Source organism: Oncorhynchus kisutch, linkage group LG25, assembly GCF_002021735.2.
Source record: "Oncorhynchus kisutch isolate 150728-3 linkage group LG25, Okis_V2, whole genome shotgun sequence".
NCBI lineage: Eukaryota > Metazoa > Chordata > Actinopteri > Salmoniformes > Salmonidae > Oncorhynchus > Oncorhynchus kisutch.
The window spans coordinates 1,226,978-1,515,335 of record NC_034198.2 but is presented as its reverse complement, the minus strand read 5'-3'; the positions used below and the strand labels follow the sequence as shown (position 1 = coordinate 1,515,335).

General features: G+C 41.9%; 3 protein-coding genes across 9 annotated transcripts in view; 1 reads left to right on the top strand and 2 right to left on the bottom strand.

The window, feature by feature from the left end:
* The window catches only part of nrap (nebulin-related anchoring protein), a 120,228-nt gene extending 23,074 nt beyond the window's left edge, over positions 1-97,154 (bottom strand). For 2 of the 3 annotated variants that reach the window (XM_031805003.1, XM_031805004.1), the window contains exons 1-24: positions 96,971-97,154; positions 96,396-96,490; positions 95,331-95,412; positions 84,276-84,383; positions 83,546-83,653; positions 83,083-83,190; positions 82,817-82,924; positions 79,919-80,026; positions 75,886-76,002; positions 69,943-70,047; positions 65,490-65,597; positions 54,939-55,052; positions 53,994-54,092; positions 51,778-51,876; positions 27,987-28,094; positions 27,731-27,832; positions 13,217-13,414; positions 12,721-12,825; positions 12,527-12,625; positions 12,326-12,430; positions 8,844-8,951; positions 8,254-8,565; positions 7,476-7,580; positions 3,798-3,896 (exon numbers count right to left, since the gene is read on the bottom strand). In XM_031805003.1, the coding sequence (XP_031660863.1) occupies positions 3,798-3,896; positions 7,476-7,580; positions 8,254-8,565; positions 8,844-8,951; positions 12,326-12,430; positions 12,527-12,625; positions 12,721-12,825; positions 13,217-13,414; positions 27,731-27,832; positions 27,987-28,094; positions 51,778-51,876; positions 53,994-54,092; positions 54,939-55,052; positions 65,490-65,597; positions 69,943-70,047; positions 75,886-76,002; positions 79,919-80,026; positions 82,817-82,924; positions 83,083-83,190; positions 83,546-83,653; positions 84,276-84,383; positions 95,331-95,412; positions 96,396-96,490; positions 96,971-97,036 (2,766 nt within the window). In that variant the 5' untranslated portion in view covers positions 97,037-97,154. The remainder of the gene's footprint in view (positions 1-3,797; positions 3,897-7,475; positions 7,581-8,253; positions 8,566-8,843; positions 8,952-12,325; positions 12,431-12,526; positions 12,626-12,720; positions 12,826-13,216; positions 13,415-27,730; positions 27,833-27,986; positions 28,095-51,777; positions 51,877-53,993; positions 54,093-54,938; positions 55,053-65,489; positions 65,598-69,942; positions 70,048-75,885; positions 76,003-79,918; positions 80,027-82,816; positions 82,925-83,082; positions 83,191-83,545; positions 83,654-84,275; positions 84,384-95,330; positions 95,413-96,395; positions 96,491-96,970) is intronic. The other variant, XM_031805005.1, reaches the window with a different exon arrangement.
* Positions 97,155-118,729: 21,575 nt separating this feature from the next.
* On the top strand, positions 118,730-154,777 carry casp7 (caspase 7, apoptosis-related cysteine peptidase). 3 transcript variants are annotated; one of them, XM_020474086.2, is made up of 7 exons: positions 118,730-118,998; positions 125,924-126,033; positions 144,959-145,110; positions 146,076-146,204; positions 149,970-150,145; positions 150,778-150,916; positions 151,191-154,777. In XM_020474086.2, the coding sequence occupies exons 2-7, from the start codon at positions 125,924-125,926 to the stop codon at positions 151,415-151,417; spliced, it is 933 nt and encodes a 310-aa protein (XP_020329675.1). In that variant the 5' UTR covers positions 118,730-118,998; the 3' UTR covers positions 151,418-154,777. The 3 variants fall into 3 exon arrangements, with proteins under 3 accessions (XP_020329675.1, XP_020329673.1, XP_020329672.1); XM_020474084.2 differs by lacking the exon at positions 118,730-118,998 and adding an exon at positions 119,218-119,368; XM_020474083.2 differs by lacking the exon at positions 118,730-118,998 and adding an exon at positions 120,828-120,984.
* Positions 154,778-160,858: 6,081 nt separating this feature from the next.
* tdrd1 (tudor domain containing 1) lies at positions 160,859-237,345 on the bottom strand. Of its 3 annotated transcripts, none has more exons than XM_031805193.1 (26): positions 237,150-237,345; positions 236,447-236,604; positions 231,940-231,986; positions 231,775-231,832; positions 231,342-231,459; positions 230,812-230,875; positions 222,887-222,973; positions 222,368-222,547; positions 222,114-222,257; positions 219,918-220,110; positions 219,463-219,546; positions 217,882-218,058; positions 195,186-195,293; positions 193,598-193,768; positions 193,026-193,289; positions 183,127-183,261; positions 179,194-179,301; positions 178,836-179,006; positions 177,047-177,451; positions 173,367-173,480; positions 173,112-173,228; positions 166,879-167,046; positions 166,170-166,541; positions 165,726-165,794; positions 165,576-165,616; positions 160,859-161,714 (listed from the first exon to the last, which is right to left on the bottom strand). In XM_031805193.1, the coding sequence occupies exons 2-26, from the start codon at positions 236,592-236,594 to the stop codon at positions 161,652-161,654; spliced, it is 3,606 nt and encodes a 1,201-aa protein (XP_031661053.1). In that variant the 5' UTR covers positions 236,595-236,604; positions 237,150-237,345; the 3' UTR covers positions 160,859-161,651. The 3 variants fall into 3 exon arrangements, with proteins under 3 accessions (XP_031661053.1, XP_031661052.1, XP_031661054.1); XM_031805192.1 differs by having other exon boundaries at positions 173,367-173,483; positions 237,150-237,343; XM_031805194.1 differs by having other exon boundaries at positions 161,142-161,714; positions 173,367-173,483; positions 219,942-220,110; positions 237,150-237,342.
* Positions 237,346-288,358: the final 51,013 nt, after the last annotated feature.

Sequence of the window (288,358 nt, the reverse complement as noted above, 5' to 3'; positions counted from 1 at the left end):
CTTCCGCTCTCAAAACCAATGCCATTACTAACCGTGTTATTGCTAAGACCTGCTATTGGTTAGTGTTAAATGTCCCCACTTGCGCTGCTTTAAATTGGCACTTTGGCGCACATTTTTGAGGACCGCTCACATATTGCCACCCCTCCCCCTCAGTGCAAGTGAGCTGATTTTAGACAGGTAAATTGCGGAACCTGGCGCAAGGGGTCGAACATGTCAGAGCGCCGGTATTTATATTGATTTGTACAACGGTGGGTCTAATCCTGAATGCTGATTGTTTATTCCACACGTTATCACCGGTTAAAGCTTTGACCGGCTAAATGTATGATGTTAAAATGCCTATTTGCTCTGTTTCATCTGACTGCGCAATCCACTGTCATCAGCCCAGCCAGGGAAGTTATAAACTTGATCTTCACTATAAAAATCATGCCGACATTATCTCACTTTTTTTGGACAAACATTACGTTTTCAACAGCGGAGATTTGTATAACCCTTTCTGTCGGTCTCTCCGACATTTGCAACATTGTTTGTATATTCAGTCTCAAATTGTCCCATAGTAGTGAACGTGTAGGGGGTCGGGACGAGAGAGACGCAGGCAACGTTTCATAAGGCAGTCGAAATCAGGAATCAGCTGGTATCCTTTTTATGCATATATACAAAGAAATGTCAATTGAAAAAAAATATTAAACGAAATTAAGTGTATCTAGTTTGCATGTCTTCCCAACTTCAGTTTGAAGTTTGTGTTCGCTGTGTTGTTGGCTAACTCCTCTGAACAACAGTGTCTTTATTTAGCAAGGAGAAATGGGCAGGGCTCAATATCTTCCTTGATAAATGAAAAACACGGATGAACGGCCCCTTCTGCCTCTGGTAGTCGTTTCTTCTTACCCCGTCGGGTGCGGCATCTCGTCGGTGCGCGTGCCCACGACCACCCCCGCTCTTCCGTCGGCCCAGTCTCTCGTTGGATGAAAAGCTGGCACTGGAAGCAGATGAGGCGCTGGTTGTAGAGCGTTGATCAGACCGGGGTGGATCGAAGTAAGCGGCATCCCTCCTGCGTCTGTCATGGAGAGGAGGAGCAGGACCTCTTTTGTCAGGGTTTCTCCAGAAGTAGACTTTGTCCTCGGCCTTGTCTTTTTGTCTTGGTTGAATTGCCTGATTTTTAAGTTCCGTTATTTCTGTAGACAACTTGTCCTGGAGCGCTTGGTTAGTTTATCAGTTCATTGAATAGGCCATCATTAACAGCTCCTTGCAGAGCTGTGCGTTTCTCTTCAATCGTGTTATCCATTTCAAAATCCTAAATAAAAGCGTGAATTAAAAGTTTGTCTCGGAGCATCGTAGCACCATTAGGTGCAAAAACTCGACTTACCCAGTTGCGGCCCACTTTTTGGAAGCAACCCATCGATTTTGTCTCTACGTTATATTGGCATCGAATATGTCACCCTCCCTAGGAGAGGGGGTGACCTCAAATGTATTGTTAAAACGAGAGGCTGCCTGGATATTTAATTTAAAGACCCTTGCTACCTTCGGTCTCAACGTAGACTTTGATCTCTAGCCATTATTGTGATTTTGCTACTGTAAATGTTTCTAGGCTTATGTAGCCAAATTGTATCTATGATCGTACGCTATCCATTTATGTTCTTTGTATGCTATTTCAATATAATATAATATAATTAACCAATGATATCAGGCCACACCTGGCCATGATTAGACACCTGTGTGTCCTTTGACACTATATAAATGAGTCACCCCGCAGTGTTTGTCATTATACCTTGATGAAGACAGCTTGTCTGTCGATACGTTGGACATATACATTTTTTTGCATCTGAGCTCCTCGAGCTCTCCTTTATTTTTTAAAACCTTTACAATAAACACCTGCTGCGCCCTGCGCTTGAAACCAGCTCTCTGTCTTCCCTTGTGTTCATTACATTAGGTTTATGTGTATGAATTTGGATGTGAAAGTGTGTATGTCTGAATAAGAGTAAGGCAATAACGTGTGATGTCCAAATAAATAATAACCCAGACAATTTGCATTGTTGAGTGTATGTGTTTAACATGAAATGAGCATAGCCTTAATATTCCGGATGATAATTGTAATCCATATCGTATCATCATCAGATGCATCATATTGAAATGTAACAACATTTTCAGAGAAAAACACATCCCAGCATTTCCACAGCAATTGACATTTCACATGATCATGAAAGAGACCTTGCATTACTCTAGAGACGGCTTCACTACAGTACACATGTATCCCGTACAATATGTTATTATTCCATAACGTCCCTGTTCTGATATCTCCCCATTGCTTGTTAAACATATATCAACATGTAGACAGACATACAAAGGATAGACAAACAAAAACATTACATTTGAAAAGTTTCACAATAAAGAGTGTTCGATCGAGTGTTCGTATGTTTAAGCGTGTATGTAATTGAGTGGGTGTGCTGATAAGTTCATAGTGTTCAAATATTTGTTCAGCTCCAATTTTTTTCCGTAACCTGACGTCCCGGTAGAATTTAGTACAGGTGTTATGGAGCAGTCTCGGAAGAGCAGTCCATAATGAGAAAGGCACGCTTACCTCTCTCCCTCTGTTGCCTCTGTGCAGGATACAGCCTCTTGCGACGTTCGTTTATCTCCCGGGGAAATTGGTAATGGATTTGGTCCCTTTAAGCTCGCTTCCCCTGCTTTAGATTAGCACCTTTTGTTGGTTGTGTTCAACTTTTGCGTTGGTCTTGTCGCACTGAGCCACCTTGTTTACAGTCTCTATAGGAAGTTTCAAGGTGGATTGCACGAACTATCTGATCGCCCCCTCTGGACTATTTGATGCGTCCTCAGGAATCCCCCCAAAATATTAGATTTTCACGCATGCTACGGGTTTGTATGTCAAGTAGCGTCTCCTTCGTCACCCTGTTTTCCCTGAGTAGACAATCCATGTTGGAATCGTGTATTTTTTTACCTTGGCTGTGAGTGTCTTGTTTTCTCTTTGGAGCTTGAGAATTTCACTCTGGCTGAACTCCGAACTCCCCCCTCAGCCCTGCTACCTCCTCACCCAACTGTTCCATTGCTGCATGTATTCCAGCAAGAACACTCGCCTCTACTTCAAAAGGTAAGTAAGTCATCAGTGTCTTTAGATTAATCTGCCTTTCTATTTTTGTAGGGTTAGAGTTATTTTGTGAGGTAGCCGGATCTTTCTACAAAGGAGTATGTTGTTCCTCCATAGCATAAAGCTGTTGATACTCGTCGATTTCCCTCAGGATCTCCTTAGTATCACATTTGGCTCAGAACTGCAAGAAGTTGTTAGCAAATCTTTTAACGACGTGTCTTTGCCAGGACGACCGAAGATGTTATTGAGTTTGTTTAAAAATAAATAACAGACAGGCGAGAAATTCCAACCGTTTTCCCCATTCACTTTTCCCATTGTAAAATAATGAAATTAAGCAACCGCATCTAAGCAGAATGAGTACAATGTAAGTGATGTCATTTCAATGGATAAACAAATGCATTGCCTTAAGATGACCACTATTGTTTTTTGCTGAGCTTGACCTCGTTGATTATATTCATAATGCATGATAAATAGCTTGTGGGAAGAAGGGGATGCATGCTTATGGCATTGCCAGCAGTAAGATTTGAGTTCGATTCCAACAAGGAAATCGCTGTAGGTTATGAATGGTGTGTCATTTATTAATATGTTTTACCTTATTAGACGGAGTTAGTGCACATGTGTTATCGGATCCAAAGCAACCGCCCAGAGTTTAAGTAGTGTCCCTTGTTAGCCGCTATGTATAGATGACTGGTGGGCTTACGTCTAGGGCCAGTTTGTTGCTTAGTTTGGCCTGGACCATCTCGGGAGTGTCCTCCACGCTGGTGAACTTCAGATCGCTGACATGTTGACGGTACTTTTTCTGGAAAACACCACAGATAAAGCACAGTATGTGAAATGAAATGCATTTAAAAATGCATTTAAAATGTAAAACACACTTTACGGTAAAACAAATAAGACGTTAAAGCAAATAAGAGGTAGGCTGGGTCCAAAATAACTCGACCCCCAGTTAATGTCAATCTATTTTAGACTGTTCTGGAGCTGAAATTATAATAAAGCTCATTACTTTCCATATTTAAAATCACCCATGCAGAGATTCACAGAAGTGAAGGATTAAGGCTCACTGCTAGCTAAAATAATGAGATGGGTCAATCATATTGCTTTCACATATCATGTCACTGTTGGATTGAGGTCAAGAAGGAAACGGTGCAGAGCAAAACAAAGACGTTATGATACGTAGACAGCTATACTGTAGCTGTTTTTCAATAAAACTTCACAATTGGCTCGATTTGGCTGCTGGTGGGCAAGGAGACCCCCAGCTCCCCAAAACCATTAACAACTATGTGCCGTTTTTAAGGGATAGTTAAATGTTTACTATTTGGTTTTAATACTGTATAATCACCTATTTAGCATAGTCAGAACTACACATTTCCGATTATTCAATATAAAACAATTGCACACCTAGCTCCATGAGAGTTATACAGTAAGTAACTTTTCATGATCAGTAAACATCAATGATAATGTAATTTCAGATACGTGCAGGTACCTATGCATTTGGCATGTACTAAACAAACAACATCCTTTAGCTTTGCTTCATCAGAGATTAGTATTTTGGAACGAGGTTGACATCGGCAAGTTGGACTACTGTTTTCACCGCTATAGATGGCAAGGAAATCAAATAATATTTGGATATAGTCAATTAGTTTATCCCCTGAAAGTTAGCTTTTTTACTAGCCATATTGACATGATCTGTTATTAGCTAGCTAGCCAATTTCACCTGGTTCATCAATCAATGTAGCCTATATCATGTGTCAGCAGCAATCGTAATTAAAAACTCTTAAAAACAATGTTGAAAAGGGGATCATGTTAGCTAGCTTCCCAAGGTAGGCCTACATTGGTTGGCGAAAAAGTACATTAGGTCAACAGTACTTACCATTATGGACAAGGTTTCTGCTGGTAGCTTGCGAAGTAAACAGGCAAATGCTCGCTTCTGCTACTTGACAGGCAGAGCCCACAATAGATGCAAAAATAAACCACTCATACTTGTCAGATAGAATTCACTTATTTTATATCACTCAAATATCCAATTAATGGTGGCCAATATTGAGCGACATTGTGAGGCTACCCTACATACCTGAAATTACATGATGAATTGATGTTTACTGATCATGAAAAGCATGCAGTTAGTTAATTGCTGTATAACTCTGATCATAGAGCTAAATGTGCACAATTGTTTTACATAGAATAATCAGAAATGTGGTCTGACCATGCTCTTCAAGAGGTGATTACAACCAAATAGTTTTTATTACTTAAAAAAAAAACATTCAATCTATCTGCAGTGAAGCCACTCAACATTTACATAACATTCCATCATCTAGCAGACACTCCCATCCAGAGCATCCGACAGGAGCAACCAGGGTCAAGTGCCCCACCCAAGGGCACAAGGACAGATCCCTCACCCAGTTGAATCGGGGAACCGAACTAGCAAACTCTCGGCCACTGGACCAAGCTCCCAGCCATCCAAGATCCCCCAACAGTTCCCCTCGAGCGCTGCCCCTCAACCATCCAAGACCCTCCTGAAAAACCTCCCCCTCAACTCCCCTCATCTCCCCAAGCCACCGTCCCCTTCCAACCAACCAACCCACCCAACCAAAACCACCACCCACCCAATGCACCAAACAAACAGAACAAAAGACAAAAACAAACAAACGTGTGTGCGTTTTGAATGTGAGTGTGTGTATGCATGTGTCCACATGTACAAGCGCTTGCGTGGCATCAGCCTGAGGCAAACTGGCATTGGATCTAACAAAGTTCCTTTTTAGTATCAGTTATACATATTTTTCCTTTTTTTTAAACTCTTTGACTGTCCATTCCACCCTCCGCCCAGCAACTTCACTCCCACTTTTCTCCAGTTCCACATCGCAACCCTCAGATTCCCTCAACCCACCCCACCTACCTTTTCTGGCCAGCCTCTTTGGATTTCTACGAGCCATATATCTTTCAACTATGCTGTGATGTTTAACATACAATTTTAATCTTATCAAATAGAATCTACAGATTGCGAGTTGAAGATAAACATTTTTACCTCAGAGTATTAGTATATTAGCAATTGACTGACCCGGTCTCTCCAGAACTCCCAACAATACTATTTCTAGGGTACATTTTTGATTAATGTTATGCCTTTTCAGCCATTCCTGAACACGAGACCAGAAACAGGCTACCTGAGGGCAATACCAGAAGAAATGGTCTTTAGATTCTGTATCCTCTCAACAAAATCTGCAGAGCCGCGATGGTTGTATGCCCCAAATATTCAAAATGTTGTTGGTGGCAAGAATTCTGTACAATGATTTTAGCTGAAAAGCATGAAGTCTTGAATCTTGCGCTGTTTTATATATTAACTCATACACCCTGTGATATGAAATCAGAACATCAAAAATCTCTTCCCAGCTATTTTGCAATCTGTATGGCACAGCCGTCAACATCCTGGTCCTCAAATTAAACTGGTATATTTTCATATTTTTGTTCCTCCGCCAGTTTTGCTCCATTATATTGGGCAAACAGACCAGTTCCCTACCTCCTCCTCCTCAAAAGAAATCATCAAAGACCAAACAGTTCTATTTTTGTTTCATCAGACCAGGGGACATTTCTCCAAAAAGTATGATTTTTGTCCCCAAGTGCAGTTGCAAATCGTAGTCTGGGTTTTGTATGGCGGTTATGGAGCAGTGGCTTCTTCCTTGCTGAGTGGCCTTTCAGGTTATGTTGATATAGGACTCGTTTTACTGTGGATTTAGATACTTTTGTACCTGTTTCCTCCAGCATCTTCACAAGGTCCTTTGCTGTTGTTCTGGATTGATTTGCACTTTTCACACCAAAGTACGTTCATCTCTAGGAGACAGAACGCATTCCTTCCTGAGCGGTATGACGGCTGCGTGGTTCCATGGTGTTTATACTTGCGTACTATTGTTTGTACAGATGAACATGGTACCTTCAGGTGTTTGGAAATTGCTCCCAAGGAAGATCCAGACTTGTGGAGGTCTACAATTTTTGGCTGATTTCTTTGGATTTTCACATGATGTGAAGCTAAGAGGCACTGAGTTTGAAGGTAGGCCTTGAAATACATCCACAGGTACACCTCCAATTGACTCAAACAATGTCAATTAGCCTATCAGAAGCTTCTAAAGCCATGACATAATTTTCTGGAATTATCCAAGCTGTTTAAAGGCACTGTCAACTTAGTGTATGTAAACTTCTGACCCACTGGAATTGTGATACAGTGAATTATAAGTTAAATAATCTGTCTGTAAACAATTGTTGGAATATATTTATTTATATTTCTATCAAGTGTTTATGTTTGGTGCAACTTTGTATTTCCAGCTGTGAACAAAGACCTCATTGACCTAAGATTGAGCATTCTTTTCTAGGTTAAGGATTTAAATGTTACCTCGCTAACGAGCTCGCCAGCCTTCTTTGCTTGTTTCACATCCAGGAAATCTGCTGCCACCCAGCCCACGCCCTTCATCCAGTTCCGATCCGACCTGTACTGTTTCTGAATACACAAACCAGGAACAGCTCTCATGCCAGTTCGTCATTTTAAATACTCATTTGTTCTTAACTGACGTGCCTGGTTAAACACATGTTAAGTTAATTCATACATTAAATACAAAACTTTTAAAGGTGCATTCATTCTGTAAAATGTCCATATGCAAATAACCTTCAACATCTATGATATAATTATATCTGTAATTTAGGCTAAAATAGAAAAATGGTGCTTTAGTTGTTCTGATGCTGCATTCATGCCCTATCGGAGTAATCAGTGGAACGATTGTCAACTTGGAGCCACAACTTTGGAGCTTTCACTTGCTTCGAACTCGTTTAGAACGCTAACAACTAACTAGCTACAGCAACCATAATCTAAAAGTACAGCTATCACGCGGCCCGCAATCAAATTATGGTGTTAAAAAAACAATAATATTGTCAAAAATAAAATAATAATAATTATATTTAACTGCCAAAAAATGCTGTCATCAAAGTCATTCAGCATATAGGGAAAGTTAGGGACCAGAGAGTTTTCAACTTGTATGTACAGCTTGGAAGCTGGCGTGAACATTTTTTCCAAGTCGGGATTTATATTTACTATTACTCCGATTTGCTATGAATGCAGCCTTAGACTTACGTGACTGAGAATGCTGGGAAATGTAGTTCCGGCAGGTAAAACTTACATCACTCAGTAGTCCGTAGGCCTTCTTGGCCCAGGCCACCTTCATGTCGCCGGGCAGGGTTGTGTACTTGTGCAGGAAGGTCCTGTAGTTGGTCTCAGTTGCCAGATCCTGGGCCTTCTTGGCGTGGGTCATGGTCAACATGTCCAAAGAGGCACTATGCTTGGTTTTAGTGTCCTCGTACTTCTTTCTGTAGTGGCGATCACTCTGCAACCGGGTGGCCAGAGCCGAGTGCGCCATCTGAGAGTCGTCAGTGACCATCTTCACCCCAATCATCTTCCCCTTAGTCTGCTCGTACTTCTCCTTGTATTTCACCTGGCCAGTCAGAGATTTCTCATTAGTGGCCGTTAGAAGAGATCCTTGAAAAGGACATTTAGCCCCAACACTAACTTCTGGGACTAACCCCTGCCTACCATACCCTTTCTGATTGGTATTTTGACCAACCACATCCTACTTAAAATTAGCATTTGTGATTATGTTGTTGCTGTTCTTGTATCAATGCATTTTTGTGAGTGACAGAGCTACTTAGCATAGTGCTATGCCTGGTACCTGGTGAAATAAAGGTTAACAAATACATTAAGGGGGTAACTTACGTTACTGGCCAGGTCTCTCTTAGCCTTAGCTGTGAGGATGGACAAGGAGTCCATGCGCAACTCAAAGCCCTTCTCTCGCTGTTGCTCCCAGCTACTCTTATACACTTTCTGAAATGAGAACAAGATCGAATTATGGAACATGTTAAAAGACAGACATGAATTGTAAATTGCCCAGAGCTGTGTTTGAATACTCATACTAACCGCACTGTGTGACGTAAATTGCCCAGAGCTGTGTTTGAATACTCATACTAACCGCACTGTGTGATGTAAATTGCCCAGAGCTGTGTTTGAATACTCATACTAACCGCACTGTGTGATGTAAATTGCCCAGAGCTGTGTTTGAATACTCATACTAACCGCACTGTGTGATGTAAATTGCCCAGAGCTGTGTTTGAATACTCATACTAACCGCACTGTGTGACGTAAATTGCCCAGAGCTGTGTTTGAATACTCATACTAACCGCACTGTGTGACGTAAATTGCCCAGAGCTGTGTTTGAATACTCATACTAACCGCACTGTGTGATGTAAATTGCCCAGAGCTGTGTTTGAATACTCATACTAACCGCACTGTGTGATGTAAATTGCCCAGAGCTGTGTTTGAATACTCATACTAACCGCACTGTGTGATGTAAATTGCCCAGAGCTGTGTTTGAATACTCATACTAACCGCACTGTGTGATGTAAATTGCCCAGAGCTGTGTTTGAATACTCATACTAACCGCACTGTGTGATGTAAATTGCCCAGAGCTGTGTTTGAATACTCATACTAACCGCACTGTGTGATGTAAATTGCCCAGAGCTGTGTTTGAATACTCATACTAACCGCACTGTGTGACGTAAATTGCCCAGAGCTGTGTTTGAATACTCATACTAACCGCACTGTGTGATGTAAATTGCCCAGAGCTGTGTTTGAATACTCATACTAACCGCACTGTGTGACGTAAATTGCCCAGAGCTGTGTTTGAATACTCATACTAACCGCACTGTGTGATGTAAATTGCCCAGAGCTGTGTTTGAATACTCATACTAACCGCACTGTGTGATGTAAATTGCCCAGAGCTGTGTTTGAATACTCATACTAACCGCACTGTGTGATGTAAATTGCCCAGAGCTGTGTTTGAATACTCATACTAACCGCACTGTGTGATGTAAATTGCCCAGAGCTGTGTTTGAATACTCATACTAACCGCACTGTGTGACGTAAATTGCCCAGAGCTGTGTTTGAATACTCATACTAACCGCACTGTGTGATGTAAATTGCCCAGAGCTGTGTTTGAATACTCATACTAACCGCACTGTGTGATGTAAATTGCCCAGAGCTGTGTTTGAATACTCATACTAACCGCACTGTGTGATGTAAATTGCCCAGAGCTGTGTTTGAATACTCATACTAACCGCACTGTGTGATGTAAATTGCCCAGAGCTGTGTTTGAATACTCATACTAACCGCACTGTGTGATGTAAATTGCCCAGAGCTGTGTTTGAATACTCATACTAACCGCACTGTGTGACGTAAATTGCCCAGAGCTGTGTTTGAATACTCATACTAACCGCACTGTGTGATGTAAATTGCCCAGAGCTGTGTTTGAATACTCATACTAACCGCACTGTGTGATGTAAATTGCCCAGAGCTGTGTTTGAATACTCATACTAACCGCACTGTGTGATGTAAATTGCCCAGAGCTGTGTTTGAATACTCATACTAACCGCACTGTGTGATGTAAATTGCCCAGAGCTGTGTTTGAATACTCATACTAACCGCACTGTGTGATGTAAATTGCCCAGAGCTGTGTTTGAATACTCATACTAACCGCACTGTGTGACGTAAATTGCCCAGAGCTGTGTTTGAATACTCATACTAACCGCACTGTGTGATGTAAATTGCCCAGAGCTGTGTTTGAATACTCATACTAACCGCACTGTGTGATGTAAATTGCCCAGAGCTGTGTTTGAATACTCATACTAACCGCACTGTGTGACGTAAATTGCCCAGAGCTGTGTTTGAATACTCATACTAACCACACTGTGTGATGTAAATTGCCCAGAGCTGTGTTTGAATACTCATACTAACCGCACTGTGTGATGTAAATTGCCCAGAGCTGTGTTTGAATACTCATACTAACCGCACTGTGTGACGTAAATTGCCCAGAGCTGTGTTTGAATACTCATACTAACCTCACTGTGTGACGTAAATTGCCCAGAGCTGTGTTTGAATACTCATACTAACCACACTGTGTGATGTAAATTGAGTATATTATATGCTTATTGGTCATAGTATGGATATAGTTAGAATGCCAAATGTTCCCGGATGTCGTACTAAATCCGCCAAGATACGAAGAATACAAGCAGTGGACACTTTCTGTGCTTTTAGGGCCCATAATGCAATTCTTCTGAAAATGGGCGGGGCTTCACAACGTTTTCAGATTTGAAGAAAATGGCAGAAATGATGCGGCCAAAGTCCGACGAGAGTGGATACAAATTCATTGCTTTAACTAATTATGACAAATGTTAACATTTTGAGCAATGTAATAAAGTAATGACTTTCCAAATAAGTTACGTTATATGTTGGCTGAAGATTTGTTAGCTACGCCATCCTTACGAACTGCATAGCGTTACAGCAGTATGTTCATTTTTATCAGGATCCCCATTAGCTAACGCCGTAATGTAAGCTGATCTTCCTAGCATCCAAAAACAGCAGTATGTACCGGTATGTTAGCTAGTTATCTAACGTTAGTTTGATACTAATACAGTTAACTTGCCAGGCAGTATATTAACTATAATCTAACTAACTACCCAATGTTTATTGACTTGATTATTCATGTCATTCTTAGCTAAGTGGTATAGTTGTTCTCAATGGACATTGTTAATTCTGTCTATCTACTCCGATTTCAGAGTACTCTCGTCTGAGTGAGCCAGAGTGCAGAATAACTGATGAATTTACGAACGCTCAACACCCTTTGAATATATGGCCGGTGTCAGTAAATGTCAGCAAAAAAGAGAATAATTAAATTGTTGTCAGCAGCACAGTTAGTCACCAACGCTCTGGATAACATTAAAACAGCTCTGCTAGGGTGAGTAAAATGGTCAGAGTGAGGTGTTCTCTCATTTGTGTCTGGAAATAGCTAGCAAGCTATCCAACGTTAGCTTGGGTGCTCGGCTGCCGTACTCCTTAGCCAGAGCGTCCAGTGATGTGCACTGAGAGCAAAATGTTCAGAATTTACGATGGACAATCTGACAACGCTTTGGATTTACAAACGCCCATAGCGCACTCTGAACGCACTCTGGCACTCCAGATTGAATTTACAAACACACCTGAAATTGTAAAATGTCTAGCTAGTAACAAGCTAGCAAGAAGTTGCATAGCAACAGCATCAACTTCCGGTAGACAGAAAAAGCGCTAGTGCGCTCAACTGAAAGGATACCGTTTGTTCACAGTATACTAAAATGAACTAATAGTATGTAGTCTGCCAGAGTCCTTACCCCACTGAGGAGGTCTGCATTGGCTTTGGCCTGCCTGAAGAGTGGCTCATCTTTATCCATGGTGTACTGGTGCATCATCTGCTCGTTGCCCGCCTTATACGTTAGCTGACGGGAGAAATAGCCAATCAAACACAAGCCGACTGAATACAGCCAGAAGAAAAGAGCAGGACAGGGTTATAGCAAATTATCAGCCAACCTCACCTTGCTCTGCAGTTCCTGGCTCTTCTTGGCGTGTTTGATAGAGGGAGTATCGGCCACCTGGGTGAACTTGACGTTGTCCACTTTCTGACGGTACTTTTGCTGTGAGAGGAAACAAAGTGAGGAGTCAACACTAAAGAAACAAATCAAAAATACAATACTACACACACATACACGCTCTACCCTATTATACTGACGTCACTGAGAAGCTCTCCAGCCTTCTTGGCTTGGGTCACATTCAGAGATCCATCAGCCTCCCAGCCAACTCCCTTCATCCAGGTCAGATCTGAACGGTATTGATTCTGAGGGGGAGAGTGAAAGAGAGAGAGAGAGGGGGTGGGGGGGGGGGACAGGCAAAGAGTGTGAGACCGAAAAAGAGAGAGTTCACAATTCGTATTTGATAGTAAACACTAACTTGAATAACACCCATGTAGATATTTTCCTAAATCCCTATTCACTGTCCCTTTGCTGTCCCGACCCTCTCACCAAACCTCAACCCTGAAGATCTCAAGTCAATTCAAACATACCTTATGACTGTTCAACTATAAGACCAAAGCTTTCTGATTTTTAGCCCTTTAAACATTGGCACTCAAATTCTATTATCTGCATGAGAGGATAAGCTGTTCATTTTAGTCTATCAAACACACATAGAACCCTCCACCAGTGCCCATGGCCCACCCCTCTCTGCCTCACCTCGCTCTGCAGGTTATAGGCCTTTTTGGCCTGCTGCACTTGGATGTCGTCGGATAGGATGGTGTAGTGGTGGAGCTTCGTCCTGTAGTCCAGGTCGCTGGCAAGGGCCTGGGCTTTTTTAGCATGGCTCAGGTTGACCATGTCCATGGACAAGCTGAACTGGGACTGGTTCTCCTTGGAGTTCTTCTTGTACTCAATCTGTTGGGATTGTTGTGGATAACAGAGAGACAGACAGATAAGGGAGGAGATTGAGAATCAGGAGGTTGAGTGTGTGTGTGTTTTGTACACTGTATCATTTAGAGGGTTTTGTGAACTGTGTGCTGTGACTCACAATAGTATTGTTTAAAAAACTAATTTAGAGTGCCTTCAGAAAGTATTATACCCCTTGACTTATTCCACATTCTGTTGTGTTACAGCCTGATTTCTAAATGGATTAAACACATGTTTTCTATCACCCATCTACACACAATACCCCATAATGACAAAGTGAAACCAGTTTTTAGAAATGTTTGCAAAGGTATTGAAAATGAAATACAGAAATATATCACAACCCTGAGTGAAATCTGTGTAGAAGCACCTTTAGCAGCGATTACAGCTCTAAGTTTTTCTGTGGGAATCTTTAAGAGATTATTCTAGCTCTGTCAATTTGGTTGTTGATCATTGCTTGACAACCATTTTCAGGTCTTTCCATAGATTTTCATGTACTTTTAAGACAAAGCTGTAACTCAGGAACATTCACTGTCTTCTAGGGAAGCAACTGCAGTATAGGTTTGGCCTTGTGTTTTAGGTTATTGTCCTGCTGAAAGGTGAATTCATCTCCCAGTGTTCAGTGGAAAGCAGACTGAACCAGGTTTTCCTCTAGAATTTTGCTTAGCTCCAATCTGTTTATTTTTTTATACTGAAAAACTCCCCAGTCCTTAATTATCACAGGCATACCCATAACATGATGCAGCTACCACTATGCTTGAAAATATGGAGTGTGGTTTTCAGTAATGTATTGGATTTGCCCCAAACATAACACTTTGTATTTAGGACAAAACGTGTATTGCTTTGCCACATTTTTTGCAGTATTGCCTTGCTGCAAACAGGATACATGTTTTGGAATAATTATATTCTGTACAGGCTTCCTTCTTTTCACTCTGTCATTTAGGTTAGTGTTGTGAACTAACTACAATGTTGATGATCCATCCTCAGTTTTCTCCTATCACAGGCATTAAACTCTGTAACTGTTTTAAAGTCACCATTGACCTCATAGAGAAATCCCTGAGTGGTTTCCTTCCTTTCCGGAAACTGAGTTAGGAAGGACACCTGTATCTTTGTAGTGACTGGATGTATTGATACACCATCCAAAGTGTAATTACTAACTTACTAAATTACTAACCATATTCAAAGGGATATTCAATGTCTGCTTTTTTTACCAATAGGTGCCCTTTGCAAGGAACTGAAAAACCTCCCTGGTCTTTGTGATTGAAACTGTGTTTGAAATTCACTGCTTGACTGAGGGACCTTCCAAATAATTGTATGTGTGGGGTACAGAGATGAGGTAATCATTCAGAAATCATATTAAAAACTATTATTGCACACAGAGTCCATGCAACTTAATGTGTGACTTGTGAAGCACGTTTTTACTCCTGAACGTATTTAGGCTTGCCATAACAAAATGGGTTGAATACGAATTGACATTTTAGCTTTACATTTTTTATTAAACTGTACACAAGTATCGTTGTAACGGCTGTTGGTGGAAGAAGGTGAGGACCAAAGCGCATCATGGTACGTGTTCGTCATTTTAATGGTAAAGCTGAACACTATACAACAAGCAACAAAAGAACAACCGAAACATCTCCGTCAGGTGCAAAACACACTGAACAGAAATGAACTACCCACAACAACCCAGTGGGAAAACGCTACCTAAGTATGGTTCTCAGAGACAACAATAGACAGCTGCCTCTGATTGAGAACCACACCCGGCCAAACAACAAAGAAATACAAAACAGAGAAAATGAACATAGAATGCCCACCCTAGTCACACTCTGGCCTATCCAAAATAGAGAATAAAAGCCTCTCTATGGCCAGGGCGTGACAATCGTGGACAAAGATCCGGGTGCCTTGTTAGGATCCGTCGCCGAGAGGGTAATCTACCTATACCATCGGTCCTATTAGCCAACGTACAATTTTTATTTTATCTTACCTTTATTTAACTATGCAAGTCAGTTAAGAACAATCAATCAGTAATAAAATATCCTACCAACGGGACATTAAAAACTGTAATATCTTATGTTTCACCGAGTCGTGGCTGAACGACGACATGAATAACATACAGCTGGTGGGTTTTAAGCTCTTTCGGCAGGATAGAACAGCGGCCTCTGGTAAGACAATATTTGAATCAATATGTGAATATTTGTAAACAACAGCTGGTGCTGAAATATATTAATTAAATATTAAGGAAGTCTCAAGGTTTTGCCTGAGGTAGAGTAACTCATTATAAGCTGTAGACCACACTATTTACCAAGAAAGTTTCTGTATTTTTAGAGAACTTTAATGCCGGAAAACTGATCCGTTTACCAAATTGCACATTTCACATGCTGGTAGAAATTTGGTAAACGGATCAGTTTTCCGGCATTAAAGTCGGCCACTAGGAGCGCCGCCTCTGGGTGAGCGTTTCGGTTTACTTATGGCCGTACACAGCTCAATGACTGCGGTGTTAGTGCCAACATCGGTTTGTGGTGGCAAGTAGACAGCTACGAAAAATACAGAAACTTTCTTGGTAAATAGTGTGGTCTACAGCTTATAATGAGTGGACGAGCTGAATTACTTCTATGCTCGCTTCAAGGCAAATAACATTGAAGCATGCATGAGAGCATCAGCTGTTCCAGACAGCTGTGATCATGCTCTCCATAGCTGATGTGAGTAAGACCTTTAAACAGGTCAACATTTACAAGTCCGCAGGGCCAGATAGATTACCAATATGTGTACTCCGAGCATGCGCTGACAAACAGGCAAGTGTCTTCAATGACATTTTCAACCTCTCCCTGTCTGAGTCTACACTGCACATTGTCTTTGTACCGGTACCCCCTGTATACAGCCTCCACATTGTCTCTGTACCGGTACCCCCTGTATATAGCCTCCACATTGTCTCTGTACCGGTACACCCTGTATATAGCCTCCACATTGTCTCTGTACCGGTACCCCCTGTATATAGCCTCCACATTGTCTCTGTACCGGTACACCCTGAATATAGCCTCCACATTGACTCTGTACCGTAACACCCTGTAAATAGCCTCCACATTGACTCTGTACCGTAACACCCTGTATATAGCCTCCACATTGACTCTGTACCGTAACACCCTGTATATAGCCTCCACATTGACTCTGTACCGTAACACCCTGTATATAGCCTCCACATTGACTCTGTACCGTAACACCCTGTATATAGCCTCCACATTGACTCTGTACCGTAACACCCTGTATATAGCCTCCACATTGTCTCTGTACCGGTACACCCTGTATATAGCCTCCACATTGTCTCTGTACCAGTACCCCCTGTATATAGCCTCCACATTGTCTCTGTACCAGTACCCCCTGTACATAGCCTCCACATTGTCTCTGTACCGGTACCCCCTGTATATAGCCTCCACATTGTCTCTGTACCAGTACCCCCTGTATATAGCCTCCACATTGTCTCTGTACTGTAACACCCTGTATATAGCCTCCACATTGTCTCTGTACCAGTACCCCCTGTATATAGCCTCCACATTGTCTCTGTACCAGTACCCCCTGTACATAGCCTCCACATTGTCTCTGTACCAGTACCCCCTGTATATAGCCTCCACATTGTCTCTGTACCGGTACCCTCTGTATATAGCCTCCACATTGTCTCTGTACCGGTACCCCCTGTACATAGCCTCCACATTGTCTCTGTACCAGTACCCCCTGTATATAGCCTCCACATTGACTCTGTACCGTAACACCCTGTATATAGCCTCCACATTGTCTCTGTACCGGTACCCCCTGTACATAGCCTCTACATTGACTCTGTACCGTAACACCCTGTATATAGCCTCCACATTGACTCTGTACCGTAACACCCTGTATATAGCCTCCACATTGTCTCTGTACCGGTACCCCCTGTATATAGCCTCCACATTGTCTCTGTACTGGTACCCCCTGTATATAGCCTCCACATTGTCTCTGTACCGTAACACCCTGTATATAGCCTCCACATTGTCTCTGTACTGGTACCCCCTGTATATAGCCTCCACATTGTCTCTGTACCGGTACCCCCTGTATATAGCCTCCACATTGTCTCTGTACCAGTACCCCCTGTATATAGCCTCCACATTGACTCTGTACCGTAACACCCTGTATATAGCCTCCACATTGTCTCTGTACCGGTACCCCCTGTATATAGCCTCCACATTGTCTCTGTACTGGTACCCCCTGTATATAGCCTCCACATTGTCTCTGTACCGTAACACCCTGTATATAGCCTCCACATTGTCTCTGTACTGGTACCCCCTGTATATAGCCTCCACATTGTCTCTGTACCGGTACCCCCTGTATATAGCCTCCACATTGTCTCTGTACCGGTACACCCTGTATATAGCCTCCACATTGACTCTGTACCGTAACACCCTGTAAATAGCCTCCACATTGACTCTGTACCGTAACACCCTGTATATAGCCTCCACATTGACTCTGTACCGTAACACCCTGTATATAGCCTCCACATTGACTCTGTACCGTAACACCCTGTATATAGCCTCCACATTGACTCTGTACCGTAACACCCTGTATATAGCCTCCACATTGACTCTGTACCGTAACACCCTGTATATAGCCTCCACATTGACTCTGTACCGGTACCCCCTGTATATAGCCTCCACATTGACTCTGTACCATAACACCCTGTATATAGCCTCCACATTGTCTCTGTACCGTAACACCCTGTATATAGCCTCCACATTGTCTCTGTACTGGTACCCCCTGTATATAGCCTCCACATTGTCTCTGTACCGTAACACCCTGTATATAGCCTCCACATTGTCTCTGTACTGGTACCCCCTGTATATAGCCTCCACATTGTCTCTGTACCGGTACCCCCTGTATATAGCCTCCACATTGTCTCTGTACCAGTACCCCCTGTATATAGCCTCCACATTGACTCTGTACCGTAACACCCTGTATATAGCCTCCACATTGTCTCTGTACTGGTACCCCCTGTATATAGCCTCCACATTGTCTCTGTACCGGTACCCCCTGTATATAGCCTCCACATTGTCTCTGTACCGGTACACCCTGTATATAGCCTCCACATTGACTCTGTACCGTAACACCCTGTAAATAGCCTCCACATTGACTCTGTACCGTAACACCCTGTATATAGCCTCCACATTGACTCTGTACCGTAACACCCTGTATATAGCCTCCACATTGACTCTGTACCGTAACACCCTGTATATAGCCTCCACATTGACTCTGTACCGGTACCCCCTGTATATAGCCTCCACATTGACTCTGTACCATAACACCCTGTATATAGCCTCCACATTGTCTCTGTACCGTAACACCCTGTATATAGCCTCCACATTGACTCTGTACCGGTACCCCCTGTATATAGCCTCCACATTGACTCTGTACCAGTACCCCCTGTATATAGCCTCCACATTGTCTCTGTACCGTAACACCCTGTATATAGCCTCCACATTGTCTCTGTACCAGTACCCCCTGTATATAGCCTCCACATTGTCTCTGTACCAGTACCCCCTGTATATAGCCTCCACATTGACTCTGTACAGGTACCCCCTGTATATAGCCTCCACATTGACTCTGTACCGGTACCCCCTGTATATAGCCTCCACATTGTCTCTGTACCGTAACACCCTGTATATAGCCTCCACATTGTCTCTGTACCAGTATCCCCTGTATATAGCCTCCACATTGTCTCTGTACCGTAACACCCTGTATATAGCCTCCACATTGTCTCTGTACCAGTACCCCCTGTATATAGCCTCCACATTGACTCTGTACCGTAACACCCTGTATATAGCCTCCACATTGTCTCTGTACCAGTACCCCCTGTATATAGCCTCCACATTGTCTCTGTACCAGTACCCCCTGTATATAGCCTCCACATTGACTCTGTACCGGTACCCCCTGTATATAGCCTCCACATTGTCTCTGTACCGGTACCCCCTGTATATAGCCTCCACATTGACTCTGTACCGGTACCCCCTGTATATAGCCTCCACATTAACTCTGTACCAGTACCCCCTGTATATAGCCTCCACATTGACTCTGTACCGGTACCCCCTGTATATAGCCTCCACATTGTCTCTGTACCAGTACCCCCTGTATATAGCCTCCACATTGACTCTGTACCGGTACCCCCTGTATATAGCCTCCACATTGACTCTGTACCGTAACACCCTGTATATAGCCTCCACATTGTCTCTGTACCAGTACCCCCTGTATATAGCCTCCACATTGTCTCTGTACCAGTACCCCCTGTATATAGCCTCCACATTGACTCTGTACCGGTACCCCCTGTATATAGCCTCCACATTGACTCTGTACCGTAACACCCTGTATATAGCCTCCACATTGACTCTGTACCGGTACCCCCTGTATATAGCCTCCACATTGACTCTGTACCGGTACCCCCTGTACATAGCCTCCACATTGACTCTGTACCGGTACCCCCTGTACATAGCCTCCACATTGACTCTGTACCGTAACACCCTGTATATAACCTCCACATTGACTCTGTACCGGTACCCCCTGTATATAGCCTCCACATTGACTCTGTACTGGTACCCCCTGTATATAGCCTCCACATTGACTCTGTACCGTAACACCCTGTATATAGTCTCCACATTGACTCTGTACCGTAACACCCTGTATATAACCTCCACATTGACTCTGTACCGTAATACCCTGTATATAGCCTCCACATTGACTCTGTACCATAACACCCTGTATATAGCCTCCACATTGACTCTGTACCGTAACACCCTGTACATAGTCTCCACATTGACTCTGTACCGTAACACCCTGTATATAGTCTCCACATTGACTCTGTACCGTAACACCCTGTATATAGCCTCCACATTGACTCTGTACCGTAACACCCTGTATATAGTCTCCACATTGACTCTGTACCGTAATACCCTGTATATAGTCTCCACATTGACTCTGTACCGGTACACCCTGTATATAGCCTCCACATTGACTCTGTACCGTAACACCCTGTATATAGCCTCCACATTGACTCTGTACCGGTACCCCCTGTACATAGCCTCCACATTGACTCTGTACCGGTACCCCCTGTATATAGCCTCCACATTGACTCTGTACCGGTACCCCCTGTATATAGCCTCCACATTGACTCTGTACCGGTACCCCCTGTACATAGCCTCCACATTGACTCTGTACCGGTACCCCCTGTACATAGCCTCCACATTGACTCTGTACCGGTACCCCCTGTATATAGCCTCCACATTGACTCTGTACCGGTACCCCCTGTATATAGCCTCCACATTGACTCTGTACCGGTACCCCCTGTATATAGCCTCCACATTGACTCTGTACCGGTACCCCCTGTATATAGCCTCCACATTGACTCTGTACCGGTACCCCCTGTATATAGCCTCCACATTGACTCTGTACCGGTACCCCCTGTATATAGCCTCCACATTGACTCTGTACCGGTACCCCCTGTATATAGCCTCCACATTGACTCTGTACCGGTACCCCCTGTATATAGCCTCCACATTGACTCTGTACCGGTACCCCCTGTATATAGCCTCCACATTGACTCTGTACCGGTACCCCCTGTATATAGCCTCCACATTGACTCTGTACCGGTACCCCCTGTACATAGCCTTGTTATTGTTATTATACTGCCGCTATTTAATTATTTGTTTTAATAACTGCATTGTAAGATGTTGGGCATGTAAGCATTTCACGGTGTTGTATTAGGCGCATGTGATGAATACAATTTTATTTGATTTAAAGAGCTGGAGCTGGAAGCGCGACAAAGGGAGATAGATCTGGAAGCATTCCGAATCCAGTCAGGCCACCCTCAACAGAGTTTGATTTTGGTTGGAACAGCCGACTTGTACTGCCTTTCAACCAAAAGCAGGTTGATGTATATTTTACTCTGTTTGAGCAGATTGCCTCATCCCTAAAATGGCATATTTGGTCACTGCTCCTCCAAAGAGTTCTTGTGGGAAAGGCTTAGAAAGTGTATGCTGCTTTCTCTTATCCAGAGTTCAGATCATGGCACTGTTAAAGCTGCTATTCTTCGTGCTTACGAGTTGTTCCCAGAGGCATACAAACAACAGCTTGTCCAGAACAGACTATGGGAGGCGCACAGTACTACATAGAGCCATGACTACATGGAACTCTATTCCACATCAAGTAACTGATGCAAGCAGTAAAATGTTGATTTAAAAAAATGAAAACAACTGGCCGTGATTGGGAGTCCCATAGGGTGGTGCACAATTAGCCCAGTGTCATCCAGGGTTGGCTGGTGTAGGCCATCATTGTAAATAAGAATTTGTTCATAACTGATTTGTGTATTTAAATAAAGGTTAAATACATGTTTTTATAACAATTACCAACAATGACGAGACAGCCTACAGGGAGAAGGTGAGGGCACTGGGAGTGTGGTGCCCATAAAATAACCTGTCACCAAACATCAACAAAACAAAGGAAGGGCCTCCCGGGTGGCGCAGTGTTTAAGGGTGCTGTACTGCAGCGCCAGCTGTGCCACCAGAGACTCTGGGTTCGCGCCCAGGCTCGGCCGCAACCGGGAGGTCCGTGGGGCGACGCACAATTGGCCTAGCGTCGTCTGGGTTAGGGAGGGCTTGGCCGGTACTGTCATCGCGCACCAGTGACTCCTGTGGCGGGCTGGGCGCAGTGCGCGCTAACCAAGGTTGCCAGGTGCATGGTGTTTCCTCCGACACATTGGTGCAGCTGGCTTCCGGGTTGGATGCGCGCTGTGTTAAGAAGCAGTACGGCTTGGTTGGGTATCAGAGGACGCATGACTTTCAACCTTTGTCTCTCCCGAGCCCGTACGGGAGGTGTAGCGATGAGACAAGATCGTAGCTACTAAAACAATTGGATACCACGAAATTGGGGAGAAAAAGGGGTAAAAATGTAAAAAAATTCATTAAAAAAACAAAGTAGCTGATCATGGACTTCAGGAAACAGCAGAGGGAGCAGCCCCTTATTCACATCGACGGGACCGCAGTGGGTGGTGAAGAAGGCGCAACAGCCATTGTGATTGGCTCAGTGCTCTTTCATTCATGGGGACACTACGCCACCAAAGAATCTACAGGGAGACCTAGGCAGTTCAAGCCCCCTTTGGTGCTGCCGTAGATTTACATTAGATGTTAACATCATACTTTCAGAATCTTAGCTAGCAAAGTAGACAAGTATTCATCACCATGAATCACGTTGACAATCGACTGGCAAATCCTTTTCAATCATTGTCACATGAAGAGAAATTATAGATAAAACGTATCGGTGCTCATCTGCCATTGGACATAAACATTACATAACAAGTCGGAAATCGCATATTCAGCAATGTGTGGTTTGGAAGGAATCAGTTGCAAGAGTTGCAAAGCAATCCCGATTTTGCTTCCCCTGCCTGCTACTCGGCGGAGAGGGTGTGTGGTCCAAGTCTGGGTTTAAGGATTTAAAACATCTGTCTTGAAAGGGTCTCTTTTCCAAGTTTAAAAGGATAAACATTCACGCGCAACACAATGGGCCAGAAAAGGCAGAGTGCATTGGCCACGCTGTCAATCCAGCATGACTTCTACTGTGTTCAAAACAATTGGAAACTCGGAACTGGGACATCTCAGACTTCAGTGCGTTCAAGACAACTGGGAACTCGAAAAACAAACAAGCTCCAACTGGGAATTCCAAGTCGGGAACTCTGGCCTCTTTCTAGAGCTCCGACCTGAAGATCACTGACGTCATGATTCAACCTTGTTTTTTTCTGAGTTCCCAGTTGTCTTTAAGGCACCATAAATCCAGAGAATGTCAGACTTTGATGATAAAGTTTGATGTGAGCACAGCACAACAACGATCAGTCCAAAAATGCATTTTATGCTACTGCATACAGATCATTCGTAAATTATTCAGACACATATTTTGTTATGTTACAGCCTTATTCTAAAATGGATCAAATTCAATATTTTTTCTAATCAATCTACACAGAATAACCCATAATGACAAAGCGAAAACAGGGTTTTAGACATTTTTGCAAATGAAATAAAAAAGATACCTTATTTACATAAGTGTTCAGACCCTTTGCTATGAGACTAAGATTTGAGCTCAGGTGCATTCTGTTTCCATTGATCCTCCTTGAGATGTTTCTACAACTTGATTGGAGTCCACCTGTGGTAAATTAAATTGATTGTACATGATCTTGAAAGGCACACACCTGTCTATATAGGGCATGTCAGAGCAAAAACCAAGCCATGAGGTCAAAGGGATTGTCCGTAGAGCTCTGAGACAGGACTGTATCAAGGCACATATCTGGGGAAGGGTACCCATAAATATATGCTGCATTCAAGATCCCCAAGAACACAGTGGCCTCCATCATTCTTAAATTAAGTTAGAGCTGGCCACCCGGCCAAACTGAGCAATCGGGGGAGAAGGGCCTTGGTCAGGGAGGTGACCAAGAACCCCATGGTCACTCTGACAGCGCTCCAAAGTTCCTCCATTGAGATGGGAGAACGTTCCAGAAGGACAAGCATCTCTGCAGCACTCCACCAATCAGGCCTTTATGGTAGAGTGGCCAGACAGAAGCCAATCCTCAGTAAAAGGCACAAGACAGCCCGCTTGGAGTTTGCCAAAAGGCACCTAAAGGAGTCTCAGACCATGAGAAACAAGATTCTCTGGTCTGATTAAACCAAGATTGAACTCTTTGGCCTGAATGCCAAGCGTCACGTCTGGAGGAAACCAGGAACTGCTCATCATCTGGCCAATACCATCCCTACGGTGAAGCATGGTGGTGGCAGCATCATGCTGTGGGGATGTTTTTCAGGGGCAGGGACTGGGAAACTAGTCAGGATCGAGGGAAGGATGAACAGAGCAAAGAGATCCTTGATGACAACCTGACAACCTCCAGAGAGATTAGGACCTCAGACTTGGGCCGAAGGTTCACCTTCCAACAGGACAACGACCCTAAGCACACAGCCAAGACAATGCAGGAGTGGCTTTGGGACAAGTCTCTGAATGTCCTTGAGTGGCCCAGCCAGAGCCCGGACTTTAACCAGATCAAACATCTCTGGAGAGACCTGGAAATAACTGTGCAGCAACCGTTTGCGGGCTCCTAACCAATTGTGCTATTTGCTCGTTTTTCTTCAATTGTTTGTAGTATTTTGTACGTAATGTTGCTGCTACCGTTTCTTTTGACCGAAAATAACTCCTGGACATCAATTACTCACCTCGACTGACAAATATTGTTTTATTTAACTCGACGGAAATACTGCTTTCTCGAGAGACGGGAGTGAAGAAAAGACAGCGGAGGTCGAGCTGAGAATTAGTAGGCAAGTGAGAACCTCCATTACCATCCGTTCTATTGGCCAATGTGCATTCATTGGAAAAACAAATGAATGATATACCAGCAAGACTATCCTACCAACGTGTCACTAAAAACAGTAATATCTTATGTTTCACCTAGTTGTGGCTGAACGATGACACGGATAATATCAAATCAAATCAAATTTGTCACATACACATGGTTAGCAGATGTTAATGCGAGTGTAGCGAAATGCGTGTGCTTCTAGTTCCGACAATGCAGTAGTAACCAACAAGTAATTTAAACTAACAATTCGACAACTGCTACCTTATACACACAAGTGTAAAGGGATAAAGAATATGTACATAAAGATATATGAATGAGTGATGGTACAGAGCGGCATAGGCAAGATACAGTAGATGGTATCGAGTACAGTATATACATATGAGATGAGTAATGTAGGGTATATAAACATAAAAGTGGCATAGTTTAAAGTGTCTAGTGGTACATGTATTACATAAAGATGGCAAGATGCAGTAGATGGTATAGAGTACAGTATATACATATGAGATGAGTAATGTAGGGTATGTAAACATTATATAAAGTGGCTAGCGATAAATGTTTTACATCAATTTCCATTATTTAAGTGGCTGGAGTTGTGTCAGTATATTGGCAGCAGCCACTCAGTGTTAGTGGCGGCTGTTTAACAGTCTGATGGCCTTGAGGTAGAAGCTGTTTTTCAGTCTCTTGGTCCCTGCTTTGATGCACCTGTACTGACCTCGCCTTCTGGATGATAGCGGGGTGAACAGGCAGTGGCTCAGGTGGTTGTTGTCCTTGATGATCTTTATGGCCATCCTGTGACATCGGGTGGTGTAGGTGTCCTGGAGGGCAGGTAGTTTGCCCCCGGTGATGCATTGTGCAGACCTCACTACCCTCTGGAGAGCCTTACGGTTGTGGGTGGAGCAGTTGCTGTACCAGGCGGTGATACAGCCCGACAGGATGCTCTCGATTGTGCATCTGTAAAAGTTTGAGTGCTTTTGGTGACAAGCCGAATTTCTTCAGCCTCCTGAAGTTGAAGAGGCACTGCTGCACCTTCTTCACAACGCTGTCTGTGTGGGTGGACCAATTCAGCTTGTCCGTGATGTGTACGCCGAGGAACTTAAAACTTACTACCCTCTCCACTACTGTCCCGTCGATGGGACAGGGGGGTGCTCCCTCTATTGTTTCCTGAAGTCCACAATCATCTCCTTTGTTTTGTTGACGTTGAGTGTGAGGTCATTTTTCTGACACCACACTCCGAGGACCCTCACCTCCTCCCTGTAGGCCGTCTCGTCGTTGTTGGTAATCAACCTACTACTGTAGTGTCGTCCGCAAACTTGATGATTGAGTTTGAGGCGTGCATGGCCACGCAGTCGTGGGTGAACAGGGAGTACAGGAGAGGGCTCAGAACGCACCCTTGTGGAGCCCCAGTGTTGAGGATCAGCGGGGTGTAGATGTTGTTACTACTCTCACCACCTGGGGGCGGCCCGTCAGGAAGTCCAGTACCCAGTTGCACAGGGCCGGGTCGAGACCCAGAATCTCGAGCTTGATGACGAATTTGGAGGGTACTATGGTGTTAAATGCTGAGCTGTAGTCGATGAACAGCATTCTCACGTAGGTATTCCTCTTGTCCAGATAGTTAGGGCAGTGTGCAGTGTGGTTGCGATTGTGTCGTCTGTGGACCTATTGGGGCAAATTGGAGTGGGTCTTGGGTGTCAGGTAGGGTGGAGGTGATATGGTCCTTGACTAGTCTCTCAAAGCACTTCATGTTGACGGAAGTGAGTGCTCAGTTACCTTAGCTTTCTTGGGAACAGGAACAATGGTGGCCCTCTTGAAGCATGAGGGGACAGCAGACTGGGATAAGGATTGATTGAATATGTCCGTAAACACACCAGCCAGCTGGTCTGCGCATGCTCTGAGGACGCGGCTGGGGATGCCGTCTGGGCCTGCAGCCTTGCGAGGTTTAACACGTTTAAAGGTTTTACTCACGTCGGCTGCAGTGAAGGAGAGTCCGCAGGTTTTGGTAGCGGGCCATGTCAGTGGCACTGTATTGTCCTCAAAGCGAGCAAAGAAGTTATTTAGTCTGTCTGGGAGCAAGACATCCTGGTCCTCAACGGGGCTGATTTTCTTTTTGTAATCCATGATTGACTGTAGACCCTGCCACATACCTATTGTGTCTGAGCTGTTGAATTGCGACTATACGTTGTCTCTATACTGACGCTTAGCTTGTTTGATTGCCTTGCGGAGGGAATAGCTGCACTCTTTGTCATGTTTACGGTCACCTTGCCCTGGTTAAAAGCAGTGGTTTGCGCTTTCAGTTTCGCGCGAACGCTGCCATCAATCCACGGTTTCTGGTTTGGGAATGTTTTAATAGTTGCTATGGGTACGACATCGCCAATGCACTTTCTAATGAACTCGCTCACCGAATCAGCGTATTCGTCAATGTTGTTGTTGGACGCAATGCGAAACATATCCCAATCCATGTGATCGAAGCAGTCTTGAAGCGTGGAATCAGATTGGTCGGACCAGCGTTGAACAGACCTGAGCACGGGAGCTTCCTGTTTTTAGTTTCTGTCTGTAGGCTGGAAGCAACAACATGGAGTCGTGGTCAGCTTTTCCGAAAGGAGGGCGGGGGAGGGCCTTATATGCATCGCGGAAGTTAGAATACCAATGATTCAGGGTTTTACCAGCCCTGGTTGCACAATCGATATGCTGATAGAATTTAGGGAGTCTTGTTTTCAGATTAGCCTTGTTAAAATCCCCAGCTAATAATGAACAAGCCAGTATCCCTTTCATTGCTGCTTGCAGCTTTAATCATTATCATATGAAACATTTAATCTCAAATCCAAACTGCTGGAGTATAGGTTCAAATTAAAAATGTTAGCTTCACTGTCCAAATACATATGGTGCAACAGCATGTTTATTGTGTTTCATATTCTTACCTCACTGGTCATCTTGGACGCCTGAAGAGAGTGCAGGGTCTTGGAGTCGCTGACATTGCTTGTCTTATCTTTATTTTTCATGAAGGACTCTTTGTACTTAATCTGTAACACACGGCCACCACCCAAATCACATCAGCCAGTCACGTATAATCAGATGACCAATCCCTCCATCATTCTTATCCACTAAAATCTCATTCTCATTACATAAGAAAGGATTGTTCTGTGTGAGGACCAGCTACAGGAAGGGAATGCTTACATCACTGGCCAGGTCCCGAGATGCTTTGGCAGCCTTGACGGTCAGCGTGTCCAGGCCGATGTCACATGTTTTAGACTTGGTCTTCTCCCAGTCCTCCTTGTATTTGATCTGGAATCGTATATATAAATAAAAACTACAGCAACCCTTATTCATATGGTATGTGTATAACCCTTATTCATATGGTATGTGGATAACCCTTATTCATATGGTATGTGTATAACCCTTATTCATATGGTATGTGTATAACCCCTTATTCATATGGTATGTGTATAACCCTTATTCATATGGTATGTGGATAACCCTTATTCATATGGTATGTGTATAACCCTTATTCATATGGTATGTGTATAACCCTTATTCATATGGTATGTGTATAACCTTATTCATATGGTATGTGTATAACCCTTATTCATATGGTATGTGTATAACCCTTATTCATATGGTATGTGTATAACCCTTATTCATATGGTATGTGTATAACCCTTATTCATATGGTATGTGTATAACCCTTATTCATATGGTATGTGTATAACCCTTATTCATATGGTATGTGTATAACCCTTATTCATATGGTATGTGTATAACCCTTATTCATATGGTATGTGTATAACCCTTATTCATATGGTATGTGTATAACCCTTATTCATATGGTATGTGTATAACCCTTATTCATATGTGATATAACCCTTATTCATATGGTATGTGTATAACCCTTATTCATATGGTATGTGTATAACCCTTATTCATATGGTATGTGTATACCCTTATTCATATGGTATGTGTATAACCCTTATTCATATGGTATGTGTATAAACCCTTATTCATATGGTATGTGTAAACCCTTATTCATATGGTATGTGTATAACCCTTATTCATATGGTATGTGTATAACCCTATTCATATGGTATGTGGATAACCCTTATTCATATGGTATGTGTATAACCCTTATTCATCTGGTATGTGTATAAACCCTTATCATATGGTATGTGATAACCCTTATTCATATGGTATGTGTATAACCCTTAGTCATATGGTATGTGTATAACCCTTATTCATATGGTATGTGTATAACCCTTATTCATATGGTATGTGTATAACCCTTATTCATATGGTATGTGTATAACCCTTATTCATATGGTATGTGTATAACCCTTATTCATATGGTATGTGTATAACCCTTATTCATATGGTATGTGTTATAACCCTTATGCATGGTATGTGTATAACCCTTATTCATATGGTATGTGGATAACCCTTATTCATATGGTATGTGTATAACCTTATTCATATGGTATGTGTATAACCCTTATTCATATGGTATGTGTATAACCCTTATTCATATGGTATGTGTATAACCCTTATTCATTATGGTATGTGTATTACCCTTATTCATATGGTATGTGTATAACCCTTATTCATATGGTATGTGTATAACCCTTATTCATATGGTATGTGTATAACCCTTATTCATATGGTATGTGTATAACCCTTATTCATATGGTATGTGTATAACCCTTATTCATATGGTATGTGTATAACCCTTATTCATATGGTATGTGTATAACCCTTATTCATATGGTATGTGTATAACCCTTATTCATATGGTATGTGTATAACCCTTATTCATATGGTATGTGTATAACCCTTATTCATATGGTATGTGTATAACCCTTATTCATATGGTATGTGTATAACCCTTATTCATATGGTATGTGTATAACCCTTATTCATATGGTATGTGTATAACCCCTTATTCATATGGTATGTGTATAACCCTTATTCATATGGTATGTGTATAACCCTTATTCATATGGTATGTGTATACCCTTATTCATATGGTATGTGTATAACCCTTATTCATATGGTATGTGTATAACCCTTATTCATATGGTATGTGTATAACCCTTATTCATATGGTATGTGTATAACCCTTATTCATATGGTATGTGTATAACCCTTATTCATATGGTATGTGTATAACCCTTATTCATATGGTATGTGTATAACCCTTATTCATATGGTATGTGTATAAACCCTATTCAATGGTATGTGTATAACCCTTATTCATATGGGTATTGGTATAAACCCTTATTCATATGGTATGGTATAACCCTGTATTGCATATGTATGTGTATAACCCTTATTCATGGTATGTGTATAACCCCTTATTCATAGGGTAATGTGTATAACCCCTTATTCATATGGTATGTGTATAACCCTTATTCATATGGTATGTGTATAACCCCTTATTCATATGGTATGTGTATAACCCTTATTCATATGGTATGTGTATAACCCTTATTCATATGGTATGTGTAATAACCCCTATTCATATGGTATGGGTAATAAACCTTATTGCATTGTATTTGTTAACCCTTAGTCATATGGTATGTGTATAACCCCTATTCATACGGTATGTGTATAACCCTTATTCATATGGTAGTGTAGAACCCTTATTCAATATGGTATGTGTATAACCCCTATTCATATGGTATGTGTATAACCCTTATTCATATGGTATGTGTATAACCCTTATTCATATGGTATGTGTATAACCCCTATTCATATGGTATGTGTATAACCCTTATTCATATGGTATGTGTAATAACCCTTATTCATATGGTATGTGTATAACCCCTTATTCATATGGTATGTGTATAACCCTTATTCATATGGTATGTGTATAACCCTTATTCATATGGTATGTGTATAACCCTTATTCATATGGTATGTGTATACCTTATCATATGGTAGGTGTATAACCCTTATTCATATGGTATGTGTATAACCCTATTCATATGGTATGTGTATAAACCCTATTCATATGGTTATGTGTATAACCCTTATTCATATGGTATGTGTATAACCCTTATTCATATGGTATGTGTATAACCCTTATTCATATGGTATGTGTATAACCCCTGTCTCTTATTCATATGGTATGTGGTATAACCCTTATTCATATGGTATGTGTATAACCCTTATTCATATGGTATGTGTATAACCCTTATTCATATGGTATGTTATAACCCTGTATTCAGATGGTATGTGTAAACCCTTATTCATGGTATGTGTATAACCCCTTATTCATATGTATGTGATAACCCCTTATTCATATGGGTATGTGTATAACCCTTATTCATATGGTATGGGTATACCCTTATGCATATGGTATGTGTATAACCCTTATCATATGTATGTGTATAACCCTTATTCATATGGTATGTGGTATAACCCTTATTCATATGGTATGTGTATAACCCTTATTCATATGTATGTGTATAACCCTTATTCATATGGTATGTGTATAACCCTTATTCATATGGTATGTGTATAACCCTTATTCATATGGTATGTGTATACCCTTATTCAGATGGGTATGTGTATAACCCTTATTCATATGTGTGTATAACCCTTATTTCATATGGTGTATAACCCTTATTCATATGGTATGTGTATAAACCCCTTATTCATGGTATGTGTATAACCCTTATTCATATGGTGTATAACCCTTATTCATATGGTAGTGTATAACCCTTATTCATATGGTGATGTGTATAACCCTTATTCATATGGTATGTGTATAACCCTTATTCATATGGTATGTGTATAACCCTTATTCATATGGTGTATAACCCTTATTCATATGGGTGTATAACCCTTATTCATATGGTATGTGTATAACCCTTATTCATATGGTATGTGTATAACCCTTATTCATATGGTATGTGGATAACCTTATTCATATGGTATGTGGATAACCCTTATTCATATGGTATGTGTATAACCCTTATTCATATGGTATGTGGATAACCCTTATTCATATGGTATGTGTATAACCCTTATTCATATGGTATGTGGATAACCCTTATTCATATGGTATGTGTATAACCCTTATTCATATGGTATGTGTATAACCCTTATTCATATGGTATGTGTATAACCCCTTATTCATATGGTATGTGTATAACCCTTATTCATATGGTATGTGTATAACCCTTATTCATATGGTATGTGTATAACCCTTATTCATATGGTGTATAACCCTTATTCATATGGTGGTATAACCCTTATTCATATGGTATGTGTATAACCCTTATTCATATGGTATGTGTATAACCCTTATTCATATGGTATGTTGGATAACCCTAATTCATATGGTATGTGGATAACCCTTATTCATATGGTATGTGGATAACCCTTAATTCATATGGTATGTGTATAACCCCTTATTCATATGGTATGTGTATAACCCTTATTCATATGGTATGTGTATAACCCTTATTCATATGGTATGTGTATAACCCTTATTCATATGGTATGTGTATAACCCTTATTCATATGGTATGTGTATAACCCTTATTCCATATGGTAGGTGTATAACCCTTATTCATATGGTATGTGGTATAACCCTTATTCATATGGTAATGTGTATAACCCTTATTCATATGGTATGTGTATAACCCTTATTCATATGGTATGTGTTATAACCCTTATTCATATGGTATGTGTATAACCCTTATTCATATGGTATGTGTATAACCCTTATTCATATGGTGTATAACCCTTATTCATATGGTGTATAACCCTTATTCATATGGTATGTGTATAACCCTTATTCATATGGTATGTGTATAACCCTTATTCATATGGTATGTGTATAACCCTTATTCATATGGTATGTGTATAACCCTTATTCATATGGTATGTGTATAACCCCTTATTCATATGGTATGTGTATAACCCTTATTCATATGGTATGTGTATAACCCTTATTCATATGGTATGTGTATAACCCTTATTCATATGGTATGTGTATAACCCTTATTCATATGGTATGTGGATAACCCTTATTCATATGGTATGTGTATAACCCTTATTCATATGGTATGTGTATAACCCTTATTCATATGGTATGTGTATAACCCCTTATTCATATGGTATGTGTATAACCCTTATTCATATGGTATGTGGATAACCCTTATTCATATGGTATGTGGATAACCCTTATTCATATGGTATGTGTATAACCCTTATTCATATGGTATGTGTATAACCCTTATTCATATGGTATGTGTATAACCCTTATTCATATGGTATGTGTATAACCCTTATTCATATGGTATGTGTATAACCCTTATTCATATGGTATGTGTATAACCCTTATTCATATGGTATGTGTATAACCCTTATTCATATGGTATGTGTATAACCCTTATTCATATGGTATGTGTATAACCCCTTATTCATATGGTATGTGTATAACCCTTATTCATATGGTATGTGTATAACCCTTATTCATATGGTATGTGTATAACCCTTATTCATATGGTATGTGTATAACCCTTATTCATATGGTATGTGTATAACCCTTATTCATATGGTATGTGTATAACCCTTATTCATATGGTATGTGTATAACCCTTATTCATATGGTATGTGTATAACCCTTATTCATATGGTATGTGTATAACCCTTATTCATATGGTATGTGTATAACCCTTATTCATATGGTATGTGTATAACCCTTATTCATATGGTATGTGTATAACCCTTATTCATATGGTATGTGGATAACCCCTTATTCATATGGTATGTGGATACCCTTTTCATATGGTATGTGTATAACCCTTATTCATATGGTATGTGGATAACCTTTATAGTGCATTCTGAACTACAGCAACCCTTATTCATATGGTATGGTGATAACCCTTATTCATATGGTATGTGTATAACCCTTATTCATATGGTATGTGTATAACCCTTATTCATATGGTATGGTATAACCCTTCATTCATCATGGTATGTGGATAACCCCCTTATTCATATGGTATGTGGATAACCCTTATTCATATGGTATGTGTATAACCCTTATTCATATGGTATGTGTATAACCCCTTATTCATATGGTATGTGGTATAACCCTTATTCATATGGTATGTGTATAACCCTTATTCATATGGTATGTGTATAACCCTTATTCATATGGTATGTGGATAACCCCTTATTCATATGGTATGTGGATAACCCTTATTCATATGGTATGTGTATAACCCTTATTCATATGGTATGTGTATAACCCTTATTCATATGGTATGTGTATAACCCTTATTCATATGGTATGTGTATAACCCTTATCATATGGTATGTGATAACCCTTATTCATATGGTATGTGGATAACCCCTTATTCATATGGTATGTGTATAACCCCTTATTCATATGGTATGTGTATAACCCTTATTCATATGGTATGTGTATAACCTTATTCATATGGTATGTGTATAACCCTTATTCATATGGTATGTGTATAACCTGTCTCTTATACACATCTAGGTATGTGTATAACCCTTATTCATATGGTATGTGTATAACCCTTATTCATATGGTATGTGTATAACCCTTATTCATATGGTATGTGTATAACCCTTATTCATATGGTATGTGTATAACCCTTATTCATATGGTATGTGTATAACCCTTATTCATATGGTATGTGTATAACCCCTTATTCATATGGTATGTGTATAACCCTTATTCATATGGTATGTGTATAACCCTTATTCATATGGTATGTGGATAACCCTTATTCATATGGTATGTGGTATGTGGATAACCCTTATTCATATGGTATGTGGATAACCCTTATTCATATGGTATGTGTATAACCCTTATTCATATGGTATGTGATAACCCTTATTCATTATGGTATGTGTTATAACCCTGTATTCATATGGTATGTGTATAACCCTTATTCATATGGTATGTGTATAACCCTTATTCATATGGTATGTGTATAACCCTTATTCATATGGTATGTGTATAACCCTTATTCATATGGTATGTGTATAACCCTTATTCATATGGTAATGTGTATAACCCTTATTCATATGGTATGTGTATAACCCTTATTCATATGGTATGTGTATAACCCTTATTCATATGGTATGTGTATAACCCTTATTCATATGGTATGTGTATAACCCTTATTCATATGGTAGTGTATAACCCTTATTCATATGGTATGTGTATAACCCTTATTCATATGGTATGTGTATAACCTTTATTCATATGGTATGTGTATAACCCTTATTCATATGGTATGTGTATAACCCTTATTCATATGGTATGTGTATAACCTTTTCATATGGTATGTGTATAACCCTTATTCATATGGTATGTGTATAACCCTTATTCATATGGTATGTGTATAAACCTTATTCATATGGTATGTGTATAACCCTTATTCATATGGTATGTGTATAACCCTTATTCATATGGTATGTGTATAACCCTTATTCCATATGGGTATGGTGATAAACCCTTATTTCATATGTGTATAACCCTTATTCATATGGTATGTGTATAACCCTTATTCATATGGTATGTGGATAACCCTTATTCATATGGTATGTGTATAACCCTTATTCATATGGTATGTGTATAACCCTTATTCATATGGTATGTGTATAACCCTTATTCATATGGTATGTGTATAACCCCTTATTCATATGGTATGTGTATAACCCTTATTCATATGGTATGTGGATAACCCTTATTCATATGGTATGTGTATAACCCTTATTCATATGGTATGTGTATAACCCTTATTCATATGGTATGTGTATAACCCTTATTCATATGGTATGTGTATAACCCTTATTCATATGGTATGTGTATAACCCTTATTCATATGGTATGTGTATAACCCTTATTCATATGGTATGTGTATAACCCTTATTCATATGGTATGTGTATAACCCTTATTCATATGGTATGTGTATAACCCTTATTCATATGGTGTATAACCCTTATTCATATGGTATGTGTATAACCCTTATTCATATGGTATGTGGATAACCCCTTATTCATATGGTATGTGTATAACCCCTTATTCATATGGTATGTGGATAACCCCTTATTCATATGGTATGTGTATAACCCTTATTCATATGGGTTGTGTATAACCCTTATTCATATGGTATGTGTATAACCCTTATTCATATGGGTTGTGTATAACCCTTATTCATATGGTATGTGTATAACCCTTATTCATATGGTATGTGTATAACCCTTATTCATATGGTATGTGTATAACCCTTATTCATATGGTATGTGTATAACCCTTATTCATATGGTATGTGTATAACCCTTATTCATATGGTATGTGTATAACCCTTATTCATATGGTGTATAACCCCTTATTCATATGGTATGTGTATAACCCTTATTCATATGGTATGTGTATAACCCTTATTCATATGGTATGTGGATAACCCTTATTCATATGGTATGTGTATAACCCTTATTCATATGGTATGTGTATAACCCTTATTCATATGGTATGTGTATAACCCTTTATAGTGCATTCTGAACTACAGCAACCCTTATTCATTATGGTATGTGTATAACCCTTTATAGTGCATTCTGAACTACAGCAACCCTTATTCATATGGTATGTGGATAACCCTTATTCATATGGTATGTGGATAACCCTTATTCATATGTATGTGTATAACCCTTTATAGTGCATTCTGAACTACAGCAACCCTTATTCATATGGTATGTGTATAACCTTTATAGTGCATTCTGAAACTAAGCAACCCTTATTCATATGGTATGTGTGATAACCCTTATTCATATGGTATGTGTATAACCCTTATTCATATGGTATGTGTATAACCCTTATTCATATGGTATGTGTATAACCCTTTTGGAATATAGTGCATTCTGAACTACAGCAACCCTTATTCATATGGTATGTGTATAACCCTTATTCATATGGTATTGTAACCCTTATTCATATGGTATGTGTATAACCCTTATTCATATGGTATGTGGATAACCCTTATTCATATGGTATGTGTATAACCCTTATTCATATGGTATGTGGATAACCCTTATTCATATGGTGTAACCCTTTCGGAATATAGTGCATTCTGAACATATTCACACCCCTTATTCATATGGTATGTGTATAACCCCTTATTCATATGGTATGTGTATAACCCCTTATTCATATGGTATGTGTATAACCCTTATTCATATGGTATGTGTATAACCCTTATTCATATGGTATGTGTATAACCCTTATTCATATGGTATGTGTATAACCCTTATTCATATGGTATGTGTATAACCCTTATTCATATGGTATGTGTATAACCCCTTATTCATATGGTATGTGTATAACCCTTATTCATATGGTATGTGGATAACCCTTATTCATATGGTATGTGGATAACCCTTATTCATATGGTATGTGTATAACCCTTATTCATATGGTATGTGTATAACCCTTATTCATATGGTATGTGTATAACCCTTATTCATATGGTATGTGTATAACCCTTATTCATATGGTATGTGTATAACCCTTATTCATATGGTATGTGTATAACCCTTATTCATATGGTATGTGTATAACCCTTATTCATATGGTATGTGTATAACCCTTATTCATATGGTATGTGTATAACCCTTATTCATATGGTATGTGTATAACCCTTATTCATATGGTATGTGTATAACCCTTATTCATATGGTATGTGTATAACCCTTATTCATATGGTATGTGTATAACCCTTATTCATATGGTATGTGTATAACCCTTATTCATATGGTATGTGTATAACCCTTATTCATATGGTATGTGTATAACCCTTATTCATATGGTATGTGTATAACCCTTATTCATATGGTATGTGTATAACCCTTATTCATATGGTATGTGTATAACCCTTATTCATATGGTATGTGTATAACCCTTATTCATATGGTATGTGTATAACCCTTATTCATATGGTATGTGTATAACCCTTATTCATATGGTATGTGGATAACCCCTTATTCATATGGTATGTGGATAACCCTTATTCATATGGTATGTGTATAACCCTTATTCATATGGTATGTGGATAACCCTTTATAGTGCATTCTGAACTACAGCAACCCTTATTCATATGGTATGTGTATAACCCTTATTCATATGGTATGTGTATAACCCTTATTCATATGGTATGTGTATAACCCTTATTCATATGGTATGTGTATAACCCTTATTCATATGGTATGTGGATAACCCCTTATTCATATGGTATGTGGATAACCCTTATTCATATGGTATGTGTATAACCCTTATTCATATGGTATGTGTATAACCCCTTATTCATATGGTATGTGTATAACCCTTATTCATATGGTATGTGTATAACCCTTATTCATATGGTATGTGTATAACCCTTATTCATATGGTATGTGGATAACCCTTATTCATATGGTATGTGTATAACCCTTATTCATATGGTATGTGTATAACCCTTATTCATATGGTATGTGTATAACCCTTATTCATATGGTATGTGTATAACCCTTATTCATATGGTATGTGTATAACCCTTATTCATATGGTATGTGTATAACCCTTATTCATATGGTATGTGGATAACCCTTATTCATATGGTATGTGTATAACCCTTATTCATATGGTATGTGTATAACCCTTATTCATATGGTATGTGTATAACCCTTATTCATATGGTATGTGTATAACCCTTATTCATATGGTATGTGTATAACCCTTATTCATATGGTATGTGTATAACCCTTATTCATATGGTATGTGTATAACCCTTATTCATATGGTATGTGTATAACCCTTATTCATATGGTATGTGTATAACCCTTATTCATATGGTATGTGTATAACCCTTATTCATATGGTATGTGTATAACCCTTATTCATATGGTATGTGTATAACCCTTATTCATATGGTATGTGTATAACCCTTATTCATATGGTATGTGTATAACCCTTATTCATATGGTATGTGGATAACCCTTATTCATATGGTATGTGGATAACCCTTATTCATATGGTATGTGTATAACCCTTATTCATATGGTATGTGGATAACCCTTATTCATATGGTATGTGTATAACCCTTATTCATATGGTATGTGTATAACCCTTATTCATATGGTATGTGTATAACCCTTATTCATATGGTATGTGTATAACCCTTATTCATATGGTATGTGTATAACCCTTATTCATATGGTATGTGTATAACCCTTATTCATATGGTATGTGTATAACCCTTATTCATATGGTATGTGTATAACCCTTATTCATATGGTATGTGTATAACCCTTATTCATATGGTATGTGTATAACCCTTATTCATATGGTATGTGTATAACCCTTATTCATATGGTATGTGTATAACCCTTATTCATATGGTATGTGTATAACCCTTATTCATATGGTATGTGTATAACCCTTATTCATATGGTATGTGTATAACCCTTATTCATATGGTATGTGTATAACCCTTATTCATATGGTATGTGTATAACCCTTATTCATATGGTATGTGTATAACCCTTATTCATATGGTATGTGTATAACCCTTATTCATATGGTATGTGTATAACCCTTATTCATATGGTATGTGTATAACCCTTATTCATATGGTATGTGTATAACCCTTATTCATATGGTATGTGTATAACCCTTATTCATATGGTATGTGTATAACCCTTATTCATATGGTATGTGTATAACCCTTTATTCATATGGTATGTGGATAACCCTTATTCATATGGTATGTGTATAACCCTTATTCATATGGTATGTGTATAACCCTTATTCATATGGTATGTGTATAACCCTTATTCATATGGTATGTGTATAACCCTTATTCATATGGTATGTGTATAACCCTTATTCATATGGTATGTGGATAACCCTTATTCATATGGTATGTGTATAACCCTTATTCATATGGTATGTGTATAACCCTTATTCATATGGTATGTGTATAACCCTTATTCATATGGTATGTGTATAACCCTTATTCATATGGTATGTGTATAACCCTTATTCATATGGTATGTGTATAACCCTTATTCATATGGTATGTGTATAACCCTTATTCATATGGTATGTGTATAACCCTTATTCATATGGTATGTGTATAACCCTTATTCATATGGTGTATAACCCTTATTCATATGGTATGTGTATAACCCTTATTCATATGGTATGTGGATAACCCTTATTCATATGGTATGTGTATAACCCTTATTCATATGGTATGTGGATAACCCTTATTCATATGGTATGTGTATAACCCTTATTCATATGGTTGTGTATAACCCTTATTCATATGGTATGTGTATAACCCTTATTCATATGGGTTGTGTATAACCCTTATTCATATGGTATGTGTATAACCCTTATTCATATGGTATGTGTATAACCCTTATTCATATGGTATGTGTATAACCCTTATTCATATGGTATGTGTATAACCCTTATTCATATGGTATGTGTATAACCCTTATTCATATGGTATGTGTATAACCCTTATTCATATGGTGTATAACCCCTTATTCATATGGTATGTGTATAACCCTTATTCATATGGTATGTGTATAACCCTTATTCATATGGTATGTGGATAACCCTTATTCATATGGTATGTGTATAACCCTTATTCATATGGTATGTGTATAACCCTTATTCATATGGTATGTGTATAACCCTTTATAGTGCATTCTGAACTACAGCAACCCTTATTCATATGGTATGTGTATAACCCTTTATAGTGCATTCTGAACTACAGCAACCCTTATTCATATGGTATGTGTATAACCCTTATTCATATGGTATGTGTATAACCCTTATTCATATGGTATGTGTATAACCCTTATTCATATGGTATGTGTATAACCCTTATTCATATGGTATGTGTATAACCCTTATTCATATGGTATGTGTATAACCCTTATTCATATGGTATGTGTATAACCCTTATTCATATGGTATGTGTATAACCCTTATTCATATGGTATGTGTATAACCCTTATTCATATGGTATGTGTATAACCCTTATTCATATGGTATGTGTATAACCCTTATTCATATGGTATGTGTATAACCCTTATTCATATGGTATGTGTATAACCCCTTATTCATATGGTATGTGTATAACCCTTATTCATATGGTATGTGTATAACCCTTATTCATATGGTATGTGGATAACCCTTATTCATATGGTATGTGGATAACCCTTATTCATATGGTATGTGTATAACCCTTATTCATATGGTATGTGGATAACCCTTATTCATATGGTATGTGTATAACCCTTATTCATATGGTATGTGTATAACCCTTATTCATATGGTATGTGTATAACCCTTATTCATATGGTATGTGTATAACCCTTATTCATATGGTATGTGTATAACCCTTATTCATATGGTATGTGTATAACCCTTATTCATATGGTATGTGTATAACCCTTATTCATATGGTATGTGTATAACCCTTATTCATATGGTATGTGTATAACCCTTATTCATATGGTATGTGTATAACCCTTATTCATATGGTATGTGTATAACCCTTATTCATATGGTATGTGTATAACCCTTATTCATATGGTATGTGTATAACCCTTATTCATATGGTATGTGTATAACCCTTATTCATATGGTATGTGTATAACCCTTATTCATATGGTATGTGTATAACCCTTATTCATATGGTATGTGTATAACCCTTATTCATATGGTATGTGTATAACCCTTATTCATATGGTATGTGTATAACCCTTATTCATATGGTATGTGTATAACCCTTATTCATATGGTATGTGTATAACCCTTATTCATATGGTATGTGTATAACCCTTATTCATATGGTATGTGTATAACCCTTATTCATATGGTATGTGTATAACCCTTATTCATATGGTATGTGTATAACCCTTATTCATATGGTATGTGGATAACCCTTATTCATATGGTATGTGTATAACCCTTATTCATATGGTATGTGTATAACCCTTATTCATATGGTATGTGTATAACCCTTATTCATATGGTATGTGTATAACCCCTTATTCATATGGTATGTGTATAACCCTTATTCATATGGTATGTGTATAACCCTTATTCATATGGTATGTGTATAACCCTTATTCATATGGTATGTGTATAACCCTTATTCATATGGTATGTGTATAACCCTTATTCATATGGTATGTGTATAACCCTTATTCATATGGTGTATAACCCTTATTCATATGGTATGTGTATAACCCTTATTCATATGGTATGTGGATAACCCCTTATTCATATGGTATGTGTATAACCCCTTATTCATATGGTATGTGGATAACCCCTTATTCATATGGTATGTGTATAACCCTTATTCATATGGGTTGTGTATAACCCTTATTCATATGGTATGTGTATAACCCTTATTCATATGGGTTGTGTATAACCCTTATTCATATGGTATGTGTATAACCCTTATTCATATGGTATGTGTATAACCCTTATTCATATGGTATGTGTATAACCCTTATTCATATGGTATGTGTATAACCCTTATTCATATGGTATGTGTATAACCCTTATTCATATGGTGTATAACCCCTTATTCATATGGTATGTGTATAACCCTTATTCATATGGTATGTGTATAACCCTTATTCATATGGTATGTGGATAACCCTTATTCATATGGTATGTGTATAACCCTTATTCATATGGTATGTGTATAACCCTTATTCATATGGTATGTGTATAACCCTTTATAGTGCATTCTGAACTACAGCAACCCTTATTCATATGGTATGTGTATAACCCTTTATAGTGCATTCTGAACTACAGCAACCCTTATTCATATGGTATGTGGATAACCCTTATTCATATGGTATGTGGATAACCCTTATTCATATGGTATGTGTATAACCCTTTATAGTGCATTCTGAACTACAGCAACCCTTATTCATATGGTATGTGTATAACCCTTTATAGTGCATTCTGAACTACAGCAACCCTTATTCATATGGTATGTGGATAACCCTTATTCATATGGTATGTGTATAACCCTTATTCATATGGTATGTGTATAACCCTTATTCATATGGTAGTGTATAACCCTTTTGGAATATAGTGCATTCTGAACTACAAGCAACCCTTATTCATATGGTATGTGTATAACCCGTATTCATATGGTATGTGTATAACCCTTATTTCATATGGTATGTGGATAACCCTTATTCATATGGTATGTGATAACCCTTATTCATATGTTCATGGTGTATTAACCCTGCTATCTCAATGGGATGTGGATAACCCTTATTCATATGGTGTAACCCTTTCGGAATATAGTGCATTCTGAACATATTCACACCCCTTATTCATATGGTATGTGTATAACCCCTTATTCATATGGTATGTGTATAACCCCTTATTCATATGGTATGTGTATAACCCTTATTCATATGGTATGTGTATAACCCCCTTATTCATATGGTATGTGTATAACCCCTTATTCATATGGGTATGTGTATAACCCCTTATTCATATGGTATGTGTATAACCCCTTATTCATATGGTATGTGTATAACCCTTATTCATATGGTATGGGATAACCCCTTATTCATATGGTATGTGTATAACCCCTTATTCATATGGTATGTGTATATAACCCTTATTCATATGGTATGTGGATAACCCTTATTCATATGGTATGTTGTTATAACCCCTTATTCATATGGTATGTGTATAACCCTTATTCATATGGTATGTGGATAACCCTTATTCATATGGTATGTGTATAACCCCTTATTCATATGGTATGTGTATAACCCTTATTCATATGGTATGTGGATAACCCTTATTCATATGGTATGTGTATAACCCCTTATTCATATGGTATGTGTATAACCCTTATTCATATGGTATGTGTATAACCCTTATTCATATGGTATGTGTATAACCCTTATTCATATGGTATGTGTATAACCCTTATTCATATGGTATGTGTATAACCCTTTATAGTGCATTCTGAACTACAGCAACCCTTATTCATATGGTATGTGTATAACCTTATTCATATGGTATGTGTATAACCCTTATTCATATGGTATGTGTATAACCCTTATTCATATGGTATGTGTATAACCCTTATTCATATGGTATGTGTATAACCCTTATTCATATGGTATGTGTATAACCCTTATTCATATGGTATGTGTATAACCCTTATTCATATGGTATGTGTATAACCCTTATTCATATGGTATGTGTATAACCCTTATTCATATGGTATGTGTATAACCCTTATTCATATGGTATGTGTATAACCCTTATTCATATGGTATGTGTATAACCCTTATTCATATGGTATGTGTATAACCCTTATTCATATGGTATGTGTATAACCCTTATTCATATGGTATGTGTAACCCTTATTCATATGGTATGTGTATAACCTTATTCATATGGTATGTGTATAACCCTTATTTCATATGGTATGTGTATAACCCTTATTCATATGGTAATGTGTATAACCCTTATTCATATGGTATGTGTATAACCCTTATTCATATGGTATGTGTATAACCCTTATTCATATGGTATGTGTATAACCCTTATTCATATGGTATGTGTATAACCCCTTATTCATATGGTATGTGTATAACCCTTATTCATATGGTATGTGTATAACCCTTATTCATATGGTATGTGTATAACCCTTTATAGTGCATTCTGAACTACAGCAACCCTTATTCATATGGTATGTGTATAACCCTTTATAGTGCATTCTGAACTACAGCAACCCTTATTCATATGGTATGTGTATAACCCCTTATTCATATGGTATGTGGATAACCCTTATTCATATGGTATGTGTATAACCCTTATTCATATGGTATGTGTATAACCCTTATTCATATGGTATGTGTATAACCCTTATTCATATGGTATGTGTATAACCCTTATTCATATGGTATGTGTATAACCCTATTCATATGGTATGTGTATAACCCTTATTCATATGGTTATGTGTATAACCCTTATTTCATATGGTATGTTATAACCCTTATTCATATGGTATGTGTATAACCCTTATTCATATGGTATGTGTATAACCTTATTCATATGGTATGTGTATAACCCTTATTCATATGGTATGTGTATAACCCTTATTCATATGGTATGTGGTATAACCCTTATTCATATGGTATGTGTATAACCCTTATTCATATGGTATGTGTATAACCCTTATTCATATGGTATGTGTATAACCCTTATTCATATGGTATGTGTATAACCCTTATTCATATGGTATGTGTATAAACCCTTATTCATATGGTATGTGTATAACCCTTATTCATATGGTATGTGTATAACCCTTATTCATATGGTATGTGTATAACCCTTATTCATATGGATGTGTATAACCCTTATTCATATGGTATTGTATAACCCTTATTCATATGGTATGTGTATAACCCTTATTCATATGGTATGTGTATAACCCTATTCATATGGTATGTGTATAACCCTTATTCATATGGTATGTGTATAACCTTATTCATATGGTATGTGTATAAACCCTTAATTCATTATGGTATGTGTATAACCCTATTCATATGGGTATGTGTATAACCCTTATTCATATGGTATGTGTATAACCCCTATTCATATGGTATGTGTATAACCCTTATTCATATGGTATGTGTATAACCCTTATTCATATGGTATGTGTATAACCCTTTATTCCATATGGTATGTGTATACCCTTATTCATATGGTAATGTGTATAACCCTTATTCATATGGTATGTGTATAACCCCTTATCCATATGATGTGGTAACCCCTTATCATATGGTATGTGTATAACCCTTATTCATATGGTATGTGTATAACCCTTATTCATATGGTATGTGTATAACCCTTATTCATATGGTATGTGTGTAACCCTTATTCATATGGTATGTGCTGATAACCCTTATTCATATGTATGTGTATAACCCTTATTCATATGGTATGTGGTATAACCCCTTATTCATATGGTATGTGTATAACCCTTATTCATATGGTATGTGTATATAACCCTTATTCAATATGGTATGTGTATAAACCCTTATTATGGTATGGTATAACCCTTACCTCATATGGTAGGTATAACCCTATTTCATATGGTATGTGTAACCCTATCATATGGTCTGTGTAACCCTATCATATGGTATGTGTATAACCCTTATCATATGGTATGTGTATAACCTATTCATATGGTATGTGTATAAACCCTATAATGGTATGTGTATAACCCTTATTTCATATGGTGTATAACCCTTATTCATACTGGTATGTGTATAACCCTTATTCATATGGTATGTGATAACCCCTTATTCATTATGGTATGTGTATTAACCCCTTATCATATGGTATGTGGATAATCCCCTTATTCATATGGTATGTGTATAACCCTATTCATATGGGTTGTGTATAACCCTTATTCATATGGTATGTGTATAACCCTTATTCATATGGGTTGTGTATAACCCTTATTCATATGGTATGTGTATAACCCTTATTCATATGGTATGTGTATAACCCTTATTCATATGGTATGTGTATAACCCTTATTCATATGGTATGTGTATAACCCTTATTCATATGGTATGTGTATAACCCTTATTCATATGGTATGTGTATAACCCTTATTCATATGGTGTATAACCCTTATTCATATGGTATGTGTATAACCCTTATTCATATGGTATGTGTATAACCCTTATTCATATGGTATGTGGATAACCCTTATTCATATGGTATGTGTATAACCCTTATTCATATGGTATGTGTATAACCCTTATTCATATGGTATGTGTATAACCCTTTATAGTGCATTCTGAACTACAGCAACCCTTATTCATATGGTATGTGTATAACCCTTTATAGTGCATTCTGAACTACAGCAACCCTTTTCATTGGTATGTGGTACCCCTTATTCATATGGTATGTGGATAACCCTTATTCATATGGTATGTGGATAACCCTTATTCATATGGTATGTGTATAACCCTTTATAGTGCATTCTGAACTACAGCAACCCTTATTCATATGGTATGTGTATAACCCTTTATAGTGCATTCTGAACTACAGCAACCCTTATTCATATGGTATGTGGATAACCCTTATTCATATGGTATGTGTATAACCCTTATTCATATGGTATGTGTATAACCCTTATTCATATGGTATGTGTATAACCCTTTTGGAATATAGTGCATTCTGAACTACAGCAACCCTTATTCATATGGTATGTGTATAACCCTTATTCATATGGTATGTGTATAACCCTTATTCATATGGTATGTGTATAACCCTTATTCATATGGTATGTGGATAACCCTTATTCATATGGTATGTGTATAACCCTTATTCATATGGTATGTGGATAACCCTTATTCATATGGTGTAACCCTTTCGGAATATAGTGCATTCTGAACATATTCACACCCCTTATTCATATGGTATGTGTATAACCCCTTATTCATATGGTATGTGTATAACCCCTTATTCATATGGTATGTGTATAACCCTTATTCATATGGTATGTGTATAACCCCTTATTCATATGGTATGTGTATAACCCCTTATTCATATGGTATGTGTATAACCCCTTATTCATATGGTATGTGTATAACCCCTTATTCATATGGTATGTGTATAACCCTTATTCATATGGTATGTGGATAACCCCTTATTCATATGGTATGTGTATAACCCCTTATTCATATGGTATGTGTATAACCCTTATTCATATGGTATGTGGATAACCCTTATTCATATGGTATGTGTATAACCCCTTATTCATATGGTATGTGTATAACCCTTATTCATATGGTATGTGGATAACCCTTATTCATATGGTATGTGTATAACCCCTTATTCATATGGTATGTGTATAACCCTTATTCATATGGTATGTGTATAACCCTTATTCATATGGTATGTGTATACCCTTATTCATATGGTATGTGTATAACCCTTTATAGTGCATTCTGAACTACAGCAACCCTTATTCATATGGTATGTGTATAACCCTTATTCATATGGTATGTGTATAACCCTTATTCATATGGTATGTGTATAACCCTTATTCATATGGTATGTGTATAACCCTTATTCATATGGTATGTGTATAACCCTTATTCATATGGTATGTGTATAACCCTTATTCATATGGTATGTGTATAACCCTTATTCATATGGTATGTGTATAACCCTTATTCATATGGTATGTGTATAACCCTTATTCATATGGTATGTGTATAACCCTTATTCATATGGTATGTGTATAACCTTATTCATATGGTATGTGTATAACCCTTATTCATATGGTATGTGTATAACCCTTATTCATATGGTATGTGTATAACCCTTATTCATATGGTATGTGTATAACCCTATTCATATGGTATGTGTATAACCCTTATTCATATGGTATGTGTATAACCCTTATTCATATGGTATGTGTATAACCCTTATTCATATGGTATGTGTATAACCCTTATTCATATGGTATGTGTATAACCCTTATTCATATGGTATGTGTATAACCCTTATTCATATGGTATGTGTATAACCCTTATTCATATGGTATGTGTATAACCCCTTATTTCATATGGTATGTGTATAACCCTTATTCATATGGTATGTGTATACCCTTATTCATATGGTATGTGTATAACCCCTTTATAGTGCATTCTGAACTACAGCAACCCTTATTCATATGGTATGTGTATAACCCTTTATAGTGCATTCTGAACTACAGCAACCCTTATTCATATGGTATGTGTATAACCCCTTATTCATATGGTATGTGGATAACCCTTATTCATATGGTATGTGTATACCCTTATTCATATGGTATGTGTATAACCCTTATTCATATGGTATGTGTATAACCCTTATTCATATGGTATTTACCTTCATATGGTATGTGTATAACCCTTATTCATATGGTATGTGTATAACCCTTATTCATATGGTATGTGTATAACCCTTATTCATATGGTATGTGTATAACCCCTTATTCATATGGTATGTGTATAACCCTTATTCATATGGTATGTGTATAACCCTTATTCATATGGTATGTGTATAACCCTTATTCATATGGTATGTGTATAACCCTTATTCATATGGTATGTGTATAACCCTTATTCATATGGTATGTGTATAACCCTTATTCATATGGTATGTGTATAACCCTTATTCATATGGTATGTGTATAACCCTTATTCATATGGTATGTGTATAACCCTTATTCATATGGTATGTGTATAACCCTTATTCATATGGTATGTGTATAACCCTTATCATATGGTATGTGTATAACCCTTATTCATATGGTATGTGTATAACCCTTATTCATATGGTATGTGTATAACCCCTTATTCATATGGTATGTGTATAACCCCTTATTCATATGGTATGTGGATAACCCCTTATTCATATGGTATGTGTATAACCCCTTATTCATATGGTATGTGGATAACCCTTATTCATATGGTATGTGTATAACCCTTATTCATATGGTGTATAACCCTTATTCATATGGTATGTGTATAACCCTTATTCATATGGTATGTGGATAACCCTTATTCATATGGTATGTGTATAACCCTTATTCATATGGTATGTGGATAACCCTTTTGGAATATAGTGCATTCTGAACATATTCACAACCCTTATTCATATGGTATGTGTATAACCCTTATTCATATGGTATGTGTATAACCCTTATTCATATGGTATGTGTATAACCCTTATTCATATGGTATGTGTATAACCCTTATTCATATGGTATGTGTATAACCCTTATTCATATGGTATGTGGATAACCCTTTTGGAATATAGTGCATTCTGAACATATTCACAACCCTTATTCATATGGTATGTGGATAACCCTTTCGGAATATAGTGCATTCTGAACATATTCACAACCCTTATTCATATGGTATGTGGATAACCCTTATTCATATGGTATGTGTATAACCCTTTTGGAATATAGTGCATTCTGAACATATTCACAACCCTTATTCATATGGTATGTGTATAACCCTTTCGGAATATAGTGCATTCTGAACATATTCACAACCCTTATTCATATGGTATGTGTATAACCCTTTCGGAATATAGTGCATTCTGAACATATTCACAACCCTTATTCATATGGTATGTGTATAACCCTTTCGGAATATAGTGCATTCTGAACATATTCACAACCCTTATTCATATGGTATGTGTATAACCCTTTCGGAATATAGTGCATTCTGAACATATTCACAACCCTTATTCATATGGTATGTGTATAACCCTTTCGGAATATAGTGCATTCTGAACATATTCACAACCCTTATTCATATGGTATGTGTATAACCCTTTCGGAATATAGTGCATTCTGAACATATTCACACCCCTTGACCTTTTCCACATGTTATTACATTATAGCCTTATTCTAAAATTGTTTTTTTCCCTCATCAATCTACACACAGTAACCCTATAATGACAAAAGAATTTATTTTAAAATATGAAAAAATGTGCAAATAGCACAATTGGTTAGGAGCCCGCAAAACGGTCGCTGCACAGCAATTTTCAGGTCCCTCCAGAGATGTTTAATCGGGTTCAAGTCCGGGCTCTGGCTGAGCCACTCAAGGACATTCAGAGACTTGTCCCGAAGCCACTCCTGCATTGTCTTGGCTGTGTGCTTAGGGTCGTTGTCCTGTTGGAAGGTGAACCATTGCCCCGGTCTGAGGTCCTGAGCGCTCTAAAGCAGGTTTTCATCAAGGTTCTCTTAGTACTTTGCACCGTTCATCTTTCACTTGATCCTGACTAGTATCCTAGTCCCTGCCGCTGAAAAACATCCCCACAGCATGATGGTGTCAGGTTTCCTCCAGACGTGACGCCTTCGAATCAGGTCAAAGAGTTCAATCTTGGATTCATCAGACCAGAGAATCTTGTTTCTCATGGTCCTCATCCTTTAGATGCCTTTTGGCAAACTCGGGATATCATGTTCCTTTTACTGAGGAGTGGCTTCCGCCTGGCTACTCTACCATAAAGGCCTGATTGGTGATGGGCTGCATAGATAGTTGTCCTTCTGGAAGGTTCTCCCATCTCCACAGAGGAACTCTAGAGCTCTGTCAGAGTGACCATCGGGTTCATGGTCACCTGCCTGACCAAGGCCTTTCTCCCCTGATTGCTAAGTTTGACCGGGCGGCCAGCTCTAGGAAGAGTCTTGGTGGTTCCAAACTTCTTCCATTTATGAATGATGGAGGCCACTGTGTTTTTGAAGACCTTCAATGCTGCATAAATGTTTTGGTACCTTTCCCCATATCTGTTCCTTGATACAATCCTGTCTCTGCGCTCGACGGACAATTCCTTCAACCTCATGGCTTGGTTTTTGCTCTAACATGCACTGTCAACTGTGGGACCTTACATAGACAGGTGTGTCCCTTTCCAAATCATGTCCAATCAATTGAATTCACCACAGGTGGACTCCAATCAAGTTGAGAAACATCTCAAGGATGATCAATGGAAACAGGATGCACCGGAGCTCAATTTCGAGTCTCATAGCAAAGGGTCTGAATACTTACGCAAATAAGGTATTTATGTTTTTATTCTGAATAACTTTGCAAAAATGTCAACCTGTTTTTGCTTTGTCATTATGGGCAATTGTGTGTAGTTTAATGAGAATCAAAAAATGTTTAATTAATTTTGGAATAAGGCTGTAAACGTAACAAAATGTGGAAAAAGTCAAGGGGTCTGAATACTTTCCAAATGCACTGTATATGCAAATGCGGAGCGAAAGCTATGTTGTTTGTATGTACTGTATAGAGTGTAATGTTTGGTATAGACCGTGGCGTGATAGAAAGATAGTGTACATGTGTATCTTTGGCTCTACTTGCATTGCTGAGTTGTTGAGCGTTGATCCTGGCCTGGACGATTTGAGGGGTATCTGTCACCGAGCTGTACTTGACTTGGTCAATGTGTTGTCTGTAGTTAACCTACATGGGGGAATCAGAGATGTCAAGTTAGGTTTCCTTGATATTCTGAAAGGGGTTCCGCATAGGTTGGTTTTGTTTCCAGTACTTTTTACTATATACAATATTGGTTTGTCTGTAAAAAATTGTAACCTACAAGTAGGGCTGTTATGGTGCCCATATTACCGCCACATCTGTGGCCTCTATTAAAAAGAGGAGGATCCCATCAGTTTGTATAGGCTAGGACTACTATATTTATTTCTCAACTTTCCTAATATTAAGCACATTGCTTATCTTTACAACAGGAGCATAGCCTACCTGGCTGGCATGAAAATGAACCACGGTGAAAGCGTTCCTCCATTCACTATTTAAGTGCATAGATGACACGTATTTTCCCCCTGACCCTGTTTCGAGATAGGTGCATGACAATGGTCCATTCTAAATCTAAACAAATTTCACACATATATTATTTAGTATTTGTCAAGACCCGACCAAAACAATTATAGTCTGGTGGGTGACAATATTAGCTTTGCCTTAAAGCTTGTGTGCATCTTTTTCAAAGAGTCGCACACCTCATGTAGCCTAGCCAACAGATATAAAGTGGCAAAGTAACTTCTTGAAATTAAGCACATGAATCCGCTTTACAAAGGGTGTAGAGCCTAACTGGCATACATACGCAGCACGTGAGTTTCAAGTTCGGGGAATTTTCACTTTCACCATACAAATTCACCTTTATAATAAAAGCATTACCTGCATAATCACATTTGCCGCCACTTTTGAGAATGGTGTTTTCCCGCTAATGGAACACTTGATTTAAACATATGTAGATGGACACTTCATTTTATTACGGCCACAGCTTCAGTGCACCTCAATGCATTATTCACCAGAAAGTAGGCAGGCCCTCTTTAAAGTCAAGTAGGTTGATTCATTTCTCTTTTTTATAAAAACTCCCACCGTACCTAACATCATTAATAACCTTCAGACGTATGGTACCATACCTAGTCTCAGGGATGGCTAACTCTGGAAATCCCACCGTACCTAACATCATTAATAACCTTCAGATGTATGGTACCATACCTAGTCTCAGGGATGGCTAACTCTGGAAATCCCACCGTACCTAACATCATTAATAACCTTCAGATGTATGGTACCATACCTAGTCTCAGGGATGGCTAACTCTGGAAATCCCACCGTACCTAACATCATTAATAACCTTCAGATGTATGGTACCATACCTAGTCTCAGGGATGGCTAACTCTGGAAATCCCACCGTACCTAACATCATTAATAACCTTCAGACGTATGGTACCATACCTAGTCTCAGGGATGGCTAACTCTGGAAATCCCACCGTACCTAACATCATTAATAACCTTCAGATGTATGGTACCATACCTAGTCTCAGGGATGGCTAACTCTGGAAATCCCTTCGGTCTCACCAAAGTAAGGTAAATCAGCTTTTAGTTTCTTAGCATCCCATGTTCCCAAAGTTCCCAACAACTGGATGTACTGGTCCCACTCAGGTAGTTCAAAATATTGATTGGGGACCTCTTTGCTGAGGAATGTGATTGTTTTTCTTGAGTGTGTTTGTAATGTTGTATATTTGTATTCTGTAGTAATTTGTAAATTGTGTGTATGCAGAGCTCCCTTATGAAAGAGACCTTGTTCTCAATGGGACTCCCTGTTAAAATAAAGATGAAATAAAGTGGTATATTGTAGTATTACTTATTTTTGTGTGTGTGTGTGTGTGTGTGTGTGTGTGTGGTGTGTGTGTATTCCGGCACAGCCAGAAGAGGACTGGCCACCCCACATAGCCTGGTTCCTCTAGTTTTTCCTAGCCATTGTGCTTCTACACCTGCATTGCTTGCTGTTTGGGGTTTTAGGCTGGGTTTCTGTACAGCACTTTGAGATATCAGCTGATGTACGAAGGGCTATATAAATACATTTGATTTGATTTATTAGCTTGTGGTGTGTATACACTCACATCACTGCACAGTTCAGCATTGGGTCAGGTAAGGTTAGACAAATAGCTGAATGATTTAACGGTGAAATGTGTCAGAAGGACATTTTATTAATCAATGTCGAACATGCAATAGTGTCTCACCCCCCTCCCCCACATCAAAAAGCATCAAGAAGCACTTACATTGCTGAGTTGTTGAGCGTTGATCCTGGCTTGGACGATGTCAGGGGTATCTGTCACCGAGCTGTACTTGACTTGGTCAATGTGCTGTCTGTAGTTCTTCTACATGGGAAGATGAGAGATGCAATAAATGATTAATGTATCAGGGTAGAAAGATACAGTATGTAAAGACATCTGTAGTGCTGCCTCTGAACATATTTTTTTCTACCCCTGAGTTATTTGAATCCTGTGGTAAAGATAATGGCCCCCAAAACCATAGAATGTGGGCTGTGTTAGGTGTGACTTACGCACACAGTTGACAAACAAGTTCAGGGCAGGGGTAGCACTTTATGAAAGTTAGCAATTGTGCCTGATAAAATGCTAAGGGGTCCTTAATATTTCAAAACTAAACGCATTGTATGAGGGACAAATGATTCACTAATCCCTAAACCTCAACTAAATCTTGTAATAAATAATGTGGAAATTGAGAAAGGTGAGGTGACTAAATTGTCATGGTAAAAACATATTGATACAACAGTAGCTGATGATGGGGAGAAGTCTGTCCATAATTACAGTACTAGATAGAGCCATGAGTACAAGGAACTCTATTCCACATCAAGTAACTCATGCAAGTAGTAATATTAGATTTTTTTTTTATTATAAAAATACACCTTATGGAACAGCGGGACTGTGAAGCAACACAAACATAGGCACTGAGACATGCACACACGCACACAAGATAACATATGCACTATACACACACGTACACATGGATTTGTGTATTAGATATGGGGTAGTAGAGTAGGGGCCTGAGGGAACACACTTAATGTGTTGTGAAATCTGTTGTGAAGTATTGTAATGTTTTGAAAATTGTATAGATGCCTTAATTTTGCACCCTGTTTACTGGTTTTGGTTACTATGTCCAGTATGAGAGCCATGTTAAACTTATGAGGCGAAGGGGAAACTCACGTCCTTGAGTGGATCCAGTTTCCTCTGACTCTGGTAGCCTGGTGTGATGGTGGCTGGGTAGTTGTATTCCACATGGTCAGTTTTCTCCTGCTCATACTCCTGCTTGTAGGCAATCTGCAGGTCACAGAAACATTTGAATTAACGTTATTGATCCCCAGCAGTACCAATACAGACACACAGGCATGCATGAGACAGAACACATAGATGTGAGTACTGATGGCTGATAGGCATTATATGTGCCACATTTACCAATAAAATAAACAACAACATGAAAAAGATTCATAAAGAAAGAACCTGTGTGGCTCAGTCCTGTAAGGCTTAGTTGGAAGAGTATGGCACTTGCAACTTCAGGATCATGGGTTCTATTCGCACTGGGGCCACCCACATGAGTACTGATGGCTGATAGGCATTATATGTGCCACATTTACCAATAAAATAAACAACAACATGAAAAAGATTCATAAAGAAAGAACCTGTGTGGCTCAGTCCTGTAAGGCTTAGTTGGAAGAGTATGGCACTTGCAACTTCAGGATCATGGGTTCTATTCGCACTGGGGCCACCCACATGAGTACTGATGGCTGATAGGCATTATATGTGCCACATTTACCAATAAAATAAACAACAACATGAAAAAGATTCATAAAGAAAGAACCTGTGTGGCTCAGTCCTGTAAGGCTTAGTTGGAAGAGTATGGCACTTGCAACTTCAGGATCATGGGTTCTATTCGCACTGGGGCCACCCACATGAAAATGTGTACATGTGTAACAGGTAGGGCCTCAGATGGTCAACCTTAAAAGGTTCTGATTAAGTTCCTGACTTCCCTATATAAAGTGAATTCTAATCAGGCACTTGGTGAGACTCCTTTACCTTGGGTCATATTAATGTGCTTGCTTTGTTTGAATAAGGTTGAACATCATGGTGAAGCTGAAGCAGACCGCTCTAGGTGGTTCTTGGTGAAACTGATGTGACTCTAAGGATGCACTAATTGTAATTGCTTATCCAACCTCTGTGTTTTCTTTGTTAATGTGTCATTCCACGATTAGAGTGCCTTTTGAATAGTGTAATTTTGTAAAAATAACTATATTTCACGCAATTTTAACATTCTGTTAAAAAGATCACATATTCAACTTCATAACAAACATGCTTTTCTAGCTCAAATTTAGAAAACATTTTATAAATGAGGGACATTCCAAAAGGGGGATTTTCAGAGAAAACAAATAACTTCATTTAATAAATAAAAAACTGCTATTGGAATGTTATATGTTATGTTTAGTAAGGGGAACATATGTATGTGATCCAACTGTTAGATTAAGTGTTTCATCAAAATGTATACACATAATTCCTGAGAGACATAGAAGGCACTCTATTTGTGGAACGATGATCCTAAACTAAGAATTAGAGCCACTTCCCACGGTGTTGCATTGCAGTGCCAGGATAATTGTAGAACTTATTGAGTGAACCTGCTTTTTGATATCCTAAAAGTGAGACTTATTGCGTAAACACACATGTGTAATTGGTGACAGTTTCAAATGACTATTGAGTACATCCTAACAATTTCTATTCTCACTTAATCAATGACTTATCCTTGTAATACAGTTGCAATTGTGGTAGAATTGGTCTTAAAGAAGAAGTGTATATTTTTACAAGAAACCTTAGTATTGCTCAACAACAGAATCCTATTTTTCTAAATAAAAGCTTTTTTTCTATTCTGGTGTAATTCTATCATTTATTTGATAGGCCTGTGTTTAGGAGCCTTAGTTTGGAGCTACCCTTTGCTCCTGTCTAAACTAATGGGTGGCAAAGTGTAGCTAATGTCTATCTGGTCACACAGGGGGCGGCAGGGTAGCCTAGTGGTACGAGCGTTGGACTAGTAACCGAAAGGTTGCAAGTTCAAAAGCCCCGAGCTGACAAGGTACAAATCTGTCGTTCTGCCCCTGAACAGGCAGTTAACCCACTGTTCCTAGGCCGTCATTGAAAATAAGAATTTGTTCTTAACTGATCTTGCCTCGTTAAATAAAGGTAAAATAAAAAAAAATAAAAAAATAAAAACATACACTACTGTAAGTCACTTTGGATAAAGGCGTCTGCTAAATGGAGTATATAGTGCCTTCAGAAAATATTCACACCCCTTTACATTTTTTCACATTTTGTTATGTTACAGCCTGCATTTAAAATGGATTGATTGAATTGAGATTTTGTGTCACTGATCTACACACAATACCCCATAACATTGAAGGAGTACAAATGTGTTTGACAAATCACATACAGTAGAAGTCGGAAGTGTACATACACCTTAGCCAAATACATTTAAACTCAGTTTTTCACAATTCCTGACATTTAATCCTAGTAAAGGATTTTTTACAAAAAACACAAGCAAGGGGTAACATTAAAGTATTAGAACATGAAGGACAAACAATACAGCATCAAGACACTATCAAACATGTATCAGTCTTTCCACAGCAGAGCCATCCTTATGTGTGAGGGTGCGTGTGCATGATAGTGATATAAAATACACTGCTCAAAAAAATAAAGGGAACACTTAAACACAATGTAACTCCAAGTCAATCACACTTCTGTGAAATCAAACTGTCCACTTAGGAAGCAACACTGATTGACAATACATTTCACATGCTGTTGTGCAAATGGAATAGACAACAGGTGGAAATTATAGGCAATTAGCAAGACACCCCCAATAAAGGAGTGGTTCTGCAGGTGGTGACCACAGACCACTTCTCAGTTCCTATGCTTCCTGGCTGATGTTTTGGTCACTTTTGAATGCTGGCGGTGCTTTCACTCTAGTGGTAGCATGAGATGGAGTCTACAACCCACACAAGTGGCTCAGGTAGTGCAGCTCATCCAGGATGGTACATCAATGCGAGCTGTGGCAAGAAGGTTTGCTGTGTCTGTCAGCGTAGTGTCCAGAGCATGGAGGTGCTACCAGGAGACAGGCCAGTACATCAGGAGACGTGGAGGAGGCCGTAGGAGGGCAACAACCCAGCAGCAGGTCCGCTACCTCCGCCTTTGTGCAAGGACGAGCAGGAGGAGCACTGCCAGAGCCCTGCAAAATGACCTCCAGCAGGCCACCAATGTGCATGTGTCGGCTCAAACGGTCAGAAACAGACTCCATGAGGGTGGTATGAGGGCCCGACGTCGACAGGTGGGGGTTGTGCTTACAGCCCAACACCGTGCAGGACGTTTGGCATTTGCCAGAGAACACCAAGATTACCAAATTCGCCACTGTCGCCCTGTGCTCTTCACAGATGAAAGCAGGTTCACACTGAGCACATGTGACAGACGTGACAGAGTCTGGAGAACGTTCTGCTGCCTGCACCATCCTCCAGCATGACCGGTTTGGCGGTGGGTCAGTCATGGTGTGGGGTGGCATTTCTTTGGGGGGCCGCACAGCCCTCCATGTGCTCGCCAGAGGTAGCCTGACTGCCATTAGGTACCGAGATGAGATCCTCAGACCCCTTGTGAGACCATATACTGGTACGGTTGGCCCTGGGTTCCTCCTAATGCAAGACAATGCTAGACCTCATGTGGCTGGAGTGTGTCAGCAGTTCCTGCAAGAGGAAGGCATTGATGCTATGGACTGGGCCGCCCGTTCCCCAGACCTGAATCCAATTGAGCACATCTGGGACATCATGTCTCGCTCCATCCACCAACGCCACGTTGCACCACAAACTGTCCAGGAGTTGGAGGATGCTTTAGTCCAGGTCTGGGAGGAGATCCCTCAGGACACCATCCGCCACCTCATCAGGAGCATGCCCAGGCGTTGTAGGGAGGTCATACAGGCACGTGGAGGCCACACACGCTACTAAGCCTCATTTTGACTTGTTTTAAGGACATTACATCAAAGTTGGATCAGCCTGTAGTGTGGTTTTCCACTTTAATTTTGAGTGTGACTCCAAATCCAGACCTCCATGGGTTGATAAATTTGATTTCCATTGATAATTTTTGTGTGATTTTGTTGTCAGCACATTCAACTATGTAAAGAAAAAAGTATTTAATAAGAATATTTCATTCATTCAGATCTAGGATGTGTTATTTTAGTGTTCCCTTTATTTTTTTGAGCAGTGTATATGTCATAGTTTCCTTTTTCATGATCACAATCTTGTGAAACCCGAACCCTCCAAGATCCCCTCACAGTTCCCCAATAGCTGTCCCTCAACCATTAATTCCATTCCCCACCATCAAGAACCCCCCAATGCACCAACAACCAAGATAATTAACTAAAGAGAAAAAAGGAAAAGACAGAAGAAAACAGCAAACAACAAAACAATATATACAAAATAATCCATTTAAAACAAAGACATCAAAGACATCTGAAATCATAACAGCAATAACTACTTTATATGTTTGTGCGCATGTCTGGCACTATTACATGGATGTGTGTGTTCTTGTATGTGTTTGTTTGAATGAGAGTGTGTGTGTATATGCATGTGTACAAACACCTGCACGGCATCAGGCTCAGGCAAACCGGCATTAGTTGTAAAAACACTGCCACTTCGTGTCATTCAAATCTACTTTTTATTATTTTGACTTTTTTTCCTTTATCTTTTGACCATCATTCTCTCTCTCACACAGCTTCCCTCAGCCCATCCCATCTATCTCTGTTGGCCACCAACTTCGTGTTTCTACGCAACACATATCTTTCAACTATGCTATAATGTTTAACGTACAATTTCAATCTATCTAATCGAATAGAATCTACAGATTGCGTGTTGAAGATAAATACTTTTACTAAGAGTATGAGTATATTAGTCATTGACTGACCCAGTCTCTCCAGATCTCCTAACAGTACTATTTCTTAGATCAATGCTATGCATTTTCAGCCATTCCTGAACCTGAGACCAGAAACAGGCTACCTGAGGGCAATACCAGAAGAAATGGTCTTTTGATTCTGTATCCTCTCAACAAAATCTGCAGAGCCGCGATGGTTGTATGCCCCAAATATTCAACATTTTGTTGGTGGCAAGAATTCTATATAATAATTTTAGCTGAAAAGCACAAAGTCTTGAATCTTGCATTGTTTTATATATCAACTCATACACCCTGTACCATGGAATCGGTACATCAAAAATCTCTTCCCAACTATTTTGCAATCTGTTTGGCACAGTTGTCAACATCCTGGTCCTCAAATGGAACTGGTATACTTTCCTATTTATGCTATTTTTATTCCTCAGAAAGTTTTGATCATTTATATTGGGCAGACAGACCAGTTCACTACCACCTCCCGCTGCCACCCGCCTCCCCCATTTTTTGGGGCAATGCTGTAATCAATTGGTTGTACTCTTGGATTGAGCATACCTTCCCTTACAATTCTGATAACTCCATGAAGAACATAACTCTACTATTACAATATCATTCAAGAACAAAATACCCTTTTCAAACATCTTTCCCATAAATACAGGTATTTTATCAACCAGCACATTTGAGTTCAGCCATAATATTTGTTGTAATATTTGTTCTATCTTTTCAGGGGGGTGAAATTGAAATTGTAGCCAAAATAGAAATCCAATCCACCTTGAAATCCATTAGTTTCAAGGCGGATTGCATGAATTCTCTGATCGCGCCCTCTGGATTATTGGATGTGTCCTCAGGAATAACAGAAAAAAAATATTTTCACGCATGCTACGACTTTGTATGTCTAGTAACGACTCCTTCATCACCCTGTTTTCCTTGAGTAGACAATCCATGTTGGAATCGTGTATTTTTTTTACCTTGGCTGTGAGTGTCTTGTTTTCTCTTTGGAGCTTGAGAATTTCACTCTGGCTGAACTCCAAACTCCCCCTCAGCCCTGCTACCTCCTCACCCAACTGTTCCATTGCTGCATGTATTCCAGCAAGAACACTCGCCTCTACTTCAAAAGGTAAGTAAGTCATCAGTGTCTTTAGATTAATCTGCCTTTCTATTTTTGTAGGGTTAGAGTTATTTTGTGAGGTAGCCGGATCTTTCTACAAAGGAGTATGTTGTTTTTCCATAGCGTAAAGCAGTTGGTACTCGTTGATTCCCTCAGGATCTGCTTGGTATCCAGATTGTCTCTTTACTGCAACTAGTTGTTTTTACGAAAAGATAACAATGAGTCTTTCCCACGACAATGACAGGTGTCTGTAGTACAGCCAGCTAGCACTCGCGGAATCCACGCAAAAAAAAGGAACACAAACTTGCAGTCCCAGCCGTAAAGGCTAACCGCGTTGTGGAATCCTTTGTAACAAAACTTTAGTTCGGATTAAAATCGACTTAATGAAAATGTTTTAATGTAAACAACAAACCGAGTGTAGACAGTACAGTGTCCTGTTGTGCTCTTTGATGACGTCTGACCGCTCTGATGAGGTCTGCCGGTAACAAAGAAAATTCCCTGTCTTAGGTCAGTTAGGATCACCACTTTTATTTTAAGAATGTGAAATGTCAGAATAATAGTAGAGATTTATTTGAGCTTTTATTTCTTTCATCACATTCCCAGTGGGTCAGATGTTTACATACACTCAGGTAGTATTTGGTAGCATTACCTTTAAATTGTTTATCTTGGGTCAAATGTTCCGGGTAGCCTTTCACAAGCTTCTCACAATAAGTTGGGTGAATTCTCCTGAGAGAGCTGGTGTAACTGAGTCAGGTCTGTAGGCCTCCTTGCTCGCACACACTTTTTCAGTTCTTCCCACAAATGTTAAAATACGATTGAGGTCAGGGCTTTGTGATGGCCACTCCAATACCTTGACTTTGTTGGCCTTAAGCCATATTTAAACTACTTTGGAAGTATGCTTGGGGTCATTGTCCATTTGGAAGACACATGTGCGACCAAGCTTTAACTTCCTGACGGATGTCTTGAGCTGTTGCTTCAATATATCCACATAATTTACCTCATGATGCCATCTATTTTGTGAAGTGCACCAGTCCCTCCTGCAGCAAAGCACCCCCACAACATGATACTGCCACCCCTGTTCTTCACGGTTGGGATGGTGTTCTTCGGCTTGCAAGCATCCCCCTTTTTCCTCCAAACATAACAATGGTCATTATGGCCAAAAAGTTATGTTTTTGTTTCATCAGACCAGAGGACATTTCTCCAAAAAGTACGATCTTTGTCCCCATGTGCAGTTACAAACCGTAGTCTGTTTTTTATGGCGGTTTTGGAGCAGTGGCTTCTTCCTTGCTGAGTGGCCTTTCAGGTTATGTCGATATAGGACTCGTTTTACTGTGGATAGAGATACTGTTGTACCTGTTTCCTTCAGCATCTTCACAAGGTCCTTTGCTGTTGTTCTGGATTGATTTGCACTTTTCGCACCAAAGTACGTTCATCTCTAGGAGACAGAACGCATTCCTTCCTGAGCGGTATGACGGCTGTGTGGTCCCATGGTGTTTATACTTGCGTACTATTGTTTGTACAGATGAATGTCGTACCTTCAGGCGTTTGGAAATTGCTCCCAAGGATGAACCAGACTTGTGGAGTTCTACAAAAAGAAATCTGAGGTCTTGGCTGATTTCTTTTGATTTTCCCATGATGTCAAGCAAAGAGGCACTGAGTTTGAAGGTAGGCCTTGAAATACATCCACAGGTACATCTCCAATTGACTCAAATTATGTCAATAAGCCTATCAGCCTATCAGAAGCTTCTAAAGTCATGACATCATTTAATGGAATTTTCCAAGCTGTTTCAAGGCACATTCAACTTAGTGTATGTAAACTTTTGACCCACTGGAATTGTGATACAGTGAATTATAGGTGAAATAATCTGTCTGTAAACAATTGCCAAACTATAGTTTGAACAAGTGAAGAAATGTGTGGAGTGGTTGAAAAATGAGTTTTAATGGCTCCAACCTAAGTGTATGAAAACTTCCAACTTCAATTGTACTTCCATCATTCCAATTGTGATACAATGAATTATAAGTTAAATAATCTATCTGTAAACAATTGTTGGAAAAATTACTTGTTTCATGCACAAAGTAGATGTCCTAACCGACTTGTCAAAAATATAGTTTGTAAACAAGACATTTGTGGAGTGGTTGAAAAACGAGTTTTAATGACTCCAACCTAAGTGTATGTAAACTTCTGACGTCCATGCAACTGTAAGTTGCATGGAATCATTCAAAGGTTGTTAACATTATTTTTTTATGACTTCCCCATCTCTGTACCCCACATATACAATCATCTGTAAGGTCCCTCAATCGAACAGTGAATTTCAAGCACAGATTCAAGCACAAATACCAGGATGGTTATTCAATGCTTCGCAAAGAAGGGCACCGATTGATAGATATGTGAGATAAAAATACACTGAATATGCCTTTGAGCGATGAGTGGGTGAAGTTATTAATTAGGCTTGTATTGTGTATCAATCACTACAAAAATACAGGCTTTCCTTCCTAACTCAGATCCCAGAGAGGAAGCAAACTGCTCAGGCATTTCACCATGATGCCAGTACTGATTTTAAAACAGCAATAGAGTTTAATTGCTGTGATTGGAGAAAACTGAGGAGGGATAAACATCATTGTAGTTACTCCACAATACTAACCTAAATGACAGAGTGAAAAGAAGGAAGACTGTACAGAATAAAAAATATCCCAAAACATTCATTTTGTTTGCAACAAGGCACTTAAGTATTACTGCAAAAAATCTGTCAAAGAAATTGACTTTTTTGTCCTGAATACAAAGCGTTATGTGCAGGGCAAATCCAACACAACACATCACTGAGTACCACTCTTAATATTTTCAAGCATGGTGCCTGGCTGCATCAAGTGTGCTTCGACAAAGGATTTACTCAGGGGTGGGAATTGTTATGTAAATTAGATATTTCTGTATTACATTTGCAATACATTTGGAAGAATGTTTTCACTTTGTCAATATGTGGTATTGTGTGTAGATGGGTGAGATTTTTTTTTGATTTAATCCATTTTGAATTTAGGCTGTAACACAACAATGTGGAATAAGTCAAGGGGTAAGAATACTTTCTGAAGGCACTGGATAAAAATATTTTAAAAAGACTGTTTTAATACATGGTAGACTGTTTAAATAGATACCACATGCTACAGTTATTGATACAAAGAATATATTATTAAGTAACTTAATTACTAAGGTAAACGTGTTTTCTAGAGTGATGAATCATGCTTCACCATCTGACAGTCTGACGGACAAATCTGGGTTTGGCGGATGCCAGGAGAACGCTACCTGCCAAAATGCATAGTACCAACTGTAAAGTTTGGTGGAGGATGAATACATGTCTGGGGCTAATTTTCATGGTTCGGGCTAGGCCCCTTAGTTCAAGTGAAGGGAAATCTTAACGCTACAGCATACAATGACATTCTAGACGATTCTGTGCTTCCAACTTTGGGGGAGGCCCTTTCCTTTTTCAGCATGACAATTCCCCCAACAACAAGGTGAGGTCCGTACAGAAATGGTTTGTTGAGATTGGTGTGGAAGAACTTGACCGGCATACACAGAGCCCGGACCTTTACTGGCCAACACAGAGCCCTGACCTTTACAGCTGGCATCATTCCCTCAAGCCTAAACATCAACTAAATATTCTAATAAGTAATGTGGAAATTGAGCAAGTTGAGGTGACTAAACTGCTTGGAGTAACCCTGGATTGTAAACTCTCATGGTCAAAACCCAGTAGCTAAGATGGGGAGAAGTCTGTCCATAATAAAGCACTGCTCTGCATTCTTAACAGCACTATCAACAAGGCAGGTCCTACAGGCTCTAGTTTTGTCACACCTGGACTACTGTTCAGTCGTGTGGTCAGGTGCCACAAAGATTGCAATAGGCTCAGAACAGGGCAGCACGGCTGTCCCTTGGATGTACACAGAGATCAAACATTAATAATTTACATGTCAATCTCTCCTGGCTCAAAGTAGAGGAGAGATTAACTTAATCACTACTTGTATTTATGAGAGGTATTGACATGTTGAAAGAACCAAGCTCTGTTTAAAATACTAGCACACAGCTCAGACACCCATGCATACCCCACAAGACATGCCACCAGAGGTCTCTTCACAGTCCCCAAGTCCAGAACAGACTATGGGAGGCACACAGTACTACATAGAGCTATGAGTACATGGAACTCTATTCCACATCAGGTAACTGATGCAGGCAGTCGAATCAGATTCTAAAACCAGATCAAAATACACCTTATGGAACAGTGGGGACTGTAAAGCAACACAAACATGCATACACACACGATAACATACATATAAGTACACAAGTACAGATGGATTTTGTGTTGTAGATATGTGCTTGTGGAGTATGGGCCTGAGGGCACACACTTAGTGAATTCTGAAATGAATGTATTGTAATGTTTTTAAAATTGTACATCTACCTTAACTTTTCCAGTGCCCGAGCTCACTAATGCTCTTGTGGCTAAATGGAAGTAAGTCTCTGCAGTAATGTTCCAACATCCAGTGGAAAGCCTTCCCAGAAGCGTGTAGGCTGTTATAGTAGGAAAGGGGGGACCAACTTCATATTAATGCCCATGATTTTAGAATGAGATGTTCGACGAGCAGGTGTCCACATACTTTTGGTCATGTAGTGTATTAGTTCAGAGTAAAAACAAAGAAAGTCTTACATTGCTTGCCAGCTTTCTGACGTTCATAGCGTGTACAGCATTCTTGTCCATCTCAGAGCCTTCATAGTGCCCTTTCATGTGGTTGGTATACTTCTCCTTGTACTTGTTCTGTAGGAAAATATAAAATGTCACTCTTTGACCCCACTGAGAATAGGGCGACATCCATAAACGTCTTTTTTTTCTGTCCGGACCAGTGTTTTTTAAATTTATTTTTTATTTTTGGTCTGGACCAGCATTGATTTCAACGTCCACAGAAGTCCATACCGGACCGGCCTATATTTGGCCCAAACAAATCAAATCAAATCTAATTTTGTTAGTCACATGCGCTGAATACAACAGGTGTAGACCTTGCAGTTAAATGCTGAATACAACAGGTGTAGTAGACCTTACAGTTAAATGCTGAATACAACAGGTGTAGACCTTACAGTGAAATGCTGACTTACAGTCACCTAACCAACAATGCAGTTAATATATACAGTATATTAAATATATATATATATATGGAAAAGAATAAGAAATAAAAGTAAAAAATAATTAATGAGCAGCAATAAAATACAGAAAAGTACAGTCAATGTGCGGGGACACCAGTTGGTTGAGGAAATATGTACATGTGGGCACAGTTATTGAAGTAACTATGCATAGATGATAACAACATAGAGTAGCAGTGATGTAAAAGAGGGGGGGATGCAAATAGTCTGGATAGCCATTTGATTAGGTGTTGAGGAGTCTTATGGCTTGGAGGTAAAAGCTGTTTAGAAGCCTCTTAGAACTAGACTTGGCGCTATGGTATCACTTGCCATGTGGTAGCAGAGAGAACGATCTATGACTAGGATGGCTGGAGTATTTGACCATTTTTAGGACCTTCCTCTGACACTGTCTGGTGTAGATGTCCTGGATGGCACTGAGCTTGGCCCCAGTGATGTACTTGGCCCCATTCGCTCTACCCTCTGTAGTGCCTTGCGGTCGGAGGCCGAGCAGTTGCCATACCAGGCAGTGATGCCCTCGATGTTGCAGCTGTAGAATCTTTTGAGGATCTGAGGACCCATGCCAAATCATTTTACTTTCCTGAGGGGGAATAGGCCTTGTCGTGCCCTCTTCACGACTATCTTGGTGTGCTTGGACCATGTTAGTTTGTTGGTGATGTGGACACCAAGGAACTTGAAGCTCTCAACCTGCTCCACTGCAGCCCCGTCGATGAGAATGGGGGCGTGCTCGGTCCTCTTTTTCCCGTAGTCCACAATCATCTCCTTTGTCTTGATCACGTTGAGGGAGAGGTTGTTTTCCTGGCACCACACGGCCAGGTCTCTGGCTGTCTCGTCGTTGTCGGTGATCAGGCCTACTACTGTTGTGTCATCGGCAAAATAAGTGATGGTGTGGGAGTCGTGCCTGGCCATGCAGTCATGAGTGAACAGGGAGTACAGGAGGGGGCTGAGCACGCACCCCTGAGGGGCCTCTGTGTTGAGGATCAGTGTGGCGGATGTGTTGTTACCTTCCAGAGAGAGCTTATTGATGAGCTTTGAGGGCACTATGGTGTTGAACGCTGAGCTGTAGTCAATGAATAGCATTCTCACATAGGTGTTCCTTTTGTCCAGGTGGGAAAGGGAAGTGTGGAGTGCAATAGAGATTGCATCATCTGTGGATCTGTTGGGGCGGTATGCAAATTGGAGTGGGTCTACGGTTTCTGGGATAATGGTGTTGATGTGAGCCATGACCAGCCTTTCAAAGCACTTCATGGCTACAGACATGAGTGCTATGGGTCAGTAGTCATTTAGGCAGGTTACCTTAGTGTTCTTGGGCACAGGGACTATGGTGGTCTGCTTGAAACATATTGGTATTAAAGACTCAGTCGGGGATGGTTCGTCAGAGGGCAAACTATAGTTTTGGCAAGTCGGTTAGGACATCTACATCTTAAGTGTATATTTTTTCCCCCTGCCACTGTTTTGAGACAGGTGCAAAACAAATTTCACACATATATTATTTACTACAGTACATGAAAAAACAAGATTGAATCAAGAATAGTTTGATGGTTGACAATATTAGCCTATCACTTATTAATGATATATTATCACTTGTGAATGATGCCCAGTTTAAGGCAAGAAACAGGCATGATTTTTTTCCTAGTTTTTCAAATCATAGTCACACACCTTATGTAGCCTAGCCCATAGTATCAAAACACTAAAGTGGACAAACAACTTCTTAAAATTATGCACAATAATCCGCTTTACATGTGAAGAAATAGCCTAATAGTTCATCAGCATTTTAAGCTAAATGTTCTGATCTATTGCGTCAGGCTCATTGCTTAAAACAGTTTTTTTTTGCTGCTAGTGGTTGTATTGATTTGGGATCTATCGCATCCCACAACTGTCCCAGACTACGTTTGGAATATTCAGTGCCTTTGGAAAATATTCAGACACCTTGATTAAATTAAAAACTTCCTCATCAATCTACACACAATACCCATAATGACAAAGCGAAAACCTTTCTGCAAATGTATAAACATTTAAAAACTAAAATAATTTACATAAGTTTTCAGACTCTAGGCCATGAGACTCTAAATTGAGCTCAGATGCATCCTGTTTCCATGGATCATCCTTGAGAGTCCACCTGTGGTAAATTCAATTGATTGGACATGATTGGGAAAGGCACACACCTGTCTATAAAAAGGTCCCACGGTTGACAGTGCATGTTAGAGCAAAAACCAAGCCATAAGGTCGAAGGAATTGTCCGTTGAGCTCCGAGATATGATTGTGTCGAGGCACAGATCTGGGGAAGGGTACCAAAACATTTCTGGAGCAGGGAATGTCCCCAAGAACACAGTGGAATCCATCATTCTTAAATGGAAGAGGTTTGGAACCACCAAGACTCTTCTTAGAGCTGGCTGCCAGGCCAAACTGAGCAATCAGGGGAGAAGGGCCTTGGTCAGGGAGGTGACTGTCACTCTGTCACTCTGACAGAGCTCCTGGGGTAAAGGCTCACCTTCCAACAGGACAACGACCCTAACCACACAGCCAAGACAATGCAGGAGTGGCTTCAAGACAAGTCTCTGAATATGCTTGAGTGACCCAGCCAGAGCCCGGACTTGAACCCGATCGAACATCTCTGGAGAGACCTGAAAGTAGCTGTTCAGCGACGCTCCCCGTCCAACCTGACAGAACTTGAGAGGATCTGCAGAGAAGAATGGGAGAACCTTCCCAAGTACAGGTGTGCCAAGCTTGTAGCGTCATACCCAAGAAGACTCGAGGCTGTAATCACTGCCAAAGTTGCTTCAGCAAAGTACTGAGTAAAGGGTCTGAATACTAAAATGTGATATTTCAGTTTTTAATTTTTCATACATTTGCAAAAATGTCTAAACCTTTTTCCTTTGTCATTATGGGGTATTGTAGCCTTAGAATGTATTAAAAATCAAAACATATAGCCCAACTAAAGTTACATAACTCTAAAATAAGCATATAGGAGTGCCTGTTTCTTTGTTAACCGCTCAACACAGAATAGCCACATGTGCGCACACTCAAATTGTTTGGAGAAAATATCCTTTCTATTTTATTCAGCTATGTTAAATTGTATTCCATTTGGCACAGCCAGTTCAGGGCCTAACATAAGGACAACTCAGTGTATGCTATTCTGTTCTTCTGAAATAGACTATATTTTCTTCATATCATGTTTCTTTAGACCTGTCTAAAATATATCATGGATTTATTGTGATGGTGTAGGCTATATTAGATGCATTTATTATACTTTTTAAAATGTAGAAGTTCCAAAGGTCTGCATCAGTGGCTTTTAGGCTGTGCGTGGAACTAGGAGATGCTAAATGTGTTTATGTTAATAACCTGTCAATTACTGTGAGACCGGCAGTTATTTGCTTGACAATCACCAGCTGACAAATTGTTGTGACCTCCACAGCCCTACCCTCATACCATCATGGCCACCTAATCATTCCCAGCTTCCAAAAGGCTCATTCATCCCCCCTTCTCTCCCCTGTTCCCCAGGTCGTTGCTGTAAATGATAATGTGTTCTCAGTCAACTTACCTTGGAAAATAAGGATAAAATAAAAATATTTGTGATGTATGAGTTCCGTGCCTTTCCGGCAGAACCACCATCCACAATGACACGTTGTGCTCCCAAAGCTAGCGTGCCTACCACTATCAAAACCATGGTCTAGGTTTGTGCAAGGACGACACAACTTCAGGTCTCATCACCCACGATGGTTACTAGTGCTAACTAGCTCACATCTGCTATTTAGAGGATTTGGTTATATGTTTCCATTTACGAACCATTCTAGCATCTATTACATACTCATTCCCCATACTCCATACTCGCCAATCTATTTTTGCGTTTAAATCTTAAACTATGACACTTTGGCAATGCTTAGCTAGTGCTTAAACTAATGTAGTAGCAACACCATATGAAAGCATCTTTGCAAATGCATCTGCCGTGTTGTTCATGCATTCCTCACATCACTGCTGAACTTGGCAGCCTTAGATGCATTCTTGTACTGGGGCGTCTCACAGTAGTTGATGCTGTGGCCTTTAGTGTTCTCAAGGTCCTTCTTGTACTCAACCTGCCAGGGAGAAAACAGAGCACACATTACAATAGGTGTTCCATCACAGTCAAACAGACAATTAGGCAAACTTGAAACCCAAATGTGTCTCTGAGCTCGATCCTGACGCCCTAAGCTTAACCTCTAAGGAATGTGCATGGATGATGTCACTGTATAAATCTGCCCCCTGCAGAGACTTTCCTGACCATTGACCTCCACAGAAGAATTTGTTGAGATGATTTAAAGAGGAGAAATGGTTCAGAATAGATGCTCCAACTAACGTGTTGCATTTATCAACGTGCTCAAAGACATTGAATGACCTTTCCCTGCCCGTGGAGCTAAGTTAAGTCCATAGGGCCGAGCGGACATCACACTATGTAAATGATTGTGGAACATGGCAATGCAAATAAGTGGACTTTTGTTATTATTTTGTCCTCTTCTGTTTCTTTTTTATCTTCATTGTTCGTGGTGTGGACTACATTTATATACCCACAACCAGAGGTGTGGACTACATTTATATACCCATAACCAGAGGTGTGGACAACATTTATATACCCATAACCAGAGGTGTGCACTACATTTATATACCCATAACCAGAGGTGTGGACTACATTTATATACCCACAACCAGAGGTGTGGACTACATTTATATACCCACAACCAGAGGTGTGCACTACATTTATATACCCACAACCAGAGGTGTGCACTACATTTATATACCCACAACCAGAGGTGTGGACTACATTTATATACCCACAACCAGAGGTGTGCACTACATTTATATACCCATAACCAGAGGTGTGCACTACATTTATATACCCATAACCAGAGGTGTGGACTACATTTATATACCCACAACCAGAGGTGTGGACTACATTTATATACCCACAACCAGAGGTGTGGACTACATTTATATACCCATAACCAGAGGTGTGGACAACATTTATATACCCATAACCAGAGGTGTGCACTACATTTATATACCCATAACCAGAGGTGTGGACTACATTTATATACCCACAACCAGAGGTGTGGACTACATTTATATACCCACAACCAGAGGTGTGCACTACATTTATATACCCACAACCAGAGGTGTGCACTACATTTATATACCCACAACCAGAGGTGTGGACTACATTTATATACCCATAACCAGAGGTGTGGACTACATTTATATACCCATAACCAGAGGTGTGCACTACATTTATATACCCATAACCAGAGGTGTGGACTACATTTATATACCCACAACCAGAGGTGTGCACTACATTTATATACCCACAACCAGAGGTGTGCACTACATTTATATACCCACAACCAGAGGTGTGGACTACATTTATATGCCCACAACCAGAGGTGTGGACTACATTTATATACCCATAACCAGAGGTGTGCACTACATTTATATACCCATAACCAGAGGTGTGGACTACATTTATATACCCATAACCAGAGGTGTGGACTACATTTATATACCCATAACCAGAGGTGTGGACTACATTTATATACCCATAACCAGAGGTGTGGACTACATTTATATACCCACAACCAGAGGTGTGCACTACATTTATATACCCACAACCAGAGGTGTGCACTACATTTATATACCCACAACCAGAGGTGTGCACTACATTTATATGCCCACAACCAGGTGTGCACTACATTTATATACCCACAACCAGAGGTGTGCCCTACATTTATATACCCACAACCAGAGGTGTGGACTACATTTATATACCCACAACCAGAGGTGTGGACTACATTTATATACCCACAACCAGAGGTGTGGACTACATTTATATACACACAACCAGAGGTGTGGACTACATTTATATACCCACAACCAGAGGTGTGGACTACATTTATATACCCACAACCAGAGGTGTGGACTACATTTATATACCCATAACCAGAGGTGTGGACTACATTTATATACCCACAACCAGAGGTGTGCACTACATTTATATACCCACAACCAGAGGTGTGGACTACATTTATATACCCACAACCAGAGGTGTGGACTACATTTATATACCCATAACCAGAGGTGTGCACTACATTTATATACCCATAACCAGAGGTGTGGACTACATTTATATACCCATAACCAGAGGTGTGGACTACATTTATATACCCATAACCAGAGGTGTGGACTACATTTATATACCCATAACCAGAGGTGTGCACTACATTTATATACCCATAACCAGAGGTGTGGACTACATTTATATACCCATAACCAGAGGTGTGCACTACATTTATATACCCACAACCAGAGGTGTGGACTACATTTATATGCCCACAACCAGAGGTGTGGACTACATTTATATACCCATAACCAGAGGTGTGCACTACATTTATATACCCATAACCAGAGGTGTGGACTACATTTATATACCCATAACCAGAGGTGTGGACTACATTTATATACCCATAACCAGAGGTGTGGACTACATTTATATACCCATAACCAGAGGTGTGCACTACATTTATATACCCATAACCAGAGGTGTGCACTACATTTATATACCCACAACCAGAGGTGTGGACTACATTTATATGCCCACAACCAGAGGTGTGCACTACATTTATATACCCATAACCAGAGGTGTGCACTACATTTATATACCCACAACCAGAGGTGTGGACTACATTTATATACCCATAACCAGAGGTGTGCACTACATTTATATACCCACAACCAGAGGTGTGGACTACATTTATATACCCACAACCAGAGGTGTGGACTACATTTATATACCCACAACCAGAGGTGTGCACTACATTTATATACCCATAACCAGAGGTGTGCACTACATTTATATACCCACAACCAGAGGTGTGCACTACATTTATATACCCATAACCAGAGGTGTGCACTACATTTATATACCCACAACCAGAGGTGTGCACTACATTTATATACCCATAACCAGAGGTGTGCACTACATTTATATACCCACAACCAGAGGTGTGCACTACATTTATATACCCATAACCAGAGGTGTGCACTACATTTATATACCCATAACCAGAGGTGTGCACTACATTTATATACCCATAACCAGAGGTGTGCACTACATTTATATACCCACAACCAGAGGTGTGCACTACATTTATATACCCATAACCAGAGGTGTGCACTACATTTATATACCCATAACCAGAGGTGTGCACTACATTTATATACCCATAACCAGAGGTGTGCACTACATTTATATACCCACAACCAGAGGTGTGCACTACATTTATATACCCACAACCAGAGGTGTGGACTACATTTATATACCCACAACCAGAGGTGTGCACTACATTTATATACCCACAACCAGAGGTGTGCACTACATTTATATACCCACAACCAGAGGTGTGCACTACATTTATATACCCACAACCAGAGGTGTGGACTACATTTATATACCCACAACCAGAGGTGTGGACTACATTTATATACCCACAACCAGAGGTGTGCACTACATTTATATACCCACAACCAGAGGTGTGCACTACATTTATATACCCACAACCAGAGGTGTGCACTACATTTATATACCCACAACCAGAGGTGTGCACTACATTTATATACCCACAACCAGAGGTGTGGACTACATTTATATACCCACAACCAGAGGTGTGCACTACATTTATATACCCACAACCAGAGGTGTGCACTATATTTATATACCCACAACCAGAGGTGTGCACTACATTTATATACCCATAACCAGAGGTGTGCACTACATTTATATACCCACAACCAGAGGTGTGCACTACATTTATATGCCCACAACCAGAGGTGTGCACTACATTTATATACCCACAACCAGAGGTGTGGACTACATTTATATACCCACAACCAGAGGTGTGCACTACATTTATATACCCACAACCAGAGGTGTGCACTACATTTATATACCCACAACCAGAGGTGTGCACTACATTTATATACCCACAACCAGAGGTGTGCACTACATTTATATACCCACAACCAGAGGTGTGCACTACATTTATATACCCACAACCAGAGGTGTGCACTACATTTATATACCCACAACCAGAGGTGTGCACTACATTTATATACCCACAACCAGAGGTGTGCACTACATTTATATACCCACAACCAGAGGTGTGCACTACATTTATATACCCACAACCAGAGGTGTGCACTACATTTATATGCCCACAACCAGAGGTGTGCACTACATTTATATACCCACAACCAGAGGTGTGCACTACATTTATATACCCACAACCAGAGGTGTGGACTACATTTATATACCCACAACCAGAGGTGTGGACTACATTTATATGCCCACAACCAGAGGTGTGCACTACATTTATATGCCCACAACCAGAGGTGTGGACTACATTTATATACCCACAACCAGAGGTGTGCACTACATTTATATACCCACAACCAGAGGTGTGCACTACATTTATATACCCACAACCAGAGGTGTGGACTACATTTATATACCCATAACCAGAGGTGTGCACTACATTTATATGCCCACAACCAGAGGTGTGCACTACATTTATATGCCCACAACCAGAGGTGTGCACTACATTTATATACCCACAACCAGAGGTGTGCACTACATTTATATACCCACAACCAGAGGTGTGCACTACATTTATATACCCACAACCAGAGGTGTGCACTACATTTATATACCCACAACCAGAGGTGTGCACTACATTTATATACCCACAACCAGAGGTGTGCACTACATTTATATACCCACAACCAGAGGTGTGCACTACATTTATATACCCACAACCAGAGGTGTGCACTACATTTATATACCCACAACCAGAGGTGTGCACTACATTTATATACCCACAACCAGAGGTGTGCACTACATTTATATACCCACAACCAGAGGTGTGGACTAGAGTCACATGACTTGGACTCGAGTCACAAATATGATGACTTGCAACTCGACTTTGACTTTAACACCAATGACTCTTGACTTAACTTGGACTTGAGCCTTTTGACTCGACCTGACTTGATACCCTCCCCAAGCCCAAATATTAAAATGATGCTATTAAAAAAAGTGTGCAGCTCATCAGCTCTTCATTTAACGGATTACAGTTTGAATCGGACAGCAGCCAATCAAATTGTGCCAGCTGAGAAAAAGTTGAGAGTGGCAGTGCACCGGAACGTCGGTGGGTGAATTCAGTCGGAGCCCTTGGAAAGATGATACCCAAAATGATTATTTTCAGATATAAAGACTACGCTGTACTCAACAAAAAACGATTGCAACTTGCAAAAGATGCGGGAAGAAAATGACAGACGGAGGCGCAACAACTTCCAACTTTGTTGACATTTGAAGCTGCACAAAGAACGGTAAGTCGTGGCCAATATAGCCGACAGCTATATATAAGTTTGCTTGTGTAGCGTGTAGGCTAACGTAATATTAAGTCAACGAGCCTCCACACAGTCAGTCAGTGCGGGAGCGTGATCATTGCACCCAAGATTGAGCTATAACTGGCTGATGTTACTGCTGTGTGTGAGAGAGAAGGTTGGGCGATTGTGTACAAGCCTACATCGCCCGATTGTGCCCCATAGCGGGGGTCTTTCTCATGGAAATATAATGTTTATTTGGAAAGTAATAAATATATATATTTTAAAGCATTCATGATTTGCGTAAATGTAATACACTAATTATTACGCTTGTTAAAATATGAAATGGTATTACATTTGGTGAAGAGCACATTATGACTTGTTTAGGACTCGAAACTCAAAGTTTGGGACTTGAAACTTGAAAAAAAATGACTTGGTCCCTCCTCTGCCCACAACCTTTCCATCTTTTTGCCCCCATTTTTTGCTCTCATTTCTCAGGTCTATCTCACCTCACTGACGATCTTGTTGATTTTGCGGGCGCTCTTCAGGGCCAGGTTGTCCTCACTTGTCAGGTTGTGGAAGTGGGATGAGCCCTTCATCTTATTCAGGTCCTTCTTGTATTTCAGCTGGGGGGTTAAAAATGGAAAGAGAAGCAGAGAAAGACTAAAAAAGAGCGGAAGAATCCTTGGTCACACATTCCCATCTGTTAGATTGCATAACTTGTCTATGAGCGCAACTTCATACATGCTGTACACAATCGGCAGCAAACACACAGGCACACACAACTGCGAATCACACACATGCGCGCATGCTCTCTCACTCACACACACACACAGTCTAATTTGGTCTGTGGAGAGTTTGGAACATGACAGCACAGGATTCTTGGTGAGAGTCACGGGGAACGCTACTTATCCCTGTGACCATGACCTGAAATTCCACCCGGCAACACCAGACAAGGTGACGGATGAATTTGATCAAATCAAATTGTATTTGTCACATGCGCCGAATACAACAGGTGTAGACCCTGCAGTGAAATGCTGAATACAACAGGTGTAGACCCTGCAGTGAAATGCTGAATACAACAGGTGTAGACCCTGCAGTGAAATGCCTAGTGAGTTTTGAGAATTCCTGGACCTATTCGGAAAATGTGTTTGAAATGCATCTTTCCTTTCTCCCTTCATTGAAGTAATCACAGAACCACTGAATTACATAGTTTTCACAAATATAGTCATGGCATATCAGTGATTACTTTCAAGAATAGAAGGAGGGATCCCTTTAAACTATCCTCTCTCTTTACTAGATTCCTCAATATATTGTCCAATCCATAGTGACTATACAGCTCCACAATTAGATAGATATCAGACTGTCTGTCAATTGTGTTTCCTTATTGAACATTTATTCACCCACATACCCCAACATATCCTCCTCCGCTTTAGGGGTGTTTACTGCACAAAGTTGTATACAACGTTGTAAACACAATACAACTTTTCACCCCAATAAATCCACCCACAATACCACTTTGTGCAGCCGATACCCCTAAAGCAGGGGAGTTTAACCTAATTAATCCACCCACAATACCACTTTGTGCAACAGACACCCCTAAAGCAGAGGAGTTTAACCTCAATAAATCCACCCACAATACCACTTTGTGCAACAGACACCCCTAAAGCAGAGGAGTTTAACCTAATTAATCCACCCACAATACCACTTTGTGCAACAGACACCCCTAAAGCAGAGGAGTTTAACCTAATTAATCCACCCACAATACCACTTTGTGCAACAGACACCCCTAAAGCAGAGGAGTTTAACCTAATTAATCCACCCACAATACCACTTTGTGCAACAGACACCCCTAAAGGGGAGGAGTTTAACCTAATTAATCCACCCACAATACCACTTTGTGCAACAGACACCCCTAAAGCAGAGGAGTTTAACCTAATTAATCCACCCACAATACCACTTTGTGCAACAGACACCCCTAAAGCAGAGGAGTTTAACCTAATTAATCCACCCACAATACCACTTTGTGCAACAGACACCCCTAAAGCAGAGGAGTTTAACCTCAATAAATCCACCCACAATACCACTTTGTGCAACAGACACCCCTAAAGCAGAGGAGCTTAACCTAATTAATCCACCCACAATACCACTTTGTGCAACAGACACCCCTAAAGCAGAGGAGTTTAACCTAATTAATCCACCCACAATACCACTTTGTGCAACAGACACCCCTAAAGGGGAGGAGTTTAACCTAATTAATCCACCCACAATACCACTTTGTGCAACAGACACCCCTAAAGCAGAGGAGTTTAACCTAATTAATCCACCCCCAATACCACTTTGTGCAACAGACACCCCTAAAGCAGAGGAGTTTAACCTAATTAATCCACCCCCAATACCACTTTGTGCAACAGACACCCCTAAAGCAGAGGAGTTTAACCTAATTAATCCACCCACAATACCACTTTGTGCAACAGACACCCCTAAAGCAGAGGAGTTTAACCTAATTAATCCACCCCCAATACCACTTTGTGCAACAGACACCCCTAAAGCAGAGGAGTTTAACCTCAATAAATCCACCCACAATACCACTTTGTGCAACAGACACCCCTAAAGCAGAGGAGCTTAACCTAATTAATCCACCCACAATACCACTTTGTGCAACAGACACCCCTAAAGCAGAGGAGTTTAACCTAATTAATCCACCCACAATACCACTTTGTGCAACAGACACCCCTAAAGCAGAGGAGTTTAACCTAATTAATCCACCCACAATACCACTTTGTGCAACAGACACCCCTAAAGCAGAGGAGTTTAACCTAATTAATCCACCCACAATACCACTTTGTGCAACAGACACCCCTAAAGGGGAGGAGTTTAACCTAATTAATCCACCCACAATACCACTTTGTGCAACAGACACCCCTAAAGCAGAGGAGTTTAACCTAATTAATCCACCCACAATACCACTTTGTGCAACAGACACCCCTAAAGCAGAGGAGTTTAACCTAATTAATCCACCCACAATACCACTTTGTGCAACAGACACCCCTAAAGCAGAGGAGTTTAACCTCAATAAATCCACCCACAATACCACTTTGTGCAACAGACACCCCTAAAGCAGAGGAGCTTAACCTAATTAATCCACCCACAATACCACTTTGTGCAACAGACACCCCTAAAGCAGAGGAGTTTAACCTAATTAATCCACCCACAATACCACTTTGTGCAACAGACACCCCTAAAGGGGAGGAGTTTAACCTAATTAATCCACCCACAATACCACTTTGTGCAACAGACACCCCTAAAGCAGAGGAGTTTAACCTAATTAATCCACCCCCAATACCACTTTGTGCAACAGACACCCCTAAAGCAGAGGAGTTTAACCTAATTAATCCACCCACAATACCACTTTGTGCAACAGACACCCCTAAAGGGGAGGAGTTTAACCTAATTAATCCACCCACAATACCACTTTGTGCAACAGACACCCCTAAAGCAGAGGAGTTTAACCTAATTAATCCACCCCAATACCACTTTGTGCAACAGACACCCCTAAAGCAGAGGAGTTTAACCTCAATAAATCCACCCACAATACCACTTTGTGCAACAGACACCCCTAAAGCAGAGGAGCTTAACCTAATTAATCCACCCACAATACCACTTTGTGCAACAGACACCCCTAAAGCAGAGGAGTTAACCTAATTAATCCACCCACAATACCACTTTGTGCAACAGACACCCCTAAAGCAGAGGAGTTTAACCTAATTAATCCACCCACAATACCACTTTGTGCAACAGACACCCCTAAAGCAGAGGAGTTTAACCTAATTAATCCACCCACAATACCACTTTGTGCAACAGACACCCCTAAAGCAGAGGAGTTTAACCTAATTAATCCACCCAGAATACCACTTGTGCAACAGACACCCCTAAAGCAGAGGAGTTTAACCTAATTAATCCACCCACAATACCACTTTGTGCAACAGACACCCCTAAAGGGGAGGAGTTTAACCTAATTAATCCACCCACAATACCACTTTGTGCAACAGACACCCCTAAAGCAGAGGAGTTTAACCTAATTAATCCACCCACAATACCACTTTGTGCAACAGACACCCCTAAAGGGGAGGAGTTTAACCTAATTAATCCACCCACAATACCACTTTGTGCAACAGACACCCCTAAAGCAGGGGAGTTTAACCTAATTAATCCACCCACAATACCACTTTGTGCAACAGACACCCCTAAAGGGGAGGAGTTTAACCTAATTAATCCACCCACAATACCACTTTGTGCAACAGACACCCCTAAAGCAGAGGAGTTTAACCTAATTAATCCACCCCCAATACCACTTTGTGCAACAGACACCCCTAAAGCAGAGGAGTTTAACCTAATTAATCCACCCCCAATACCACTTTGTGCAACAGACACCCCTAAAGCAGAGGAGTTTAACCTAATTAATCCACCCCCAATACCACTTTGTGCAACAGACACCCCTAAAGGGGAGGAGCATACTTGTTCAGCAGGGACACTACTCACATCACTGGCGTGGGCCTGGGCTTTCTTGGCAAGCTGGTAGGCAGGAGTGATCATGGCTGGGAAACTGCCCTTCCCTCTCTGCTGCTCGTACTCTTCAGTGTAGGCAATCTGCAAGGAGGAACACACATCAGCACACAGTTGATACTATAGATAGAATGGGAACAGGGAGAGTATGGCAGACATTTGTTCTGGGCTAACAAACACATTTGATTCATAAGACCTTGATTAGTTGAACTGAGAATTGTTGTGTTGGGATGGAAATGTCTGCACACCCTATTGTTATCATATAATATGTACAGTGCTACAACAATTCAGCAAATGATATAAGGGTATAAATACACGCACACACTACCGTCAAACTCACCTAGTATTCTAAACTCATGTCACTGTCTGACATATCGACACCAATGCGTAAACCTAATCCCGAAGCATTATGTGCATAGCGATCTTTTTGGCAGGCAAGAGAAAATGTTCTGTCTAGCTAGGTACCAGCATCATCCAGGTATGGCTCTGTTTCACCCACTTCAGAGCCGATGGGTTGCACCTACTTTTGCATACATACAATCATATCAAATAGTGACAACTACAATCCGAAGAATATTGATTAAATAAAAAAAGACTATCGGATATAGGGAAAGCTTGGTTGGAAAGTGAAAACAACTGGAAGTTTAAATAATTAGGCATCTCTAAGGCATTAAAGAATCTCAAACAGTACAACAACCATGTCTGTGAAGATATAAGATATCGGCTACTCATTATAAGGACAATTTGTGTTGGAAAAAACTACTTTTCCACTTAAGTTTGGAGCCAGACCAATTTATACCAATCTGGAAGAGTGTTGTGGGTTGTTGTCAGTCCTCTTTGGAGATAAGATACTTTAGTAGTTTTATTTATCAATGAAACCACTACCAGTAGAATTGAACTTGCGGCCCTATAATCAATTACGCATTTCAAATTTAATTGAACGTTTCACAGGTCTCCCTCTTCACTTTTCTCAGAAAGGAAAAAAATACATCCGAAAAATGTTGAAGTTGTATTGAAAAATTGCATTATTATAGAAAAGATTATGTACTTAAGCTTCCAGTTAACAGATACATAACTTCCTCTCAGATATTGGCTGAACATCCTCGCCAAGAGGCTAAAATCTCTTGGTTAGGTCGCTAGGTGTTGAACTAAGGAGGCTATAGTATTTTTAACAAAGAGGGTCTACTTAAAAATATACAATTTGCTCGCTCGCCTCAAAAAAAAAAAAAGAAATCCGTTAATAATAATTATATGGCCTTATCGATCCCCTGCTGGGAAAGAAAATGTAAGGGGGAGTAGCAATGGCAATACAAAATCAAATTCCACTTAGCGCGCTGATCTGCGAGGATTGGATGTATAGTGGTTTTTCCTTTAAAAGTTTTGAGTTTATGCCGCGACCATTTGGGGCAGATTGTGTTAAATTGCGTCATTCATTCTGTCATTGCACCACTCTATCACAAGGGGGAGTTAGAACGCTGATCTATCAATAGTGTAGACTGTGGCACTATCCTGACTATATTTTTGTAAGTTAATGGAGGTGTGAATGTTTCAGTCCGAGAGTCTCTCTTCTCTGGCACTAGAGCCCTGCATCAGGCAACAACAAAAAAATAGCTGGCGGGTGGTTCTGGAGTTGAGAGAGAACTTGGGTAAATACAATGGTGCAATTACACTTGACATGTCGACTGACTGTTTTCTAAAAATAGGCACGTGGGCTTTTGGTTTCTCTCCCTCTAAAAACAGAAAGAAATCATTCTAAATAACAAACTGGCTTTTTTTTTTACCAAAGTGTGAAAGAGTGATAGCCCTTCTATGTAAAGTGAGTTTCTGAAACGCGGAGTCCTTATTTGCTGATGTGAAGAAAAAACGGAATGAAAGAGTCCAGCAAGGATTTGTCAGCATAAAGTTGAGTGACTCACTCATTCGTGGCTTTGGATCAAAATCAAGAAATGTTTTTATTGTTTGGACCAAGTTAATCTGCTCATGTTGTGTGTGACCAATTATTTGTGACATTGTGGTTACAATGAAGAATGTAAATGAAATAAATCCTATTCATAATGAATAATCAGATGTGTGTTGCAAGCTTGACATTTTTCCCTATTTTTTTGTAGGAATTGATTTAATATTTTTAGACAATACAAAACATACATATACAAACGACAACTACATCACACCTGTCCAGATCCACCTGCTCACACACCCATCTCCATCTCCAACGCCCGCATCACTCTCTGCCACATTGCCTCAAGCTGCACCATTTTGTTTTTCTCTGTCGCCCACACGCACATTCAATCATTTGATAATGAAGCATTTAAAGGCTGACATTGTAATACTTCTGACAGACAAATTTCGAACTCCACCCATAACTTTTAGACTTCATAACATTCCCAGAAGGCATGAATTATTATGACCTAATGAAAAATGAACCTGGTAATCTATTTGAATTTACTGCAGGCCGAACACCTATGGGTTTAACCCTCTGAATTAATGATTATATTGAAGATTGAAGGCTCCTATTAATTAGTTCCGAGAGCCAATCAGTTACCCAACAAATAATATCCATTTATTTAGCCTAATTGTTTTTATGAGTACAGACAGTATATTATTCCGCTTATCCTCCATGTACTAATTAATACATCTGCATCTCTATTCAACATTTGGCTAAAAAGAAACCACGCCATGAATTAAGAACAGATATATATTTTTATCTCTAAGGTTTTACATTTCTAACTCAATATCACAGACCAGATTTGCCCTAACAAAAAATGCATCAACCCCTACAAATATATCAATTTACAAAAGGATAGTCTAATAGCTCGGCTAGGTGTGAAAAATCCCCCCAACTTGCAATGTATTCTATGCCCCAGTTGTTTTCACCTGGCTGAAGTTCCCAGCATTTTCTCTGGCAGAAGCGAATTCTGCTGCCCCAGCATCTGAGGTGGCCTTTCCCTTCATCTCCTGCTCATACATCTGACGGTACTTCACCTAAGATATGATCACAGTGTCAACATTAGTGTACTGTATGCGTATGACTTTGCATTTGTATGTGTGAGCATCAGTTTGTGTGAGCATCTTTCTGTGTGTGTGTGTATGTGTGTGTGTGTGTGTGTGTGTGTGTGTGTGTGTGTGTGTCCTCTACTCACACCACTGGCCATCTCTGTGGCTTTCTTTGAAACTTGGTAGCCAGGAGTGAGATGGGCGGGGAAACTGCCTTTACCCAACTGCTGTTCATACTCTTCAGTGTAGACATACTGTGAGGGAAAATACTATGTCATGGACACACAAAAAGTGACATAATTGCATTTGGAGGAAAGCATAAATCAGATTGAGTAGGGTTTGTAATAAATACATTGATCTGTCCTTGGCTTTTGGCCAGAAGCACTTCAGGGGTTTTGGCTATGGAGGAATATTTTTACACTTTCTCCTCTCCTTTATTGTACTCCGCCTGAATAACAGAGAAACAAAAATGCCCCCTCATAACACTCTATAACACGTTAATAATCAAATGTATAATAATTACAGCTAATGTCATGAGCTGAAATCAACTGGTCACACTACCTGCCTCCCGAAGTACTGTTCTGCCCCTATAGAGGGAGCTGCACTTACGCTGCTGGACAAGGTATTTGGTTTCTTGGAAATCTGGTATCCTGGTGTGATCATGGTGGATAAGCTGCCTTTTCCTTTACACTGCTCATATTCCTCAGTGTATTTGACCTGTCATCAGGGAGAAAGTATGCCCCCAAGCTTTATGACACAAACACGGTCAGACCACTACTGAATAACAAGTACAGGAACGTTTCCTATGCCATAACTACGTGTTTTCTGTGTAATTTTGAACCATTTGAAATTGGCAAATTTGATAAGGTGGGGGTATGTGTGTGTGTATAACTATGATAAAGGTATGTGTAGGTTTGTCTGGGGGTTGTTTTCATGTTGGTTGGTTGTTCTGTGCTTACATCACTGGCCAATTTTTCTTCATGTCCCCTTTTGTACTCTACTTACGATCGAATACATATTGTACTCATCTATATTTAGCACCTACCTGTACATCTGTAGCTGCATTGTATTGCAAAATCTGTTTGTTTAATAGGAGGGCAAATGCAGTTGTACTCCATTTTTAGTAATCACGTGGGCCATTTTAGACAATTTAATGTACATCAAAAGTATTTTGTTCTGTTATGTGTTTATCTTATGTGTTTTTGTGTTATGTTTTCCTATGTTCCTTTTTGAAATTCAATTCAAAATGAATCACTTTTTTTATTTTATCATGTTTTATATCTACTCTTCAGACTTGGTCCAACCTTGTGTTTGTTATACAAATAAGGAAGATACTCACATCACTGATGGTCTTTTGGGCCTGTGTCATGCTCACAATCTCCTGGTTGGTGATGGTGCCTGAGTATGAGTAGGTCTGCTGCTCCTCAAACGTAGCCTGATAGTCCTGCTGTTGAATCACAATGCACACAGATTCAACTAAGGACTCTCATTATATTGGGGGCGGTTCCAGAAAGCAGGATAAATGAGTTAGTTAGCTAACTGTTCAGGTAGTGGTTCCCAAAAGCAGTTTGTTTTGGTTGCGTTTTGTTTTGCCCAATAGGAACCGAATGGTGAATACTGTCTTGGGAGTCCATTTTATCGTAAGTACGAATATAATATGTTTCTGAACACTTGTACATTCATGTAGATGCTATGTGTCACACCCTGATCTGTTTCACCTGTCTTTGTGCTTGTCTCCACCCCCCTACAGGTGCCGGCCATCTTCCGCATTATCCCCTGTGTATTTCCACCTGTGTTCTCTGTTTGTCTGTTGCCAGTTCGTGAAACCTACCAGCATTTGTTCCCCTGCTCATGCCTGTTTCTTGCTCCTGTTTTCTAGTCCTTCCCAGTTTTGACCATTCTGCCTGCTCTGACCCTGAGCCTGCCTGCTGTTTGGTATCTTACCTCACCTAACTGGATTATTGACCCCTGCCTGCCCTGAGACTGCCTGGCGTTCTGGACCCTTTGCACCCTCTCTGGATTACTGACCCCTGCCTGCCTTTGACCTGTCGTTTGCCTGCCCCTGTTTTAGAAATAAACTTTTGTTTCTTTGACACTGTCTGCATCTGGGTCACACCTGAAACGTGATACAATGGATAATCATGAATCAATCATTAATAATTATCAGTAAGAAAGATGCACAAAGATCTCCACCACCCCCACTTCAATAAACTGAAGTAATACATGTATTAATAAAATACAAAATAGAAAAATAACAAAATATTAAGGAGCAACAATTAAATAACAGTAGCAAGGCTATATACAGGGTATTACAGTACAGAGTCAATAGCAAGGCTATATACAGGGTATTACAGTACAGAGTCAATAGCAAGGCTATATACAGGGGGTACCAGTACAGAGTCAATGTGGAGGCTATATACAGGGGGTACCAGTACAGAGTCAATGTGGAGGCTATATACAGGGTGTTACGGTACAGAGTCAATGTGGAGGCTATATACAGGGTATTACAGTACAGAGTCAATAGCAAGGCTATATACAGGGGGTACCAGTACAGAGTCAATGTGGAGGCTATATACAGGGGGTACCAGTACAGAGTCAATGTGGAGGCTATATACAGGGTATTACAGTACAGAGTCAATGTGGAGGCTATATACAGGGTATTACAGTACAGAGTCAATGTGGAGGCTATATACAGGGTATTACAGTACAGAGTCAATAGCAAGGCTATATACAGGGTATTACAGTACAGAGTCAATGTGGAGGCTATATACAGGGGGGTACCGGTACAGAGTCAATGTGGAGGCTATATACAGGGTATTACAGTACAGAGTCAATAGCAAGGCTATATACAGGGTATTACAGTACAGAGTCAATGTGGAGGCTATATACAGGGGGTACCAGTACAGAGTCAATGTGGAGGCTATATACAGGGTATTACAGTACAGAGTCAATAGCAAGGCTATATACAGGGGGAACCAGTACAGAGTCAATGTGGAGGCTATATACAGGGTATTACAGTACAGAGTCAATAGCAAGGCTATATACAGGGGGTAACAGTACAGAGTCAATGTGGAGGCTATATACAGGGGGGTACCAGTACAGAGTCAATGTGGAGGCTATATACAGGGGGTACCAGTACAGAGTCAATGTGGAGGCTATATACAGGGGGTACCGGTACAGAGTCAATGTGGAGGCTATATACAGGGTATTACAGTACAGAGTCAATGTGGAGGCTATATACAGGGTATTACAGTACAGAGTCAATAGCAAGGCTATATACAGGGTATTACAGTACAGAGTCAATGTGGAGGCTATATACAGGGTATTACAGTACAGAGTCAATGTGGAGGCTATATACAGGGTATTACAGTACAGAGTCAATGTGGAGGCTATATACAGGGTATTACAGTACAGAGTCAATGTGGAGGCCATATACAGGGTGTTACGGTACAGAGTCAATAGCAAGGCTATATACAGGGTATTACAGTACAGAGTCAATAGCAAGGCTATATACAGGGTGTTACAGTACAGAGTCAATAGCAAGGCTATATACAGGGTATTACAGTACAGAGTCAATGTGGAGGCCATATACAGGGTGTTACGGTACAGAGTCAATAGCAAGGCTATATACAGGGTATTACAGTACAGAGTCAATAGCAAGGCTATATACAGGGTGTTACAGTACAGAGTCAATAGCAAGGCTATATACAGGGTATTACAGTACAGAGTCAATGTGGAGGCCATATACAGGGTATTACAGTACAGAGTCAATGTGGAGGCTATATACAGGGTGTACCGGTACAGAGTCAATGTGGAGGCTATATACAGGGTATTACAGTACAGAGTCAATAGCAAGGCTATATACAGGGTATTACAGTACAGAGTCAATGTGGAGGCTATATACAGGGGGTACCGGTACAGAGTCAATGTGGAGGCTATATACAGGGTATTACAGTACAGAGTCAATAGCAAGGCTATATACAGGGTATTACAGTACAGAGTCAATGTGGAGGCTATATACAGGGGGTACCAGTACAGAGTCAATGTGGAGGCTATATACAGGGTATTACAGTACAGAGTCAATAGCAAGGCTATATACAGGGGGAACCAGTACAGAGTCAATGTGGAGGCTATATACAGGGTATTACAGTACAGAGTCAATAGCAAGGCTATATACAGGGGGTAACAGTACAGAGTCAATGTGGAGGCTATATACAGGGGGTACCGGTACAGAGTCAATGTGGAGGCTATATACAGGGTATTACAGTACAGAGTCAATGTGGAGGCTATATACAGGGGGTACCAGTACAGAGTCAATAGCAAGGCTATATACAGGGGGTACCGGTACAGAGTCAATGTGGAGGCTATATACAGGGGGTACCAGTACAGAGTCAATAGCAAGGCTATATACAGGGGGAACCGGTACAGAGTCAATGTGGAGGCTATATACAGGGGGTAACAGTACAGAGTCAATGTGGAGGCTATATACAGGGTATTACAGTACAGAGTCAATGTGGAGGCTATATACAGGGTATTACAGTACAGAGTCAATAGCAAGGCTATATACAGGGGGTAACAGTACAGAGTCAATGTGGAGGCTATGTACAGGGGGTACCAGTACAGAGACAATGTGGAGGCTATATACAGGGGGTACTGGTACAGAGTCAATGTGGAGGCTATATACAGGGGGTACCAGTACAGAGTCAATGTGGAGGCTATGTACAGGGGGTACCAGTACAGAGACAATGTGGAGGCTATATACAGGGTGTTACGGTACAGAGTCAATGTGGAGGCTATATACAGGGGGTAACAGTACAGAGTCAATGTGGAGGCTATGTACAGGGGGTACCAGTACAGAGACAATGTGGAGGCTATATACAGGGGGTACTGGTACAGAGTCAATGTGGAGGCTATATACAGGGGGTACCAGTACAGAGTCAATGTGGAGGCTATGTACAGGGGGTACCAGTACAGAGTCAATGTGGAGGCTATGTACAGGGGGTACCAGTACAGAGTCAATGTGGAGGCTATGTACAGGGGGTACCAGTACAGAGTCAATGTGGAGGCTATATACAGGGGGCACCGGTACAGAGTCAATGTGGAGGCTATATACAGGGGGTACTGGTGCAGAGTCAATGTGGAGGCTATGTACAGGGGGTACCAGTACAGAGTCAATGTGGAGGCTATATACAGGGGGCACCGGTACAGAGTCAATGTGGAGGCTATATACAGGGGGTACCAGTACAGAGTCAATGTGGAGGCTATATACAGGGGGTACCAGTACAGAGTCAATGTGGAGGCTATGTACAGGGGGTACCAGTACAGAGTCAATGTGGAGGCTATGTACAGGGGGTACCAGTACAGAGTCAATAGCAAGGCTATATACAGGGGGTACCGGTACAGAGTCAATGTGGAGGCTATATACAGGGGGTACCAGTACAGAGTCAATAGCAAGGCTATATACAGGGGGAACCGGTACAGAGTCAATGTGGAGGCTATATACAGGGGGTAACAGTACAGAGTCAATGTGGAGGCTATATACAGGGTATTACAGTACAGAGTCAATGTGGAGGCTATATACAGGGTATTACAGTACAGAGTCAATAGCAAGGCTATATACAGGGGGTAACAGTACAGAGTCAATGTGGAGGCTATGTACAGGGGGTACCAGTACAGAGACAATGTGGAGGCTATATACAGGGGGTACTGGTACAGAGTCAATGTGGAGGCTATATACAGGGGGTACCAGTACAGAGTCAATGTGGAGGCTATGTACAGGGGGTACCAGTACAGAGACAATGTGGAGGCTATATACAGGGTGTTACGGTACAGAGTCAATGTGGAGGCTATATACAGGGGGTAACAGTACAGAGTCAATGTGGAGGCTATGTACAGGGGGTACCAGTACAGAGACAATGTGGAGGCTATATACAGGGGGTACTGGTACAGAGTCAATGTGGAGGCTATATACAGGGGGTACCAGTACAGAGTCAATGTGGAGGCTATGTACAGGGGGTACCAGTACAGAGTCAATGTGGAGGCTATGTACAGGGGGTACCAGTACAGAGTCAATGTGGAGGCTATGTACAGGGGGTACCAGTACAGAGTCAATGTGGAGGCTATATACAGGGGGCACCGGTACAGAGTCAATGTGGAGGCTATATACAGGGGGTACTGGTGCAGAGTCAATGTGGAGGCTATGTACAGGGGGTACCAGTACAGAGTCAATGTGGAGGCTATATACAGGGGGCACCGGTACAGAGTCAATGTGGAGGCTATATACAGGGGGTACCAGTACAGAGTCAATGTGGAGGCTATATACAGGGGGTACCAGTACAGAGTCAATGTGGAGGCTATGTACAGGGGGTACCAGTACAGAGTCAATGTGGAGGCTATGTACAGGGGGTACCAGTACAGAGTCAATGTGGAGGCTATATACAGGGGGTACCAGTACAGAGTCAATGTGGAGGCTATATACAGGGGGTACTGGTACAGAGTCAATGTGGAGGCTATATACAGGGGGTACCAGTACAGAGTCAATGTGGAGGCTATATACAGGGGGTACCAGTACAGAGTCAATGTGGAGGCTATATACAGGGGGTACCAGTACAGAGTCAATGTGGAGGCTATATACAGGGGGTACCAGTACAGAGTCAATGTGGAGGCTATATACAGGGGGTACCAGTACAGAGTCAATGTGGAGGCTATGTACAGGGTGTACCGGTACAGAGTCAATGTGGAGGCTATATACAGGGGGTACCAGTACAGAGTCAATGTGGAGGCTATATACAAGGGGTACTGGTACAGAGTCAATGTGGAGGCTATATACAGGGGGTACCGGTACAGAGACAATGTGGAGTCTATATACAGGGGGTACCAGTACAGAGACAATGTGGAGGCTATATACAGGGTGTTACGGTACAGAGTCAATGTGGAGGCTATATACAGGGGGTACTGGTACAGAGTCAATGTGGAGGCTATATATAGGGGGTACCAGTACAGAGTCAATGTGGAGGCTATATACAGGGGGTACCAGTACAGAGTCAATGTGGAGGCTATATACAGGGGGTACCAGTACAGAGACAATGTGGAGGCTATATACAGGGGGTACCAGTACAGAGTCAATGTGGAGGCTATATACAGGGGGTACCGGTACAGAGTCAATGTGGAGGCTATATACAGGGGGTACCAGTACAGAGTCAATGTGGAGGCTATATACAGGGGGTACCAGTACAGAGTCAATGTGGAGGCTATGTACAGGGGGTACCAGTACAGAGTCAATGTGGAGGCTATATACAGGGGGTACTGGTACAGAGTCAATGTGGAGGCTATATATAGGGGGTACCAGTACAGAGTCAATGTGGAGGCTATATACAGGGGGTACCAGTACAGAGTCAATGTGGAGGCTATATACAGGGGGTACCAGTACAGAGTCAATGTGGAGGCTATGTACAGGGGGTACCAGTACAGAGTCAATGTGGAGGCTATGTACAGGGGGTACCAGTACAGAGTCAATGTGGAGGCTATATACAGGGGGTACCAGTACAGAGTCAATGTGCGGGGGCACCGGTTAGTCGAGGTAATTGAGGTAATATGTAGGTAGAGGTGAAGTGACTATGCATAGATAATAAACAGAGAATAACAACAACGTAAAAATATATGCGTGCTGCAAATAGTTCCAGAAGCCATTTGATTAGCTGTGGCTTGGGGGTAGAAGCTGTTAAGAAGCAATTTGATTAGCTGTGGCTTGGGAGTAGAAGCTGTTAAGAAGCAATTTGATTAGCTGTGGCTTGGGGGTAGAAGCTGTTAAGAAGCCTGGTACACTCTGGTACTGCTTGCCATGCAGTAGAAGAGAGAACAGTCTATGACTAGGGTGGCTGGAGTCTTTGGCCATTTTTAGGGCCTTCCTCTGACACCGACTGGTATAGAGGTCCTCGATGGCAGGAAGCTTGGCCCCAGTGATGTACTACCCTCTGTACTGCGGTTGGAGGCCGAGCAGTTGCCATACCAGGTGGTGATGCAACCAGCCAGGATGCTCTCGATGGTGCAGCTGTAGAATTTTTTGAGGATTTGAGGACCTATGCACTTTGAAAGTCTCCTGAGGGGGAATAGGCTTTGTCGTGCCCTCTTCAAGACTGTCTTGTTGTGTTTAGACCATGTTAGTTTGTTGGTGATGTGGACACCAAGGAATTTGACGCTCTCAACCGGCTCCACTACAGCCCCGTTGATGAGAATGGGGGCGTGCTCGGCCCTCCTTTTACTGTAGTCCATGATTATCTCCTTTGTCTTGATCACGTTGAGGGAGAGGTTGTTTTCCTGTCAACACACTGCCAGGTCTCTGATTCCGCCCTATAGGCTGTCTCATTGTTGCCGGTGATCAGGCCTACCACTGTTGTGTCATCCAGTTGCAGAGGGAGTTGTTTAGTCCCAGGGTTCTTAGCTAAGTGATGAGCTTTGAGGGCACTATGGTGTTGATCGCTGAGCTGTTGTCAATGAACAGTATTCTCACGTAGGTGTTCCTTTTGTCCATTTTCAGATATTACACATTTCTAATTTTGTCATAAAGTCTTTTCATTTCAAGGTAGTGTACGGTTAGCTAGCTAGCCAACGTTAGCTGGCTGGCTCGCTAGCAAACGTTACGTGTATGATCTCATTATTTGTATCTCAGAACCATTTGCTTGACCAGTTATAGCCTAATGTTAGCTAGCTAACATTGAACCTGGTTGGTTAGTTACCTGCAGATTCATGCAGTGTCGTAGCGTCATGAGTTGGGATTATGGTTCATTGTTTACTTAGCTAGCTACATGTCTTAACAAAAGACTCTCATCTGAGTGTGCCAGAGCGCAAAATAACTGGTGGTTTTACGAAAGCTCAACACCCGTTGATTATGGCCGGTGACAGTAAAAGTCTGCAAAAAAATCGTAGTTGTTGCCAGCAGCACAGTTCCAGTCACCAATGCTCTGGATAACATGAAAACAGCCTAACCAGCTCTGCTAGGTCAAGTAAAATTGTCAGATTGGGGTTTGTGTCTGGAAGTAGCTAGCAAGCTAGTCAATGTTAACCAGTTAACTTGGGTGCTTGACTGCTGTTATGAGGTCAGGACGTTCTGATCAACCCTATTCATCGACCAGAGCGTCCAGTGTGTGCTCTGAACACTCAGAGTGTGAAACAGACAATCTGCGAGCACAGTTTCAGATCGACCCTTAAAGAGATGGGTGGGGCTAGAGTGTGTAAACGATGCTGAATGGGTGGAGACAAAAAGGGTGCTCCAATAGTAGTACCAAAACATTCAAGGCCATTTTCTCAAAAGTGAGTTTACAAGTTTATCAACTTTCAAAGCAAAATTACTTTCCCATTGTTCCTCAACTGTAGTGTATGATATACAGTTTTGTAGCTCTGAGTCTCTACTTTTATCCAATGTAAAAAACACAATTTCAAATTTTGCTACATAACACCGATTTGAGCCGGTCGGTCACATTTAACTCTATGGCAGCACCCAAGGGCCTTGAATTTTCTAGCTGAGTGAACCCTGAGCCAATCACGGCGCGACGCTCCGTATTTTCTGCTGGCTTGCCCCACCACCACAGAAAGCACTGAGCTAGTATGTGAGTACTGTGAGACGCCTAAGACAGCGCTACAGAGAGACAGGATGGACAGCTGATTGTCCTCGCAGTGGCAGACCACGTGTAACACCTGCACAGGATTGGTACATCCGAACATCACCTCTGTGGGACAGATACAGGATGGCAACAACTGCCCCAGTTACACCAGGAATCAATCCCTCCATCAGTGCTCAGACTATCCTCCTCCCTCATATGGTACCCTTCCTGCAGGCTCATCCTGACATGACCCTCCAGCATGACAATGCCACCAGCCATACTGCAAGAATACAGGTTACAATGCTTGTTCTGTGTTCCTGCAAGACAGGAATGTCAGTGTTCAGCCATGGCCAGCGAAGAGGCCGGATCTCAATCCCATTGAGCATGTCTGGGACCTGTTGGATCAGAGGGTGAGGGCTAGGGTTATTCCCCCCAAAAATGTGGGGTAACATCTCACAGCAAGAACTGGCAAATCTGGTGCAGTCCATGAGGAGGACATGCACTGCAGTACTTAATTCAGCTGGTGGCGTCACCAGATACTGACTGTTACTTTTGATTTTGACCCTCCCCTCCCTTTGTTCAGGAACACATTATTCAATTTCTGTTAGTGACTGTGTCTGTGGAACTTGTTCAGTTTATGACTCAGTTGTTGAATCTTGTTATGTTCATACAAATATTTACACATGTTAAGTTTGCTGAAAATAAACGCAGTTGACAGTGAGAGGACGTTTCTTTTTTTGCAGAGTTTATTTTACTCAATGTAGTCTTGCTAGCAGGAATGTTAGCCATGGCAATATTCTATGACTAACAAAGGCAAAAAAAGCTGAAGGGAGACTGAGTGCCAGACAGACATTCAGACCAGACATGCAGACAGACAGGGACAGGTGGAGTGCTGAGGGTGTTGGAGAGGAGGTGAGGAGAGGCTGTTTTCTGAAGGTCTAATTTTAACCTGCTGAAACATAAACTAGGGCAGCAAGGGGTGCCGTGTCTCTGTCACAGCCACAGGAATAGATAGTCATGCACACCATTCCAAACCTATGCTGTCAACATGGGCCCAAAGCTCTCCCAAATCAAATCAAATCTAAGTTTATTTCTCACGTGCGCAGAATACAACAGGTGTAGACCTTACAGTGAAATGCTTACTTTGTTCAGGGACACATTATTCCATTTCTGTTAGTCACTGAGGAACTTGTTCAGTTTATGTCTTACGACTCTCTTTCTTTCATAAAGAGGGGAAAACTGCATTTCTCTTTGACAAGCATAATACATGTACAGTTTATTTGCCTATATCATGTTGGCTCCATGTGAACACACTATTTGCAGCCTCCACACTTTGAAAGTTCCACAGCAGGTAAAATGCAGTGGCTCCATGTGAACACACTATTTGCAGCCTCCACACTTTGAAAGTTCCACAGCAGGTAAAATGCAGTGGCTCCATGTGAACACACTATTTGCAGCCTCCACACTTTGAAAGTTCCACAGCAGGTAAAATGCAGTGGCTCCATGTGAACACACTATTTGCAGCCTCCACACTTTGAAAGTTCCACAGCAGGTAAAATGCAGTGGCTCCATGTGAACACACTATTTGCAGCCTCCACACTTTGAAAGTTCCACAGCAGGTAAAATGCAGTGGCTCCATGTGAACACACTATTTGCAGCCTCCACACTTTGAAAGTTCCACAGCAGGTAAAATGCAGTGGCTCCATGTGAACACACTATTTGCAGCCTCCACACTTTGAAAGTTCCACAGCAGGTAAAATGCAGTGGCTCCATGTGAACACACTATTTGCAGCCTCCACACTTTGAAAGTTCCACAGCAGGTAAAATGCAGTGGCTCCATGTGAACACACTATTTGCAGCCTCCACACTTTGAAAGTTCCACAGCAGGTAAAATGCAGTGGCTCCATGTGAACACACTATTTGCAGCCTCCACACTTTGAAAGTTCCACAGCAGGTAAAATGCAGTGGCTACATGTCGCTCTTTTTAGTAACTGGTTGTTATATTCTGGAACAAAAAGACCAGTATAAAGGAGAAACCCCTTCTGTTTAGAACAGCATAATGCAGGTTAACGTTCTCAATTCTATCAAAACGACTGTTTAGGATTATTGAGCCCTACTAAATCAAATACAGGGATACCAGTAGGTCAAAAACATATTTCTTCCCTCACTGCAAGAATACAGGTTACAATGCATCAACTATAAAAAACACAACAAAAAACAAAAATAAACTAATCTGCATACTGCTGTCTCTGGTTTCGGTCAAGTATGGGAATGCAAAACATTGAAATTAGCTTCATTACTGGATAGCAGTTTTTTCAAAATTACAACAAGCCATCGGTGTGACGTCCTTTACACATTACCCACATTACCCAACCAACATCCTCCATGGTGTATATTTATGTCTATCTATGTATCAACTCGTGAGCCGTAACAATCAGAATGAATACCATTATTCACAATGCCACATGCTGTGTGTACACCGGTGTACTCATGTAGTCATACTTCCACAATACCATGCGCGATGACTACAGTGAATGACTAACTCATGTGAAATGTGCGGTGAGAGTCATTGAGTAATTTCAAGCCCAGCACACCTAAGTTCCACTGTCACTTGAGTGGAGGAAGGGGAGCTGTTTCAAACTGCTATTCTAGAATAATGACACACACATGTCAAGTTCAATAGCCATGTTGAAGTAGAATACAAGGTCCTGCATGCGAAGTCTAAAAAAACAACTTCTTGATTCTGATACATCTAGACCCAGTAACATGTTGGTGTGACATCATTGCTGACTCACCTCACTGCTGGCAATGGCTTGCTTCTTGGCATTGATGGGGGTCTCATAGACACTGGTGAACATATTGTTTCTTGGATTGTGTCTGAGGGATTAAAGGTGAGAGGTCATCATCAACCCATTTTAAGAATTTTTAAGAATCTCACTTTTGGTTTAGTCCATACTCGTAGCCATTTACAAATACAATTCCAGTGACATGGGACTAGAACGCTAAAGATGCTGAATGGGTCATTCAACAAAATGACTGCCTTTTGCATACTTGTGCACCAATATTGCATTTTAAAAGCCTGTCACATTAAATGAAGTGCCCTTTAAAATAGACCACATGGAGAATTCAATAAATCCAATTTTTTATATGAATAAAGAATTATGGCACAAGATTAACCACAAGATTTCTCAACATCATTGTAAAGCCCTAGTTATTTTTGTTGTTTTGAGAAAGTCATTTCTGAAGATGATTATTTATTTCATGTGATTAGTGATTCACATATGTCTGTCCCTCATTTTAAGGTCCACCCTGTTACGTGAACTGCACTCTTATTTTAATATGGTGAAACTATTCCTATTCAAATATTTTTTCAAAAGATGCATTGAATAAATAGTCAAATCATAATGTAAAAGCAGGTGAGCTGGTTCTATACTTTTTGGGCATTTACTTGTGTTTTGTGGTGGGAAACTGAGTAGTTTAAGCATCTGTCAACCCTTTTACCCATAGAGAGACAGGCTAGGTTTTTTTATTATACACAGTTGAACATGTGCTCTTTATGACAGAATTGAATTCAAACGTTTTTTTGGGTGGAATGACTCAAATGACAACAATCATAGTACTTTAAAGTGCTATCATCCAAACAGCTTCCTCATTTCATTCAGTGCCTAATTTCCCCATTCATTTGGGATTGAGGCAAAGGGCTTTATCTACACCGATGGCGAGGGATGTGGACTCATAGACCACTGTTGAGGTCTGAAAACGCCTAACAAACTTTGATTTTGGAGGGAACTATCCCTATAAATTCCCTAAACAGTGAAAGAAACCTCAGTAAAAAAGTGAAATAACACCTTTCTACTTACACAGAGCAGTATGGCCGCTTCTTGTGGCTAACAAAGTTCTTGGCTGTGAGCACCATTTTACAGACGTCACAGTGAAAGCATGCTTTGTGCCAGTTCTGAGAAAAGGGGAAAAAACACAAGTGTGTTACACACATAAAATCCTGGGTTCTGATCTAGGAATTATGACTCCAATCTAAGTTATTGTAAAGAAACACAGTGAAGAGTGCTTTGAATTGACCTAAATGGATGTCTGACATCATAGACCAAGAGACTGCGATTTTAAACATATACTTGCTCACAATGTTGCTCAACTGTCCTTGAATACGCAAACCATGCCACTTTGACAGTATGAACTATGAAGGAGCAATAGCAGTCAGATGATGAATATGTTAAATTCATTCTTTGCCTTAACCTTTTAGAAGGCGAAATCAGGGTCACGGAGTGATTCTTGGTAGTCTTAAACAAGTCTACTTTGAAACAAAATTATACACCTCACACACATGGTTATGGGCTTAAAAAAAGAAGACAACAATACCATGTCAGATATAGAGTTGAAATCCAACTAGAGGTAAAGTATGGGAGTAACTCTGTCTTACCTGATCAATACAATTGATCTTCTCCGCTGGGTACACCACAAACCCACACCTGGCGCAGGACTGCATCTTCGTAACCTTTCCCCTTACCCAAAGTACTCAGGAAAAAAAACGAAAAGGTAGCTTGAGTGAAGTGAATATTTGCCCCAAGAGAGAGCAAAAGCCCAGGCAGCAGTAAAGAGAGGCAGGATCTCCTAGACAGTCTCTGGTAGTAGTGCCTCTGGCAATGATAAACTTAGCTCTCGATTGTGACAGCCAGATCAACCCTGTCTGTTACAAGACACCAGGACCCAGGAGGACCCACCCCCTTTTAGATGTATCTTTTATTTAACCTTCATTTAAATCAGGGAGTCATGCTGGGACCACAGTCTCTTTCGCAGATGAGCCCTGCATGAATACATCAAAATACAACAATTACACTATACTGTATATACAGTATCTATATACACATCAATTACACAATACATGAAAAGCAGACACAAAACACAAAACAGTAAAAAGGCCCTCAAACATCCGCCTGAATTTCCCTAGAGGCACCAACTCCAACTTTAAACTAAAAGCACATTTACCTAACTCGGTGAAGATTGGAAGGATCTCCATGGTTAGCCATGCCCGAGTCCGGGCCTGGAGCACCCCCCTATCCATATCGATGAGACCGCAGTGGAGAAGGTGGAAAGCTTCCTCAGCGTACACATCACTGACAAACTGAAATGGTCCACCCACACAGACAGTGTGGTGAAGAAGGCACAACAGCGGCTCTTCAACCTCAGGAGGCCTCACAAACTTTTAAAGATGCACAATTGAGAGCATCCTGTTGGGCTGTATCACCGATGTCATAGGAAGGCCAAAAAAATCATCAAGGACAACAACCACCCGATCCACTGCCTGTTCACCCCGCTATCATCCAGAAGCCGAGGTCAGTACAGGTGCATCAAAGCTGGGACAGAGAGACTGAAACAGCTTCTATCTCAAGGCCATCAGACTGTTAAATGCCATCATTAGCACCTTAGAGGCTGCTGCCCTATATACATAAACTTGAAATCACTGGCCACTTTAGTAATTGGAACACTAGTCACTTTAATAATTATATATGTACTGTATTCTACTGTATTTTAGTCTATGCCGCTCTGACTTTGCTCATCTAAATATGTACAGTATATATACAAAAATAAGACTCAAAGATATCAAAAAGAAGTAACAAAGACCAATAGAAACTAATTGTAGTATATAAATACTAATAAAAATATAATTTAATTACTACACTATTACCCAAAAACACACAAATAAACCAAGCGCAACCTGTCTGAATCTTTAGTATCTGTTTTTTGTAACTTTGCCCATGTCATAGCCATGCTGAAATCCCATGTTATCTTGACCTATTGCTTTTCTTAAATGATAGGCTACATCACTATATCTTTTCTGTTGCATTTCTCTCATTTGTTCCTACAATCCTGTCTCTAACTCCCCTTCTGTATGGTGTTACTATAGGAGCCAACTTACCTTTCAAAAAGTTAAGAATACTGAAGTTGTGGAGGTCATTGGGGCCCTACTGAAGAAATGGAGGGAAGTAACAGAAACAGGTTCATTTTCACATTACAGAACAGAAACTGAGCCAAGCTAAGCTGTACTGGGCTAGCGTAGTTGCACATTGAACACAGTTGCAACATCAGTCCTAGGTTTCTAAATATCCACTTGATACGTGGGTTACTGATAGACTGTTTTTGAAGCATCTCTCCATCTCCTTCATGTCTCCTCCATGCATCAAATTAGATTTACCTTTCCTCCTTATTTCTTTAGAGTTTAAGACTCTGGGGACGGGGATGGGGGTGCTAAGCAGACATATGGAATTGTTTTCAAATGGTCATACTATGGATCATTTAGCTATTTGATTTAGAATTTATAAAAAATATTATTTTAAAATATTTGATAAAATATTGATTTTGGCCTTTTGTTTGGGTTTTAGTAGTAACGCACTGAATAACACATTAATGGCAAAAAAGACAATAAAAAATGTTTTCATAAGAAACAAGGTTTTGAAGTGTCTGTCTTTAAATCTAGGAGATACATAATTATATTTTTTTTTTACACATATTTAACCCCTTATTTTGGGCAGGCACAAAACTACTTTCGTACTTCCATTCGTTTTTAAAAACCGGTCCTGGTTACCTTCAGACGAGTCCCGTGACACTTGTGGGGGTTTTAGAGCAAAATGCAGAACACCAACATGTTTGTGAGAATCTCCCCTTTCCAATTAGTTTGTAGCCCAAACGGTTTGGATGCTACCAAACAGAAGGTGCAGGATACCGACTTCAGACAAGTCTCCTAATACTTGTGAGGGTTGTAGAGCAAAACAGAAAACATCTCGAACTTAAACTGACTGACCGATTTTGAAGGGGATTTTTTGTTATGTTACTTAGATTGAGGCGCCGGTGTGTCAATTGACTCTGGGAGGTTAATCTGCTGGTCTAGCAAATAGTTTAAATTGTTCAGATAAACCTTAAGGATCAGCACTCACTTGATATCATTTACAGTTAAAGCTTGGTGTTTCTTTCCTTAAATTCATAATTGCAATATGTCTTAATACACCACTTGAGTATGTTTCATCTTGCGCCTTCCTCAGAGCGTGTCCAGTTCTTACACTTCCTTCCTGGCCCCAACATGACCTGATGTTTGATGGTTAGCAAGGGCTATTGATTTGGTTGAGAGGCAGGCAGCAATGTTCCTAAGCAGCCAGAATAGATCCCTCTTCCTGTAGAAAGGTCATATTCCCCTTGTGCATTTCCTTTCTTTTGTACACTGCTCCAATGAGTGACCATCTTCACAGATCAAACTACATACATGGGGTGTATATTCAGTTCGCGTTAGGAGAGTTTGACTTATGGGTTCTACGAGAGGCATGAGTCTACTGGTGGAATCAAGGGCTCTGACAGATACATGGTTGAGCACAAACATTTCTGGGGGTCTGAGGCCTTATTGAGACATGGCCAGAGGCCTAGGAGAGTCAGGGGGTCTGGAGGAGGATTAATATTGTCCTTGGTCCTTCTGTGTGTATATCCTATTCTTAGCCTGCACCAGTGCTTAGTTTGTAAATCGGGAGGTGACGGCACAAAAAGTGAGCACGAGAGGGGGGTGACCTGGGGAGCTCTGTGGTACCGGAATGCATGAGGGGGAAAAACATCACCTTTTATAATAAAGCATTGCATGCACTACATTTGAGGAGTGGCATAGAGCAGTAGAGTAGAGGCACTTAGAATACGTTTTTGACCTTTTCATAAACACATTTTATGCAATTCTATGTCCTTTTGCATGACTGGAGACAGCTGATGGGTACTGACTTCTGAACTGGAAATATCCTTATTCATGTTATTAAGGGATAGAGGGGAATACAGAACGTTTTCATTCTGTAAGAACATGTTAGGCGCCAACCGAAAGGTTGCTGGATCGAATCCCAGAGCTGACAAGGTAAAAATCTGTTGTTCTGCCCCTGAGCAAGGCAGTTCCCCGGGTGCCATGGATGTCGATTAAGGCAACCCCCTACACCTCTCTGATTCAGAGGGGTTGGGTTAAATGCAGAAGGCACATTTCAATTGAAGGCATTCAGTTGTACAACTGACTAGGTATCCCCCTTTCTCTATTAGGTATCCTATGGAGAGAAGGGCCACAGTCTGGTTCCAGTCAACAGGACAGCTGTGAGTTAGGTATCCTATGGAGAGAAGGGCCACAGTCTGGTTCCAGTCAACAGGACAGCTGTGAGTTTGGGAGGAGTGAGGAATTTGGGCCAAGGTCAGGTCAGATGAAGTGAAAAAGAAAAGGCATCACTAAAGTCCTGTCCAGCAACAGAGATGTATTGGTTGTCCAGATGTGTAAGGGGACTCGGCATAGGAGGAAGGTATAAATATATGTGCTTGTGTTAATGTCTTTGCAACTATTTGACCCAGTTTGTGAATAGACTTTGTTTGAGCTTCCCCTAGTTGTCTTATTGTTTATTTAGAACCTGAGTATTAACATAACACCGCGTTCAAAGGAACTGGGAACTCGGAGCTAGGAAATCTTTGTCTTCTGACTTCAGTGTGTTCATGACTGAAAATAACTAGCTCCGACTGGGAAAATTTGCTTTGAAAGGACTCGGCGTCGCAATGGACTGTGTTGTCCTAACCATGGACCGCTGGGAAAGACAGGGAGTTCCTCCAGCGTCTCCACCAGCACTACCAGGGTCTCCACAACTCGCCCCCCTTCACCCGGTCCTAGTGGGATTTGTCTCGCCCTTCCCCGGGAGTACGATGGCACGGCTGCACGCTGCCTAGTTTTCCTGTTGCAGCTGGAGCTCTACCTGGCAACCATCCACCCGGCTCCTTCGGACTGTGAGAAGGTGTCCGCCCTCGTCTCGTGCCTGATCGGCCACTATCGCTGCAGTTTGCGCAAGGACGTCCGTCGAGAGTTGGCCTGCAGGGACACCACCCTCACCTTCAACCAGCTGGTGGACCTGTCCATCCGGCTGGATAACCTGCTGGCTACCCGCGGACATCCAGAGCGGGGTCTGTCGGTTCCATCCCCCAGCACCACCGCTCTGATGTCAATGGAGCTGGAAGGTGCTGCGCTCAGGGAGACCGGAGGAGGTTCCGTCTCGTGCACCATCTGTGGCCGCAGAGGTCACACTGCCAGTCGGTGCCGGGTTGGTCCCTCTGGGGGTCGAGGCAGCAGGCAGGGCACTCTGGCGTCACCCCAGGTGAGAAGGCACCATTCTCACACAGAGCCCTCTGTTGCACACATGTTTTTGTTTGTTACTTTTCCTGAGTTTTCCCCGCATTCTCAGCATAAGGTGCTCGTCGATTCAGGCGCGGCTGGGAATTTTATAGACAGATCATTTGCCGTAGTTTAGGGATCCCCACCGTTCAAGTGGCTATGCCCTAGTTCATGCTTTAGACAGTCGACCATTAGGGTCAGGGTTGATTAGGGAGGCCACCGCTCCTCTGGGCATGGTCACAAGGAGAGAAAAGTCTCTTCCTTATTGACTCTCCTGCTTTTCATGTGGTGCTAGGCCTACCCTGGTTAGCTTATCATGACTCCACTGTTTCATGGCAATGGAGGGCTCTCACGGGGTGGTCGCGAGAATGCTCGGGGAGGTGTTTAGGGGTTCCCATTGGTGCTACTACGGTGGAAAGACCAGACCAGGTCTCCACCGTGCGCATTCCCCCCGAATATGCCGATTTGGCTCTCGCCTTCTCCAAAAAGAAGGCGACTCAATTACCACCCCATTGACGGGGGGATTGTACGATAAATCTCCTGGTAGACGCCGCACTTCCCAGCAGTCACGTGTATCCCGTCACTGGCGGAGACGGCGGCTATGGAAACATGTCTCCAAATCCCTGCGTTAGGGGTACATTCGGTCCTCCACTTCACCCGCCTCCTCAAGTTTCTTTTTTGTGAAGAAGGAGGGAGGTCTGCGCCCATGTATTGACTATCGAGGCCTCAATCAGATCACTGTGAGGTACAGTTTCCCGCTACCTCTGATCGCCACAGCGATTGAGTCAATGCACGGGGCGCGCTTCTTCACCAAACTAGATCTCAGGATGCGTATCCGGGAGGGAGACGAGTGGAAGACGGCATTCAGTACTACCTCAGGGCATTAGGAGTACCTCGTCATGCCGTACGGGTTGGTGAATGCTCCATCAGTCTTCCAAGCCTTTGTAGATGAGATTTTCAGGTACCTGCACGGGCAGGGTGTAGTGGTGCATATTGATGACATTCTGATATAATCCGCTACACGCGCCGAGCATGTGTCCCTGGTACGCAGGGTGCTTGGTCGACTGTTGGAGCACGACCTGTATGTCAAGGCTGAGAAATGCCTGTTTTTCCAACAGTCTGTCTCTTTCCTAGGGTACCACATTTCCACCTCAGGGCTGGAGATGGAGAGTGACCGCATTTCAGCCTTGCGTAATTGGCCGACTCCCACCACGGTAAAAGAGATGCAGCGGTTTCTAGGGTTTTCCCATTACTACCGGAGGGTTATCCAGGGTTTTGTTCAGGTAGCGGCTCCCATTGCCTCACTGCTGAAGGGGGGACCAGTGCGTTTGCAGTGGTCAGCTGAGGCGGACAGGGTTTTTGGTCATCTGAGGGCTCTGTTTACCTCGGCTCCCGTGCTGGCCCATCTGGATCCCTCTTTGGCATTCATAGTGGAGGTGGATGCGTCCGAGGCTGGGATAGGAGCCGTACTCTCTCAGTGCTCGGGTATGCCACAGAAGCTCCGCCCCTGTGCTTTCCTCTCGAGGAAGCTCAGCCCGGCGGAGCGAAACTATGACATGGGGGACCAGGAGCTGTTGGCTGTCATCAAGGCTTTGAAGGCGTGGAGACATTTGCTTGAGGGGGCTAAACACCCTTTTCTCATCTGGACTGACCACCATAATCTGGAGTACATCCGGGCGGTGAGGAGACTGAACCCTCGCCAGGCAAGGTTTGCCATGTTTTTCACCCATTTTGTTTTCACCCTCTCTTACAGACCAGGTTCCCAGAACGTGAAGGCAGACGCACTGTCCCGGCTGTATGACACTGTTGTGTCTTTGGCTATGCCAGATTAAGAGATATAACATGCTATTCTATAAAATAATTTCTCCGTAATTAATATTACCTGATTGAGCTAATCATGTAAATGTAATTAACTAGAGAGTCGGGCACCACAAAATAATATTTATAGAGCTGTTATCTTCCGAATAAACTCTTAAAGAAATAGGAATATTTTACATCAATAGCAGTCAATATTAATCGTCATCTTAATTCAGTCTCATCTGAAAGTTGTAAATTCTTGGTTATCTGCACGAACCCTGGCTAACAAGTTGAACCAGCAATGCAAAATTGGGTTTAATTATTTATTTACTAAATACCTAACTAATCACACAGAATTACACATACACATACAGTGGGGCAAAAAAGTATTTAGTCAGCCACCAATTGTGCAAGTTCTTCCACTTAAAAAGATGAGAGAGGCCTGTAATTTTCATCGTAGGTACACTTAAACTATGACAGACAAAATGAGAGAAAAAAATCCAGAAAATCACATTGTAGGATTTTTAATGAATTTATTTGCAAATTATGGTGGAAAATAAGTATTTGGTCACCTACAAACAAGCAAGATTTCTGGCTCTCACAGACCTGTAACTTCTTCTTTAAGAGGCTCCTCTGTCCTCCACTCGTTACCTGTATTAATGGCACCTATTTGAACTTGTTATCAGTATAAAAGACACCTGTCCACAACCTCAAACAGTCACACTCCAAACTCCACTATGGCCAAGTCCAAAGAGCTGTCAAAGGACACCAGAAACAAACTTGTATACCTGCACCAGGCTGGGAAGACTGAATCTGCAATAGGTAAGCAGCTTGGTTTGAAGAAATCAACTGTGGGAGCAATTATTAGGAAATGGAAGACATACAAGACCACTGATAATCTCCCTCGATCTGGGGCTCCATGCAAGATCTCACCCCGTGGGGTCAAAATGATCACAAGAACGGTGAGCAAAAATCCCAGAACCACACGGGGGGACCTAGTGAATGACCTGCAGAGAGCTGGGGCCAAAGTAACAAAGCCTACCATCAGTAACACACTACGCCGCCAGGGACTCAAATCCTGCAGTGCCAGACGTGTCCCCCTGCTTAAGCCAGTACATGTCCAGGCCCATCTGAAGTTTGCTAGAGAGCATTTGGATGATCCAGAAAAAGATTGGGAGAATGTCATATGGTCAGATGAAACCAAAATATAACTTTTTGGTAAAAACTCAACTCGTCGTGTTTGGAGGACAAAGAATGCTGAGTTGCATCCAAAGAACACCATACCTACTGTGAAGTATGGGGTTGGAAACATCATGCTTTGGGGCTGTTTTTCTGCAAAGGGACCAGGACGACTAAAGGAAAGAATGAATGGGGCCATGTATTGTGAGATTTTGAGTGAAAACCTCCTTCCATCAGCAAGGGCATTGAAGATGAAACATGGCTGGGTCTTTCAGCATGACAATGATCCCAAACACACCGCCCGGGCAATGAAGGAGTGGCTTCGTAAGAAGCATTTCAAGGTCCTGGAGTGGCCTAGCCAGTCTCCAGATCTCAACCCCATAGAAAATCTTTGGAGGGAGTTGAAAGTCTGTGTTGCCAAGCAACAGCCCCAAAACATCACTGCTCTAGAGGAGATCTGCATGGAGGAATGGGCCAAAATACCAGAAACAATGTGTGAAAACCTTGTGAAGACTTACAGAAAACGTTTGACATCTGTCATTGCCAACAAAGGGTATATAACAAAGTATTGCGATAAACTTTTGTTATTGACCAAATACTTATTTTTCACCATAATTTGCTAATAAATTCATTTAAAATCCTACAATGTGATTTTCTGGAAATGTTTTTCTCATTTTGTCTGTCATAGTTGAAGTGTACCTATGATGAAAATGACAGGCCTCTCTCATCTTTTTAAGTGGGAGAACTTGCACAATTGGTGGCTGACTAAATACTTTTTTGCCCCACTGTAATTAAATCACAACTTGATTACAAATTATGTCATAAAGGAAAATGTCCCTAGCGGGCGGAACAGATATCAAATCAAATCAAATGTATTTATATAGCCCTTCGTACATCAGCTGATATCTCAAAGTGCTGTACAGAAACCCAGCCTAAAACCCCAAACAGCAAGCAATGCAGGTGTAGAAGCACGGTGGCTAGGAAAAACTCCCTAGAAAGGCCAAAACCTAGGAAGAAACCTAGAGAGGAACCAGGCTATGTGGGGTGGCCAGTCCTCTTCTGGCTGTGCCGGGTGGAGATTATAACAGAACATGGCCAAGATTTTCAAATGTTCATAAATGACCAGCATGGTCGTATAATAATAAGGCAGAACAGTTGAAACTGGAGCAGCAGCACGGTCAGATGGACTGGGGACAGCAAGGAGTCATCATGTCAGGTAGTCCTGGGGCATGGTCCTAGGGCTCAGGTCCTCCGAGAGAGAGAAAGAAAGAGAGAGAATTAGAGAACGCACACTTAGATTCACACAGGACACCGAATAGGACAGGAGAAATACTCCAGATATAACAAACTGACCCTAGCCCCCTGACACAAACTACTGCAGCATAAATACTGGAGGCTGAGACAGGAGGGGTCAGGAGACACTGTGGACCCATCCGAGGACACCCCCGGACAGGGCCAAACAGGAAGGATATAACCCCACCCACTTTGCCAAAGCACAGCCCCCACACCACTAGAGGGATATCTTCAACCACCAACTTACCATCCTGAGACAGGGCCGAGTATAGCCCACAAAGATCTCCGCCATGGCACAACCCAAGGGGGGGGCGCCAACCCAGACAGGATGACCACATCAGTGAATCAACCCACTCAGGTGACGCACCCCTTCCAGGGACGGCATGAGAGGGCCCCAGTAAGCCAGTGACTCAGCCCCTGTAATAGGGTTAGAGGCAGAGAATCCCAGTGGAAAGAGGGGAACCGGCCAGGCAGAGACGGCAAGGGCAGTTCGTTGCTCCAGAGCCTTTCCATTCACCTTCCCACTCCTGGGCCAGACTACACTCAATCATATGACCCACTGAAGAGATGAGTCTTCAGTAAAGACTTAAAGGTTGAGACCGAGTTTGCGTCTCTGACATGGGTAGGCAGACCGTTCCATAAAAATGGAGCTCTATAGGAGAAAGCCCTGCCTCCAGCTGTTTGCTTAGAAATTCTAGGGACAATTAGGAGGCCTGCGTCTTGTGACCGTAGCGTATGTGTAGGTATGTACGGCAGGACCAAATCAGAGAGATAGGTAGGAGCAAGCCCATGTAATGCTTTGTAGGTTAGCAGTAAAACCTTGAAATCAGCCCTTGCTTTGACAGGAAGCCAGTGTAGAGAGGCTAGCACTGGAGTAATATGATCACATTTTTTGGTTCTAGTCAGGATTCTAGCAGCCGTATTTAGCACCAACTGAAGTTTATTTAGTGCTTTATCCGGGTAGCCGGAAAGTAGAGCATTGCAGTAGTCTAACCTAGAAGTGACAAAAGCATGGATTAATTTTTCTGCATCATTTTTGGACAGAAAGTTTCAGATTTTTGCAATGTTACGTAGATGGAAAAAAGCTGTCCTTGAAATGGTCTTGATATGTTCTTCAAAAGAGAGATCAGGGTCCAGAGTAATGCCGAGGTCCTTCACAGTTTTATTTGAGACGACTGTACAACCATTAAGATTAATTGTCAGATTCAACAGAAGATCTCTTTGTTTCTTGGGACCAAGAACAAGCATCTCTGTTTTGTCCGAGTTTAAAAGTAGAAAGTTTGCAGCCATCCACTTCCTTATGTCTGAAACACATGCTTCTAGCAAGGGCAATTTGGGGGCTTCACCATTTTTCATTGAAATGTACAGCTGTGTGTCATCCGCATAGCAGTGAAAGTGAACATTATGTTTCGAATAACATCCCCAAGAGGTAAAATATATAGTGAAAACAATCGTGGTCCTAAAACGGAACCTTGAGGAACACCGAAATTTACAGTTGATTTGTCAGAGGACAAACCATTCACAGAGACAAACTGATATCTTTCCGACAGATAGGATCTAAACCAGGCCAGAACTTGTCCGTGTAGACCAATTTGGGTTTCCAATCTCTCCAAAAGAATGTGGTGATCGATGGTATCAAAAGCAGCACTAAGGTCTAGGAGCACGAGGACAGATGCAGAGCCTCGGTCCGATGCCATTAAAATGTAATTTACCACCTTCACAAGTGCCGTCTCAGTGCTATGATGGGGTCTAAAACCAGACTGAAGCATTTCGTATACATGGTTTGTCTTCAGGAAGGCAGGAAGTTGCTGCGCAACAGCCTTTTCAAAAAAATTTGAGAGGAATGGAAGATTCGATATAGGCCGATAGTTTTTTATATTTTCTGGATCAAGGTTTGGCTTTTTCAAGAGAGGCTTTATTACTGCCACTTTTAGTGAGTTTGAACACATCCGGTGGATAGAGAGCCATTTATTATGTTCAACATAGGAGGGCCAAGCACAGGAAGCAGCTCTTTCAGTAGTTTAGTTGGAATAGGGTCCAGTATGCAGCTTGAAGGTTTAGAGGCCATGATTATTTTCATTATTGTGTCAAGAGATATATTACTAAAACACTTGAGCGTCTCTCTTGATCCTAGGTCCTGGGAGAGTTGTGCAGACTCAGGACAACTGAGCTTTGAAGGAATACGCAGATTTAAAGAGGAGTCCGTAATTTGCTTTCTAATAATCATAATCTTTTCCTCAAAGAAGTTCATGAATTTATCACTGCTAAAGTGAAAGTCATCCTCTCTTGGGGAATGCTGCTTTTTAGTTAGCTTTGCGACAGTATCAAAAAGGAATTTCGGATTGTTCTTATTTTCCTCAATTAAGTTTGAAAAATAGGATGATCGAGCAGCAGTAAGGGCTCTTCGGTACTGCACGGTACTGTCTTTCCAAGCTAGTCGGAAGACTTCCAGTTTGGTGTGGCGCCATTTCCGTTCCAATTTTCTGGAAGCTTGCTTCAGAGCTCGGGTATTTTCTGTGTACCAGGGAGCTAGTTTCTTATGAGAAATGTTTTTAGTTTTTAGGGGTGCAACTGCGTCTAGGGTATTGCGCAAGGTTAAATTGAGTTCCTCAGTTAGGTGGTTAACTGATTTTTGTCCTCTGGCGTCCTTGGGTAGACAGAGTGAATCTGGAAGGACATCAAGGAATCTTTGTGTAGTCTATGAATTTATAGCACGACTTTTGATGTTCCTTGGTTGGGGTCTGAGCAGATTATTTGTTGCAATTGCAAAGGTAATAAAATGGTGGTCCGATAGTCCAGGATTATGAGGAAAAACATTAAGATCCACAACATTTATTCCATGGGACAAAACTAGGTCCAGCATATGACTGTGACAGTGAGTGGGTCCAGAGACATGTTGGACAAAACCCACTGAGTCGATGATGGCTCCGAAAGCCTTTTGGAGTGGGTCTGTGGACTTTTCCATGTGAATATTAAAGTCACCAAAGATTAGAATATTATCTGCTATGACTACAAGGTCCGATATGAATTCAGGGAACTCAGTGAGGAACGCTGTATATGGCCCAGGAGGCCTGTAAACAGTAGCTATAAAAAGTGATTGAGTAGGCTGCATAGATTTCATGACTAGAAGCTCAAAAGACGAAAACGTCTTCTTTTTTTTTTGTAAATTGAAATTTGCTATCGTAAATGTTAGCAACACCTCCGCCTTTGCGGATGCACGGGGGATATGGTCACTAGTGTAGCCAGGAGGTGAGGCCTCATTTAACACAGTAAATTCATCAGGCTTAAGCCATGTTTCAGTCAGGCCAATCACATCAAGATTATGATCAGTGATGAGTTAATTGACTATAATTGCCTTTGAAGTAAGGGATCTAACATTAAGTAGCCCTATTTTGAGATGTGAGGTATCATGATCTCTTTCAATACTGACAGGAATGGAGGTGGTCTTTATCCTAGTGAGATTGCTAAGGCGAACACCGCCATGTTTAGTTTTGCCCAACCCAGGTCGAGGCACAGACACGGTCTCAATGGTGATAGCTGAGCTGACTACACTGACTATGCTAGTGGCAGACTCCGCTATGCTGGCAGGCTGGCTAACAGCCTGCTGCCTGGCCTGCACCCTATTCCATTGTGGAGCTAGAGGAGTTAGAGCCCTGTCTATGTTGGTAGATAAGATGAGAGCACCCCTCCAGCTAGGATGGAGTCCGTCACTCCTCAGCAGGTCAGGCTTGGTCCTGTTTGTGGGTGAGTCCCAGAAAGAGGGCCAATTATCTATAAATTCTATCTTTTGGGAGGGGCAGAAAACAGTTTTCAACCAGCGATTGAGTTATGAGACTCTGCTGTAGAGCTCATCACTCCCCCTAACTGGGAGGGGGCCAGAGACAATTACTCGATGCCGACACATCTTTCTAGCTGATTTACACGCAGATGCTATGTTGCGCTTGGTGATCTCTGACTGTTTCATCCTAACATCGTTGGTGCCGACGTGGATAACAATATCTCTATACTCTCTACACTCGCCAGTTTTAGCTTTAGCCAGCACCATCTTCAGATTAGCCTTAACGTCGGTAGCCCTGCCCCCCGGTAAACAGTGTATGATCGCTGGATGATTTGTCTAATACTGCGGGTAATGGAGTCGCCAATGACTAGAGTTTTCAATTTGTCAGAGCTAATGGTGGGAAGCTTCGGCGTCTCAGACCCCGTAACGAGAGGAGTAGAGACCAGAGAAGACTCGGCCTCTGACTCCGACTCGCTGCTTAATGGGGAAAACCGGTTGAAAGTTTCTGCCGGCTGAATGAGCGACACCGGTTGAGCGTTCCTACAGCATTTCCTTACAGAAACCGTGAGAAAGTTGTCCGGCTGCGGGGACTGTGCCAGGGGATTTATACTACTATCTGTACTTACTGGTGGCACAGACGCTGTTTCATCCTTTCCTACACTGAAATTACCCTTGCCTAACGATTGCGTCTGAAGCTGGGCTTGCAGCACAGCTATCCTCGCCGTACGGCGAGTACAGCGACTGCAATTAGAAGGCATCATGTTAATGTTACTACTTAGCTTCGGCTGTTGGAGGTCCTGACGAATCGTGTCCAGATAAAGCGTCCGGAGTGAAAAAGTTGAGGGGAAAAAAACAAAAATATAAACGGTAATTTAAAAAAAAGTAAAAAACGTAAAGTTGTCAGGTAGCAAAATAGGTTGGCAACAAAACGCACAGCAACTCGAAAACAAGTCTGCAAGTTGTGACCGGAAATGACGTGAACAATATGACAGCTTGTTACACAAAAGTAAAGGGTCTGGGTATGAGTGAAAGAGCGGGAAGACTGAGGAACAAAAGGGCGAAGCTGTGCTATCGTAAATACAGTATCTTATCCATTCTAAATGACCGCCCATTTGGAAAAGGAAAATTCAATAAATATTTACTCTGAGCTGCGTTTCGGTAGGTTGGTGGTAGATGGAAGGCCGTGTTGCCCAACCGAGTCCTTTATTCTTTTGAAGAATGTCTCTGCTGGTAAATTGAATACGTTGTAGCAATGTCGTTGTGCGGTAGACGGAATACTCTGTCTGTTCCTTCCTAACCCTCGTTTGCAGCGGCTGTTGCTAACTCAATGGCTAGGAGGTATTGCTTCTGTAGTGAATAAGAGTTCAAAGTTCACACCATTCGCCACCAAAGCTCACGCTGATGTTGGCTTCGTTCTGTAGTTATTATCTGAACCATTAAGGTTTTATAGCCCATGTCCCTTCACAGGGGTGGGCCACTGATTGAGCAGAGCCCTATCTTATGAAAACCCAAATCTCACATTTTAGAAGCTAAAATCCCATTTCATCCCATCACGAATAATTTCATATTCAAACATTTAAATTGAACAACAATTCCATGTGAATCCGATAACTCTGATGTGTAGACTTTCCACTGTAGAGTTTATGTCATCTTATCATTGATGAGAATGTGTCAGATGACAACCGAACTGATATCATATTCATTAAGTACCACATATGTTCCATTGGTCGGATAACCAGAAAATAGTTAATTTCCCCCCACCTTCTGATGTTCCCAGAATCTCTATGTTAACCAAGGGTTTTGCAAATGTAACATCAGTAGGGTAGAGAGAGGAAAAAGGGCGGAAGAGGTATTTATGAATGTCATAAACCTACCCCCCAGGCCAACGTCATGACAACACAGAGGAGCGGCCCATGGATCCCACCGCCATACTCCCGGCCTCCTGCCTGGTGGCGCCGGTAGTGTGGGAGCTGGATGCGGACATTGAGCAGGCATTGCGTGCAGAGCCTGGGCGTCTGTACATTCCGTCTGCTGTCCGTGACCGGCTGATCTATTGGGCCCACAAGTCACCCTCCTCTGGTCATCCAGGCATCGGTCGGACGGTGCGCTGTCTGAGTGGGAAGTACTGGTGGCCCACTTCGGCTAAGGGCGTGAGGGTTATGTTTCCTCCTGCTCGGTGTGCGGCTGTGTAAGGCTCCTAGGCACCTGCCCAGAGGTAAGCTACACCCCTTACCCATTCAACAATGGCCATGGTCGCACCTGCCGATCGATTTCCTGACCGATCTACCCCCATCACAGGGAAACACCACAATCCTGGTTGTTGTGGATCGTTTCTCTCATTCCTGCCGTCTCCTTCCTCTGCCCCTTTCTCCCTATGACCCTACAGACTGCGGAGGCCTTTTTTACGCACATCTTCCAACACTACAGGGTACCTGAGGATATAGTCTCTGATCGGGGTCCCCAATTCACGTCGAGGGTCTGGAGGGCGTTCATGGAACGTTTGGGGGTCTCGATCAGCCTTACCTCGGGTTTACACCCCGAGAATAACGGGCAGGTAGAGAGAGTTAACCAGGATGTGGGTAGGTTTCTGAGGTCTTACTGCCAGGACCGGCCGGGGGAGTGGGCGGTGTTCGTGCCCTGGGCAGAGATGGCCCAGAACTCGCTCCGCCACTCCTCCACTAACCTCTCCACCTTCCAGTACGTACTGGGGTACCAGCCGGTTCTGGTGCCTTGGCATCAGAGTCAGATCGAGGCTCCTGCGGTGGACAACTGGTTCAGGCGCGTGGAGGAGACCTGGGACGCCGCTCATATTCACCTTCAGTGGGACGTGGTGCGCCAGAAAACCAGCACAGACCGCTCTCGAACCAAAACCTGCCCCTCCGCCTGCCCTGCCGAAAGCTGGGGCCGTGGTTTGTGGGGCCATTTAAAGTCCTGAGGAGACTGAACGAGGTTAGTTACAGGTTACAACTCTTCCCCCGATTACCGTGTTAACCCCTCGTTCCATGTGTCTCTCCTCAGGCCGGTGGTGGCTGGCCCGCTCCAGGAGTCTGAGGTGCGGGAGGTTCCTCCTCCTCCTCTGGACATCGAGGGGGCCCCGGCGTATTCCGTCCACTCCATACTGGATTCGAGGCGTCGGGCGAGGGGCCTTCAGTACCTAGTGGAGTGGGAGGGGTATGGTCCGGAGGAGAGATGCTGGGTTCCGGTGGAGGACGTGTTGGACCCTTCAATGCTGCGGGAGTTCCCCCGTCTCCGTCCGGATCGCCCTGCACCTCGCCCTTCGGGTCATCCCGGAGGCCGGTGTTGGGGGGGGGTTACTGTCACGACTTCCACTGAAGTCGGTTCCTCTCCTTGTTCGGCCAGCCTTCGGCGGTCGAAGTCACCGGTCTTCTAGCCATCGCCGATCCACCTTTTATTTGCCATTTGTTTTGTCTTGTTTTCCCACACACCTGGTTTACATTTCCCTCATTACTTGTTGTGTATTTATCCCTCTGTTCCCCCCATGTCTGTGTGTGAAATTGTTTGTTGTAAGTGCTTGTGCACATTTTTGACTAGTGCGCGACGGGTTTTGTACCCATATTTTGTAGTTCCGGATGCCATTGGGTTTGATAATTAAACTGCTCCGGTTATTACCCAGTTCTGTGCTCCTGCGTCTGACTTCCCTGCCACCAGTTACGCACCCCTTACAGTGTGACATGGAATTAGAGTTTGGGTTTTGTTTCAGTGTTAGCCATTGAGCAATTTGTGTTTTTGTTGAGTCCATCCTAGTGAGAGTTATCATGTCATCTCAAGTCGCTCCTCTACTCACTGCTTTTAAACATTGAGGGCATTAGTATTGCTAGATATTTGATGTCCTGTTCAAGCTGTGTACTTTCCTTCTGTTTGTTTTCTCTCTCATTCCTTCAACACGAGTTTCTCTTCAAGCGTGTGTACAGCAATAGTTGCCATCCCTTCCTTAGTCATTGTGAGTGCAGAGGCTTTTGATGATGCAGGATAAAGGCTTCCCCTCCTTGATCCTTTGATTGCAGAATTTGAGGTGCTGCCATCACAACCAATGTCACTGCTATACAGAAAGTAATCATCCTCAGGGTGCTTTCTGTGCAGTGCAGTTTTCACGACCACATATTGGCAAAATGGCTCTTACAAAGTACACCAACAGCCAGTGACAATAATTTGTCCCAGGTGGTGACCATCTTTCCCGGTCAGGGTTCCGCCGAGGTCCTGCTCCCAGTCTGCTTCCTGAGCAATACAGAATTATCTCTCTCATCACCTTTGTGTATGTGACATGATTTATGTTATGTCCTGATTCTCTAAATCAGAGGTTCAGCTCAAGACCCAAATTAGTAATTAACTGTCCAACAACCTAAACTAAGAAGAAATTGTATATGTGATTATCAATGTGACCCACCTCTCACATAACCAGGGCCTACTTTGGGTCCTGACCCATAGTTTGAGAAACCCTGCTCTACCTCCCTAAGTGTGCACCAATGGCACCCCTCATTTAAGCATTGGATTGAGTCATGTTTTATTTCTCTATTCTGGTTTGGATTTAAAAACCCAGCAAATGTATATGATTTTTGATTTCTGGTCAAAGCACTGAATATTTTTTAAGCACAAGTTAAATACCAATGGGCAATGATACATTTTGGGAAGGACACTATCCTTAAAAACCCTAATATTAGTATTTAACTAATTAGGAACTCTTTGTTTTATAGGTTGCAGAGGAGGTGGTGGAAGAGTGAGCCCTTGAGTCCCCTGTACCATAGACAGTGTTCAGATGAGACAATTATGTAATCCCGTGTGTGTGTGTGTGTGTATGTGTGTTAATCAGATTGCAGATTCCTGAATTGTTAACTAAATTGTAAGTGTTAAAACTTCTTATGGATCCCTTCGCGTGCCAATCCCTTTAGCGGGATCGATTTGACAACTCCCAGTGAAATTGCAGCGCTCCAAATTCAAAAACAGAAACACTCATAATTAGAATTCAAAAAGCATACAAGTGTTATACATCGGTTTAATGATGAACTTCTTGTTAATCCAGCCACAGTGTCAGATTTCAAAAAGGCTTTACGGCGAAAGCAGACCATGTGATTATCTGAGGACAGCGCCCAGCATACCAACACATGACAATCAGATTTCAACACAAAACTGAGAAATAACGATATAATTCATGCCTTACCTTTGAAGATCTTCTTCTGTTGGCACTCCAAAATGTCCCATAAACATCACAAAGGGTAATTTTGTTCAATAATTTGCTTCTTTATATCCCCAAAATGTCCATTTATTTGGCGCGTTTGATTCAGAAAAACACCGGTTCCAACTCGCCCAACATGCCTACAAAGTATCTAATAAGTTACCTGTAAACTTTGTCCAAACATTTCAAAGAACGTAGCTAATCCAAATTGATGTATCCTAAAACGTAAATAATCGATCAAATTTAAGACGGGAAATAATGTGCTCAGCTCGCACCAAAACATTAGAGTGCACCTGGAGTGACACATGAAAATAACAGGGCTACTTCTTCATTTCTCAAAGGAAAAACACCAACCAATTTCTAAAGACTGTTGACATCTAGTGGAAGCCATAGGAACTGCAAGCATATTTCTACTTAAAAAGGGATTGCCATAGAAACTTAATGGAAAACAGATTGAGCTGAATTTTGTGTACATTTTTGTTAACTGTAATTTTGTTAGTGATGTTCCAACACCCTTAATCTTGTGCCAATATCAGTTCTTTTTAAGTTTTGGAAGACAAAAAATGTACATTTTTATTCTGAGTTTTATTTGCCCATATGAAGTCTGTTATGACCAAGTATACTTAAATAAAAAATGTCTTCAGTGGGTTAAATTGTAAATCCCTAGAACAAAAATAAGAACTGTTAATATTTCATTATGCCAGCCTGTGTGTTTATGCCAATCAGATTGCAGATTTTCCCCCGAACCCGTTTTATAAAACAAATTGATAACTGAAATTATAATTCTGTTAATTTTTCATATTTAATTTTGTACTCCTGGCTGTGTGTGTTCCCAAAGTTTTAACCTTTAGATAACGTTCCGGCTACCTTCATACAACTAAAAGAGAACATTCAAAGAACGTTAAGAAAACAATCCATTTGAACCTTAAGTGAACATTGGTGCAAAGTTCAGGGAACATTCCCAGAACCAAAATGTGTTATCTGGGGCTACAGTAATATTAAGACCAAATGCACTTCTAATTTAATCTCCATCTGGCTTTCGGGGTCACCTTATTTTATAATTGTAAAGATTCGTTTTATTTTATTGCAGCTGCAGAATTTTAAAAACATTGATTTAAATCAGTGCACGAGCAAGCACTCTTGCAGTCTCTCTCCAATTTAATTCAAATTGCATCCAAAATAGATAATTCTGTTCTAGATTGTAATGCGGGGCATACTGGCAGCAGAGAAGTCAGGCGCAGGAGAGCGAAAACTGATTTACAACAGTGTCGTTTAATAAACATAAACCACCGTCAACAGAACAATACATCAAATGGGTCAAACAAAACCCGGTAAATACCAGCATACCGTGCACAAGCACTACAAGAAACAATTACGGACAAGGACATGGGGGGAACAGAGGGTTAAATGCACAACATGTAATTGATGGAATTGGAGCCAGGTGTGATGGAAGACTATATAAAACCAATGGAAATTGAAAAATGGATCGGCCATGGCTAGAAGGTCGGTGACGTCGACTGCCGAACGCCGCCCGAACAAGGAGAGGGACCAACTTCGGCGGAAGTCGTGACACAGATTGATATATAGCCCTATATATAGATGTCCTAACGGAAATATCATAAAATAATTTACATACACATTTACATATGTATTCAGAACCTTCACTCAGTACTGTGTTGAAGCACCTTTGGCAGCGATTACAACCTTGAGTCTTCTTGGGTATGACGCTACAAGCTTGGCACACCTGTATTTGGTGGAGTTTCTCCCATTATTCTCTGCAGATCCTCCCTAGCTCTGTCAGGTTGGATGGGGAGCGTCACTGCACAGCTATTTTCAGGTCTGTCCAGAGATGTTCAATTCCAGGCTCTGGCTGGGCCACTCAAGGACATTCAGAGATGTGTCCTGAAGCCACTCCTGCTTTGTCTTGGCTGTGTACTTAGGGTTGTTGTCCTGTTGAAAGGTGAACCTTCGCCCCAGTCTGAGGTCCTAATCGCTCTGGAGCAGGTTTTCATCAAGGACCTCTCTGTACTTTGCTCCGTTCATCTGTCCCTCGATCCTGACTTGTCTCCCAGTCCATGCCGCTGAAAAACATCCCAACAGCATGATACTGTCACCACCATGCTTCACTGTAGGGATGGTGCCAGGTTTCCTCCAGACGTGATGCTTGTCATTCAGGCCAAAGAGTTGGTTGGTTTCATCAGACCAGAGAATCTTGTTTCTCATGGTCTGAGAGTCCTTTAGGCAAATCCTAAGTGGGCTGTAATGTGCCTTTTACTGAGGAGTGGCTTCCGTCTGGCCACTCTACCATAAAGGCTGGAAAGTTCTCCCATCTCCACAGAGGAACTCTGGAGCTCTGTCAGAGTGACCTTCGGGTTCATGGTCACCTCTCTGACCAAGGCCCTTCTCCCCAGATTGCTTAGTTTGGCCGGCCAGCTCTAGGAAGAGTCTTGGTGGTTCCAAACTTCTTCCATTTAAGAATGGAAGACCTTGGGGACCTTCAATGCTGCAGACATTTTTTGGTAACTTTCCTCAGATCTGTGCTCGGCACGATCCTGTCTCGGAGCTCTACGGGCAATTCCTTTGTCCCCATGGTTTGGTTTTTGCTCTGACATGCACTGTCAACTGTGGGACCCACCACAGGTGGACTCCAAGTTGTAGAAACATCTCAAGGATGATCAATGGAAACACGATGCACAAGTGCTCAATTTTGAGTCTCATAGCAAAGGGTCTGAATACTTATAAAAATAATTAAAAAAACAGACAACTTATTCACATATCAATTTGCTAAAATTTCTAAAAACCTGTTTTCGCTTTGTCATTATGGGGAATTGTGTGTGGAATGTGAGAAAAAAATATTTTATCAATTTTAGAATAAGGCTGTAACGTAACAAAATGTTGAAAAAGTCAAGGAGTCTACTTTCCGAATGCACTGTATTTAACAAATTACTGATGGATTATGCATAATACGTTTTCTAACGTATAGCCTCTGTCTCTTGCGCAAAATGCATGCACCTGTGCTCTGCTAGCCTCTTCTAAAAAACGCTCCTTGGACTACAATAGCTCACAGGACATTTTTACCAATAGGTATTCGAAGAGGGATGCAAGCTATTTTTGTGTTATATACAGCAGCCAATAGAGCTCAACGGTAGTTTGAAAGAAGAGCAAACGCGCGGTGGCGATAGGCTATAGCAGTTATTTATTCAGACCCATAACCATTCAAAGTCTTCTGCATCTAATTATATTCCTATATTATTCAAGGATGTCAGAATGATGAAGATAAGGACAACTAAAGTTATTTCATTTATCTGTTGAAAGGGAGGAATGAATGAAGCAACAATAAAGAGAGAAAGAGTAGGTAGGCTAATAACAATTGCATGTTCTCTCACTGCTTTACCATGGTTTGAACGATGTGCGTAATTCCAGTCATATAATAGAGTACAGTGCAGTAATACGGTCCACAGTCAAAAAGATTAGCCTACTGGAGCTAGTTTCATGTATTTACCCAAGAACATATAGCTAGCTACATCTATGGGCTTTTATGTTTTTCTGTCGTGCAGTAGCCTATATCATATATGTATTGGATAATGGCACAATCATTTGGGTTTGGGCTCATTAAACGTCTTTAATGTAGGGCTCATCAAATGTAATTAAAGTATGGCTCATCAGGCTCAGGTAGCATCAGGCTTGAATTTTCAATCACAACTCTAATCAAATCCAGACATAGGCCTATTAATATGCTTTATAATGGTTTTGAATGGCACTTCCGTTTTTGGCAGGAAATACCAGGTTACCCAGAAGAAAAGGGATTTATTCTCATGATGGAACATTTGTAAAATACCAGGAAAATATTCAACCCTACTCAAGAGTGAATTTATAAAACACAACCTAAAAATAAGTTTTGAGTGCTACCTAAACTGTACATTCTGAAGATTGGAGAAGCAGTTTCTGACTCTTGTCCGGCACAGGGGACCCATAAAACCCGGTAATGGTTCCAATCGTTTTTCACCATAAATTTTTACGTCTGGAATTTTAGAACTACTTCATATAAAGGTATGTGTTTCATGTAAGTGTAATGGTTTTGAAAACAAAGTCACTAAAAACAGACATCACTTTCTATTTTTTTTAACCAATTTGTTTATGTATTTGTCTTAATTAATCTAAATTGTATATTTTACATGCTTTAGCATTAGTCCATCAGCCCAATAGATGGCGCTATTGCACTGTGGTAGTAGGAGAAACAGCAAGTTCTGGCCAAGCGCGCACCATTCTGCAGAATAAAGAAAGCTCCAGATCTTTGCTGACATAAACTTGTGTGCGTTCCTTTTACTAATACAGGCCACTTCAGCTACAGACTGAGGCCGGTAACATAGGCTTAGCCAGGCGTGATGTTTTGATAACCGTGTAATTCTGTCTGGACAAGGTGAGTTTTATCAATATTATTTGCCTAAATTTACGACAAAAAAAATGCACAATTCTAATTTGAAACAGAAGCCCTCAGCAAGACTACAAAGTCCTTGCACGTCATCTCTAGCAGACACTGTCAGCTACCATTCACCAGTGCGATCCAGCCTTCTGTGTCCAATCCAATAACATTTAAAGTCCCCTTTCACTGTTTTAGCTAGTCACTGACTACACTTTAGCTAGTTAGTTAGCAGAGCAGTAGATAAACATTATTTGGTTTTACTTAGCCTAGATAATATTTGTCCAATATGTCGACTTTGGTGTCCATTTCAGACCTTCTGGCATTTTTCAAGGATGAGCATAGAAACATTAAAAGGGAGAAGTGTGGCGGAGTGCAGCTATAGTGAGGGGCAACTTAAGTGTGCCTTGAATTCTAAATAAATCACTGAGTGTCACCAGCAAATACTTTATACACAAACAAAAATTACACATCTTATCCATTGTGAATATCAACAATTTTTTTCAGTGATTACAATTGCACTAGAATAGCTTTTTTTCATTTATATGTTTTGTATTGTAATGAAACTGGCAGGGAGCAGGTGTCGAACCCTCGACCTTCTAGTCCGGAGCGCTATCGACTGTTCCGCAAAAACATGCTCGAGCTGCAAGGTCGATCTGAGTTTATAAACCCAGGGTCGTTACAATATCTTTTAGTATTTTCTTGTTAATACCTGCGTTCTGTTTTGTATGATGTCGGAATGCAAGTTGTTGATCTGTATTATGAATTTAAAAAATATTTTTAAATCATTCCCTCCTCCCTCGCAAGTGTACACTCCTCAGACGTCTTGATACGTCATCAGAAGTGTTCACTTAATTTGAAGGGATAGGGTGTGTCTTAAGTGTTTGGACCGTAAGCCCTATTTTAGCGATTGGCAACGCAGACGCCCTTTGTTGCGCAATAATTTAATAACATGTATGTTTAAATTTATTTTGCAACGCTCGCATTGGCATATTAAGTCACAGTTTGCGACAAGATTTGTAGTTCTGTATGATAGCCACATTAGCAGCTCATTAGTATTTCGTTTTGGGGGGGTATAATTAGAGCCGAAAATATAAATTACCTTGTCTGAGAGCAATTTACGCGGTTATCAACACGAAACACAGGTTGTAGTAATAACATTGGCTCGAATGTAGGTTATGCCTTTATATTACCAGAAAATTAACAACTGAGGAAGAATGTTTCACTTGTCAAGCCTCGGCTTGGTCTGTTTCGCCAGCGTTCCCGGAAGTCTCGCGTTGTTGCGCCCATGGCTTCAGAAACTACATGCCGCGTTCACAACAACTGTGAGAACTCGTAACTCGGAAATCTCTGACTACAGAACTCTCCGATTTAGAGAAATAGATTTGAACGGTCGTCCAACTCGGAATTGCAACTTGGTCTCTTTAAAAAAATATATAAAAAACTCGGGTCTCTTTCTAGAATTCCGACCTGAAGATCACGGACGTCATTATTTGACCTCGTATTTTCCCCAGTTGTTTTGAACGCGGCATCAGTATGCTCAGAAACTCTATGCCGCTACTTTCACTTTCTTCCTGTGAGCTGAAGGTGAAGGTGACAAACGGCTTAAAACAAAAGTAAGTCGTACTGTCTTGTTGATCATCTTGTTGTGGCACTAACTTTACTGCAATGCTAGCTAGCCAGCTTCCAAACTTGACTTCCGTCGGGGGCTCGTTCCTGAAAATGAATTACCTCTGGCTGGACAAAATATAGTGCAGATATTTCTAGCTAAACAAATTGTGGTTGTGGTTTTGGTATGGTGTGGGATTTGAAAACTTTGGACTTCAATCATTCTTCCAGACCAAAGGCCGGCTGATGGCGATATTGAGTCGTGTCAGTTTACCGTACCAATGCATTGTATGCAGCCGGCAATACATTGGCATCCCTCGTTTCGTACATAAAACAACCCATTGAAGCTGCATAGGCTTCGATTTCCTCAACTTTATTGAATAGCGAGACGGTGGAAAATATGTGTACGTTCTTTGTGAAACCATTTCCCACCACCATGCTAGAGTGGCTAAATGCTAATCCCGGATATTGTGTATCGCGTTCAGTTTAATCAGATTGTAGCAGTCTTTTTTCCACCTAAGGTTAGGTCAAATCTAGTGCTGAGTGATTAACGTTAGTGCTTTGAGGTTGGTTCGACTATTGAAAAATAATCACGGATTTTGGTTTCACTTTTTCTTTCTTAAACATGAATTGCATTATAAAGTTAAAAAAAAAATGGAAATTCCAAAGCCCAAAATATTTAACTTACTAATGAACATTGAAAATATTCCATTGTCTCTGTCAGGTCCACATTGGGTAGACATCAATATAATAGGAAATTACTATAAAATAGTACAATATTTCAGGTGTATATTAACTTAGTTTTTATTTGGACTTTATTAATTTTAATTCCTTAAGTCATCAGGACGTCTCTGCTCAGGCAGTCGCAGCCCAACAGCCAGACACCTATGCTCCCCATACTGTACTCTTTAGTCATCCTCTTTAACTAGGCTAGCCTGCCTAAGCTTGCTGCAGAGCTGTCTGATGAAATCATTTGACTAGTTCAAGTAGATAAGGCATACTTTACAAACTGTCTGTCCCTTTCTCTCATCATTGTGTTGTGTACTTTCCTCTCATGTGATCTATGCGGTCTGTGTGTAATTAAAATAGTAGGCATAAGTGTATCCATCTATGTTCGAGCTGGAAAAAACAGGCACAATTCATTATGGTCATTGTAGTTAATTACCTAGTTTCTGCGGTGAACTAGGTTGAATATTTGCAAAAATGGTCCCAGATGGACTCAAACATACCTAGCTACAACCAGGTCTGCCCTGAGAACAGTCTTATTTTCCTCTAATGAGATGGCATAAAAGAAACAGAACCCCTGGGCTGAGAGTTTCAACCTGATTGAATAAAGCCGATACATAACATTCGGGATTAGCGTTTAGGAACTAGTAGCATGCCTGCTCATTAAATAATTAAGTAATTAATGAATTAAGCATTAAAATAAGTTGAGGAAATCCAAGCCTATGCAGCCTTAATGGAGAGTGTTTTAGGTATGAACCAGTCCACGAGGGACACGAATGTATTGCCGGCTGCATACAGTGCATTTGGACGGTAAGATGACACAACTCAATATTTCACCATCTGCTGGCCTTTTGGCTATCATTCTTCAAGCTATGAACTGATATAGAGTGGCTTGTGAAAGTATTCACCCCCTTGGCATTTTTCCTGTTTTGTTGCCTTACAACATGGAATTAAAATTAAACATTTGGGGGTTTGTATCATTTGATTTACACAACATGCCTACCACTTTGAAGATGCAAATTATTTTTTGTGATACAAGAAATAAGACAAAAAAAGAGCCACCTTTTGCAGCAATTACAGCTGCAAGTCTCTAGCCACTGGGATTTTTACCCATTCTTCAAGGAAAAACTGCTCCAGCTCCTTCAAGTTGGATGGGTTCCGCTGGTGTACAGCAATCATTAAGTCATACCCCAGATTCTCAATTGGATTGAGGTCTGGGCTTTGACTAGACCATTCCAAGACATTTAAATGTTTCCCCTTAAACCACTCGAGTGTTGCTTTAGCAGTATGCTTAGTGTCATTGTCCTGCTGGAAGGTGAACCTCCATCCAGTCTCAAATCTCTGGAAGACTGAAACAGGTTTCCCCCAAGAATTTCCCTGTATTTAGCGGCATCCATCATTCCTTCAATTCTGACCAGTTTCACAGTCCCTGCCGATGGAAAAATCCCCACAGCAAGATGCTGCCACCACCATGCTTCACTGCTGGGATGATATTCTCGGGGTGATGAGAGGTGTTGGGTTTGCGCCAGACATAGTGTTTTCCTTGATTGCCAAAAAGCTACATTTTAGTCTCATCTGACCAGAGTACCTTCTTCCATATGTTTGGGGAGTCTCCCACAAGCCTTTTGGCGAACACCAAATGTGTTCGCTTATTTTCTTTGAGTGATGTTTTTTTTTCTGGCCACTCTTCCGTAAAGCCTAGCTCTGTGGAGTGTAAGGCTTAAAGTGGTCCTATGGACAGATACTCCAATCTCCGCTGTGGAGCTTTGCAGCTCCTTCAGGGTAATCTTTGGTGCCTTTGTTGCCTCTCTGATTAATGCCCTCCTTGCCTGGTCTGTGAGTTTCGGTGGGAGGTCCTCTCTTGGCAGGTTTGTTGTGGTGCCATATTCTTAAAAAAAATAATAATGGATTTCATGGTGCTGTGTGGGATGTTCAAAGTTTCTGATATTTTTTTTATAACCCAACCTTGATCTGTACTTCTCCACAACTTTGTCCCTGACCTGTTTGTAGAGCTCCTTGGTCTTCATGGTGCCCCTTGCTTAGTGGTGTTGCAGACTCTGGGGCCTTTCAGAACAGGTGTATATATACTGAGATCATGTGACACTTAGATTGCACACAGGTGAACTTTATTTAACTAAATGATGTGACTTCTGAAGGTAATTGGTTGCACCAGATCTTATTTAGGCTTTATAGCAGAGGGGGTGAATACATATGCACAAACCACTTTTCCATAGTTTTTTTTCCACTTCACCATTTTGGACTATTTTGTGTATGTCCCTTACATGAAATCCAAATAAAAATCTATTTAAATGACAGGTTGTAATGCAACAAAATAGGAATAACGCCAAGGGGGATGGATACTTTTGCAAGGCACTGTAGCTATATCAGTTCTACCTAGCATCTATTCAAATCACATTTGATTGTTTACATACACATATTTAGCGGATGTTATTGCAGGTGTAGCGAAATGCTTGTGTTCCTAGCTCCATCAGTGCAGAAGTATCTAACAATACACACATCTAAAGTAAAATAATGGAATTAAGAAATGTATAAATATTAGGATATGCAATGTCAGTGGCATTGACTAAAATACTATACAGTAGAATAGATTAAGGAATCTTCTGGCGGGGGAGTTTTAAGTGCCCCGAAGCTCAGTCTGAACGTTAACACATTGCATGAGGTATGGTTTTGGAAACATAGGTACCATATCAGCGATAATTAAATTAAAAAAAAAAAAAAAAAAAGGTTAAATTACTACACACCTTTTTATATGGCTAGGATTATTGTTCCCGCATGCCCATATCTCCATGTTACAGCGCACCATATGTTTCTAAAATCGTATCGCAAGCGTTGATTATTGACATTTCTAAATGTTAACAGAGCGTCGGGATTGTAGTTCAATGTCCCACCGGTAGCGGTGTTTATAGTTGAGAACCCTATTGATAAGGCGGAATGCCTTGTTAATGCCTTGTGTTCGCAAAAGCAAATATAACATTAGCTAGCTAGTTATGGTAATCTATTCTGTACCTTAAATATCCATATCATTAAATGTGTCAATACAAAAATAAGGTCTGCCAAAGCGAAACCTGATAAAAATGTATTTATATGAATGCTGTACAATCAGGGGCCTGTTTATTAGGTACACCACCCCATTCACATGGTTCGCTCCTACAGACAGTGAGTCACGCGGCTTGCTATTTAAAGCAGACAGACGGGCATTGAGGCATTCATTCACTTTTTGATTGAACGTTAGGTCACTCGTTTTGCCCATTCTAAGTTACATTGAGCGTGGTATGATAGTATATCAAACGGCCGGCCTCCTGGGCTTTTAATGCATGACAGTGTCCAGGGTTTACCGAGAATGGTGCGACAAACAAAAAAACATCCAGTCAGCGGCAGTCCTGTGGGTAAAAACTGCTAGTTGATGAGAGGTCGAAGGAGAATGGCAGGAATCATGCAAGCTAATAGGCGGGCCACAAACAGACAAATAATGTCGCAGTACATCAGTGGTGTGCAGAACGGCATCTCGGAACGCACACCTCGTCGGTCCTTTACACACACAGATGGGCTATTGTATTGAAATGAATAGCCAACTAGTCAGTGACAACAGCTTGGAGTTTGTGACAGCAACTGTTAGATTATTATAGACACTGTCCTGGGATTTCCTATGATCTTCTATGTAGAAGAACCCCTTAACTTCTAAAGACGCTTGTGAGCATCATAGAGTAAAACATCTTTCCACGTACGTATTTGAGAGTCTCAACTATTCATAGATAGCTTTAATAGTTTGTAGCTCAAACCATTGACTGTACAGACGTTTTTGTAAAAAAAGATCCGGCCTGAGTCCCTTCGGGATCCGCCCCTTGTCTCACAAACACTGCTCTAGCTTAGCCGCTGTTAATTCACACAGACTAATGTTAAACACACAATGTTGTAAATCACGCTGGTGCAACGGTGGGACTCACTGGATTAAACTTATCTTGGATGTCAAAGACTGTCAGTCCTTGTATCTAGAGCAGTTTCTATGAATTTAGAAGGGATACATTTCCATGACCCCATCCCTCAGCTGTATTCCAAGTGGCGGGGATTCTGTTTTTGTTTTGTTTTTCAAATCCTGGAATGTAGCTTTAATGAATAGGCCCAGCTGGAGCCATGTAAGAAATATCATTTATGTTATGTCTGTTTATATAAATTGGCTGATGTTTTGTGTGTGTGACATAGATGGCGGCAGAAGAACCTGATGTTACTCCGCTAGAGGGAGAAGTCGAGGAGCTTGAAGATGTAACAGATGCCAAACCTGACCGAAAGGGAAGATTCCTCCTCTTTGGATTGTGAGTACCTTGTCCAAAAGACATGAGAGGTGCATGTTTCAACAGTCTTACCCTGGCGGAGTTATACACAACATGCAAGGACTCACTAGAATCATATTTTAAAGCTACACATAAACAATGGATTTAAGCTATACAATCTTAAATTTGGGGTTTTAAGGTAGGACAGTGGTACTTAACTCATAAGGCATTTATAATATTAAGATATTATGCCTGTCTAGGCCTGTAAAATGAACTATTAAAAACATGAATGAAATTCAATTAACAGACTTTTTGGACTGATATTTAATTGAGTAATCATTTAAAAATCTATATTTAATGGTCAACCAACAGCCAGAATCAAGAACAGCCTATTAAAAAAAGTAGACGCATAACATTTAAGAGTGTTAATGTTCAGACTATTGAAAGTCTGTTGGTGGAAATGTAAAAAATATATATAATTAGTGTTTCAATAAATTAGTGAAGGGGGAAGAACCATGTGTGATATGTGATTTCCCCCTCAACTAATTTTCACCACAAGGGGGTGCTACAAACCTTATCTACTGCTTTCAGTGCAGGTTACGTGCAATTAAACAGACCTGTGTTCAAATACTTGCATATTTAAGTATTTGTATTGTAAATACTTATTTTCTGTGTATTTTAGTATTTTCAAATAATGTGGCCGAATCAACTACAGTACTTCTAGGCCTAGTTGAAGTACTTTGAGACATACAATTAAAACCCACACATGCATATAAAATCATGTAAGTGCATGACTGTCTGAAAGAGATGCTGCAGAGTTTAACAAAATACTTTTAAGCCAGTAGTTTTGAAAGTAGCGCTAGAGCCAAAAAGGGTCCTCAAATTGTGTACAACGTCACGTGTTTTCATGTCATTGTTCTCGAGCCATGCAGAGTGTGCAATAAGAGAGTAAAAACATTTTGTCTTTTCAAATCAGTAGACTAAATGACAATCATTTACAAAATGAAGCAAGATATTTTGTTTGCTGGCCAGGGCCTAATTGCCTTCCATGAGTGAATGTGATTATGTACATTTATACAATGGAAAAGTTATACTTTTTATGTTTGCGTCAAATACCCTACTCCTTGGAAGTTGTGTATTGATTATACAATGCCTTCAGAAAGTATCGTTCACTTATCAAATCCACTTCAATCAGTGTAGATGAAGGGGAGGACACAGGTTGAAGAAGGATTTTAAAGCCTTGAGAGAATTGAGACATGGATTGTGTGTGTGCCGTTAAAAGGGTGAATGGGCAAGACAAAAGATCCGTGCCTTTGAACGGGGTACGGTAGTAGGTGCCTAGTGGTTAGAGCGTTGGGCCAGTAACGGAAAGGTTGCTGGATCGAATCCCCGAGTTGACAAGGTACAAATCTGTCGTTCTGCCCCTGAACAAGGCAGTTAACCCACTGTTCCCTGGTAGGCTGTCATATTAAAAGAAAAATTTGTTTTGAACTGACTTGCCTAGTTAAATAAAAAAAGGTGCCAGACGCACTGTTTTGTGTCGAACTGGAACGCTGCAGCGTTTTTCACACAAGTTTCCTGTGTCTATCAAGAATGGTCCACCACCCAAAGGACATCCAGCCAACTTGACACAACTGGGAAGCATTGGAGTCAACATGGGCCAGCATCACTGTGGAATGCTTTCGACACCTTGTAGAGTCCATGCCCTGACTAATTGAGGCTACTCTGAGAGTAAAAGGGGGTGCAACGCAATATTAGGAAGGACTCGACATTGAGATGTAGAGTCCAAAATGGAAGGTTCAATAACTTTAAGTATAGCATGCTCATAAACATTCTTTTTAATGAGATTGAGAAGTGTCAGTTCCTCCAGCAGTATAAAGGTTAAACCCTTGAGGCCATTTCCTAGATCCAGATTAAGTCCACTTCATGCTCAATGGAGATTTTACATTTTTAAATATTTTTCAGTTTCACATAACTGAAATGCATTAGGTCAGTAACTTTTATGATAAACCTTAAGCCATCTCACAGCTACACTAACACAACACTCGTATAATCTACCTGGGGTATTGAAATCTGGGCCTAGGTTTGTGGCACATGCACAGATTGTTATTTGGAGATTTAGAAAATGGGAAAAGAAACAATGGAGGGCGAAGAGAAAATAACCCTAAACTTTGGCATAATTTAAAATAAAAAAAATGGATGTACCAATCCCAGATTGCACCTTTTAAAGCCTTAAAACTTTGATGGTGTTTATTTTTTTTAAATAAAAAAAATGGATGTACCAATCCCAGATTGCACCTTTTAAAGCCTTAAAACTTTGGTGTTTTATTTGCATAAATAATATGCTATGTTGATGGAATGTTTAAGATTCAGTTAGGCCACATTTTATACGACAGTCCATCATTACTTTCAGACATGAAGGTCAGTCAATACGAAACATTTCAATAACTTTTTGAAAGTTTCTTCAAGTGCAGTCACAGAAACCATGAAGCGCTATGATGAAACTGGGTCTCATGAGGACCGCCACAGGAAAGGAAGACCCAGAGTTACCTCTGCTGCAGAGGATAAGTTCATTAGAGTTAACTGCACATCAGATTGCAGCCCAAATAAATGCTTCACAGTAGGGCTTGGCGATATGGCCAAAATCTCATATCGCGATATAGTTAATTTCTTCATATAAAGGTACATATTGATATAGCACATTTATGTAGAACCTTTGTGCAAATGCATGTATCAAAATATTAATGTATAAAATCTAAAAAGGTCAATGGAAAACAAACTATAGTTGCAAACAAAATTTAGGCCTAAAATATATATATATATGTATTTTTTAGGGGTGGGTCTTGCCTGTTTTGCAAGTTATTTTGGCATTAATACGTGTCACATTTCAATTTGCATTTGGTACCTTGGGTTGAGTGTTAGCACCAACTCACAAAACCCCCGTTTCTCGACAGTGTGAATTGGGGCCATGTCTTTGCAGATGTACGTTGTAACGGCAGCTGTTATCTCCTTCCATCTTCGTGATTCTTTGCCATATGGTGTGCCGCGGGCAAAAGCCTCTTGCAACGTTCTGAGTCGGGGGTATGTTTCGAGCCCTCGACTGTACTTTTTTGGGTCTCATCTGTAGACACTCTCCGTACTGTTCCACATGATTCTTGCGTAGGTGGTAAAAGAGGTTAGTGGTGTTTGAGCCTGTTGTCGGGACTGGCCTGCAGCATATTTTGCAGAGGACGGTTTTCTGGTTTGTGTCAGACTTTTCATACCCAAACCACGTCCATGCGACCGAAGTAGCCTCTCTTTTAGGTACGAGCTCCGTGTCTCTGTGTCACGTTCACTCTCCTCCATGTTTGTTTGTGTTGCAAATCTCCTTCCACAAGGCACGTGTGGAAGAACACAAAGCGTTGTCCAATTGACAAAAAATATTGCCGTAAAGAGTGTGATTTGCGACACAATGAAACAAACGATAAAAAAACATCTATTGTTTCATATTATTCGTTTATTTTGTTATGTTGCAAATCACACGCTTTACGGCAATATTTTTTGTTAATTGTACGACGCTTTGTGTCCACACGTGCCGAGTGGAAGGAAATTTTGCTTTGCTGGTGAGACTCTGATTTATTTAGAATTCAAGACACACTTAACCAGCATGTCTACCACCGCATTCTGCAGCGATACGCCATACCGTCTTCTTTGTGCTTAGTGGTACTATCATTTGTTCTTCAAAAGGACAATAACCCAACACGCATCCAGGCTTTGTAAGGGCTATTTGACTAAGAAGGGGAGTGGAGCATTGGCTAATCCATAAGGAATCACCAAGTACTCGTAGTGGCCAGACATTGTGCTGAATGCCGTTCAGATTGTAGGCACTCCGCCAGGTCCAGTCCAGTGAAAAACCGGGCCCCACGGAGCTGTTCGATGGTTGCCGGGAGAGGGTAGTGGTACTTGGTGGTGATGAAATTGAGACATCTGTAGTTTATGCACGGACGTAGACCTCCCTCTTTGACCACGAGGAAGAGGTGGTGGGGCAGATGAAACCCTGTTGGAGAGCCTCCTGGATGTACTCTTCCATAGCCTTGGTTTCAGCCACCGACTGGGTAGACGCGACTGCGCGGAGCAGTAGTTTCTGCTAGCATGTTGATAGCACAGTCCCAGGGGTGATGAAGAGAGAAACATGTGGCGCGGGTCTTGGAGAAAACCTCTCAGAGATCCTGGTAAACATCTGTGATGTCGGCCTGGAGGGCCGCCACAGGACTCTCAACTGACGTGGAACCACCGGGTAAGGGAAAGCAGGTCTTCCGACATCAGGGTGCCCAGGCAGTGATCTCCATCCTTGATTAGGAGATGGTGGGGTCGTGACGTTGGAGCCATGGGAGGTCGAGGATGGCTTTCTTGGTGAAGGGTCCCACAGTGATGGTGAGTGGTCTGTGATGTGTGGGATTGTCCCGGATCTAGTGCTTGAAATTGTTAATGAAATTTCCCATGGCACCGGAGTCCACTAGAGCTACAGAAACAACACGAGGGACAGCCAGCCAGTGAAATTTAAACCAGAAAGGGTTTGGTGGAAAGTGATGATGGAATACTCACGCCTACCCTGGGAAACGGATGATCACGGTGCCGTCCCTCAGCCCTTGTGGACCCCTGGTTGGGACGCACTGGACACCGTTGAAGCTGGTGCCCCTCCTGACCGCAATAGGGACAGAGCCCCAGCCATCTCCGACAGCATCGCTCTGCCACGGTGAGGTGTGTGGACCCTACCTCCTTGGGTTCAGGCTTTGTCTCAGGAAGGCCAAAGGAGGAGAGCAAGATGCGATGGAGGTGCCGACACTCCCGAAGAACATTATCCAGATGGACGGCCATCGCGATGAGTGTTTCCAAGGAGAGGTTGTCTCGACACACCAGCTCCGTCTGGATCTCTTCACGCTGTCCTCTTCTGAATAGGGTGCGGAGTGCCGGCTCATTTCATATGCTGGAGGCTGTCACGGTCCGGAAGGTGAGTGCGTACTCTGCAGCGGTCTGGACAAAGGTACCACATTCATCTGTACAAACAATAGTATGCAAGTATAAACGCCATGGGACCATGCAGCCATCCTACCGCTCAGGAAGGAGGCGCGTTCTGTCTCCTAGAGATGAACGTACTTTGGTACGAAAAGTGCAAATCAATCCCAGAACAACAGCAAAGGACGTTGTGAAGATGCAGGAGGAAACAAGTACAAAAGTATCTCTATCCACAGTAAAACGAGTCCTACATCAACATAACCTGAAAGGCCGCTCCGCAAGGAAGAAGCCACTGCTCCAAAACCGCCATAAACGGTTTGCAACTGCACATGGGGACAAAGATTGTACTTTTTGGTGGAATGGCCTCTTCTCTGATGAAACAAAAATATGACTGTTTGGACATAATGACCATTGTTATGTTTGGAGGAAAAAGGGGGATGCTTGCAAGCCGAAGAACACCATCCCAACTGTGAAGCACGGGGTGGCAGCATCATGTTGTGGGGGTGCTTTGCTGCAAGAGGGACTGGTGCACTTCACAAAATACACTGCTCAAAAAAAAATAAAGGGAACACTAAAATAACACATCCTAGATCAGAATGAATGAAATATTCTTATTAAATCATTTTTTCTTTACATACTTGAATGTGCTGACAAGAAAATCACACAAAAATGATCAATGGAAATCAAATTGATCAACCCATTGAGGTCTGGATTTGGAGTCACTCAAAATTAAAGTGGAAAACGACACTACAGGCTGATCCAACTTTGATGTAATGTCCTTAAAACAAGTCAAAATGAGGCTCAGTAGTGTGTGTGGCCTCCACGTGCCTGTATGACCTCCCTACAACACCTGGGCATGCTCCTGATGAGGTGGCGGATGGTGTCCTGAGGGATCTCCTCCCAGACCTGGACTAAAGCATCCGCCAACTCCTGGACAGTCTGATTCCCAGTCACAAATGTTTCCAGTGGATGGAGCGAGACATAATGTCCCAGATGTGCCCAATTGGATTCAGGTCTGGGGAACGGGTGAGCCAGTCCATAGCATCAATGCCTTCCTCTTGCAGGAACTGCTGACACACTCCAGCCACATGAGGTTTAGCATTGTCTTGCATTAGGAGGAACCCAGGGCCAACCGCACCAGCATATGGTCTCACAAGGGGTCTGAGGATCTCATCTCGGTACCTAATGGCAGTCAGGCTACCTCTGGCGTGCACATGGAGGGCTGTGCGGCCCCCCCAAAGAAATGCCACCCCACACCATGACTGACCCACCGCCAAACCGGTCGTGCTGGAGGATGTTGCAGAACGTTCTCCACGGCGTCTCCAGACTGTCACATGTGCTCAGTGTGAGCACTGGAGGTCATTTTGCAGGGCTCTGGCAGTGCCCCTCCTGCTCCTCCTTGCACAAAGGCGGAGGTAGCGGTCCTGCTGCTGGGTTGTTGCCCTCCTACGGCCTCCTCCACGTCTCCTGATGTACTGGCCTGTCTCCTGGTTGCGCCTCCATGCTCTGGACACTACGCTGATAGACGCAGCAAACCTTCTTGCCACAGCTCGCATTGATGTGCCATCCTGGATGTGCTGCACTACCTGAGCCACTTGTGTGGGTTGTAGACTCCGTCTCATGCTACCACTAGAGTGAAAGCACCGCTAGCATTCAAAAGTGACCAAAACATCAGCCAGGAAGCATAGGAACTGAGAAGTGGTCTGTGGTCACCACCTGCAGAACCACTCCTTTATTGGGGGTGTCTTGCTAATTGCCTATAATTTCCACCTGTTGTCTATTCCATTTGCACAACAGCATGTGAAATTTATTGTCAATCAGTGTTGCTTCCTAAGTGGACAGTTTGATTTCACAGAAGTGTGATTGACTTGGAGTTACATTGTTGTTTAATCCAAGATGGCGTAGCAGTCAGACGTCTTGTTGTGTCGTGTCCCTTGTGTATATATTGTTTTTTTACATATTTTTCTTCGCACATCTTTTAAAACATTTTGCTAAACCTCAACTTCTAAATACTCTCCTGCAACCCGCCTCTGTAGCGCGGATCTGCTTTTTTTTTAAAGTATTTATATTTACTTTGTATCCGGAACCCCCCTCAACTGAAGCTAGCCAGCTAACTACCAGCTATCAGCAAACCATTGCTAACGGTCTTCAGCTAACCGGTCATCAGCTAACCTTTAGCTCGGAAAGCTCTCGCCAGTTCGAACAACGCGACTCTAACCAGAGCATAACGGACCTATAATTTTTTATGCCCGGATTCCCACCGCAAACGGAACATTTTCAGCTGGATCTTCACAACTAGCTAACTAGCTAACCGCAACCCCGGATGATTACTCCTGGCTAGCGTTTCCACCCACTTAGCTTGAAGCTATCCCGGCCAGAGCGACGTCCCCCAAAGGCTAACTTTCTAGCCCTTGCTATCTCCTTGCTTGCTAATTTGGCCTGCTAACTGCTAGCTTGTTTAACCCCGGCCTACTAACTGTTAGCTTGTTAGCACAGGCCTGCTAACCGTCTGAATCGCCGTGTCCCAACCACTCACTGGACCCATATTTACTTTCAATCTCTTTTCGATTTTTAATTCGATTTTTAATTCGTTTATACCTTCCGGTAACCTGCCTCACCCAATGTGATACGGAATCGCTATTATTTTTAATTTTTAAAACACACTCAAGAACCTCCAGAAGCTAACCAGCTAACTAGCTACAAGCTATTTAGTCATTGTTAGCCACTGCTAGCGGCTTTTACCTTTTTACCTTCTGCACAGCCAGCCAGTTTTTTTTAACCTGGATAATACTCGCCAGTCTACCTTCCCTGCCCCCTGGACACTGATCACTTGGCTACATAGCTGATGCCTGCTGGACGGTCCATTAATCACGGTACTCCATTCTGCTTGTTTATGTTTTATCTGTCGGCCCCAGCCGCACTCAGGCTCTGTGTGTAGTTAATCCGACCCTCCCTGCCTAGTCAACGCCATTTTACCTGCTGTTGTTGTGCTAGCTGATTAGCTGTTGTTGTTTTAGCTACTGTTTTAGCTAGCTCTCCCAATTCAACACCTGTGATTACTGTATGCCTCGCTGTATGTCTCTCTCAAATGTCAACATGCCTTGTATACTGTTGTTCAGGTTAGTTATCATTGTTTTAGTTTACAATGGAGCCCCTAGTTCCACCCTTCATAACCCTGATACCTCCTTTGTCCCACCTCCCACACATGCGGTGACCTCACCCATTACAACCAGCATGTCCAGTGATACCTCTCTCATCATTACCCAGTGCCTGGGCTTACCTCCGCTGTACCCGCACCCCACCATACCCCTGTCTGCGCATTATGCCCTGAATATATTCTACCATGCCCAGAAATCTGCTCCTTTTATTCTCTGTCCCCAACGCTCTAGGCGACCAGTTTTGATAGCCTTTAGCCGCACCCTCATTCTACTCCTCCTCTGTTCCGCGGGTGATGTGGAGGTAAACCCAGGCCCTGCATGTCCCCAGGCATCCTCATTTGTTGACTTCTGTAATCGAAAAAGCCTTTATTTCATGCATGTCAACATCAGAAGCCTCCTCCCCAAGTTTGTTTTACTCACTGCTTTAGCACACTCTGCTAACCCTGATGTCCTTGCCGTGTCTGAATCCTGGCTCAGGAAGGCCACCAAAAATTCTGAGATTTCCATACCCAACTATAACATTTTCCGTCAAGATAGAACTGCCAAAGGGGGAGCAGTTGCAGTCTACTGCAGAGAGAGCCTGCAAAGTAATGTCATACTTTCCAGGTCCATACCCAAACAGTTCGAACTACTAATTTTGAAAATTACTCTCTCCAGAAATAAGTCTCTCACTGTTGCCGCCTGCTACCGACCCCCCTCAGCTCCCAGCTGTGCCCTGGACACCATTTTGTGAATTGATCGCCCCCCATCTAGCTTCAGAGTTTGTTTTGTTAGGTGACCTAAACTGGGATATGCTTAACACCCCGGCAGTCCTACAATCTAAGCTAGATGCCCTCAATCTCACACAAATCATCAATGAACCCACCAGGTACAACCCTAAATCTGTAAACAAGGGCACCCTCATAGACATCATCCTGACCAACTGGCCCTCCAAATACACCTCCGCTGTCTTCAACCAGGATCTCAGCGATCACGGCCTCATTGCCTGTATCCGCTACGGAGCCGCAGTCAAACGACCACCCCTCATCATTGTCAAACGCTCCCTAAAACACTTCTGTGAGCAGGCCTTTCTAATCGACCTGGCCCGGGTATCTTGGAAGGACATTGACCTCATCCCGTCAGTTGAGGGTGCCTGGTCATTCTTTAAAAGTAACTTCCTCACCATTTTAGATAAGCATGCTCCGTTCAAAAAATGCAGAACTAAGAACAGATATAGCCCTTGGTTCACTCCAGACCTGACTGCCCTCGACCAGCACAAAAACATCCTGTGGCGGACTGCAATAGCATCGAATAGTCCCCGCGATATGCAACTGTTCAGGGAAGTCAGGAACCAATACACGCAGTCAGTCAGGAAAGCTAAGGCCAGCTTCTTCAGGCAGAAATTTGCATCCTGTAGCTCCAACTCCAAAAAGTTCTGGGACACTGTGAAGTCCATGGAGAACAAGAGCACCTCCTCCCAGCTGCCCACTGCACTGAGGCTAGGTAACACGGTCACCACCGATAAATCCATGATTATCAAACTTCAACAAGCATTTCTCAACGGCTGGCCATGCCTTCCGCCTGGCTACTCCAACCTCGGCCAACAGCTCCGCCCCCCCCGCAGCTACTCGCCCAAGCCTCTCCAGGTCCTCCTTTACCCAAATCCAGATAGCAGATGTTCTGAAAGAGCTGCAAAACCTGGACCCGTACAAATCAGCTGGGCTTGACAATCTGGACCCTCTATTTCTGAAACTATCCGCCGCCATTGTCGCAACCCCTATTACCAGCCTGTTCAACCTCTCTTTCATATCGTCTGAGATCCCCCAAGGATTGGAAAGCTGCCGCAGTCATCCCCCTCTTCAAAGGGGGAGACACCCTGGACCCAAACTGTTACAGACCCAAATCCATCCTGCCCTGCTTATCGAAGGTCTTCGAAAGCCAAGTCAACAAACGGGTCACTGACCATCTCGAATCCCACCGTACCTTCTCCGCTGTGCAATCTGGTTTCCGAGCCGGTCACGGGTGCACCTCAGCCACGCTCAAGGTACTAAACGATATCATAACCGCCACCGATAAAAGACAGTACTGTGCAGCCGTCTTCATCGACCTTGCCAAGGCTTTCGACTCTGTCAATCACCATATTCTTATCGGCAGACTCAGTAGCCTCGGTTTTTCGGATGACTGCCTTGCCTGGTTCACCAATTACTTTGCAGACAGAGTTCAGTGTGTCAAATCGGAGGGCATGCTGTCCGGTCCTCTGGCAGTCTCTATGGGAGTGCCACAGGGTTCAATATTCGGGCCGACTCTTTTCTCTGTATATATCAATGATGTTGCTCTTGCTGCGGGCGATTCCCTGATCCACCTCTACGCAGACGACACCATTCTATATACTTCCGGCCCGTCCTTGGACACTGTGCTATCTAACCTCCAAACGAGCTTCAATGCCATACAACACTCCTTCCGTGGCCTCCAACTGCTCTTAAACGCTAGTAAAACCAAATGCATGCTTTTCAACCGTTCGCAGCCTGCACCCGCACGCCTGACCAGCATCACCACCCTGGATGGTTCCGACCTTGAATATGTGGACATCTATAAGTACCTAGGTGTCTGGCTAGACTGTAAACTCTCCTTCCAGACTCATATCAAACATCTCCAATCGAAAATCAAGTCAAGAGTCGGCTTTCTATTCCGCAACAAAGCCTCCTTCACTCACGCCGCCAAACTTACCATCCTACCGATCCTCGACTTCGGCGATGTCATCTACAAAATTGCTTCCAACACTCTACTCAGCAAACTGGATGCAGTTTATCACAGTGCCATCCGTTTTGTCACTAAAGCACCTTATACCACCCACCACTGCGACTTGTATGCTCTAGTCGGCTGGCCCTCGCTACATATTCGTCGCCAGACCCACTGGCTCCAGGTCATCTACAAGTCCATGCTAGGTAAAGCTCTGCCTTATCTCAGTTCACTGATCACGATGGCAACACCCATCCGTAGCACGCGCTCCAGCAGGTGTATCTCACTGATCATCCCTAAAGCCAACACCTCATTTGGCCGCCTTTCGTTCCAGTTCTCTGCTGCCTGTGACTGGAACGAATTGCAAAAATCGCTGAAGTTGGAGACTTATCTCCCTCACCAACTTCAAACATCTGCTATCTGGGCAGCTAACCGATCGCTGCAGCTGTACATAGTCTATCGGTAAATAGCCCACCCATTTTTTACCTACCTCATCCCCATACTGTTTTTATTTATTTACTTTTCTGCTCTTTTGCACACCAATATCTCTACCTGTACATGACCATCTGATCATTTATCACTCCAGTTTTAATCTGCAAAATTGTAATTATTCACCTACCTCCTCATGCCTTTTGCACACAATGTATATAGACTCCCCTTTTTTTCTACTGTGTTATTGACTTGTTAATTGTTTACTCCATGTGTAACTCTGTTGTCTGTTCACACTGCTATGCTTTATCTTGGCCAGGTCGCAGTTGCAAATGAGAACTTGTTCTCAACTAGCCTACCTGGTTAAATAAAGGTGTTCTCAACTAGCCTACCTGGTTAAATAAAGGTGAAATAAAATAAGTGTTCCCTTTATTTTTTGGAGCAGTATATATGTCATTATGAGGAAGGAAAATTACGGGGATATATTGAAGCAACATCTCAAGAGATCAGTCAGGAAGATAAAGCTTGGTCGCAAATGGGTTTTCCAAATGGACAATGACCCCAAGCATACTTCCAAAGTTGTGGCAAAATGGCTTAAGGACAACAAAGTCAAGGTATTGGAGTGGCCATTACCAAAGCCCTGACCTCAATCCCATAGAAAATGTGTGGGCAGAACTGAAAAAGCATGTGCAAGCAAGGATGCCTACAAACCTGTCTTAGTTGCACCAGGTCGGTCAGGAGGAATGGGCCAAAATTCACCATACTTATTGTGGGAAGCTTGTGGAAGGCTACCCAAAACGTTTGACTCAAGTTAAGCATTTTAAAGGCAATACACTCAATTAGAATTTAGTTGCATGTAAACTTCTGACCCACTGGGAATGTGATGAAAAAAAAAAGCTGAAATAAATATTGCACATTCTTAAAATAAAGTGGTGATCCTAAAACAGGGATTTTTTACCAGGATTAAATGTCAGGAATTGTGAAACTGAGTTGAAATGTAGTTGGCTAAGGTGTATGTAAACTTCCGACTTCAACTCTAGGTTTGTTCCTCACTTGCATCTGTGACCTTTTGTAGTTTTAACCATGAACTAATCCACTGTGCCACAGGACTGGAGCTAACGTGTGTCCTCATACTTTTTACTTTCACCAGTCCTCTTCATTTCATGTCAAGTTTAGATGTTTCGACTTCCGTACAAATATACAGTACCAGTCAAAAGTTTGGACACCTTCAAGGGTTTTTCTTTCTTTTTACTGTTTTCTACTTTGTGGAATAATAGTGAAGACAACTACACACTGAACCAGCATGGCTTCCAAAGCATTCTGCAGCAATACGCCATCTCATATGGTGTTGGGCTTAGTGGGACGATCATCACTATCACGACCCAACGCACCTCCAGGCTGCTTAATGGCTATTTGACCAAGAAAGAGAGTGATGGAGTGCTGCATCAGATGAGATGGCCTCCACAATCACCCAATCCTAACCCAATTGATGAGTTGGACCGCAGAGTGAAGGAAAAGCAGCCAACAAGTGCTCAGCATATGTGGGAACTCCTTCAAGACTGTTGGAAAAGTATTCCAGGTGATACTGGTTGAGAGAATGCCAAGAGTGTACAAAGCAGTCACCAAGGCAAATTATGGATACTTTGAAGAATATAAAATATATTTTGATTTGTTTAACACTTTTTGGTAACTCTTTTGGTTACTCTACAATGTAGAAAATAGTTAATGATGATTGGTGTGTCCAAAGTTTTGATACTGTATATTAACATGAACTTATTGCTTGCCAGATTGTGGTGACGTGTCAATAGATATATGCAAATATCTACTAAGACATAGCAGTGAGACTTGAAATTCTTATCCTTTGTGTATAGATCAACTTCATCCTGGTGGTGCAGTGTGCAAGTACAGGGCTGGGAAGTAGCAGATCACAAGTAAAATCTCATTGATGACCTTCCTCAAGAAAGATGTAACTAAGTTTGGGCAATAGCCTAATAAATATTATGATGTAAGTGAACTCAGCAAAAAAAGAAACGTCCCCTTTTCAGGACCCTGTCTTTCAAATTTCATAATAATCCAAATAACTTCACAGTTCTTCATTGTAAAGGGTTTAAACACTGTTTCCCATGCTGGTTCAATGAACCATTAACAATTAATGAACATGCACCTGTGGAACGGTCGTTAAGACACTAACAGACGGTAGGCAAATAATGTCAAAGTTTTAAAAACCTAGGACACTAAAGAGGCCTTTCTACTGACTCTGAAAACACCAAAAGAAAGAAGTCCATGGTCCCTGCTCATCTGCGTGAACGTGCTTTAGGCATGCTGCAAGGAGGCATGAGGACTGCAGATGTGGCCAATAAATTGCAATGTCTGTACTGTGAGACGCCTAAGACAGCGCTACAGGGAGACAGGATGGACAGCTGATCGTCCTCGCAGTTGCAGACCACGTGTAACAACACCTGCACAGGATCGGTACATTCGAACATCACACCTGCGGGACAGGTACAGGATGGCAGCAACAACTCAGAGTTAAACCAGGAACGCACAATCCCTCCATCAGTGCTCAGACTGTCCGCAACAGACTGAGAGGCTGGACTGAGGGCTTGTAGGCCTGTTGTAAAGGCAGGTCCTCACCAGACATCACCGGCAACAACGTCGCCTATGGGCACAAACCCACCGTCGCTGGACCAGACAGGACTGGCAAAAAAGTGCTCTTCACTGACAAATCGCGGTTTTTTCTCACCAGGGGTGATGGTCGGATTCGCGTTTATCGTCGAAGGAATGAGCGTTACACCGAGTCCTGTACTCTGGAGCGGGATCGATTTGGAGGTGGAGGGTCCGTAATGGTCTGGGGCAGTGTGTCACAGCATCATCGGACTGAGCTTGTTGTCATTGCAGGCAATCTCAACGCTGAGCGTTACAGGGAAGACATCCTCCTCCCTCATGTGGTACCCTTCCTGCAGGCTCATCCTGACATGACCCTCCAGCATGACAATGCCACCAGCCATACTGCTCGTTCTGTGCGTGATTTCCTGCAAGGCAGGAATGTCAGTGTTCTGCCATGGCCAGTGAAGAGGCCCGATCTCAATCCCAATGCTGGGACCTGTTGGATTGGAGGGCGAAGGCTAGGGCCATTCCACCCCAGAAATGCAGGTGCCTTGGCGGAAGAGTGGGGTAACATCTCACAGCAAGAACTGGCAAATCTGGTGCAGTCCATGAGGAGGAGATACACTGCAATACTTAATGCAGCTGGTGGCCACACCAGAGACTGACTGTTACTGGATTTTGACCCCCCCCCCCCCCCCCCCCTTTTGTTCAGGGACACAATATTCCATTTCTGTTAGTCACAAGTCTGTGGAACTGGTTCAGTTTGTCTCAGTTGTTGAATCTTGTTATGTTCATACAAATATTTACGCATGTTAAGTTTGCTGAAAATAAACGCAGTTGACAGTGAGAGGATGTTTCTTTTTTGATGAGTTTAGATTAAATTGCCATATGTAGACTATGCTTATAAATTAAGTAACTTCCCATAATGTTACACTTTACATCAATATTACCAGGACATTGCAGTAATGTTTTCAGAACCACTTCCATTATCAATACTGTATGTTCTCAGAACATTATTGGTAACAGCATAACATTAAAGAATAACTTATTGGTGTCCCTTGATGGAGCGTTTTTCGGTCTTAAGAATGGCAGATTTGCTACAATATGTTGGGCAGCATCCATAGACATAATGGGAGGTTCCAATATTGTTTTCTTATAACCACTCATTGTATTCTGGCAATATCTGAAGTATATTGAGGGAACATTTTTGGAACAGTCAGAACATCGCTCTAACTTAGAGTATTATAGGTATGTTCTGTGCTTGTTGTTATAGGTGTCTTGGATGACATCTCCATCAGCATAAGCAAAACATTCCAGTAATGTTTTCTCATAACCAATTTCATTGAATCTAGGCATGATCGCTGAAGTATGTTTAGGGAACGTTTTTTTTTTTACGTCATGTCGTAACATCACGCTATAACTTTGAGAGTATTGTGGGAATATTCCCTGCTGGTTGGTAAGGGTGTTTTTACGTCATGTCCTAACATCACGCTATAACTTTGAGAGTATTGTGGGAATATTCCCTGCTGGTTGGTAAGGGTGTTTTTACGTCATGTCCTAACATCACGCTATAACTTTGAGAGTATTGTGGGAATATTCCCTGCTGGTTGGTAAGGGTGTTTTTACGTCATGTCCTAACATCACGCTATAACTTTGAGAGTATTGTGGGAATATTCCCTGCTGGTTGGTAAGGGTGTTTTTACGTCATGTCCTAACATCACGCTATAACTTTGAGAGTATTGTGGGAATATTCCCTGCTGGTTGGTAAGGGTGTTTTTACGTCATGTCCTAACATCACGCTATAACTTTGAGAGTATTGTGGGAATATTCCCTGCTGGTTGGTAAGGGTGTTTTTACGTCATGTCCTAACATCACGCTATAACTTTGAGAGTATTGTGGGAATATTCCCTGCTGGTTGGTAAGGGTGTTTTGAATAGCATCTCCATCAACAAAACACTTCAATGATTTCTCAGAACCACTTCTATATCTCCCACTTTTATATGTTTTACCAACATCACTGGAACATTGTGTTATAACATTCCATGGTGACCTAATAATACACTTAGGGGAATGTTCTGTGGTTATATAGGAATGTCCCAAGGATAGCCTATTTTAATGTCAAATGTTTTCTTAGTAAAAAAAAAGAAGGTGTTATCAAAAACATTATTGGGATGTTAGGGTTTAATCTAACTAGAAATTAATGGGAATGTTAGCTAATGTCCTGGGAATGTTCCCGGCTTGCTGGGTAGCTATCTGCGTCCGCACTGTGTCCGTCTCTGTCATGTTATTTTTCAAGAGCACAATTCCCGCTCACATTTAAGCCCTGAATACTGAAATTCTTGATTTATTGTGAGGATTTTCGGTCTATAGAGCACCCCTCTCCCCTTTCAAAGTGTCCCAAAAAATCTACCATGTTACCCAGACCTAGTGCTGTTCCCTAGACTACCCCACTTATGGATGTAGCTAGTCTGCTGTTTATAACCATACAGTAACCTATAGTCTGTTATACAGTTTGCCCACATATACAGGAACTACTAATAACCATACAGTATAGCTTGTTAATAATCGTGTGTGTGTGAGAGAGAGGCTGATTCTGTGCTTGTCAGCAGCCATAAAGGCTACGTGCTGCCCTGCCTGACCCCCGCAGAGTGTGCAGGCTAATTTGAATAGGCCTTTAGAAAACTCTGGTTTGGTGTGGTGGCTGCTGACTCAGGGAGCTACAGTGCGCCTCCCCAGTGCACGCAGGCCAAGTTCAGTGTCTATAGAGTATAGAGAGCATGTCAGGATCCTAGTGCACACCAACCGCTCCGTACGCCCCAAAAAATCGACACCTCGAGGTTTAGAGAAGGCAAAAAAAACTAAAAAAGGAGCGAGACAAGAGGAGCAACGTATTTCAGATGCAGAGTGGCGTGGCGCTTAATGAGGAACCCAGGTAAGGGACCCCTCCCACCCCCACAGTGCCACAGAGGCAGGGCTCTTTGCCCACTCTCGGACCACTGCTAGGCATTCTGGCACCATGAGGGAGGGGGTGGGGGGCTATGGAAAAGTTCTGGATCACATGTGGGGTATAGTATGGCCTGTTTGGCCATTTTCTGTGTCTGCGTGCATGTGAGCGTGCGTCTGAGTATGGGTTCCCATTGTTGCAGTTCTTGGGTAACCTGATGACTAGGCTCTTCTAGAACACATGCTGATATTGTGAGCCCAATGGGCTACTGTGGCCTATCTATCTGGATGGGTCCTTTAAAGAATGGAAATATGACAGATCTGTGAGAATTGTCACTCGGGAAGATTTACTCTGTCGGGGACATACTTTGATTCACTTATGACTTCTTAATACCCGAGCTAGCTGAACATGTTTTAACTTTATAATTCACCTGCCAGTGGATTACTTCAACAGATTTGGCCATGACATTAATGCCTCATTTGAAAATGTACGTGCTCAATGGTCTCTGAGTAAGTGGTTCAAGGATGTTTTTGATTCTCATGAATTCTGTGTGTTTGGATGACTTTTTGGCATTCCTGATTTGTTGAAGTCAGCAGAATGTTTTTAAAAATGTTAGCTTGTCTAATGTTGAAGTAATCAAAGGAGTTGTGTCAAGTTAGCCTTTTCTCAAGGAAGCAGGGCATTCTCTGGATTACCTACTTCCCCAGAAATAGCCTAGAGTAAGAATACCGTTTTTACGGATGTCTCGCTCTTATATCAAGGTCTGATATTTTTTAAATCCTTGGTTTTATGTTGAATACAGTGAGGGTCAATAATGTATATATTTTTTCAGTAGCATGTGTGTCATGTCTAATGACTTTTTAAAAGTGGCATGCATTTTATTTAAGAATGCCCTGTGTTATGTGGGTACTGTTTGAAGGTGTACTGTTCTATCTAGTGCTTAAAACCTTTTTCAAGATTCACCCTTTGAAAGTGATGCCAAATTCTCTTTGCAGAGGAATTTTGTTGAGTTGTTTACCAGAGGTTATAGATGTAGGCCTGTCCGAACAGGTTGGTCTGTTGGTGCCAGTAATACAAACCATAAGTCAGTCACTATAATACATTTGATGTAACTTTACCTGAAACATTTGTCCAGGTACCAATGGATACCTATGTGTGTCGTCTTTGTCATCACTAGCAGGCTTCCACCGGTTACGTAGCCCTGCACCTTGAGGCTGCTGCCCTATATACATAGACTTGGAATCACTAGCAGCCTTCCACCTTGAGGCTGCTGCCCTATACACATAGACTTGGAATCACTAGCAGCCTTCCACCTTGAGGCTGCTGCCCTACACACATAGACTTGGAATCACTAGCAGCCTTCCACCTTGAGGCTGCTGCCCTATACACATAGACTTGGAATCACTAGCAGCCTTCCACCTTGAGGCTGCTGCCCTATACACATAGACTTGGAATCACTAGCAGCCTTCCACCTTGAGGCTGCTGCCCTATACACATAGACTTGGAATCACTAGCAGCCTTCCACCTTGAGGCTGCTGCCCTATACACATAGACTTGGAATCACTAGCAGCCTTCCACCTTGAGGCTGCTGCCCTATACACATAGACTTGGAATCACTAGCAGCCTTCCACCTTGAGGCTGCTGCCCTATACACATAGACTTGGAATCACTAGCAGCCTTCCACCTTGAGGCTGCTGCCCTATACACATAGACTTGGAATCACTAGCAGCCTTCCACCTTGAGGCTGCTGCCCTATATACATAGACTTGGAATCACTGGCAACTTTAATCATGTTTAAATAATGTTTTACATACTGCTTTACTCATGTGTATATAACATATTCTATTCTACTGTATTTCAGTCAATACCACTCTGACATTGAGCAATCTAATATTTATATACTTCTTAATTCCATCATTTGACTTTTAGATTTGTGTGTATTGTTATATACAGTTGGAGCTAGGAACACAAGCATTTTGCTACACCCGCAATAACATCTGCTGAAGGTGTATTTACATTTTTGTACCTTTTTTTATTTAACTAGGGAGCCCGAGTGTGACCAATAAAATGTGACTGAATTAACCTTTTTTTTTTTTTCTCTGTCCATATGGCTCAGTAAGAAGAATAAGGATGGCAAGACGCGGGAGCAGGACTACTCCTCTGAAAGCCATTACAGAATCGTTTCACCAACATTCCAGTATAAGATGAGCCACCAGCGAGTGGGCAAGTGCATCATAATCAACAACAAGAACTTTGACGAAAAGACGGGTATGGCATCACCTTTTTATGTTGACTTGGATACATGGTTGTCTAACACTTTTATATGATCCACACTGCTTTATTAAACGTATACAACACTAATATATTTATGTAACACAGTTACTCTTTATAAGACTGTTCATTTCCACTCAGGGCTCCAGACTGTGACCATTTAGTCTCATTATGCAGCCCTTTGACTTGGCTTTGAATTGGTCACACTGGTGCAAGCCCCACATTGTACCTGGTCACCTCAATCAGAACATTCCATTTTTTGGTCAAACATGAAGGTGCATTAACGTCATGATTCCTGTAATGAAAGTGTCTGCCCTGCCACTGTGCCTGTTTCACTGGGGCCGGTTGCTGTAATGCGGGAGCCTCACACATTCTCTCTCTTCCCCCCCCCCCCCTCGTGCACCCTGAAAAAATGCATTCTGATTGTGTAACATTTCAAAATGCAATTGCGGGACAAAACGCTACTTTGGAAGTTAACTACCTGATAAAGAGAGGAGGATCTCAGCTTTCTGAAACCCTATTTTGACAGTAAAATATATATATTTTTAAATACAGGATTGTCAACTCAATTCATGACAATCACTGGATTATGTTGCATATTGAAATTTCTTGAGTCATACATTGCTGATTGGACATAGTATTCATTAAATAAGTTGTTACGTCTAACATCTCAGTATTCTATGAAACATCTTGAAATACTTTTTAATGACTTTATAAGGTGATTACTCTTATTGTTTCTATTGAGTGACGCTGCAATTTTGTTTATTTTTGGGTGCGACCAAATTATGGGCTCGTGCCACCAACTGAAAAAGTTAGTGGCACCAGTGCCAATAGGGGAAAATGTTAGTCTGGAGCCCTTCCATTTGATATAGCTTGATTTTTAGTGGCCTATTGTATAACACTGTGTAAGCTATACTCTGTACATGTAGAGTACAGTGAATGCTGTTCATATTGTCTGTCAGGGATGAATGTACGCAATGGCACGGATCGAGACGCAGGCGAACTGTTTAAGTGCTTTAAGAGCCTGGGCTTCGACGTCTGCATCTACAACGACCAGACGTGTGAGAAGATGGAGCGTCTTCTCCGAGAGGGTGAGTAACACACTGAGTACATATTGTCCGTACATCAGTATCTATTCTAGGGGCGACTTCAGTGAGAGTACCCTGTCTCACTGCCATCCCCCCTACAGTTCCAAGTATCTATTCTAGGGGCGACTTCAGTGAGAGTACCCTGTCTCACTGTCATCCCCCCCCTACAGTTCCAAGTATCTATTCTAGGGGCGACTTCAGTGAGAGTACCCTGTCTCACTGCCATCCCCCCTACAGTTCCAAGTATCTATTCTAGGGGCGACTTCAGTGAGAGTACCCTGTCTCACTGCCATCCCCCCCTACAGTTCCAAGTATCTATTCTAGGGGCGACTTCAGTGAGAGTACCCTGTCTCACTGCCATCCCCCCTACAGTTCCAAGTATCTATTCTAGGGGCGACTTCAGTGAGTACCCTGTCTCACTGTCATCCCCCCCTACAGTTCCAAGTGCATACATTTTCAAACAGGGCACCAACACCATCACATTCTCTTTTAGTACTGTTTAGGGCTGACCCAATTCAGTCGACTGGTCGATTGGCTGTTGTCAAGATTTCTTTAGACAAGCAGTCGGGGGGGAAAAAATGATTTATAATACTGGTGCACAAGACACCACTCAGACAGGCGCGAATCAGAGAGGACTGATCCATTTGTGGAGTCCATGGGGATGGCACAGTCCATCAGACTAAAACATGTGCTCCTGAAATGATATATGGTTATATTATGTAAGAACAGTGGTGCAACACTAATGTGACATTATTTTATAACAAATGCACTTTCTCCCGCGTTGGACAGTGGTCGGTTCTGAAACACATCAGTGCGCTGTTGAAATGGTGCCTTTTCCTAGACCATGTTGCTATGTGCATAATAGCCAAGTTAACCAGGGGAGGCAGCAGTGGAGTTAGGAGACGAGAAAACAGTCCTTGCCTTAATTGTCTTTGGAAAGTGAGGAGAGAGGAAACCCCAACATAATTAGGTCTATAATCAACAGCCTAACTGTTAAATGTGCCTGGCTTTATACATCATCCATAGACAGTTGCAGTCGGAAGTTTGCATACACTTGGGTTGGAGTCATTAAAACTTGTTTTTCAACCACTCCACATCTCTTGTTAACAAACTATAGTTTTGGCAAGTCGGTTAGGACATCTACTTTGTGCATGACAAGTAATTTTTCCATCAATTGTTTACAGACAGATTATTTCACTTATAATTCACTGTATCACAATTCCAGTGGGTCAGAAGTTTACATACACTACGTTGACTGTGCCTTTAATTAATAAACGGCTTGGAAAATTCCAGAAAATTATGTCATGGCTTCAGAAGCTTCTGATAGGCTAATTGACATCATTTGAGTCAATTGGAGGTGGACCTGTGGATGTATTTTAAGGCCTACCTTCAAACTTGGTGCCTCTTTGCTTGACATCATGGGAAAATCAAAAGAAATCAGTCAAGACCTCAGAAAAAAAATTGTAGACCTCCATAAGTCTGGTTCATCCTTGAGAGCAATGTCCAAATGCCTGAAGGTACCACGTTCATCTGTACAAACAATAGTACGCAAGTATAAACACCATGGGACCATGCAGCCGTCATACCGCTCAGGAAGGAGACTCATTCTGTCTCCTAGAGATGAACATACTTTGGTGCGAAAAGTGCAAATCGATCCCAGAACAACAGCAAAGGACCTTGTGAAGATGCTGGAGGAAACAAGTACAAAAGTATCTCTATCCACAGTAAAAACGAGTCCTATATCGACATGACCTGAAAGGCCGCTCAGCAAGGAAGAAGCCACTGCTCCAAAACCGCCATAAAAAAAGCCAGACTACGGTTTGCCACTGCACATGGGGACAAAGATTGTAGTTTTTGGAGAAATGTCCTCTGGTCTGATGAAACAAAAATAGAACTGTTTGGCCATAATGACCATCATTATGTTTGGAGGAAAAAGAGGGAGGCTTGCAAGCCGAAGAACACCATCCCAACCGTGAAGCACTTCCAAAGTTGTGGCAAAATGGCTTAAGGACAACAAAGTCAAGGTATTGGAGTGGCCATCACAAAGCCCTGACCTCAATCCCATAGAAAATGTGTGGGCAGAACTGAAAAAGCATGTGCAAGGATGCCTACAAACCTGTCTTATTTGCACCAGGTCGGTCAGGAGGAATGGGCCAAAATTCTTCCAACTTATTGTGGGAAGCTTGTGGAAGGCTACCCAAAACATTTGACCCAAGTTAAACAATTTAAAGGCAATGCTACCAAATGCTAATTCAGTGTATGTTAACTTCTGACCCACTGGGAATGTGATGAAAGAAGTAAAATCCTAAAACAGGGAATTTTTACTAGGATTAAATGTCAGGATTTGTGATAAACTGAGTTTAAATGTATTTAGCTAAAGTGTATGTAAACTTCTGACTTTAACTGTGCATCTACAGAAATAAGACAGATTCCGTTTTAGTATTTTAATGTTTACAAATGGGTATTTATTATTATTATTATTATTATTATTATTATTATAATAATAACCCTCCTTTTTCCTTGATCATCTCCTTATTTTATGATGATGACATTACTTATTATAATATATTATAGTGATTTATTATAATGATCATCAGTAGGCCTAAGAGCGCATCCTGTTTAATCCTGTCTTAATACTGGAATGAACTTAGGCCTATATCAATCAATCATTTACGAGTCATTCATGATTTGAAATGCAATCAAGCATTTTAGTTTTAAAATAAAATAACAAAGCGACCTATTGAATAATTAGCGTAAACAATAAATAGGCCTAAACCGTTCCATTTCAGAATTTGCATACACGACTGAATGCGACTACAAACAGTCTTTGCTGTGCTAAAGGTTTTACAAAAAAAACGTTACAACAGACTCTGGTACACTTATTTATTTTGTGTTTAATTGATCAATTATATTGTAACCTAACAGCACTTGTTTGACAAGCACTCAGCGCTGGCTCCTTACTTTATTTTTCTTGATCTCCAGTATTTTCCACAACGAGTCACATTTACTCCCTTTTTAACGCCTGAGCAACCAGTAAACATTCCCCCGTTTTGAGTTTATTCATGTCTGCATCCGTTTTGCTGTCACGTGTTCAGAGTTTATAACCAATTTATTGATGTGGTTATGATAGGCTATAGGTCAGGCCCTATTGGTCACGTGCATGCGATGTGTACACCTGTCACGCAAAGAGAGCAAGGGTTGAGGGAATAGGGAATGTTTTTCCTAAATAAATTAGGGATTTCGGTAACAACTTTTCAGTCCGAAAGGCTGTAATTATGTTGCAGCTTCAGCAACATGGGATACACACTGATGTTCTGTGGTGATCGCTACAGCAGGGAGGAGAGAGACAATGGGTTCTAGTCAGTCACTCACTGCCTTTAAAAAATATATATTTTTAACCACAGTGCTTTTTAACACAGCACTGCAAGTCTGAGCCCGGCACAATCAAATCAATTGCGGTCGGACTCCCTCTAGTCATTTGTGTGTCTTAATTATGTAATCAAACAGTTTGCTTAAAGCATTAGCTTTTTTTGTTTAAACACAATGGAAAGATATGGAAAGACACACATTTGAAAATGTGGGCCAGTCGATTGGTCGAAAGAACAGTCGATTCATGATTGACCAAGATTTTTTTTGTTGTAACCTTTTACTTACTTTTTATTGACATCCCACATAAATAAGGGTGACAATAAATAGGAAACTGGGAATGGCAATGCATTTAAAAAGTTTATTTAACCCTAAAAGTGTGTGTGTGTGTGTGTGTCCTAGCCTCAGAGGAGGACTACAGCGACAGCTCCTGCTTTGCTTGCATCCTGCTGAGTCACGGTGAGGAGGGTATGATCTATGGCACTGACGGAGCCATGCCCATCAAGAGCATGACCTCACTCTTCAGGGGTGACATGTGCAAGAGTCTAGTGGGCAAGCCCAAGCTCTTCTTCATCCAGGTGAGGGCCAAAGCCAACACTGGGCTGGGCAGCTTCACAAAGCCCAGGCTTTTGTTCTAGCTAGGCTTGATTTAAAGCATGTATTGTTGAGCTTAGCATCTTAAACTTATAGAAGAGGTAGATGATTAATCATGGTTAAATATTGTCAGCTGGCACCTGGTTCGAACCAGAACGTGAAAGGTTGTCTAACCCTAGAATACAAGATGCTGATTTTCTTTTTCATACGTTTTGAGATTTTAGAATTCATTTGAGGTGAAGATTATTAGGTCATAGGGCAAACTAGATAGTTTACCCAATGTCTGTAAGTGAGCTGTGCAGTTTTGAAATAAAAGGACTTGTAAATAATTTATGGTGTTCCACAAGGCTGAATTACAGGACCTCTTATTTTTAGAAATGTATATAGATTATGGTTATCCCATTTATATGCAAGGTGACTGTTTTTCTTGATGGACAGATTACTAACTATACAGCCATATTTGTAGAACTTAATAAGACATATTGCCCTTTTTACTAGGTCCTTGAAAAGATATTCCTGATCTCAACTTTCATTTGATTCACCAGGCTTGTCGAGGTTCTTTTTACTAGGTCCTTGAAAAGATATTCCTGATCTCAACTTTCATTTGATTCACCAGGCTTGTCGAGGTTCTGAGTTCGATGATGGCATACAGACTGATTCCGGGCCCCCCAATGATACCCTGGAAACAGATGCAAATCCCAGGCACAAGATTCCTGTCGAGGCAGATTTCCTTTTTGCCTACTCCACCGTGCCAGGTAACCCACAGCATTCTTGTACATTTCCAGCTAAACTAGTTCGCCCGCTCCTAAATGCACCGATAGTCTGACAGAAATCCCACAGCCACCATCTCTACCTCACACCCTGGTTGTTTCAATCAACCATGGTAGCTGGTAACGCACATCCACTATCCAGTTGTTTCCATAGTGTTTGTTACTGTGTGAGAGAATCTGTCTGTGCACTTGTAAAGTGTGTGAGCGTGTGTGCGTGCATCAGTGCCAATTGGAGAGAGTGACGCAACTACTCTTCCAGGGTACTATTCGTGGAGGAACCCTGGGCGCGGCTCCTGGTTTGTCCAGGCACTCTGCAACGTCCTCAATGAGTTTGGTAAGCAGCTGGAGATCATGCAGATCCTCACACGTGTCAACTACATGGTAGCCACCAGCTTCGAGTCATGGTCCGAGGACCCACGTTTCAGCGAGAAGAAGCAGATCCCCTGCGTGGTCTCCATGCTGACCAAGGAGCTGTATTTTAACTGACCGTCATTGACCACAGACTAACTAAACCACACGCACTAACCGAGTGGTCTCAGGGTTGATCCAGGTCCAGCAGGATGCTGCGCGGTTTGGGAGAGAACGCCGTTTTGCACGTGTAGCGTAGCTGGGCACAAAACAAGCTCTCCAAATAAATTTATACAGTGGCACGCTGCGTTCATGTGTTGGTGGTGATACTTGCCTCTTCAGGTTATTCCTAGGAATAATGATGTCACATTTGATCTGGTTTTTGTCAACAGGCTGTGTGAAATATCCATGTTATTTTACTGACCCAGGAAATTTGCTGCCAGTTTTGTAGGGTTGTTAGAAATCAGTTATATCTGAAATCTGTAATATCTGGAAATGTTCTTGTTCATTTTCCAGCTTGTCCAAATTTGGACATGCGTACAAGCATTTGATTGATTGGCCAAGATCCCAGCTAACATTATTTATGCCTCAGGGCATTTATTTTAGTTTTGGAGGGAAGGGGGCATTTCTTGACATGAAGTAGATTTCTAGAGACATTGGCCATGTCCGAAAACTGGCTTGCCTACTACTCAAGCTGCATACTGTGGTACTGATAGTACTACATACTATTTAGAATGCACTGTTCAGTAAAAATAAATGCAGTAAGCTACACATATCAGCATACTAGGCTCATCCTACTAACAATGCCTAATCTAATGCGCAATTGCGTTGAGTACTGCCATTATCAGCTGTTGTCAGACACGTGGGTCTCGAAAGACGGTTCTCTTACTAAGTAGTGTGCAGCAAATTCTGCTAGATGAAAAGCTGAAATAAGTATGACATCTTGGCATTTTAAAGCGTACTAAAGTTCACATAATATAAAACTAAACATTTTTTGCATACTCAACATGCCTTCTATTTAGAACGCAAGTATGGGTAATTGGACACTGCCACTGTGTTTATGAAACACCGTGGGGATTATTTGCTGACGTTATACACCCACACGGAAACCAGATCAAACATTCCCTGTAAGGATCCTAGTTGGTTGGGAGAGCCACGTCTCATTAAGTGTGTAAGGACATCAGACTATTAGAGGGGACTTGCTTATCGCAGCAGCATAATAATTGTCTAAGAATGTAGGCTACACGGGTCAGTTTAAAAGCACCTTACCTTATGAAAGATCACGGCAATATGCTGAATTTCAACTGAATCAGGAGGGTAGCGGCTGGAAAATGTACAATTTAAATTTTTGGCTATTTGTCTTAATGTTTTTACAATATCATTAATCCTAAAAAGGGATTAGGTCTCACTCAAAGAGCAATCACTTGTCATATGATCCCATGTAACAGAGGTAACAAAGTCAAGTACGGATAATTTAACTATTCATACCAAGAATGCACTCCCAGCAGTGACTGTTAAAGATTACATTTTACTGTCATCCTCAGGTTTCTTTGTGAGTGAGATTTATTTTTTGTGGATTTTGAGTTTCACTGGCACAATTGTCAGGAAAGAGTGCTAATCTGTTGCATGAAAAAAAAAACGGTGTGTGTTTTTTGGTCAAGGGCACAGAAAATGTTCCATCATACCACAAGCAAGGAGGATTTGAGATTTTGCCAGTTTATATGTACACACATGAATTCATTAGGTTGAAGATGATGAAGCTTGTCAGTAAACTTTATCCACTGGAGTCAATGTATTTACACTGAGTATACAAAACATTAAGAACACCTGCTCTTCCCACGACATAGACTGACCAGGTGAAAGCTATGATCCCTTAGTTAAATCCACTTCAATCAGTATATATGAAGGGGAGGAAACAGGCTAAAGAAGAATTTGTAAGCCTTGAGACATAGATTGTGCATGTGTTACATTGAGAGGGTGAATGGGCAAGACAAAAGATTTAAGCACCTTTTAAACGGGATATGGTATTAGGTGCCTTTCCACCGGTTTGTGTGAAGAACTGCAAAGCTTCTTTTTTTTTTTTTTACAAGAATGGTCCACCACGCAAAGGACATCCAGCCAACTTGACACAACTGTGGGAAGCATTGGAGTCAACATGGGCCAGTATCCCTGTGGAACGCTTTCCACACCTTGTAGAGTCCATGCCCCAATAAACTGTTCTGAGGGCAACTCTGTATTAGTAAGGTGTTCCTAATGTTTGGTATACCCAGTATACATGATCAATATATGGCTTATCAATGGCCAAGGATAATTAAACTTTTCTTTTGAAAGACCCCTTTATGTTGGCCTACAAATTCACTCATTTCGTTGCTTGTAAAATGATGTATGCCTGAATTTGTTTGTCAAAATGGAGGAAGTCCATGTGATAAGTGAACTGAATCTGGTCTCAAAGCACAAATGACCACATTGTTTCACTGTATATCAGTGTGGTAAATTGTCAGTTATTACCACGGTTAAAGACACCTTGCATTGTCCTTCAATTAAAAAATCTAATTCATTAACATTTTACATACGTGAAATGTATGAAAGTTTATACAACTGAAACACAAAACGTTTGTTAAATGTTATTCTCATGACAATTGATAAATGGTTTGAGTGTCCAATAGTCACATACATTTGATCATTAATACCTTCAATTGACAGCACTTTGGTGGCTTTCAAAAGCACACATACATATTTAAGGTCGTCATGGCATATTCAGTGCATGTTTGTCCCAAAGTCAGAAATACTCTGTCATCTGCAGAGGCAGCTATTACTGGTGGTGACAAGTTATCATTCACATGTCTCAATTCGCACACTGCATTCTTCCAATGTTGCTGCAACGTTCCAGCGCAATTTACAGGATTGCTTCCATAGTTTGCTAGTCACTTTGGGAAAACATCCGGTGCTAGCTTTGCTACGTTCTCCTCCCCCCACCCCCCCCATCTTAGTTTTATTGCATCAGTCTTTTTTTTTTTACCTGATTACACAATATTTCTATGAACCACAGTAGTGAACAGTATGCTGACGACCGAGTAGACATTTTACACATACCTGTCAATCACACAGATGGCACTCTTGAATCCTCTCGACACATGAATCTCTTATCAGTGATGTAGTGCCCATTCTGTATTGAAAGGAGTGTTAGCTCCACTTGTTTTGGAATGGAATTTAAGGGAAAAATCATATTTTTAGAAGTAATATTTTTTTTAAATGCTTTCCGGTGTTAAATGCTATTGTCCTCATATTATAAAAGATTTGGAAAAACAAATATATAGTATAGGGAGACTAATCCCCCCCCACCCAAAAAATGTTTTTATTGTGAATTTACTAAATATTGCCATACTCTGCAGCCCCCTTTGAATCTGGGGCAATACAATGTTTAAATTACTTCACATCAAATGAATGCCTATGTTAACACACTTTTATTGTATTAAACATGAAGATTATATTGTGAAATGAGTAATGTGGTTATTTTTGTCATTTTGTGTCGTATAATCATGCTAATCCTGGATTTACAATCTATCAATTCAGTTCAATTGAAAACTTTCAGAGATGCCTAAGGGCCTGCACACCAAGTCTGAAGGGTGTAAAAACAATCGTTTCACCATTAGGTGGGTGTTTCAAGCTCTGGGAAATGTACAGTGCCTTGTGAAAGTATTCGGCCCCCTTGAACTTTGCGACCTTTTGCCACATTTCAGGCTTCAAACAAAGATATACATTTATATTTTTGTGAAGAATCAACAACAAGTGGGACACAATCATGAAGTGGAACGACATTTATTGGATATTTCAAACTTTTCAAACTTATTTTTTTTTAACAAATCAAAAACTGAAAAATTGGGCGTGCAAAGTTATTCAGCCCCCTTAAGTTAATACTTTGTAGCGCCACCTTTTGCTGCGATTACAGCTGTAAGTCGCTTGGGGTATGTCTCTATCAGTTCTATCAGACAAAATCGTATTTGTAATGACAGCCTAGCGGGGCACAGTGTGTTAACTGCCTTGTTCAGGGGCAGAACGACATATTTTCACCTTGACAGCTCTGGGATTCGATCCGGCAACCTTCCGGTTACTGGCCCAACACTCTAAACACTAGTCTACCTGCTGCCTCTTGCACTGTGTGTCTTAGATCACTGTGCTACACGGGAGCCCCACATATACAATGCATTCGGAAAGTATTCAGACCCCTAACATTTTTCCACATTTTGTTACGTTACAGCCTTATTCTAAAATGCATGAAATAAATTTCCCCCCTCAAACGACACACAATAGCCCATAATGACAAATCAAAAACAAGTTAAGAAATGTGCAAATGTATGAAAAAAACCCTGAATATGACATTTACATAAGTATTCAGACCCTTTACTCAGTACTTTGTTGAAGCACCTTTGGCAGCGTTTGCAGCCTCGAGCCTTCTTGGGTATGACGCTACAAGCTTGGCATACCTGTATGTGGGGAGTTCATCCCATTATTCTCTATGGATCCTCTCAAACTCTGTCAGGTTGGATGGGGAGCTTCTCCAGAGCATCTCCAGAGATGTTCGATTGGGTTGAAGTCCGGGCTCTGGCTGGACCACTCAAGGACATTCAGAGGCTTGTCCCAAAGCCACTTCTGTGTTGTCTTGGCTGTGTGCTTAGGGTCATTGTCCTGTTGGAGGGTGAACCTTCATCCCAGTCTAAGGTCCGGAGCGCTCTGGAGCAGGTTTTCATCAAGGATCTCTGTAATTTTCTCCATCCATCTTTCCCTCGATCCTTGCTAGTCTCCCAGTCCCGGCCACTGAAAGACATCCTGACATTATGATGCTGCCACCACCATGCTTCACCGTAGGGATGGTGCCAGGTTTCCTTCAGATGTGACACTTGGCATTCAGGCCAAAGAGATCAATCTTGGTTTCATCAGACCAGAGAATCTTGTTTTTGTGGCTGGAGTCTGACACTGCCCGGATGGCAGGGAGATCGGCTGGTCCGTATCCACTGCCCTCTAATGCCTTGCGGTCAGGTGCCAAGGAGTTGCCACACCAAGCAGTGATGCAGCCAGTCAAGTTGGTCTCGATGCTGTATCTGTAGAACATTTGAGGATCTGAGGGCCCATGCCAAATCTTTTCAGCCTCCTGAGGGGAAGAGGCATTATCGTGCCCTCTACACGACTGTGTTGGTGTGTTTAGACCATGATAGATCCTTAACGATGTGGACACCAAGAAAATTGACGCGCTCGACCCTCTCCGCTACAGCCTTGTCGATGTGAAAGGGGCTGTGCTCGGCCCTCCATTTCCTGTACTCAACGATCAACTCCTTTGTCTTACTAACGTTGAGGGAGAGGTTGTTGTCCTGGCAACACACTGCCAGGTCTCTGACTTCCTCCATATTGGCTGTCTCATCGTCACCGGTGATCAGGCCTACCACCGTTGTGTCGTCGGCGAACTTAATGATGTTGGAGTCGTGGGTGGCCACACAGTCGTGGGTGAACAGGGAGTACAGGAGGGGACTAAGCACGCACCCCTGAGGGGGTCCCCTTGATGAGGGTCAGTGTAGCATGTGTGTTGTTGCCTACCATCGCCTCCTGGGGGGGCCCGTCAGGAAGTCCAGGATCCAGTTGCAGGGGGGAGGGTTCAATCCCAGGGATGAGCTTCGAGGGCACTGTGGTGTTGAACGCTGAGCATTCTCACATAGGTGTTAATTTTGTCCAAGTACGAAAGGGCAGTGTGGAGTGCAATAGAGATTGCTTCATCCATGGATCTGTTCGGGTGTTAGATGTGAGTGCTACGGGGCCGTAGTCATTTAGACAGGTTACCATGGCATTCTTGGTCCCAGGGATTATGGTGGTCTGCTTGAAACATGTAGTTATTACATAATGTGTCAGGGAGATGTTGAACATTTCAGTGAACACTCTTGCCAGCTGGTTAGCGCATGCTCGGAGTACGCATCCTGGTAATCCGTCTGGCCCTGCGGCCTTGTGAATGTTTAAAGGTCTTGCTCACATCGGCTATGGAGAGTGTGATCACACAGTCGTCAGGAACAGCTGATGCTCTCATGCATGGTTCAGTGTTGGTTTGCCTCGAAGTGAGTATAGCTCATCTGGTAGGCTTGTGTCGCTGGGCAGAAAAATCACATATTTACCTTTTTTCTGTTTAATATTTATCGCTAACAATTAATATGCTTAACAATAGTAAAGACATTTCTTTAGTGCCAATCCTGTGCTTCTGAGAAAGGAGGTTTCATCTCTTCAACATTCACTCCCCGCAGCTGGTCTAGGAGTGTAGTCAAGGACATGGGATAGAGATAAGCTTGAGGAACAGATAGACCTGTATCGTTTCCATTTCTCAATGGTTCTGAGTAACCTGGTCACACGGCATAAAAAAGGGCCTCTGAGAAGTGACAGTTCTATATAAACCCCTTATTATTAGAGCTCTAACCCCATTCACTCTGTGTGCATGTAGTGACCTTGCTCCCTTATAAGTGAAAAGATTTAGTATAACTGACTTGTGTGATAAGTTTGTCTCCCCTCATTTGATAATACAGTAATAACCACCACAGGCTGGGGTTCCCCTTTGTAATCCGCAATAGTTTGCAAGCCCTGTCTCTCCGATGAGCACCAGAGGCGGTGTAGTAGGATTCGATTGTAGTCCTGTATTGATGCTTTGCCTGTTTGATGGTTCAGAGGGCATAGCGGGATTTCTTATAAGCGTCCGGGTTAGTGTCTTACTACTTAAAAGTGGCAGCTCTAGCCTTTAGCTCAGTGCGGATGTTGCCTGTCATCCATGCCTTCGGGTTGGGATATGTACAGTACGTACGGTCACTGTGGGGATGATGTCTTTGATGCACTTATTAAAGCCGGTGACCGATGTGGTAAACTCCTTAATGCCATCGAATGAATCCCAGAACATATTCCAGTCTGTGCTAGCAAAACAGCCCCTTCAGCTTAGCATCCACTTCATTGGACCACTTCCTAATTGAGCCTATCACGTGTACTTCCTGTTTGAGTTTTTGCTTGTAAGCAAGAATCAGGAGGATAGTGTTATGGTTAGATTTGGAGGGTGAGGAAGAGCTTTGTCTGTGTGGAATAAAGGTGCTCTAGAGATTTTGGGTCATTGTGGGTCTAAGTGCAAACCAGATGGGGTGGCGTATCGCTGCAGAATGCCGTGGTAGCCGTGCTGGTTAAGCACGCATTCAGAAGGAACGATTTACCACAACTTTGAACTTTTAAGAAGGCACACCTGTTAAAATTGAAATGCATTCCAGGTGTCTACCTCAAGGAATTGGTTGAGAGAATGCCAAAAGTGTGCAAAGCTGTCATCAAGGCAAAGGGTGGTTATTTGAAGAATCTAGAATATATTTTGATTTGTTTAACACTTTTTTGGTTACTGTGTGATTCCATATGTGTTATTTCATAGTTTTGACGTCTTCACTATTATTCAACAATGTAGAAAATAGTAAAAATAAAGAAAAACCTTTGAATGAGTACGTGTTCTAAAACTTTTGACTGGTGTTCCATAAGGAGTATTTTGACCTGATTCTACTGCTTGCATCAGTTACCTGATATGGAATAGAGTTCCATGTAGTCATGGCTCTATGAAGTAGTATTGTGCTCCTCCAATAGTCTGTTCTGGACTTGGGGACTGTGAAGAGACCTCTGGTGGCATGTCATGTGGGGTTTGCAAGAGTGTCTGAGCTGTGTGCTAGTATTTAAAAACAGACAGCTCGGTACATTCAGCTTTTCAACACCTCAACAACTTGTAAACATAATCATGTTGGAATCACCCCTGTTCTCTGGTTCTAAATAAATTAACCACAATGGACATGGTTAATGTCCCACATCTGGCTATTTATTAAACCTTTTGGAAAGGGGAGCAAAGACATGTCTTAACCCTCACTTCCAACACAGACACTTGGATACAAGAGACAACCTATTGTCTAGTTTGTTGGTGGTTTCAAACTGGTTGGTCTGATCACAGGACAGGACAACCCCTTCCTCTCAGCCTTGAGTGCCTAAACTAACCAACGGCACACACACAAAACCTACATAAAAAGTGCTTACATACAATGCAAGGTGACCACTTGGTTACCTTTTTTAATAACCCCTCAGGACAAACCCCTTCATAAATCGCAGTTTTAAGTAGAGTTCGATGCAAACCGCCCTACATCTACTACAATATAGAATGGGGTCTAGAGAGGCGCGACTGATGTTGAGGTAACAGTGAACTAACAATGTCTATGCAGATTTAGCCTTGGGTTTACGGTGTTATCTACTGTATACCATGAGTGAAAAGACCATTTAAAAAAAACTAACCACAACCAACCCCGTCAATTGACCACCGGCAGGACTGAGTTCCTAACATAAGTCTCTGACCAAAATATGAAAGAGTGTACGTGATGACGTACTGTATGTCCCTGAACAGAAGACATTTTTCCATCACCAATGGAAATTCTTAAACTGTTGTCAGCAGCATCATTGAATAGTTATCTTAAATGATCTCACAAATGCAATAAAACAAAGTTACATATTTAATGTCTAACTCTCCTACAGAAATCAGACGGTACAGATTTGACATCTATGGTCGTAAGTTCCTACCTAACGCTACAACATATATCAATCACAGACAACCCCCAAATAAAACTATTTCATGCCAACTTAGTCTTAACATAACTACAGCCCCCCCCCCCCCACACAAACTCTATCCCCACAAAATCAGTACCTCACAAAGCCTGTTTACAACCACAGGTGAAACCACCTGGTTATGTATTTTAATTACCACTGGACACCTCCCCATCATAAATCAAAAGGTGCGCAATTCAGTTTGACACAAACCACCTAACTACTGTGGCAGCCAGGGAAAGTGTTTTACCCAACGCTTCAACATCCCATAGGCTCTTTTTATAATTTTTTAAAAATTCACTTTATTGATCGGATTTCGTCAATCGGATGGGATTCAATCTTAGAATCGGGTATTTCAAAACTGAACATTTTATTCTGATCATTCAAAGTTGTAGTTGCATTTTTCAAAACTCCAAGGTAGTGTGATTAGGTTAGTTTTGATGCAAATCTTGATCCCACAGGAAGAGTAGATTCAGGGTGGATTTAGAAAGTTGAAAGCCACCAAAACTGTGGATGTTAAATAAAAACAAGGACATTCTTACATCTGAAAACCAAAGCTTACTAATTTTATAAAAATATTTCATTGTTAAACTTATGGGTATAAGTCAGTTTTTATATTGAGAAGTGTCAAATAAACGAATGTACTTACTTACCGTTTCTTCTTTGCTGCGCAGGCTACACAGAGAAGTAGCACAAGCTGGTGAGGGAAACCGCTGGACTTGCACAAAATGGAATATAACGTTGCGGATGAAGTTCGGAATGACACAATTGCATGTGTACAACATCTAAAGACCTGCATCACGATACTGAGAGCGTGTTTCTAAAAGCACATATTTGGGGGTTTTTGGATATGCTTTTTGGATGCCCGCACACTGCAATGAGGAAGTCTATCACGACTGGGGTAAGTTTCTCAAAAACAAGTAAAAATCACACACAAAAAAAAAAAAGTGTCTTCACCCTTTTATAACACGCAATTAACATCAAAAATGCAGATTAGGTTGAAAAACAGCAACATTCTCCTTTAAAGGTCTTCAACTCATGAAATGAACATTGATAATTTGACAAAAAGTGAGATCTACAAGGAGCAAATGAGGGCCCAAATATCTAGCGAAGTTATTTCACACATAGGAAAATAAATATTGTTGTCTTATCTTAGATCAAGCACTAAAACACATTTCTAATCGGCATGTAGTCTGTGCTGTTTGGTTAGCCATCAAGAAATCTGCTCAAGTAAATGCTTTCATTTAATGTCACAACGCAATTCCATATCCAAACTGAACTTGAATTAAAACAAGTAAATTAGAAACCATGCCTCTTCAACAGATGGTGGAACACTAAATGAGAAGGCACATAATCATGTAATCATTACTGATGTACTGACCACATGGTCACAAAACAATAACAATTCTAAGATTGCTTACTTCTGTAAAGTACAATTATGATCTAGTTTATGATGCAAGTGTAAAATATGATTACATTTCAGTTAAACAATACCTAAAACAATTAGATTAGCAATTTTAAACCAAAGTTTAAAACTAAGTCCTGATCAAGAGAGCTGTTCCATCATATTATATCCATAATGTAAATACCTTTCACAGCCAAGATGCAACATTCACCCACCAAAAACCCTTGAGGGAACATCCCAACTGAACTGCAAAGCATAAATCACTTAAACTGAATACCTACATGTATTCATGAATATTCCTAGAACATAGAGTTGTGTACTCGTTGTGTATGGCAGTCACTTTGACAATCCACCTATTTTCTCCATGAGGAACAGAATGTGCTCTTCCAGTTGATCAATCTGTGAAAGAGAAGGGGGTTCAAAACATGTTGGTTCTACACTTTGGGCAGAAAATGGTCCTTAACACTAGAACCGCCGGGCCGTGAGGCATACTAATCCACCCTTGTCGTGTCCATTTCAACAGTCTAATAAATCTATTTAATATACACAATCACAAAGAAACTCATCATTTCGTTTAGGCAGGTCTTAAAAAAAACAATGTATTTCAAAAGAACAGCATATCTAAAGTTATGTAACTAGTCTGTGCTTAGGCTATATGCTGCCACGACTGCTCATGTGTGTAACGCATGAAATAGGTTATTCTACAAACAAAGTGATCAAAATAGAACCCTTCAGTCGTTTGACAAATGTAGGTGTTTCAGAAACCATAGAATCTGCTCTTTCCAATAGTTTTTTTTTGTGGTGAAGTCTTCAATTTTTTGTCAATTACACTGTTCAGTCTCTTCATTCACAATTGATAATATTGTCAACCACCAGAATATTGTCTATTTAATCTTGCCTTTATGCTACTTATTATTTTTTTGTGTGGAATTAGTTTTGATATAGTTCAGGTGTACTTTCAATGGGCATTATGAGATGGGCAACTAACTGTTGAGTGTCCTCGTAAAACTGCTTATTACAAACTCTGCGGTATTGAAATTCTCACAACGTAAGTGTGTGAAAGACTTTAGGAAAAGTCAAGGACGGTGGGGGACATGACTAAAAATGGCAGCGATATTACAATTGTTAAATCACATGACGCTCAAAAGACCATGTTCAAAAGACGTTGGCTGTTCTAGTGTTAAAAGAGCATAAGGTTCAATGAATGAGATTTAACAGAAACAAATCAAATCAATGGATAGCCAGTGAATGAGATTTAACAGAAACAAATCAAATCAATGGATAGCCAGTGAATGAGATTTAACAGAAACAAATCAAATCAATGGATAGCCAGTGAATGAGATTTAACAGAAACAAATCAAATCAATGGATAGCCAGTGAATGAGATTTAACAGAAACAAATCAAATCAATGGATAGCCAGTGAATGCGATTTAACAGAAACAAATCAAATCAATGGATAGCCAGTGCACAAAACATACATTTTACTGTACAGGTACATCAAAGCTGGGACTGAGAGACAGAAACTGAATGTCACCACTAGCCTTAATCACTGTTCTAGCACGGCTACCACTCGGTACGCTACCCTTCCCCCTAGAGACTACTGCCCTATGTACATAGTTATTAAACATGGGTCACTTTAATAATGTTTACACACTGTTTTACCCACTTCATATGTATATACTGTATTCTAGTCATGGTTCATCCTATACAACTACTGCTGTACACAGCTTTTCTATTTATATACTGGTCATACTGTCTTACACCATTACAGTCGTGGCCAAAAGTTGAGAATGACAAATATTAATTTTCATAAAGTCTGCTGTCTCAGTGTCTTTAGATATTTTTGTCAGATGTTACTATGGAATACTGAAGTATAATTCCAAGTATTTCATAAGTGTCAAAGGCTTTTAATTGACAATTACATTAAGTTGATGCAAAAGAGTCAATATTTGCAGTGTTGACCCTTCTTTTTCAAGACCTCTGCAATCCGCCCTGGCATGCTGTCAATTAACTTCTGGGCCACATCCTGACTGATGGCAGCCCATTCTTGTATAATCAATGCTTGGAGTTTATAAGAATTTGTGGATTTTTGTTTGTCCACCCACCTCTTGAGGATTGACCACAAGTTCTCAATGGGATTAAGGTTTGGGGAGTTCCCTGGCCATGAACCCAAAATATTGATGTTATGTTCCCCGAGCCACTTAGTTATCACTTTTGCCTTATGGCAAGGTGCTCCATCGTGCTGGAAAAGGCATTGTTCGTCACCAAACTGTTCAAGGATGGTTGGGAGAAGTTGCGCTCGGAGGATATGTTGGTACCATTCTTTTCTCGTGGCTGTGTTCTTAGGCAAAATTGTGAGTGAGCCCACTCCCTTGGCTGAGAAGCAACCCCACACATGAATGGTCTCAGGATGCTTTACTGTTGGCATGACATAGGACTGATGGTAGCGCTCACCTTGTCTTCTCCGGACAAGCTTTTTTCCGGATGCCCCAAACAATCAGAAAGGGGATTCAGCGAAAATGACTTTACCCCAGTCCTCAGCAGTCCAATCCCTGTACCTTTTGCAGAATATCAGTCTGTCCCTGATGTTTTTCCTGGAGAGAAGTGGCTTCTTTGCTGCCCTTCTTGACACCAGGCCATCCTCCAAAAGTCTTTGCCTCACTGTGCATGCAGATGCACTCACATCTGCCTGCTGCCATTCCTGAGCAAGAACTGTACTGGTGGTGCCCCGAATCAACTTTAGGAGACGGTCCTGGAGCTTGCTGGACTTTCAAGGAGGAAAACAAAGTGGAGCGAGCTTTTCAGGTCACGCGCCTCTATCAAAGAGTACACTTCCCTCTACCCTCGTTCTGAACAGTGTTACTTCTTCATTTCTCAAAGGAAAAACCTCAACCAATTTCTAAAGACTGTTGACATCCAGTGGAAGCGATAGGAACTGCAGGAAAATCGATTAGAAATCTGGATTCCCAGTGAAAACTCATTGCCCTCGGGATTTCGCCTGCCAAATAAGTTCTGTTATACTCACAGACATGATTCAAACAGTGTTAGAAACTTCTGAGTGTTTTCTATCCAGATCTACTAATAATATGCATATCCTAGCTTCTGGGTCAGAGTAGCAGGCCGTTTACTTTGGACAGGGGATGTGAAAATACTGTCCCCTGTCCCAAAGACGAGAGAATCACTGACATGTCAGCTGGTCCTTTTGTGGCAGGGCTGAAATGCAGGGATTTTATTATTATTTGGGATTCAGTTCATTTGCATGGCAAAGAGGGACTTTGCAATTCATCTTCATAACATTCTGGAGTATATGCAAATCGCCATCATACATACTGAGGCAGCAGACTGTTGAGAATTGACACAAATATTTATTTTCACACTTTTGGCCACGACTGTACAGTGCATTTGGAAAGTATTCAGACTGCTTCCCCTTTTCCACATTTTGTTACATTACAGCCTTATTCTAAAATGATTTAAACCTCAAGGCCTCAATCTACACACACACACACACACACACACAATACCCCATAATGACAAAGCGAAATTCTTGCAGGAAGAGACTTGGTGGTTCCAAACTTATTCCATGTAAGAATGGAGGCCACTGTGATCTTGGGGACCTTCAATGCTGCAGAAATGTTTTGGTACCCTTCCCCAGACCTGTCTTGTAGCTCTGCGAACAATTCCTTTAACCTCATGGCTTGGTTTTTTGGTTTGACATGCACTGTCAACTGTGGGACCTCTCACCTCAACAGCCAGTAGTGCCATTCAATAGCTGGTCATTTCATGTAAAATGGTCATTTTCACCCACCCCCCCCCCGCCCCATTTAATCCATTTTAGAATAACAAAATGTGGAAAAAGTCAAGGTCTCTGACATTGCTCGTTCTGATAATTCCAAATTTTTTTATTTTTGGGAAGACTGTGTGTGTGTTTATTTTATTGCACTGTTGGTTCTAGAAACACTCATTTCAATGTACCTGCAAATTTGTGTACACGACCAATAAACTTTGATTTGATTGAACAAAATAAATCAAATTCTGGAGACCTAATTTGAGAGTAAAATATAGCAACAATCTTTCTTGGATGTGTCAGATTAAACAATGTATTTATTTACTTGAATCATATCATCTCATTAGCACTGTGAATTACTTTAGAAGTAATTTTTTCTACTGCGTGACAAAGTAACAATTACTGTGTGACCAAATCATGGCCTGGTGCCACCAACTGAATATGTTAGTAGCAATAGTAGAAAAATGTGTTTCACCTTTTGCACCAAGTTCCGGCAGCAGCATGGAGAGGCATAATCTGGAGAACAAATACTGGAGTCAGTGCTTAACCAACAGCTAGGTAAAATGTGCCAATAATGTGTCAAAATAATCAAGCAAGCAGTATCTGATGAGTCATTTGGACATACCATTCACACTTTTTGAGCAAATTAGGCTCTGTGCTTCCTTGGGTCCAGTATTCTTCGGGGCAGCATAATCTGAAAATACATAAGATTTATATATACAGCTCATCCAAAAGGTTTAATGTGCAATATTTAATTAGAAGATACTACAAACACAATGAGCAAGATGCAAAAAACAAAACAAATGGTTACATTGCCCAAGACATCGCCACAGTGCGGTGATCCTGGAGCAGTATAGGGGTTAAGTGCCTGGCTGAAGAGCACAACAGCAGGAAATGCAATCTATGATACCTAGAATAGCACCAGATTTTCCTGTCACACATGGGATTCAAACTGGAAACAGTCCAGTTGTAGGCCTTTCTAACCTCTAGGCTCCCTGCCACACACTACAATATCCCTTTGATACTGTCTATTAGTACCATAAGAACACGGATATCTGAACTGACACACCAGTTACTGGAGCTGTGGCCGGCGTGACTGGAGCTGTGGCCGGCGTGACTGGAGCTGTGGCCGGCGTGACTGGAGCTGTGGCCGGCGTGACTGGAGCTGTGGCCGGCGTGACTGGAGCTGTGGCGATGATGGGGGTCTTGGTCTGGCCTGGCTCCTGTCTGCGGGTCTTGGCGCTGCCAGTTTGTGTGCTCTGCAGCCCCTCTAGGATCATAGTGTTGAGGTGGCCCCCGCCTCGCTCTATTTGCAGGGTGACTGACAGCAGGTTGGAGTTGCCATCGAAGTCTTGGACAGAGGCCAGCACGCCGTCACTCAGCAGAGCACTGAAAAGCTCCAGGACCTCTACGGGCCACACTGACGGGAAATGCTCCTTACCTACAGCAGGGCCAGGGCCAAACAGACAGACAACATGACACAGACTGACAGGTATCATCTCAGAGCACTTGTTAAATACAGGGATGAAGACTCAGAAACATGACGAATCAGTCACACAGGCAGTTGACAGGAAGACACAAGTCATAGATCATATCCCTCTTTACCTACAGAAAATGAGTGCCACAGAAACTAGACAGACCAGTCACACAGACATAGATCACATCTCAAAGTGCTCCTACAGGCCCAGACAGACACAACGGGACAAGATCACAGCTACAGGGCTAGGCGTTAACTTCAGACTGTGCAGTTGACTTCTGCCTTGTGTGGCCCCTCTTACCTGTGAGGGCACAGCGGGCAATCTGGAAAGGGAGCTCCAGGAACTCTGTGGGGATGGGCAGAATGCTGGCGAAGGGGAGTTTCTCAGAGTTGCCGTAGTCAGCATAGATAACACTGGCCTCAGTCTCTGTGGTCTCCAGGAACACGGCTCTGTACCAATTCTTATCACCTGCGGGGTGAAACAATAGCTCTCCTCATCTAGAGGAATGTGGTCTACATGTACAGCGCCACTGAGATTGTGTACAAAAATTAGGGATTGAGCCCTCCGTTGACAGGTGATGGACAACAGAGATGACTGTCCATAAAAAAACACAATATGTTTGCCTTTGTACCGTATGCAGCTCATCCAAAAATAGTTGACTTGAACAACTTTTGAAGGACAAAAAGAGATTTCATCCATGTGGCTATAGTCAAAAGGAATGGGTAGTCCACATTTCATACAATCAAGTCAGTACTTCCACACACTAATGGCCATTGTTTTCAGGCTGGTTGTATTGGTGCTAGGTAGGTACCGAGCTAAAGCTAGCTACCCCAGAAGTCCAACAAATGATGCTTTATTACAAAGGCGGTATTGTAAACACATCGTTCCTGGCCGGTGTTTGCACAGCTTTGACTGTGCTACTGTATCTTTTTTAACACGCAAAGACCCAAACGGCGTTCCATAGTATGTCGTGAAGCTAATAGCATTAGCGCTATTACTGTGTAACTCCGGTAGGGCAACATCTGAAAAATAGCGCACTTGGTAGAGTGTAACGGTGCTCGACCAGTCGGCAAAAGCCAACATCATTCACGACAGAGAACGGTTGATTGTCAACGGCAATGAATTCCATTATCTTGGCTAATAGATTTCGCCTTTGAGTTGTCTCGCTGAAATTGTCTTGCTCTTACAAATGGCTGCTCGACTTGTTGACTGCTCGATCCACACAACAGACATTGTGGGCTAGGAATGCTGTGTTGCACGTGTAGCGCAAAATTTTACATGGCGTCCTTATGTCATGTACCTACATTAAATAGGTATGCACGGTAACTTCAACATCGGTTTTTAAAAATCGGCATGAAACTAGACAGCCGATACCGATGTAGGCTTTTTCAGCTAATATCGGACGATTCTCGATATGTTCACCGATATATCGTGCATCCCTACTTTACATGTGTTTATATACTGAACAAAAAATATAAATGCAACATGTAAAGTGATGGTCCCATGTTCCATGACCAGAAATTACCCTTTCAGCAGGACAAAAACCTAAAAGGCCAAACATACTCAAGAATTGCTGACCAAGACAAGATTGAATGTTCCTGAGTGGCCCAGTTACAGTTGACTTAAATCTACAGCAACACTTAAAGGGCTGTCTAGCAATGATCAACAACCAACTTGACAGAGCTTGCAGATTTTTACAAGAAATAATATGCAAATATTGTACAATCCAGGCGTGCAAAGCTCTTAGAAACCCAGAAAAACCTACCACTATAATCACTGCCAAAAGTGATTAACATTATTCACACCCCTGAGTCAATATCTTACAGCGCCAGTCAAAAGTTTGGACTCATTCAAGGGTTATTCTTGCTCTTTTATTTATTTTAATGTTTTACTATTTTCCACATTGTAGAATAATAGTGAAGACATCAAAACTATGAAATAACACACATGGAATCATGTAGTAAACTATATTTGATATTCTTCAAAGTAGTCACCCTTCATATTATGGCAAGGAACAGCTCAAGTAAGCAAAGCGAAATGACCATCATTACTTTAAGACATGGTCAGTCAATCCGGAACATTTCAAGTTTGTACATTTTCAACTTTGTAAGTTATTTCAAGTGCAGTTGCAAAAAACCATTAAGCACTATGATGAAACTGGCTCTCATGAGGACAGCCACAGGAATGAAAGACCCAGAGTTACCTCTGCTGCAGAGGATAAGTTCATTAGAGTTAACTGCAGCTCAGATTGCAGGCCAAATAAATGCTTCAAGTAACAGCACATCTCAACATCAACTGTTCAGAGGAGACTGCGTGAATCAGGCCTTTATGTTCAAATTGCTGCGAAGAAACCACTACTATAGGACACCAAGAAAAGGAGACTTGCTTGGACCAAGAAACACGAGCAATGGACATTAGACCGGTGGAAGTCTGTCCTTTGATCTGGAGTCCAAATGTGAGATTTTTGGTACCAACCGTGGTGTCATTGTGAGACGCAGAGTAGAATGGATGATCTCTGTGGTGTTATGGTGTGTGGGTGCTTAGCTGGTGTCTGTGATATACACTGCTCAAAAAAATAAAGGGAACACTAAAACAACATCCTAGATCTGCATGAATACTTATTAAAAAAAATATATATCTTTACATAGTGTAATGTGCTGACAAGAAAATCGCAAAAATGATCAATGGAAATCAAATTTATCAACCCATTGAGGTCTGGATTTGGAGTCGCACTCAAAATTAAAGTGGAAAACCACACTACAGGCTGATCCAACTTTGATGTAATGTCCTTAAAACAAGTCAAAATGAGGCTCAGTAGTGTGTGTGGCCTCCACGTGCCTGTATGACCTCCCTACAATGCCTGGGCATGCTCCTGATGAGGTGACGGATGGTCTCCTGAGGGATCTCTTCCCAGACCTGGACTAAAGCATCAGCCAACTCCTGGACAGTCTGTGGTGCAACGTGGCGTTGGTGGATGGAGCGAGACATGATGTCCCAGATGTGCTCAATTGGATTCAGGTCTGGGGAACGGGCGGCCCAGTCCATAGCATCAATGCCTTCCTCTTGCAGGGACTGCTGACACACTCCAGCCACATGAGGTCTAGCATTGTCTTGCATTAGGAGGAACCCAGGGCCAACCGCACCAGTATATGGTCTCACAAGGGGTCTGAGGATCTCATCTCGGTACCTAATGGCAGTCAGGCTACCTCTGGCGAGCACATGGAGGGCTGTGCGGCCCCCCAAAGAAATGCCACCCCACACCATGACTGACCCACCGCCAAACCGGTCATGATGGAGGATGTTGCAGGCAGCAGAACGTTCTCCACTGCGTCTCCAGACTGTCACGTCTGTCACATGTGCTCAGTGTGAACCTGCTTTCATCTGTGAAGAGCACAGGACGCCAGTGGCGAATTTGCCAATCTTGGTGTTCTCTGGCAAATGCCAAACGTCCTGCACGGTGTTGGGCTGTAAGCACAACCCCCACCTGTGGACGTCATACCACCCTCATGGAGTCTGTTTCATGGAGTCTGTAGCCTCCATGCTCTGGACACTATGCTGACAGACACAGCAAACCTTCTTGCCACAGCTCGCATTGATGTGCCATCCTGGATGAGCTGCACTACCTGATCCACTTGTGTGGGTTGTAGACTCAGTCTCATGCTACCACTAGAGTGAAAGCACCGCCGGCATTCAAAAGTGACCAAAACATCAGCCAGGAAGCATAGGAACTGAGAAGTGGTCTGTGGTCCCCACCTGCAGAACCACTGCCTATAATTTCCACCTGTTGTCTATTCCATTTGCACAACAGCATGTGGAATTTATTGTCAATCAGTGTTGCTTCCTAGGTGGATAGTTTGATTTCACAGAAGTGTGATTGACCTGAAGTTACATTGTGTTGTTTAAGTGTTCCCTTTATTTTTTTGAGCAGTGTATATAGAATTCAAAAAACACAACCAGCATGGCTACCACAGCATTCTGCAACGATATGCCATCCCATCTGCTTTGTGCTTAGTGGGACTATCATTTCTTTTTCAGCAGGACAATGACCCAACACACCTCCAGACTGTGTAAGGGCTATTTGGCCAAGAAGGAGAGTGATGGAGTGCTGCATCAGATGACCTGGCCACCACAATACCCAACCTGGGGATGAGTTGGACTGCAGAGTGAAGGAAAAGCAGCCAACAAGTATTCAGCATAAGGGAAATCCTTCAAGACTGTTGGAAAAGCATCCTCATGAAGATGGTTGAGGTCGGGTTTGCAAAGCTGTCATCAAGGCAAATCAAATTTTATTGGTCACGTGATACGCAGATGTTACTGCAGTGAAATGCTTGTGCTTCTAGCGCCGACAGTGCAGCAATATCTAACAAATTACACAACATATACCCAATACACACAAATCTAAGTAGGAATGAATTAAGACTGTACACATATGGACGAGCGATGTCAGAGCGGAACGGACTAAGATACCGTAGAATAGTAGAATACAGTAAATACATGAGTAATGCCAGATATGTAAACATTATTAAAGTGACTAGTGTTCCATTCCTTAAAGTGGTCAGTGATTTCAAGTCTATGCTTATAGGCAGCAGCCTCTAATGTGCTAGTAATGGCTATTTAACAGTCTGATGGCCTTGAGGTAGAAGCTGTTTTTCAGTCTCTCGGTCCCTGCTTTGCTGCACCTGTACTGACCTCGCCTTCTGGATGATAACAGGGTGAACAGGCAGTGGTTCAGGGGGTTGTTGTCCTTGATGTTCATTTTGGCCTTCCTGTGAAATCAGGTGCTGTAGGTGTCCTGGAGGGCAGGTAGTTTGCCCCAGGTGAAGCGTTGTGCAGACCTCACTACCCTCTGGAGAGCCTTACGGTTGTGGGCGGAGCGGTTGCCGTACCAGGCGGTGATACAACCCGACATGATCCTCTCAATTGTGCAGCTGTAAAAGTTTGAGTGTTTTTGATGACGAGTCAAAAAAAAATTGCCTCCTGAGGTTGAAGAGACACTGTTGTGCCTTCTTCACCACCCTGTCTGTGTGGGTGGACCATTTCAGTTGGTCCGTGATGTGGTCGCCGAGGAACTTTCCACATTCTTCACTACTGTCCCGTCGATGTGGATAGGGGGGTGCTCCCTCTGCTGTTTCCTGAAATCTACAATCATCTCCTTTGTTTTGTTGATGTTGAGTGTGAAGTTATTTTCCTGACACCACACAGAGGGCCCTCACCTCTTCCCTGTAGGCCGTCTCGTCGTTGTTGGTAATCAAGCCTACAACTGTAGTGTCGTCTGCAAACTTGATGATTGAGTTGGAGGCGTGCATGGCCACGCAGTCATGGGTGAACAGGGAGTACAGGAGAGGGCTGAGAACGCACCCTTGTGGGGCCCCAGTGTTGAGGATCAGCGGGGTGGAGATGTTTCCTACCCTCACCACCTGGGGGCGTCCCCTCAGAAAGTCCAGGACCCAGGGTCTTGAGCTTAATGACGAGTTTGGAGGGTACTATGGTGTTAAATGCTGATCCTTAACTAGTCTCTCAAAGCACTTCATGATGACGGAAGTAAGTGCTATGGGGCAATAGTTGTTTAGCTCAATTACCTTAACTTTCTTGGGAACAGGAACAATGGTGCCATCTTGAAGCATGTGGAACAGCCTAATGGGATAGGGATTGATTATGTCCTTAAACACACCAGCCAGCTGGTCTGCGCATGCTCTGAGGACGCAGCTAGGGATGCCGTCTGGGCCGGCAGCCTTGCGAGGGTTAACAGGTTTAAATGCTTTACTCACATTGGCTGCAATGAAGGAGAGCCTGCAGGTTTTGGTAGCGGGCCCTGTCGGAAGCACTGCATTGTTCTCAAAGCGAGCAAAGAAGTTGTTTAGTTTGTCTGGGAGCAAGACATCGTGGCGATAGGGCTGGTTTTCTTTTTGTAGTCTTATGATTTGTTTTGTTATCCAGATTGAAGGTTATAACACACAAGTTTGTGAAGTGCTATTATTTAGTCTAACTTACTGATATTGAATATTACATTTTTATCTTGAGGTGATCGACTGTGTCCAATCCATTTTGGGGGTTTCCTACCTCGTGCTTTGACACCTTATCAGAGCAATCCACCATTTAGTCCACCACCCTAGTTCCTCATGTAAGCATATTGCGAATGTTGGCATTCAATTGGTTTGAAAACCAGAAAGAGATTTAGCCATATTGAAATGTTAGGTCAAATCTGATCATAAAGTGAATGGACAGCCATATTGCCAAATCCTGAACAGCGTGAAAAAAATGGCAGTCCGTTCACTTTACGATTAGATTTCACCTAACGTTTAAAAAAATGAGTGCTATTGAGTTAATTAGGTTATTTTATAGTGCCCTTGAAATGGGAAATATCTGATTGTTGTTGAAGCACTGCATGTGTATGCATTGTGTGAGGCACTGAATGGGTGTGTATTTTAGCAGTGAGAGTGCATGTGTGTGTGTGCAAAGTCCTGTCCACAAGGTGATGAAAGTATGTGTGTGTGTGGGGGGGGGGGGGGGGGGGGGGGATGACGACTCCTCACCTGAAAACTGGGCACAGCATGCAGCTCCTGGCATGGGTTTGCACCGACTAGGCAAGGCCTTTGTGGTGCAGTATACAGCCAAGTCCATCATCACACTCTGCAGTCTCTCCACATACACTAGACCACACACAGACATAAGTGTTCATACTGTATACACAGAACATTTGTGGGTGAGTCTGGTGTAATTGTACACCTGTAAGAATTGACATGGATTTCTGTAGACACAAAGAACGAGAGAAATGAGAGAGTCCTTACCATGGCTGGGGTTGAAAAGGTAGAATAGACTGGGGCTGACAACGGCTGCTATGCAAGGCTGGAATGTCTCATTGCGAGGCAGCTCCACCGTTCTCCAGTCCAGAGGGAATTTGTCTGCTGAGGTAGATATCGTTCATCTGATTAGCATTACTAGCGTTAGCATTGATTGACTAATGGTTTCCTTGACTGATGTCCTTAAATACAATTATTTCCATAGCTCACAAGCCACCCCTCCACCCCACACATATGCATTAGGGCTGACCCCAATTAGTCGACTGGTCAATTGTTTGGTTGTTGGTCGACCAAACACAAAAATATGTCAACTAATCCATAGCGGAGGCCTAGACCAAAATCCAATTTATGCTTGATGGAAAATTGTGGCCGAAGGCTCCATATGTGACACAATTGCAGAGCCTCCAGAGACATGCACGGGACAAATCAATCGCAGTACCAAATGGGTAAGGCTCTGTGTAACGCCGCATTGACATGATTGGTTGATGGTAGGTGAGGGTGGTACATCCTGTAGAAAACAAACTTACTTCCTTGCCAACAGCTCTGCACTGCTCCACGAAGCTCAAGAAATATGAATGCCCTGACTTCCGCTGAGGCCGTATCACCGTAAATGCTGCATGGACAACGCAGACTTCGGCTTAACCATGCGCCCAGATGCACAATGTAACTCTCTATCCAGAATGCTCTCTTTCGACAATGTGCATATGTGGGAACTCCATCAAGATTGTTGGAAAAGCATTCCAGGTGAAGCTGGTTGAGAGAACGCCAAGAGTGTGCAAAGCTGTCACGAGGCAATGGGTGGTTACTTTGAAGAATCTCAAATGTAAAATATATTTTGATTCATTTTAACACTTTTTGGATTACTACATGATTCCATATGTGTTATTTCATAGTTTTGATGTCTCCACTATTATTCTACAATGTAGAAAACAGTAAAAATAATGAAAAACCCTTGAATGAGTATGTGTTCTAAATCTTTTGACCGATAGTGTATTTAAAAATAAATCTTCCCAGCCCTCTCCCTTTCGATAACCACTCAGCGTGAAATGGGAAAGATATCAAGTGGAAATGACAAAATAGGTCTACCTGATTACTTCTGATCAGTGCTGGGCTTGGACTGAAATAGGTTCCGGTACTCATTTTGGGTGCTGGTACGGTCTATATTTAGGTGCAGGAGTGCCACAAAGTTGAGCTAATATTCTAAGAGGAACAGGAGCTAAAGCATTATAAAGCTCCGGTGCGCTCCTGCCCAAGTTAAGCATGGCTTCTTATCCCTAGCACAAATAGCCTACAACTGTGTCTGTCCCGGCTCACCGGCGCTGGAAACGTTGCTCGCCAGCTGTTGTGACTGTGGGTAAAGCTTCAGACATAAACACACTAAACAATCATATACTGATTCTAGTGCTGAGCGATTAGTGCTTTTTGGAGGTGGGTTCGATTACAATCAATACATTTTTTTAAACATGAAATGCATTATGAAATAACGACATTAGAATCATTTACATTTAAAAAAAAGCCAAAAATAGTGAATGTTCAATTGCCAAAATATTGAAAATATTCCATCGTCTCCATCAGGTCCACATTGGGTAGACATAAATAGAAAATTACTTTGTAATTTTTGTTTTTTCCCCTCTCAATCTACACACAATACCCCATAATGACAAATATTTTGCAAATGTAATAAATATATTTAAAAAAAAAAATATCACATTTACAAAAGTATTCAGACTCATTACTCAGCACTTTGTTGAAGCACCTTTGTGCTTGGCACACCTGTATTTGGAGAGTTTCTCCCATTCTTCTCTGCAGTTCCTCTCAAGCTCTGTTAGTTTGAATGGGAAGCGTTGCTGCACAGCTATTTTCAAGTCTCTCCAGAGATGTTAGATTGGGTTCAAGTCCGGGCTCTGGCTGTGCCACTCAAGGACATTCAGACACTTGTCCCAAAGCGACTTCTGCGTTGTCGTGGCTATGTGCTTAGGGTCGTCCCCCCATTGGAAGGTGAACCTTCGGCCCAGTCGGAGGTCCTAATCGCTCTGGAGCAGGTTTTCATCAAGGCTCTCACTGTACTTTGCTCCGTTCATCATTCCCTCGATCCTGACTAGTCTCCCTGTCCCTGCCGCTGAAAAACATGCCCACAGCATGATGCTGCCACCACCATGCTTCACTGTAGGGATGGTGCCAGATTTTCTCCAGACGTGACACTTAGCATTCAGGCCAAAGAGTGCAATCTGGATTTCAGACCAGAGTATCTTGTTTCTCATGGTTTGAGAGTCTTTAGGTGCTTTTTGTCAAACTTCAAGCGGGCTGTCATGTGTCTTTTACTAAGGAGAGGGTTACGTCTGGCCACTCTACAATAACATGCCTGATTGGTGGTGTGCAGCAGAGATGTTTCTCCATCTCCACAGAGGAACTCCGGAGCTCTGTCAGAATGACCATGGGGTTCTTGGTCACCTGCCTGACCAAGGCCCTTCTCCCCCGATCGCTCTGTTTGGCTGGGCGTCCAGCTCTAGGAATTGTCTTGGTGGTTTGAAACATCTTCAATTTAAGAATGATGGAGGCCACTGCGTTCTTGGGGACCTTCAATGTAGCAGAAATGTTTTGGTACTTTTCCCCAGATCTGTGCCTCGACACAATCCTGTCTCAGAGCTCAACAGATAATTCCTTTGACGTCATGGCTTGGTTTTTGCTGACATGCACTGTCAACTGTGGGACCTTATATAGACAGGTGTGTGCCTTTTCAAATGACGTCCAAATCCATTGAATTTACCACAGGTGGACTCCAGTTAAGTTGTAGAAACACCAAGGATGATCAATGGAAACAGGATGCACCTGAGCTCAATTTCAAGTCACATAGCAAACCCGCTGAATATTATGCAAATAAGGTAACTTGGTTTTTTTTTGCAAAAAGGTCTAAAAACCTGTTTTCGTCTTGTCATTATAGGGTATTTATTGTGTGTGGTTTGATGAGGGAGAAAAATATTTTAATCAATTTTAGAATACAGCTGCAACTTAAAATGTGGGAAAAGTCTAGGGGTCTGAATACTTTGTGAAGGCACTGTACATACTTATTTTGCCATAACCTTACCAATGTTTCAGGAAAAATGATAAATGACTCCTTATCAAACCACATTTACTGAATCATGATTTACTTGTATTGATGGAGGCGTGTTGGAATTCAAGTTGATATTTCTAAGTTGCGCTTTAATTTATTAGCAACAAATATTGTATGACGGCACGAGTAAAGACAAACAGGAGATATTTGATAAACATAATTGTTCTTGTAAAAGTGTGTGGCACTGGCAATGTGACTGAATTAATTGGTTCAGCACTGTCATGTAAGCTCATGCTGAAATAAAATGGAGAATTGTTTGATCTGAAGGCAAGACATGGACAGACAGATGAACTGTGACATTGCAGCCAATCTTGTGCTGTTGTCCAAAAAAGTTATTTTATTACACAAGCTAGGTTTCCATCTACTTGTCGACACATTTTCAATCAAATGATACAGATTTAGTTTTGTCAACATTTAAGAAAGTCCACAGACAATTTGCTATTTCCATCAGGCTCATCATGAGTTTTTTTTTTATCCGACAGGTACTTGACTTGTTTAAAAATGGTTGGATGGAAACATGGTTAGTCTATTCTTGATACCGAAAATAGTAACTCACCAGATGCAGTTCCATCGGATCCAAATGGGATGGACACTTTTGCCGGCTGCCGAGCACTAGCCTTGCTCTGATTGTTTTTCTTGACCTGCTTCTCAGTGGGCGGCTCATTTTCATTGGCGGCTGCGGGTTTGGGTGGTCCCACACTAGTGGTGGTGTCTCTCTGAATGGCAGGCTTCTGCTGGGAGATTTTAGGGCCAGTGGGAACGTATTTAGCATGGGCCTGGGCTTTGGCCAGCTGTTCTGAGAGCAGTGTGGTGGCCACATTTTGCCCACTGCTGTCCAGTTGAAGTCCGTAGCCTCGCTCTGTGATGAAGAGGACACGTGCATGGAGCTGCTGGCCCACACACAGGGCCTGGAAGCGGACTATAGACTCAGCACTCCACTGGGGGCTCAGAGGCTCAACACCTACAGGGATTGGGGGAAGACTATTTTATAGTCATGACTTGCTATCTTTTTCCACATTGACATTTGCAACAGTTTCTCACCATATTCGTATGAGCAGGTTTGAAAACAATTACAATTTTATGAATGAGGATATCATGAACAAAATCCCCCAAATCCTGCAAATACAAACATGTACATACAATCTTCTCTTTGTGCAGGTTAAAAATGTTCTGTATTTACTTCACTGTATTAACTTTTTTTACTGCTCTAGTTGTTATTATTGTGCAAGACCGGGTTAAAAATGTTAACTTTTTTTACTGGATAACATTAATAATTGACATGGTCCGCACTGCGCAGAACAGTAATAATGATCACTTTAGTATCACCGTGAATCATTGTAATGGTTGTTAGTGTCAATTAAGTCAGTAAGTTATGGGCTGCCAACTGGAGATTTGACATGAATTAAAATGTAATTCATTCACACACACAGTAATGGTTAATGTATAACACCGGTTAGTGTTATAACTTACCGGATAACGTAATAAAACATGAGATAATGTAATAACCTTTCACTTTACCTTATAAGTTATGCTACCACAGGTTTTTGTTACGTTATCATGGGAGTAACAACTTGATGAATAACATTGTTTTTAACTGAACATGTAGCTAATAACATCGCAAAAGCTATGTTTATGTATTACTCTGTTTGTGCCAAATCGCATCTGCTCTATGTGGGGGTTGTAACCAATAGGGTCCATCTGCGTTGTCATCTCTCAGAGCAGTCAAACCTGTGTCTCTCTCTCTCAAAATGGTTTCAAGAAGTCATCTTTATCTCAGGGGAGTGTAAAACAAGGTTCCTCAACATGCAGGTGAGGTTCAAACCTTTGACCACCCCCTCCTAGCGGACACCCATCCGGGCACAGACTGGATTCAAAACTAGCTCTCAAGCAAGGTTACTCATCATGATACAGAGCCTGTTGTGGGTCTGGCGTGTCAGGGTTTGGGTACTGTGACATCAAAGACAAGCTCCGGTTGCACAATGGCCAAGTAAAGAAGTGTTAGTGTTATTTTGAAAATCTCTTTCCACTAGACCGGGTTCAGTGTGCGCTTGTGAGTTTCTATTTATGAGCATTCAGTTACTTTTTGGTGTGTGTGTATGATTGTGCACATTTCAATGTGTGCTTGCGAGTGTGTTTCTATAGAAGTATTCCGGGAAGATGTGCATGAGTTTGTGTTTGTAACTAGCAGTATTATGCATCAAATTGAAAGTAGTAATACATAAAAACATTCATCAAAAAAGTTGTTAATCACCTGACAACCACCGGATAATGTAACAACTTATTACATAAAAAACCTGTAAAGTTTGACAATGTAGAAAAGTTACTACTTTAACCGTCACACACACCTGCTAGCCAGCAGCGGATAGCCAGGAAGTGGTGTTTGAGGAGCTCGGGTGTGATCGCTCTGAGGTGGGCTGGTTCGACATCACTGGTGTTGCCATAGTCCACAAAATATACCCGGGCTTTACTGCCAGCCCACACACCCTGCACCATACCACGGTACCATGCCCCATCACCTGTGGAGGGAGAGCACACACACCAGTATTAATTAACCATAATATGCAGTTTCCGACTACATTCACTGCACCAGTGGGAGTAAGACAGCGGGCCTTTGAGTCCTTGGTGATATTTTTACCACCCCATATAGTATGATAGATATTCAGTTCCGAGTGGCGTTCGATAAATCTCGTAGTTTGTTCTTACCAGAGAATAGAGCGCAGCAGGGCTCACCCACACTAGGGGTGAAAGGGGTGATGTCTGCCTCACAGTGCCGCTTCAGCTCAGCCCCCAGCTCCGCTAGAACCTGCAGGTCTTACAACACAAACAGATATCGCTGATGAAGCAATGTCAATTACAGTGAAAACAGGGAATGTAACACATAAAAAAGGTGAATATAATATGTACCATATTTAACCGTGTCTAACATTAAACTATTTCAAATACTTTTCTGAGTGTTCATATAGGGAAATCAGTCAATTTAAATACATTCAGTAGGCCCTAATACATGGATTCACGACCGGAAATACAGATTTGCATCTGTTGGTCACATAACTTTAAAAAAAGTAGGGGCGTAGATCAGAAAACCAGTCAGTATCTGGTGTGACCACCATTTGCCTGATGCAGTGCTGTTGATTGTGGCCTGTGGTCCCACTCCTCTTCAATGGCTGTGCAAAGTTTCTGGATATTGCCAAGAACTCGAACAAGCGGTCGTACACATCTATCAAGAGCATCCCAACATGCTCAATGGGTGACGTGTGGTGTGTATTGCAGGCCATGGAAGAACTGGGAAATTGTGTACAGATCCTTGCGACATGGGATTGTGCATTATCATGCTGAAACATGAGGTGATGGCAGCGGACGAATGGCACGACAATGTGCCTCGTCACGGCATCTCTGTGCATTCAAATTGCCATCGATAAAATGCAATTGCATCCGTAGCTTATGCCTGCCCATACCATAACACCACCGAAACCATGGGCACTACTCACATTGTTGAAATCAACAAACCACTCGCCCACACAAAGCCATACACAGTGTCTGCCATCTGCCCGGTATAGTTGAAACCGTGATACATCCGTGAAAACACTTCTCCACCGTACCAGTAGTCATCGAAGGAGAGCATTTCCCACTGAAGTCAGTTACGACGCCGAACTGAAGTCAAGACCCTGGTGAGGTTGACGAGCAAGCAGATGAGCTTCCCTGAGACCGTTTGCACAGAAATTCTTCAAATTCTTTGTGCAAATCCAGAGTTTTAATCTGATGTCCTGGTGGCTGGTCTCAGACTACAGCGCAAATGAAGCCAGTCCAGGTCCTACACATCCGGCGTGGTTACACATGGTCTGCGGTTGAGGCCGGTTGGTGGTACTGCCAAATTCTCTAAAACGACATTGGAGGCAACTCATGGTAGAGAAATGAACATTCGATCTGGCAACAGCTCTGGTGGCCAAATGCACGCGCCCTCAAAACTTGAGACATCTTTGGCATTGTGTTGTGACCAAACTGCACACTTTAGGGTGTCCTTTTGTTGTCCACAGCACAAGGTGCACCTGTGCAATGAATGACCATGCTGTTTAATCAGCTTATCGATATGCCACACTTGTCAGGTGGATGGATTATCTTGGCAAAGGAGAAATGCTCACTAACAGGAATGTAAACAGATTTGTGCACAACATTTGAGAGAAGTAAGCTTTTAGTACATATAGAACATGTCAGGAATCTTTTACTTCAGGTCATGAAAAGCTTGTGACCAACACTTCACCTGTTGCTTTTATACTTATGTTCAGTGTACACTGCAATTGTATGTAGTGGTATAGAAGCAAAGTTTTAACTCAAAATATCATCACTTAAGAAACAATATGTCATTGGAAATGCATTCTGAGGTGAGGCTCCCACAGCGTCTTTTATTTTGTACCCCTTTTACTCCATTACGTGGTATCCAATTGGTAGTTACAGTCTTGTCTCATCGCTGCAACTCCCATACGGACTCGGAAGAGGCGACGGTTGAGCTCTGCGCGTCCTCCGAAACACAACCCAACCAAGCCGCACTGCTTCTTGACATAATGCCCACTTAGCACAGAAGCCAACCACACCAATGTGTGGGGGGAAACACTGCATCTGGCAACCGTGTCAGCGTGCACTGCGCCTGGCCTGCCACAAGAGTTGCTAGTGCGCGATGGGACAAGGACATCCATGCCGGCCAAACCCTGGGCCAATCGTGCGCCGCCCCATGGGTCTTCCGGTCGCGGCTGGCTGCGACAGAGCCTGAACTCGATCCAAGAATCTCCAGTGACACAGCTATCAAATCGAATTGTATTTGTCACATACACATGGTTAGCAGATGTTATTGCGAGTGCAGCGAAATTCTTGTGCTTCTAGTTCCGACAGATTACTTGTTAGATAATACTGCACTAACAAATTCACACGACTACCTTTACAAATGTAAAGGGATGTATAAGAATATGTACATATAAATATATGGATGGGCCATGGCCGTGCAGCATAGACAAGATGCAGTAGATGGTATAGAATACAGAATATAAACACGAGCTGAGTAATGTAGGATGTAAAGATTATTAAAGTGGCCAGAGATTTGAGTCTGTATGTTGGCAGCAGCGGCAGGGTAGCCTAGTGGTTAGAGCGTTGGACTAATAACCGGAAGGTTGCGAGTTCAAACCCCCGAGCTGACAAGGTAAACATCTGTCGTTCTGCCCCTGAACAGGCAGTTGAAAATAAGAATTTGTTCTTAACTGACTTGCCTGGTAAAATTAAATAAAAGTAATAAGCCACTGTTAGTGATGGCTGTTTAACAGTCTGACGGCCTTCAGATTGAAAAATGTCTTCAGTCTCTCGGTCCCAGCTTTGTACGTACCTGTACTGACCTAACCTTCTGGATGATTTGGGGGTGAACAGGCAGTGGCTCAGGTAGTAGTTGTCCTTGATGATATTTTTGTCCTTCCTGTGACATCGGGTGCTGTAGGTGTCCTGGAGGGCAGGTAGTTTGCCCCCGATGATCCGTTGCTCAGACCGCACCAATCTCTGGAGAGCCTTGCGGTTGTGGGCAGAGCAGTTGCCGTACCAGGCGGTGATACAACCCGACATGATCCTCTCAATTGTGCAGCTGTAAAGATTTGTGAGTGTTTATGGTGACAAGTCAAATTTCATCAGCATCCCGAGGTTGAAGAGGCTCTGTTGTGCCTTCGTCACCATGCTGTCTGTGTGGGTGGACCATTTCAGTTTGTCCGTGATGTTAGTAGTAGTAGTAGCTGAGGAACTTTACACCTTCTCCACTACTGTCCCGTCGATGTGGATGGGGGGATGCTCCCTCTGCTGTTTCCTGAAGCCTACGATCATCTCCTTTCTTTTGTTGACGTTGAGTGAGAGGTTGTTTGCCTGATTGAATATGTCTGTAAACACACCACCCAGCTGATCTGCGCATGCGCCAAGAACGTGGCTAGGGATGCTGCCTGGGCCAGAAGCCTTGCGAGGTTTAACACGTTTAAACGTTTTACTCACGTTGGCCAGGGAGAAGGAGAGCCCACAGGCTTTGGTAGCAGGCCGTGTCTGTGGCACTGTATTGTCCTCAAACCAAGCAAAGAAGTTGGTTAATTTGTCTGGGGGCAAGACAATGTCCATGACGGGGCTGGTTTTCATTTTGTAATCCGTGATTGGCTGTAGACCCTGCCACATACGTCTCGAGTTTAAGCCGTTGAATTGCGACTACTTTGTCTCTATACTGACGCTTTGCTCTTTTGATTGCCTTGGAGGAAATAGCTCCACTGTTTGTATTCGGTCATGTTTCCAGTCGCCTTGCCATGATTACAAGAGGTGATTCACGCAATGCTGCCATCAATCCACAGTCTCTGGTTAGGGAAGGTAAAATAGTCACAGCGGCTAAAACATCACCGATGCACTTGTTAATAAACTCGATCACAGAGAATGCGTAATTTAGGAAGCCTTGTTCTCAGATTAGCTTTGTTAAAATCCCCAGCTACAATAAATGCAGCCTCAGCATGTATGGTTTCTGGCTTACATAGCTAGCACTGCCTTAGACCAGTGCGTCACTCGGGAGACCTACGCTCCCTAATTCTAATCTAGTAAAATCTCACTCCTACTGTGAGATGTTTAGAATGCCTGTACCTTCTTGGTTATATTTGTAGCAGTAGAACTCTCCAGGATTCTCCATCACACTGACCACCAGTGCCACCATCTGGCCCTCAGTAGGAAGCTCAGCACATGTCCACTGTAGCTTCTCTGCCACAGCAGGCTTGGCCACTGCGAGACAAAGAAATGGAATAGCAAGGGTGAGATACTCCCATACAACTAAAAGGCCCCTAATTTTGAGAAAAACAGTATACAAATGCAAGATATCACCGTCATCATTGTGGACACGCTTCAAAACTAGAAAAGTTCACCTAGCTTTGATCAATGGCCTTTTCAACAACATAACCTTCATGCCAAACTATTGACACACTATGCAATCTATAGCCTGTCTAGCCAACCGGTTTGTTGTAGCAAAGCGTATCACATTCTTTTTTCATACATAATGTGCAGGGACATGCAGCAGGTATCAGTATTTGCTTTCTCAAATGGGAGCCATACATTCATCAGAATTTCACTCAGCTTGACCTGGCTGATAGCAACAGTATCTAACTGGAAGGGTCCCTTCTTAGACCAGGCAACTTTAAAGAATCTCTACGAGTACCTCTTTAGCGCGGCGGTAAGGCCCACGGCTCCCACAACAACGCATGTACAGTTCCCACACATGTGGAAACAAACATGTAAATGCACTTTTTTCCCCCAATAATGATGTCAGCAAAAGACTACAGTTAAGAACGTTGGGCCAGTAACTGAAAGGTCGCTAGCTCCAATCCCCGAGCCAACTAGGTGGAAAAAATTATCTGCCAATGTGTTCTTGAGCAAGGCATTTAACCCTAATTACTTGTGTAAATCGCTCTGGATAAAAGAGTCTGCTAAATTAATAATTAAATGTAAAATGTAAAACACCCGTTACTGCCATTTCCTGAAACCTAGGTCTTGGGATGGCCGGTATATGGTATTTTACTATATCCCGGTGTTGATCTACACACCAGGGTGGATTTTTATTGTACCTTCTATAATGATAAGTGTGCTTGCTGAAAGCGTATGATCAAGCTGAAACTTTAGAAAGTGTTCATATTATTGGGGGTTCAGCAGCGAAGCCCAATTGTATTAGTTGGCAAATACTTTTTCCAGTTCCGCCAATTTGATTAATAAAATGCTAATTCCCTTAAGACCTAGAAGGATGCAAATGTGCATGATTGTATAAAAGGCCATGGGTCACACGCTCTCATGTAATGCCATTTATTAGTATTGGATAGAAAACACTGAAGTTTCTAAAACTGTTTGAATGATGTCTGTGAGTATAACAGAACTCAAATGGCAGGCAAAAACCTGAGAAAAAATCCAAACAGTAAGTGGGAAATCTGAGGTTGGTCGATTATATCACCGGATGTTTTTGGAACTAGTGAACGTAGCGCCAATGTATTCTGAGATTTTTTTAAATATAAATATGAACTTTATCATACACATACAGTGGGGCAAAAAAGTATTTAGTCAGCCACCAATTGTGCAAGTTCTCCCACTTAAAAAGATGAGTGGCCTGTAATTTTCATCATAGGTACACTTCAACTATGACAGACAAAATGAGGGGGAAAAATCCAGAAAATCACATTGTAGGATTTTTAATGGAAGTTCATGTTTCTAGGTCTCAGCTTGTGGAGCGTTATAACTTTTTAGAGCTGCAATCCCGTTAACGGGATCGATATGACAACAGCCAGTGAAAGTGCAGGGCGCCAAATTCAAAACAACAGAAATCTTGATGGCTCCCAGAGTGATTCTCGCGTAAAATACAGAGGTAGCCATTATTCCAATCGGTCCTACTGAAAAACCAATTGTCCCGGTGGATATATTATCGAATAGATATTTGAAAAACACCTTGATGATTGATTATAAACAACGTTTGCCATGTTTCTGTCGATATTATGGAGCTAATTTGGAATATTTTTGGGCGTTTTCGTGACTGCAATTTCCGGGCGATTTCTCAGCCAAACGTGAAGAACAAACGGAGCTATTTCGCCAACAAAAATAATATTTTGGGAGAAAAGGAACATTGGCTATCTAACTGGGAGTCTCGTGAGTGAAAACATCCGAAGCTTATCAAAAGGTAAACGATTTAATTTGATTGCTTTTCTGATTTCCGTGACCAAGTTACCTGCTGCTAGCTGGACAAAATGCTATGCTAGGCTATCGATAAACTTACACAAATGCTTGTCTAGCTTTGGCTGTAAAGCATATTTTGAAAATCTGAGATGACAGGGTGATTAACAAAAGGCTAAGCTGTGTCTCAATATATTTCACTTGTGATTTCATGAATATAAATATTTATGTCCGTTGCGTTATGCTAATTAGTCAGTCGATGATTACGCTGGATGGGGAGTTGGAGGTTAAATTCTTCTCACGTCCGGATGAAAAGCGTGCCTGCTCTTCAGGCCCAGATGCTAGGATATGCATATTAAACTGAGTAAACTGCCTGCTCTTCAGGCCCAGATGCTAGGATATGCATATTAAACTGAGTAAACTGCCTGCTCTTCAGGCCCAGATGCTAGGATATGCATATTAAACTGAGTAAACTGCCTGCTCTTCAGGCCCAGATGCTAGGATATGCATATTAAACTGAGTAAACTGCCTGCTCTTCAGGCCCAGATGCTAGGATATGCATATTAAACAGAGTAAACTGCCTGCTCTTCAGGCCCAGATGCTAGGATATGCATATTAAACAGAGTAAACTGCCTGCTCTTCAGGCCCAGATGCTAGGATATGCATATTAAACAGAGTAAACTGCCTGCTCTTCAGGCCCAGATGCTAGGATATGCATATTAAACAGAGTAAACTGCCTGCTCTTCAGGCCCAGATGCTAGGATATGCATATTAAACAGAGTAAACTGCCTGCTCTTCAGGCCCAGATGCTAGGATATGCATATTAAACAGAGTAAACTGCCTGCTCTTCAGGCCCAGATGCTAGGATATGCATATTAAACAGAGTAAACTGCCTGCTCTTCAGGCCCAGATGCTAGGATATGCATATTAAACAGAGTAAACTGCCTGCTCTTCAGGCCCAGATGCTAGGATATGCATATTAAACAGAGTAAACTGCCTGCTCTTCAGGCCCAGATGCTAGGATATGCATATTAAAGAGAGTAAACTGCCTGTTCTTCAGGCCCAGATGCTAGGATATGCATATTAAACAGAGTAAACTGCCTGCTCTTCAGGCCCAGATGCTAGGATATGCATATTAAACAGAGTAAACTGCCTGCTCTTCAGGCCCAGATGCTAGGATATGCATATTAAACAGAGTAAACTGCCTGCTCTTCAGGCCCAGATGCTAGGATATGCATATTAAACAGAGTAAACTGCCTGCTCTTCAGGCCCAGATGCTAGGATATGCATATTAAACAGAGTAAACTGCCTGCTCTTCAGGCCCAGATGCTAGGATATGCATATTAAACAGAGTAAACTGCCTGCTCTTCAGGCCCAGATGCTAGGATATGCATATTAAACAGAGTAAACTGCCTGCTCTTCAGGCCCAGATGCTAGGATATGCATATTAAACAGAGTAAACTGCCTGCTCTTCAGGCCCAGATGCTAGGATATGCATATTAAACAGAGTAAACTGCCTGCTCTTCAGGCCCAGATGCTAGGATATGCATATTAAACAGAGTAAACTGCCTGCTCTTCAGGCCCAGATGCTAGGATATGCATATTAAACAGAGTAAACTGCCTGCTCTTCAGGCCCAGATGCTAGGATATGCATATTAAACAGAGTAAACTGCCTGCTCTTCAGGCCCAGATGCTAGGATATGCATATTAAACAGAGTAAACTGCCTGCTCTTCAGGCCCAGATGCTAGGATATGCATATTAAACAGAGTAAACTGCCTGCTCTTCAGGCCCAGATGCTAGGATATGCATATTAAACAGAGTAAACTGCCTGCTCTTCAGGCCCAGATGCTAGGATATGCATATTAAACAGAGTAAACTGCCTGCTCTTCAGGCCCAGATGCTAGGATATGCATATTAAACTGAGTAAACTGCCTGCTCTTCAGGCCCAGATGCTAGGATATGCATATTAAACTGAGTAAACTGCCTGCTCTTCAGGCCCAGATGCTAGGATATGCATATTAAACAGAGTAAACTGCCTGCTCTTCAGGCCCAGATGCTAGGATATGCATATTAAACAGAGTAAACTGCCTGCTCTTCAGGCCCAGATGCTAGGATATGCATATTAAACTGAGTAAACTGCCTGCTCTTCAGGCCCAGATGCTAGGATATGCATATTAAACTGAGTAAACTGCCTGCTCTTCAGGCCCAGATGCTAGGATATGCATATTAAACAGAGTAAACTGCCTGCTCTTCAGGCCCAGATGCTAGGATATGCATATTAAACTGAGTAAACTGCCTGCTCTTCAGGCCCAGATGCTAGGATATGCATATTAAACTGAGTAAACTGCCTGCTCTTCAGGCCCAGATGCTACGATATGCATATTAAACAGAGTAAACTGCCTGCTCTTCAGGCCCAGATGCTAGGATATGCATATTAAACAGAGTAAACTGCCTGCTCTTCAGGCCCAGATGCTAGGATATGCATATTAAACAGAGTAAACTGCCTGCTCTTCAGGCCCAGATGCTAGGATATGCATATTAAACAGAGTAAACTGCCTGCTCTTCAGGCCCAGATGCTAGGATATGCATATTAAACAGAGTAAACTGCCTGCTCTTCAGGCCCAGATGCTAGGATATGCATATTAAACAGAGTAAACTGCCTGCTCTTCAGGCCCAGATGCTAGGATATGCATATTAAACAGAGTAAACTGCCTTTTCTTCAGGCCCAGATGCTAGGATATGCATATTAAACAGAGTAAACTGCCTGCTCTTCAGGCCCAGATGCTAGGATATGCATATTAAACAGAGTAAACTGCCTGCTCTTCAGGCCCAGATGCTAGGATATGCATATTAAACAGAGTAAACTGCCTGCTCTTCAGGCCCAGATGCTAGGATATGGATATTAAACTGAGTAAACTGCCTGCTCTTCAGGCCCAGATGCTAGGATATGCATATTAAACAGAGTAAACTGCCTGCTCTTCAGGCCCAGATGCTAGGATATGCATATTATTAGTATATTTGGATAGAAAGTTTCTAAAGCTGTTTGAATGATGTCTGACTATAACATAACTCATATGGCAGGTGGAAACCTGAGAAAAATCCAACCAGGAAGTGGGAAATCTGAGGTTTGTAGTTTTTCAAGTGATTGCCTATCCAATATACAGTGTAAATGGGGTCAGATTGCACTTCCTACGGCTTCCACTAGATGTCAACAGTCTTTAGAATGTTGTTTCAGGCTTCTACTGTGAAAGGGGAGCGAATAAGAGCTGTTTCAACCAGTGGTCTGGCTGAAAGCCTTGAGTTGTTGATCGCGCACGGCCGTGAGCGCGAGCTCCGTTCCCTTTCATTTCTAATGACAAAGGAATTGTCCGGTTGGAATATTATCGAAGATTTATGATAAAAACATCCTAAAGATTGATTCTATACATCGTTTGACATGTATCTACAAACTGTAAACGAACTTATTTGACTTTGTCTGGACTTAGTGCCCAAGCCTTTGCATTTGGATTACTGGACTAAACACGCAAACAAAAAGGAGGTATTTGGACATAAAGATTAACTTTATCATCTAACATTGAGACCTGGGAGTGCCATCAGATGAACATCAAAGGTAAGTGATTAATTTGAATGCTATTTCTGACTTTTGTGACACCTCTCCTTGGTTGGAAAATGGCTGAATGGTCTTGGGGCTGCCCTAACATAATAGCATGGTGTGCTTTTGCCGCCTTTTCGAAATCTGACACAGTGGTTGCATTAAGGAGAAGTTTATCTTTAATCGTATGTATAACACTTGTATCTTAGATCAATGTTTATGATGAGTATTTCTGTAATTTGATGTGGCTCACTGCACTTTCACCAGATATTTGTTTGAGACATAGCATTTCTGAACATAACGCGCCAATTTCAAATGAGGTTTTTGGACATAAAGATTAACTTTATCGAACAAAACACATTTATTGTGTAACATGAAGTCCTGGGAGTGCCATCAGATGAAGATCAACGGTTAGTGATTAATTTAAATCGCTATTTTTGACTTTTGTGAGGGCTCTCCTTGGCTGGAAAATGCCGTAAAGCCGATTTCAAATCGGACTCTGTGGCTGGAAGTTTATCTTTAAAATTGTGTAAAATACTTGTATGTTTGAGGAATTTTTATTATGGAATTTCTGTTGTTTTGAATTTGGCGCCCTGCAATTTCACTGGCTGTGGGACGCTAGCGTCCCACATATCCCAGAGAAATTAACAGCAGGTGCGCAACCTCTAATAAGGAAGTCAAGGTTCTGCTCGCCCGAGTTCAAATACCTTATGATTAGCTATAGACCTTATGATTTACAAACCGATGCTGGCATTAAGACAACACTCAACAAGCTGTATAGAGCCATATGCAAACAAGAAAAGGCTCATCCAGAGGCGGCGCTCCTAGTGGACGGTGATTTTTATGCAGGGATACTGAAATGAGTCTTACCTCAATGCTACCAGCATGTTACCTGTGCAACTAGAGGCAAAAAAAACTCTAGATCACCTTTACTCCACAGAGATACAAAACTATCCTTAACCCTCCATTTGGCAAATCTAACAATAACTCTATCCTCCTGATTCCTGTCACCTTCCAACACGACAAAGACCCAAAGCACAGAGCCAAGACAATGCAGGAGTGGCTTCGGGACAAGTCTCTGAATGTCCTTGAGTGGCCCAGCCATAGCCCTGACTTGAACCCGATTGAACATCTCTGGAGAGACCTGAAAAAAGCTGTGCAGCGACACTCCCCATCCAACCTGACAGAGCTTGAGAGGATCTGCAGAGAAGAATGGGAGAAACAGGGTTAATCGTCTGAATACTTATGTAAATGTGGGGAGGAACGGAGCCGGATGTGGCTATTTTGTTTATTTTTCTAATTGTTAAACTAATTTTGTACATGATGTTGCTGCTACCGTCTATTATGGCCAAAAAGAGCTTCTGGACATCAGAACAGCGATTACTCACCTTGAACTGGACAAAGATTTTTTCTTTAATGAGTCCGACGCGAAGAATATAGCGCTTTTTCAAGACAGGGCTCAAATCCCTGTCATTCGCAAGAAGTAAAGGAGAAAACGGGGGCGTAGGTCAGGGTGCTTCGTGAGAATTCGGAGGCGAGTGTGTAAACTACCATCAGTACTATTGGCCAACGTGCAATCATTGGAAAATAAACTTGAAGATCTACGATTAAAACTATCCTATCAAAGGGACATTAAAAACTGTAATATCTTACGTTTCAGAGTCGTGGTTGAACGAAGACAGATAATATAGAGCTTGCTGGGTTTTCCGTGCATTGGCAGGACATAGCAGCTACGTCTGTAAAGACAAGGGGTGTGGCTTGTGTCAATAACAGCTGGAGCATGATGTCTAATATTAAAGATGTATTTAATATGAGGTAGAGTACCTCATGATAAGCTGTAGACCACACTATCTACCAAGAAAGTTCTATGCTGACAATAAGACCGCACTCAATGAGCTGTATAAGGCCATACGCAAACAAGAATATGCTAATCCAGAAGCTGCACTCCTAGTGGCCGGGGACTTTAATGCAGGGAAACTTAAATCTGTTTTACCTAATTTCTACAAACATGTCACATCTGCAACCAGAGAGAGAAAATATTAATAAATAAAAACTCTAGATCACCTGTACTCCACACACACACATATACAAAGCTATCCCACGACCCTCCATTTGGCTAATCTGACCATAAATCTATCCTCCTGATTCCTGGTTACAAGCAAAAACTAACACAGGAGTTAAGAGTGAATCGCTCAATACGGAAGTAAATCAGATGACACGGATGCTACAGGACTGTTTTGCTATGCATAGTCACTTTACTCCTACCTACATGTACAAATCACCTCAACCTGTACCCCCACACATTGACTAACGGTAACCCCTGTATATAGCCCCGTTATTGTTATTTTATTGTGTGTTACTTTTTATTTTATAAATATTTTCTTAACTATTTCTTGAACTGCATTCTTGTTATGGGCTTGTAAAAGTAAGGATTTCACCTGTTGTATTCGGCCCTAGTGACAAATACAATTTGATTTGATCTCTTAAAATCAGTTTTTTGCTTTGTCATTATGGGGTATTGTGTGTCGATTTAAAACAAACAATTTAATACAATTTAGAATAAGGCTGGAACTTAACAAAATGTGGAAAATGTCAAGGGGCCTGAATACTTTCCAAATGCACTGTATGAGAGGCCTGTGTTCACCATAGTCCTTATTTTCAGCATTGATCCAAAACCCCCCCAAAAAACATTTCCCCATAGGCTTTGACCAACGAGCCATGGCGGAGTTAGGCTCTGTTTCACAATTTTGACTTTGTTATGCATTTAAATAGTTGAATGAGTGATAACACATTTAGGTGACGACTAAACCAGACATGGTTTTTCCATTGGGATTTGGTTGTGCTTTTAGATGGTTGAAAGCATAGTGATGACACATTGGAAATTCAAACTTATTGATCAACCTAATATCACCCAATTGTCCATGTTGAAATTACATGGTGTGCCCAATGGGCCACTACAAAACATTTCCTAAATTCTGGACCTAGGTTGAATCTGGTAACGAATGTTTGTGGCTGTTGAACAAGTTGAGGAGACTAAATTACTTGGTGTTACCTTAGATTGTAAACTCATGGTCAAAACAAATCGATTCAATAGTTCTAAAGATGTGGAGAGGTCGGTCCGTAATAAAGAGATGCTTTGCTTTTCTGACACCACACTCCAAAAAGCAAGTCGTACAGGCTTTAGTTTGGTCTCATTTCGATTATTGTCTAGTGTTACGGCTTTCTAGTGGTGAAGGAGAGTCGGACCAAACTGCAGCGTGTCGATTGCGATCCATGTTTATTTAAACAAACGTAAACACGACTAAACACGAACACTACAAAAACAATAAACGAAACAAAAACAGCCTAGACTTGTGTCAACTAACACAAGGACATCAAGACACTCACCCACGACAAACTCAAAGAATATGGCTGCCTAAATATGGTTCCCAATCAGAGACAACGATAAACACCTGCCTCTAATTGAGAACCACTCCAGACAGCCATAGACTTTGCTAGATAACCTACTACGCTACAATCCCAATACTAACACCAAAATCCCAAGACAAACACACCCCAATACAAAAACCCCATGCCACACCCTGGCCTGACCCAATACATGAAGATAAACACAAAATACTTTGACCAGGGCGTGACATCTAGTCATGTCTAGTCATGTGGTCGAGTGCTACCCTTATTGTATGGAACTTCCTTCCATTTCATTTTGCTCAAATAAACAGCAAACCTGGTTTCAAAAAACAGATAAAGCAACACCTCTCCCCTATTTGACCTAGTTAGATTGTGTGTATGTTTTAATAAGGAGGCTACGTGTGCCTATTTTAAATTGATGTAGTTCTGTCCTTGAACTGTTCTAGTCTATTAATATTCTGTATTATGTCATGTTTCATGTGGAACTCAGGAAGACTAACTAAATAAATATCAAATTCACCATTGGGCGTTTGTACCCAGGCGCAAATGTCTCTTTCTCCCCTCTAAATAAATGAGACCAAAGTTGATAATTGTACATGTGACTTCATGATTGAATTTCAATTTACTGAATGAAGACGGTGATATATATTGTTGCTTAATAAAGAAGGATCAAGCATGAGGTTGCCAATGCATTTACCCCACTGAGTTAATCATTAGCTGCTAGATCACAAACTCTTAACATGATCTTGTTACTAGTTAGCACCATATTGATGACTTTAATGCTAAATGAGTACAGCAGAAACACTGCCGTACAGGTTGGCAGGTCTGACTTCTAGTTACCATGAGATGATTCTGTCCAGGCTCCTTCCGCCTGCCCCTTCGTGGTGGGCTCTTCGTCCTGATGGTTGGAAGGCAAGGCATAACCTGTAGCGACCAGCATCTCAGCCACATTGCCCTGGGGGTCGCTGGCCTCGTCGATCATAGTCACCAGCGCCATACCCTCCCGCTCGCCCAGGATCTCTACCCGCAGGAATCGGTTGCACACCATCCGCCTGAGCATCAGCACAGTCTCCTCTGACCAGACCTCTGCTGTGGGACGCACTCCTATAGGGGGAGGGGTGGGATTGTGTGTGTAACAGGCAATACATTTTATTTTAATGTGATGAGTTTGTAAGTGATCAGGTTAACACCACCACTATCCCTAAAACACAATTTAATGCACTAGAGATTCCTTTGAGTTTGAGACGAAAAGGAAGGAATCAAAAGGCATGAAATGGCAATACATTTCTTTATTGCTATGAGGTTGTTATTGACACCTTGGACAAATGGAATGACACATGAATAGATGTCGCCAGAAAAGCAGAAATTCCAGATGAATCAATACATTGAATTGAACATGTAATAGGTCATACCTGCCAGGGCACAAGGGATGGCCTGCATTGGCAGGGCTAGGAGTTCAGAGCTGATGGAACACAGGCGACTCAGCTCCACCTCCTCTGAGTTGCCAAAGTCAATGTAGCCTACACACACCTTCTCTTCAGATGAGTAGGCCAGCACTTTGGCCCTGTACCACTGGTTGTCCTCTGGGAAGGTACACACGGAGAGAGATTGCCATAGAAAATTGCAAGATTGCATTATAATGCTTGTTTTATTCGACAGAACATTCTGTTAACTATTGTGTGTGTGTTCTACTGAGGATTGGCCTCTAGATAACACTGACAGAGGAGATGTACGATATCTTTGGGTGATAAAATCAAAAGAGCATTCCAGAAAACATGAACTAATGGTTCTGTTCTATGCCGTACCAGGGAGAGACGGCTCCAGTTTGGAGTAGGAGGGCCAGACACTGGTCTTTACAATGCAAACTGTTGACACAGCAGTAAATGTCTGCTATGTTTTATAGATATCTGTCATACAAATATTAACCTTTGTGAACTGTTCCTAAGATCTGTGGTTCGTCATGTCAGTTGAAAGGGGTGTATCTTGGCTATAAAAGATCTTTGTTGTCACGCCCTGGTCGAAGTATTGTGTGTTTATCTTCATTTATTTGGTCAGGCCAGGGTGTGGCATGGAGTTTTTGTATGTGGTGTGTTGGTATTGGGATTGTAGCTTAGTGCGGTGTTCTAGTTAAGTCTATGGCTGTCTGAAGTGGTTTTCAAGCAGAGGCAGGTGTTTATCGTTGTCTCTGATTGGCAACCATATTTAGGCAGCCATATTCTTTGAGTGTTTGGTGGGTGATTGTCCTTAGTGTCCTGATGTCCTTGTTCTGTGTTAGTTTACACTAGTTTAGGCTGTTTCGGTTTTAGTTACGTTTATTGTTTTGGTAGTGTTTGTGTTTAGTGTGTTTGTCATTAAACATGAATCATAATCTACGCGCCGGATTTTGTCCGATCCTTGCTACACCTCTTCGTCAGAGATAGTAGAAAACCGTTACATTTTGTCCGATCCTTGCTACACCTCTTCGTCAGAGATAGTAGAAAACCGTTACATTTTGTCCGATCCTTGCTACACCTCTTCGTCGGAGATAGTAGAAAACCGTTACATTTTGTCCGATCCTTGCTACACCTCTTCGTCAGAGGAGGAGATAGTAGAAAACCGTTACATTTTGTCCGATCCTTGCTACACCTCTTCGTCAGAGGAGGAGATAGTAGAAAACCGTTACATTTGTACTTTTCTGTTGGTACTTTCAAATGGTTCATTAGAGATAGCGCATCATTGAAAGTCAAAAAGGCTATTGCAACGCTCTTATTATTATTAGATGTAGTTTAGGTAGAACTGACTGGTGTGCGAAGTTTGGAACTCTCCCCATTTGTTATGCAGAAATATGCCACCACAAGATCACTACCAACCGCGATGGCAATGCTCCACAAATTTCCTCAACCAGGTCAAGATTAAGATCAAAGGAGAGAGCTCATCATGTGTCCTTTATCTGACCGTGTATGTACCCTGAGTGAATGTGAGTACTCTAGCCTGACACAGAATTAGAGAGAGTGTCCTTACCATAGAATAGGGAGCAGCACACTGTGCCAGGGGCAGGTCTGAAGTTTTTGCTGACTGGGGCCTGAGAGCAGTGGTCTCTCAGTTTCAGATGCAGCTCCTGGATCACACCTGTATAGACATACAACACTCAGCACTCATGATGCAAGAGACTGAATCACCTCCACAGGGTTACATTCAATTCACTAGGGCACATTAAAGCAAAAGATTTTTAAAACTTTTTTATCAGTACCTCCTAGGGTTGCAAACAGGGATGCATGAACGGTGAACATATCGGGTAACATATCGGAATCGGACGATAATAGCTAAAAATGCCAAAAATCAGTATCGGCCCGATGTCTAGTTTAATGGCGATTTTAAATACCGATGTCAACGCTCCCGTGCATACCTATATGACGTAAGTACATGACGCCACGTAAAGTTTTGCACTACAGGTGCAACACAGCATTCCTAACCTAGCCCACAATCAAAAAAGATACAGTAGCACTGTCAAGGCTGTACAAAAAAGTCTGCATCCAAGCAAACCCCGGCCACGAACGACCTGTTTACAATACCGCGTTTGTAATAAAGCATCATTTGTTTCGACCGCAACTTCTGGGGTAGCTAGCTTCAGCTTGGTACCTAACTAACACCAATACAACCCGCCTGAAAACAATGGCCAGTAGAAACTGCAGTCATTTTCATTATTCTTAGAGATGATTTAGGAATCCTTGTGAGTAAGTATTAGCAAGGTTGCCACTTGTTGTTCACCTATTGAAATTGAACTTCAGTTCATGAAAATAAATAGCTAGCCAGCTACTTAACCCTGTTGCCCAAAGCTAACGTTACAAGTAGCCAGCTAGCTTCATCTGGCTAGTGAGGCTCGACCGGACCGCGATGTGAATCAAGGCACAATAAGGATTATGCACATTAGTGGAATATACCTTGCCTTCAAAATAAAATTGCCATTGACAGTGATGCAAATGAATACAAATAGTAGAATTATGCAAACCTTTATTTTGAAGGCTAACCACAAAGTTCAATACTGTGGATAGCTTTACAGATGGGTCCGACCACCATTAATCAAATAAGAACTGTCTTATAAATTAGGGTTATTTGAGATGACACCTAGTTCAATACTGTGGATAGCTTTACAGATGGGTCCGACCACCATTAATCAAATAAGAACTGTCTTATAAATTAGGGTTATTTGAGATGACACCTAGTTCAATACTGTGGATAGCTTTACAGATGGGTCCGACCACCATTAATCAAATAAGAACTGTCTTATAAATTAGGGTTATTTGAGATGACACCTAGTTCAATACTGTGGATAGCTTTACAGATGGGTCCGACCACCATTAATCAAATAAGAACTGTCTTATAAATTAGGGTTATTTGAGATGACACCTAGTTCAATACTGTGGATAGCTTTACAGATGGGTCCGACCACCATTAATCAAATAAGAACTGTCTTATAAATTAGGGTTATTTGAGATGACACCTAGTTCAATACTGTGGATAGCTTTACAGATGGGTCCGACCACCATTAATCAAATAAGAACTGTCTTATAAATTAGGGTTATTTGAGATGACACCTAGTTCAATACTGTGGATAGCTTTACAGATGGGTCCGACCACCATTAATCAAATAAGAACTGTCTTATAAATTAGGGTTATTTGAGATGACACCTAGTTCAATACTGTGGATAGCTTTACAGATGGGTCCGACCACCATTAATCAAATAAGAACTGTCTTATAAATTAGGGTTATTTGAGATGACACCTAGTTCAATACTGTGGATAGCTTTACAGATGGGTCCGACCACCATTAATCAAATAAGAACTGTCTTATAAATTAGGGTTATTTGAGATGACACCTAGTTCAATACTGTGGATAGCTTTACAGATGGGTCCGACCACCATTAATCAAATAAGAACTGTCTTATAAATTAGGGTTATTTGAGATGACACCTAGTTCAATACTGTGGATAGCTTTACAGATGGGTCCGACCACCATTAATCAAATAAGAACTGTCTTATAAATTAGGGTTATTTGAGATGACACCTAGTTCAATACTGTGGATAGCTTTACAGATGGGTCCGACCACCATTAATCAAATAAGAACTGTCTTATAAATTAGGGTTATTTGAGATGACACCTAGTTCAATACTGTGGATAGCTTTACAGATGGGTCCGACCACCATTAATCAAATAAGAACTGTCTTATAAATTAGGGTTATTTGAGATGACACCTAGTTCAATACTGTGGATAGCTTTACAGATGGGTCCGACCACCATTAATCAAATAAGAACTGTCTTATAAATTAGGGTTATTTGAGATGACACCTAGTTCAATACTGTGGATAGCTTTACAGATGGGTCCGACCACCATTAATCAAATAAGAACTGTCTTATAAATTAGGGTTATTTGAGATGACACCTAGTTCAATACTGTGGATAGCTTTACAGATGGGTCCGACCACCATTAATCAAATAAGAACTGTCTTATAAATTAGGGTTATTTGAGATGACACCTAGTTCAATACTGTGGATAGCTTTACAGATGGGTCCGACCACCATTAATCAAATAAGAACTGTCTTATAAATTAGGGTTATTTGAGATGACACCTAGTTCAATACTGTGGATAGCTTTACAGATGGGTCCGACCACCATTAATCAAATAAGAACTGTCTTATAAATTAGGGTTATTTGAGATGACACCTAGTTCAATACTGTGGATAGCTTTACAGATGGGTCCGACCACCATTAATCAAATAAGAACTGTCTTATAAATTAGGGTTATTTGAGATGACACCTAGTTCAATACTGTGGATAGCTTTACAGATGGGTCCGACCACCATTAATCAAATAAGAACTGTCTTATAAATTAGGGTTATTTGAGATGACACCTAGTTCAATACTGTGGATAGCTTTACAGATGGGTCCGACCACCATTAATCAAATAAGAACTGTCTTATAAATTAGGGTTATTTGAGATGACACCTAGTTCAATACTGTGGATAGCTTTACAGATGGGTCCGACCACCATTAATCAAATAAGAACTGTCTTATAAATTAGGGTTATTTGAGATGACACCTAGTTCAATACTGTGGATAGCTTTACAGATGGGTCCGACCACCATTAATCAAATAAGAACTGTCTTATAAATTAGGGTTATTTGAGATGACACCTAGTTCAATACTGTGGATAGCTTTACAGATGGGTCCGACCACCATTAATCAAATAAGAACTGTCTTATAAATTAGGGTTATTTGAGATGACACCTAGTTCAATACTGTGGATAGCTTTACAGATGGGTCCGACCACCATTAATCAAATAAGAACTGTCTTATAAATTAGGGTTATTTGAGATGACACCTAGTTCAATACTGTGGATAGCTTTACAGATGGGTCCGACCACCATTAATCAAATAAGAACTGTCTTATAAATTAGGGTTATTTGAGATGACACCTAGTTCAATACTGTGGATAGCTTTACAGATGGGTCCGACCACCATTAATCAAATAAGAACTGTCTTATAAATTAGGGTTATTTGAGATGACACCTAGTTCAATACTGTGGATAGCTTTACAGATGGGTCCGACCACCATTAATCAAATAAGAACTGTCTTATAAATTAGGGTTATTTGAGATGACACCTAGTTCAATACTGTGGATAGCTTTACAGATGGGTCCGACCACCATTAATCAAATAAGAACTGTCTTATAAATTAGGGTTATTTGAGATGACACCTAGTTCAATACTGTGGATAGCTTTACAGATGGGTCCGACCACCATTAATCAAATAAGAACTGTCTTATAAATTAGGGTTATTTGAGATGACACCTAGTTCAATACTGTGGATAGCTTTACAGATGGGTCCGACCACCATTAATCAAATAAGAACTGTCTTATAAATTAGGGTTATTTGAGATGACACCTAGTTCAATACTGTGGATAGCTTTACAGATGGGTCCGACCACCATTAATCAAATAAGAACTGTCTTATAAATTAGGGTTATTTGAGATGACACCTAGTTCAATACTGTGGATAGCTTTACAGATGGGTCCGACCACCATTAATCAAATAAGAACTGTCTTATAAATTAGGGTTATTTGAGATGACACCTAGTTCAATACTGTGGATAGCTTTACAGATGGGTCCGACCACCATTAATCAAATAAGAACTGTCTTATAAATTAGGGTTATTTGAGATGACACCTAGTTCAATACTGTGGATAGCTTTACAGATGGGTCCGACCACCATTAATCAAATAAGAACTGTCTTATAAATTAGGGTTATTTGAGATGACACCTAGTTCAATACTGTGGATAGCTTTACAGATGGGTCCGACCACCATTAATCAAATAAGAACTGTCTTATAAATTAGGGTTATTTGAGATGACACCTAGTTCAATACTGTGGATAGCTTTACAGATGGGTCCGACCACCATTAATCAAATAAGAACTGTCTTATAAATTAGGGTTATTTGAGATGACACCTAGTTCAATACTGTGGATAGCTTTACAGATGGGTCCGACCACCATTAATCAAATAAGAACTGTCTTATAAATTAGGGTTATTTGAGATGACACCTAGTTCAATACTGTGGATAGCTTTACAGATGGGTCCGACCACCATTAATCAAATAAGAACTGTCTTATAAATTAGGGTTATTTGAGATGACACCTAGTTCAATACTGTGGATAGCTTTACAGATGGGTCCGACCACCATTAATCAAATAAGAACTGTCTTATAAATTAGGGTTATTTGAGATGACACCTAGTTCAATACTGTGGATAGCTTTACAGATGGGTCCGACCACCATTAATCAAATAAGAACTGTCTTATAAATTAGGGTTATTTGAGATGACACCTAGTTCAATACTGTGGATAGCTTTACAGATGGGTCCGACCACCATTAATCAAATAAGAACTGTCTTATAAATTAGGGTTATTTGAGATGACACCTAGTTCAATACTGTGGATAGCTTTACAGATGGGTCCGACCACCATTAATCAAATAAGAACTGTCTTATAAATTAGGGTTATTTGAGATGACACCTAGATGTTTTGCTACATTTTTGGGGAAAAACATTGTTTGCATCCATAAACTAGCTAACTTTGACCAGCACTGTAGGTGCGCGAGACAACTTTACCAGCATCATAGCATATGTATTGATGAATCGTTGTGACATGAAATACGAGTGATTGATTATTCTATGTGTAGTAACTACATAAAACATGTATGAATGTGTTAAATTATGTGACATGCAGTCATATTCAGGTCCTAATTGGTCAACAAGCTTATATTGTATATTTTTCGACAGGCAAAGACCCAAACAGTGTTTTATAGAAATCCTGGTTGAGAATGAAACGACTGAACAAACGAACAACGAAACACCACCGCAAGTGAGTGAAATAAATAGGTTTTGATTATGTTTTACTGGTAATGGGGACATAAGTAAATTCCCCCAAAATAACTCTGGTCTGTGCGGTGTGTTTAACCTTTACTTAACTAGACAAGTCACTTAAGAACAAGTTCTTATTTACAATGACGGCTACCCCGGTCAAACCCGGACGACACAGGGCCAATTGTGTACCGCCCTATGGGACTCCCAATCACGGCCGGATGTGATACAGCCTAGATTTGAACCAGGGACTGTAGTGACGCATTGGAGATGCAGTGCCTTAGACCGCTGCATCCATGTGTGTGTGTTAAATAATTAACTGTACTAGAATGCTTAAAACAGCAACAAAAATGTTAAATATCTGTATAGTTTTTTTTGGTAAGGAAAATATCAGATATTGTTATCGGCAAAAAATGTCATATCGGTGCATCACTAGTTGCAAAGGGTTGGAAACTTTACCGAAATTTTCTATGGGAAGTTAAGCCCTGGAATTTGTGGAATTTTACTTAAATTATAATTTTTTTAAAGTTCTAACAGCGAACCTTTTTTTGAGGGATACACATTACAATTCTAGGTCTTGTGGCATTATTTGGTTAAACAATCCCCTATTCAATGGAATTGCAACACTCTGCATGCACAGTGCATTCTTCCATCACATGTACAGCTGATTCCCAAGATTTTGCACACTAATGAGATGCTATTGAGCCCACACTACTACACTGTCTGAGCCAAGGACTACATGCTTTCTGGTAAGTTTTGATTACAATACTGGGTGGGTAAATAAACGTCCTCTCACTGTCAACTGCGTTAATTTCAAACTTAACACGTGTAAATATTTGTATGAACATAAGATTCAACAACTGAGACAAACTGAACAAGTTCACACTGACATGTGACTAACAGAATAATGTGTCCCTGAACAAAGGGGGGTCAAAATCAAAAGTCAGTCAACGCAGCTGGTGGCCACACCAGACACTAAGCACTGCAGTGCATCTCATCCTCATGGACTGCACCAGATTTGCCAGTTCTTGCTGTGAGATGTTACCCCACTCTTCCACCAAGGCACCTGCTAGTTCCCAGACATTTCCGGGGGGGGGACAGTCCGATTGCGGACAGTCTGCGCACTGATGGAGGGATTGTGCATTCCTGGTCTAACTCGGGCAGTTGTTGTTGCCATCCTGTACCTGTCCCGCAGGTGTGATGTTCGGATGTACCGATCCTGTGCAGTTTCTCTTACACATGGTCTGCCACTGCGAGGACCATCAGCTGTCCGTCCCGTCTCCCTGTAGCACTGTTTAGGCGTCTCGTAGTACGGACATTGCAATTTATTGCCCACATCTGCAGTCCTCATCTATCTTTTTTTCCAGTCAGTAGAAAGGCCTCTTTAGTGTCCTAAGTTTTCATAACTGTGACCTTAATTGCCTACCGTCTGTAAACTGTCAGTGTCTTAACTACCGTTCCACAGGTGCATGTTCATTAATTGTTTATTGATCATTGAACAAGCATGGGAAACCGTGTTTAAACCCTTTACAATGAAGATCAGTGAAGTTATGATTTTTACGAATTATCTTTGAAAGACAAGGTCCTGAAAAGGGGACGTTTCTTTTTTTGCTGAGATTATATTTTATATGACATACATGGTTTTTTGTTACCTAGTAAATAGTAGCCTACAGCAAAGAGTAAGTCATTTCTAACTTGTTAACAATTTCTGCTAGTTAGTTTTTGCTACCATGTGGGTTTTAGCTGTTTCCATGTTTCATTTTAACACATTTATCTTACAAAGGAGTTGTTTAATCTAACTGCTTAACTGTAAGTGTTTTCTACAAAAATAATTATAATCTTGACAGGAAAATGCCACGGGCACTATCGGATGTGGAGACAGTTCACTGCAGCTAATGTAGAAGGAAAAGCTGTGTACATTGGCAAACACTGTGCCAAATCATATGTGAAGAATGCAACAAAGATGCAGAATCATCTGGCCAAGTGCATAAAGTTCCCTCGGCACTCACAACAAGCAACCTCTGACAAAAGTCCCTCTATTTCCATTTGAGGTGAAAATGATGAATCAGACACCTTATCGATAGCAACAGCTCATGGTCCTCCTGGAATCAGATGGGTTTTTTGACTCAATGGAGGAACATAGTCAGAGAAATTCTGATGAATGTCTTGCTCGAGCTGTGTATGCAACTGGTTCACCGCTGACGCTCACAGGCAATGTGTATTGGAAGGGATTTCTGAATGTTCTTCGCCCAGCATACACCCCTCCAACCAGACATGCTTTATCTACTCATTTGCTAAATGTGGAGTTCAACAGAGTTCAAGTGAATGTCAAGCAAATCATAGAGAAAGCAGACTGCATTGCAATCATTTCTGATGGGTGGTCAAATGTTTGTGTGCAAGGAATAATTAACTACATCATCTCCACCCCTCAACCTGTATTCTGCAAGAGCACAGAGACAAGGGACAACACACACACCGGTCTCTACATTGCAGATGAGCTGAAGGAAATCAATGACCTTGGACCACAGAAGGTATTTGCACTGGCGACAGACAATGCTGTGAACGTGAAGGCTGCTTGGTCTAAAGTGGAGGAGTCCTACCCTCACATCACACCCATTGGCTGTGCTGATCATGCATTGAATCTGCTCAAGGACATCATGGCACTGAAAACAATAGATACACTCTACAAGAGAACCAAGGAAATGGTTAGGTATGTGAAGGGTCATCAAGTTATAGCAGCAATCTACCTCGCCAAGCAAAGTGAGACGAATAAGAGCACCACATTGAAGCTGCCCAGCAACACCTGTTGGGGGTGGTGTGTCATGTTTGGCAATCTCCTGGAGGGGATGGAGTCTCGATATGGACAGCCCCATAAAGAGGATCCTCCTGGATGATCTATTTTGGGAGAGAGTGGTAAGCAGCCTGAAACTGCTAAAACCTATAGCAGTGGCCATTGCACAGTTTGAGGGAGACAATGCCATCCTGTCTGATGTTCAGACTCTGCTTTCAGATGTAAGAGAAGAAATCCGTACTGCCCTGCCCACTTCCCAGCGCCTCAAATCTGGCTCACTTCCTGTTTGAAGTTTCATCTTGGTTTCGCCTGTAGCATTAGTTCAGACAATATCTTTGCAGTTTTGGAAACGTCAGAGTGTTTTCTTTTCAAAGCTATCAGTTATATGCATAGTCGAGCATCTTTCCGTGACAAAATATCTTGTTTAAAATGGGAAAGTTTTTTTATCCGGCTGTTAAGTCATAAAACCGGTCCAACTCTATCCCTCTCTGGCTATCTGTCAGCCATGTGCCAAGCTGATCTGGCACCTTCGATCCTCACCAAGGAGAGAGAGTCATGGGAACATGTATTGATCAAATATTTACTAATGCTGCAGAATTTGCTTTAAAGCAACATCCAAATCTATCAGATGTAGTGATCACAATATAGTAGCAATACCAGGGAAAAACAAAGTTCGAAAGTCTGGGCCTAATATACAGTTTAAGTCAGAAGTTCACATACACCTTAGCCAAATACTTTTTTTTTTTTTTTATCAAAAATCCTGACATTTCATCCTAGTAAAAATTCCCTGTCTTAGGTTAGTTAGGATCACCACTATTGTAAGAATATGTAATGTCAGAATAATAGTAGTCGAGAGAATGATTGATTTCAGCTTTAATTTCTTTCATCACATTCCCAGTGGGTCAGAAGTTACATTACACTGAGTTAGTATTTGGTAGCATTGCCTTTAAATTGTTTAACTTGGGTGAAACTTTTTGGGTAGCCTTCCACAAGCTCCCCAAATAAGTTGGTTGAATTAAGGCTCATTCCTCCTGACAGAGCTGGTGTAACTGAGTCAGGTTTGAAGGTCTCCTTGCTCACACACACTTTTTCAGTTCTGCCAGCGAATTTTCTATAGGATTAAGGTCAGAGCATTGTGATGGCGACTCCAATACCTCGACGTTGTTGTCCTTAAGCCATTTTGCCACACCTTTGGAAGTATGCTTTGGGTCATTGTCCATTTGGAAGACCCATTTGCGACAAATCTTTAACTTCCTGACTGATGTCTTGAGATGTTGCTTCAATATATCCACATTATTTTCTTACCTCATGATGGCATCCATTTTGTTAAGTGCACCAGTCCCTCCTACAGCAAAGCACTCCCACAACATGACACTGCCACTCCTGTGCTTCACAGTTTGGATGGTGTTCTTCAGCTTGCAAGCCTCCCCCTTTTTCCTCCAAACATAACAATGGTCATTATGGCCAAACAGTTATTTTTTTGTTCAATCAGACCAGAAGATATTTCGCCAAAAAGTACAATCTTCGTCCCCATGTGCAGTTGCAAACCGAAATCTGGCTTTTTTTTATGGCTGTTTTGGAGCAGTGGCTTCTTCCTTGCTGAGTGGCCTTTCAGGTTATGTCGATATAGGACTCGTTTTACTGTGGATATAGATACTTTTGTACCGGTTTCATCACAGGGTCCTTTGCTGCTGTTCTGGTATTGATTTGTACTTTTCGCACCAAAGTACATTCATCTCTAGAAAACAAAACATGTCTCCTTCCTGAGCGGTATGATGGCTGCGTAGTCCCATGGTGTTTATACTTTCGTACTATTGTTTGTACAGATGAACGTGGTACCTTCAAGCATTTGGAAATTGCGACAAAGGATGAACCAGACTTGGAGGTCGACAAATCTTTCTTTTGATTTTCCCCATGATATCAAGCAGAGGCACTGAGTTTGAAGGTAGGCCTTGAAATACTTCCACAGGTACACCTCCAATTGACTCAAATGATGTCAGCCTATCAGAAGCTTCTAAAGCAATGACATAATTTTCTGGAATTTTCCAAGCTGTTTAAAGGCACAGTCAACTTAGTGTATGTAAACGTCTGGCCCACTGGAATTGTGATACAGTGAATTAAAAGTGAAATAATCTGTCTGTAAACAATTGTAGGGAAAATGACTTGGGTTATGCAAAGTAGATGTCCTAACCGACTTGCCTATAGTTTAAAAATAAAAAAATGGAGTGGTTGATAAACGAGTTAACGACGCCAACCTAAGTGTATGTAAACATCAGACTTCAACTGTAGATGTATAAGAGGTCATACAATGAGTTCTGTAATGTTTCCTATGTTGTTGATCTAAATCATATTGGTTGGTATTCTCATGACTTGCCCTTTTGGGTGAGGATCATAGGTGCCAGATTCTCCCACCTCTCTCTCCACAGTTTCATGACGGTCGTAAATTCCTTGCAAAACAAACTCTTCACTGCATTGAGGGGAAGAACCTATGGATTACAAAAATATTCTTCCCACCAAAACTCCATCATCTGTGGTAGCAGAATCAGAATTAGTTAGGTAACGTTGATAAATAAGATGGTTTATTTACATAATAATGCTTGTGTGAGATATTTGTCATTAGGATGTTTTCTTTTGGATAACAATGTTGGCAGTTGCATTTTCCTCTCTCTTCTCTGCTTGGGCTTAGTCACTTGAGGCCCAGAGAGGGGAGAGGTCAGGCTTGTCTTCATATGTCAATGTATCTGTTAAACCATGTGAAGGGCTCCACAATGTCTGTACACCAGTCACTCCCTACTTTTCCCATTGGGGGAGGAGTATGGCAGTGTCTGAAACTATTGTATGTCCCCTCTGAGGTTCCCCTTATCTTGATTTAGTATATGACATAAAAAATGTAACTATTTGTGAGAAGATGTAATGTGATGTTAGCGTGCCCAAGCTGAAATGGTTACTACTCTACATGCCAGCGTGAGGTATCAGAATGGCTAGACAAACTTTCACGAGTGAAAAAGATGAAGACAATACAGGAATATTCATTCTGCAACTGTTTAAGTACTTTAGTCTGGTAAATGCGACCGATAAAAACCGGGAGGTACTCTGAAAGGGAAATGCTCTTAAGAATGGATCTATCAAATGACAGACTGATCTCTGGTCGACTTTGTCGAATCCCCAGACGGATCGAGTGTTTTCAACCAAGAGACTTCAAAGACATACACACGTAAATATGTAAACTCAGCAAAAAGAGAAACGTCCCCTTTTCAGGACCCTGTCTTTCAAAGATAACCTGTACAAATCCAAGTAACTTCACAGATCTTCATTGTAAAGGGTTTAAACACAGTTTCCAATGCTTGTTCAATGAAACAAACAATTAATGAACATGCACCTGTGAAACGGTCAGTAAGACACTAACAACCAAAAGAAAGATGCCCAGGGTCCCTGCTCATCTGCGTGAACGTGCCTTAGGCATGCTGCAAGGAGGCATGAGGACTGCAGATGTGGACAGGGCAATAAACTGCAATGTCCGTACTGTGAGATGCCTAAGACAACGCCACAGGGAGACAGAACGGACAGCTGATCATCCTTGTAGTAGCAGACCACGTGTAACACCTGCACAAGATCGGTACATCCGAACGTCACGCCTGCGGGACAGGTACAGGATGGCAACAACAACTGCCCAAGTTACACCAGGAACGCACAATCCCTCCATCAGTGCACAGACTGTCTGCAATAGGCTGATAGAGGAAGGACTGAGAGCTTGTAGGCCTGTTGTAAGGCAGGTCCTCACCAGACATCACCGGCAACAACGTCGCCTATGGGCACAAAGCCACCTTTTTGTCATTGCAGGCAATCTCAACGCTGTGCGTTACAGGGAAGACATCCTCCTCCCTCATGTGGTACCCTTCCTGCAGGCTCATCCTGACATGACCCTCAAGCTTGACAATGCCACCAACCATGCTGCTCGTTCTCTGTGCGCGATTTCCTACAAGACAGGAATGTCTGTGTTCTGCCATGGCCAGCGAAGAGCCCGGATTTCAATCCCATTGAGCACGTCTGACTTTAATTTTGAACCCCCCTTTGTTCAGGGACACATTATTCAATTTCTGTTAGTCACATGTCTGTGAAACTTGTTCAGTTTATGTCTCAGTTGTTGAATCTTATGTTCATACAGATATTTACACAAATTACAAATAATTATTTCGATTGTGCGGCCGTTCATGTGGCAAGTATTCACATTTCCTTGTTCTCAGCTGATGTATGTAGTCCACTCTCTTTCCCTCTCTTTATCGGTCCCCACCCTTTTCCATTGTCTAAAAATCTGTCAGTCAGGTTTAGTCCACTAGGGACTTGTGACTCCAGTAAGCTATTCTGTTGGTGTGTTTATGTAATTGTGCAAATTTGTATATCGCTGATTCATCATTTATGCTAGGGTCGTGCAGATGAGATGCTAGGCAAATGAGAATGAATGGACTGACTGATGTAAGAGATAATGATATCTTAAAGTTTCGTCCGGAGATAGTAACTCGTTAAATAACTTTGTGGTGCACCAGATTACTAATTAATTAACTGTTACATGAGTACACGTGCTTCTACACCTGCATTGCTTGCTGTTTGGGGTTTTAGGCTGGGTTTCTGTACAGCACTTTGAGATATCAGCTGATGTACGAAGGGCTATATAAATAAATTTGATTTGATTTAATTTAAATCGCATAATAATTTAACGTGGTACGTAACTATATTATAAAATAACAGTCAATCACATTAAATGATAGTCAAGACAACTTTCTATGGTGTGTAATGAGGAGCAACCAGACACTGCACTTGACACATTTATGAAATTGCTTGTTCTAGTTACTAATAAGCATGTACCCAGTAAGAAAATGTATGTAAAAACTTAAATCCCCGTATATTGATGAGGAATTGAAAAATTGTATGGTTGAGAGGGATGAGGCATGGCAAATAAGTCTGGCTGCACCACTGATGAAAATCATTGCAATTTGAAAAATCGTGACTATGCTGAATAAAAATAAAAATTACAATGACATGAAGATACATTTTATTTAAGTTGCTCTAAAGCTTTTTACTATCATTCTTTATATAAAGTTTGAGGAGAAAAAGCTAATTCAGCTCGATCACTCATTGAAATCAGATGGCTCATTCGTCACAAAACCCACTAACATTACCAATTACTTGAATGTTTTTTTCATTGGCAAAATTTGCACACTTTGGCATGCCAGCAACCAAAGCTGACAATACACATCCAAGTATCACTGATCAAATTATGAAAGAAAAGCATCGTAATTTTGAAATCCATAAAGTTGTGTAGAAGTGAAAAATTGATTTGTCTCAACAATGAAAAACCACCGTGGTCTGACAAGTTGGATGGAAAATTACTGAGGATAATAGCAGACGTTATTGCCAAAACGATTTGCCATATCTTCAATTTAAGCTAAATAGAAAGTGTTTGCCTTCAGGCCTAGAGGCAAGCAAAAGTAATTCCTCTACCCAAGAATAGTAAAGCCCCCTTTACTGGCTCAAATAGTGGACCAATCAGCCAGTTAGCTCAGCAAACTTTTGGAAAAATTGTGTTTGACCAGATACAAAGCTATTTTACTAGGAACAAATTGACAGACTCAGGTTGCTTATAGGGAAGGACTTTCAACAAGCACACCACTTAAACAAATGACTGATTGATGATCAAAAGACCAAAAGATTATGGGAGCTGTTTTGTTACACTTCAGTACGGCTTTTGCCATTATTGATCATAGTCTGCTGCTGGAAAGAAGTGTGTGCTTTATTTCCCTTCTATAAGGTGGATCAAGAGTTACCTGTCTAACAGAACACGAAGGCTGTTTAATGGAAGCCTCTCCAAAATAATCAAGGAAGAATCAAGAATTCCCCATTCCCGCAGCTATCTAGAACCCATACTTAAAAACAAAAATCATTACTAATGACATGCGTAAAGTAAAGCCAGTATGTCTGTATGTGGATGACTCAACACTACACACTTCAGCAAGTGAAATTATTGCAACACTTAACAAAGAGCTGCAGTTAGTTTCCGAATGGGTGCAAGACAAGTTAGTTAGTCCTAAATATATATATATATATATATATATTTTTAAAAGCATTGTATTTGGGACAAATCATTCACTAAAACCTAAACCAAAACTTGTCTTACTCGTTGTCTTACCCGCTGTTGTTTTAGCTAGCTCTCCCAATCAACACCTGTGATTGCTTTATGGCTCTTTCAAATGTAAATATGCCTTGTATACTGTTGTTTAGGATAGTTATCATTGTTTTAGTTTACTGCGAAGCCCCTAGTCCCACTCAACATGCCTCAGATGCGTCCTTTATCCCACACATGCATGCCACCCAGCAAAACTAGCGAGTCCAGAGATGCAACCTCTTATCACTCAGTGCCTGGGTTTTCCTCCACTACCCGCACCCCACCATACCAGTCTGCACATTATGCCCTGAATCAAGTCTACCACGCCCAGAAATCCGCTCCTTTTATTATTTGTCCCCAACACACTAGACGACCAGTTTCGATAGCCTTTAGCCATACCCTCATCCTACTCCTCCTCTGTTCCTCGGGTGATGTGAAGGTTAACCCCGGCCTTGTGTGTCCCCAGGCAGTCTCATTCCTTTACTTCTATAACCACAAAAACCTTGGTATCATGCATGTTAACATCAGAAGCCTCCTCCCTAAGTTTGTTTTACTCACTGCTTTAGCACACTCCACCAACCCGGATGTCCTTGCCGTGTCCGAATCCTGGCTTAGGAAGGCCACGAAATATTGAGATTTCCATACCCAACTACAACATTTTCCATCAAGATAGAACTGCCAAAGGGGGAGGAGTTGCAATCTACTCCAGAGATAGCCTGCAAAGATCTGTCATACTTTCCAGGTCTATGCCCAAACAGTTAAGAGATTCAAATTTTTTAAATGAATCTCCCCAGAAACATGTCTCTCACTGTTGCCGCCTGTTACAGACACCCCCCTCAGCTCCCAGCTGTGCCCTGGACACCATATGTGAATTGATTGCCCCCCATCTATCTCCAGAGTTAGGTGACCTAAACTGGGATATGCTGAACACCCCCAGCAGTCCTACAATCTAAGCTAGATACCCTCAATCTCACACAAATTATCAAGGAACCCAAATCAAAGTTTGTCCGTGCGCAAAATGCTTACTTACAGGCTCTAACCAATAGTGCAAAAAAGGTATTAGGTGAACAAAACGGTAGGTAAAGAAATAAAACCAGTAGTAAAAAAAGACAGGCTATATAGAGTAGCAAGGCTATTAAAGTAGCGAGGCGACATAATGCAAACAGCCCGGGTAGCCATTTGATTACCTGTTTATGGTTCACTGGTTTATGGCTTGGGGGTAAAAACTGTTGAGAAGCCTTTTTGTCCTAGACTTGGCACTCCGGTACCGCTTGCCATGCGGTAGTAGAGAGATCAGGCTGTGACTGGGGTGGCTGTGGTCTTTCTTTACAGCTTAGCCCCAGTGATGTATTGGGCCGTACGCACAACCCTTTGTAGTGCCTTGCGGTCGGAGGCCGAGCAATTGCTGTACAAGGCAGTGATGCTCTCGATGTTGCAGCTGTAGAACCTTTTGAGGATCTCAGGACCCATGCCATATCTTTTCAGTTTCCTGAGGGGGAATAGGCTTTGTCGTGCCCTCTTCACAACTGTCTTGGTGTGTTTGGACCATTCTAGTTTGTTGTTGATGTGGACACCGAGGAACTTGAAGCTCTAAACTTGCTCCACTACAGGCCTGTCGATGAGAATGGGGGCGTGCTCGCTCCTTTTCCTGTAGTCCACAATTTTATTCTTGTTACATTGAGGGATAGGCTGTTATTCGGGGACCACCTGGCCAGGTGTCTGACCTCCTCCCTATAGGCTGTCTCGTCGTTGTCAGTGATCAGGTCTACCACTGTTGTGTCATCAGCAAACTTAATGATGGTGTTGGAGTCGTGCCTGGCCATGCAGTCATGGGTGAACGGGGAGTACAGGAGGGTACTGAGCACGCACCCTTGTGGAGCTTCAGTGTTGAGGATCAGCGTGGCAGATGTGTTGCTACCTACCCTCACCACCTGGGGGCGGCCCGTCAGGAAGTCCAGGATCCAGTTGGAGAGGGAGGTGTTTAGTCCCAGGATCCTTAGCTTAGTGATAAGCTTTGGTGTTGAACGCTGAGCTGTAGTCAATGAACAGCATTCTCACATAAAAGTAGGTGTTCCTTTTGTTCAGGTGGGAAAGGGCAGTGTGGATTACAATAGAGATTGCATCATCTGTAGATCTGTTTGGGCAGTATGAAATTGGAGTGGGTCTAGGGTTTCTGGGATAATGGTGTTGATGTGAGCCATTACCAACCTTTCAATGCACTTTATGGCCATGGATGTGAGTGCTACGGGTCTGTAGTCATTTAGGCAGGTTGCCTTTGTGTTCTTGCGCACAGGGACTATGGTGGTCTGCTTAAAACATGTTGGTATTACGGACAGGGACATGTTGAAAATGTCAGTGAAGACACCTGCCAGTTGATCAGCACATGCCCGGAGCACACGTCCTCGTAAACCCTCCCCGCAGCCTTGTGTATTTTGACCTGTTTAAAGGTCTTACTCACATCAGCTATGGAGAGCGTGATCACACAGTTGTCCGGAACAGCTGATGCACTCATGCATGCCTCAGTGTTGCTTGCCTCGAAGCGAGCATAGAAGTGATTTAGCTCGTCTGGTAGGCTCAGGTCACTGGGCAGCTAGCGGCTGTGCTTCCCTTTGTAGTCTGTAATAGTTTGCAAGCCCTGTCACATAAGACGAGCGTCAGAGCCGGTGTAGTATGATTCAATCTAAGTCCTGTATTGACGCTTTGCCGGTATGATGGTTCGTCGCAGGACATAGCAGGATTTCTTGTAAACTTCCGGGTTAGAGTCCCGCACCTTGAAAGCGGCAGCTCTACCCTTTAGCTCAGTGCGAATGTTGCCTGTAATCCATGGCTTCTGGTTGGGGTATGTAAGTACATTCACTGTGGGGACAACGTCCTCAATGCAATTATTGATAAAGCCAGTGACTGATGTGGTGTACTCCTCAATTCGATCGAAGAATTCCGGAACATGTTCCAGTCTGTGATAGCAAAACAGTCCTGTAGCTTAGCATCTGCATCACCTGACCACTTTTTTATAGACCGAGTCACTGGTGCTACCTGCTTTCATTTTTGCTCGTAAGCAGGAGGATAGAGTTGTGGTCGGATTTACCAAATGGAGGGCGAGGGAGAGCTTTGGACACATTTCTGTGTGTGGAGTACAGGTGATATCGAATTTTATTCCCTCTGGTTGCACATTTAACATGTTGATAGAGATTAGGTAGAACTGATTTAAGTTTCCCTGCATTAAAGTCTCCGGCCACTAGGAGCACTGCCTCTGGGTGAGTGGTTTCCTGTTTGCTTATTTCCTTATACAGCTGTGAGTGCGGTCTTAGTGCCAGCATCTGTCTGTGGTGGTAAATAAACAGCCACGAAAAGTATAGCTGAAAACTCTAGGCAAGTAGTGTGGCCTACAATTTATCACAATATACTCTACTTCAGGCGAGCAAAATCTAGAGCCACCAGATGCAACCCTAAATCTGTAAACATAGGCACCCTCAGACTTTATCCTGACCAACTTGCCCTCCAAATGCACCTCTGCTGTTTTCAATCAGGATCTCAGCTATCACTGCCTCATTGCCTGCATTCGCTATGGGTCCGCGGTCAAACGACAACCCCTCATTGTCAAACACTTCTGCGAGCAAGCCTTTCTAATCGGCCTGGCCCGGGTATCCTGGAAGGATATTGACCTCATCCCGTCAGTCGAGGATGCCTGGTCGTTATTTAACAAGTAATTTCCTCAACATCTTAAATAAATATGCCCCTTTCAAATAATGTAGAACTAAGAACAGAAATAGCCCTTGGTTCACTCCAGACCTGACTGCCCTCGACCAGGACAAAAACAACCTGTCACGTTCTGCACTAGCATCAAATAGTCCCCGCAATATGCAACTTTCAGGGAAGTCAGGAACCAATACACGCAGTCAGTCAGGAAAGCAAAGGCTAGCTATTTCAAACAGAAATTTGCATTCTGTAGCTCGAACTCCAAAAAGGTTTTAGGACACAAGTCCATGGAGAATAAGAGCACCTACTCCCAGCTGCCCACTGCACTGAGGCGAGGTAACACTGTTACCACCGAAAAATCCACGATAATCGATAAGCATCTCTACACGGCTGGCCATGCTTTCCTCCTGGCAAACCCAACCCCGGCCAACAGCTCCGCAACCCCCGCAGCTACTTGCCCAAGCCTCCCCAGCTTCCCCTTCATCCAAATCCAGATAGCAGAAGTTCAGAAAGCACTGCAAAACCTGGACCCGTACAAATCAGCTGGGCTAGACAATCTGGACCCTCTATTTCTGAAACTATGCGCCGCCATTGTCACAACCCCTATTACCAGCCTGTTCAACCTCTCGTATCGTCTGAGATCCCCAAGGATTGGAAAGGTGCCACGGTCATCCCCCTCTTCAAAGGGGGAGACACCCTGGACCCAAACTGTTACAGACCTATATCCATCCTGCCCTGCCCCCCTAAAGTCGTCGAAAGCCAAGTTAACAAACAGATAACCATTTCAAATCCTACCATACCTTCTCCGCTGTGCAATCCGGTTTCCGAGCTGGTCACGGGTGCACCTCAGCCACGCTCAAGGTACTAAACGATATCATAACCGCCATCGATAAAAGACAATACTGTGCAGCAGTCTTTATCGACCTGACCAAGGCTTTCGACTCTGTCAATCACCGTATTCTTATCGGCGGACTCAACAGCCTTGGTTTCTCAAATGACTGCCTCGCCTGGTTCACCAACTACTTCTCAGACAAAGTCCAGTGTGTCAAATTGGAGGGCCTGTTGTCCGGACCTCTGGCAGTCTCCATGGGGGTAGCACAGAGTTCAACCATTCGCTGCACGCACCCGCCCGACTAGCATCACTACTCTGACGGTTCTGACTTAGAATATGTGGACAACTACAAATACCTAAGTGTCTGGCTAGACTGTAAACTCTCCTTCCAGGCTCATATTAAACATCTTCAATCCAAAATTAAAATCTAGAATCGGCATCCTATTTCGCAAAAAAAAATCCTCCTTCACTCACGCCACCATACATACCCTCGTAAAACTGACCATCCTACCGATCCTCGACTTGAGCGATCTCATCTACAAAAATAGCTTAAAATATTATACTCGGCAAACTGGATGCTGTGCATAGCCCATCTGTAAATAGCCCACCCAATCTACCTCATCCCCATATTTATTTACTTTTCTGCTCTTGCACACCAGTATTTGTACTTGCACATAATCTGCTCATTATTCACTCGTATTAATTTGCTAAATTGTAATTATGCCGCTACTATGGCCTATTTATTGCCTTACCTCCTCATGCCATTTGCACACACTGTACAGAGACTTTCTTTTTTTTCTATTGTGTTATTGAATGTACGCTTGTTTATTCCATGTGTAACTCTGTTGTTGTTTGTGTCACACTGCTTTGCTTTATCTTGGCCAGGTCGTGTGAAGGGCTCCACAATGTCTGTACACCAGTCACTCCCTACTTTTCCCATTGGGGGAGGAGTATGGCAGTGTCTGAAACTATTGTATGTCCCCTCTGAGGTTCCCCTTATCTTGATTTAGTATATGACATAAAAGGCTCACTGTCTTTTCTGATCTTGTCCAGGAGGGGGTGTATTTGAGATATGATATATTGATATATGCCATTGGATGAGGTAATGTTTTGGTCCTAAGTGGTACCAAGAACGAGAAGTAGAACCTTGTCTAAGAGAGCAAACTGAACAATAATTTATAGCTAATGCTGTCTGGCTATGAGATACTCCTCTCTCAAGTAAAATGCCCTTTGTAATGTTCCTAAGATCTATTATTCGTCATGTTAGTTGAGATGGGTGTGTCTTGGCTATAAATGATACTAAGATCTGTTTTGTAAGCACTCTCAGATAATTCATTTATAGACACTGAATTGATCTGAGAGTCACAGGGCTATGGTGAAGCTCATATATGATTAAAGATGGACTTTATAATATACTCTGACTTTGTGTATATTTTCCAGTGATCAGATTAACATTCACATTTTGGGAAAATAAATATAAAAAATGTAACTATTTGTGAGAAGATGTAATGTGATGTTAGACTTCTAAATGAGAGAATACATTTTCATATGAAGTCAACCACGTGAGCACAGACATGTAAATCATGTCTGTGCTCCCCCCAGAGGGCTTACATAGGACTGGTTACGAAATTTACATTAGAGACCAAGCAGGCAGATGGTGTGAACAGGACGACACGAATCGTTAAGAAATCTAAAAAACTAAAAGACCAGACATGCGTGCCCAAGCTGAAATGGTTACTACTCTACATGCCAGCGTGAGGTATCAGAATGGCTAGACAAACTTTCACGAGTGAAAAAGATGAAGACAATACAGGAATATTCATTCTGCAACTGTTTAAGTACTTTAGTCTGGTAAATGCGACCGATAAAAACCGGGAGGTACTCTGAAAGGGAAATGCTCTTAAGAATGGATCTATCAAATGACAGACTGATCTCTGGTCGACTTTGTCGAATCCCCAGACGGATCGAGTGTTTTCAACCAAGAGACTTCAAAGACATACACACGTAAATATGTAAACTCAGCAAAAAGAGAAACGTCCCCTTTTCAGGACCCTGTCTTTCAAAGATAACCTGTACAAATCCAAGTAACTTCACAGATCTTCATTGTAAAGGGTTTAAACACAGTTTCCAATGCTTGTTCAATGAAACATAAACAATTAATGAACATGCACCTGTGAAACGGTCAGTAAGACACTAACAACCAAAAGAAAGATGCCCAGGGTCCCTGCTCATCTGCGTGAACGTGCCTTAGGCATGCTGCAAGGAGGCATGAGGACTGTAGATGTGGACAGGGCAATAAACTGCAATGTCCGTACTGTGAGACGCCTAAGACAACGCCACAGGGAGACAGAACGGACAGCTGATCATCCTTGTAGTAGCAGACCACGTGTAACACCTGCACAAGATCGGTACATCCGAACGTCACACCTGCGGGACAGGTACAGGATGGCAACAACAACTGCCCGAGTTACACCAGGAACGCACAATCCCTCCATCAGTGCACAGACTGTCTGCAATAGGATGATAGAGGAAGGACTGAGAGCTTGTAGGCCTGTTGTAAGGCAGGTCCTCCTCATGCCATTTGCACACACTGTACAGACTTTCTTTTTTTCCTATTGTGTTATTGAATGTACGCTTGTTTATTCCATGTGTAACTCTGTTGTTGTTTGTGTCACACTGCTTTGCTTTATCTTGGCCAGGTCGCAGTTGTAAATGAGAACTTGTTCTCAACTAGCTTACCTGGTGAAATAAAGATTAAATCAAATTGAAAAAATGCACAACTTGTAATAAATGGTGTGGAAATTGGTTGGTGACTAACCTCCTTGGAGTAACCCTGGATTGTAAACTGTCATTGTCAAAACATGTTGATACAACAGTAGCTAAGATAGGGAGACGTCTGTCCATAATAAAGTGCTGCATTCTTAACAGCACTATCAACAAGGCAGGTCCTACAGGCTCTAGGTTTGTCACTCCTGGACTACTGTTCAGTAGTGTGGTCAGGTGCCACAAGAGGGACCTCGGAAAATTACAATTGACTCAGAACAGGGCAGTTGGCCCTTGGATGTACACGGAGAGCCAACACGTAAATCTCTCATGGCTCACTACTTGTTTTTGTAAGTGTTGACATGCTGAATGCACAGAGTCGTCTGTTTAAACTACTTGCACACAGCTCAGACACCCACGCATACCCCACAAGACATGCCACCAGAGGTCTCTTCACAGTCCCCAAGTCCCGAACAGACTACGGGAGGAGCAGGGTACTACATAGAGGCATGGCTATATGGGAACATTATTCCACATCAGGTAACTGATGCAAGCAGTAGAATCAGATTTATTTTAAGAACTAGATACATTTACACATTATGGAACAGCGGGGACTGAAGAGACAGGAACACACACAAATGATAATACATGCACTCTACACACGTACATATGGATTTTGTATTGTAGATATGTGGTAGTAGAGTAGTGGTCTGAGGGAACACACTTCATGTGTTGTGAAAAGTGTTATGAAATGTAATGTCAAGTAATATCTTAAATTGTAAAACTGCCTTATTGTTGCTGGACCCCAGGAAGAGTAGCTGGTGCTCAGACACCCACGCATACCCCACAAGACATGCCACCAGAGGTCTCTTCACAGTCCCCAAGTCCCGAACAGACTACAGGAGGAGCAGGGTACTACATAGAGGCATGGCTATATGGGAACATTATTCCACATCAGGTAACTGATGATAACAGCTAATGAGGATCCGTAATAAAACACAAATAAAGAAATTAAGCAAAAGCGTATTGATGGGTTGTCACTAGGTTGTACTCACTGGCGTTGTCCAGTTTCTGACAGATGATGTCATAAGGTGACTGCAGGTGCGTCACCATGGCAGCGAAGGTGTCTCCCAGTCCCTGGGTCAGAGGGTCAGGTGGCTGTGCCTCCATGTTCTCGTTCTTACCACCCGACTGGCGGCGGAAGTTTTCCAGGGACGCACTCACCAGGGAGTCTGGCGCAGAGGGGGAATAGCAACTAAATATTAAAACAAACTGGAGAAAACCTTTACCTTGTAAACTCAAAAAGAAACATCCTCTCACTGTCGACTGCGTTTCTTTTCAGCAAATTTAACATGTGCAAATATTTGTATGAACATAAGATTAAACAACAGACAAACTGAACAAGTTCCACAGACATGTGACTAACAGAAATTGAATAATGTGCCCCTGAACAAGGGGGGATTGAGAGCCGGGCTCCTCGCTGGCCATGGTAGAACACAGACATTCCTGTCTTGCAGGAAATCATGCACAGAACGAGCAGTATGGCTGGTGGCATTGTCATGCTAGAGGGTCATGTCAGGATGAGCCTGCAGGAAGGGTACCACATGAGGGAGGAGGATGTCTTCCCTGTAATGCACAGCGTTGAGATTGCCTGCAATGACAACAAGCTCAGCCCGATGATGCTGTGACACACTGCCCCAAACCATGACGGACCCTCCACATCGATCCCGCTCCAGAGTACAGGCCTCGGTGTAACGCTCATTCCTTCGACGATAAACGCAAATCTGACCATCACCCCTGGTGAGACAAAACCGCTACTCGTCAGTGAAGAGCACTTTTTGCCAGTCCTGTCTGGTCCAGCGACGATGGGTTTGTGCCCATAGGCAACGTTGTTGCCGGTGATGTTCATTGAGGACCTGCCTTACAATAGGCCTACAAGCCCTCAGTCCAGCCTCTTTCAGCCTATTGCGGACAGTCTGTGCACTGATGGAGGGATTGTGCTTTCCTGGTGTAACACGGGCAGTTGTTGCCATCCTGTACCTGTCCCGCAGGTGTGATGTTCGGATGTAACGATCCTGTGCAGGTGTTGTTACACGTGGTCTGCCATTGCGAGGACGATCAGCTGTCTATCCTGTCTCCCTGTAGCGCTGTCTTAGGCGTCTCACAGTACGGCCACATCTGCAGTCCTCATGCCTCCTTGCAGCATGCCTAAGGCACGTTCATGCAGATGAGCAGGGACCCTGGGCATCTTTCTTTTGGTATTTTTTCAGAGTCATTAGAAAGGCCTCTTTAGTGTCCTAAGTTTTCATAACTGTGACCTTAATTGCCAACCGTCTGTAAACTGTTAGTGTCTTAATGACCGTTCCACAGGTGCATGTTCATTAATTGTTTATGGTTCATTGAACAAGCATGGGAAACAGTGTTTAAACCCTTTACAATGAAGATCTGTGAAGTTATTGGGTTTTCACAAATTAACTTTGAAAGACAGGGTCCTGAAAAGGGGATGCTTCTTTTTTTGCTGAGTTTAGTATAAGACAACATATTTCAGCAGGAATTTGAATCAGAATCCAATTATTATTATGGAACTTGGAAAAACTGTTGCAAAATGGTGACAAAATAAAATGGACACTGCTCACCAACGTCCTGTTCTGCGCGTTTCTTATTGACGTCCTCCCTCACAGCATAACCTTGGTCCATGAGGAAAGTGCTCAGCTGTTTTCCTTTCAGAGAAAGATAAGGTGTTTACATGGCAGACATGAAGACAGACAACGTGAAAAGCACTTCAATAGTCATACAAAGGACAATAGACATAAAAAGGGGAGTATGGTTACTATATTATAGTGTTAGTCAGTTAAGCATTCAGCGATACAAACATGAAAAATAAAATTATGACAGAAAAAACATCCATATAGTTCAAAGCGACACTTTGTAGGACAAATTACGCTGTATACGGACGGAGAGCTGTACTCCAATAGGAGCGCCCAAAAAGATGCTCAAGGTTCCTAAAACTATTCATGCTTAGGTTTATTATGGAGATTTAAATGTGGTGATTCAGTCTTTCACCTTCTATTATTCACTGTAGCCAACTGACCATAGCCTTCCTGTGATACAGTACCGATAGGAGTCAGCAAGATGTCCACTGCGTAGGTGCGGTCATTCTCCTGTGTGTCCACCACAGTGAGTGTCAGGCTCTTTCCAGCCACCAGCTGTCTCACAGCCATGCAACACACCCCCATCCAGCTGTCAGTCACCGGTGTTATACCGGCGACGCTGCACTCCAAAGCCTGCAAGAAAAAGCTTGTGGTAAATAAACGTGAACAAGTGCAATTCATCAAGAATAAATACGCATTTGAAATAAAATAGGGCAGGAAATATTTGGGCATTGAATATTACTCCTTGGAAACTTCACCCCTTGACTTTTTCCACATTGTTACTTTTCAGCCTTATTCTAAAATTGATTTTAAAAATTCCCTCAATCTACACACAATAACCTATATCAATGAAGCATAAACATTTTTTGGTAAATGTATTAAAAATAAAACAAATACCACATTTACATAAGTATTCAGACCCTTTACTCAGTACTTTGTCGAAGAACCATTGGCAGAGATTATAACCTCGAGTCTTCTTGGGTATGAAGCTACAAACTTGGCACACCTGTATTTGGGGAGTTTCTCCCATTCTTCTCTGCAGATCCTCTCAAGCTCTGTCACGTTGGATGGGGAGAGTCGCTGCACAGCTATTTTAAGGTCTCTCCAGAGATGTTGGGTTCAAGTCCGGGCTCTGGCTGGGCCACTCAAGGACATTCAGAGACATGTCCTGAAGCCACTCCTGCGTTGTCTTGGCTGTGTGCTTAGCGTCATTGTCCTGTTGGAAGGTGAACCTTCACCCCAGTCTGAAGTTCTGAGCGCTCTGGATCAGGAACCTTCACCCCAGTCTGATAACCTGCTCAGGACTTCAAAGATCTCTCTGTACTTTGCTCTGTTCATCTTCGCCTTGATCCTGACTAGTCTCCCATGCCCTGCCACAGATAAACATCCCCACAGCATGATGCAGCCACCACCATGCTTCACCGTAGGGATGGTGTCAGGTTTCCTACAGACGTGACACTTGGCATTCAGGCCAAAGAGTTCAATCTTGGTTTCATCATACCAGAGAATCTGGTTTCTCTTGGTCTGAGAGTCTTTAGGTGCCTTTTGCCAAACCCCAACTGGGCTGTCACATGCTTTTTACTGAGGAGTGGCTTCCGTCTGCCCACTCTACCATAAAGGCTTAATTGGTGGAGTGCTGCAGAGATGGGAGAACCTTCAGAAGGTTCTCCCATCTCCACAGAGGAACTCTAGAGCTCTGTCAGAGTGACCATCGGGTTCTTGGTCACCTCCCTGACCAAAGCCCTTCTCCCCCGATTGCGCAGTTGGCCGGGCAGCCATCTCAAAACTTCTTTCATTTAAGAACCGAGGCCACTGTGTGCTTGGGGACGTTCAATGCTGCAGTAATGTTTTGGCACCCTTCCCCAGATCTGTGCCTCAACACAATCCTGTCTTGGAGCTCTAAGGACAATCCATTCAACCTAATTTCGTGTTTTTTGCTCTGACATGCACAGTCAACTGTGGGACCTTAAAAAGACAGGTGTGTGCCTTTCCAAATCATATGAATTTACCAGAGGTAGACTCCAATCAAGTTGTAGAAACATCTCAAAGATGATCAATGAAAACAGGATGCACCTAAGCTCTTGTATACAGCCTTCGAAAAGTAGTCAGACCCCTTGACTTTTTCCATTTTATAACGGCCTTATTCTAAAATGTATTAAATAAAACAATTTCCTCAGCAATCTGCACACAATACCCCAACATTTCCAACAAGTCAGTTTGTCAAATTAGAGCTACCCCCGTCAACTGTAAGTGCTATTATTGTGAAGTGGAAATGTCTAGGAGCAACAACGGCTCAGCCGTGAAGTGGTAGGCCACACAAGCTCCCAGAACGGGACAGACTAGTGCTGAAGCACATAGCTAGTAAAAAACATCTGTCCTCAGTTGCGACACTCACTACAGAGTTCCAAACTGCCTCTGGAAGCAACGTCAGCACAAGAACTGTTCATCTAGAGCTTCATTAAATGGGTTTCCATGGCCAAGCAGCCACACACAAGCCAAAGATCACCAGGCGCAATGCCAAGTTTCGGCTGGAGTGGTGTAAAGCTCGCCGCCATTGGACTCAAATCTGGGTTTGGTGGAAGCCAGGAGAACTCTACTTCTCAAAGAACTGAGGTGAATTTTCACAATGAACTCACACATGGTGGAATGGGTTCAATGCTGGCAGCGAGGGGCTTGATCCGATCCAGTGTCACATCTTCTTCGTTTCCAAAGTCAATGTAGAGAACTTTAGCATTTCCATCATCTGCAGCTACAGACTGGACAACACCTCTGTACCAGTTCTAGAGAGGGAGATAAGCAAAGGATTAGATAGAGGCTTTAAAAATCCATACTAAGTAGTATTTTCACAACTGCATTTTTTCTAATTTTCCTCAGTGTTCTCTTTCATCACCTGATCCAAGGAGTATTTGACGGCACAGACCTCTCCGGTGTCGGGCTTGTAGTCTGTCCCTAGCGAGCCACCGTTGGTCTTCTGCAGTTCCACAGTAACGGCTCTCAGAGCCTCAACCAGCTCTGGGCTTTGGACGTGAATGAAAAACCTACCAGGGCTATGCAGCTCCACCACAGACACCTTAAGCCACAGACAACCAGGAGGAGAGAAGACTTCATCCGAGTAGACAAACACAATGAGACTCAACATACTACATTAATAATGTTGGCCTATGTACCTACAGGACAATCGTTATTGTGTGGGTGGAACATTAAGGTATGTTGGATTAGTTTGTACACCTGTGCATTGTTCTAACATCAGACATCGCCATAGCATATTTTATAAACATGCATAAAAAATAAGATAAGTCATTCATTCTGCCTCTTAAATTCTTTCAACGGTGACCTCTTAGGTCAGACTTTTTCCCAGACCTAAACATGACCTCAGGAGGACATTAAAGGAGCTGGCCAGAGCACAAACCTGAATTTCCATTCCTTTGGTGATGTCATTCTTACGGAGGTCCCGCAGGTACACTCGCTGGGAGCAAGTCACATTACCGTTGTTCACCTGCAAACGCCAGGTAACTGTGTTACAGATCTCAAAATAATGTTCTCCTCAGTTGACTGGTCACATGTACTAATAAATTCCATACAGTTGCCTGTCAAATATATAGTCAGCCTTGCACAATGTAGAAGAAGAAAAGAAACTTAGTTCACATGTATATTTGCTTGATTTACTAACACACAGGAACAAGAAAGAAAATGGTCTGGACAAAATTACTCATTTACTGTGTAATTTCACGTGGTAAAAATTGCGTTTGAAAAAAGAAAAACAAACATTTTGCTCCACATTGTAAAGTGCAAGGGTGCCAATATCTTTGACCTCAACTGTACAAGTACATGAACTACAAAGTGAAAGGTTCAACAAATTGTATGAGGGGTAGGAATGGGCGGATTTCTCCATTCCCTTCTCTGGCCATTGTAATAGTAAGCTCAACGTTGAAAAATGTCTCAGTCCCTGGAGCAAAAACGTTGTGCTACTATACCAACCCTACTATACCAACCCTACCCTATTATACCAACTTAACCCTAGCATACAAACCCTACAATATTATACCAACCTGGCCCTACCATACCAACCCTACAATATAATACCAACCTGACCCTAACATACCAACCTTACCCGACTATACCAACCCTACACTATTATACCAACCTGACCCTACCATACCAACCTACTATACCAACCATCCAACCCAACCCTATTATACCAACCGGACCCTATTATACCAACCCGACCCTACTACACCAACCCGACCCTATTAAACCAACCCTAACATTCCAACCTGACCCTACCATTCCAACCCTACTACACCAACCCGACCCTACTACACCAACCCAACCCTATTAAACCAACCTGACCCTACCATACCAACCTGACCCTACTACACCAACCCGACCCTATTATACCAACCCGACCCTACTATACCAACCCGACCCTACTATACCAACCCTACCCTACCAACGCTACCAACCCTACCCAACCAACCTGACCCTACAAACCCAACTATACCAACCCGACCCTACACTATTATACCAACCTGACCCTACCATACCAACCATCCAACCCAACCCTATTATACCAACCTAACCCTATTATACCAACCTGACCCTATTATACCAACCTGACCCTATTATACCAACCCGACCCTATTATACCAACCCGACCCTATTATACCAACCTGACCCTATTATACCAACCTGACCAACCCTAACATTCCAACCTGACCCTACCATACCAACCCTACTACACCAACCCGACCCTACTACACCAACCCGACCCTATTAAACCAACATGCCACTACTATACCAACCTGGCCCTACCATACCAACCGGACCCCATTATACCAACCGGACCCTATTATACCAACCCGACCCTATTATACCAACCTGACCCTACCATACCAACCCTACTACACCAACCCGACCCTATTAAACCAACATGCCACTACTATACCAACCTGGCCCTACCATACCAACCGGACCCTATTATACCAACCCTAGCATACCAACCCTACCCTATATGTTAAAAACATCCTAATGATTGATTCTGTACTTAGTTTAAAATGTTTCTTCGACCGGTAATATAACTTTGAAGTTTTTGTCCGATATAACGCTGACCAGAATGATCGTTTGGAAATGTATACCAAACGCGCTAACAAAAGAAGGTATTCGGACAGAAATAAAGGACATTTTAGAACAAAACAAACATTTGTGGACCTGGGATTCCTGGAGTGCTTTCTGATGTAGATCAAAGGTAAGGGAATATTTATCATGTAATTTCATGTTTATGTTGACGTCAACATGGCAGCTATTGTGACAAATATTTCTGAGCGCCGTCTCAGATTATTGCATGGCTGGCTTATTCCGTAAAGTGTTTTTGAAATCAGACACAGCGGTTGCATTAAAGAGATGTATATAACTTATACTCATCATAAATGTAGATGATAATACTTCTGTTGAATGATGTGCCTATGCAAAAATCACTGGATGTTTTTGGAACTAGTGAATGTAACTCATATTTTGATAAATATGAACTTTATCAAACAAAACATACATGTATTGTGCAACATGAAGTCCTATGAGTGTCATCTGTTGAAGATCAAAGGTTAGTGATTCATTTTATCTTTATTTCTGCTTTTTGAAACTCCTCTTTGGCTGGGAAAAAAATTGCTTTGTTTTTCTGTGGCTATGTGGTGACCTAACAATTGTTTGCTGTGTTTTTGCTGTAAAGCATATTTGAAAACCGGACACTGTGGTGGGATTAACAACGAGAAAAGCTTTAAAATGGTATGCGATACATGTATGTTTGAGGAATGTTAATTATGAGATTTTTGATGTTTTGAAAATGGCGCCCTATACTTTGACTGGCTGTTGTCAAATCGCTCCCGTTAATGGGATTGCAGCCATAAGAAGTTAATGTATGAAAGTTACATATTTCTAAAAAATATTAGTTTATTTCGCGTGCTGCCTTTTCAGCGGAATGTTGTCGAGGGAACCCCTGCCCTAGAAAGGTTCAATTAAATTCTGGGCAAAAATGGCAAACTCAGCTCAATCATTCATTGAATCAGATGGCTCATTCATAACAAATTGATACTGCCAACTACTTTCATGATTTTTCCATTGGCAAGATTAGCAAACATCAAATCAAATCAAATTAGCAAACATGCCAGCAACAAACACTTACACTAAACATCCAAGCATAACTGATCAAATTATGAAAGATAAGCATTGTTATTTTGAATTCTGTAAAGCGAGTGTGGAAGAGGTGAAAAAATGAATGTTGCATATCAACAATGACAAGCCACCGGGGTCTGACAACTTGGATGGAAAATTACTGAGGATAACAGAAGAAGATATAGCCACTCCTATTGGCCATATCTTCCATCTAAGCCTACTAGAAAGTGTGTGCCCTCTGGCCTGGAGGAAAGCAAAAGTAATTCCGCTACCCAAGAATAGTAAACGCCCCCTTTACTGGCTCAAATAGCGGACCAATCACCCTGTTACCAAACCTTGGTAAACTTTTGGAAAAAAACTGGTGTTTGACCAGATACAATGCTATTTCACAGACTTTCAGCACACTGATAGGGAAGGACATTCAACAAGCACACGAGCGTTGCAAAATAAATGTACACATACATGTTATTCAATCATTGCACCTACACTGCTCGCGAGCGTCAGCAAGCTTCTGCGTGGCCAGGCACTAAAAATTGAACTTGGTTCTATTTGTGACCCTCAACACGCTGCAAGTCCTCCTCTCCCATCTCCTCATTGGTTTTTAGGAGCATATACCCACGTGCCAGTCCCCAAATTAATATAATTGGTTCAGAGTTTGTTTTGAAATTTCAACCTGCGTGTCCTGATCGTGTCTGGTGTGGATGAACAAAATCAACTTGCGCGGTTTGGTCAGCATGTTACACAGGTGACCGATGATTGGCTGAGAGAAATTGATAAAAGATTGTGGGAGCTGTTTTGTAAAGACTTCAGTGCGGCTTTTGACATTATCGATCTGCTGATGGAAAAACTTGTTATGGCTTGACACCCCCTGCTATATTGTGGACAAAGAGTTACCTGTAACAGAAAAAGGAGGATGTTCTTTAATGGAAGCCTCTCCAACATAATCCAGATAGAGTCAGGAATTCCCCAGGGCAGCTGGCTAGGACCCAAATTTTTGTTAAATCTTTACTAATGACATGGCACTTGCCTTCAGTAAAGCCAGTGTGGCTATGTACGTTGATGACTCAACACTACCCACTTCAGCAAGTGAAATTCCTGCAACACTGAACTTCTTTGGGGTAGTTGGGGTAGGGGGCGGTATTTTGACTTCCGGATGAAAAGCGTGCCCAATGTAAACTGACTGCAACGCAGGCCCAGAAGCTAGGGTATTGGTAGATTTGCATAGAAAACACTAAAGTTTATAAAACTGTTAAAAAAACATCTGAGTATAACAGAACTGAAATGGCAGGCGAAACCCCGAGGACAAACCATTCCCCCAAAAAATAAAAATAAATCTGCCTTTCACTGATTTCAATGGCTGGCACTTTTATAATAGGGCGAAAACGTACCCGATTGCAGTTCCTAGGGCTTCCACTAGATGTCAACCGTCTTTAGAAAGAATTTCAGGCTGGTTTTTGGAAAAATGAGCCAGAAAATGTAGTTTTTCTAGGTAGCCCCCATTTTGGCTGTAGTGTTTTCAGACAACGATTCTCAGTCTTATATTTTATCACTTCTTTGTGTATTAGGGTACCTAAGGTTTGATTATAAACGTTGATTGACTTGTTTGGATAAGTTTATTGCTAACGTTTGGGATTCATTTTATATGCATTTTGAAGGGGGGAAACCGAGTGGATTATTGACTGAAGCGCGCCAGCTAAACTGAGTTTTTATGGATATAAATAAGGCCTTTATCGAACAAAAGGACCATTTGTAATGTAACTGGGACCTTTGAGTGCCAACAGAATAAGAACTACAAAGGTAAGGCATACATTATATCACTATTTCTGACTTTCGTGTCGCAACTCCCTGGTTGAAAATGATTTGTTATGCATTTGTGTGCTGGCCGCTGTCCTCAGATAATCGCATGATTTGCTTTCGCCGTAAAGCCTTTTTGAAATCTGACACGGCGGCTGGATTAACAACAAGTTAAGCTTTATTTTGATGTATTGCACTTGTGATTTCATGAAGGTTTAATATTTATAGTAACTCATTTGAATTTGACGCTCTGCAATTTCACAGGAAGGTGTCGAAATGGTAATGGCCCACTGATCCACAAGAATTAACAAAGAGCTGCAGTTAGTTTCAGAATGGGTGGCAAGAAATAAGTTAGTCCTAAATACAATAAAAGTATTGTATTTGGGACAAATCATTCACTAAAACCTAAACTAAACTTGTAATAAATGGTGTGGAAATTGAGGAAGTTTGTGACTAAACTGCTCTGAGTAACCCTGGATTATAAACTGTCATGGTCCAAACATGTTGCTACAGCAGTAGCTAAATTGGGGAGAAGTCTGTCCATAACAAAGCGCTGCTCTGCCTTTTTTAACAACACTATCAACAAGGAAGGTCCTACAGGCGCTAGTTTTGTCGCACATGGACTACTGTTCAGTCGTGTGGTCAGGTGCCACAAAAAAGGACTTCGGAAAATTGCAATTGGCTCAGAACAGGGTGGCACAGTACTACATAGAGGCATGGCTACATGGAACTCTATTCCACAGTACTACATAGAGGCATGGCTACATGGAACTCTATTCCACAGTACTACATAGAGGCATGACTACATGGAACTCTATTCCACAGTACTACATAGAGGCATGACTACATGGAACTCTATTCCACATCAGGTAACTGATGAAAGCAGTAGAATCAGATTTAAAATACAGATAAATATACACCTTATGGAACAGCGGGAACTGTGAAGAGACAGGCACATAATACATAACACAAGCACTCTACACACACTTGCACATGGATGTTGTATTGTAAATATGTGGTTGTGGAATGGTGGCCTGAGGGAAGACACTGAATGTGTTGGGTAAGGTGTGAAATGTAATGTCATGTAGTATTTTAAACTGTATGTAACTGTCTTATGTTGCTGGACTCCAGGAATAGTAGCTCAAGGCAGCAGTTAAATGGGGATCCATAATAAGTACAAATACAAAAAGGAAATATATATATATATATATTTTTTTAAATGTTTAAGTTGAAATACACTTACTAGCCTCCCGGCTCTCTCATCGCGCACCAGCGACTCCTGTGGCGGGCCGGGCGCAGTGCGTGCTAGCCAAGGTTGCCAGGTGCACGGTGTTTCCTCCGACAAATTGGTGTCGGGTTGGATCCGGGTTGGATGCGCGCTGTGTTAAGAAACAGTGCGGCTTGGTTGGGTTGTGTATCGGAGGACGCATGACTTTCAACCTTAGTCTCTCCCGAGCCCGTACGGGAGTTGTAGCGGTGAGACAAGATAGTAGCTACTAAAAACAATTGGATACCACGAAATTGGTGAGAAAGAGGTAAAAATTATTATTTTTTCATAAATAAAGAAACACTTACTAACTCGTATCAGCTCCATTAATATTCCTTTAACAGCCTCACTGTAGTAAGCAGTGCTCTATTCTGGCCCTCACTCTAATTTTCTAAGCAACTCGAGTCAAAGCAGTAGTGATGTGCAGTTTGAAAATGATTCTTTAGAGCAGGATTAATATGCTCTCCTCTGGCTCAGTGGCTCCGGAGATGTGCTCTAACCACCAACTGTATAAGTATGCAGAGATAGATCATGCTGCAGGAAGCAAAGAGAAGAAAACTACATGTTTAGAATTGATAATTGATCGCATGGTGCAAGAATGAATGCAATTAATTGATTATTATCAATGGAAATAGCTTTGTAGAACAAAAACACACAGCTCGTCTCAAATTTCAACTCGACAATGAATCATTTGGGGGGTGGTCTGCTGCAGTTTGGCACAATATCGTTTGCAATCTCCCTCGCATCAGTCAAGCAATTGCATTCCGCCAATAGTCATTCTCAATCGAGGAGTTTATCAGTATCGGTCTAGCTCTGCTCTGTAGCATGATTGAAATGTGATTTTCCGCTTCAGCCAACATATGCAGTATCAAGGAATTATCTTATTTGAATGCCTGTCAATCACAAATTGTGACGGCCCTGAATTTTTCTGAACAGTCTCAGTGCTTCTCCTTCCAATAGGGGGCTTTCCCTTTAATTCCCAATTAAATAGCCAGCATCAGCTGCGCAAAAGTGGGGTTGTGATGGAGACGTGAATGAGGATGTGTTCAACCCTCAGTTCCGAAGCTTCTCTATTCCGTTTGTTTTGTTGCCGTTAAACGTGTGTTTTGTAGCCTAATAGAGTTTACCCAGGATCGGATCCACTCTTTGCGTCCGTGGACTACACCTCTCTGTTCTTCGTGGCCTTTCTCCGCTGGAGATCTGTTGGCGGATTGGATTGTCTGACTACAACCTTTGTGTGTACGGTATTTCATTTGTTTTGATGTGATGTATACTGTGATGATTTATGTAGTTAGTTGTAGTTGAGGACTTAGTAAGAGTTGATACGCTTTAAAGTTGTGTGGTAAAATAATTGTTATTTTGTTTGTATGATTAAATACTGGGTTTACGCTACACTGAATGAACAGACAAACATTGCGTGACAAAAGTCACTTGAGTTCACTGAACTCCTTTACCGGGCTGGACTCTTTTTAGGCCCGAGGTACAGGACATTTCTGGAGGAACCAGAACTCATTGTGATATTATTATATGTGTGTGTAATCATTGATGTTGCTAATACAACCCACGCAAAATAATATAGTTGTTTTTGAAGTTCTTTCCAATGTTTTAAGGGTTTATGAAAAGTTTATTTTCATCCTGACTTTTACATAAGTCCTTTGTATTGGTGTAGACTTGACGGACCAGATGGGACTCACTCCCAAACCAAAAGGAGAAACCAATGTTTTCTCTGGTAGGCACAACCTACCTGGCACCCCTATAAATAATAACCTCAAGTCAAAACCGTTACAAAATTTACATTGTTTGAAGCACACTTATAAGTCTGTCACAAATGACAGCTCCAAAAAGCCCCCTATATTGAACGAGAGGCTTGTAGAAACATGATTATTTTGAGTTTTTAGTTCATCGTTCACCAGTAGGGGGTCCTACATGCTCTGGGCATTACTGAAACAAATTAATCAAAAGATTTATTTTGACTGAACAAGTTCAAAAGATTGAGTCAGTAAAAAGAGCCAAACTTCACATCACTACAGAGTAGGGCATCAGGAATTTGGCCAATTTAAACAAGTGTGGTTTTTCACCACAGCATCTCAACACAGAAGAAATGATACCTTGGAGTCTGACAGGTTCTGCCCATTTCCCATCGGTGAAGCTGGGATTTCCTTTGGCTTATCACTTTTTGAGATGAAGGGTGTAAAAATAAAAAAAAGGGGGAAAAAGGTGCATTTTAGAAGCTTTTTAAAGGGACAATCTGTAGTTCAAAACAACAAAGCAAACACCCCACCACTGATTTGGTAATAAGCTGAGATCAATATTATAGTTCTCACCATGTTTAAAGGCTATACTGTGTTCATTTACAATTACATTGTCCAAACAATGGATTCATAAAAAAATGCTTATATTTTGGGTTCTGATGGAGTATGTTAAACTAAGTAATTTTCTTCAAGAATCAATGGTTATATCACTCATTTAAAAGTCCAGAAATGGATGTAGCAGTCACATACTGCCCCTTTAAGCTCAACATGAAGTAAAAAATGAAGCAAAAAGATGGGTTAAAGTTGCCTGCCCAGCACTAAAACATCAAATTCAACAATTCACCTTTGATTGAGCCAACATAAACCATGATTAGTTAGATATTCACCTTGTGGGAGTATCTGGGGTACTGGGCTTGCACATGTGCCTGTGTGCATTCCAGTCCTCTGACTGGCAAGCCACTGAGCAGTAGCAGGTCTTCTTGCAGCGCGTACAGCGAAGGTTACCTGGAAAAGATGAAGGTTTATTCAATTCTAGCCCAGGTTATAGACATCGATCAATAGCATCCAACAACTGGCTTTAATGATTTGTTGTGCACTGATTTAAGGAATGCGGATTTAATAAGAGAATGTCTACCGATTATGGATACACCTTCCAATGCGGGACACGTGCTGCTAAACAGGTAGTAATTTGAGTGCGAGTTAACATGAAAGCTTCTCCTATGTTATACACTGTAACAGTATTCCTGTTCACAGTATGCCGTAGAACAAGACAAACAAAGTGATGCATCAATGAGAAATTAGCAGGGAAATAAGACCAACCTTGCTGACTGCAGTAGTTGCACAACTTAACAGTGAATGGGGGCATAGAGGCTGTTTTCTACAAGGGAAAATAACAGATGTTACACAGGTTGTCACTGCCTTTCAGGCAGGCCTTACATTTGAGAGATAGAAAATGTATATTACAATTGAAAAATAAATGCATACCATAGAGCCGTTTGTGAGTACAGTGGTTTCTTTTCGGCTGGCCTCGGCTTTGACAAAGAAAATAATTATCATTATTTACATGCTAAATTAGGGTGTTAGGTGACGCAACAAACAATGGACGCCATGCGAGAATTCGACAAAAAACAGCAGTCAAATAAATGTAAAAATACAAATCATTTGAAAACTTGCATGTGAATATGACGTAATAATTGAACACGTTCATTAATGTTTTACGTAGTTATTACACATTGATTACAGTTTCACTCGTATTTCATATGTCACAATGATACCTATGCTATGATGCTGGTAAAGTTGTCTCACGCACCTACAGTACTGGTCATAAAAAAAAAGCTAGCTAGCTCATGGATGAGAACAATGTTCTTCCCCAAAAACATAGCAAAACGACAATCTGTTTCAGTAGCTATAGTTAGCTAGGTGTCACCTAAAATAACCCAAATTTATAAGACAGTTCTTAGTTGATTAATGGTGGTCGCACCCATCTATGTGAAGCTAGCCACAATAAGGATTAGCCACAATAGTGGACTTTGAAGTTAGCCTTCAAAATAAAAGTATTTCTATTCATTTACATCACTGTCAAACTTGTATTTTGAAGGCAAACTGCAAATTATATTATTGTGCCTAATCCTTATTGTGGCTAGCTTCACAGCGCAGTCCGGTCGAGCCTCACGAGCCAGATGAAGCTAGCTGGCTACTTGTAACGTTAGCTTTGGGCAACAGGGTTAAGTAGCTGGCTAGTTATTTATTTTCATGAAATTGAAGTTCAATTTCAATAAGCGAACAAGTGGCAACCTTGCTAATACTTACTCACAAGGATTCCTAAATCATTGCTAAGAATAATGAAAATGGCTGCAGTTTCTACTGGCCATTGTTTTCAGGCTGGCTGTATTGGTGCTAGCTAGGTACCGAGCCAAAGCTAGCTACCCCAGAAGTCCAACAAATGATGCTTTATTACAAACGTGGTATTGTAAACACATCGTTCGTGGCCGGTGTTTGCTTGTTTGCACAGCTTTGACTGTGCTACTGTATATTTTTTGACACGCAAAGACCCAATCGGCGTTCCATAGTATGTCGTGAAGCTAATAGCAGTGACGCTATTACTGTAACTCCGGTAGGGCAACATCTGAAAAATAGCGCACTTGGTAGAGTGTAACGGTGCTCGACCAGTCGGCGAAAGCCAACATCACCCACGACAGAGAACGGTTGATTGTCAGGCAATGAATTCCATTATCTTGGCTTTAACGTATTTCGCCTTTGAGGTGTCTCGCTGAAATTGTCTTACTCTTACAAATGACTGCTCGACTTGTTGACTGCTCGATCCACACAACAGACATTGTGGGCTAGGTTAGGAATGCTGTGTTGCGCAACATTTTACGTGGCGTCATTACGCCATGTACCTACGTTATATAGGTATGCATGGTAGCTTTTTAACGTCGGCGTTAACTTATGGCTGCAGGGGCAGTACTGAGTAGCTTGGATGAAAGGTGCCCATATAAAACTGTTTGAATGATGTCTGTGAGTATAACAGAACTCATATTGGCAGGCAAAATCCTGAGTTGAAATCAAAACAGGAAGTCAGAAATCTGAGCTTGTATGTATTCAGAGTCCCCAATGAAATCCCCTTGAGATGTGAATGATGTTGCACTGCCTAGGGGTTCCACTAGATTAGAGGTCGACCGATTATGATTTCTCAACGCCAATACCGATTATTGGAGGACCATAAAAGCCGATACCGATAATTGGAGGACCATAAAAGCAGATACCGATTAAATCGGACAATTAATTTATTTATTTGTAATAATGACAATTACAACAATACTGAATGAAAACTTATTTTAACTTAATATAATACATCAATAAAATCTATTTAGCCTCAAGTAAATAATGAAACATGTTCAATTTGGTTTAAATAATGCAAAAACAAAGTGTTGGGGAAGAAAGTAAAAGGGCAATATGTTCCATGTAAAATATGTGTCATTTAAGAAAGCTAACGTTTCAGTTCCTTGCTCAGAACATGAGAACATATGAAAGCTGGTGGTTCCTTTTAACATGAGTCTTCAATATTCCCAGGTAAGAAGTTTTAGGTTGTAGTTATTATAGGAATTATAGGACTATTTCGCTATACAACATCTGTATTTCATTAACTTTTGACTATTGGATGTTCTTATAGGCACTTTAGTATTGCCAGTGTAACAGCATTGCTTCCGTGCCTCTCCTCGCTCCTCCCTGGGCTCGAAACAGCAACACAACGACACTTAGCGCGCGCTAACTAGCTAGCCATTTCACTTTGGTTACACAAGCCTCATCTCGGGAGTTGATAGGCTTGAAGTCATAAACAGCGCAATGCTTGACGCACAACGAAGAGCTGCTGGCAAAACGCACTGTGCTGTTTGAATGAATGTTTACACACCTGCTTCTGCCTACCAACGCTCAGTCAGATACTTGTATGCTCAGTCAGATTATATGCAACGCAGGACACGCTAGATAAACTAGTAATATCATCAACCATGTGTAGTTAACTAGTGATTATGATTGATAGTTTTTTTATAAGAAAAGTTTAATGCTAGCTAGAAACTTACCTTGGTTTACTGCATTCGCGTAACTCCTTGTGGAGTGCAACGAGAGAGAGGCAGGTCGTTATTGCGTTGCACTAGTTAACTGTAAGGTTGCAAGATTGGATCCCCCGAGCTGACAAGGTGAAAATCTATCGTTCTGCCCCTGAAAAAGGCAGTTAACCCACCGTTCCTAGGCCATCATTGAAAATAAGAATGTGTTCTTAACTGACTTGCCTAATTAAATAAAGATTAAATAAGTGTAAAAATATATATTTACAAAATTGGTAAATCGAGCGCACAAAAATACAGATTTCTGATGGTTATGAAAACTTGAAATCGGCCCTAATTAAATCGACCATTCTGATTAATCGGTCGACCTCTACACTAGATGTCAACCATCAATAGAAATTATAATGATGTCTATGATGTTGTGGGAGTGAATGTGAGGGCAGAATATATCAGATGTCCATCAAGCACCCATTTTGTGATCTCACTTTTTCCTCATGGTAGTCACTTGCGTTCCATTGCTCACGAAGACAAGAAGGAGTACTCCGGTTGGAACTTTATTGAAGCTATATGTTAAAAACATACTAATGATTGATTCTGTACTTAATTTAAAATGTTCCTTCGACCGGTAATATAACTTTTTGAATTTTCTCCGATATAACGCTGACCAGAATTAGAGTTTGGAGATGTATACCAAACGCTCTAACAAAAGAAGGTATTTGGACATAAATAACAGACATTTTCGAACAAAACAAACATTTGTGGACCTGGGATTCCTGGAGTGCTTTCTGATGTAGATCATCAAAGGTAAGGGAATATTTATCATGTAATTTCTTGTTTATGTTGACGCCATCTTTGCGGCTGTGGTGTTTTTACTTTTGAGCGCCGTCTCAGATTATTGCATGCGTTTCTTTTTCCGTAAAGTTTTTTTGAAATCTGACCCAGCGGTTGCATTAAGGAGAGGTATATCTATAATTCCATGTGTATAACTATATTATCATCTACATTTATGATGAGTATTTCTGTTGAATCGATGTGGCTATGCAAAATCACTTGATGTTTTTGGAACTAGTGAATCTAACGCGCCAATGTAAACTCAGATTTTGATAAATATGAACTTTATCAAACAAAACATACATGTATTGTGCAACATGAAGTCCTATGAGTGTCATCTGATGAAGATAATTCAAGGTTAGTGATTAATTCTCTTTATTTCTGTTTTTTGTGAAGGCTACATTTTGCTGGAAAATGGCTGTGCTTATTGTGGTTTGGTGGAGACCTAACATAATCGTTTGTAGTGCTTTCGCTGAAAAGCCTATTTGAAATCGGACACTTTGGTGGGATTAACAACTAAAATAGATTTTAAATGATATAAGACACATGTATGTTTTAGGAATTGTAATTAGGAGATTTGTGGTTTGAATTTTGGCGCCCTCTATTTTCACTGGTAGTTGTCACATCGATCCCGGTATCAGGATTTCAGCCATAACAGGGTAAACTAGACACCAACCGATGTTGGATTTTTTATCTAATATTGTCCGATTCCGATGTTCACCGATATATCGTGCATCCCTACTGACTAGGGATTAACATTGACCAGTCTGCAACCTTTTTGACCTTTTCCAATCACTTGAAAATAAGATCTCAGCAATGTTAAGTCGTATCCGCATGAAATAAAGTGTTCTGCGTTCCCGAGAAGCTTCTCTATAGCATGGAATCCAAAGTATAATACCAGAACCATAATATAATTTTGACCCCTAACACCCTACCTAATAAAATCACTACAGTATTCATAAGACATTCAGCATGACCATTATGAATATCAAGCAGCCATTACAGTTAAATAAATCCAGGAGCTGTATTTCAAAATGACATTTTCACTAATCAACTATCATTTGACACATTGCATAGCACATTCATACAAATACCATCCCCGTTGGAGCTCGCTAGAGGCCGGTCTGGTGTTGGGCCAGGGGCCCTTGGGGTTGCAGTGGCACCTGCTGGGCTGGTTGACGGCCTCCTCAAAGGCATGTTGGGTTGCATCACGTTTTGGAAAGATCCACGGTTCATGATCATGCTGTCAAACCTAAATCAAAGAGCATATTAAAACAGTCTTAGCTAGGTTGTTGAAACATTACCATATCACTACAAGATTGATTTGGCACTTCGTTTGCGAGCAACCATGTAGATAGCCAAGTTGTTTGACGAATGACTACTAGCTAGCCAACTGGTGGTGAACGTAGTTATTTTCCTCTCCTATCATCGTGGCAAGTTAAATGTGCCTTCGAAATATAGCTAGCAAGATGTGTCCCAATATAACTAGCTAGTTAAGTGACCTTGAGTTTGCACCATATCATTGGAAGACAACTCTTCAATTAGTCTAGCTATCCAATCACTAGTTAACTTTCTAGTAAATTAACTATTTAGCCATCTCCTGTAACGTTAACTACTAACGAAATGAACTGGCAAACTCAGCGAGACGCTAGCCAATTATTTTGTAGCTAAACCCAAAGGCTGCATAAAAACTCATTGGAATATAAAGCCATTTATAGTGTAAACTTGAAAGACGTTAATTTTTCCAATGAGAACATAATTCTTTGTTATGTAATTTGGTGATAAATGTGAATGTACCTGTCTTTCACCGTCACACGCGGTGTTGTGCCTTTCCGTTTCTGATATCCACCCACGCGCTGGACTAGACAATGTCCACGCGCTGCGCTCCAAATTTTGCGCGTGCCAAATTGCTATTTTTTGTTCTACGTCTACATTGTCTATATACCAAAAAATATATATTTATTGGTTTTGTATTATACTTTTATGATGCTATTTAGATCATCTATGCACTCTAGAGCCCTTTTGTGAATTAAAGAGGCAATAGGGTAGACAAATTAATGGTGTTCGTTTTTCAAATGTGTCCTTTATTTTAACCTGTCCAGGTGAGATATTTGGGGCGTTCATGTGCTGTCGGAGTTATCGGAAGTTCGTAGTTCTGACTGTGAAGTTTCATTAGAACGACCCTCCAAATTGTAATTTCAAGTGGCAAACTGAGGAAATATTGTTTATGTTTCAAAATGTAAACTTGTGTTTTGTCTAAAGCATATTCATCGGTTGCACCTCTGTCGGTGCACGCGATACAATTGCAATCAGTCGATATAATTATCAAATATTATTAGAAATCAAGCGATATGAATCAAACAGTGGGGCGCCGCCGGTCAGAAGGTTCAAATCAACGTTTCACATCGTGGTGTAGATGTACTGTACTAACAATGACACAATAACGCGAGATCACATTTCCAGCACGCCGACACCCAGACCTCCCTTGCCCGCCATAGGAAGCAAAATGATAATTGATCATTAATAAGTGAGCATTGCACTGACATTGCTAGCCCGTGGTCGCGTTGCTAGCCATCGGGCCAGGCCCAGGTTGCAGGTCTACACCGGTGCGTTCATTGCAAGGCTACGTACGGTTGCTTTGCAAGCCCGCGGACACGTCGCTGGTCGACACGGGTGCGTTCCATGGGTCTTCATTGCTTCATAACTTCTGGGTGTATTATAACGGATACTTAACGGAACAGATTAGCATAAATTGTTCAGATTATTTGATGATTTATTGGCCTCTACTTTTATTTTTTTTACAAATCCCAAATCACTATTGTAGGGCTGACCAACTCTACCCTGTAGGTTTTCGCTCCAAACCCAGTAATAACTAACGTGATTCAACTATTCATCCAGTTAGATAAGGGTCTGAACAAAAACCTACCCTCCCATCCAAAACCAGAATCCTATACTGGATTTCGCCAGACTTCCAAGACAAGATTTGGAAGTATGGCCACGCGAGGCTAGTGGTGAACATATCACCTAACCACATACTGGTGGTGTTCCTGCCTGATTACCTTGAAGACGTTGCATTGTATCAACCTATGGTTGTGCGCCATGTCATCTACTGTCGGGCATTTACATTCCTATATCATAGGATGTGGTTAGCTGATATGTTAAACACCTATCCAAGCTTTGTGAGATCTGACAGGCGTTTGCAATGTAGTCAGGCAGGAATGGAACCCATATGATATAGCCGTATAACAATCTAATACCCGACTGCGCAGTTGATGACGTGACATGCAAAGGACGTGGAATGCAACTATTGGTTGATGAAATACATTATCTGCAATTTGGTCAGGGCCTGGAACATGATCCTCAACTAGCTGAATCAGGTATGTTATGTTAGGGTTGTACTGAATACCCACAGGATGGTTGATCTCCAGGAAGAGAGTTAGGTAGATCTGTTGTAACCTATGTGAGTACTAGTTTGTATTTATTGGTGCAGATCTTAGCAGAATTCCCCTTTTCAATGGAAAACTAAAAACAAGCCTTTCTTATAGGACAAGTTCAGTTAGTCCCTTGCAGTTTCAGTCCATTTTCATTCTGTTTGGTGCCGATTTGAATACGAGCCTGTACTGCCTCCAACCAAGTCCCAGGCTTTTGTGGGCATACTGCCCCACGACGGCTCATTCGCTCTTCTATAGTTTCAGTTTAGTTTTTGAGTAGAGTAGTCTGGTGTATTGGTTGTTGACCGATGGCCGACCCAGATCAAAAGGAATAATGTGACGGACTGGTGTGGTCTCCCATCTCGTCTGTGTGTTGTGCCTTTAGATTGGTCTGTTACACTGGTCACAGCAAGCCTCTTTATTGCCACACAGAGTTGGTGGTAATTTATTACAGCATGATAGGAAAGAACTCGCACAAAGCTTTCGTTTGAATTTATTAGTAGACAAGTAGAACATTAAGGCCAAGTGTGAATTGCATTGACTCTTGAATTCCAAGAGACAAAATAATATAGAACAGCAAAAGTACATGAAAAAACAGACATGAGGCTGGAGCTGGAGGTTGGGCTGGAGCTGGAGGTTGGGCTGGAGCTGGAGGTTGGGCTGGAGCTGGAGGTTGGGCTGGAGCTGGAGGTGGAGGTTGGGCTGGAGGTTGGGTTGGAGCTGGAGGTTGGGTTGGAGCTGGAGGTTGGGCTGGAGCTGGAGGTTGGGCTGGAGCTGGAGGTTGGGCTGGAGCTGGAGATTGGGCTGGAGCTGGAGATGGAGGTTGGGCTGGAGCTGGAGGTGGAGGTTGGGCTGGAGGTTGGGTTGGAGCTGGAGGTTGGGTTGGAGGTTGGGCTGGAGCTGGAGGTTGGAGCTGGAGGTTGGGCTGGAGCTGGAGGTTGGGCTGGAGCTGGAGGCTGGGCTGGAGCTGGAGGTGGAGGTTGGGCTGGAGGTTGGGCTGGAGGTTGGGTTGGAGCTGGAGGTTGGGTTGGAGGTTGGGCTGGAGCTGGAGGTTGGAGCTGGAGGCTGGGCTGGAGCTGGAGGTTGGGCTGGAGCTGGAGGTTGGGCTGGAGCTGGAGGTTGGGCTGGAGCTGGAGGTTGGGCTGGAGCTGGAGGTTGGAGCTGGAGGTTGGGCTGGAGCTGGAGGTTGGGTTGGAGCTGGAGGTTGGGCTGGAGCTGGAGGTTGGGCTGGAGCTGGAGGTTGGGCTGGAGGTTGGGCTGGAGGTTGGAGCTGGAGGTTGGGCTGGAGCTGGAGGTTGGAGCTGGAGGTTGGGCTGGAGCTGGAGATTGGGCTGGAGCTGGAGGTTGGGCTGGAGCTGGAGGTTGGGCTGGAGGTTGGGCTGGAGCTGGAGGTTGGGCTGGAGCTGGAGGTTGGGCTGGAGCTGGAGGTTGGGCTGGAGCTGGAGGTGGAGGTTGGGCTGGAGCTGGAGGTTGGGCTGGAGCTGGAGGTTGGGCTGGAGCTGGAGGTGGAGGTTGGGCTGGAGGTTGGGCTGGAGCTGGAGGTTGGGCTGGAGCTGGAGGTTGGAGCTGGAGGTTGGGCTGGAGCTGGAGGTTGGGCTGGAGCTGGAGGTTGGGCTGGAGCTGGAGGTTGGGCTGGAGGTTGGGCTGGAGCTGGAGGTTGGGCTGGAGCTGGAGGTTGGGCTGGAGCTGGAGGTTGGGCTGGAGCTGGAGGTTGGGCTGGAGCTTGGACTGGAGCTGGAGGTTGGGCTGGAGCTGGAGGTTGGGCTGGAGCTGGAGGTTGGGCTGGAGGTTGGGCTGGAACTGGAGGTTGGGCTGGAGCTGGAGGTTGGGTTGGAGCTGGAGGTTGGGCTGGAGCTGGAGGTTGGGCTGGAGGTTGGGCTGGAGCTGGAGGTTGGGCTGGAGCTGGAGGTTGGGCTGGAGCTGGAGGTTGGGCTGGAGGTTGGGCTGGAGGTTGGGCTGGAGGTTGGGCTGGAGCTGGAGGTTGGGCTGGAGCTGGAGGTTGGGCTGGAGCTGGAGGTTGGAGCTGGAGGTTGGGCTGGAGCTGGAGGTTGGAGCTGGAGGTTGGGCTGGAGCTGGAGGTTGGGCTGGAGCTGGAGGTTGGGCTGGAGCTGGAGGTTGGGCTGGAGCTGGAGGTTGGGCTGGAGCTGGAGGTTGGGCTGGAGCTGGAGGTTGGGCTGGAGCTTGGACTGGAGCTGGAGGTTGGGCTGGAGCTGGAGGTTGGGCTGGAGCTGGAGGTTGGGCTGGAGGTTGGGCTGGAACTGGAGGTTGGGCTGGAGCTGGAGGTTGGGTTGGAGCTGGAGGTTGGGCTGGAGCTGGAGGTTGGGCTGGAGGTTGGGCTGGAGCTGGAGGTTGGGCTGGAGCTGGAGGTTGGGCTGGAGCTGGAGGTTGGGCTGGAGGTTGGGCTGGAGGTTGGGCTGGAGCTGGAGGTTGGGCTGGAGCTGGAGGTTGGGCTGGAGCTGGAGGTTGGGCTGGAGCTGGAGGTTGGGCTGGAGCTGGAGGTTGGGCTGGAGCTGGAGGTTGGGCTGGAGCTGGAGGTTGGGCTGAGGCAGGAGGCTGGGATGAGGGTGGAGGTTGGGCTGAGGCTGGAGCTGAAGGTTGGGCTGCACCAGGACCTGTGTCTAATTCCCTGGTGGTTGGTAATAATATATGCATGTACACAGTATAAAAAACATTAAGGACACCTGCTCTTTCCACTACAGACTGACCAGGTGAAAGCTATGATCCCTTATTGATGTCACTTGTTAAATCCACTTCAATCAGTTGAGATGAAGGGGAGGAAACAGGTTAAAGAAGGATTTCTAAGCCTTGAGACAATTGAGAAATGGATTGTGTATGTGTGCCATTCAGAGGGTGAATGGACAAGACAAATTATTTAAGTGCCTTTAAATGGGGTATGGTAGTAGGTGCCAGGCGCACTGGTTTGTGTCAGGAACTGCAACGCTGATGGGTTTTTCACGCTCAAATGTTTCCTGTCTGTATCAAGAATGGTCCACCACCAAAAGGACATCGGGCCGATTATGGGAAGTTTGAGTCAACATGGGCCAGCATCCCTGTGGAATGCTTTCGACACCATGCCCTGACGAATTGAGGCAGTTCTGAGGGCAAAAGGGGGGGGGGGGGCGCGGGTGCAACTCAATATTAGGAAAGTGTTAATGTTCTATAAACTCTGTGTAATTGTATGTTATATAGTTAGTGTGTATGTTATGAATGATGCTTGGCTTCGTTCAATACTCAATTCCAGATAACCAGTGCACTGCTGTCACGCCCTGACCTGAGTTTTCTTTTTATATGTTGGTTAGGTCAGGGTGTGACAAGGGTGCTATGTGTGTTTTTGTCTCATCTAGGGTGTTTGGACTGTCTAGGGGTTTTGTAGATTCATGGGGTTGGTTCCATCTAGGTGTTTATGTACGTCTATGGTTGCCTAGATTGGTTCTCAATTAGAGTCAGGTGTTTATCGTTGTCTCTGATTGGGAACCATATTTAGGCAGCCATCTTCTTTGGGTATTTTGTGGGTTATTGTCTGTTATGTTGCACATTAGCACATTGTTTATATAGCGGTCATGGTCGTTTTATTCTTGTTTAAGTGTTCTTCATTAAATAATGTATTCTAACCACGCTGCGCTTTGGTCTACTCCATACGACGATCGTGACAACTGCACCTGACTTTACACAGCAAATGTGTACTGCATGATAAGAGTAATTGTAGTCAATGACCAGAATCTTTGCTGGCGTTGAAAGAGTCAGTTCAGAAATTGGGTAAATGTGTGGAAACTCATTTACCAAACGATGTAATGAATGAGGTGTTTCAGAGCAGACATTATTAAAAATACATCTGTTTGACTGTATTTTTGTCCAAGTGTACTGAATGTAGCCAACAAGTTACCCTATATTTTGTCTTTGATTATGAAGAAAATACTTTAATACCTTACAATTTATTACTCTTTATTTTCTTCCAGACATACAGTCATCCTTGCAGCTGCAATGAACTTCATTATTACTTACCCACAATGAATAGTTTTTTAATAAGTGTTATTGAACATTGTTGGGTGAAATTACATTGATAGATCTAGTGAACATTGGGTAAGCAATACTGAACTGCACTGGTTGGGCATGACAGAGAAGTTGTCACTAATGGCTTTACATCAAAGTGGTCTGAAGCTGAATGGAAAGTGCTACGCCCTGATCAGTTATTCAAGTTATTCAAAGGAAAATCCTTGTCTAATTTACATAAGGTTGATTAACTTACCGACATGGACCCACAAACACATTTATAAACTACCTTTTTAAAGTTATTGCAACCATGGTGTTCATTTTTACTGAAGCGTATACAGTATGTCAAATAACATGACAATCATCCACATCATATGGGTCAGACTGTTCTATACCACTTAACCCAAAACATTATAGGTGGTAAATAAAACCTTTGAAGGTTGGTATTGTGGTAAACCGTGGGGTATTGGGTTGAGCGTACAGAGATTGACAGAGACAGGGAGTCTTTAGTTCACAAAACAACTTTACTAAGACGGAAAATAAATACCTCAAAGAAATTACTTTGGTTTTGCTCAGTCTTCCTTCTCTCTTTTAACTGGTGTTTCTCTCCCACGGTGTGCCATCGTGCTCCTTTTATTTAGCCTCTATGGCTGGTTTCCTCTAATTACCTCCACTTAGCTGTCGGGGTGCCCAGCTCCCGTATTCCCAGCAGAGGGAGCCAACATCACCTCACGTACCTCCCCTCTATTACCATCCCCCGTGGTCGACCTCCTGGGATACCACAGTATGATTTGTATTATTATGATAGGGCTCTTAAACCCATAGCCGATTGGCTGCAGACTGAGCATTTCACATTGGAAATGGCTGCCAACAGTGAACTCAAGTTAGGGGTTATATTTAATGTCAGACTGTCCTATACCACTTTGCCCAACACATTATACCCCAGAGGTTGTAAATAAACCCTTTAAAGGTTGGTATGATTTGTATTATTATGATAGGGTACTAAAAGTTATTAGCCGAATGGCTATGCTTGAAACAGAACGAGCCATTCTCCTATATGGAGAAATCATGTAGCACAATGGAACGAGCCACAATTGAAAGTTATGGTGTAGTTTACAATGCACTGCTGGAATGGGTTCATGTTCATGTTTTGCATTAGTTTGAGTTCAAGAATCAGTGGTAGACACTTTGTAAGTGCATGAAGAGGTCAACTGTTGTTACGGCTCTCGTTTGTGGACCGGACCAAGGTGCAGCGTGGTAGGCGTTCATCGTTCTTTTCATTGATGACACCAACAGCAAAATGACAAAAACGATAGCGCACAGTTCTGTAAGGCAAAATAAACTATACAGAAAACAATATCCCAAAAGGAAAAAGACAACCTATATATGATCCCCAATCAGAGACAACGATAGACAGCTGCCTCTGATTGGGAACCATTCTCAGCCAAAAACAAAGAAATAGAAAACAGATTTTCCCACCCAAGTCACACCCTGACCTAACCAAACATAGAGAATAATAAGGATCTCTAAGGTCAGGGCGTGACAACTACAAAATTCATATGCCTGTTTGTTGAAACTATACTTTCAGTTCCTGTTGATACTAAACTCAGCAAAAAAAGAAATGTCCCTTTTTCAGGACCCTGTCTTTCAAAGATAATTCATAAAAATCCAAAAACCTTCACAGATCTTCATTGTAAAGGGTTTAAACCATTTACAATGAAGATTTACAAAGAGTTTAAACCCTTTACAGTGAAGATATGTGAAGTTATTTGGATTTCTATTAATTATCTTTGAAAGACAGGGTCCTGAAAAAGGGACGTTTCTTTTTTTGCTGTTTATGGGTCGAGCTATGAGGTGCAGTGAGGACTTCATGTGTGAAACGAGTAGAACTAACTTCCAGAATCATGGGAGGAGGATTGAAAGTCCTGGCGCATCCTTGGTCTTGAAGGTAAGTACTCATCTCAGTCAGCTGTTCTGATCTTCAGCTCTTTGCAGGCTCCAATGAAGTTTGTGCCATGATCCAAGCATATTGCTTTGCAGGTCCTTGGATAGAGAATAATCTTCTCAAAGCATTGATGAAGCTGGGGGTGAACATAGACTCTATCACTTCAATGTGTACCACTCTTGTACTCATGCAGGAGAACAGGACGGCCCAGCGGTTACTTTCAGCGCTGCCTCCTCTGGTCCGAAGAGAGGTGATGATCCAGGGTCCCAAGATGTCCAGTCCAACATGAGTGAACGGAGGATCAGAGGCAAGTCTGTCTGCAGGAAAGTCTGACATCTTTTGTTCTTCCAGTTTTCCTCTACGTTTTCTGCAGATCACACACTTATAGATTATGCTGGATACCAGTCTTTTACTTCCAATGATCCACAATCCAGCTGACCGGACTGCGCTTTCAAATCAAATCAAATGTATTTATATAGCCCTTCATACATCAGCTGATATCTCAAAGTGCTGTACAGAATCCCAGCCTCAAACCCCAAACCTCAAGCAATGCAGGTGTAGAAGCACAGTGGCTAGGAAAAACTCCCTAGAAAGGCCAAAACCTAGGAAGAAACCTAGAGAGGAACCAGGCTATGTGGGGTGGCCAGTCCTCTTCTGGCTGTGCCAGGTGGAGATTATAACAGAACATGGCCAAGATGACCAGCATGGTCAAATAATAATAATCACAGGCAGAACAGTTGAAACTGGAGCAGCAGCACGGCCATGTGGACTGGGGACAGCAAGGAGTCATCATGCCCAGTAGTCCTGAGGCACGGTCCTAGGGCTCAGGTCCTACGAGAGAGAGAATGAGAGAATTAGAGAGAGCATACTTAAATTCACACTGGACACCGGATAGGACAGAAGTACTCCAGATAAAACAAACTTAGCCCCCCGACACATAAAATACTGCAGCATAAATACTGGAGGCTGAGACAGAAGGGGTCAGGAGACACTGTGGCCCCACCTGATGTTACCCCTGGACAGGGCCAAACAGGAAGAATATAACCCCACCCACTTTGCCAAAGCACAGCCCCCACACCACTAGAGGGATATCTTCAACCACCAACTTACCATCCTGAGACAAGGCCGAGTATAGCCCACAAAGATCTTCGCCACGGCACAACCCAAGGGGGGGCGCCAACCCAGACAGGAAGATCACATCATGACTCAATCCACTCAAGTGACGCACCCCTCCTAGGGACGGTATGAAAGAGCCCTAGTAAGCCAGTGACTCAGCACCTGTAATAGGGTTAGAGGCAGAGAATCCCAGTGGAAAGAGGGGAACCGTCCAGGCAGAGACAGCAAGGGTGGTTCGTTGCTCTAGAGCCTTTCCGTTCACCTTCACACTCCTGGGCCAGACTACAATCAATCATATGGCCCACTGAAGAGATGAGTCTTCAGTAAAGACTTAAAGGTTGAGTCCGAGTTGATTGCCTTCAGTGAAGTGACGACCCTGATGTGCAACTTGCTGGTGGTATTGCCTCACCAACAGAGTGGTGACGTGGTGGTTATTGGGCATGATGCGAGGGTGTTTCTCTTCCCATGACATATCAGCTACCCCTGTGCGACCTCCAATTCTTATCAACCCATCCCTACCGATGATAGGGACCAGCTTCTTTAGTGGACTGTGTTTGGAGACCTATTCTATTTTGGTGAGGCAATTGATTTCATCTTTGAAGACTTTTTGCTGTACACATCTGATGATGTTGGTTTTGGCTTGTTTAAGATGGTTACCCTCGTCACTGTCTGGAGCCCTGGAGAATGCTTGGGCTATTTGGAGTAGTTTTGCGATTGCTCGGATAAGCGACTTCCAGCTGGAGAAACATTCAAACCTGTGTGAGCCAAGTTGGACTTCAGTAGCTTCTGTAGTGAAGGTTGTGACTTTCCTCCGGATCTCTGTGTTAGTATCTGATCCCATAAGTTTGAAGGTTTCTGACTGAGTAGTCTCTTTTATCTCTATCTTTGTCAGGAAGAGTGGGCCTGAGAACCAGGTGGTGTGTTTGAGGATGACTGCTGGCACAGGTCTAGTTCGATGATCTGCTGGATTCTTTTCTGTGCTAACGTGGTGCCACTGGTCTGGCTGTGTGGACTTCCTTATGCATATTAATCTGACATATAATCTTCTTGAGGTGTTGTGATATATCCAAGCACAATCTTGCTGTCTGTGTTGAACTTCACTGCATGAATCTCAATGTCCATCTCATCAATGATAAGGTCTGCCATCTCAACTGCTAAGACAGCGGCACAAAGCTCTAGGCATAGAACTGTGTGAGCAGGACGTGGAGCCAGTTTGGACTTTCCCATAATGAACCCAACCTGACTTCTTCCTTCGACATCGACCACTCTGAGGTAGGCTACAGCTGATATGGCCATAGTGGATGCATCTGAGAAGACGCACAGTTCTCTTTGCTGGGTGGAAGACAAGGAGACAGGGACATAGGGCCTTCGGATGGTGAGCTGTTCGAGTTCCATCAGTGAGTCTTTCCACATTTTCCACTGCATCTCTTTCTCTTTTGGTAGAGGGGTGTCCCATTCACATTGTTCATGTTCAGTAGAGATTTCTCTCATTAGAGCCTTGTCTTGCATAGTGATAGGTGCTACAAACCCTAGGGGGTCGTATAGGCTGTTGACCATGGACAGGACACCTCTTCTTGGGATACACAAAAGGTGAAGCTGTCTCTTTCCAGATTACAACTGATGGCTAAGCTTCGCTGAAGAGGTAGTGGGTCTACCCCTAGATCCAGATCTTTGAGATCTTTTGCGCGATCCTCTGGAAGAAATGCTTCCATGACTTTGCTGCTGTTGGAGGCTTTCTTGTGCAGCTTCATGCTTGACTAGGCTAACATTTCTCTTGTTCTTTACAGGATGTCAATTGCTTCTTCGTCGCTGGAGAATGAGTTAAGTCCATCGTCTACATAGAAGTTTCTAGTGAAAACTGTTTCGCATCTGTGCCGTGCTCTTCTTCACCCTTCTGGGCTGCACGCCTCAGGCCGTAGCTGGCCACAGCTGGAGAGGGGCTGTTGCCGAACACAAGTACTTTCATCCTGTATTCTGTGGTCGTTGTCTTCATACCACAGGAAATGCAGGTAATCTCGGTGGTCATTTCTGACAAAGAAGCAGTAGAACATCTGTTGCACATCAGCTGTGACTGCAATACGTTATTTTCGGATGAGGACTCCGAGGAGCGTGTTATTCAGGTCTGGTCCACTGAGGAGGACATCATTGAGGGAGACTCCTTCATGCTTAGAGCTGGAGTCAAACAACTGGATCCTGGACTTCCTGACGGGCCGACCAAGGTGGTAAGGGTAGGTAACAACACATCCGCCACGCTGATCCTCAACACAGGGACCCCTCAGGGGTGCGTGCTCAGCCCCCTCCTGTACTCCCTGTTCACTCATGACTGCACGGCCAGGCACGACTCCTACACCATCATTGCATTTGCCGATGACACAACAGTGGTAGGCCTGATCACAGACAACAGCGAGACAGCCTATAGGGAGGAGGTCTGAGATTTGGCCGTGTGGTGCCAGGACAACAACCTCTCCCTCAACGTGATCAATACAAAGGAGTTGATTGTGGACGACAGGAAAAAGAGGTCCGAGCACGTCCCCATTCTCATCTATAGTGGAGCAGGCTGAGAGCTTCAAGTTCCTTGGTGTCCACATCACCAACAAACTAGAATGGTCCAAGCACACCATGACAATTGTGAAGCGGACATGACAAAACTTACTCCCCCCCCCCCCCCCCCCCTCAGGAGACTGAAAAGATTTGGCATGGGTCCTCAGATCCTCAAAAGGTTCTACAGCTGCACAACTGGTTGCATCACTGCCTTGTATGGAAACTGCTTGGCCTTCGACCGCAAGTCACTAAAGAAGCTATTGCGTACAGCCCAGTACGTCACTGGGGCCAAGCTTCCTGCCATCCAGGACCTCTATACCAGGCGGTGTAGAAGGCCCAGAAAATTGTCAAATACTCCAGCCACCCTAGTCATAGACTGTTCTCTCTGCAATCAGACGACAAGCGGTACCGTAGCGCCAAGTCTAGGTCCAAGAGGCTTCTACCCCCAAGCCATAAGATTCCTGAACATTTCGGCAAATGGCTATCCAGACTATTAACATTGCCCCCCCCCTCCCCACAACTGCCCCTCTCTGTTGTCATCTGTGCATAGTTTCTTTAATTAACTGTACCTACGTGTACATACTACCTCAACTAACCGGTGGCCCCGCACATTGACTCTGTACCGACACCCCCCTGTATATAGTCTCCACATTGACTCTGTACCGGTACCCCCTGTACATAGCCTCCACATTGACTCTGTACCGTAACCCCCTGTATATAGCCTCCACATTGTCTCTGTACCGGTATCCCCTGTAACAAGCCTCCACATTGACTCTGTACCAGCACCCCCTGTATATAGCCTCCACATTGACTCTGTACCGTAATACCCTGTATATAGCCTCCACATTGACTCTGTACCGTAATACCCTGTATATAGCCTCCACATTGACTCTGTACCGTAATACCCTGTATATAGCCTCCACATTGACTCTGTACCAGCACCCCCTGTATATAGCCTCCACATTGACTCTGTACCGTAATACCCTGTATATAGCCTCCACATTGACTCTGTACCGTAATACCCTGTATATAGCCTCCACATTGAATCGAGCCTCCACACCCCCCTGTATATATTGTTATTTTTTACTGCTCCTCTTTAATTACTTGTTACTTTTATCTCTTATTCTTATCTGTATTTTTTTTTAAATTCTTATCCATATTTTTTTAAACTGCACTGTCAGTTAGGTGCTCGTAAGTACGCATTTCACTGTAAAGTCTACACCTATTGTATTCGGCGCATGTGACTAATGATTTTTGATTTGATTTGAAACACTACTCGTATCTGACCTGGTTTTGGGGGATGATACACACCAAAGATGGGTAAGTACCAACATTCTTGTTTTTCCTTCAACGGTGGAGCTTTTTCAGCTTGGTCATTGTTGAAGATCTTCTGCATGAAGTCATGGAACTGTTCTTTCATGTCCGGCTTTCTCTAGCAGAGAAGTGAGTGATTTTTTTTGTTTAGTGCCTGCCCTCTGTTGTTAGGGAGTTGACGCCGGGGTGAAGGAAGATAGACAAGCTACCCAGCTTTTAGACTTCTCTGTCCATGATCTCAAGGAAGATGCAATCTTCAATCAATGGGGCAGGCTTGTCGTCATTTTGTTCTTTCAAACACTGCATCCGAAGTCGTCCATATCTCCAGCAGAGATATCTCCAGCTTCCTAAAGTTGTGTTGCGTTATTCATTCTCTCTTTGATCTGAATGATGTTAGTACAAGAGCCAAGGAATGATGTGCATCTATTATGCAGCACATTTGTTCTGTAAACGCTAACTTTAGCTGGCTTGTGAGCTCCGTTGAGACATACATCACCAATGATGACCCATCCTAGGTCAAGATGTTGTGCGTCGGGTGCATTGTGAAGCCCGTTGTATTGCTCTCTGACTTTGTGCACTCTTAGTATGTCTCTTCCGTGCAGGAGAAGGATTGCTGCGCCTGGGTCGAGTGCTGGAATCTTGTCTGCAACAGGCATCGGATGCGGGTGATGACGAGCAATTTCAGGTGAGGGAATCTCTGATCTATCGTTGGGCATCATGTCATATTCTCTGAGAGTGGGAAGAGTAAACTATGTTTTTCCTTCCAATGACTCCACAATGTAGTTGCTTGCTCTTCTCCCAGATGTCTCCATAACTCCTGAACATGTCTTCAGAGTGTAGCGAGCTGAACCTCCTCTGACAGCGAAGAGGTCTAAGAACTCAGTTCTGGCTAACGACCTGTTGCTCTGTTCATCTCAGACGGCATACATTCTGACTGCCTTCTCTCTGTGACTGCAGCGACGTGCGCTGAGAGTCACGAAGCAAGTTCAGGGAGTGAGTGTTTTAATAAATAAACGGAACATAATACAAAACAAGAAACTCGAACAGCAGACAGACAAGAAACAGAAACAATGATAACTGGGGAAGGAACCAAAGGGAGTGACATATATAGGGCAGGTAATCAAGGAGGTGATGGAGTCCAGGTCAGTCTGATGATGCGTAGGTGTGCGTAATGATGGTGACAGGTGTGCGCCATAATGAGCAGCCTGGTGACCTAGAGGCCGGAGAGGGAGTAAACGTGACAGTGACCTGCGGGATACACTTTGACTAAGCATATCTTGGAACATGATCTAGAGCTGACTGCCTCTCCACAGTTCGCAGTGCTCTTTGAGGTTACTGCAGGTGTTGCCCTATGCTCCCCGCCATGGTCTTTCTTGGCTACGAAGTTCTCCGTTTTCCATGGGGTTGGCCCTGAATGTAACGCAGACGGATGTCTATCACTGTCGCACTCTTTGCACTGCACCGCTGTCTCACAGTCTTTTGCAATATGTTTGGTTGAAGCACAACATCTGAAACAGGTGTGGTTGTCCTTGAGATAAGACTTGCGTTCATCCAGTGTCCAGCTCCTGAAACTGCAGCATTTTCCCAGAGGGGGAGGCTTGTTGTGTAATGGACACTGTTTGTTTGGTTCCTCAACTGTTTTTCTTGAGGGATGAGCCTGGTTAGCTTCAGACTGAGCTGGAACTTCTGTCTTCGGTACGGACACTGGAGTTCTGTGCTCTCTGTTGTGCTTCTCCGATGGTTTTTCAGTATTTGTGGAGCTTGGATCGTGTGTTTAGGAAGGTGAAGCTTGGATCGTTGCGGGTCCTCATTTGGTTGACAATAAGATTGGCGAAGAAGGAGAACGGTGTGAATGCAACCCGATGATCTTCCTTGTATTTCAACGCTTGTGAGATCCATCTTTCTTGGAGGCTGTAGGGGAGCTTCTCTATGATTGGATTGACACCGTGAGATGTGTCTAGATATGAGAGGACTGGAAGGTGTCCACCAGCTTTAGCTGCCTCCAGTTCTAGAAGCATGTCTCCAAGCTCTCTTGTTGTCTTTGTTTGTGATCTTTGGAAAATCTTCAATTTTCTGCAGAAGTGCGTTTTCAATCACTTCAGGTGACCCGTAGCAGTCTTCAAGTCTCTGCCATACCATCGTGAGCCCTGCTGTTGCGTTGTGGACGTGCACCGATCTGATCCTCTTGGCCTGCTCAGATGATTCTGGTCCAAGCCATTTGGAGAGAAGGTCCAGCTCTTCTCTGGCTGTCAGAGTTAGATATTGGGTGTTGCTAAGAAAGGATGATTTCCAGGCCCAATAGTTTTCTGGATGGATGTCTTCTGGAAGTCTTCAAACTTCAATAGCCCGGAACTCACCATTTCACGATGTATCAGGTATTTAGTTACATCTGTAGCTCCTGATGTGTCAGGTGGGTCCTCTCTGAAGGCAGTTGCAGGCCGTGGTTGTGGCTGAGGAGACGGCAGGTGAGCTTGGTTGGACCGCCCAATGTTGTGGAGTTGTTCTCCTACAGACATGATCTCACCTCTGTAGCTTTTAATGGTGAGAGGGGGGAATATTTTGCCGTTCTGCTGGTTACCTGAAGGACTGACAGGTAGACCTGTGCTCACTTTCTTTGCCAAATCGGAGGGCCGGTTCAGTTTTGTAGCATCCGGTTGTACCAATGTTGACCATTGCTGGATGGACCTTTCATGAATCCAATGACCTTGGGTCGCGGTGAGGTGGAGCAGTGTACATGGTTGTGTGCGATTGTACATACTCACAGGTGCGTTGAGCTGTGCTGAGAGGTGTCATCTGTCTTTCTATCAGACGATGTGACTCCATGTTTTAATATTTGGCAGCTGCTTCCAGAACCTCAGGCTGTTTGAGAACATGCAAGTGTGCTTTTACCTCTGCTTCCCTTTCCTCTGCTTTTACCTCTGCTTTCCTGCCAGGGCAGCTGCTTCAGCTGTAACCCTTTGTTGCTCTTCTATGCAGGCTTGTTCTCTAATGATATCCGCTTCACGTATAGCATAGGAAGCCAGTGCGCGTGCCGCCTCTGCTTCAGCACAAGCCTGCACTACTAGCTGATGACAGGTTAGAGTGACTCGAATGCCTTGGACTCGTGCATTGTGATGTGAAGAAGGGATCCACTTTTCATGTGGCTGGGTCTGTCGTGTAGTCAGTGTTTTTACTGTTCTGCCCTCACATGTGTAAGCTACTAAGCTTGGCAGACAGCTTACACTCTCCAATAAAGAATCTTTAGTAGAATATATTTATTTGTAAAACTCTTACAGATACAGAAAGGAGAAAATGTATTAGAAAAATCACTATAGGATAACATATCTCTGCAGAATGCTTTGGTAGCCATGCTGGTTAAGTGTTCCTTGAATTCTAAATAAATCACAGACAGTGTCACCAGCAAGTCACCCCTGTACCATCACACCTCCTCCTCCATTCTTCATGGTGGTAACCACACATGCGGATATCATCCATTCACGTACTCTTGTCTCACAAAGACACAGCGGTTGGAACCAAAAATCTCAAATTTGGACTCATCAGACCAAAGGACAGATTTCCACCGGTCTAATGTCCATTGCTCGTGTTTCTTGGCCCAAGCAAGTCTTTTCTTCTAAATTGGTGTCCTTTAGTAGTGGTTTCTTTGCATCAATTCAGCCATGAAGGCCTGATTTACGCAGTCTCCTCTGAACAGTTGATGTTGTGTTTGTTACTTGAACTTTGAACTTTGGCTTTATTTATTTGGCCTGCATTTAAATGTAGTGAACTTAACCTCTGCAGCACAGGTAACTCTGAGTCTTCCTTTCCAGTGGCAGTCCTCATGAGAGACAGTTTCATCATAGCGCTTGATTTTTGCGACTGCACTTGAAGAAACTTTAAAAGTTCTTGAAATGTCCTGATTGACTCACCTTCATGTCTTAAAGTAATGATGGACTGTTGTTTCCCTTAGATTATTTGAGCTGTTCTTGCCATAATACAGACTTAGCACTATTTGTTATCTTCTGTGTACCACCCAAAGAAGATGAGGAATAAAGTTCCACATAGAAGTGGTTCTTCTTAGAAATTGTTTTATCCAATTGATCTTTTTTCTTTTTCTTTTTTCTGTTTCAAATCTTTTTATTGAACACACACAAGAATGGTGTATAGGTATAAAAGACAAGTATACATTTCTTATCTAAACATAAAAGAGCAGACCGGAACAACAAGACCCAGAGTTCTAGGTACAAAACAAATCATACAAAACACGACATGCAGAACAAGGACATGTAGAAAGAAAGAGGGTAGATGTCACCCCCACCCCACCCCCACACTTATTCTCCCTCCTATTCCCCCCCCCCCCCCCCCAGCTGCTCGGGTGGCGGGGCCAGCAAATGCCGGAAAAAGGTAGAATATAATATTACAATTGAGAGTGCGTTTAATAAGAACAAATCCACAGCACCGACTCGTCCAGGTAGGAGAGGAAAGGCTGCCAGATTTGATCAAATGTTGATAATTTATTGTTCAGAATATATCTAATTCTTTCTAAGTGTACAGTGTTTGCCAATTCACTGAGGCATAATTTGGTAGAGGACGCTTCCCTCCTTTTCCAAAACAACAAGATTCGTTTTTTTGCCGAAATGAGACTGTAAGAGATTAGTTGTTTTGGGGGGTTGGTTAATCCGTTTAGGGAATCAGACACTCCCAGGATTATCAGAAGCGGGTCTGGGTCTATTGAAGTCTCCAAAACTTCAGAGAGGATCCCAATAACCATGCAAGCTAGAGCATAGGGCAAAGCAGTGGATTAGTGTACCCTGCGCAGCCTGACATTTATCACACATAGGGGATGTATCAGGAAATATCCTATGCAGTTTAGTTTTGGAATAGTGTAATCTGTGTAATACCTTGAATTGTATGAGCCGATGTCTGGAATTAATGGAGCATGTGTGGATATTCTCCAAGCTCTCTACCCAGTCTGCCACCGAGATGTCAGTCCCTAGTTCTTCCTCCCATTTTGCCTTGATGGCATCTGTATAAGGTGTGCTAACAGATTAAAAAGCATCATATAGACGCGATATCAGTTTATCTGAGGTGGGGCATATTTTTATGCATCCGTCAAACATGGAAGGTTTAGCATTCCCAAATGTTTGGGAGGTGTTTTCTAACATAGTCCTCTAATTTGTAGGTATCTGACAAAATTACTTCTGGGAAGATTATAAGTTTCCCTCAGCAACTCAAAGGAAGCAACGGTCCCTTCTATATATAAATCCCCTATGGTACTTATCCCCAACTCCCCCCATCACTCAAAGGTGTTATCAAGGTTAGAGGGGGCAAAGGAGGGATTCCTGGTGACAGGGAGCATGAATGACATTGGTCTAAACTCAAAGTGGACTTTAATTTGCTTCCAGATTCGGACTGTGCTATGTATAATAGGATTGTTACAATAAAGTGACATCTCCAGATTGACAGGCGACAAAATCACAGCGCCGATAGAGAAGGGGTGACACTCCTCACACTCCATACTAAGCCAGCTGGATGACGGAAGTGCGTCATCCAGCAGAAACGTAACAGTGCGGAGGTTAGAGGCCCAGTAATAAAATATAACATTTGGGAGAGACAGTCCTCCTTCCATCTTGGATTTACAGAGGTGTTTTTTACCTATCCTGTGTGTTTTATAATCCCAGATGAAAGGATTGATAATTGAGTCCAGTTGTTTATGAAAGGATTTAGGTATGAATACTGGAATGTTCTGGTAGAGCAGTTGTGGGAGGCAGACTATTTTAATGGCATTAATTCTTCTGAGCAGAGAAATTGGGAGAGTTCTCCAAAATTGTATGTTTGCCTTGAGTTTTTGCATCAGAGGGGAAATTCTCTTTAAATAGTAAGGAGTATTATTTGGTAACTACAATTCCTAGGTAGGTAAATTTTTCTGAAGACTGAGAGATGTTCTAGCCAGGAGGTGTTTTGCAACCGTATGGGCATTCATTCACTCTTGTTCAAATTTATTCTGTATCCAAAGAAGGTACCAAACAAATTGATAACATCAAGAATAGCTGGAATACTAGCCTAGGGTTCTGTTACATAGAGGAGGATGTCATCTGCGTATCGGGAAATCTTATTTAGAGTATCTTTAGTATTATAGCCGTGTATTGCTGCATGAGGTCTAATCGCCTGAGCGAGAGGTTCGATAATTAGGGCGAAGAGCATAGGCGACAGCGCAAAACCCTGCCTCGTCCCTCTGTAAAGGTTAAATCGGGGCGACAATGATTGGTTAGTGAGTATTCTCGCACAGGGGTTCCAAAATAAAAGCTGGATCCAATTTATGAACCCATCTCCAATGTTACATTTCTGTAGGGCCTTGAACAGATAGGACCACTCAACTTGGTCAAAGGCTTTTTCGGCGTCGAGATATGACGTCAAGGTCCACGTTGGGTAACCTCTGAGAATACATAATGTTGAAGAGGCGCCTGAGATTGAAGAATGAGTTTCTGTTAGGGATAAAGCCGGTCTGATCCGAATGGACCAATTTGCCAATTAAAGTGCTAAGCCTGTTAGCCAGAGTTTTTGCTAAAATCTTTTGGTCTGTATTAAGGAGAGATATTGGTCTGTATGACCCTACCTCTTCTGGATCTTTACCCTTCTTATGTATACTGTAATGAACGCTTCGTCCAAAGTAGAAGGGAGAGCTCCATCCTCATTGGCCTTATGTATAACTGTAATGAACGCTTCGTCCAAAGTAGAAGGGAGAGCTCCATCCTCATTGGCCTTATGTATAACTGTAATGAACGCTTCGTCCAAAGTAGAAGGGAGAGCTCCATCCTCATTGGCCTTATGTATAACTGTAATGAACGCTTCGTCCAAAGTAGAAGGGAGAGCTCCATCCTCATTGGCCTTATGTATAACTGTAATGAACGCTTCGTCCAAAGTAGAAGGGAGAGCTCCATCCTCATTGGCCTTATGTATACTGTAATGAACGCTTCGTCCAAAGTAGAAGGGAGAGCTCCATCCTCATTGGCCTTATGTATAACTGTAATGAACGCTTCGTCCAAAGTAGAAGGGAGAGCTCCATCCTCATTGGCCTTATGTATAACTGTAATGAACGCTTCGTCCAAAGTAGAAGGGAGAGCTCCATCCTCATTGGCCTTATGTATAACTGTAATGAACGCTTCGTCCAAAGTAGAAGGGAGAGCTCCATCCTCATTGGCCTTATGTATAACTGTAATGAACGCTTCGTCCAAAGTAGAAGGGAGAGCTCCATCCTCATTGGCCTGAACCAACAGTTTGTGCAGGTAGGGAGAGAGCATGTTGCTGAATGTTTTATAGAATTCACCAGGGTATCCATCTGGGCCCGGGGTCTTGCCACTCTTTAGATATTTAATTGTTTCTCGAATTTCATCGAGATATTTCCTTATTAAGGAAGTTAGAATATTCCTGATTCAGGGCAGGAAGATTACAGTCCTAAAGTTTTGCATAATTAAGGGGTTAGGGTCCGTTTTAGATGTACAGTACATATGCACATACAAACATTCATACCCCAGAATAACAATCTACAATGATTTTAAAATATACACATACATAATACTAAATATACACATACATAATACTAAATATACACATACATAATACTAAAATGTACACATACATAATACTAAATCTACACATACATAATACTAAATCTACACATACATAATACTAAATCTACACATACATAATACTAAATCTAAATATACACATACATAATACTAAATATACACATACATAATACTAAATATACACATACATAATACTAAATATACACATACATAATACTAAATATACACATACATAATACTAAATATACACATACATAATACTAAATATACACATACATAATACTAAATATACACATACATAATACTAAATATACACATACATAATACTAAATATACACATACATAATACTAAATATACACATACATAATACTAAATATACACATACATAATACTAAATATACACATACATAATACTAAATATACACATACATAATACTAAATATACACATACATAATACTAAATATACACATACATAATACTAAATATACACATACATAATACTAAATATACACATACATAATACTAAATATACACATACATAATACTAAATATACACATACATAATACTAAATATACACATACATAATACTAAATATACACATACATAATACTAAATATACACATACATAATACTAAATATACACATACATAATACTAAATATACACATACATAATACTAAATATACACATACATAATACTAAATATACACATACATAATACTAAATATACACATACATAATACTAAATATACACATACATAATACTAAATATACACATACATAATACTAAATATACACATACATAATACTAAATATACACATACATAATACTAAATATACACATACATAATACTAAATATACACATACATAATACTAAATATACACATACATAATACTAAATATACACATACATAATACTAAATATACACATACATAATACTAAATATACACATACATAATACTAAATATACACATACATAATACTAAATATACACATACATAATACTAAATATACACATACATAATACTAAATATACACATACATAATACTAAATATACACATACATAATACTAAATATACACATACATAATACTAAATATACACATACATAATACTAAATATACACATACATAATACTAAATATACACATACATAATACTAAATATACACATACATAATACTAAATATACACATACATAATACTAAATATACACATACATAATACTAAATATACACATACATAATACTAAATATACACATACATAATACTAAATATACACATACATAATACTAAATATACACATACATAATACTAAATATACACATACATAATACTAAATATACACATACATAATACTAATATACACATACATAATACTAAATATACACATACATAATACTAAATATACACATACATAATACTAAATATACACATACATAATACTAAATATACACATACATAATACTAAATATACACATACATAATACTAAATATACACATACATAATACTAAATATACACATACATAATACTAAATATACACATACATAATACTAAATATACACATACATAATACTAAATATACACATACATAATACTAAATATACACATACATAATACTAATATACCATACATAATACTAAATATACACATACATAATACTAAATATACACATACACTAATACTCAAATATACACATACATAATACTAAATATACACATACATAATACTAAATATACACATACATAATACTAAATATACACATACATAATACTAAATATACACATACATAATACTAAATATACACATACATAATACTAAATATACACATACATAATACTAAATATACACATACATAATACTAAATATACACATACATAATACTAAATATACACATACATAATACTAAATATACACATACATAATACTAAATATACACATACATAATACTAAATATACACATACATAATACTAAATATACACATACATAATACTAAATATACACATACATAATACTAAATATACACATACATATACTAAATATACACATACATATACTAAATATACACATACATATACACAATACTAAATATACACATACATAATACTAAATATACACATACATAATACTAAATATACACATACATAATACTAAATATACACATACATAATACTAAATATACACATACATAATACTAAATATACACATACATAATACTAAATATACACATACATAATACTAAATATACACATACATAATACTAAATATACACATACATAATACTAAATATACACATACATAATACTAAATATACACATACATAACTAAAATGCTAAGAGAAAGTAATAATAAAGTACTAATAATAATTATATGTACACACACCTACACAGACACAAGCATTACAGAGGGCTGGTGGGACTCTAGTAATAATAATTATATGTACACACACCTACACAGACACAAGCACTACAGAGGGCTGGTGGGACTCTAGTAATAATAATTATATGTACACACACCTACACAGACACAAGCACTACAGAGGGCTGGTGGGACTCTAGTAATAATAATTATATGTACACACACCTACACAGACACAAGCACTACAGAGGGCTGGTGGGACTCTAGTAATAATAATTATATGTACACACACCTACACAGACACAAGCACTACAGAGGGCTGGTGGGACTCTAGTAATAATAATTATATGTACACACACCTACACAGACACAAGCATTACAGAGGGCTGGTGGGACTCTAGTAATAATAATTATATGTACACACACCTACACAGACACAAGCATTACAGAGGGCTGGTGGGACTCTAGTAATAATAATTATATGTACTCACACCTACACAGACACAAGCACTACAGAGGGCTGGTGGGACTCTAGTAATAATAATTATATGTACACACACCTACACAGACACAAGCACTACAGAGGGCTGCTGGGACTCTAGTAATAATAATTATATGTACACACACCTACACAGACACAAGCACTACAGAGGGCTGCTGGGACTCTAGTAATAATAATTATATGTACACACACCTACACAGACACAAGTACTACAGAGGGCTGGTGGGACTCTAGTAATAATAATTATATGTACACACACCTACACAGACACAAGCATTACAGAGGGCTGGTGGGACTCTAGTAATAATAATTATATGTACACACACCTACACAGACACAAGCACTACAGAGGGCTGGTGGGACTCTAGTAATAATAATTATATGTACACACACCTACACAGACACAAGCACTACAGAGGGCTGGTGGGACTCTAGTAATAATAATTATATGTACACACACCTACACAGACACAAGCACTACAGAGGGCTGGTGGGACTCTAGTAATAATAATTATATGTACACACACCTACACAGACACAAGCATTACAGAGGGCTGGTGGGACTCTAGTAATAATAATTATATGTACACACACCTACACAGACACAAGCATTACAGAGGGCTGGTGGGACTCTAGTAATAATAATTATATGTACTCACACCTACACAGACACAAGCACTACAGAGGGCTGGTGGGACTCTAGTAATAATAATTATATGTACACACACCTACACAGACACAAGCACTACAGAGGGCTGCTGGGACTCTAGTAATAATAATTATATGTACACACACCTACACAGACACAAGCACTACAGAGGGCTGGTGGGACTCTAGTAATAATAATTATATGTACACACACCTACACAGACACAAGTACTACAGAGGGCTGGTGGGACTCTAGTAATAATAATTATATGTACACACACCTACACAGACACAAGCATTACAGAGGGCTGGTGGGACTCTAGTAATAATAATTATATGTACACACACCTACACAGACACAAGCATTACAGAGGGCTGGTGGGACTCTAGTAATAATAATTATATGTACACACACCTACACAGACACAAGCATTACAGAGGGCTGGTGGGACTCTAGTAATAATAATTATATGTACTCACACCTACACAGACACAAGCATTACAGAGGGCTGGTGGGACTCTAGTAATAATAATTATATGTACACACACCTACACAGACACAAGCATTACAGAGGGCTGGTGGGACTCTAGTAATAATAATTATATGTACACACACCTACACAGACACAAGCACTACAGAGGGCTGGTGGGACTCTAGTAATAATAATTATATGTACACACACCTACACAGACACAAGCACTACAGAGGGCTGGTGGGACTCTAGTAATAATAATTATATGTACACACACCTACACAGACACAAGCACTACAGAGGGCTGGTGGGACTCTAGTAATAATAATTATATGTACACACACCTACACAGACACAAGCACTACAGAGGGCTGGTGGGACTCTAGTAATAATAATTATATGTACACACACCTACACAGACACAAGCATTACAGAGGGCTGGTGGGACTCTAGTAATAATAATTATATGTACACACACCTACACAGACACAAGCATTACAGAGGGCTGGTGGGACTCTAGTAATAATAATTATATGTACTCACACCTACACAGACACAAGCACTACAGAGGGCTGGTGGGACTCTAGTAATAATAATTATATGTACACACACCTACACAGACACAAGCACTACAGAGGGCTGCTGGGACTCTAGTAATAATAATTATATGTACACACACCTACACAGACACAAGCACTACAGAGGGCTGGTGGGACTCTAGTAATAATAATTATATGTACACACACCTACACAGACACAAGTACTACAGAGGGCTGGTGGGACTCTAGTAATAATAATTATATGTACACACACCTACACAGACACAAGCATTACAGAGGGCTGGTGGGACTCTAGTAATAATAATTATATGTACACACACCTACACAGACACAAGCACTACAGAGGGCTGGTGGGACTCTAGTAATAATAATTATATGTACACACACCTACACAGACACAAGCACTACAGAGGGCTGGTGGGACTCTAGTAATAATAATTATATGTACACACACCTACACAGACACAAGCACTACAGAGGGCTGGTGGGACTCTAGTAATAATAATTATATGTACACACACCTACACAGACACAAGCATTACAGAGGGCTGGTGGGACTCTAGTAATAATAATTATATGTACACACACCTACACAGACACAAGCATTACAGAGGGCTGGTGGGACTCTAGTAATAATAATTATATGTACTCACACCTACACAGACACAAGCACTACAGAGGGCTGGTGGGACTCTAGTAATAATAATTATATGTACACACACCTACACAGACACAAGCACTACAGAGGGCTGCTGGGACTCTAGTAATAATAATTATATGTACACACACCTACACAGACACAAGCACTACAGAGGGCTGGTGGGACTCTAGTAATAATAATTATATGTACACACACCTACACAGACACAAGTACTACAGAGGGCTGGTGGGACTCTAGTAATAATAATTATATGTACACACACCTACACAGACACAAGCATTACAGAGGGCTGGTGGGACTCTAGTAATAATAATTATATGTACACACACCTACACAGACACAAGCATTACAGAGGGCTGGTGGGACTCTAGTAATAATAATTATATGTACACACACCTACACAGACACAAGCATTACAGAGGGCTGGTGGGACTCTAGTAATAATAATTATATGTACTCACACCTACACAGACACAAGCACTACAGAGGGCTGGTGGGACTCTAGTAATAATAATTATATGTACTCACACCTACACAGACACAAGCATTACAGAGGGCTGGTGGGACTCTAGTAATAATAATTATATGTACACACACCTACACAGACACAAGCATTACAGAGGGCTGGTGGGACTCTAGTAATAATAATTATATGTACACACACCTACACAGACACAAGCACTACAGAGGGCTGGTGGGACTCTAGTAATAATAATTATATGTACACACACCTACACAGACACAAGCATTACAGAGGGCTGGTGGGACTCTAGTAATAATAATTATATGTACACACACCTACACAGACACAAGCATTACAGAGGGCTGGTGGGACTCTAGTAATAATAATTATATGTACTCACACCTACACAGACACAAGCACTACAGAGGGCTGGTGGGACTCTAGTAATAATAATTATATGTACACACACCTACACAGACACAAGCACTACAGAGGGCTGCTGGGACTCTAGTAATAATAATTATATGTACACACACCTACACAGACACAAGCACTACAGAGGGCTGGTGGGACTCTAGTAATAATAATTATATGTACACACACCTACACAGACACAAGCACTACAGAGGGCTGGTGGGACTCTAGTAATAATAATTATATGTACACACACCTACACAGACACAAGCACTACAGAGGGCTGGTGGGACTCTAGTAATAATAATTATATGTACTCACACCTACACAGACACAAGCATTACAGAGGGCTGGTGGGACTCTAGTAATAATAATTATATGTACACACACCTACACAGACACAAGCACTACAGAGGGCTGGTGGGACTCTAGTAATAATAATTATATGTACACACACCTACACAGACACAAGCATTACAGAGGGCTGGTGGGACTCTAGTAATAATAATTATATGTACACACACCTACACAGACACAAGCATTACAGAGGGCTGGTGGGACTCTAGTAATAATAATTATATGTACTCACACCTACACAGACACAAGCACTACAGAGGGCTGGTGGGACTCTAGTAATAATAATTATATGTACACACACCTACACAGACACAAGCACTACAGAGGGCTGCTGGGACTCTAGTAATAATAATTATATGTACACACACCTACACAGACACAAGCACTACAGAGGGCTGGTGGGACTCTAGTAATAATAATTATATGTACACACACCTACACAGACACAAGTACTACAGAGGGCTGGTGGGACTCTAGTAATAATAATTATATGTACACACACCTACACAGACACAAGCACTACAGAGGGCTGGTGGGACTCTAGTAATAATAATTATATGTACACACACCTACACAGACACAAGCACTACAGAGGGCTGGTGGGACTCTAGTAATAATAATTATATGTACACACACCTACACAGACACAAGCACTACAGAGGGCTGCTGGGACTCTAGTAATAATAATTATATGTACACACACCTACACAGACACAAGCACTACAGAGGGCTGGTGGGACTCTAGTAATAATAATTATATGTACACACACCTACACAGACACAAGTACTACAGAGGGCTGGTGGGACTCTAGTAATAATAATTATATGTACACACACCTACACAGACACAAGCACTACAGAGGGCTGGTGGGACTCTAGTAATAATAATTATATGTACACACACCTACACAGACACAAGCACTACAGAGGGCTGGTGGGACTCTAGTAATAATAATTATATGTACACACACCTACACAGACACAAGCACTACAGAGGGCTGGTGGGACTCTAGTAATAATAATTATATGTACACACACCTACACAGACACAAGCACTACAGAGGGCTGGTGGGACTCTAGTAATAATAATTATATGTACACACACCTACACAGACACAAGCACTACAGAGGGCTGGTGGGACTCTAGTAATAATAATTATATGTACTCACACCTACACAGACACAAGCACTACAGAGGGCTGGTGGGACTCTAGTAATAATAATTATATGTACACACACCTACACAGACACAAGCATTACAGAGGGCTGGTGGGACTCTAGTAATAATAATTATATGTACACACACCTACACAGACACAAGCACTACAGAGGGCTGGTGGGACTCTAGTAATAATAATTATATGTACACACACCTACACAGACACAAGCATTACAGAGGGCTGGTGGGACTCTAGTAATAATAATTATATGTACACACACCTACACAGACACAAGCACTACAGAGGGCTGGTGGGACTCTAGTAATAATAATTATATGTACACACACCTACACAGACACAAGCACTTACAGAGGGCTGGTGGGACTCTAGTAATAATAATTATATGTACACACACCTACACAGACACAAGCATTACAGAGGGCTGGTGGGACTCTAGTAATAATAATTATATGTACACACACCTACACAGACACAAGCACTACAGAGGGCTGGTGGGACTCTAGTAATAATAATTATATGTACACACACCTACACAGACACAAGCACTACAGAGGGCTGCTGGGACTCTAGTAATAATAATTATATGTACACACACCTACACAGACACAAGCACTACAGAGGGCTGGTGGGACTCTAGTAATAATAATTATATGTACACACACCTACACAGACACAAGCACTACAGAGGGCTGGTGGGACTCTAGTAATAATAATTATATGTACACACACCTACACAGACACAAGCACTACAGAGGGCTGGTGGGACTCTAGTAATAATAATTATATGTACACACACCTACACAGACACAAGCACTACAGAGGGCTGGTGGGACTCTAGTAATAATAATTATATGTACACACACCTACACAGACACAAGCACTACAGAGGGCTGGTGGGACTCTAGTAATAATAATTATATGTACACACACCTACACAGACACAAGCACTACAGAGGGCTGGTGGGACTCTAGTAATAATAATTATATGTACACACACCTACACAGACACAAGTACTACAGAGGGCTGGTGGGACTCTAGTAATAATAATTATATGTACACACACCTACACAGACACAAGCACTACAGAGGGCTGGTGGGACTCTAGTAATAATAATTATATGTACACACACCTACACAGACACAAGCACTACAGAGGGCTGGTGGGACTCTAGTAATAATAATTATATGTACACACACCTACACAGACACAAGCACTACAGAGGGCTGGTGGGACTCTAGTAATAATAATTATATGTACACACACCTACACAGACACAAGCACTACAGAGGGCTGGTGGGACTCTAGTAATAATAATTATATGTACACACACCTACACAGACACAAGCACTACAGAGGGCTGGTGGGACTCTAGTAATAATAATTATATGTACACACACCTACACAGACACAAGTACTACAGAGGGCTGGTGGGACTCTAGTAATAATAATTATGTGTACTCACACCTACACAGACACAAGCACTACAGAGGGCTGGTGGGACTCTAGTAATAATAATTATATGTACACACACCTACACAGACACAAGCACTACAGAGGGCTGCTGGGACTCTAGTAATAATAATTATATGTACACACACCTACACAGACACAAGCACTACAGAGGGCTGCTGGGACTCTAGTAATAATAATTATATGTACACACACCTACACAGACACAAGCACTACAGAGGGCTGGTGGGACTCTAGTAATAATAATTATATGTACTCACACCTACACAGACACAAGCACTACAGAGGGCTGCTGGGACTCTAGTAATAATAATTATATGTACGCACACCTACACAGACACAAGCACTACAGAGGGCTGCTGGGACTCTAGTAATAATAATTATATGTACACACACCTACACAGACACAAGCATTACAGAGGGCTGGTGGGACTCTAGTAATAATAATTATATGTACACACACCTACACAGACACAAGCATTACAGAGGGCTGCTGGGACTCTAGTAATAATAATTATATGTACGCACACCTACACAGACACAAGCACTACAGAGGGCTGCTGGGACTCTAGTAATAATAATTATATGTACTCACACCTACACAGACACAAGCACTACAGAGGGCTGGTGGGACTCTAGTAATAATAATTATATGTACACACACCTACACAGACACAAGCACTACAGAGGGCTGGTGGGACTCTAGTAATAATAATTATATGTACACAGACCTACACAGACACAAGCACTACAGAGGGCTGGTGGGACTCTAGTAATAATAATTATATGTACACAGACCTACACAGACACAAGCACTACAGAGGGCTGGTGGGACTCTAGTAATAATAATTATATGTACACAGACCTACACAGACACAAGCACTACAGAGGGCTGGTGGGACTCTAGTAATAATAATTATATGTACACACACCTACACAGACACAAGCACTACAGAGGGCTGGTGGGACTCTAGTAATAATAATTATATGTACACACACCTACACAGACACAAGCATTACAGAGGGCTGGTGGGACTCTAGTAATAATAATTATATGTACACACACCTACACAGACACAAGCATTACAGAGGGCTGGTGGGACTCTAGTAATAATAATTATATGTACACACACCTACACAGACACAAGCACTACAGAGGGCTGGTGGGACTCTAGTAATAATAATTATATGTACACACACCTACACAGACATAAGCACTACAGAGGGCTGGTGGGACTCTAGTAATAATAATTATATGTACACACACCTACACAGACACAAGCATTACAGAGGGCTGGTGGGACTCTAGTAATAATAATTATATGTACACACACCTACACAGACACAAGCATTACAGAGGGCTGGTGGGACTCTAGTAATAATAATTATATGTACACACACCTACACAGACACAAGCACTACAGAGGGCTGGTGGGACTCTAGTAATAATAATTATATGTACACACACCTACACAGACACAAGCATTACAGAGGGCTGGTGGGACTCTAGTAATAATAATTATATGTACACACACCTACACAGACACAAGCACTACAGAGGGCTGCTGGGACTCTAGTAATAATAATTATATGTACACACACCTACACAGACACAAGCACTACAGAGGGCTGCTGGGACTCTAGTAATAATAATTATATGTACACACACCTACACAGACACAAGCACTACAGAGGGCTGGTGGGACTCTAGTAATAATAATTATATGTACACACACCTACACAGACACAAGCACTACAGAGGGCTGCTGGGACTCTAGTAATAATAATTATATGTACACACACCTACACAGACACAAGCACTACAGAGGGCTGGTGGGACTCTAGTAATAATAATTATATGTACACACACCTACACAGACACAAGCACTACAGAGGGCTGCTGGGACTCTAGTAATAATAATTATATGTACGCACACCTACACAGACACAAGCACTACAGAGGGCTGGTGGGACTCTAGTAATAATAATTATATGTACACACACCTACACAGACACAAGCACTACAGAGGGCTGGTGGGACTCTAGTAATAATAATTATATGTACACACACCTACACAGACACAAGCACTACAGAGGGCTGGTGGGACTCTAGTAATAATAATTATATGTACACACACCTACACAGACACAAGCACTACAGAGGGCTGCTGGGACTCTAGTAATAATAATTATATGTACACACACCTACACAGACACAAGCATTACAGAGGGCTGGTGGGACTCTAGTAATAATAATTATATGTACGCACACCTACACAGACACAAGCATTACAGAGGGCTGGTGGGACTCTAGTAATAATAATTATATGTACACACACCTACACAGACACAAGCACTACAGAGGGCTGGTGGGACTCTAGTAATAATAATTATATGTACACACACCTACACAGACACAAGCACTACAGAGGGCTGCTGGGACTCTAGTAATAATAATTATATGTACACACACCTACACAGACACAAGCATTACAGAGGGCTGGTGGGACTCTAGTAATAATAATTATATGTACACACACCTACACAGACACAAGCACTACAGAGGGCTGGTGGGACTCTAGTAATAATAATTATATGTACACACACCTACACAGACACAAGCATTACAGAGGGCTGGTGGGACTCTAGTAATAATAATTATATGTACACACACCTACACAGACACAAGCACTACAGAGGGCTGGTGGGACTCTAGTAATAATAATTATATGTACACACACCTACACAGACACAAGCACTACAGAGGGCTGGTGGGACTCTAGTAATAATAATTATATGTACACACACCTACACAGACACAAGCACTACAGAGGGCTGCTGGGACTCTAGTAATAATAATTATATGTACACACACCTACACAGACACAAGCATTACAGAGGGCTGGTGGGACTCTAGTAATAATAATTATATGTACACACACCTACACAGACACAAGCACTACAGAGGGCTGGTGGGACTCTAGTAATAATAATTATATGTACACACACCTACACAGACACAAGCACTACAGAGGGCTGGTGGGACTCTAGTAATAATAATTATATGTACACACACCTACACAGACACAAGCATTACAGAGGGCTGGTGGGACTCTAGTAATAATAATTATATGTACGCACACCTACACAGACACAAGCATTACAGAGGGCTGGTGGGACTCTAGTAATAATAATTATATGTACGCACACCTACACAGACACAAGCACTACAGAGGGCTGGTGGGACTCTAGTAATAATAATTATATGTACACACACCTACACAGACACAAGCACTACAGAGGGCTGGTGGGACTCTAGTAATAATAATTATATGTACACACACCTACACAGACACAAGCACTACAGAGGGCTGCTGGGACTCTAGTAATAATAATTATATGTACACACACCTACACAGACACAAGCACTACAGAGGGCTGCTGGGACTCTAGTAATAATAATTATATGTACACACACCTACACAGACACAAGCACTACAGAGGGCTGCTGGGACTCTAGTAATAATAATTATATGTACGCACACCTACACAGACACAAGCACTACAGAGGGCTGGTGGGACTCTAGTAATAATAATTATATGTACGCACACCTACACAGACACAAGCATTACAGAGGGCTGGTGGGACTCTAGTAATAATAATTATATGTACTCACACCTACACAGACACAAGCACTACAGAGGGCTGCTGGGACTCTAGTAATAATAATTATATGTACTCACACCTACACAGACACAAGCATTACAGAGGGCTGGTGGGACTCTAGTAATAATAATTATATGTACACACACCTACACAGACACAAGCACTACAGAGGGCTGGTGGGACTCTAGTAATAATAATTATATGTACTCACACCTACACAGACACAAGCATTACAGAGGGCTGGTGGGACTCTAGTAATAATAATTATATGTACACACACCTACACAGACACAAGCACTACAGAGGGCTGGTGGGACTCTAGTAATAATAATTATATGTACACACACCTACACAGACACAAGCACTACAGAGGGCTGGTGGGACTCTAGTAATAATAATTATATGTACACACACCTACACAGACACAAGCATTACAGAGGGCTGGTGGGACTCTAGTAATAATAATTATATGTACACACACCTACACAGACACAAGCACTACAGAGGGCTGGTGGGACTCTAGTAATAATAATTATATGTACTCACACCTACACAGACACAAGCACTACAGAGGGCTGCTGGGACTCTAGTAATAATAATTATATGTACACACACCTACACAGACACAAGCACTACAGAGGGCTGGTGGGACTCTAGTAATAATAATTATATGTACACACACCTACACAGACACAAGCATTACAGAGGGCTGGTGGGACTCTAGTAATAATAATTATGTGTACACACACCTACACAGACACAAGCACTACAGAGGGCTGGTGGGACTCTAGTAATAATAATTATATGTACTCACACCTACACAGACACAAGCACTACAGAGGGCTGGTGGGACTCTAGTAATAATAATTATATGTACACACACCTACACAGACACAAGCACTACAGAGGACTGGTGGGACTCTAGTAATAATAATTATATGTACACACACCTACACAGACACAAGCACTACAGAGGGCTGGTGGGACTCTAGTAATAATAATTATATGTACACACACCTACACAGACACAAGCACTACAGAGGGCTGGTGGGACTCTAGTAATAATAATTATATGTACACACACCTACACAGACACAAGCACTACAGAGGGCTGGTGGGACTCTAGTAATAATAATTATATGTACACACACCTACACAGACACAAGCACTACAGAGGGCTGGTGGGACTCTAGTAATAATAATTATATGTACACACACCTACACAGACACAAGCACTACAGAGGGCTGGTGGGACTCTAGTAATAATAATTATATGTACTCACACCTACACAGACACAAGCACTACAGAGGGCTGCTGGGACTCTAGTAATAATAATTATATGTACACACACCTACACAGACACAAGCATTACAGAGGGCTGCTGGGACTCTAGTAATAATAATTATATGTACTCACACCTACACAGACACAAGCACTACAGAGGGCTGCTGGGACTCTAGTAATAATAATTATATGTACACACACCTACACAGACACAAGCACTACAGAGGGCTGGTGGGACTCTAGTAATAATAATTATATGTACACACACCTACACAGACACAAGCACTACAGAGGGCTGCTGGGACTCTAGTAATAATAATTATATGTACACACACCTACACAGACACAAGCATTACAGAGGGCTGCTGGGACTCTAGTAATAATAATTATATGTACACACACCTACACAGACACAAGCATTACAGAGGGCTGGTGGGACTCTAGTAATAATAATTATATGTACTCACACCTACACAGACACAAGCACTACAGAGGGCTGCTGGGACTCTAGTAATAATAATTATATGTACACACACCTACACAGACACAAGCATTACAGAGGGCTGCTGGGACTCTAGTAATAATAATTATATGTACACACACCTACACAGACACAAGCATTACAGAGGGCTGGTGGGACTCTAGTAATAATAATTATATGTACTCACACCTACACAGACACAAGCACTACAGAGGGCTGGTGGGACTCTAGTAATAATAATTATATGTACACACACCTACACAGACACAAGCATTACAGAGGGCTGGTGGGACTCTAGTAATAATAATTATATGTACACACACCTACACAGACACAAGCATTACAGAGGGCTGGTGGGACTCTAGTAATAATAATTATATGTACACACACCTACACAGACACAAGCATTACAGAGGGCTGGTGGGACTCTAGTAATAATAATTATATGTACACACACCTACACAGACACAAGCACTACAGAGGGCTGGTGGGACTCTAGTAATAATAATTATATGTACACACACCTACACAGACACAAGCATTACAGAGGGCTGGTGGGACTCTAGTAATAATAATTATATGTACACACACCTACACAGACACAAGCATTACAGAGGGCTGGTGGGACTCTAGTAATAATAATTATATGTACACACACCTACACAGACACAAGCACTACAGAGGGCTGGTGGGACTCTAGTAATAATAATTATATGTACACACACCTACACAGACACAAGCACTACAGAGGGCTGGTGGGACTCTAGTAATAATAATTATATGTACACACACCTACACAGACACAAGCACTACAGAGGGCTGGTGGGACTCTAGTAATAATAATTATATGTACACACACCTACACAGACACAAGTACTACAGAGGGCTGGTGGGACTCTAGTAATAATAATTATATGTACACACACCTACACAGACACAAGTACTACAGAGGGCTGGTGGGACTCTAGTAATAATAATTATATGTACACACACCTACACAGACACAAGTACTACAGAGGGCTGCTGGGACTCTAGTAATAATAATTATATGTACACACACCTACACAGACACAAGTACTACAGAGGGCTGCTGGGACTCTAGTAATAATAATTATATGTACACACACCTACACAGACACAAGTACTACAGAGGGCTGCTGGGACTCTAGTAATAATAATTATATGTACTCACACCTACACAGACACAAGCACTACAGAGGGCTGCTGGGACTCTAGTAATAATAATTATATGTACACACACCTACACAGACACAAGCACTACAGAGGGCTGGTGGGACTCTAGTAGGGAGAGCGGCCCACGGCTTAACAAAGGCAGAACGGCACAAAACATCAACTTGCTAACCAGGTGTCTGTCCCTTCCCAACCATCACCCCCAGTCCCCTGCAAGCAATAAGTAAATCTAATGGTATGGTAATAAGAATAATGTAAGGATGGAAAAATAAATAACGAAACAAAACAAAACTGGGGGAATATAAGTATATCCATCCGACAGTGCCGATCCAGGCGTAATAAACTTTGCGTTGTTGGTCTGGCAGAGGGGGTGGAGGCGGGCTCTCGCCCCACCGACTTCTTCGCCAAGCTATTGAAGGATGCAATGGGATCGGATGTTTTGGCTTCAGATCCCCAGCTGGACCGTGCACATCGCTCCCTTGTCCCAGTGCCTGGACCGGGCCATCTTCCTCACCCAGTAATCATCTGTTTTCACAGTTTCAAGACCAAGGATCTTATCCTGCGTGAAGCTCGACTGAGGGGCAACCTGTCACATAAAGGGCACCCATTCCGTGTCTATGAGGATTATGCGCCCGATGTGGCAAAGCACCGCGCCGGCTACAGAGATGTCATGATGAAACTCTACAAACTCCATCTTCGCCCAGCCTTGCTCTTCCCTGCAAGACTAAGAATTACCCCACCTTCCGGTGAGAAGATTTGGCTCTCCTTGGCGGGTGAACTGAGATAAGGCGGAGCTCTGCCTAGCATGGACTTGTAGATGACTTGGAGCCAGTGGGTCTGGCAAATAATATGTAGCGAGGGCCAGCCGACTAGAGCATACAGGTCGAAGTGGTGGGTGGTATAAGGTGCTTTAGTAACAAAACTGATGGCACTGTGATGAACTGCATCCAGTTTGCTGAGTAGGGTATTGGAAGCTATTTGGTAGATGACATTGCCGAAGTCGAGGATCAGTAGGATAGTCAGTTGTACTAGGGTAAGTTTGGTGGCCTGAGTGAAGAAGGCTTTGATGCGAAATAGAAAGCCGATTTCTAGATTTAATTTTAGATTGGAGATGATTGACATGAGTCTGGAAGGAGAGTTTACAGTGTAGCCAGACACCTAGGTACTTATAGATGTCCACGTATTCTGGGTCGGAACCATCCAGGGTGGTGATGCTAGTCGGGCGTGCGGGTGCAGGCTGCGAACGGTTGAAAAGCATGCATTTGGTTTTAAAAGCGTTTAAGAGCAGTTGGAGGCCACGGAAGGAGTGTTGTATGGCATTGAAGCTCGTTTGGAGGTTAGATAGCACAGTGTCCAAGGAAGGGCCAGACGTATACAGAATGGTGTCGTCTGCGTAGAGGTGGATCAGGGAATCGCCCGCAGCAAGAGCAACATCATTGATATATATACAGAGAAAAGAGTCGGCCCGAGAATTGAACCCTATGGCACCCCCATAGAGACTGCCAGAGGACCGAACAACATGCCCACCGATTTGACACACTGAACTCTGTCTGCAAAGTAGTTGGTGAACCAGGCAAGGCAGTCATTACAAAAACCGAGGCTACTGAGTCTGCCGATAAGAATATGGTGATTGACAGAGTCGAAAGCCTTGGCCAGGTCGATGAAGATGGCTGCACAGTACTGTCTTTTATCGATGGCGGTTATGATATCGTTTAGTACCTTGAGCGTGGCTGAAGTGCACCCGTGACCGGCTCGGAAACCAGATTGCACAGCGGAGAAGGTACGGTGGGAATCGAGATGGTCAGTGATCTGTTTGTTGACTTAGCTTTCGAAGACCTTAGATAGGCAGGGCAGGATGGATATAGGTCTGTAACAGTTTGGGTCCAGGGTGTCTCCCCCTTTGAAGAAGGGGATGACCACGACACCTTTCCAATCCTTGGGGATCTCAGACGATACGAGAGGTTGAACAGACTGGTAATAGGGGTTGCGACAATGGCGGTGGATAGTTTCAGAAATAGAGGGTCCAGATTGTCAAGCCCAGCTGATTTGTATGGGTCCAGGAGCTGTTGGCAGAGGTTGGAGTAGCCAGGAGGAAGGCATGGCCAGCCGTTGATAAATGCTTGTTGAAGTTTTCGATTTATTATGGATTTATCGGTGGTGACCATGTTACCTAGCCTCAGTGCAGTGGGCAGCTGGGAGGAGGTGCTCTTGTTCTCCATGGACTTTACAGTGTCCCAGAACTTTTTGGAGTTAGAGCTACAGAATGCAAATTTCTGCTTGAAAAAGCTGGCCTTTGCTTTCCTGACTGACTGCGTGTATTGGTTCCTGACTTCACTGAAAAGTTGCATATCGCGGGGACTATTCGATGCTATTGCAGTCCCACACAGGATGTTTTTGTGCTGGTTCGAGGGCAGTCAGGTCTGGAGTGAACCAAGGTCTATATCTGTTCTTAGTTCTGCATTTTTTTTAAAGGAGCATGCTTATCTAAGATGGTGAGGAAGTTACTTTTAAAGAATGACCAGGCATCCTCAACTGACTGGATGAGGTCAATATCCATGTCTTTCGACTCTGTCAATCACCACATCCTCATCGGCAGACTCGACAGCCTTGGTTTCTCAAATGATTGCCTCGCCTGGTTCACCAACTACTTCTCTGATAGATTTCAGTGTGTCAAATCAGAGGGTCTGCTGTCCGGACCTCTGGCAGTCTCTATGGGGGTGCCACAGGGTTCAATTCTTGGAACGACTCTCTTCTCTGTATACATCAATGAGGTCACTCTTGCTGCTGGTGAGTCTCTGATCCACCTCTACGCAGACGACACCATTCTGTATACTTCTGGCCCTTCTTTGGACACTGTGTTAACAACCCTCCAGGCAAGCTTCAATGCCATACAACTCTCCTTCCGTGGCCTCCAATTGCTCTTAAATACAAGTAAAACTAAATGAATGCTCTTCAACCGATCGCTACCCGCCTGTCCAACATCACTACTCTGGACGGCTCTGACTTAGAATACGTGGACAACTACAAATACTTAGGTGTCTGGTTAGACTGTAAACTCTCCTTCCAGACCCATATCAAACATCTCCAATCCAAAGTTAAATCTAGAATTGGCTTCCTATTTCGCAACAAAGCATCCTTCACTCATGCTGCCAAACATACCCTTGTGAAACTGACCATCCTACCAATCCTCGACTTTGGCGATGTCATTTACAAAATAGCCTCCAATACCCTACTCAACAAATTGGATTCAGTCTATCACAGTGCAATCCGTTTTGTCACCAAAGCCCCATATACTACCCACCATTGCGACCTGTACGCTCTCGTTGGCTGGCCCTCGCTTCATACTCGTCGCCAAACCCACTGGCTCCATGTCATCTACAAGACCCTGCTAGGTAAAGTCCCCCCTTATCTCAGCTCGCTGGTCACCATAGCATCTCCCACCTGTAGCACACGCTCCAGCAGGTATATCTCTCTAGTCACCCCCAAAACCAATTCTTTCTTTGGCCGCCTCTCCTTCCAGTTCTCTGCTGCCAATGACTGGAACGAACTACAAAAATCTCTGAAACTGGAAACACTTATCTCCCTCACTAGCTTTAAGCACCAACTGTCAGAGCAGCTCACAGATTACTGCACCTGTACATAGCCCACCTATAATTTAGCCCAAACAACTACCTCTTTCCCAACTGTATTTAATTTATTTATTTATTTTGCTCCTTTGCACCCCGTTATTTTTATTTCTACCTTGCACATTCTTCCATTGCAAAACTACCATTCCAGTGTTTTACTATATTGTATTTACTTTGCCATCATGGCCTTTTTTGCCTTTACCTCCCTTCTCACCTCATTTGCTCACATTGTATATAGACTTGTTTATACTGTATTATTGACTGTATGTTTGTTTTACTCCATGTGTAACTGTGTTGTTGTACGTGTCGAACTGCTTTGCTTTATCTTGGCCAGGTCGCAATTGTAAATGAGAACTTGTTCTCAACTTGCCTACCTGGTTAAATAAAGGTAAAATAAATAAATAAATAAGGAAAAGTAAAGAACCATTAAAAAGGGTTGTAACCATAGCAGAACCCTATTTTTTTGGTGCTATATAGAACCTTTTTTAATGGCTCTTTATAGAAGCGTATTAAATGGTTCTTTATAGCACCATTCAGGTTCCATTGAGAACCTTATGAGCATGGTTCCTTATAGAACAAATAAAAATATAGTTACAAGCAAACTAACCTTTATTTGGCCACATAGAACCATTTGTTTTTAGTGTGTGCTAGGGAAGCTTCAACAACCACACCACACCAATCATATTGAGTTTTGTTTAAATGCACCAAGAGAAGACCAGTAGTGACCCTTATAAATAAGAGTTGTCCACGCTTTGTGTCTTTGTCTCCATGTTCTCCTCCCAGTGTCTCCAATGGGTGTCTCCTGGTTCTTTGTTGTTTGAGTTGTACTCCATGTCCATGTTGTCATCCCTCAAAGACTGAAAGCAGGCACTTTCAACTTTCCAGGTCTGTCATGTTTTTGTGTAGTGGTGATGCAGTAAAAAATACAACATTTAAAAAACGACATATATATAAACTAGCGTTCAAAAGTTTGAGGTCACTGTATTTCTGATCAATTTTATGTTATTTTAATGGACAAAGAATGTGCTTTTCTTTCAAAAACAAGAACATTTCTAAGTGACCCCAAACTTTTGAACGGTAGTGTATATATTTATTTATGCTGTTTATGTTATCGTATGTGTGTGTGTGTGTATGCATGTGTTTGTGCCTATGTTTGTGTTGCTTTACAGTCCCCACTGTTCCATAAGGTGTATTTTGATCTGGTTTTAGAATCTGATTCGACTGCCTGCTTCAGTTACCTGATGTGGAATAGAGTTCCATGTAGTCACGGCTCTATGTAGTACTGTGGAATAGAGTTCCATGTAGTCACGGCTCTATGTAGTACTGTGGAATAGAGTTCCATGTAGTCACGGCTCTATGTAGTACTGTGGAATAGAGTTCCATGTAGTCACGGCTCTATGTAGTACTGTGGAATAGAGTTCCATGTAGTCATGGCTCTATGTAGTACTGTGGAATAGAGTTCCATGTAGTCATGGCTCTATGTAGTACTGTGGAATAGAGTTCCATGTAGTCATGGCTCTATGTAGTACTGTGGAATAGAGTTCCATGTAGTCATGGCTCTATGTAGTACTGTGGAATAGAGTTCCATGTAGTCATGGCTCTATGTAGTACTGTGGAATAGAGTTCCATGTAGTCATGGCTCTATGTAGTACTGTGGAATAGAGTTCCATGTAGTCATGGCTCTATGTAGTACTGTGGAATAGAGTTCCATGTAGTCATGGCTCTATGTAGTACTGTGGAATAGAGTTCCATGTAGTCATGGCTCTATGTAGTACTGTGGAATAGAGTTCCATGTAGTCATGGCTCTATGTAGTACTGTGGAATAGAGTTCCATGTAGTCATGGCTCTATGTAGTACTGTGGAATAGAGTTCCATGTAGTCATGGCTCTATGTAGTACTGTGGAATAGAGTTCCATGTAGTCATGGCTCTATGTAGTACTGTGGAATAGAGTTCCATGTAGTCATGGCTCTATGTAGTACTGTGGAATAGAGTTCCATGTAGTCATGGCTCTATGTAGTACTGTGGAATAGAGTTCCATGTAGTCATGGTTCTGTGTTTAGTCATCTCAACTTTCTCAATTTACACATTATTTATTACAAGATTTAACTGAGGTTTAGTGAGTGTTTTGTCCCAAATACAATGCTTTTAGTTTTAGAAATATTTAGGACTAACTTATTCCTTGCCACCCACTCTGAAACTAACTGCCACTCTTTGTTAAGTGTTGCAGTCATTACAGTCGCTGTAGTAGCTGACGTGTATAGTGTTGAGTCGTCCACATACATGCCACTGCCTTTCCTCAAAGCCAGTGGCATGTCAGTAGTAAAGATTGAAAAAAGTAACGGGTCTAGACAGCTGCCCTGGGTAATTCCTGATTTTACCTGGATTATGTAGGAGAGGCTTCCGTTAGACAGGTAACTTTTTATTCACAATATAGCAGGGAGTGTAAAACCATAACATAAGTTTTGCCAGTATTGAGAATTTTCCAGAACATGTGCGTTAATTATTAATTGTAGAAGAGCTAGTAAGATGGATGCAGTCTGTATGTGCTCGGTCATTAGAAACCATTAGACATGCACCTGTCTTGGGATTGGACACGACTGGTTATTCCTGTAACTGTGTTATGGCCTAATGTACTGTTGCTATGGTTACACCTCTTGGTTTCTTTGTCAGAACATGGGTGTTTCTTTCAGAGGAGTTAGCAGGATGACATGTCTGGTTATTTATGTAAAGTACCTAAGACTGTTGCTTGGGTCCTACATTTATGCACCTGTCTTAGTAGAAAACATGTCTGTCTATTTGAACAGTCTCTGTTGCTCTACGGGTTCCATGCCCTAATGTGAAACCAAACTAAAATTAGTGTGAGGCAATAAGACAATGGTAGCTAAATGCCAGAGGGGATGAGTCATTAAGAAGAGTTACTATGGGTATGACGTAAGGAGGAAAAATGTATAAGAAGTCTGTGCCATGAATGGAAAGGGAGTTGCTTTATGAATCAGCTCGGCTTTTGTTATATTGTAATAAAGTATATTTGAACGTGTCTGTGTCAAGGAGGAGAATCAGGAAAGTGCTGTATAATCAGGTGTTTGATAATGGGACTGCATAGACGGATAGTCATATCCGTGAATAACGCCATATAAATGGATTGATAGAGCTCGGACAGGAAATTAAATCTGTAGTTACTACTCTATAAATAGATGAATAGAGGACTGTGCAGACAGGAAAATAAATCTGTGGATACTGCTCTGAAATAAATGTACCCATTGAAGGAATATGATACTAGAAGTTTGAACAGTAAGGATAAATTGGAAAAATACATGAACATTATAGTAACTTAGTAATAAATGTCAAAATGACATCAGCGAATGCCCGGTGAGGCCATTAAAAATGGTATACTGTATTGAAAGGTGGAAGAATATACAGTATATAGAAATTGGAACATTTGAAGTAAGAATATACTCAGAAAGAGAGAACAATCTAAGTTGATTAGTTATTCTAATAGTTTTTTAAATTTAACCTTATTTTTGAACCACGTTCATAGGGAAAATTACCTGTTCCCTGGGGGTTATGGTCTTTGGGTAAATATACAGAGGTACTTTGTTCAATCTGCATATAGAAGGGAAAATATATGTTGTTAAGGGATGACAGTTACTTTGAATGGATTGTGGTATATGTATTGATGATTTCATTTTGTGTTTTTGTTTCAATATAAAATGCACCAGATTGGGATACTGGAGTGTGGGATTCTGTGAGGGGTTAGGGTGAATCGCCAGTAGAATAAGGGAGTTATCATGGAAGGTGACCTCAGATTGTGTCTTAATGCATGGTAGGGATAATTTGTCCACAGATAGTGTGAATGAACCTCAAAACCCTCCCTAACTGGCTGAAGAGTGAGGGACAAATGTGTTATGTGACAGTGACTTCTAACACTTCTAACTGTGTCCGTTGGGAAGATGACCTGTGAACTATATCTGAAATAGACATGTTGGAATGATATGTGTCCCGGGAGAAGGAAGACTAAAGGGGAACAGGGGTCTATTCACTATGAATAAGTAGACTAAGGATGCATAGTCATAACTGGTCTTTTATTTCTAGGCCACTTGCGAAAGGAAACCAGGAATGAAGGGAGGTTGTAATGTGAAGAGTTTTGAACGACAATAAAAGGTTCCCTTTACAAATGTACATTCTAACCAGGATGATGTGTGCTAAGTTAAAACTTCTTAGGGCTGCAATCCTGAAAGTGCAGGGCGCCAAATTCAAAAATACAAAAATCTCATCATTAAAATTCCTCAAACATACATGTATCTTATACCGTTTTAAAGGTAGTATTGTTGTTAACCACATTGTCCGATTTCAAATATGCTTTACAGCAAAAGCACCACAAACGATTATGTTAGGTCGCCACCAAGCCACAGAAAAACACTGCCATTTTTCCAGCCAAAGAGAGGTGTCACAAAAAGCAGAAATAGAGATAAAATTAATCACCAACCTTTGATGATCTTCATCAGATGACACTCAGGACTTCATGTTACACAATACATGTATGTTTTGTTTGATAAAGTTCATATTTTATATTTAAAAAAAAATCTCAGTTTACATTGGTGTGTTAAGTTCAGTAGTTCTAAAACATGCGGTGATTGTGCAGAGAGCCACATCAATTTACAGAAATACTCATAATAAACATTGATAAAGATACGACTATTATACATGGAACTTTAGATAAACTTTTACTTAATGCAACCGCTGTGTCAGATTTAAAAAAAACTTTACGGAGAAAGCAAACCATGCAATAATCTGAGTACAGCCTTTAGACAACAAAGCAGCCAAAAAGATACCCGCCATATTGGGTGGTCAACATTACTCAGAAATAGCATTTTAAATATTCACTAACCTTTGATGATCTTCATCAGAATGCACTCCCAGGAATCCCAGTTCCACCATAAATGTTTGATTTGTTCGATAATGTCCATCAGTTATGTCCAAATATCTTCTTTTGTTAGGGCGTTTGGTAAAAGAATCCATAAGCGTGTTCAGGTCGCGTCGAACGTCGGATGAAAAGTTTAAAAAAAGTTCCGTTACAGCCCGTAGAAACATGTTAAACTAAGTATCGAATCAATCTTTAGGATGCTTTTAACATAAAACTTCATTAATGTTCCAACCGGACATTTCCTTTGGCTGTACAAATGAAGTGGAACGTAGCTACCTTTCACGTGAGCGCGCCAGACTGAGGCTGTGGCACTCTGCTAGACCACTCACTCAAAGAGCCCTTATGAGCCTCTTCTTTAGAATAGAATCATCAAAACAGGTTCTAAATACTGTTGACATCTAGTGGAAGCATTGGGAAGTGAAACATACTCTAATATCACCCTGTATCTTCAATGGGGGCTAAGTTGAAAAACTACAAACCTCAGATTTCCCACTTCCTGGTTGGATTGTTTTCTCAGGTTTTTGCCTGCCATATGAGTTCTGTTATACTCACAGACATCATTAAAACATTTTTAGAAACTTCAGAGTGTTTTCTATCCAATACTAATAATAATTTGCATATATTAGCATCTGGGACATAGGAGGAGGCAGTTCACTCTGGGCACGCTATTCATCCAAAAGTGAAAATGCTAGCCCCTATCCCAAAAAGGTTAACATCATAGTTGGGTTGGCTGCTTTATTGGTTAATGCATCATATGAAAGAGGATAGATGTTGGGGTAATTGTACTCTAAACATTTTGAAGGCATTGATGTGAAAGCATATACAGTGCTGGGTTACCTCAAGAGGATGCAACGTTGATTAGGGATACACACTTGCATATCAGGTTATGTCCCTATCAGGTGAAATGGTGGAGATGGGGAACAAAGTGAAAATGACATGACTTGGGAACAACTCTTGGAACCTGGGGCCGAAAGGGGAAGACTGGGCGAAAGCATGAGGAGGCTTTTTATGTCCTTCATTTTTGCCGAGTCCAGCAGAAAAGTATCCTGGAGGCATATAGTCAGGTGAAGAGAGATTGGGAATTTTCATGGTCTCAGACTTTGGTTTTCATGCATCTCTACTTATGCATAACTTATCACATTGTTAATACTGTTATGTTTTGTGTTTTTCGTTGCTTTCCAAGTCTTATGCTATCACTCTCTTAGGAACCAGAAGGAGAAAGTGGAGAAACAAAAAGAAGCTCAGCTGAAGTGAAGGAAGTCACCAGCTTCAGCTGGAATGTCATTCTGTTATGTGATGAGAGATGGAAATAAGATTGTATATGGTGTGATCATCGAACAGAGGCCATAAGTCTCTGAGTTTGAAAGCCTCAAGGAAAGAAGGCAAAAACCTGAACCAGGACCAGAGGTTCCAGGCCCGGTGATCCCAGGGGACCAGGTCTACATCCGTGTGTTCCGGAGGAAGTGGAACAAGCCAAGGTGAGAGGGTCCCTACAAGGTGGTCCTAGCAACACAAACAGCCGCCCAGGTGGAAGGAAGCATCATGTGGTACCATCTAAACCACTGCACCAAAGTTCCAAGGGTGATTGAATGACCATTGAGCCTGGAGAGAACGGAAGGAAAGGATGACGATACACCAGGCAGGAGTCCGGAGGGAATGGATGGAGAGGATGCTGATTCGCCAGGCAGGAGTCCGGTGGGAACGGAAGGAGAGGATGCTGATACACCAGGCAGGAGTCCGGAGGGAATGATTGGAGAGGATGCTGATACTCCAGGAAGGAGTCAGGAGGGAACGGAAGGAGAGGATACTGATACTCCAGGCAGGAGCCCGGAGGGAATGGAAGGAGAGGATGCTGATACCCCAGGCAGGAGCCCGGAGGGAACGGAAGGAGAGGATACTGATACTCCAAGTAGGGGTCCGGAGGGAATGGAAGGAGAGGATACTGATACCCCAGACAGGAGTCCGGAGGGAACGGAAGGAGAGGATGCTGATACACCAGGCAGGAGTCCGGAGGGAACAAAAGGAGAGGATTCTGATACTCCAGGTAGGAGCCCGGAGGGAATGGAAGGAGAGGATGCTGATACTCCAGGCAGGAGTCCGGAGGAAACAGAAGAAGAGAAGATCCACTGCGCAACTGCCAATAGTCAACAGATACACTAGCCTGAAGATCCGGAGAGTCCAGGGATGGGGAGGAGTGACATGCCTGTTGCTTCTGATGACACACCTACTCTGGCAGATACCCCTGACAGAGGCACTGTCAAAGTGGATGGAGAAACATCGACAGGAGGATGGGGAGGAGATTTCCCTACCATCGACATCTCTGCCCTCACATGGTCTGTCTGACAGTGGCAATCAAAACAACTGAAGAGTGGTAAAATAGGCTTGACAGCAACAGCAGCAAACCTAGGAAACATGGTAATAGATCCACTTATAACTACAGAGTATGTCAGAAGTAGGGTAAGAAAACAAGTGTCTATTAAATCTCCTTTGGATAAAAGTAGGATTAGCATCCCCATTCCATCACAAATATTAACGGATGCAGAAGTTCAGAGGTCCCTCTCAATTAGGAGAATCAGACCTCTACCAGAAATAGCACTCTGTGGATCATCATCAGACGTTGGGAGAAGCCATCTGGGACTGAAATGGATGTAAAATTAAAATAAACAAAGGAGAAGCTAATTGGCTGATTACCATGGACAAGTGTGTTCAAAAGGAAGGTGAAGAATATATAATAGAAATAGTGGTTGAAGGGAATAATGGTTTGAAGGGAATAATGGTTTGAAGGGAATAATGTGTCTATTATCCAGCTTGACCACAACCTAGAGCCTCTGACAAGACAGACAGAAGTAACGGCTGTAGTAAAGACAACAGCAGTAATAGATGTAATTAAAACAGCAGCAGTAACAACCCAGCTACCGCCCACTGCCATTAGAGATAGGTCAGAAACGTCAGTGCCAGTTGGGTACCTCCAAAACATTTGGAACACTCGAATCAATCCTAGTAGTTTACGCCAACAAATGGTGACTGTAACCCCAATTGTTGATTCAACCCCAGAACAATACAAGGACAAAATAGTAAAGAAAGTAGCAAGTAATGAATGGTATGAATGGGCTCAATATACAGCGTGTAACGGCTGTTGGAAGGAGGTGAGGACCAAGGTGCAGCGTGGTACGTGTTCATCCTTTATTAGTTGAACTGAACACTGAATAGCAAAACAACAACGAGAACAACCAAAACAGTTCTGTCTGGTGCAGACACAAAAACAGAAAGCAACTACCCACAAAAACCCAGTGGGAAAACGCTACCTAAGTATGGTTCTCAGAGACAACGAAGACAGCTGCCTCTGATTGAGAACCACACCCGGCCAAACAACAAAGAAATACAAACCATTGAAGTTGAACATAGAATGCCCACCCTGGCCTAACCAAAATAGAGAATAAAAGCCTCTCTATGGCCAGGGCGTGGCAGATGTCGTGCCTCATGCACCAACACAGCAGCTCTCTCATCACTCTCTCCTCCAATCTCCCCATCAACTCCTTCACAGTCTCGGCTTCGCTTCCTTCGCTCACCTCCAATTTCACCCCATAGCCCGGGGCCTGACCAGTCCCATGATCGCCACGGTAAGCACGGGGAGTTGGCTCAGGTCTCCAACCTGACTCTGCCACACTCCCCGTGTGCCCCTCCACCATTTTTTTTGGGGGGGGGGGGGCTGCCTCTCGGGCTTCCTTGCCAGCCGTGTTCCCTCATAATGTTGCCGCTCAGCCTTAGCTGCCTCCAGTTCCTCCTGTGGACGGCGATTCTCCTCCGCCTGCCTCCAGGGTCCCCTCCCCCTTCCTGTCCAGGATCTCCTCCCATGTCCAGGAGTCCATTACATCACGCTGCTTGGTCCTTTGGTGGTGGGTAGTTCTGCTCCGCCTGCCTCCAGGGTCCCCTCCCATGTCCAGGAGTCCATTACATCACGCTGCTTGGTCCTTTGGTGGTGGGTAGTTCTGCTCCGCCTGCCTCCAGGGTCCCCTCCCATGTCCAGGAGTCCATTACATCACGCTGCTTGGTCCTTTGGTGGTGGGTAGTTCTGCTCCGCCTGCCTCCAGGGTCCCCTCCCATGTCCAGGAGTCCATTACAACACGCTGCTTGGTCCTTTGGTGGTGGGTAGTTCTGTACGCTAAATAGGGAAGAAAATCAAGCACATACTGTACAAAATAGGAACAGGTGTAACAAATGAGACAAAACTAACCGAAAAGAAAAAGGGATTGGTGGCGGCTAGTAGGCCTTTTATGACGACTGCCGAGCACCACCCAAACAGGCGGGAGTCGTGACCCAGCGTCTAAATTAAGATTGACAATTTGCTTATTGTGTGCACCTTCTCCACTAAAAGAGTTAGTGGGTGGTACCTAATCCTCATGATTATAGGGACTGTGCTGACTTTAATAAAAGCGTTTGTTATTGGAGGGAGTCAGAAGACTGTGTTTCATCAATGATTGAATCCAGGACTTCTTTATTCTCTTTGCAAGTAGTAATGCTAATATCTTATAGTCATTACTAAGAAGACAAATTGGACGGCAGTTATCAATGAGAAGTATTTATTTTTTAGGCTTAGGGATCAGTGTTATTAATCCCTGATTCATTGTAGACGGGAGAACATTGTTTTTAATACTCTCTAAAAATACCACAATTAGGAAGGGAGCTACTTGTTCAGGAAATAACTTGCAAAATTCAGACATAATTCCATCAATACCTGGGTATTTATTGTTCTTTAGATGTTTGATACTCAATAATCACTGCAGCGATGATGGGTTCATCACACATGTGTAGGTATTTGCTCTTTATTAAAAAAACAACAGGACCGACAGACTTTCTTATTTTTCTCCATTCACCCACCGGGTCAGACACTGGGCACCACCCACACCAGGAATTCTCTTCAGTTATTCAACCTGAACACATGTCGTCAACCCTGAGATGACTCCTTTGACATGTGCAGTTGTGGAAAAAAAGTACCCAATTGTCATACTTGATGAAATGTTAAGATACCGTAATAGAAAATGACTCAAGTAAAAGTTAGTCACCCAGTAAATTAAAAGTCAAAATGTATTTGTATCAAAAGTACAAATAATTTCAAATTCTTTGTATTAAAGCAAACCAGACAACATAAATCTCTTTTATAAAAATTTAAAAAACATTTACAAATAGCCAGGGGGCACACTCCAACACATAATTTACAAACAAAGCATTTGTGTTTAGTCAGTCTGCCAGATCAGCTGCAGTAGGGATGACCAGGGATTTTGTGTTTAAGTGCATGAATTCCTGTCCTGCTAAGCATTCAAAATGTAACTAGTACTTTTGTGTGCCAGGGAAAATGTATGGAGTAGAAAGTACATTATTTTCTTAAGGAATGTAGTGGAGTAAAAGTTGTCAAAAATATAAATAGTAAAGTAAAATACAGATGCACCAAAAAACTACTTAAGTAGTACTTTCAAGTATTTTTACACCACTGGACGGGTACGGTCTTCCGAAGTTCAAAACACAACTTCTGTTGTCCGGATTCTTTTGCCCAATGCGATTGCATTCCTCTGTTCTGCATGAATACAGTTAATCAAAATCAGACCACTCCTGGTCACTCTGATAGACTCCACTTTTCCAAGCGCATACTTCACTATTTGACACCTCAAACGGGTTTCCCACATATGCATCCTTACACAACAAACGCATCGCAACAAGAAGCGATTCATTATCATTTAGACACGTATTCCCCAATCCAATTTTGGACCATTTCCTTTTAGTTTTTATTTTTTTATTTCACCTTTATTTAACCAGGTAGGCTAGTTGAGAACAAGTTCTCATTTGCAACTGCGACCTGGCCAAGATAAAGCATAGCAGTGTGAGCATACAACAAAGAGTTACACATGGAGTAAACAATTAACAAGTCAATAACACAGTAGAAAACGAAGGGGGGGTCTATATACAATGTGTGCAAAAGGCATGAGGAGGTAGGCAAATAATTACAATTTTGCAGATTAACACTGGAGTGATAAAAGATCAGATGGTCATGTACAGGTAGAGATATTGGTGTGCAGAAGAGCAGAAAAGTAAATAAATAAAAACAGTACGGGGATGAGGTAGGTGAAAAGGGTGGGCTATTTACCAATAGACTATGTACAGCTGCAGCGATCGGTTAGCTGCTCAGATAGCTGATGTTTGAAGTTGGTGAGGGAGATAAAAGTCTCCAACTTCAGCGATTTTTGCAATTCGTTCCAGTCACAGGCAGCAGAGTACTGGAACGAAAGGCGGCCAAATGAGGTGTTGGCTTTAGGGATGATCAGTGAGATACACCTGCTGGAGCGCGTGCTACGGATGGGTGTTGCCATCGTGACCAGTGAGCTGAGATAAGGCGGAGCTTTACCTAGCATAGACTTGTAGATGACCTGGAGCCAGTGGGTCTGGCGACGAATATGTAGCGAGGGCCAGCCGACTAGAGCATACAAGTCGCAGTGGTGGGTAGTATAAGGTGCTTTAGTGACAAAACGGATGGCACTGTGATAGACTGCATCCAGTTTGCTGAGTAGAGTGTTGGAAGCCATTTTGTAGATGACATCGCCGAAGTCGAGGATCGGTAGGATAGTCAGTTTTACTAGGGTAAGCTTGGCGGCTTGAGTGAAGGAGGCTTTGTTGCGGAATAGAAAGCCGACTCTTGATTTGATTTTCGATTGGAGATGTTTGATATGAGTCTGGAAGGAGAGTTTGCAGTCTAGCCAGACACCTAGGTACTTATAGACGTCCACATATTCTAGGTCGGAACCATCCAGGGTGGTGATGCTAGTCGGGCATGCAGGTGCAGGCA

Excerpts from the sequence above, each read along its gene's own strand:
- tdrd1 (XM_031805192.1), bottom strand. The coding sequence starts at position 236,594 with ATGATCATGAACCGTGGATCTTTCCAAAACGTGATGCAACCCAACATG. Across the intron at positions 218,059-219,462 it reads ACGCGCAGAACAGGACGTTG|ACTCCCTGGTGAGTGCGTCC; the intron begins GTGAGCAGTGTC and ends CCTCTGCGCCAG. Across the intron at positions 179,007-179,193 it reads CTGCTGCGCTCTATTCTCTG|GTGATGGGGCATGGTACCGT; the intron begins GTAAGAACAAAC and ends CTCCCTCCACAG.
- casp7 (XM_020474086.2), top strand. The coding sequence starts at position 125,924 with ATGGCGGCAGAAGAACCTGATGTTACTCCGCTAGAGGGAGAAGTCGAG. Across the intron at positions 126,034-144,958 it reads AGATTCCTCCTCTTTGGATT|TAAGAAGAATAAGGATGGCA; the intron begins GTGAGTACCTTG and ends CATATGGCTCAG. Across the intron at positions 146,205-149,969 it reads GGAGCGTCTTCTCCGAGAGG|CCTCAGAGGAGGACTACAGC; the intron begins GTGAGTAACACA and ends TGTGTGTCCTAG.